The 286992-nt window shown below is 43.9% G+C and overlaps 17 protein-coding genes, 3 long non-coding RNA genes and 3 other non-coding genes across 32 annotated transcripts; 10 read left to right on the plus strand and 13 right to left on the minus strand.

The window, feature by feature from the left end:
- The first annotated feature begins 24538 nt into the window (after nt 1–24538).
- Nucleotides 24539–26894, plus strand: adrb2b (adrenoceptor beta 2, surface b). The gene is made up of 2 exons (XM_076980600.1): nt 24539–24830; nt 25054–26894. The coding sequence occupies exon 2, from the start codon at nt 25057–25059 to the stop codon at nt 26293–26295; it is 1239 nt and encodes a 412-aa protein (XP_076836715.1). The 5' UTR covers nt 24539–24830; nt 25054–25056; the 3' UTR covers nt 26296–26894.
- Nucleotides 26895–38618: 11724 nt separating this feature from the next.
- LOC143482390 (actin-binding LIM protein 3-like) lies at nt 38619–93779 on the plus strand. 5 transcript variants are annotated; one of them, XM_076980732.1, is made up of 23 exons: nt 38619–39238; nt 57088–57234; nt 72462–72645; nt 75289–75404; nt 76531–76657; nt 77077–77170; nt 79144–79231; nt 80808–80866; nt 81054–81125; nt 82493–82648; nt 83258–83287; nt 83842–83971; nt 84566–84667; nt 85615–85668; nt 87280–87390; nt 87611–87675; nt 87796–87949; nt 90335–90364; nt 90819–90877; nt 90996–91056; nt 91167–91174; nt 91309–91389; nt 92443–93779. In XM_076980732.1, the coding sequence occupies exons 1-23, from the start codon at nt 39226–39228 to the stop codon at nt 92554–92556; spliced, it is 2055 nt and encodes a 684-aa protein (XP_076836847.1). In that variant the 5' UTR covers nt 38619–39225; the 3' UTR covers nt 92557–93779. The 5 variants fall into 5 exon arrangements, 1 of the variants encoding a protein (XP_076836847.1); XR_013122205.1 differs by lacking the exon at nt 85615–85668 and having other exon boundaries at nt 87262–87390; nt 91167–91389; XR_013122207.1 differs by lacking the exon at nt 82493–82648 and having other exon boundaries at nt 91167–91389.
- On the minus strand, nt 93731–99692 carry cct6a (chaperonin containing TCP1, subunit 6A (zeta 1)). The gene is made up of 14 exons (XM_076980733.1): nt 99461–99692; nt 98693–98756; nt 98373–98507; nt 98004–98177; nt 97277–97380; nt 96966–97076; nt 96680–96839; nt 96294–96376; nt 95919–96015; nt 95668–95815; nt 95111–95244; nt 94815–94917; nt 94610–94682; nt 93731–94212 (listed from the first exon to the last, which is right to left on the minus strand). Exons 1-14 carry the CDS (start codon nt 99595–99597, stop codon nt 94140–94142), a joined length of 1596 nt encoding a protein of 531 aa, XP_076836848.1. The 5' UTR covers nt 99598–99692; the 3' UTR covers nt 93731–94139.
- On the minus strand, nt 94423–94551 carry LOC143482487 (small nucleolar RNA SNORA15). The gene has a single exon (XR_013122248.1). It is a non-coding gene; the product is annotated as a small nucleolar RNA SNORA15 (small nucleolar RNA).
- LOC143482488 (small nucleolar RNA SNORA15) lies at nt 96091–96235 on the minus strand. The gene has a single exon (XR_013122249.1). It is a non-coding gene; the product is annotated as a small nucleolar RNA SNORA15 (small nucleolar RNA).
- Nucleotides 99693–100192: 500 nt separating the features above from the next.
- Nucleotides 100193–105593, minus strand: LOC143481439 (protein NipSnap homolog 2-like). The gene is made up of 10 exons (XM_076979465.1): nt 105437–105593; nt 104597–104736; nt 104387–104432; nt 103804–103898; nt 103477–103547; nt 102709–102849; nt 102487–102518; nt 101865–101959; nt 101692–101775; nt 100193–101587 (listed from the first exon to the last, which is right to left on the minus strand). Exons 1-10 carry the CDS (start codon nt 105526–105528, stop codon nt 101523–101525), a joined length of 861 nt encoding a protein of 286 aa, XP_076835580.1. The 5' UTR covers nt 105529–105593; the 3' UTR covers nt 100193–101522.
- Nucleotides 105594–108354: 2761 nt separating this feature from the next.
- tmlhe (trimethyllysine hydroxylase, epsilon) lies at nt 108355–119026 on the minus strand. Of its 3 annotated transcripts, XM_076979464.1 has the most exons (9): nt 116117–116333; nt 115686–115773; nt 114879–115059; nt 114460–114636; nt 113226–113508; nt 112121–112240; nt 110115–110351; nt 109817–109955; nt 108355–109678 (listed from the first exon to the last, which is right to left on the minus strand). In XM_076979464.1, exons 3-9 carry the CDS (start codon nt 115054–115056, stop codon nt 109547–109549), a joined length of 1266 nt encoding a protein of 421 aa, XP_076835579.1. In that variant the 5' UTR covers nt 115057–115059; nt 115686–115773; nt 116117–116333; the 3' UTR covers nt 108355–109546. The 3 variants fall into 3 exon arrangements, with proteins under 3 accessions (XP_076835579.1, XP_076835578.1, XP_076835577.1); XM_076979463.1 differs by lacking the exons at nt 115686–115773; nt 116117–116333 and adding an exon at nt 118927–119026; XM_076979462.1 differs by lacking the exon at nt 115686–115773.
- A 12104-nt stretch (nt 119027–131130) lies between these two features.
- On the minus strand, nt 131131–136132 carry arxb (aristaless related homeobox b). Its single transcript, XM_076979693.1, has 5 exons — nt 134824–136132; nt 134087–134591; nt 133515–133560; nt 132468–132763; nt 131131–132137 (listed from the first exon to the last, which is right to left on the minus strand). The coding sequence occupies exons 1-5, from the start codon at nt 135008–135010 to the stop codon at nt 131894–131896; spliced, it is 1278 nt and encodes a 425-aa protein (XP_076835808.1). The 5' UTR covers nt 135011–136132; the 3' UTR covers nt 131131–131893.
- On the plus strand, nt 135906–138018 carry spag16 (sperm associated antigen 16). The gene has a single exon (XM_076979691.1). The coding sequence runs from the start codon at nt 136049–136051 to the stop codon at nt 137879–137881; it is 1833 nt and encodes a 610-aa protein (XP_076835806.1). The 5' UTR covers nt 135906–136048; the 3' UTR covers nt 137882–138018.
- Nucleotides 138019–138248: 230 nt separating this feature from the next.
- On the plus strand, nt 138249–143977 carry ccdc82 (coiled-coil domain containing 82). The gene is made up of 7 exons (XM_076979692.1): nt 138249–139112; nt 139193–139436; nt 139593–139685; nt 141440–141564; nt 142012–142182; nt 142514–142729; nt 143448–143977. The coding sequence occupies exons 1-7, from the start codon at nt 138570–138572 to the stop codon at nt 143511–143513; spliced, it is 1458 nt and encodes a 485-aa protein (XP_076835807.1). The 5' UTR covers nt 138249–138569; the 3' UTR covers nt 143514–143977.
- Nucleotides 143978–144165: 188 nt separating this feature from the next.
- On the minus strand, nt 144166–146105 carry pomp (proteasome maturation protein). The gene is made up of 6 exons (XM_076979694.1): nt 145968–146105; nt 145333–145433; nt 145180–145240; nt 144845–144946; nt 144558–144651; nt 144166–144328 (listed from the first exon to the last, which is right to left on the minus strand). Exons 1-6 carry the CDS (start codon nt 146019–146021, stop codon nt 144261–144263), a joined length of 480 nt encoding a protein of 159 aa, XP_076835809.1. The 5' UTR covers nt 146022–146105; the 3' UTR covers nt 144166–144260.
- A 171-nt stretch (nt 146106–146276) lies between these two features.
- trnac-gca (transfer RNA cysteine (anticodon GCA)) lies at nt 146277–146348 on the plus strand. The gene has a single exon. It is a non-coding gene; the product is annotated as a tRNA-Cys (tRNA).
- Nucleotides 146349–149701: 3353 nt separating this feature from the next.
- apbb3 (amyloid beta (A4) precursor protein-binding, family B, member 3) lies at nt 149702–176768 on the minus strand. Its single transcript, XM_076980064.1, has 12 exons — nt 175546–176768; nt 168904–169091; nt 162919–162992; nt 161150–161201; nt 160331–160477; nt 160050–160177; nt 156445–156559; nt 153923–154010; nt 152981–153064; nt 152157–152272; nt 151808–151987; nt 149702–151693 (listed from the first exon to the last, which is right to left on the minus strand). Exons 1-12 carry the CDS (start codon nt 175592–175594, stop codon nt 151469–151471), a joined length of 1446 nt encoding a protein of 481 aa, XP_076836179.1. The 5' UTR covers nt 175595–176768; the 3' UTR covers nt 149702–151468.
- Nucleotides 176769–177239: 471 nt separating this feature from the next.
- On the plus strand, nt 177240–179008 carry LOC143481889 (SLC35A4 upstream open reading frame protein). The gene is made up of 3 exons (XM_076980067.1): nt 177240–177348; nt 177908–178006; nt 178261–179008. Exons 1-3 carry the CDS (start codon nt 177334–177336, stop codon nt 178459–178461), a joined length of 315 nt encoding a protein of 104 aa, XP_076836182.1. The 5' UTR covers nt 177240–177333; the 3' UTR covers nt 178462–179008.
- A 1104-nt stretch (nt 179009–180112) lies between these two features.
- On the minus strand, nt 180113–182590 carry cd74b (CD74 molecule, major histocompatibility complex, class II invariant chain b). Its single transcript, XM_076980065.1, has 6 exons — nt 182431–182590; nt 181717–181883; nt 181262–181344; nt 181034–181061; nt 180727–180906; nt 180113–180574 (listed from the first exon to the last, which is right to left on the minus strand). Exons 1-6 carry the CDS (start codon nt 182502–182504, stop codon nt 180558–180560), a joined length of 549 nt encoding a protein of 182 aa, XP_076836180.1. The 5' UTR covers nt 182505–182590; the 3' UTR covers nt 180113–180557.
- Nucleotides 182591–183710: 1120 nt separating this feature from the next.
- Nucleotides 183711–187820, minus strand: rps14 (ribosomal protein S14). Its single transcript, XM_076980066.1, has 5 exons — nt 187752–187820; nt 186913–187063; nt 186622–186783; nt 186139–186215; nt 183711–183821 (listed from the first exon to the last, which is right to left on the minus strand). Exons 2-5 carry the CDS (start codon nt 187059–187061, stop codon nt 183754–183756), a joined length of 456 nt encoding a protein of 151 aa, XP_076836181.1. The 5' UTR covers nt 187062–187063; nt 187752–187820; the 3' UTR covers nt 183711–183753.
- A 1184-nt stretch (nt 187821–189004) lies between these two features.
- Nucleotides 189005–241886, minus strand: ndst1b (N-deacetylase/N-sulfotransferase (heparan glucosaminyl) 1b). 2 transcript variants are annotated; one of them, XM_076980063.1, is made up of 16 exons: nt 241674–241886; nt 207639–207774; nt 206789–207358; nt 204080–204559; nt 201176–201263; nt 200873–201027; nt 200042–200227; nt 198150–198278; nt 197881–198063; nt 196398–196494; nt 195067–195190; nt 194275–194449; nt 193910–194080; nt 193674–193783; nt 192952–193054; nt 189005–192152 (listed from the first exon to the last, which is right to left on the minus strand). In XM_076980063.1, exons 2-16 carry the CDS (start codon nt 207738–207740, stop codon nt 192033–192035), a joined length of 2793 nt encoding a protein of 930 aa, XP_076836178.1. In that variant the 5' UTR covers nt 207741–207774; nt 241674–241886; the 3' UTR covers nt 189005–192032. The 2 variants fall into 2 exon arrangements, with proteins under 2 accessions (XP_076836178.1, XP_076836177.1); XM_076980062.1 differs by lacking the exon at nt 241674–241886 and having other exon boundaries at nt 206789–207768.
- A 1805-nt stretch (nt 241887–243691) lies between these two features.
- Nucleotides 243692–249454, plus strand: rbm22 (RNA binding motif protein 22). The gene is made up of 11 exons (XM_076980141.1): nt 243692–243795; nt 245151–245204; nt 245358–245387; nt 245490–245622; nt 245865–245965; nt 246083–246255; nt 246461–246661; nt 246809–246973; nt 248519–248607; nt 248882–249013; nt 249098–249454. Exons 1-11 carry the CDS (start codon nt 243742–243744, stop codon nt 249268–249270), a joined length of 1305 nt encoding a protein of 434 aa, XP_076836256.1. The 5' UTR covers nt 243692–243741; the 3' UTR covers nt 249271–249454.
- LOC143481940 (myozenin-2) lies at nt 249446–253431 on the minus strand. Its single transcript, XM_076980142.1, has 6 exons — nt 253272–253431; nt 252933–253040; nt 251592–251734; nt 251109–251268; nt 250837–251011; nt 249446–250295 (listed from the first exon to the last, which is right to left on the minus strand). The coding sequence occupies exons 2-6, from the start codon at nt 253012–253014 to the stop codon at nt 250112–250114; spliced, it is 744 nt and encodes a 247-aa protein (XP_076836257.1). The 5' UTR covers nt 253015–253040; nt 253272–253431; the 3' UTR covers nt 249446–250111.
- Nucleotides 253432–254161: 730 nt separating this feature from the next.
- LOC143481711 (uncharacterized) lies at nt 254162–255893 on the minus strand. Of its 2 annotated transcripts, none has more exons than XR_013122058.1 (3): nt 255581–255893; nt 254932–255330; nt 254162–254728 (listed from the first exon to the last, which is right to left on the minus strand). It is a non-coding gene; the product is annotated as an uncharacterized LOC143481711 (long non-coding RNA). The 2 variants fall into 2 exon arrangements; XR_013122059.1 differs by lacking the exon at nt 255581–255893 and having other exon boundaries at nt 254932–255073; nt 255193–255573.
- A 3759-nt stretch (nt 255894–259652) lies between these two features.
- LOC143481712 (uncharacterized) lies at nt 259653–261159 on the plus strand. The gene is made up of 3 exons (XR_013122060.1): nt 259653–259967; nt 260355–260543; nt 261048–261159. It is a non-coding gene; the product is annotated as an uncharacterized LOC143481712 (long non-coding RNA).
- A 372-nt stretch (nt 261160–261531) lies between these two features.
- Nucleotides 261532–270483, plus strand: rgs14b (regulator of G protein signaling 14b). The gene is made up of 13 exons (XM_076979814.1): nt 261532–261650; nt 262534–262555; nt 263907–264076; nt 265678–265770; nt 265915–266058; nt 266497–266676; nt 266957–267211; nt 267314–267387; nt 267627–267753; nt 268073–268154; nt 269425–269468; nt 269736–269829; nt 269928–270483. Exons 1-13 carry the CDS (start codon nt 261606–261608, stop codon nt 270236–270238), a joined length of 1641 nt encoding a protein of 546 aa, XP_076835929.1. The 5' UTR covers nt 261532–261605; the 3' UTR covers nt 270239–270483.
- Nucleotides 270484–271451: 968 nt separating this feature from the next.
- On the plus strand, nt 271452–276245 carry LOC143481710 (uncharacterized). 2 transcript variants are annotated; one of them, XR_013122056.1, is made up of 5 exons: nt 271452–271629; nt 274107–274189; nt 274319–274399; nt 274808–274864; nt 275315–276245. It is a non-coding gene; the product is annotated as an uncharacterized LOC143481710 (long non-coding RNA). The 2 variants fall into 2 exon arrangements; XR_013122057.1 differs by having other exon boundaries at nt 271453–271629; nt 274322–274399.
- Nucleotides 276246–286992: the final 10747 nt, after the last annotated feature.

Below are 286992 nucleotides of genomic sequence, written 5' to 3' on the forward strand. Positions count from 1 at the left end.
CATTGACAATGGTTTTGGCTAGTTAAGCTCTCCTTGAGAAAAATTAAGAGGATCTCAAACCAAACAGTTATATTTAATTATAAAAACCATAACTAATATCCCACTGAAACCACTCTCAGATTTCAGTGTTACATGTACTGTAATGTTTATGTCGTGTGGAATAGACACTATAATGTTCGGTGTTGAGTTCATTACTAGGAGTCAGCACTAGGTGGTAGCACACTATTAAATGTGGGATTATGATGTGGTTTTTTCACACATGGGGAACATTTAAAGAGTAGTAAACAGCAATAGACTGTAAAGGTTATGCCCACGTGTTTTCCATCAAGCATCAACAGCATAAATAATCTGAGACAATATCAGAGATGGAGAAAGATATGTAATATGGAAACTAGATACAATACAGACCTACAAGTAAGTAAACAGCATTGACCAAATATATACAGGAATAAAGTATTTAGCATCTTTATCTAAATTAAACGATTATTATATTGTATTATATTATATTATACTGCACTTTTATTCTGGTAATATCCCATTACAAATCTCTGTGCATAGTTTGTCAATCACTAAAGTCCTCAGTCTGTTGACTGAAGAGAAAAAAGGCTAAGAATTTTGAGCTACAAAACACTGACATAACAAAAAGAAAAATCCCATGTAATGCACAATTACCTGTTTAATTAAGACAATTAATGTATCAAGGATTAGACAATGCAGAAGCACTACTTTTCATATATAATATTCTTTGCCCCTCACCTTTCAACGAGGACCATGTTTGTGTAGTGAAATAACTCTTCTAATTTAACCATCTTTAGTCAAAGCCTTTCAAAAACTGGCATTCCTAAACAAGGGGATTGTATTGGGGATTTGTCAAGCTACCTTTCTAAGACTTCCCTAAGAGTTCTTGTCATCTATTATCAACAGGGCATCCATCATGAGTCATTATCAGACCTACAGCTCTGCCTCTGACATTCTCTCCCACATTCCAACTTACCTGTTCCCTACCTAACCTACCTGCAGCTAACAAACCTGCGGCCAGTTCACTCATTCAGGCCACTGATTTGCTGCAGTTTTCTCCAAGTACTTCCACATTCATTCTTCAGTCCTTTTTTGCTTAGAACAACTCCATTGTTTTTTAACCCTGGACTGTGTACCAGTTTTTTAATTACTGCTTTTCCCTATATTGCTCTGTTTACTCACACTTTTGCCCTTTTGCTCTGTGAACTGATTCTGATTCTTGGTTTGCATTCGTTGCCCAGCTTGATGTGTGTTTTTACCTTGGACTCTTTGACATCAATCTGTGCAATAAAACCTGCTTTTGAGGTTTCAATTTGAGTTGGGACATAAGAATCACCCTACTACATGGATGCATCATAAAGTAACAAAGAGCCAAGTGTATATTATGAGTGCCATTTATGAACAGGCTGAATGTCTTGAAGATCATATCACCAGAAGCTCAAGGAATTGGGAAATTCCGTAACCGACATCTTCCAGGTCCTACATCAACTCATCACCTCCAGTCAGGTACTCCAACCACCTCCATCCAACATTTCTGCTCAAGTCATAGTAACATCACCCGTCACTCCTCCATCACCAACGTGGGCAGCTTGCTTCACCAGACAATTGTGACCCTCTAAATTCCAAGTCTTTCTCCATCAATATTCCACAGTCATGCCCCTGCTGACCGTAAGTGTGCTGGATTTGGCAACAGCTGTCTGGAAGACAGCAAGACCCAAAGAGAGGGTGCTATGGAAGCTGTGCGGAAGAGTTGAGACCCAAATCTGCAAGAACTTTATCAACACACTGAAGCCATATTTAACCATCCCACAGATGGAAAAGAGGAAAATGTAAAAATTTATATAGCTTAAACAAGACTAATGTATAGCACCAAAATATGCACTTTATTTTCACAGTGTAGTCCACATATTCCCTACACCCCCCAAACAAATCCCTCAAGGTCCATGCTGTAGACAGGCACCCCATATGCAAGGAAGAGTTCACTACCGTTATCTAACCTCAGGAACTGTTGGTGCCACTCATCATGAGCGGATATCGCTTTACCTAACCCAAACTCCAGTGCTTAAAATCATAATTAGGCTCACCTTGGTTAACAAATCATAGTCCATCCTTCTTTTCTTCCAAGAATGACCTTAGTTCCACACAAGTCATGACCTCCTCACTACTTATTTGTGTGAGTTCAGTTGTGTGAGCTTTAGATATTAGACATCCTGCTTTCTCTTGATCAAGCATTGTGTGCAACATCTAAAAACCCATGTCACACCATGGTCCTTCCCTTACACATACCTAACTGTATGACCAAATTTTCAGTAGTAGACAAATGATGTTTGCTGTCTTTTCAATACACTGGTCTGCTGACCTTATTTCAAGTAGCAGAGACCTTACTCAACCAGATGTTCCAGCATACCAGCATACCTCAGGCAGGGGTCTTCTGTTCACCTCTGGAATATAGAGAGCATTACAATGAGCCTTACTTCAGGTCACCATCCTCTAATCCAGGCCAGGTGTAATGAATTGAACCAAGAACTGGTTAGATGTCATCAATGCTTTTGTCATAAATGACATTAACACTGGAGCAAGACTTTTGGATTATGCCCAGAACAGTGTTTACCATTCTTTCACAAGACTCAACATGATCTCAATGCATTCTGAGATACAAATGTGCTATGGAGGGGTGGTTCTGTAAAACTGAAGAGGTTTGGGAACCCACAATTTGTTCATCATTCCATGTGTCTCTTTTCAGGCCAGCAGCAGAGACGGCCTCCCCAACAATCCAGCTTCTCAACTGAGGATTGAAGGTAACCCTGCTTACAAAGTCCTGATGTTACACAGAAGGCATGGGGGCCATATCCAGTCATTATCCCACCTACATACCACACCTCCAGCTAATCATCTCCAATTTAAAAGGACTGACCTATTCACTCATTCACACTAATACTTCTCTCTGTGGTTATGCCCTTGTTTTCATGATTTTGTTCCTTGAGTGCTTCAATCATCTCCTTTCTTTTGAACCCTGGACTTTATGACTGTTTTTGTGTTTTGACCTTGTGTTCTTTTAACAGTTTCTGATTTTTGGATTAGCTTTATTGCTCTGTTCAGTGTTTTTTTATTTATCGTTGTCTTGAACTGTTTGTCTTCAGTTCATGGAATAAACCGTCTCTGTTTCTGTATTCACTGTGTGACTTGACAGCCATGAACAATTTCCTCTTGGCCAGCATTTTTTGAGAAACTGTGACAACAAATAAAACTTTCTGTGAAGAGTCAAGGCCATATGTCCCACCCCTGGGTTCTGTCCAGTGTCATGTGACCAGGCAGTGATGACTGATTGGCCGAAGCCAGTGGGTCTCTGTCGCCAAACTTTTCTGTGCTCCGCCTTTTTTTTTAAGCATGCCTTGCCAGCTCATTGGTTTCCTATCAAGCCTAATGTGAACAGGTATGCTGGAGCAGATCAAACACAGAAGTGAGCAATGCAGGGAGACCTCAGGACCAAAGCAGCTTAGAAGGCAGTCACATGTCAATAATCCTGACTGATTACTTTAACTGATTGCTTTTTATAACTGATTAAATCTGATTTCAGCAATTTATGCTGCTTTTGTTTACACTTGAACTCTTCCTCCCATTCAGAACCGCAGCACTGGATTTCCGATTGACAAACTCTGGATTTTGAATAAGAGCTAAAATTGGATCCCCGGGCTCTCTCACTACCATCGCTCATTTCACTCACACCTCACAACGACTCAGCTCACGCCTGGGTGCAGATCTTCAGTTTAATCCTACACAACCTGTTGTGTGGGCAGCGCACCTGCTAGCAGACTGTGGACCGCTGACCCTCCATTATTCAGGGCCTATCTCGTGTGTTACTGAGCACGGCGTATCAGGCCCCAGGGAGGAGAGATGAGTCATATCATCTGCGTGGAGACCAGATGATGCCACCAGGTCTGTGGGCAGTAGCGTTCGCCTGTACCGTGCCCTCTCTTCAGCAACACCATGTCTTCTGAGACCTGTGGCTTTTGGCTTTACTTGGGTCTCTGTTTTCAGGGGTTTGGGGATTTGGGGATACAGATTGTACGCGTTCCCCCTCTGGCTCCCTCCTTCGCTATTACCTTGAGTGACCTTTCCCTAAAAACTACCCACTGTGCATGGAAGAGATTCTCTGGGTTGGTAATCGACCTCCATCTTCCCCCACATAGCTCACGGATATTTTCAAAGGTCTCTAAGGGGGCCAGGAAAATTTACCCAGCTTTGTGAATTTAGCAATTGCACTTTTCACAAGAACAAGAGAAAGTATCAGAGAAACACTGATTCCTCACAGTGTGTTTTCAGGAACAGTCATAATCCTATTTTTAAAATGTACGTTGTTTTGACAGACACAAAGAGAGCTGTCACAACTATTTGCAAGTGACTGCATTTGGCTTTAACTGCTTTTGCCTCTTAAAGCCACACAATCAGGGATCTGAATAATCAGGGAATTTAGCCAATACTACAATAACCTTGTTGTGGATTTTTCTCCTTGATGACTATGGTAAGTATTCAATACTGTTTTTATATACCTTTTTACTTTTATAGCATGAAGCAATTGTATATTGATTTGCTGCTTATTCAAATGATCTATGATTTATTCAAGTGATCTATTCAAATGACCTATTATCCAGAATCCCAGCAAGCACAACATTCACATGTATTTTTACTCCTGCCTTCTGATAAGCAAAATCAGCTCCATTCGAACCCGCTCGGTCTGAACGGCCTGTGCTTTTGTGCAGTCATGCATGTCCACTCTAGTGAACTTGTTTGCCAGCCCGGTGCACTGATAACAGAGAGGTGCAGGTGTCTGTAATTGGTCGACCGGCAGAGCCGCATGCTGCTTGTGTCCCTGGCTCCACAAATTCGAACCTCCACAGCAGTGTAAACATCTGATTGGGTAATTGAAAGGGCCCATTTTCTCTCTGGAGCACGCTGACTGAACATGGTGCCCAGCAGGGCGCTTCCTGCATGGCTGCTGATCTCCTGATATACAGTATCTCCATGGGAAATGCTGACCGTCCTCGAAAAACAAAAAGAGAGAAATACAGGCACCAAGCAACACCATGTTTTGAAGAGAATTAGATGGTAAAATAAGGAAAGAAAAGAGATACAAGTAAAGCAGACATTTATGCAATTTAAAGCGCCTTCTTTAGCGAACCTTTTAACATTATTTAATAAAAATGGAAATCATTTGGGTGAAATTATATGTTAAAAAACACTCTAATTTACTTATAAAGCATATTTTAATGGCCACAATTTGAAGATAATGTGGTTTTAAAATGATTTTTTTCTCTTTTGGCCAGTCCATTATTCTTCAACCAGTCTTTGAAACAATCATATGCATAATATGTAAGATCCAATTATAAGTGCCACTGTCACCCATAATCACTCCAGCTGGAAAAAGTAAATGCTGGTTTTATGCATATATTCAGCTTCAAGCAAAATGGGGGTAATACAATAAAGGCAAGTAAGACTTTTCGTTTGCTGCCTTATGCAGCTGTGGTCCTGTTTAAAAAGACGTGGTGGTCGGGTGTTGAACAACATCATATCGTAGGTGTTTTACAACTAGTGCAGTCATGCTGAAGGTGTTTCAGAGACACTGTCGTCATGCTGGGTTGCCCTGAGCATTGACTGTGTGCTTTGAACTATTCCTGGCATGGCAGAGACACATAAACATGAGACACATAAACATTTGCTCCCACCTATCAGCAGAGCAGTACTTAGAACACTGCACAGTGTTTGAGGAGGAGGAGAATGATTAACCATGCCTCACCTCTCAGCAGGCCCGCACATTTTGTGCATCACATGCCTGTGACAAAGGAAGCGTTCCTACACTAACCTATGTCACTGGTTATTAAACCCATTTATCAAACATATCACACATAACGATTCACCTTCATTTTCTAGTACAATATTTCCAGCAGCTACAAGGTCAAGCCTTGCAATGCTAACACATGGGGTGTCTTAGAAGCAAACAAAAATAATCAGACACTAACAGAACTGAATCCAGTCCAATTATCATTTGGTTATTGAAATCCAATTGGGGAAAGGGAGGATCGTGTATGCCTCTAGCTTAAGCTGATTTGGACAGTTCACAGGCAGGATACAGAGAAAAGTCAATATCTCGGGAAAGGTGCGCAGTCACCTGAGGGGCTAGTCAAATGTGTTGTTCAAGAGAAGGCTAGACTGAGCAGTTTACTTCCCTTTATGACTGTGTGCAGGCAAACTGCTGCTGATTTGCACCGATTTGTGTGTGTGTGTGTGTGTGTGTGTGTGTGTGTGTGTGTGTGTGTGTGTGTGTGTGTGTGTGTGTGTGTGTGTGTGTGTGTCATCAACTTAGCATAGCAGAATGTGATCTTTGCAGTTGTAAACCATTTTGGTGCAAGACATTGAAAAGCATGCTTTCTATGCATATGAACACTTATGTCAATTGGAGGCAAACTTTCATGGGTGAACATATACAGTAAGGCACTGGCCTTACCCTGGCACTGTTTAAACCTGAGATTGAGGCTATTTCAGGAGCTGGTGGTGCACTGACATGCCATAAAAGATTAGCCAATGTAAAGCAAGCATAGGTTTCCTGGAACAGCATGAAGGCTTCTAGTGAAACATGTCCTGCAATGGTCGAGCAAAAGTCATTTGTGCAAGTTTATGAAGCATGTCAGAGTAAGAGAACTGATCTGGGTACAGTAATCCTCTCTGCAACTGTATTTATTAAAAATCCAAAAGATCTTTGGATTGTATATGCTCTTGTATATGACCGTGGATTCAGTCTATGCACTAAAAGGTCAAGCTGCAATTTTACCCTGTACAGTTGCAATAGAAGCGTAATGAAGTCTATTTTCGTGTTGGAGCGGCGTACATTATGGTCATTAGTGGAGCTGGTGGACAGTGAATGGAGGTAGGACTGGAGTCGTGAGGCACAGGCTCATTCTGCTGTACTCACTGTGGGATAAAAAGGTAAAAAGCTTTTTCCAAAGTTCTGGATTGGAATCACACCCAATAAGCTCTTTTGATGGCTGTTTACTGTCCTCTAGCCAGTAACTGCACGTTACTCTCACCTAATGACGTTAGGTGGTCATCATCTTCTGTCGTGCTATCATGTCAACATGTGCAGGATGTCCAAGGATGCATCATTCCGGGCATCCACACTCCAGCCTGCATTCCAGCCCGGGTTCTGAAGCAATATTTGGAAAGTATTTATTCTCTATGGGACCAAATGGAACGGTACCGTTTCTGTCCAGCTGGAACAAAGGGAAAAGCACTCGTCTGACTGCACCTTGCCCCAGTGCGCATCTGTTTCTGACTGGTCATGGCCTCCGCAACAACACAAACTCGCTGGAGTGGAACAACTTCTGTTCAAAACACCCTTCTGGATTCTCTTGATGGGAGAGCCAAGCCAGACTGGCTGTGCCATCTGTCCAGCTGATACAGCTGCCCGTTTTTCAAGGTTAGGTAACATATGTAAGGAATATGTTTTCACTGAGATCATTGACCACAGCTGGCCTGTCTTCGAAGCTTCCTATTTCTTTTTACATTTTTGCACATTTTTTCTCCCCTTTCATATGCAATACAATACATTGAACGATTGTACGATTTGTTAGAACACAAGCACAACTAGCATGTCTTAAAAGCTTTTTCTAAATATCAGTCAATGTAATGTCAAATATGAGTCAATGTACAGTGTAGGTATTTGCCATAAAAGATGTACATCATACAAAAGAAAAAAATCCAGCTGCTTATTAAATTGTATTATAATCACTGTGATCATTAACAAGGAAAGTTGACATTTTTTTCCATGTCTACTGCTGGTCTCTTACAGACTCTCCTTGTATTCTTACAGTTTGCAGTTTGCAGTAGTGTTAACTTGAAAAGAAGCAACAACAGGGATGTAATAAAGGTATCATGCTACACTCAAACCAAATCTCTGGAATTCTAATGTTCATGGGTTTCCCTGTCTTGGATTTTCAACTGTTAATCCTCCTGGCGAGCAGATTTACTTTGTGTACTTAGATTTGTTAACCGTGCAAATAAATCCAGAGGAGACTATCCATGTATCACCTTGTTGCTATAAGCTTGGCTGACCCGACACCAGCTTTGCACCGGCACTTTCATTGTTCGACGTTAGGATCAATCTAAAGGCAACTGACCCAAGATAAGCCCTGTGCAGTCTGCACTATGTGAAGGAGCGGAGCTGCCCTAAAGGACACTCACAGCCCTCCCTCACTGGCTGTGGTCACTGAGGCAGCACTGGTGCCAAGGAGCGGTGCCTCTGCCAGTAGCAGCCATATGTGTTAATAGGCAAGAGCTTCTGGCAGAATAAGACTGCAAAGCTTTCTGAAAAATCTAATGATTTATCTGTTGGTTTAAAGCTTTAGGACTCTCCCTAATCATCGTGCTGGCAACTGATTATTATGATGCGATAAAACACACACTCAAAGAAAAAAAACACACACTTGGAGCACACAGTTTTAACTATTGCCATGTTTCCAGTGATTTATGCTCATCAACAAAATTCTTTATTTAAGGATTTTGTTATTGTTAAAAATGAGCGCTTGCCACAGTTAGCACTGTTGAACAAACTAGACCTTACTAACTGGAATGTCCAGCAGTCTTCATTTGTTGTTAGCCTTTTAGCATTTTTGGAAGCATTGCTTTTAATATAAAAGCACTTCTATATGTTGCCACGTCTGTGTTTTTACAGCATGGGCTGATTTGGCATGTTCTTGACTGCATGTGGGGGCTCTTTCCTAATTATATGAGTGTTCTTAAAAGGGATGTGGTATATATCTAAATGAGGCAGACGCACACAGGATGTTCTCTGCTAACACAGACATACTGTTAGCTCTTTACACAGTCGCATGCTGTTAGCTAGTCACATTGTCACATACTGCTGTTGAAAGGCTTAAGCAAGGTTACAGAATGAATGGGGGTGGGGATGAGTGTAGAGGTGGGGGGGGTTGGAGTTGCTTCATAGCCCGGACAGAGAAAGGAAATAGCTCACATGTGAAACGTTATAGAGACCAACCACACATCACTCTCATTTCTCAGTGCTTTGTGTTTGTGTGTGGGGGATGGGGTGGGTGTTGTGTGACTTATGTTGACCTTTTGAGCAAAGAAGGACTGTTGGCTCTGCTGTGTGCTGACCCGGCTGTACCGCACGACTCAGGAGGATCTAATAAGCTAAGCACATCATGTGCTTTATAATTAAAGGGGAAACATCAAGTCAGTTTGACTGGACAACACGTCTTTGAACAGAATGATTAACTATCTGTACATTGTTTCATATTTACACTGTATGCGACATGCAGTGCCACTGTGCTGGGGAGGGTGGGGGGGGGGGGGGGGGTGTTTGCAAGTGTTCAATGAGATCTCCCTATAGATTGGTCCTTAGCTATTATTTAATATATTTCAAGAAGCCTCCTTCAATGATTAATAGAGTAAGGGCAGCTTTTACAACCACCAAGTAATTCTATCTTTAGTGTCATTGACATTCTGTCCATGTCACTGATAGTTGGCGTGATGTGAAGGAACCACACAGCCCTCTGCATCTCTGTTAGTCATTTCTATGGCTGGCATGCCTATTACAACACAAACACCTTCCATTCCTAATTACTCCCCACTGCTGGCTTCAGGGTTGCAGCTGGATGGCCCAGCCATGCTGCAGTTTCCATGGAGCACAGCCACACCCTCTGTCACCCACCCCATCTTCCTGCATGGCACTTCTGTGTGACGTGCCTATGTGTCACTCCTGTGTGTGATGTGCCTATGTATCACTCTTGTGTGACATACCTATGTATCACTCCTGTGTGACGTACCTATGTGTCACTCCTGTGTGACGCACCTGTGTCACTCCTGTGTAACGTGTCTATGTATCACTCCTGTGTGACATGCCTATGTGTCACTCCAGTGTGATGTGTCTATGTATCACTCCTGTGTGACCAGCCTATGTGTCACTCCTGTGTGACGTACTTATGTGTCATTCCTGTGTGACGCACCCGTGTCACTCCTGTGTGACGTGTCTATGTATCACTCATATGTGACATACCTATGTGTCACTCCTGTGTGATGTGTCTATGTATCACTCCTGTGTGACATGCCTATGTGTCACTCCTGTGTGACATGTCTATGTATCACTCCTGTGTGACATGCCTATGTGGCACTCCAGTGTGATGTGTCTATGTATCACTCCTGTGTGACATGCCTATGTATCACTCCTGTGTGACATGCCTATGTGTCAGTCCAGTGTGATGTGCCTGCGTGACTCTCCCATGTGCCACACCTGCATGTTTCTCCCCCATGATGCTTCTTATCTGTGACACTTACATGTCACTCTTGCATGACACTCCTGCATGTAATTACAATGTGTCACTGCTGCAAGAAACCCCTACATGTGACTCCTACATATCACTCCTGCGTGTTGTTTCTGTGTGGTGTTCCTATGTGTCACTCCGGTGCGATGCATGTAACACCATATGTCTCCTGCATGACACACCAATGCATCACTCCAGTTAGTCCTGCATCATTCCTGCATCTCACTCCTGTAACATGCTCCTGCATCAAACTCCTGTGTGACACTCCTAAATGTGACTGCTACGTGTCACTCCCGTGTGACACTCCTGCAAGTTGTTCATGCACATGCATGATGATCCCACATGTCACTATTAAATCAAATCAAATCAAATCAAAGTTTATTTGTATAGCGCTTTTCACAACACATGTTGTCACAAAGCGCTTTACAGGATTTAAAAGGTTAACAATACTATGGGTCCAGAACCCTAATGAGCAAGCCAAAGGCGACAGTGGCGAGGAAAAACTCCCTATGATGGTGGGGATTAGGAAGAAACCTCGGAAGAACCAAGACTCAAAAGGGAACCCATCCTCCATTGGGCGGCCCGTTAACACACAAATTACACAAAATACAGACAAATACACAAGTCACACACAAATCACACAATCAGACTAAGTAAAGGTAAAAATGAAAGTTCTGGGTTTTGATATTGTCACTGTAAATGTCTGTTGATGAACGCCAGGCTTTCATTCCATGTCGGAGCAGCGATGCTGGTATTGTAGGCTCCGACTGCAATGTTACTCTCCAGGTGAACCTCGGAGAAAAGATACGAGATGTAGTAACTATGTAACAGATTAATCAAAGGCCAAACTAAACAGATGAGTCTTTAATCGAGTTTTAAACAATGAGACTGTGTCTGAGTCCCGAATAGAGGCAGGGAGATTATTCCACAATTGTGGAGCTTTAAAAGAAAAGGCTCTTCCACCTGCTGTGATCTTTTTGATCCTAGGAACAGTTAATAACCCTGCGTCCTGCGAGCGAAGTGAACGCGCTGGGTTATATTGTTCAATAAGTTCACTAAGATAGTCTGGAGCTAAGCCATGCAGCGTTTTATATGTTAATAAAAGTATTTTATAGTCAATACGGAATCTAATTGGCAGCCAGTGTAATGACGATAGTACAGGACTAATGTGATCAAACTTTTTAGTTTTTGTTAAAACTCGTGCTGCTGCGTTCTGAACCAGCTGGAGTTTGTTTATCGATTTACCAGAACATCCAGCTAGGAGACTGTTGCAATAATCTAAACGAGAGGATATGAATGCATGGATTAGTTTTTCTGCATCACTAATATTTAATATGTTTCTAATTTTGGCAACGTTGCGCAAGTGAAAGAACGCTACCCTAGTTATATTATTAATATGTGTATTGAACGAGAGATCTGGGTCTATTGTGATGCCCAAGTTCTTTACCTCTGCGCTGGGGGCTATAGTAAAAGAATGTAGATTCAATGCTACATTATGTATCTTGTCTCTCGCACAACTATTAAGTGTCCCTCCTGTATGTACCTGCCTCGTGTGCAGCAACCTGACAGCCTCAGCCCAGTCCAGCAGAATGAAGAGGATGAAGAGGATGTCCAGGGCCGCAGGTTCACTCCTCACACGACACCCTTACAGGAGCCACCTCCCCAGGGGGCGTTCATGGAGATCAAAGTAGAGCATCTCGATCGGTTCTCCGACGCCCCAACAGCAGGATACACAGGCAGCCACTGGGCCAGAGCACAGAGCCAAGGCCCGGATCTCTAAAAGGTCACTGGAAGCGTGCCAGGGTGCAACGCTGCAGTTATGTAATGCAAAACCGCCTTTGGATCACACAAGGAGGCTAAATGTGGATATCGAAAGGAGGACACAGACTGTGTTCCACCGCTGAGCATACTGGAGCGCGAGTGTGCGGTTTGTGTGCACGCGCACACGTGTGTGAGTGTGTGTCTGTGTGTGTCCAGGCATGGACTTGTGTGCTCCCACTGATAAGACACGCTTGCAGCAACATAACACCCACAACTGCTGTGCTAATGTTACCCCATAGGTAGCGTTTGGAATTCTGCATAGGCTGCACGCTGCTCAAATGGAGTTAGAAGCCACCCTGTCTTCTAACTACAACCTCCGTTGAGCTATGGCGTGCCATGAGAAAGCAGAGAAACTGCAGCTTCTGTTGAGAATAATACCTGAAACATCACAGTGCAGCAAAGCCACAGACACATGAGTTAATTGGAGGTCAAGCATACAGCATTGACCACTATCGCCGTAGTGGGTACCATACAAATCACAGACGTGCATTTAGAGGAATGGTTTAATAGTACCGCGATGGAGGGCTAAATCTGTATTCTTCACACAAAGCATTGCATTAATTTTCAAATTAACTGTCTTTGTCTTTGGTTGTGTGGATTGATTGAGTCTTGAATATTAATTAGAGTTAAACATAGTTGAGTGGATTTTACTGTTGGCAGAGGTGGATTCACTATAACATCAATAACCTGTCCTCAATGCCCATATATGAGTATGCATTTCTCTCTCTCTCTCTCTCTCTCTCTCTCTCTCGTACCCAAACACACATAAATTTATAACTCCAAAGTATGTAAACTGGTGATGAAAATGAACCGATAACCTGAAACATGACACACAGAATAAAGCCTGAGGTTGAAGTGTATATATCATGACTCGCGACATGTTTGTAAAAGCCTTCTTCTTCTACAACTTCTTAAGCTCAGGATAAGAGCAAATACATCACCAAATACAATACAAAAGACCTCGCTGGCTTCCTGAGTGTGATCATGCAACTACTTCATGGACAGCTTGAGGTTTTTTTAATGAGAGCATTTCAGAAGAAAACATCAAAAACTCATACACTGCACGACCATAGGCCTACTACATGTGAGAAATGTGTATCAAAAAGACACATCAGACAATCCAAACTTGGATGAAATGTACTGCCAACAGGTGTCAAGGGGTTTTGGGAGATCAATATGAGCATGTGCTTTAACTGCATACACCAGGCAATGTTCAATTTCTGGTATTTTAAACTCTTCTGGTGGAGAACTACCATGTATGCCCACACCCTCACACATATGCTCATGGCAGACATTACCAGATTCACATGGGAGAACTGTGTCAAAGCAATTCTGTTCTTTCTTAGGCTCACCGCATGCAGCTATACCAGAGCACACAGCAGTTTCAGAATGGCCCAGCGGTGTTCTCTATTTTTAACGCCTCTCTATCACTCATACACACCAGTGGATGAACATTCTAGCAAAATTCTAAATGACTTCTAATCCCGCACAAAACACCTGAATGCCTACTTTCAGCTTATCATTTTTGTACTCAGCTGCGATCTTAAATCACTCGTGAGCGCGACTCCTGACATGGCCTCCATGACATGGCTGGAATCAGTGTGCTGAACACTCATTGAAGATGAACTGTGGCTCTAGGAGTGATTGGTGCCAGTGTCCAGCCTCGGCACTGCTGCACATTTTGGTCTTCTGTTCTCTGCGTATCGACCCGGAGAAGGCCCTTACACATCCGTAACCACAGCACTTACCAAAACAGTGGATGTGAAACCATTTTTTAGCTCTGTATATACTGCGTCAGCTTTGAAGCATGGCTGTTTGGATCATGATTATTTAAAGGAATGAGAGTGAGACAAAGGGAAAGAGCCATATAGAGCACTGTTCAGTGGACACTACAGAAAAATAACATTGTGTCACTGTTGGAATGAATGAAAGAATAAAATGGGAAGCAATGGTCATAAAACAGTGTTGCGTTGTGTAAGGGAATTAATGCATGCTTGTTATTGCATGACATCAGAATTCATAATAATTTTGTGAAGGTATGCCGGTCCCAGAGCACAGGGGAGAGGCCCACTCAGACACACAGAGAGAGAGAGAGAGAGAGAGAGAGAGAGAGAGAGAGAGAGAGAGAGAGAGAGAGAGAGAGAGAGAGAGAGAGAGAGAGAGAGAGAGACACATCTGTATACTACACCACTCCCCCGTTCTCAATCAGCCACTTATTAGTAATGCCTTCTCATCAGTGTCTCATTCCATTTCTGTCAGTCACCTCTCCATTTAAGTCCTCAGGTTCCAGCCACCAGTGCTGTGCCTTGTTCCCATGCTGCTCAGACACAGTGTTGAAACCTGCTGCTACCAACCTTCTACACACCTGCTTCATATGTGACTTTCAGATTTATTATTCAGTCTGTTGTGCGCTGGGCACCTTGGACTGTATCCTGAGTTGCCAGCTCTTACCTTTGTTTACTTCTGCACTATGGGTATTAAAGATATAAAGTTATTTTAATAATATCTTAAGAATGAAATTATTATTATAAAAATGTTGTAGTACTTCATATAATCTGGATAGTGTTGATACTGTTGAAGCATATTTCATTGATCTAAAGATGTGTAGAGCATATAAAATGTTGTAAACCCTCCAAATCTGTTTACATGTACTACTTACTATACTATACTATACTATTTTCAGCAAACAAGACAAGTAGGTAAGCCTACTTTTCCTCAGTATTCTTCACTCGTGTCAACAGTACATCTGAGGCATCTCATAAAGGAGCACAGAGTTTGAGTGGAAAAGAGAGCAGGGCTCGATTTCTAGAGGCCTACTATCTTGCAAGCTAATATGCTATATATAATGCCAATATATATGCTATGTAAAAAGTATGTACTATGTATGTATATAGTATGCTATGTACAATGCCAATATATATGCCTTGCATCCTTTGTTTATGCACATTTCAGCATAAACCCCACCACAGCTGCAAATGATTGGCAGGTATATATCTCATATTACAGCTAAACATATATGATAATAATGGTGATAATAATCTGGCTAAATAATAGTGGATCATGCTTGCAGTTCCTAAGCAGCAAAATATTTTGGGGCAAAACAGAAAACATAATTAGAAAGATAATAATCAGCAATCTTCTTCATAATTAACAAAGAAAAAAAACCCAGATTACAAGCAATGAAGTTAGAATGGTAACCCAAGCCATCTCTAACAATACCTCTAGTTAATGTTAACAAAACTAATCGTTATGTGATGTAATCCTCATGTATAACTACGTACTTCATTGCATTATTAATGGAATAATTGTGATTGGTCTTCATGATCAGCAGGCTGTCATGACGGTGTCTCACCACCTCTGTCTGGTGGCGATGGTGTCCACATGGCCTTGTTAGTGCTGAAATTGTCTGACGTTTCTGTCACACACGTTGGATGCTTCGTTTTGGCGGCATGTCCCACACACATGGTTCACACTGAGTCGCAATCGCCAACTAGCGTGTCGTAATGCCGCCTCTTCGCAATTTCCTGTTAATGAAGTTATTGTCATTTTGGACAATTGGTACGATGGATTTCTGTACTTCCTGTTTGTGTTTGTGCATTCAGCCCTTCGGATGGAGACTTGCACTTGCTTATTTCCTCTGTACATGTTCATACCCCATGACATCTGTTTATTTTTATGTGCCACTAATTTAAATATGGTACATACAAAATGTGACCACCCAGTAGGTAGTGTGAAAAAATACCCACAGTGCTCTACTGCTCACAGAATCCTATTGCCGATTGTACTGAAAACAAAGTACAGTACATGTAACTGCACTATACTTTTTTGTGGTAGTTCTTACAGAAAAGACAGTTACTCTATATAGTGACTATAAAGTTATTATAATCCAATCTGTCAGCACTGCTCACAGACAAAGGGCTATCTGAATACAACAGCTTGGCTTACAGGACGTTAAGCCACAGAGGAATTTAACTGGCTTGCTCTGCTGACAGCACACATTAGTGGGTTGGTAAATGCAATCAGTCCATAATTGTATGACTAATTATGGTGGCAGTGTGTAAATACAGATGTCATAGAGGTGAATATAAGGACAACGGTTGACATTGCCAGTAGTCAAGTGTTCGATATGCATATTGCAAGTGTTTACACTGTACATTTTTTGCAGGAGTAAGGCTACATTAGATAGCATAGTAGAAACACTGGAATGAAACATGTTTCTCTTCTTTACCTTCTGAAGTGGAAGATTTTTGCAAGCTACGAGCGTGCCTCATTTCCTGAGATATCGGTAAATAAATGCAAACAATGTAAAACGGAAAAAAACATGCAGAAGCTTCTTCACTACTGAGCCATGAAAAGGCCCAAATTGATTGCATGCACCGAGAGCTTTTATCTGCACCCACATTTTGAATGAATGCAGATGAATAGGCGCAAAACATGTAAGCCTGTACACATCATAGCTTTTCAAGACCCCTCAAATTGGAAAGAAACATGGTTAGATGCAATTATTCATTTTTAAACCTTAAGAAAAGAGACAGATGTGACTGTCTGACTAAAAAAACAAAACGAACAAGCATTCCACACACACATCAGATGATGAGCTGAAAGACCAAGCCATCGTCAAAGAGATGGCCTGTTATTTGCTGACCAAAGGTTGTCTAACATAGCATATACTTTTACTCTCTAACAAATATCACGTTGTAAATCACTTTTAATCACCAGCTGGTTCTTTTGGGGGGGACGAAGAGACTTTTCTTAATCATTATACCTGGATCATCATCACAGCAGCACACCCTGCAAGATAACATTCAGAAGACCATGGGAGGTCGGTGGTTAGGAGCGGTGGTCCTTTCCCCTTCTATTGTTATTGTGCCTGTGTGGAAGGTTTGTTCACAGTGCATACTCTTTATTCATACACCAAAAGATATTAGTAGTAGTAGTTGTTGCCTGTAATTTACCTTTCACAATTTTCTAAATCAATAAAGCAGCAAAGATATGAATGGTGCATCTCTGACATAAATAAATAAATAAGCAGCAAAAATAAATGGTTCCTGGTGCCATGGTTCCCTCTGCAACCTCTCATGTGTTTCTTTGTTTTGTTTGCTCCTGGTTTAGCCCCTGGTTTTGTTTTCTTCTCCCCTTATTGCCCTTGTTGGTCTCACCTGTGTCTCATTAGCCCTCATTAGTTTGTGTTATCCCTGTCTTGTTAGTGGGCATTGTGCTATGTTTGGTGGTTCCCTGTTTGGTTTCCTGTTTCGTGACTGGTTCTTGTGTTTTAGTTTCTGTGTTCTGTTCGGTTGCTAGCTATGTATTCCAGGTTTGCTTCATGATCTAATTCCTCTGGCTTTTTGGCCCCGGCCTTTTTTTATGACAGCGATTATGGATTTGAGCTTAATAAACTACCTTTTATCGCTCAGTGTCACAAATACACAGTTTAACAGTGATAGTAATGAGAGCAGTAACAAACAGCTCTAGGTCTCATTCTTCCACCCTCTAAATACACTGCTAAGAGCTCCTGACCCGGTGATCCCACAGTTTCCCTGACATCTCTTTCTAAGATGATCTGCCAAACCTCTTGTGCAGTTAGATTGCTTTTTAAAAGCTTTTACGTCACAGCTGTGGTATTTTACTGTCCTCTCAGCCAACCTGGCCAGTTCAGAGAATTTTTCTATCCTCTGATCTGTTCTCAACCAACCTGGCTGTTGTACATTGTTTTGTGCACCCCCCTCCTTTCCCTCCAAAATGTTCATTCTGTGTTATGGTTCTGATCTAGATGATTAGCAGCTTCAACACCGCTGGTGTTTCTCTTATAGACACATCTCTAGCTTTTCTGTATATTTTAAGGATTTATTGTGTATATATTTATTATGTGTGTATTTTTTTAATGTGTGTGTCTGCCTTTCTATTCCTTTAAATAAACTGTCCAGATAATTATGCTCATCTAAAAATGGTGGACTAAGCACAAAATATATGCTGTTATTCCAAAACTATGCAACACGTTTTTGGCCAGAAATACCCATAAATATGCTACTCTGGATAGGAGCATTTGCCAAATGCTGAAATGTAAGTGCAAATAATAGATGTTTTTGCTACATAGTCACATATTTTGCATTAATTCAAGCTACTTCTATTACATAAATCTTTTAGTGGCACCACTGTAGCCTAAGGTGACCAGATGTCCTCTTTTACCCAGACATGTCCTCTTTTACCCGAACATGTCCTCTTTTACCCAGACATGTCCTCTTTTACCCAAACATGTCCTCTTTTTCCCAGAACATGTCCTCTTTTTGAGACTGCCCAGGCGGAATTTTGTTTTAATAACACTTACATATAATTTCGAGAAGCATTTCTTTCACTAACTAGTCCCATACTCCAATCAGTTCGCTTGAGTGAGAAGGGGGAGAGTGGTGAAGTAGTCTAACATCCCCCCCCCCCCCCCCCCCCCCCCACCCACCCACCCACAACATGAGCCCCCCTGCTGAGGTGTCCTCTGTTTCACCATGTCAGATCTGGTCACCCTACTGTAGCTTCCTATAGTTTCACATGAGGAATCTTGTAGTGCCCTGACCCATTGCTTCCTGTAATGGATCATAGCATATGGCAAATCTCTAGTGTCTTCGCATCACTGCAGTCCATAACAATGTGAGATGCCCCACATTGGTGAAGGTGTCAGACATAGGCAGGAACTCAGCTTTTGTTTTTTTTTGCCATAAGTGATGCATTGCCCACCAAATTGATGCTAATGGAGAGAGAATTTTTCCCACCGTTCAAAAGCACCTGATCCTCAAGCACGCCTCGAATCCATTTTCAGCTCCTGCCGGAAATGAAATACCACGATGCTTTAGCGGGTGATCGAAAATAGACACGTGTGATTGTTTGTTCCCGCGTGTGCTCCGTAAAAATGAGGTTTGGCGTGTTCACGCTTTGCTCGGGGAGAAACGGCTCTGAGTGGTTTGCTCCCTTTGATCCCCTGCTGCTGCCGTGCACTTCAGCGATGCCAGGCTTGATTATGATAAATCGTGTTTTCCTCATTGTAAGGGAAAGCTGGGATGATACCGCTTGATAATTGGGTGGGTAATATGACTGCAAGCTGTGGAGTCTGGCGTGGAGTCAATGTCCTAGGTTTGGCTCATGCATTAGGGATGAATGTTGCTGGTATGGAAAATAGTGAATAATAATGAGTCTGGACAATCAATAAGCTTAGGTAATAGCTGAGGAATTCATTAAAGCTGAAGTATGCGGCAGAAACAGGTTTGCGTGACATTCTTATAGGTGATATTGCTTCACTTTTTTCAATTAAGTTAATATTGGAAGCTTGAATGCAAGTACCATGATGCAGGAAACCCTTGTTGGATGACCTCCATGTTATGGTTACAGGAAATTCATCCACCTCTATTTTGGATGAGGATCACAGTTTTAGGCAGTGCCAGACTGTCTTTAGATGAGTGTGTCAGGGTGGGCGTGAGGAATATTCCAGACTGAGAGTAGATTTGGAACAGCAAGTGACACAGGGCGTATGTCCTGCCCTGGCCTTCCCAGTGCCGCAAGCAGCGACCGGACATTCCCATGTGGCTTCTGACCCCCCCTGGAGCGGAGGATGACGGACGCCATCAAGTTACACCCGGCTTCAGCCCTGAGCTCTGTCTCACGGAGCATCCGCTCTCAGTCCTCAGGCCTCAAACACCCGTCGCGGCCGCACGAGCTCCCTGCACTTTCTCTGCAGTCAGAGGCAGAGCTGCACAACTGGCCTTTAAATGTAAAGGAGAGATTGTAGCTGGTGGGCAGTTATGGAGCATAGTGTGTGCATCTGTAAAGAGTCGTATGATGAAGTTTATAATAAATATATTCGGCATGGGCCTTACAGAGAAATAAAAACACCTTGCCAAAAATGTGAACTTGGCTTTGCGTTATCTGGACTTCTGTCGGGAGCTAGTTACCCTAAACACACTGCTGTGTGGATAATGAGATCTGAAATTGCAGTGAGAAGTACAGCTAATTTTGTTAAAGTATTAATAATGGACACCTCTGCTGGTGACCATGTTTAGCCATTTCTATTCTCATGCTGCAAAAATTCTTAAACAAATCGACAAGATTGTAAAGCAATACAATGTGCTTAAAAGGATGGTAGACAAGCGAATGAAAAACCCATGTCATGCATGAGAGCAGAGGAACGGGTTGCTCAATACCTGGACTGAGAATAAGAAGGAGTTCATTTCTTTTCTCTTTTGTCTCCATCTAAGTCAAATTCTGCCTGTTGGCTTGAAAGTAATTTTTTAAAATTTATGCTGTTCATTTTGTCAGGAAGTCCAAAGAAACGTTACGCACGACTCCTTGCATTAATTCATAATTAGGTGGTGACAGGAGGATGTGATTGATGGTGAGGGGTTCTGTCCTCAAGGAGCTGGACTAAAAGGAAATCCCCCTGACTGGAATGGGAGTGCCTGTCCATACAATAATTATCTCACAGAAAGTTTGACCTGAGTCCTCTGGAACTTCGACTGCAACAGCAAGAATGCAAAATGGCTGAAGATGGGTTCATTAAACATACAGCTTGTTTTTATGGAATGGGCCGTCTGAAATACCAAACACAATACGGTTCACAATCTCTTAAGCTCATTTTATGTGTTTGATGTAAAATGTTAGTGAACTTACAGCCTTTGCAAGGATGCGTCAGACTACATTAAGATTCCCCTTAAACGGTCTCTTAAGCTCCCTGCACACACATTGTTAACCCTGATGAGTTATGAGTTGCTTTGTGAGATAAATCAGGAGAATTTGACCTGTTATGATTTCATTGTGAAGACAGGGTCACCAAGTGTTAGAGATGATTGGACCATCACCCAGACACAAATAGCATCGCTATGACCACTAACATAGAATCAGTCCCCTCAATTGTGAAAATAAGAGCCTGTTTGGAAATACAAAACAGCCTCTTTCTTCTGGCAAAATCCAATAACCAAAGAAACACAATGAGGCCACATTTGTGGCTCCTTTCTTTAGCACGACAAATCAGACTCCCAACATTCAATTCTACAGGGAAACTGCTGAATTCAAACACCACTGGGACACTCGTAACAGCTGCAACTTTCATGACAAGGTGTAGACAGACTGTATGCACGTTTTTCCGTTAACGCAGTGGCAAAAAGATTTGATGATTTAGACAGATTTTACTGATTTATAATAAATGTTATTTTCTTACTTGCAATGTTTGTTTGTTTTTTGCATTATGTATTACCACCTCGTAGAGAACTGTAAAATGACTGATTGCTGAGGAAAGTTAGACAACACATTTTTCATGAAAAATACTATTAGAAATGAGTACAAACCTCATCACAGACTAAACAAGAACTCTACACTCGTTCACTTTGTCATCCTTCATCTTCACATTCTCCACTCAGTTGAATTCTAATGAGGCAAACTGCCTCAGAGGTGAAGCTCCTCGTGTGGAAGTGGCACGGCTAAAAAGGAAATGGCATTTTAACCACCTTTTCCTTCCTCCCTCGTAAAGCTCTCACCCAACTGTGTCACAAACTACGCCAGTTTCATGGCTCCCTAATACACGCATCTCTTCCTTTGCGTCATGGCAAACTCGGTCTATGCATCAAAGATCAGGTGTCTATTCTGTATGCCTGGTCTTCAGAGGATAACTAATCACTTGTCTACAAAAACAAAGCTCTGCTGGAACAAACATTAGCTCAATACGGAGACATGTAGCTGTCCTTTGTGTTTCTGTTTGCAATTTGAATTGAAAGAGTCTCTGAAATATAAAACAATAAATATAGATGGCGCAATTTATTGTTCCACCTTGACTTGGAATTAGCCATTCTGTGCTAATCCATCTTAACCTTTCCAGCAATTCTCTATCACATACTGGGGAACAAACATTAAAAACTGTCAACAAGCTCCTTTGCTGTTTTCTATGAGTGTTGTTATTACTATTGTTACTACTACTACTACTACTACTACTACTATACTACTACTACTACTACTACTACTAATAATAATAATAATAATAATAAATGCAGGACTTTTATAAAATCTCACACAACCAAGATATAAGATACATTAAATATATGATTCCATATCTCGATCAAATAAGATTTTGAGTAAATTGTGAAATTATGCACAGATTAAACTTTTTCAGAGCTATCCTAATAATTTTACCCACGTCCTGTTTGCCTTTTTCAATGACATGCTGCCATCACCTTTCGTTATTACTCATTCGTTATTATCTTCTTTCATAAAGCACGAAAAAAATATATATATAATCAAAGACGAGGGAAAAAAATTTTTCTAAAACGAGTACCTAAAAGGGAACGCGTTCATCTCTGGCTCATCTGTAAGTGCTCTGGTTTATCGTCTTGATTGACTGTCGCGCTTTGAGCTTTTATCTTTAATTGACCGAAGTCCTTTTTCATTACTTCCTCGCTTGCTTTTAACCATGCGCTATCTGTCGAGCTCAAATAATAAATTAATAAAGTGGGCTGGGAACGTTACGTTCTCCATCGCCCGGGCTGCGCGAGCACCGGTATTGCGCAGCCCGGTTCCGTTCTATAGGTGTGCGGTTCGTGTTAGAGGTCGGCTTAGTTCAGCGCGCTTAAATTCTCATTGTCCCTTCACTGCTCATAAAGTGATAATAAGCTAATGTGGTCAAGCTTCCAGGGGACATTTTATAGACGAATATGATTATGGCACTTTTCATACAATGTATGGGGAAACTGATCACACACACACACACACACACACACACACACACACACACACACACACCATTTGTTTCTAGTACAGACGTCTGCCGGGTTTCACACTCATATTAAACAGCCTGAAGTAAAGGACACGCTTGCGCACTTCAGTGCTCTTAGATTTCCACAGGAAGGCGCCGGTGTGGGTGGGAGTTCACTGTCGAAGCTGTTTGTCTCCGGGCTCATTGAAAAAGAAAATGCACATATGAATAAACAAATTACACTACATTTCGGTTAATTTACATAACCGGTCATGCAGATTATAAGTACAGCCCAATTACTGACTGTCCTTCTGACAGAGTGTCTGCTGGCGTTTCTAAATAAATCATCACTGATTCAAATCGTTCATCATATTCAAATTCAGAGTGTGAGCTCTTATTCTTTTTAATACAATGTTCGCAGTAGCTGTTAACAATACGGACAGAAAGTTAAACACAAAATTAATATTAAGGGAGTGGGGGTCAAATCGTTAAAATCACCTTAAATGGTAACGCCCACAGCAGAGGTCAGACAAGGCTAATGACGGTGAAGTATTGACGCTTGGTGGGAGTGGTGAGAGAATGCGGTGAAGATGAGAGGATGATGGACAGTAGACCTGTGGGACTCCAAGGACTCACTAGATTACCTCAGGAATCATGCAGAAGATATACGGCAGCCCACTAGACAGGATGGTGTCCGAGCAGAAGACTCCAGAGGAAGACACAAGTAGAAGGACATGCAGGTGGCGAGACATTCTTGCTGTGATGGTAAAGATTATCTATGGTAAAGATTAGTTACTGTTAGTTAGTTAGCATGAGCCACATTGTGCCCTGGATATTTTAGAATTCAAATGTTAATTGCAAGGCAAAAAAATATATATTTTTATTATTAACTACTTTAGCATGTATCGTGAATTTTATAGAAGATATGCCAGGCCTAACATTGTATGGTTAAGTAATTAACAAAAAAAAAGTTGTTTTTTTTTTTATAATGGGTAGGCATTAGATATTGACAAGTATAAAAAAATGTAACAGTAATTTATCAGGTCTGTTGAATACTATAGAATCTGTTAAGCTGCATCCCAGATGTATGTTCACAGGCATTTGTTTACCCCGTTGACGGTAGTTGGTTGACAAATTGTTTAACTTATAATACTGTAAACTGTAGAAATATTAAATACATTGCAGAAGTGAAACGGTATACAGTACATTAGTGAAAGTAGACACGTTTTGAAAGGAAATACTCTGAAGACCAAGAAAAAAAAAGCCAGATAGCTTGCACACTCCATTATTTAGGCTAAGACTAAATTGACCAAATTACATGAATGTAAGATTTATGCACAATGGAATTATTATAGCATTATTACAATTTTAATTATAATGTGGTTATGGTCAGTTGTTAACTAAGTATATTTTAAAAGCTATTCCCAGCCTTTTATAGAAATAGGTATAGTATTTGTTTTTATATTAGTTAATAAAGTGTCTACCCTTGTTTTTGGCTCACAAGAAAGCAGCGCTCTACATAAATACAGTTATCTAGAGTGAAGGAGGAAATTCAGCGTCTGGTTGGCTGCCGGTGGTGTGTGATGTCAGCGGCTGCTATAAGGCTCAAGCTGATAGTCAGAGGCACATTCAGTCCTGGAGACCTCATGTGCTCGAATGCTGCATGGTCTCAGAGAGGGAAAGAGAGAGAACGAGGGAGTGAAGGAAAACTATAGAGAAACAGAAGGAAGAAGAAAGAAAAAGAAAGTCAGAAGGGGAGAAGGGACAGAGCAGGCCATTGAGCAAGGTCTTGTGAACATGACATGAGAGGAAAGAAAAGATTTACTCAAAGGAATAATTATTGTAACATCAGAAGGATTATATTTGGAGTTTCTCATGAGTTCCAGGGGGAAAAAGATTTTAACTGAAGAATTGTGAGGAAAAAAAATCTTCTTTAGGTGAATACGTTTGTTCATTTCTATATGTATGTGGTTACAAAAAAATTAACATAAGTATGTGAAAGGTTTTGTCAGAAATTTTTTGTGCTTCATTTTACTCTTGGGGAGGTGTTGTCTTGGTCTTGACTAATGACACAACATTACAAAACAAGATGCATGACATAATGACGTGTACTTTACTCCACACTGATCTTCTTTGCACTGGTTATTTTTCATGTTGCAGACGATGGAGGGAGAGAACATATCGAGTGTGAATAGTACCTCTTCACTCCCTAATGCATCCCTGGGGATTAGCGCTTCCTTTGAGGTCCCTCAGGATGGTTCAGGGTACAGTGATGCGGAGATAGTGCTCCTGGGCTTCCTTATGGGACTTCTGGTCCTGGGCATTGTCTTTGGTAATGTGCTGGTCATCACCGCCATCGCACGCTTCCAGCGCTTGCAGACTGTCACCAACTGCTTCATCGGCTCTCTGGCTTGTGCTGACCTGGTCATGGGTCTCCTTGTGGTCCCTTTTGGTGCCAGCTACATCCTGCTGAACACATGGCACTTTGGCACCTTCTTCTGCGAATTCTGGACGGCCACGGACGTGCTGTGCGTGACGGCCAGCATAGAGACGCTGTGCGTAATAGCGCTGGACCGCTACTTGGCCATCACGTGGCCTCTGCGCTACCAGTCAATGCTCACCAAGCGCAAGGCATGCTGGGTGGTGCTGGCCGTGTGGGCCGTGGCCGCCCTCATCTCCTTCCTGCCCATCCACATGGAGTGGTGGGTGTCAGACGAGCCGGAGGCACAGAGCTGCGTCGCCAACGAAAGCTGCTGTGAATTCAACACCAACGGCGCGTACGCGGTGACCTCGTCCGTCGTCTCCTTCTACATCCCCCTGGTGATAATGGTGTTCGTCTACGCCCGCGTCTTCCAGGTGGCGCGACGTCAACTGCAGAAGATCGACCGCGTGGAGGGTCGCCTGCGCACGCAGAGCTTCGGGCACCAGGACGCCAATGAGGCGAGGAACTGGAGAACGAGGTTTTGCCTGAAGGACCACAAGGCCCTGAAGACCATGGGCATCATCATGGGCACCTTCACACTCTGCTGGTTGCCCTTCTTCGTGCTCAATGTGACGGCGGCCATCTGGAAAATGGACGACATCAAGTTGCCCTTCAGGATCTTAAACTGGATTGGCTACGCCAACTCAGCCTTCAACCCTCTGATCTACTGCAGGAGTCCTGAGTTCAGGTGCGCCTTCCAAGAGATCCTGTGTCTAAGACGCTCACGGTTCACGTCTACGAGAAACAATAAGGGATATATCTATGGTGGACACACTTGGCAAGTAAACATGAGGACCGACGGACCAAGGCAGCAGTCCCTCGTTGACTGCGGAACAGTGGAACTGGGCGTCTGCTCTTTGGCCGGCGGTACCTCCAATACAAATGGGAATTGTAATAATGCTCTGACATTCATCACGTAATCATTTATGAACACCTGAATATGATTTCTTCTCATTCTTTGCTTCCATTTCACTTCCAATGCTTTAAAATGACTTCAGAATCATCTGGTAAGTGAACAATCGGCAACACTAAGTATCAACGTTTAGTCTATGAAAACCCGTGGTCAGACACTTATTGTACTTGTAAAGTATATTATAATGACACTGAAACATTGTGGTGATTAGTGAGTTACCAGCTCTTCTCAGTGAATAATTTGCCTATGTTACAATAAAGGTTCAGATACAAGGTAGAACAAAACTTGAAATTTGGAATGTGGTGGAAAAATGGAGGTGTCTGGATACCTCTGCTCCTGGCTACCTCATGACATTATGATATGTCTTCACTACTATTATTTTTTTAATTATTAATTGTATTACAATTACTAAAATGTTCTGAAACTCTGGAACCATTGTATTGTCTTTTCACAGCAAGAATGCAGATCTAGGGCCTGTTTTGGTCATTTATTTTGCAATGAACTTATTACTATGAAAGTGTATAAACTGTGTTATGTTAACTGTATGGTCTTTACATTAACAATGGAAGCTGATCTGTACTCTTACTTCAAGATGTTTGATGCAGAGGGGGCCTAGAATTTACACGGGGGGAGGGGGGGGGGGGGGGAGGGGGGGTAATGTGCAAGATGGACTTTTTACATTCCATTTCAAAGCTGAAGCTGTCTTTAAGCCAGGGACTTCTGTATCTCTGTGATCCACCCGTCTAAGGGGGAAGAAATTCAACCCTCTGACGAAAGGCAGCAGGTGTGCATTGCTGCCTGTGCTATAACCAGCCACACTCTTACGAAAAGGAAAAACGTTAAAAGCAAAAAGAGTCCAGCAGTGTTCAGACGTCCCAAGACCACATATTTCAACTTTTCTCCTATTGGTGTTGCCTCCGGTTTTACGGCTACAGTTTTGCTTTCCTCTAGCTATGAACAAGCTTATTATAGAAACGTCATCACTGTGGCAGACAGCCGCATGAACTGCATACTCTAACATGGTCTTCTACAAATAGGAAGCAGTTTAGAGACCTTTGTGGTTAGATTAGAGACTTTTGTGGTTAAAAGCACTTATTAACATAGGCGGAAGGCAAGAAGACCATTTAATGCTGTATACTGCATTTATCAGCCTGGTGGCCTTTAGTTCCTTGTCTGTCGATGACTGAACCTTCCTGGGGAGGTGTGTTTTCATACTGCTTCATGTCCAGTGTTTACAGAGATTCTTGAGTAAACTGTCCAAAAGGGCAAACGTGCAAAGCCAGAACACAAACCTCCTGGTATTGTTCCAGCGGACATTTTTGTTTGTAATAACCATAGTGTTTACAACATTACTAAAAGAACTGAATGTAACTGAGTATTGTCGGAGTATTACAGGAGAGCACATTGGTCCTTCAAATGTATTGTTATAGAATGATTCTGTGTTGATTACTTTTACTCACAGTGCACTGACTTTTCATAAGAGCAGAGGCCAGTGTTATGCTATTTAACATTACTGGAGCTCCCTTCCTCTGGGTGTGTGTACGTGCGTGTGTGTGGGCATAACGCAAATATTGCAGTGTACCAATTTGCTCATGCAGAATTTGATTGTATGTCTGTTTATAGATATTAGTATTTATAAGAATCATTTGCTGTCATGGTTAAGTTGGTAAAATAAGCCTTGAGACTGGCAGAGAAAAGTCATAGAAGCTTGACCTGTTTACACAGGGTAAAGCATATTAAAAGGTGCTTTGCTTTAGGTACTGTATTTATGAGTACATTATGTCTCCAGTGTAAGAAAACATCAGCCACTTATACAAACACTAAACGCTAGAGTATACCCTGTACATAGAGTATGAGTATAATATACAAAGCTGCCTGTGAGTGCATTTGTGCTATTGTTTAATGTTTAGACGTTACATCTCAGAAATGGTATTAACTTATTTTGTGTCATTCCACTTAAAAGCTCTAACTGCACTAAATTTACTATTAAAAATAATATTTGACAGTGCAGTACCTTGTTTATTTATTTTTATATATTGAGCCAATTGCTGAATGTACAACATAATTAAAAACTACTATTTGTAAAATTGATGCCAAAATGTGGTTATGTGTCCAGAAAGCTGTGCTCCCTCTAGTGGAGAGTCAGTTTAGTTCTGAGGTGCTGACTGACCAACCATGAGTGTGTGTTTGTTTGTTTGTTTGTCTGTGTGTCTGCCTGTCTATTGGTTCATCCATCAAGTGCAGTGTGCACCCTAATGTATTGAATCATACTCTGTTCCGTCCTGCTGTTTTCTACACCTGTTTTAGAAGTGATGCTGGTCACACTCTGTGGCAATCCCTTCAGTATAGCAGAGGCAGAATTTATCAGACATAATAAATTTAAAAGGTTTCTGACGCATCCAAGGCTTCTGAACTCCAGTGTACATATAAAAAGACATTTTGAAATGAGTAAATTTACATTATATATGCAGCATTTGGCAGACGATCTTATCCGTAGAAACTCCCATATTTTACCAACATGACAGTACGTTAATTCTTTGGAAATCAAACCCATGTTCTTAGGTGTTGTTAGCTCTGCTTTACCTGCAAACAGTAAAAGAGCATTTACAGTATGTAAAGAGAAGCTTATCGTGTTTGTCAGTGACAGCTGTTTAATGAATGATTTGCGATTAAAGCAATAAAACACCCATTAAGTCGAAGCCTGAATTTTAAATAGCCTGTGGAGAAAGTCAAATTATGGATTGAAACCAAAGGTGAACATGGTAGGTTTGGCTGTTCATAGTTGTGTTACTGAACTCTGAAGGTGTAAGTACTCTGAAGGTTTACTTTGTCTTTTGTATCATTTGGTCATTTGTGTCCTGTTGTAAATATATACCAGGTCCATTTTTTTGACAAGTAAACTATTAAGGAAGATACAACAGAATTAAGTACAAATCGATAAATACAAGCCCAAATTATAGAAAACAGTATTTATTAATTTAATTAAAATGGCATTGATTTGATCTAAATTTACCAGTGATATTTTTTCATTTAACAAGGCCCCATTATTCATTATTTCAGTGTTTTTCCAACTTGAGGTGAAAAGGAAAATGAATGATGATGGACAAGAAGAGATGTGCACTACCCAGAGTGCACCACCCAGAGTGCACTACCCAGAGTGCACCACCAAGAGTGCACCACCCAGAGTGCACCACCAAGAGTGCACCACCAAGAGTGCACTACCCAGAGTACACTACCCAGAGTGCACTACTGAAAGTGCACTTTCCAGATTGTTCACTCACAGCTGGGGATAAAGAGAGCAACTTCAGTGCCAGCAATCAAAATGAGGCAGAAATTCACACAGCATGGAGCTTCTTAGACTGGATACTAACAAGCTGTGTATGTGTGTGTGTGTGTGTGTGTGTGTGTGTGTGTGTGTGTGTGTGTGTGTGTGTGTGTGTGTGTGTGTGTGTGTGTGTGTGTGACTGTGTGATTGTGTGTGTGTGTGTGTATGTGTGTGTGTGTGTGTGTGTGTGTGTGTGTGTGTGTGTGTGTGTGTGTGTGTGTGTGTGTGTGTGTGTGTGAGACTTATGCTGTTGCTTGTCTAAAGAGAACATAAAACAGGCAACTGCTGTACTGTATTACTCATTCCAGTTGCGTCATTAGTTGATAAACAGAAAACAATTAATTTCTCAAAGAGTCAGTTATTCTTTACACTTCCCATGGGCTCTGTGAACCAGGCACAGAGGGTCAGTTAAACAACAGGTCATTATTTTATGTTTTCTTTGTTTTGTTTTCATTTTAAGGGCATCAATAATTCAGTTTCAATTCCCAAATAAGATGTATCTACCTCGTGTTATTTAACAATTATGAATGAAAATATGAGTATAGCAACATCAGTGGCAACTGGCCAACAGGAAGCTTCGGCGCTGCTCTGCCTTGTGGAAATAATTTTCATTTCTTAAATATCAGTAACAATATAATATTTGGGCAAACCAGCTGCCTGTTCATTCACTCTCACACAACATACATTCAATTCTAGCATCAGCCCAGAGTCAGTGGTGTAGTAGTGACGTTTACCTTTACTGACAATGATGATTACTCAACACATTACATTTCAGGCGGCCCAATATTCAGTCAGATCTCCTCCAAAATCCATTTGAGATAACTTTTTCTGGAGAAACTACATGTTGTTGACTAGTTAGCTAAGAGGACTGGAAAAGCTAGCTAGATAAGCTAGCGCAGCCTAGATTTGTGCTTGTGGTGGTTAACTGTTAGATAATGTTAACTTAGTTCGCAACATAGTCAACAGCTTCTTGTATATGGTTATTTAATTGTGTGCAAGTTCTGGCGAACTGGACTTAGCTAGCTGTGTGTTTTAGTTGTGGTTCTGGCGACCTGAGGTAAGATGGGCTAATTGTAATGTGTGAGTAATATCCTTCTTATACCTAATTTATAGCTAAATTATATTTACTATTTATGAAAATGTTTTACTTTAGTTAACGAAATATTCAGTTGTTTTTCCCAGTGAATCTTAATAGAAACAACATAAAATATTCAGATGATAATTACAAGCTAAAAGTCTTACCTTAAGTGGAAGCCTGTGACCCTGTGTCTCCCTCTATCAGGACCAGTGACGGTCTCTAATCAGGACTGTGATGCCCGCTGTTCGTTTACAGAGGGCCTGGCATTAGTTTTAAATGACAGTAAAATTGACCAATCATGCCTTCCCTCTTAGTGGGCGGGCTTAACTGTATGATAATTTCCGCCCGCTGTGGCGACGCTAGCTGTCATTAGCGTACCACCGCTAGCTAGTTTCAATTCATTTCTTTGATGCCCTCGTGCACGTTGTTTACATATTCCGCTTCCGAGGAACACGGAGCTGTGAACCTTATTTTGCTTGGAACCGTATTGCTTAAGAAGTTATCTAGTACAGATGCTATTGTTTATTGCGTTTCTAAAGATGTAATGTCGTCTCAATTTTTTTCTTTATTGCAGTTAATTAGGTTCACTTTGACTTTGAATAATTAGGAGAGCAATTTTTTTAATGGTTTAATGGTTTAATGGTCACGGTTCGCTACTCAGTCACTTATAGGTAAACGAATACAGTGTAATATATTCACAAATACAAATAAATGTAATCCTTATCTACTGACCCTTTAAAATGAAACAAAAGTGTGAAAGCTTTGCTGACCAGATGTCTGTTGTACCATTCTTAGACTGCATTTGAAGTCACTGGGCCCATTAATTTCCCCACACTAAAACTCACTCGTGCAGCCTGCAGGCGTCACTATGAAAGCTTGTTACCTCAGCCCTGCTGACATCTGGGGATGCTCATTACTTCACCAAACAGTGAATCTTTCACATGCAGTTTGAATTTGAAAGCCACCCTTGATAAAATACATGCCTAGAACCTGGGTTTGAATTCAGTTAACACTTCTAAAATAAATAACTGCATATTGAAAAGTATTCATACAAAAAACTGTACTGTGAGTACCAATGACCATATTTTTGTTTACTTTCTTCAACATGTGTCCCTGATTCACAGCGATTTGGCACAATTCCAAACTACGAACTACATGAGAAAATATTCTGCCTCTAAAATTGTCCACTTACAGCTGGGAGTTAGACACAACTTCCTCACATGGAAGATGTTATTACCAGGAGGCAGTTCTGTTCAGATAAGAATACAGTTTACATTATATATGTTATCAAGAATACATGACTGTGAAAATAAATAGAGTAATAAATAGTCACTGAGTGACATAAAATAAATAAAGTCACTGAGTGACACAAAATGATCTCTATTAGTGTACTGCTATCAGTGTTAAGCTTTATTCTTATCAGTGTTTTTTATCCCCCAAACGGTATCTGTGGTATCTGTGTTTTTAATTAGAATTAGGACAGAGTTTGTTTTAGTAGTCTAAGTGGTTAAATGACAATATGATAGTCAGAGTGATCACACAAGACAAGACACAAGACTTGAGGAAAATCACTTAAGAAAATTTCACCCCACAATATGGTTTAGCCTACGTCTACTCAAGACATATGTTGAAGTGGGGTAGATCTGTTTATAAATTCCCCATTTAAATCTTTAATCACCCAAGGAGTTTGTATAATCTCCATAGCTCCAAACATTCATACAGGCATATTTGCTTCATCAGTGATTCTCATCAGTTGAGAAAGGTTGGTCAGGGGACATGTGTCTCGGGTTGGGTGACACCCTGCCATCTGATTTTTTTATTTTGCACAGGTACATGAAGTGTCTGTCTGCACGTGCTTTATGATTATACTGCGAAAAGGTCATGCTCACAAAAAAAGGCTATCAGTGGCGTGACCTATCGGGCAGGTGACATCAGCATGCAGCTCCACCACCAGGAGCAAGAGCAGGAGGGGCGACCTGCCTAGTGACCATTAGCGATGGAGCCCGTGATCATTCGATGAGCATCCTCTGAATGAAAGGGCTGCACACAAGCAATCTTGCTGTAAAAAACAGCAATTATGGTCAAGAGTTCATGAAAATGAACATATCATAGGTAGTTGCAGACTAATAAGAACTGGTCCCAGTTACTGGTCCCAAGCTGGGAACATTGAGAAAAGGTCATAACAAAAACAGCCCACGACTTCTTGTCGAGTGCCATCAACGAGAGACGGGAATCTCAAATGGCTTCACTGATGCTGCAGAATGGCCCTGTTCATCCTTCCCCTCCCTCCAATCAGGGCATGTAGGAAAAAAGAGAAAAAAGTTTTGAGTGGTTGCAGCGCTGAATCAATATGACCGATGGTTGACTTAAATGATCTAACAGGCACTTCCAACACTTTAGTGATTCTCTAAAATTTCCACGTTAAAACCTCCATTTGCACTCACTGATAATGACGGTACTTTTCTTCCGCCCTCACATTGTTGCTGTCGGGACTGAAGTTTGCTATAAAATGGTTTGCATATCACTAAGCCAAGAGGCTTTAGCCTTCAGCTGGCTTTTCATTGCCTGTTTGCATGATGGTAATGGTCGGTCTTCATTTCAAGTTAGCAATGATGTATGTGTCTGTTCGACCCTGCAACGGATGTGCCTGACTCATCAAAGAGACATGTAATCCATATCTTCCACGTCTTTAGTGCCACGACACCAGGGCCTTTTCAACCCTCCCTTCCAACTATCCATCTACTCACCCATTCATCTATCCATTCATCTACTCATCCATTCATCTATCCTTCCATCCCACTCATCAATATTTTCCACTTTCCTTTTGTCCACCCCATTCATCCTGACTCATTTATCATACGTCGAGGAGTCGACTCCTTGCCATGGCGTAATGAGATTGCCGATGAATTTCTTAGGGGGTGTTTTGTCTGCTGCGGTGACATTTACTCCATATGTGTAATGATGAAATCCTACAGGTGTGTGGAAGATCATCACATTTATGTCTGCTTTATATAGACCTCAATTCATGTTGGCAGTTAAGAATAAATGTACTGTAGATTCATAATGGTATATGAGTAAACACACATGAACAAGGTTGCACTGAGAAGTTCTAGGGTGATACGAATAGCTCTATTAAAATGACTAATGGCCTATTCATATTTCAATGTCATTTTTCATCAGATCTAATAAATACATGTAATTATGCATCTGTGTGGTCTCTGTTCATTATTAACAATATAATAATAATATTCTGTTCATATGACAAATGTGTGTGTATATGTGTGTTGTCTGACCACTTCTTTGTGGTCACAATTATAGCTACCTGTCAGTTTCATCAGATAGGCTATTTGTTAATAAATTACCACTATTTAATCAGCAGGATATCTTATTAGTTACACATGATAATTTGGCTTGCATTAACATTTATATTCTACAAATCACCTGGTCAGTTGTTTAATATAGATAGTGCTTGATAATGATTTATTTTATTTATTTTATTTGTTAATGATATAATTTATACTTATATGTGTTATATATAATTCATACTCATATATATGTATACATACATATATATACAGTATACACACACACACACACACACACACACACAATATATAAGGATATTTACATTTACACTTACATTTTCATTTAGGGCATTTAACAGACACTCTTATCCAGAGCGACATACAATTGCTTTGCCATCTCTCCACAGAATGCATCCTAGATAGTAGCGTAGGTCAGAATTCAAGATACCATTGAGCCAGACTACTACTAAACTACAAGAATCAATGCCATTACCTAGTATTCCAATTAACATAGGCTCACTTAAACAGGAATTAAAACATATACCAAGAAGCGCAAATAACCATAGACAGAAAGATACAATGTAAAGAACAAGTGCAACAAGTGCTATCTGCTGAGTTAGTGCTCATTTAAGTACTCAACAAACAGGTGAGTCTTCAGTCTACGTTTGAAGATGGCGAGAGACTCTGCAGTCCGAGCAGCTAGTGGAAGATCGTTGCACCATCTCAGAGCCAGGACAGAGAATAGTCTTGAGTTTTGTCTTCCATGAGGCTTTAATCATGGTGTTTCAAGTCGAGCCGTGCTTGAGATTCATAATGCTCTGTAGGCTTTGTAGACAAGCATGAAGGTTTTACACAAGGATACACATGTATACCATGTTAACCAGACGTGATGTACACTTTTTTGGGTGGATCTAGTTTGAGGACTGAAAATTCTGCACAATGTATGTTTTTCAGGTAAGGAATTTCAGCTGTGGTAACAGATTCCAGCACTATTGGACACAGCAGTTTGATGTGTTGTCACCTCCCTCCATTGTTAAATTAGATTTGTTTGCTCATCTGTTGTCAAAATGCAAATGCAAAACGAAAATCAAAGGGTAAAGGTTAAAAAATACCAAATAAACTGGTCAAAAAGGTTAAAGATCAAAGGTGAAAAAGAATGGTGTTCTATGGGATTACAGAGTGAGAATGGTAGACTATGGGAATACAGCATGAGAATGGTGGTCTAAGGAGATACAGAGTGAGAATTGTGGTCTTTTGGACTACAGAGTGAGGACTAGCCTCTTTTCTCATGGTACACCAAGGACATCCAATGAAATGTCAAAGACAGTCTTTCACATCTGCCCTTTCACTGTATTGTCTATGCTGTAACTGCTGAATAAAGTATGTCTCTAGATAGTGCTGAGACCTGATAACCATTACAGCTCTCTGCTCAGAGGCAATGAAAAAAATCAGGGTGGTTGTATTTGAAGGTCTTTCCTGCAGCAGGAACTGTGATCTAATTTTACATTAGAATCCTAAAAAAAATTCTGGCCTGTAATGTGGCATTCTGAGCACACAGTGCTAAACTGACATCTCCACTGCAGACTCTTCAGCAACACGCAGTTCAGCAGTTATCAGAACCTACACGAACATGTCATCAGCGTGACAGCTTGGAATCAGAACCTGAATTCTCCCTTTTTATATTGTGTGGTTTCAAAGCAATTATGCATTACATTTAGACAGCCATAATTGTTAATACAGTTACAAAGGAGTTTGAAAATGCTTTTGTTTGTAATTGTATTCTCTCAAATTTATTTATAATTTTAAGAATTGAAAAATACAAAAAAAGGGTTTATTTTGTTTAGTAATATTGTACAAATTGTAAAAGATTTATTTTAGATCTGTCAAATACAATATGCAAATTGTAGAATGATTACTATGCATTTTGGACAAAAACAAAAAACGTTTGGAACAATAGTGACATCATCTGGTTATAATGTGGAGGTACTGTAATAATACACTGTAATAGTGTAATTGCATATTGTATGATACACATAAAAAGGAGAATAAATTGTCTATTTTCAAAGAACCAGGCAACAGAATAGGCAATATCACACTGATGCAAACTACAGTAAATCACACCATGTCAGTCACTTTGACCCCCCTCCGAAAACATATCTTTTTAATAATTGTATGGTCCAAGTTTTCGAATCATACATTATACTTGCTTAATGTTTTCATAAAAGATTTTCTTTTTCCATACAAGCTTACTCTTAAAACTATCTCTGATTCAATCACAAAAAATTATGCTAGTATTTTCCACTCGTATATTATGCTGTGATTTATTCCACCCAGGACAAGATCTGAGCCCCTTAGCCTTCATTAGAGCGCTCTCTATGTAACACGTGAACCACGATGAAAGATCACGTGATTGGTCACGTCATCAAGGGGTCAACGCCTTCGTGTCTTGTCCTGAGTCAAATAATTGACTACATAATGTACGAGTACTGTCCGACTATCTCCGACTATGAGCTTAGTCTATATTTCAGAACAAGAAATCAAATGCCGTATAACATTTTAATAGCCCTATCCATAACAAACGAATTGGCAAAGGGTTATAAATCAGTTTTCTGTGACATGGTCGCCGCTACCACTTTACGATATCAACTAATAAAATAGGCTAATTCAATGCGAATCACCTAAAGTGGCACCTTAGTGGCGCTAACTTTGAATGTCACGTCAGATCATGAATGTAAATGTTAAAATTACCTCAGTTAGATTTTTTTCGCATCATGATAACTGAATATGCACAAAGCTAACCCTCATTAAAGCGTTATGTAAATTTTCAATACTCGCCAAATAAATTATTTTTAGCCCTTATTCGGTAAACAGTATCAACGCAATACGTCTCAGAACCACAAGATGTCAGCAAACGGACAGGTTTGTAAATATTTAAACACATTTGCTAAAACTGAAAGTAGCTAAAAAATTAAAACGTATATGGAAGCTAATAAAACACGTGCTTATACAATTTACAATATATTGTGACAATATAAACAATGTTTTATAAACTGGTTCTCGTTGTATAATAATGATAGTATGTCACTAATTAAATTCAATTCTTTATTTACCTCAGACACAAGGTACATGGTCCATATCAAGAAAGAAAAACAAAACAAAACAAGATAAAGTAAGAAAATAAAAATAATAAACAAGACAGGTACACACCCCTCAGACATATAGACACTCTCTCCAGTGTCGCCTAAGCTTAGATGAGAACCTCACCGAACTCTTAACTGGATTAACTAAAGATTCAATTATGCTTTTTTGTGAGAAATCCAGTCTACACATGAATTTGTAGATGACATTTCTCAGGACTGCATCACATCCAGGCACATTGGAGTGTGCAAAGAGGTAACTGGCACTAAACCACCTAGGTAGCTTCATCAACAGTCTCATAGTGTCATTATATGCTACTGTCAGCTTCTGGTAGCTGCTTTTCTTATACCTACACCATAAGTGGGCAGTATACATGGGTGAACAGAAGGCTTTAAACAGAAAGCATTCTCAACTGTACTGATAAGTCATTCATGTAAACATTGAACAAAGCAGGAGATAAAAGCCCGCCTTGGCGGACACCATTAGATACATTAAATGGGGTGGATATTCTACTCCCCCATTTCACATACATCGTCTGGTGACTGTACCAATACACCAAAATCCTAATGATGACCTTTGGGACACCCCTCTGCAACAATTTCATAAATAACTTACCATGATTGATCCTGTCAAAGGCCTTAGAGGCATCAAGAAAACACATAAAAACAGTAGAGTTCTGGTTGACATAATTGGCAACCATTTATTTTAACGCAATTATACACATATCAGTGCCATGTTTCTTTTTAAATCCGAATTGATTATCTGATGTTAGTAAAAATGCATCCAGTCTTGTGAGAAGGACTCTTTCTAGAACCTTGGAGGGGACACTAGACAATGCTATTGGTCTATAGTTATCAATACTGTTCAGCTTCCCTGCTTTGTCCTTTAGGACTGGAACAAGCAATATGTCCAGAAGAGACTCAGGTAGCACCCCATGGATAAGGAACCCAGTAAAACACATTGCCAGTAGAGGACAGAGTTTCTTACTGCCATACTTAAGGTGCTCAGCACAGATTTGATCCATACCACATGCCTTATTATTTTCTAGTGCCGATATCGCCTCAAGAACTTCCTCTGATCTTATTACAAAGTTTTCAGTTGAATCTATGTTATCTACTACAGATGGGTCCTTCCTTATACAATTAAACAGCTCTTGGTAATGCTTACACCATTTCTCAACAATATTTTCAATACCAGTCACTCCTTCTATATCAGAAGGGAGAGATATTTTGCAGTTGTTCAGAGCTTTAACCTCCTTCCAAAAGACAAAATAATCATTATCCTGTAATCTACTAGCAAGTGCATCAGCTCTCATAATAAACGTTAAACGTTTCACAAAACATTTGGGCTAAGCAACGTACAGGCGTTCAACATTTGTAAAATTCATGACTACATGCTTTTATTTATTTATTTGCGGGGGGGGGGGGCGTTATAGGGTTATTTGCCAGTGATCTTGTAATACCACAAAAATCCAGAGGGTGGAAGTTGCAAGTTATTCTTCCTTGGTGTTTCCTATAATGCATCGTTTTCGCGCAATTGAAACAGAGCAGTCTTTGTCCTGTGCGCATCTACGCACCGCCGGTCCCACTGCGGCCGGCTTGGCTTTACATGACTGGAAGAAGCGCGCGAGCATGTCACATCCACTGACAGCGCGTGACAGCGGACGGCGCGAGCCACAACTACAGGACGGCGCTCCACACACCGAACGCTCTGCGGAGAGGTGCCGCGCTCCGTCTCCTGGGTTCTGACTCGGCTATGCCATACCGGTGGTACCACAAAGGCGGTCTGGGCAGTTCAGTAGCGGCAACAACAGTGTTCTGAGCGCTTTCTCCACGCAGGAAACACCCATCACCGTAATTTTCGGAGTCCCGGTCCGTTTGTCACCTTGTCAGGGGAGCTCAACTGGACCTGGTCCGGCACGTCCCCCACTTCTGCTGTAAGGGTTAGGAAATAATCGTGGTATTAACTTGTTTAGTTCTCCACAGGACCTCTCTTTTTTTAAAAAAACACACCGGTAAAACACGGACCATGGCGAACACGCCAGAACTGTAACCTGCTCGGTTATCGCTGGAGACGAAGACACTTCTCATCATGAACACGAACGGTAAGAATGCAGTGTAAATAAGACCAATTATGTGCTGTAGTCTCGACAATATTGCCTCGACAGTATTCAGCATTGCAAGCAAAACTGGTTGTTAACCACTCATGTCTCCTGTGTCATCACTGTTAAGTTATTAAACTACAAAAAAGTAAGTCTTGCTATTGCAATTATTGATAGGGGCAGCACTTCATTTGCACCGAGTCAACTGTATTTGTAAATGTCAAAAAGAAATGCATTGTTTGACAGTGAGCTTATACTGAATGAGAAATAATGAGCTTATTATATTTAACCTATTACCCAGCATTGACCTTCAAGCACACCTGAGAATAATAACCATGGAGTTAGCTATATGATGCACAGAAAGTTAAGCTCCCCCATCCCCTCACCACACACACACACACTAGAGAGCTTCCTTCTGGTTAAAACTAAGCTGGTTAAGGAGCTCGTAAAATAACCTTAAATGGTATTCAGCAGGAGTTGGCAGAAGAACCTTGAGAACTTTCTCCTGACCCTAATCCAAGATGTTTATCAGCACAGGTTAGCTCTGACATCTTACAGAGCTACTGTATTACCTCCAGTTGTGCTGTATAACCCAACTACGGGATAGTCTGCAAAGCAGCAGCCATTGAGATTGGTTTAGGAGTGAAACTGTATACTTAAATCCATTAGCTCAGTATACTTAAATCCAGGAGCTCAGTATACTTAAATCCAGGAGCTCAGTATACTTAAATCCAGGAGCTCAGTATACTTAAATCCAGGAACTCACTGAACTTTAATCCAGGGCTTCACTTTTGCTTTAGGTAGTTGTCGTCTTGGTGTTAGGTTTGTCGAATGGGCCGGATGGCCACCATTAATCACCCCATGAATCTTCACGACTTTGAAGTCAAACATATGGCCATGGGCTGGGAAGCACATAAACTTCGTCAAAGCAGATGTTCTACAGAAACACCTTCAAGGCATATATATATATATATATATATATATATATATATATATATATATATATATATATATATATATATATATATATATATATATATATATATATATATATATATATATATAGTACCCTCAGTTTCCTGTTCTTAGCTGACATGTGGTCTTCTGCTGCTCTATCCCATCCGCCTCAAGGTTCAACTTTGACCAGATGCTCTTCTGCATGCCTCGGATGTAACAACTGGTTATTTGAGTTACTGTTGCCGTTCTAGCTCGAAACAACTCGAACCAGTCTGGTCATTCTCCTCTGACCTCTGGCATCAACAAGGCATTTGCACCCTCAGACCTGCCGCTCACTGGATATTTTCTCTTTTTTGGACCATTCTCCGTAAACCCTAGAGATGGTTGTGTGTGATAATCCCAGTAGATCAGCAGTTTCTGAAATACTCACACCAGCCCGTCTGGCACAAACAATCATGCCACGGTCAAAGTCACTTAAATCACCTTTCTTCCCCATTCTGATGCTCGGTTTGAACTGCAGCAGATTGTCTTAGGCATGTCTACATGCCTAAATGCATTGAGTGGCTGCCATGTGATTGGCTGATTCGACATTTGCATTAATGAGCAGTTGGACAGGTGTACCTAATAAAGTGGCCGGTGAGTGTATATCTACATAACATCTTGTTTTAGGGTGTGTGTGTGTGTGTGTGTGTGTGTGTGTGTGTGTGTGTGTGTGTGTGTGTGTGTGTTCATGTTCATGTGAGCGAGCAGCTTCTTTTCCGGTTTTTAAACATGCAGACCACATCGGATTTGAAATGCTGTTCTACAAACTCAGGTCATTAAAGGGCCCTTTGAAGTGCAAATGCAGGCTGTAATTCACTGTAGTTAATCCTGTGTTGCCCCTCCCACGTCCACACGTAACAGTTGTGATACAGGAGCACAATGCCTAGCAGTGGGTTGCATCCTGTTTCTGGTGATTTCACAAGGAAGACTTATAACACGACTTCAATGAACTCAAATCAATTATGATCAGTTATCTCAGAAGGTTTACATGATGATACATCAAAAATATTTTCCTACGATTAAATAGCTATATTCTGTGTGTTGTGTGTTGCAATATAGTAAAGTGCGTAGGGGGACTCTTGACATGATATGATTAAAGACGGGTAGGCACCCAGGCCGGCATTACTTTGACCAAAGGTACTTATGCTTATTGGACCACGTGGATACAATGACTCATCAAAAACCGCTCATCTACAGGGTCAGAGATAAGCACAGCTCACGCTAGAAATTCCTCTGAGGTATTAGTGAGTTAATTTGTATATAGCAGCCTTAGCGTAAAGTAGGAATATCGTGCAATAATGATTAACATTAACGAATAGCATAACCGAGCACTGATGCTGCGTGCTGCATCCATTAGGACCTACAGTACAGTTGAGGGTGGCGGGGGGGATGATGGGCGGGGGGAGATCATGGAGCCTCTTGGCCGTTATGTGTCGAGGTTGCCCTGAAGCTCTGGTGCTCACGCTACAGCTCTCTTTGTTTCTGCTGAGCTATTGGGAAGCCCTGAAATACCCAGCATTCTTTTGGTAAGCCATGGAACTCAGCTGACAACAAGAACGTGACAGGTGTGTGTGTGTGTGTGTGTGTGTGTGTGTGTGTGTGTGTGTGTGTGTTGGCGTGGGGGGGCGGCGGGGGGGTACATGTGAGTGTGGCCACACCTACGTACCAGAATAAGCAATAAGCACAGCTATGAAAATGACATTATTTCAGTAACCAAATGCGATATAATACATTCAAACAGGATGATCATAGGGTGTAAAGTACTCTGTGGTGACGGGGGGTTCTGAATAGACCCAGAGTGGGGGGGGGGGTGGGGGGGTGGGAGGAGGGGGTAAAACGTGCTGAAAGAGGTACTTTTAATAGGTGCCAAGAGCACAGGTTACTACAGCCCGCAGAGCCACCCCTGCTGTGTGCGTATGGCTCTGAATTACACATATCCCAGATTGCACGCCATTACACCGGTGGGGGGTGGGGGGTGTGGCTGGGCAGGGCCCTTGTGGTATCTATGCTGTAGGCTGCAGGGTGGTCTTCATACACCCGCTCGCTTTGTGCACCATCCCATGCCTGTAAGATTAGTGATCGTTGTGTGATCACTACTATGCTAAGTCAAGGTCAGGGCAAATATGCTGTATGTATATATCAATATTGACTTGCTTTGATATATATATAATTGGTCAATTTGATGAATGCTTGTTGTAACTTGGTTAAATATTGGTCTGCGTTATTCTGACAAAAATTATTTAGACTGAATCCTGTGAAAATCATGATTCATCACAACACTCAGAATTGGTCTGAGATCTGTCAGGATGCTCACACAACACAAGAAAAAAATAGGAATTTGTCAGAGACCTCGTTTGCATATTGGCACACAATATTGCAAAGGCCAGTATTGTGATGTTTTTTTAAAAGCAATATATTGAGTAGCCCTAAAATATATGTTAATGAAAAGCCATCATAAGCAGATTGTGAGTTATTTCCACACTAGTCTTATATTATGGTTATATTCTGGGTATAGTATTAGAGTAAATGACAGTATGGAATAGTACAATTGGTGGGTGTTTATTTTATGCCAGGAATGTCAGCATTACATTTTGAGCCCTCTTACACAAACGCTTGCACAATGTCCTTATCCAAGGAGACAGAGAGAGAGAGAGAGAGTCTTTATTGCGGAGCAGAATCTGCAGTTGTCTCGCGCAGAGCAGAAGGTTGTGGCCTCTGACTCAGGAGCCATTGCAGGACTTTACTGCCAATCTTACCCTGACACCAGCTGAATTAAGTTACACACAGACACCATGACTCACACCACGTTAGAATAAAACATTACACCACATTACTTCATACCTCTAAACAGTGTATGGTCACCTCACAGTGAAAATGGTTTACATCCTGTCTTAAAAATAGAAATATTGGTGTACATCCATATAATTAACAATCTAAAACAAACCTAAACAATCTAAAACAAATAATTTGAGTACAAAAATGGCATAAGATGAGTGTGGAGTTCAGTCGGATTTCGCCAGGCCTGATTTTAAAGGGCCGTGTGAGGTGAAGAGAGCGTGGCACTTCTTTTGGCCTGTGTTGTGCTGCTGGATGTAGCAGAGGGGAAGTTCTAAAGCAGATGTGCTGCCCTGGTCACCAGCAGCACCGACAATTAAACTGCTCCTTCAACCCATGATTAAAGCAGCTCAGAAGGGGGCGGGTGCCCACGCCAGAGCCCGTACCCCTCCGCACTCCGCATGGACACGGCAGTCCAGCTCTCAAACACAATTACACATGTCTGGGAGAATCAACCGTCGTTATCCTGTTTTGTTCCCCTACTCTCTCTCTTTCTCTCTCTCTCTCTCTCTCTCTCTCTATCTCTCTCTCTATCCCTCTCTGTCCATCCAAATGAGACTGGCATGTACAGTTGTGATCAAATTTATTCAACCCCCACTGAAATAAAGTGTTTTGGCCAGTTTGACATTGATTTTGATCATTTCAGTCATCTTATTTACAATTATATCAAAGAGGCACTTATAAATTAGACAAACATAACATAATATTTATGATGGAATAACCACAAATGTCTTTACTGTGCTCACATCATTATCAGTTTTATTCAACCCCCTAGTGACATTATTTTTTAGTACTTAGTACAACATCCTTTTCCAGTTATGACAGCTTTCAAGCGTGAAGCATAGCTTGACACAAGTGTCTTGCAGCGACCTATGGGTATCTTAGCCCATTCTTCATGGGCAAAAGCCTCCAGTTCAGTCACATTCTTAGGCTTGCGCACTGCAACTGCCTTCTTTAGGTCCCACCAGAGGTTCTCAATTGGATTTAAGTCTGGTGATTGCGATGGCCACTCTAGAATGTTCCAGCCTTTCATGTTCAACCATGCTCTAGTGGACTTGGATGTGTGCTTCGGATCATTGTCCTGTTGGAAGGTCCAACGTCTCCCAAGCCGCAGGTTTGTGACTGACTCCATCACATTTTCCTCCAAGATCTCCTGGTACTGAAGGGAATTCATGGTACCCTGCACATGTTGAAGCTTTCCTGTACCATTAGAAGCAAAACAGCCCCAAAGCATAATTGACCCCCCGCCATGCTTCACAGTAGGCAAGGTGTTCTTTTGTTCATAAGCCTGGTTCTTCCTTCTCCAAACATAGCGCTGGTCCATTGTCCCAAACAGTTCTAATTTAGTTTAATCTGACCACAGTACACTGTTCCAAAACCTTTGTGGCTTGTCCCCATGACTTTTGGCATACTGCAGTCGACTTTTCTTGTTCTTTGGAGTCAGCAAGGGGGTGCGTCTGGGCGTTCTGGCATGGAGGTCTTCGTTATGCAGTGCGCGCCTTATTGTCTGAGCTGAAACTTCAGTGCCCACATCTGACAGGTCTTTTTTCAGTTCCTTAGCAGTCACGCGGGGATTTTTCTCCACATTACGCTTCAGGTAGCGCACAGCAGTCGCGGTCAGGATCTTCTTTCTGCCACGACCAGGTAACGTTTCCACTGTGCCCTTTAACTTGAACTTGCGAATGATACTTCCGATAGTGTCTCTTGGAATATTTAACAACTTCGCAATCTTTTTATATCCATTGCCATTCTTGTGAAGAGCAATAACCTCTTCTCTTGTCTTCTGGGACCATTCTCTTGCCTTCACCATGCTTGGAAACACACCAGTAGATGTCTAGAAGGAGCTGAGTATCACAGTCCTTTTAAATCTGCCTAATTGGTGCTTATCATGCTTGATTGCTGCTCGTTGACATCCACAGATGTTTTCAATACCTGATGGAAAACACTGGAATGAACCTCTGTTCTTAGGAGTGGTAGTCGTAAAGGGGTTGAATAATTGTGTCAATGAAGAAATCACAAAAAGGCCATTTAATACTTTATGACAAAAAAAATTGATGCTATCTTAGTTGCATTTAGTTCTTTAACAAGTCCTTGTAAGATTTCATTATGAACACAATTACAAATGTGCACTGAATTCCATAAAACCCTTCGCAGCATTGGGGGTTGAATAAATTTGATCACAACTGTATGCTGGCGGCCCGAGTAAGCCGCAACGACAGGGAAATCGTCACGTCTCTGGTCCGCGTTCTCGGCAGGCCTGACGGAGTGCCAGGCGTGAGTTCGCACGCAGCTGGGGAAGAGTGACACCTCCTCGAACAAGCACGGAGGCACGCTTCCCACTCAGCTCCCTCCTGATTGGCTCTCGCCACCGCTCCACATCCTTTACGAAAGCTGGCACAACCTCAGTGTGGTCTGAATTCTTTCCAGATGCAGACGCCACTGGAGGCTGGTCTCACTACCCGATAACGTGGAACTCAGCCCCTTCCTTCACTGATCTTTTTCAGTGTCCATAAGGAGCCTGTGGACGTTTTTCTTTCCCAGCTAGTGGCTCAAGTAGTTCACATCTTCTTAATAGGCTTCACACAGTACTGCAAGCACAGCACAGATCACCCGCACTCTGCCATTTCATTACAGAAAACGCTGCATCAGTGTCTCCACAGTCAGCCACCAGCACCCAGAGAGCCTCACACCTGAGCAGGCTCCGTCTCCTGGCCAGGCCCGCACGCTCTCCCATCAGCTCGGCAGCAGACGAGCTCAGACTCACAGACCTACGCCAACACACTCGCACGCCATCAACACCCACTCGTCCACCACGCTCACACACAGAGTCAGGCTCGTGGGATCTGTGTTGGACTGTCTGCTGCAGCCCAGGACAGGGAAAGGGAAGCAGTTTGAGTCAGAGAAACTTTAACAGTCACATAAACTCATATACACACACACACACACACACACACACACACACACACACACACACACACACACACACACACACACACACACACACACAGAAGACACTAGAGTGAAAGAAACTTGGAACAGTTGCTGCTTGGCATCCACATCTTGTTATAACCACTCATGTTTGTCATAACAATTACAGTCGAACTCATTCAGAAAATTAAGCAATTTAAGGCTGAGGTTTTGACTGAATCCTGGGGCTTTGAAATTTTGGTGTACTAGATTTTTGGTGTACTAGACTTAAATACTTAAATTTAAGTATGTCACTGTCAAGGCAACTAATGTCCTGTTCGACAAAGTCCTGTACCAAAAAAAAAAAAAACTGGAATGAGTGCGCTCTATTTAAACTCTTAAATACCTAAGACAGGGTTAAGCTGGATCCCTCAAAGTAAATAATAACATAGGAGGCTCATTTTCCTGGATTCTTCTGGATCTGCCATTAAGTCATCCACAGGTGTGCCACCACCTCGTCAGCTCGGCGTATTTAGCGGCCTCGTAAAACACCATCCTGCAGATCGGCTTCCCGGCGCCGTCGTTAGGCCTGCTGTCCGTGCCTCAGTAACCACAGCTGGGCACATGGATGTGCGCTATAAGGCCGGCGTGACTTCACTTCTTCTCAACAGGAGCTGCGATGCCCCGGCGGGCCGATGCCGCTCGGGCTTGCATCCTCATCCCCTTGGCGCTTCTGGAAGGTGTCCCAGTTTAGGATTGGATGGTTGGAGCTCAAATTTAGCTTCCTCATAATGGTACACAGCAGGACAGGTAGACGTAACAGAACGACTAGAACAAACTGGATCTCATGAGCCCCGTAGAGAAACGACAAGCGCTGCTGAAGTCAGAATGAGGAGTTTGGTGTTTCGGGTGGACTTTTCTAGAAGTTGGCGGGTCTAGGCAGAAATCTTTGTTATCAGGAATTTATCACTTTTCTGAGACTTTGGGAGAAATTTTGTTTGCGTGCCACTCTGCCTTTTGTCTCACAAACGGTCTCCTTTCTTTTTCAAGTATCCACAGGAGACAGACAAAAAAAGCAGTTACTTTGCAGTGTTCAGATGCAGAGTGCCATCACGCCACAGTTAAGACAAACTCCCACCGCTGTTTATGGAGAGTAGTGTATTATTCATTGCTTGTGGAGGCAAAGGAGAAGTTTTCTGGCAGAGTTTTAGGGACTTAAATCATAACTTTGGACAGCTGCTTAGCAAGCCTGTAACTTACCACATCCAAGTGCTTTCTGGAGACATTTGATTAACAGCGTGCTTTAGGAAAGAGAAAATTGTTTGGTCCTCTTGAGGCCCTGGTGCGAGGCAGTCTATCTGTGAAGAAATGAGGTGGAACAGTGTGTCGCTCACAGGAGTTCGCGAGCTGGCCAAAGTTCTGAAGTTTGCGAGGCGTCCGCCTTGCCCGCCTGTCATTGGTCGGTCCCCATGACGTTGCCATGGTATTTCGCTGGAGTTGACGACTTACCTAGCAACACCACTGCAGGCAGTAGCCAAAGTAAAGAGTGGAGCGGGTGCGGGAGGCGGGTGCCAGTTCCGGAGGGGGCATCCCGGAGCCTGGCGCCCGCTTCACACCCAGATGGCAGAAGAGTGACAAAGACAGAGGCAGCACAGCCAAGCCGGACTAGGAGCCACCTGGGAGGAGTGTGTGTGTGTGTGTGTGTGTGTGTGTGTGTGTGTGTGTGTGTGTGTGTGTGTGTGTGTGTGTGTGTGTGTGTGTGTGTGTGTGTGTGTGTGTGTGTGTGCGTGCGTGCGTGCGTGTGTGTGGAGAGGTGGAATTTGTTAGAGTGCAAGTGCGATAAAACAGATGAAGCTTGTTTCTAAAATTTAAAAAAGACACAGTGAAAGAAGGAGGTATTTTTTTCATGTGCTCCACACAAGTAATACATTCTCTTTTTGACCGACTTAAATTATTTTTAAGAGCATCTGAAGGTATCTGTTTGTAAATGAGCTGAAAGGAAGAGAGGGCTCCCAGTCTCTACATTTGAATAATTTTATCAACTTTTTTTCTCAGATATTTGTTCCAGTTTGATTCAGCCTAAAGTTTTACATGCAAAATGAGCAATTCTAAGAATGCCAAACGAGATCAGAGCACACACCCTAGCTCCCTTAAGGAGAAACCATTACAGGCCTCACTAGACTAACTACAAGCAACTGTGTGAACTGTGTGTCCAGAACCGCCTCACTTCCACACCCTCGCTGAGCCCCCCTGGGTTGACAACAATGGTCTAGGACCCATCATGAAGAGCTGGGACTCACTGGACACCAACTTCCCGGTCCGTCCAAGGAAACACCCTCCACATGTTCTTGATCTTTTTTTTTTTTTCCAGATCCAGCTGAAAGAGACCATGTTGCACTGGGCCAGGGCCCATAACCTAAAGCACCATTGAGCTACTATTAGGATTTATCAATACCTCAGCACAACTCTCACAATAACTTTGCCACATTTATTGTCAAAAGAAGCAATTACCAAAAGTATGTCTGCCTCCATCAGTTATATCCAGCCCAGCTGTGTGTGACGTACAGGGTGACATGCTCACATTCAGAAGTTTTCGATCACACGCTCAGAGATTCAACAAAGAGTAGAAATAAAGACCATAAAGCTAGACCATAAAGCTTGATGACAGCATATTGTCTGGAACTGACTCATACTGTGTATCTTCACACTTGAACTTATCTACAACGGTATGGTTACTGTTGTTGTTGCAAATGCTGAGCTAATGTACATTACATATAAACACTCGTTGCATACATGTATTTGTTTTGATTTCTGTTGCTGTCTTTTCAAACATTCAGCTTGACGGTTATGAACTTGCAATACAGCATTGATCACTGTCAGCCTTTGTTGGTTAGACATCTTAACAGGCAGTAACAGAGGCTTGTGAATGCAGAGATTAGCCTGTAGCTTGCCTCAGGGACAGGAACAAGTACAGACTAGGGTTGGTTTGGTTTATGGGATGGTTTTGGGAAGGGACACCCCTAGACTTTCACAACTTATGCTTGCTTTCTTTCTCCTTAGAGGGGTATTGCACAAAACTCTGCACTTTGGCACAATTCCTTTCCTTTACTGTTGTCTTTTTTATCTTTTCTGGTTAAACATGGGAAAAGGCACTAAGTACACATAAGGAGAGCGATTCATTAGTTGGACTAAAGGGATTGAACTACATGTAAAAGGGGGATCTTTATTCATTATTGATACAATCCTATATGCAGTAATCATAATTTCCTCCATCAAGTAATTGATGGGTTTGTACATAAATTATGTATTTGCAAGTTTTGATACCTATGACATGAATTTGGCCCCCACCTACTTTCTTCAGCATCATGATGCCAACTTTCCAAACATACCTTTGCTTTCAGTCTTAGACGACAAGCTAGAGGGTCCCCTTTAAATCAAAAGGCTAATTTTAAGCAAAACAACTGTATAGCTCCTCTTTAAAACACAACCCTTGCAAACATTCAGGGTAGAAACTCTTGTGCAAAATGAAGCATAATACAAATCAAGGTTCTATATCTAGCTCCATCTTGTAAAGGAAATCCAGCCAAAATGTGCCCTAACTCAGATGTACACTTTGATAGGTGCCGTAGTGCCCTTGACAGATTGATCCAGATGATTTGGTCGTGCAACTTACTGGTCTGCAGTCTTTAAAATCTTTACCAGATGCAGCAATTATTGATCCCCTGTGTAGTTCAGTAGCATTCATGTTTGGTGGTATTGTCAATAAAATTGTAAATGATGAAAGGATATAAAAACATTGCTTTTACAACACTGCTTGCTCAGAGAAGAACATTATTACACTGGAAATCAACAAACCCTCCCAAGACATCTGTGTGGTTGAGTGGCCTGATCCAATTTATACAGCTGAAGATAAAATACTCATTCATGGGATCTAGGGAGAAATTCCTTTCCATCTGGGAGACAGTTTTGACATATCTAGGAAAGCTTAACTTCACCTATAAGCCTCTCCTGCCCACAGTTTAGGACACACCTTGACTTCAGTGTTTCATGAAGTCCCACTGCCACAAGTGTATAAAGCCATGCAGTTTGACTTTAAACACGTTTGGGAAAGAACGGGTCTTTCTGAAGAGCTCACTGAATGTGTGCTACTGCAGTAGTATGGCACTTTTGCAAAAATACAGCTCATAAACTTTCTTCCCTACTAGATATTCCATGATCAGCCATGAGTGGCGCTATTTGGAAAGTAGAAGCATTTAGGGACCACAGCAAGTCAAAGCTAGTGTGTTGAGGCACGTAGTGTGTAGAAGTCGCCGACGCTCTGCTGACTCAGTAACTGCAGAGTTCCAATCCTCCTCTGGCATTAACATCAGCACAGACTCTCTGTGTTAGAAGCTCCATGGTGTGGGCTTCCATGAGCGAGCAGCTGCATGCTAGCCTTACAGCACCGAGCACAAAGCCAAGTGTCGGGATGGTGTGTTTTAGAGCACACGGCCACTCTGGAGCGGTGAGAACGTGTCGTGTGGATTGATGAATCACACTTCTCTACTTGGCAGTGTGAGGGATGAGTCTGGATTTGGTGAATGCATGGAGAATGTTACCTACCTGACCGCATTGTGCCAACTGTAAGGTTTAGGGGAGGAGGGACGATGTGGGGTTGTTGATCTAGACACCTTTAATCCAGCGAAGGGAAATCTTAATGTTTCAGCATACCAAGTTATTTTGGTCAACTGTGTGGGAACAGTTTGGAGAAGGTCCTTTTCTGTTCAGTCTGACTGTGCTCCACTGCACAAAGCAAAGTCCATAAAGACATGGTTGAGTGAGATTGAAAAACAGGACTGGCCCACACAGAGATGAACTAGAATGGAGAGTGCGAACCAGACCCTCTCAACCATTATCAGTGTATGATCTCACAGCTCTTCTGGGTGAATGGATAAAACTTCCCACGGACTCCAAAATTTTATATAAAGCCTTCTATATATATATGGATGCATGTAGTCTTTTCTTTCTTTTTTCTTTCTCTATCATTTTTTATTTTTCCTCCTCTGCGTCTCTAGGTCACTGTGCTCTATGTCTAAGTGTGTGGGACTGATGTGATGGGTGGGGACATAGGCAGTTTTTGTTTGTTGGGTATTACATATGTAAAATATTTGAAAAATTATAAAACTGGTTTTAAGAACACACGCTTTATATATTTGTTGTACTTCATTGTCCAAATTCATTTATATAAGAAGGAATTGAAGGTATTTAAGTGCTAACAGAAAAAGAAAAGTCCCATAAATAGTGATTTTTTTCTAGATCACGTCTGTTTTGTATTCATGTCCACTTGCCGTAGAACAAAGGATACTTAAGGCTGTTAATTAATGGCATTTTCTATAGGAATCTTAATTAACTTCACACTCTGGTAGTTTATTTATTTTTTAGAAGTGATACAAAATGATAAAAAATTTTAATCCAACAGTAAATAAATGAATAATAAATGTGACATTTCAGGTGAAAAGTCGCATCTTTCTTTCAAACTGTGCTATACCACACTTTCCTTCCTTGATTGGATTCCAGTTGACCTTGAAATTGCATGATTTATCCAATCACTGAGGTAGGAGCTTTGGATTGGCCCCATCATCTGATGCCTAACCCTGTTACTGAAGAAAGAAAATACCCATAATTCTTGGCAGGCGATGTTTGACCCACTGGAATCCCCTCCGATTAGGCCGTTGGATAGAGATGACAAGGACAACAGGATCCTGAACAGAAGGCTGTGTGTGTTTGTGTGTGTGTGTTTGTGTGTGTGTGTTTGTGTGTGTGTGTGTGTGTGTGTGTGTGTGTGTGTGTGTGTGTGTGTGTGTGTGTGTGTGTGTGTATGTGTGTGTGTGTGTGGCTGGGTGGGTGTGGGGGTGTGTGTGTGTGTGTTCTTGAACTTCTTCATGGCTGTCTTGGAATCAAATGAAATCGCTTACATAAGAAGGTTTTTAAGCTGCAATTTTACACTTAGCAGCATAGTAATGGGTTCATTTTTAGCTTAAAAGATTGTAAGTATTAAGATTTTAGGAATAAAACTTAAAAGGAGCAAAATAAAATTATTATTTCGATTAATAATATGATAGGTAAATTGGAAAATATATACATATACTCAATGGAAGTATATGTAGACAAAGTAAAACACCCCCAAAAAGGAATGGGAAGGTTCATATACTGGTCTTTAAATTTGTTCATAGAATGCAGGATGCTTGACAAGATCCTGGTCTTTATTCTTCATTTGAGTTAAACAGTGACTTTAGAGAGAAATACATCACTTAAAACCACCCCAGCCTGATGTTGTATTAATGGAAGCTGGGTTGTTTTCTCATCATGACCATAATGTTTCTGCCAGCACTGTATGATCAAGCACAGTACCACTCGTTGGGCAGTCATTTACACCTGTCATACACCCAATCAATATGTCAGGCCTAATAAATGCCTGTGCTTGTACTGAGACTTGCCCGCAAATTCGCTCGCCGCACTGCCGTATCCCATTGGAGTTTATCACGCTTCCACTGTCCTCCACAAAATGCTTTCTGTCGGCTTGTAATGGCTTCAAGGTGTTGATTAGCGATAGCGTGTACAGTGCCTCAAAAACATGCATAACAGCATCTTCTCAGATCAACGCATGCTGTCCAAAGACTTTCCTATCCCCGGTGGTCTTTTTGTTTACAGAGTCTCGAATTACTGCTGTCCTTTCACAGTCAATTTTACTGCATTAGCTGCTTAGCTAAGTTACCATAGATAATAGCAATGCATATGATGTTCGCGTCTAAACAGAAAAATTAGGTGTTGAACTATCCTCTCATCAGCTTTAAGTCCACATACTGTACACGTCGTGGTCCGGTAGTTCTGGGTTAGCTGCTAGCCATATTGAAACTCTAAAAGCCGAAAATGTGTAACATCTACATCTTCCTTTTACTTTTCTTTCTCAGATGAATGCTTGTTGCATTTTTAACGTTCATCATGTTAATGTTACTGTTTATTATATTTATCTCAGCATAGATCACTTTAGCCTAATAGCAAAGTACAGGATGTGTGTGTGTGTGTGTGTGTGTGTGTGTGTGTGTGTGTGTGTGTGTGTGTGTGTGTGTGTGTGTGTGCGAGTGCGTGTGCGTGTGTGTGTTTGTGATTGGTATCTTAGCAAATGGAAACAGGTCAGGAGTTCCACAGGTGAGGTTAGGCTAGGTCACTTACAGTCGTGTTCGCTGCTAGGGTGTCCACGTGTCCTCTTTTTTCCCACAGACATGTCCTCTTTTCCGGACTTAAAAAACATGGATTTCTGAAATGTCCAAGAGTTTGTTTTCCTTTCATGTTGACGTTGGCTTTCTATAGTCGCCATACACAGTGCAGCTGGTTTTGTATAGCTTAGCCCATTCTTTATAGGTCTTGCTTACTCACATGCCGTAGATGGTCAATTATGTACACTGACTTACATGCAACTGCTTCTTAGCGTGTGTGTGTGTGTGTGTGTGTGTGTGTGTGTGTGTGTGTGTGTGCACGTGGGTGTGTGTGTGTATAGCCATATAGTTGTAGGGTGACCAAACGTCCGTATTTCCCGGGACATGTCCGTATTTCATGCCCAGGACAGGACGTGAAATACAGACATGTCTCGGGAAATACGGACGTTTGGTCACCCTACCATATAGGATGCATTAAGTTTACCTTCTGTGTGAGCTTTTGTGTGATGACTAAACAAGGCCCAAGCACACACCTCTGTGGGGTTGGGTTTATGTTCCTGATGTGTGATTGGTCTGTGTACAGCATCTGACAAAACAATGCACCGGACATAATTATTTGACATAAATCAGTCCCCTTACACTCATACTCCACCACCTACACTTAAATTATTTAAAAATTTTAAATACCATTTCTAAGTCTAATAAAACAAATGAAAGAATTGACAGATAGATGAATTGGTTGAAATTTGATTAGACTAGATGGCCATATGTGGACTGCACATCTGCCTTGTTAAAATTGTACTTACATATATAAAATAGATAGATTTTAGAAAGTATACCTGGGTGCATCAAATCTACAGAAAAGTGCAGTGGATTGTGACCATGAAAATAAATATTTTTTTATACCTTTTACATTCTTACATGTTATTTGTAAGGAACAGCTGAATGGAGAGAAATAAGATTATCTGTTCAAATAGACAGCATGAAGGCAATTCTAGGTCCTGTAATTACTGTAAGGACCAATATGGAACCCCCTCCCCCCCTTACGTTTTATGAAAACCAAATTATGGTCCCCTTGTTAGCTGCGTGCTTAGGCAACTGCTCAGTGCAGACTCTTGACAGTGAACTACATATGTGTGTTGCTGTGTTACGCAGATACTGACATTAGATGTTGGTTGTTTTTCAGTCCACTTCTTTCAAATTTAGATCCTTATTTCAATTCAATCCTTATTTGTGTCGAGATGGTGTGATATCATTACAGCATCCATTAAGGAGTAGCTTGTTTGGTAGCTTGGTCTCAGTACAGAACCTGATATTCATAATACTCCAAATCTCATCTCCTTTTTAAACCCCTTGTTTGTTGGACATCTCTGCACTCAAACATTTTGGCATGACTACTAAATATATATCTCATGGTTTTTAAATGTTCTCAGTGTCTTCAGCAAACACAAATTCTTTTATCCCACAAATCCCATGGTCTTTAGTAATATCTTGAAATCATTTCTTTGTCCTTTATGGGGGGAGCTTTTTATGAGTGATTATGTGTCTGCTGGCCACTGGCGAATATCTCAGTGCGTGCTTGCTCTTGTGTAGAGTCTTTGAGCTTTCTGAACTGTGTCCTATTGTTGGTTGGGTTTTGGCAGGCGATGGTGAAGTCCTCCTTTGGATGCTACCCACTCTTCCTTGACCCTTACTCTCGTTCTCAAGGTTGTGGGCGTGAATGCGCTCCAGTCAGATGCTGTACGGCTCCCACTCCCGGTTCATGCTCGGCTGGGTTCACATCAGGACAGCCACTTTAAAAGCCATCTCCGTTCTGCTGAAAAGGCTGTCAGTGATAAAGCAAATGGAAATCCCACTTGATTTTCATGAAATGGGGTTCACTCAAGAACCATTCGCTACGACAGGCAGTTTGCCCCTATTATTTACAGACTTTCCAAAAATATCCCAGTCCCCGTATGTGTGTGTGCATGCATGTGCGTGTCGCTGTGTGTGTGTGTGTGTGTGTGTGTGTGTGTGTGTGTGTGTGTGTGTGTGTGTGTGTGTGTGTGTGTGTGTGTGTGTGTGTGTGTGTATTTACATGCCTTCTTCAGTAACCTGTATGCCAGGAATCTGTAAAGCGTACTATGCTGCTAAATTACATTGATGACTAGGCATCTTATGTCTTTTTTAGTACTTTCTCCTCTGTCTGAAGAGAGTGACTTGGCAAGACTGTACATACAGCATTTTGTTCACTCCATCCGTCACATCATTTTTGCTCAGCATGTGGTCTCTAGGGACTGAACTCAAAGCATTTCTACCAAGCAGTGTGGTTTCTGGGTCAGATTTACATTCTACAAGAAGTGACTGCAAATCAGCTTGAGCAGCAGGACATCTGAATCTGGATCAGTTTGAGATCTAATCTCAGATTGCCTTTGGGCTCAGGAGACTTCACTCGCTGAACATGGTCAGGTGGATTCCTACTGCTTTTCTCCTAGCAGCTATGAAGGTGCAGGTTCTTTTAAAAGAGATAGTTTGCGCGGTTGCAACCCACGCAGAGTAGGAAGTGTGAAGTGAGAGGGAAAAGGCCTGTGATCAATGAAGGGAACTGAAGGCAGGTGACCAAATATAGTTGGTTTAACATGTCCTGCTGTAGGCCCTTGTAGCTCTGGATGTTATCTTGTTTAGGCAAAAAGCATGTGGGAAAAGAGAGTTGAATCAATGCCTGCAGGGTTGAATAAACTCCCACGGTGTTCGTTTTGTTGCTGGTGCAGACACTGTAGGTGTTAGCACAACACTGTGGATCTTATCTCTTATATTTAGTGATCTGCAACTGTTTAAAGTATAATCAGATGAGATCTATTGGATAAAGTGACTGTCTTCTCATCTGTAATGTAATGTTAGTTTTAGAGGCCTGGTTAATCCTTCCACTTGCACTCTGAGTATAATCGGAGAGTATGCTGGTCTGGCAGCGTTGCTGGAGCAACAATAGAATGCCTGATACAACAATAGAACCATAGCAACAAAGAGATCCTTCTTCCTCATCCTGCCAAAGTAGATGAAGTGAAGACTGAAGATAAATCCAGAAGTGTCCATCTATAGCAAAGCATATAAATTTTTACTGATCAGCGTATTAGTACTGCATTATATTTATATTATATAAGTAAATATCAGTCACGAGTTCTGCCTTTAAAATTTTCAGCCCTTGGTGAACTAGTTTCGGTGCCTGTCTGCAAAGTGTCAAGTCTACCTAGTATTAGGTCTGCCCAGTGTCCGGTCTGCCCTGTCTCTGGTCTGCCCAGTGTCTGGTCTGTCCTGTGTCAGGTCTGCCCAGTGTCAGGTCTACTCTGTCTCAGCTCAGCCCTGTGTCAGCTGTGTGCAGCTAGTGTCTGCAGATATTGCAGGACTGCTCTTCTGGAACTCCGCTAACGCAGTAGGCATGGCTCCACCAGTGAAGAAGGCTGCCGTGGCAACCGTATCAGCATCTGCTCTCTCCTCATCTCCTTCTTCTGGAGGGCAGATTCATCCCTGCTATCTGTCAAATGTGCCGTGCATCTCCTGCGCTGTGTAAGAGTGACATCATCCTGTGAGTGTTTTGTACTGGCGGAGTGTTGGAATACATACGACCACATGGCCCATCACGTGGTGTGCACCACAATCTTGGAAATGAGGTCCTCAGAGCTCAGTAAGGCCTATCAAATATCAACGGCAAACTAATGGACTCTCCTGTATGTCAGAATCAAAATCTAATTCATGATATCGGGTGTTGAGTTACATGTCGCACTTTCCTATAAATTCCATTGGTCTTCGGCAACCTCTCATTATCTATGTATATGTCCTTATTGTTGTCTAATTGCATCAGTCTGCCTCCAGGTTTGACTGGCAGTGGTGGTAGACGGTGGGGTAGATCATCAGATCTTTGCCTCTGCTCTTCAACAGGGCCGTACCAACGCCCAGTTTGTGGGGGAGGAGGTGGCGGCCACAGCCCAGCGTCCATCTCCTGCTGTCGCTGTGGCGAGGCGTGCAAAGGGGAGGTGGTGCGCGTGCAGAACGTCCACTTCCACGTCGGCTGCTTCACCTGCCACGGTAAGGCTCCGCCCACTCTCCTCTGCAGCACCACCGCCGTGCTTGATGTTGCACAGAAGCACCGTGTGACTCGTAGAGGCCAACATGGCCGCCTGTGAAAATAAACCTAAGAGCGACTGCTTAACCTGTTCTGATTTCTTACTAGTCCCAACTTGTTCTCGGTGTAGCATTGACATTAGAACTTTTTGAGTGAAGTATCCACATGAGTTCTGCTCTGTGCATTGAGCACTGTTTTCTGCTCTGGCATGGGACTCTCTCACAGATGAGTCTGCTCTCACAGATGGGTGGTGTTGATCGGTTACAGATCTGACAAACAATGAAAACATGAGGACATTGTGATGGAGCTAGACTCAGCCCAACACCCAACAGGGGCTCTGTAAGTGCTGAGCCTGCATATGACCTGACCAGTTCATGTAGTATGTCCAGCTGAATAGGATTTGGTGATTGTTAATATTTAATGGCAGCCTCTGGGACTCAGTATTAGGCTGGATCTTGGGGGATTTGGCTGATTGGCCACTTCTTTGTCCAAACTGCCAAAGGCACACGTGATTGCTTGTGCACTGTTGCTGTGGCAACCATGTTAAGGGGCAGGTGCCATAGTGGTTACCATTACCAGCCGCCGACCAATGGGAATGTCTTTCTCAGCCTTAGGGTGCAGCGATAGGTGGACTACCCCTCTATCTTGCCATCTAATTTTCATTTGTTCGTTCGGTTTTTCTCAATCTCTCCTTTTATGTGTTTATCCCCCACTGAATCATGTTGGTGGTCTTATTAATATAATTATTTGCTACGTCCATTAGATTATACATAAGAGAAAGAGAAAGCTAGGCCTTCTATGCAATTTGATTGCTGGCCTTATGATTATGAACCAGATTCAACATTCTCCTCACACGCCCCCTCCCCCAGGTCAGTTCTAAGGGCTCTCTATAGCTTACCCTGTCTTCCACATACCTTTTTGCCCCAAATAAATTAGGTTTATTTGTCTCTGTCATCCACAGTCTATCTCCAGGAGGTGGAGGTGGAATGAATCACAAGAGTGCACGCACACACACACACACACACACACACACACATACACACACACACACACACACACACACACACACACACACACACACACACACACACACACACACGCACGCAGTGTCCCAGCCTCTGCTTAACCCCATGGTGTATGGGAGAGTTAACAGGGGGCCAGTGCAGAATACTGTGTGCCATCACACTGGCGTGCCATTCAGAACCAGGTACCCAACTTCAGCAGGTCCTGCCATGCTGCCTGCAAGGGCTCGGTGCTGCTCCAAATCAGGCATGAGATTGTTTTTTTTGTTGTCTCTAAACAAAAAGTCCCTGCCGAGTCACATGGCCCACGACCACATGTTGCTCATTAGCATTAAACACCAAAGACAAGTAAATATGCACCAAGCAGGGAGTGCCAGAGGTCTGAGTGCATGCTGAACATATTCCAATGCCGTGAAAACAGAAGGTGCCTGAAAGCTGACTCGTGCTCTGTATGCTCAAGTATGTAGACTTACATGGATAAACATGCAGTATTACTATTGCAGTATTATGCAGTATTTAAAGCAGGATTACTATTGTAAAACATTTATGGCAAAAACATGACTCTTTGTGAAGCAATTAAGCTAATGTGTTATCACAGTGCATCTCAATTTTATGAGTCTTGGTAGCACCGCACACCCTAGACAGGGCCTGTATAACAGTGCTCTATCAGCTGGACGTTTGGTGACACATGCTAAAAACGTCTGGATGTGAGGTTTAAAGAGCGCTGGATCTTCAGGAGTCACGAGTCAGCTCCTGGAGAACACGCAGTCAGCAGCCCACAGAGGTAGGGCTAGTGGCATGGGATGTCACACAGCCACACACACACACACACACACACACACACACACACACACACACACACACACACACACTCACACTCACACTCACACACACACATACACTCACACTCACACACACACACACACACACACACACACACACACACACACACACACACACTCACACACACTGCTTCTGCTCCAGAAATAAAGACCAGATGCTGGACTTAATAGCAGGGCAAGTGACTTCTCTGGCGGCATGTGTCTTAATGAAGTGTTTCGTGTGTTTGTGTGTGTGTGTGTGTGTGTGTGTGTGGAGGGGGGGGGGGTTCAAGTGAGACTTCTGAAACTCAGTACTGCAAACACCAGCCAATGACTACGTACTATGTCTCCATGTTCTTAGAACATTTTTTAACATTGCATCTTTCTAGCTGTCAGGGAGCATTTTACCATACATTTGTTGTTGTAGCCACACAGATTGCAAGTTTCAGATACACACATGGCTTACATGCTTAGCACTGCAGATTATTGTGATTTTGTTGTTTGGTGTTACACCAACTAAATAGTGATCAGAAGTCTACACCTGTGTTTGCCTCCGTATGCACTAAAAACATCACTTCCCCTACATTCCACCCCGAGTGTATCTCGTGCCTTCGGGCTGCCGGGCCGTCTGCACCTGTCTGCACCTGTCTGCACGTTTCCAGGGTTCAGCCAGCGCCGTGGGTTCTACCTGTGCCTTCCTGCTCCCGGGCTCACGCCTCCGTTCATGCAACCAATCGTTTGAGTTGAACGCCAGCATGGGAAGAAGGACCATCGTGTCACACGAGGAGCTGGATCTTTTCCGTCATTCCCGCCCTCTTCCTGAATGGGATGGCTGGCACGCTGTAATTTTTTCTGTGCCATCCAATGTCGTCGTCCCCCCCCCCCCCCCCCCCCCCCCCGATCTTCCATCATGAGTTCTGCAGGCAGGCGAGGACTACAGCTATTGACTCGGTCTGTCAGTCACCCATCTCACATGTAACAAGCATGAGCACGAGAAATGGGTCTTGTTTGCACGCGGTTCAACTGGACTGTTCCCACTTTCCTTATTAACTGGGTTAAACAGACATGAGTCTGGACCATTACGCGTGTACTGCAGTGACTGGGAAAACATACCAGGAACAATTAATTTTATATTCAATTTTACTCCCACAATAACTATAAACCAGGAAGGAAATATAAATCAGGAAGGGCTGTTTATAATGTGGTTCAGAACATAGAAATGAGAGCTTGGGCTCATGAAGATCAGAATGACTTGTCTACCGGAGGATTCCTTTAAAACAGACACAGAACGGCCAAGATAATCCAAACCCTGACACACCCTCCGCTCAAAATAAAACCCACATTTAATATTCTAGCAAAAGGCCTTCTCGTTGCCCTGTATCAATAAGGTAAGGTTTGCTCTCTCTAGCACAGAGTAATTACTTAACAATATTGATTCAGTTGGTTTAACAATCATCAGACTAACAATCTCACCTCCACAATCGACAATCCATTACCTACAATAAATTAGCCTTCTTAAAGCCAGTCTTACAGGAATGCTTCACCTATGAGAAACCTGTTAGCATGATTGCATTTGCATAATGCTGCCTATGAGCCTTGCTAGCTTGCATGTGCAAGGATTAATGCCATTACCATTTCCTAATGAAAAGCTACTTTAAATCAGTCCAGAGTTTGTCATTGAAACACTTTGTTTGGGATCTTTTAGGTTTCGGCCAAAAAACACGACTGCTGGGAAGGGCAGTAGATCACACCTATAAACTTATGGCAAATGTCTTTGGACTGCACTTTGGGGTAGATGAAGCTCAGGAAAATTACTGGGAGCTGTGGTAAAACAACGGGAGATTTGTATAAAGCAGTTTCCATCTATCAATTCACATTGGTTTCCATTACAGGGGACTATCTACCTCTCGTTCTTTCTCTCTCTCCCTTTCTCTCCATTTCTCTCTAGTGCTCTGTCTGTTTTCCTCTCTATAGAGGCTACAGGACAAAGCATTAGTGGAAGTCATCAGATCATCCAGTGAAGATGCATAATTGCAGGCTATCTGAGAGCTACAACAACAGCCTGGAGTGGCTATCAGCCCCTGATCGCAGTTCTTGCTTCACTAATTCATGTAACTAATGCATGTATAGACACAAATACATACAGTTGCAAAAAGGTTTCACTTTTCTAAATTATCTGCATGATGATTCCTGAACTATAATCAGATTTTCAAAGTTAAAGACAGACATATTTGACCCTACATAAAACATCTGACATTTAGACATTCTGATGTTTTTGACGGGGACATTCAAGCTTGCTCCTCACACAAAAACCCACTACAATTACCACTTTTGGACTGGTCACTAATTAAAACCATTGATCCATTTAATATTCACTAATTAGTTAAGATGACCTGATTTCAGATTAACTTGAGAACCACAGCATAATCTTTGCTTACCGCAGGCTAAAAGACCACCTATATGTTTCATTCTATACCGTCTCTCCCTCCCTTTCTCTCTCTCTCCCCCCCCCCCCCTCTTTATGCATTGCACTCTCCAGTCCCAGGAGAGTTTCTCTCCTGTATCGTTCAGCCATCTGAGACAGATCAATATACTAGGCTCAACTTGTCTAGACTCCGAATTGAAGTAGACAATGTTATGGACTGTTAAGAAAAAAACTTGTGCACATGCGTCACATTGTTTTTTATGAATCGGGAAATGTCTTTTGAGCGTTCACAATTTGGGGAAGTCTCTGAATCTTCATTTCTTTCAGATTCTATGCTTCATTCGCATGGGATTAATGTGTTTTCCATAATCTTGTAATGCTGAACTACTTCTTTGTGTGTGTGTGTGTGTGTGTGTGTGTGTGTGTGTGTGTGTGTGTGTGTGTGTGTGTGTGTGTGAGGTGTGTAGAGCTATAGGCAACAGTTTCTGATCTGACACTAAATTTCCTTTTGCTGGGAGTCTGTCAAGCATGGTACAATTCAATTATAACCCCTGCTGTACAGTTCAGTTCCTAGAGACCTTTGAAGCACTGGGCAGTTGGGGGAGATGTGCCAAGATATTCTCTCTCTCTCTCTCTCTCTCTCTCTCTCTCTCTCTCTCTCTCTCTCTCTCTCTCTCTCTCTCTCTCTCTCTCTCTCTCTCTCTCTCTATTTCTCTCTCTCTATTTCTCTCTCTCTATTTCTCTCTCCCTTTGTCTCTCTCTCTCTCTCTCTATTTCTCTCTCCCTTTGTCTCTCTCTCTCTCTCTCTATCTCTCTCTCTCTATTTCTCTCTCCCTTTGTCTCTCTCTCTGTCTCTCTCTATGTATCTATCTCTCTCTCCCTCTGTCTCTCTCTCTCCCTCTCCCTCTCTCTCTGTGTCTCTCTCCCCCTCTCTGGTCTGCTGTTTGTCTGTGGGATTATGGTAGGCTCAATCTGTCCCACCACATTTCCCCTTTAATAACAGCTGCAGGCCTCAGGGTAACATGTCCAGACCACTCTTTAATTGCTCTAGAGCGTCCCCCATCTCTCTCTCTCTCTCTCTCTCTCTCTCTCTCTCTCTCTCTCTCTCTCTCTCTCTCTCTCTCTCTCTCTCTCTGGTCTGAATGGAGTGGCAGTGCAAAGAGGAAGCTGAAGCTGGAAGCTGATACAAATTGTCTTGATCAGCTCTATCATGATCTGCTACATCCTGACGTCCTGCGCCTGACGAGCACACGCCAGTCCTGCGTGTGCAGAGTCTGCAGTGTAATGTACTAGATCTATATCAGCAGGGAGTACAGCAACAAATATAATTCCAGTAATGGATGTAAAGTGAGGGAGAGAGGAAGCTCTCGGCAGGACAGTTTCTCTCCAGATGAACAGAGGGTGTGTGTGTGTGTGTGTGTGTGTGTGTGTGTGTGTGTGTGACTGCTCTTATTGCTACTTGTGTTTCAGAAGAGGGAAGAGAAATGCTGGAGTTCCTTATGTCATTTCAGTGAAAAGAAAGAAATATAATCAGATAGATTCTGTTCTTCAGGATGCCGTGAGTTCTGCAAGGAGTGTGGAGTGGAGGAGATTTCACTGCGAAATTCCAGCTTGTGTTCAAACAGTCTTCCCTGCTTGTCTCTAAAGCAGATAAAATCACCATATCTTGACTGACTATGCAGTGACCTGGGAGAATAAGAACAGATGGGATGATACGTGCCATTCTTTCAGAAGAGTGGTAGCAGTCCAAAATCTCTAAGAGTAAAAAGAACTGTGGGTGAGTTATCATGAAAACATAAAATAAAACGAATGGAGAGATAAGATGGTGGTTGGCAGGGTGGAGGGTTCTGTAGTCATGAGAATGTTTTTATCAGCAGGCCAGGTTCAGACAAAATGTGTGCCGTGATAAGGTAGCAAACACCATGCACGTGTGTGTGTGTGTGTGTGTGTGTGTGTGTGTGTGTGTGTGTGTGTGTGTGTGTGTGTGTGTGTGTGTGTGTGTGTGTGTGTGTGTGTGTGTGTGTGTGATTGTGAGGATACATGGCTAGGATTATCCTTTTGCAGACTGCACTGCGGGACTTGGGCCAGAGAAGGTTACCAAACGCCACCCGCCCGCTTTCACGTTTACAATATACACACACAGCACAAATGATAATGCCCAACGCTCACATGCACTGGTTATCAAACACCCATGCAGCTGAGACACACTCACACTCTCAAATGCGCTCGGTTTCACTCTAAAACATTGTTGCGTATCTCTCTGCAGTTGGGTGCTCAGAGTGGTGTGTGTGTGTGTGTGTGTGTGTGTGTGTGTGTGTGTGTGTGTGTGTGTGTGTGTGTGTGTGTGTGTGTGTGTGTGTGTGTGTGTGTGTGTGTGTGTGTGTGTGTTACGGGACCTGCTTAAGCACGATCCACTAACACTGACAGGTAGGGCTCATTCTGGGCGGTGCTGTGCCACGCTAACATTTCAAAGGTATTTGAAGCATCTAATTCCATCAGCAGGATGTGTGTTTGCAAACAGTGCTGCATGATAGAAGTCATCTAAAGGGAACGGGCTGATGAAATGGCAAGATAAATGTCTCCGAAACTGACAACCCCTTTAATAACATGGCCTTGCAACACTAATTCTTTCATCCTGCAAGGTTTACTGGAATATCAAAATATCGTTTTAATCAAAGGCAAAAATAAGGATTGCAGTAGCCTGAACATTTATTTATAATTTTCAGTCTACTGTAACATTTATGCATTGTACTTGCTCGATAAGTCCTATAAGATTTTTTATATTCATTTGGAGCGTTTCCCTTTTGTTTAGAAAACTTTTACATCTTTCATAATCATCTGTCAGTGATGCTCAAACCCAGACCCTGGGAAGCCCCAAATGGTTCGTACATGCGCTCTGTCCCAAATCGCACCACAGTGGAACCAGCCTCCAAGTCCGGAACCTTTGCTCCGTGGTTCTGAGAACCCGAACAAAGCACAGATGAGAATCGTCTGGGCGGTCCTGAGGACAGGGTGGGCAAACAGTCCATCACCTTACAGGATCGTTACTGCATTTTCCTCTGCAAGTTTATTAAGGCGCATGGTTTCAGCTTTTTTCCGTTTTGCACAAAAAGAGATGACTTGGCCCCTCAGATAAGCTTTTAAAGTCTCCCACACCGTTAGGGATGACATTCCAGGGGTTTGATTTACTGTGAGAAAGATTTCTGCATAGATAAAATCAACGAAGGCAGCCTCTGACAAAAGCAAAGGGTTAAGCCTCCAAGGGCGGTAGTTAGATTGTTTGTTGGGGATATACATTTTCATACTTAAGGGTGCATGGTCAGAGATAACTATAGCCTCGTAATCACATTTGGTAATGTATGGTAAGAGTCCTTTATCCATGAATAAGTAATCAATGCGGGAGTAGGTGTGATGAACTGGCGAATAAAAAGAGTAACCCCGGGAGGTAGGATTCCTTACGAAACCGCCATACATCTGCAATACCATAAGATTTCAGAAAGGAGTGGATGGAGTGTGCTGATCTGGTAAGAGTCATTGGTTTAGATGAGCTGCGATCCAGTACTGGGGATAGAACACAATTCATGTCCCCCCCAAGGATGAGGTGATGGGTTGATAATCTAGGTATGCGAGTGAAAAAATCTGTAAAAAAATTAGAGTTATCCCAGTTAGGTGCGTAGATATTAGCCAGGATTACAGGCATGGTATACAGCTGCCCCACAACAATAACATATCGCCCAGATGGGTCAGACTGTACATTTGACACTGTGAATGGTATATTTTTATTAATTAGTATGGCCACTCCCCTAGATTTTGAGTTGAAATTTGAGTGGAATGTGTGCCCTATCCAGCCCCCCCATCAACCGGAAATGATCTGCTATCTTTAAGTGTGTCTCTTGTAAGAATGCTATATCTGAATTAAGCTTCTTTAGGTGCATAAGAATCTTGCCCCGCTTTACCGGGTGATTCATTGATTTGACGTTCCAATGAATGAGACTAACAGAGCATTCGTCTGTCCCTTTGGACGCGTTTTGTTTAGCCATTATTGAATGATATTTCACTTGACAACCTCCGGCATGACAACAAATAAACAGTAAAAAAGTAAAAAATAAAGAAAGAAAGTAAAACAAACCTGCTAAGTTGCAGACATTTAATCGTTACTGCATTTTGAAACAGGAAATGGATGGTGACGGCTGGAAGTGGAGCCTTAATAAGGATTCAAATGCTAATTCTAGCAAATGCTAGCATAATCCATATATATATATATATATATATATATATATATATATATATATATATATATATATATATATATATATATATATATATATATATCCATCCTCGTTTTTGTCATTTGTAGTTTTTAATTAATTGTCTTTTAAATCACTAAAATCCCTGTGATGTTCTTGAGACAGGAACCAGACTCTGGTGAATACAGTTCACCTGTTTTGCTGGAAACAGCTGGTCAAGGTCATGACCTCTGGCTGAGGGGTTAGCCACCACGCGGGATGGCAAAGCTGGGAGGAGAGCGTTCCTGCTGTTTGCTCCTTGAACCACACACAAAGGTCTTTCCCATGAGACGCTTCCTGCTCCTCCTGCAGCGTCTCTGGCTGGAGTGCACTGTACGTCAGTGGTCTCGTGGTGAGAAAGTGTTTGTGAAAATGTGCCCTGACCTTCATCAATGTAATAATAAAAAGTCCTATTATTTAATAAACATTTTACAGTGATATAGATTTCTTAAATAATCAGTTAACCCTGCAGTATTTAGTAGTTGATGGAAGATATTTTATTGGGAGTCATCTCAACCAAATTACATCCTGGGCACTTGGAAGATATTTTAGGCCCTGCCTCTGCACAAACCTGTATCAATTCATCTTTATTTATGTCTGCTGCACATTTCACCGCAGTATTTGGATTCTGGATTTCATTATTCATTATCGTGTTGCATGACTCAACCACTAAGTTTTAGATAAAAGAGATCTGATATTCTACAGCAGAATTTCCTGTTACAACTTCGAATTCATTGGCTGCTCAGTGATCACAACGAGGGCCTGACCCCAGAGAAAGAAATCAGATACAGGTGTTTAATAGATAATTATCCTATCACACTGTAATCCAGGTCCTAATCCAGTGTCAGTGGGAGCAAGCGGAGGAGCAGCGTCCCCTGAGAGGAGGTCTGGCTGCAGCAGGGATCCGTCGTGTGTGTGTGTGTGTGTGTGTGTGTGTGTGTGTGTGTGTGTGTGTGTGTGTGTGTGTGTGTGTGTTTGGGGAGAATGCTACCACTCGTTAGTGTAAAGTTATTGCTTTTGACCACTCTCTCAGAGAGCTTTCTCCTTTCCTTCTGAGGCCAGTCCTGTTCATGCGGTGGCCTGACTCAGAATCATCTCTCTCCCTCTCTCTCCTTATGTCTCACAGTGGTGCAGTGTGTTACGCATTCTGGCTGAGTGTTCTTACTCTCTAAAGATACTATATTGATTCTTTTTGGCACACACCGCCATCCAAACTGCATTGTGAAACACTGGGAGAATCCTTATGGGTGTTGAGCAAGTGCGTATACTCAATATGTATTATATGCATTCCATTAAGATTATAACTGCAGAGGCACAAATATACACCTACTGAGGGACGGACTAAAGGTATGGACCATCAGACACCCCCGAGTGAATCAGGCTTTTAGCTAACCAGCAGTAGCCGATCCAGCGGTCTTAGCCATATATTATAAGCTACCAACACATGCCACATTGGTCCCTCAGCTGTCCCCAGCAGGCTTTGAGGTGCTAAAAGAGAGTGGAATTATGGGGTTTTGTAGCCTGAGCTGTCTCTGGATAGTACATTAGTTGAACTATCTGGGAGGTGGAGGAGGGTGGGACGGGCGTGTTTAGGACACGCCCTGTTTAAGTCTCCCAGGCTGAGACGTTAGGGTTAGTTGTTTATGGTGTACGACATCTGATAGATGGGCCCGCCGGGGCAGTAATGCCCCTCACTCCCCAGTCTGGCTAGACAGTTTTTGCAGGGACTGTTTGGCGGGAGAAACAGGTTGGTATAATGATAGCCGAACTCCTACGGAAACGGGGGCTAAAAACACCTGGTGCCATATATATCCGACACCTCAAGACTGCTGAGCCCGGAGATGCTCTTATACAGTATACAGTAGAATAACAGCCTACACTGTAGAGTGTAAAAGGCAAAAAGGACATCCTGGGTCAGCTAAGAAACTTAATGAATATGAGTTTATTAGGAATGCAACTAATTGGCTAAACTTCTGACTTCTGTTTCTGCTGGGTGTAGTTTTATTCATGATAACTAGTGTTAATGTCACTGGGAATCCTTCCTCTCTGTGTCTCTTAGTTTGTCTCTGTGCATATATGCACATGTGTGTGTGTGTGTGTGTGTGTGTGTGTGTGTGAGTTCTTGTTTACAATGAAACTAGGTAGATACCATAGTACAGCCCTCAGCAGTGCTACCGAATTGCAAACAGAGGCAGAGATAAGAACAGGCTTCGCACTCATTCTTTTTTCTATCTGTCATGCTGAGGCCTCCTGTCACACAACCACCCACCCACCCACACACACACACACACACACACACACACACACACACACACACAGAAGCGATAAAAGTAATTGCACTGCATGTCATTAACAAAGAAAGGCATGGGTGGAGAGGAGGGGTGGCCAGCCCGTCCCGTGCTGAATTTTAATTGTGTCTGTTGGCGCTTGATAAATATATACTCAACTTTACTCTGTGTGTGTGTGTGTGGTGTATACTCGCACGCACCTCACACACACTGCCTCACACACACTGCACACCCCTTCCATGCACTAGTCACTCATCAGTCCAATGTAGACCACCCCGGACACACACACACGCTTTTTTTATGAAGCTGCTGAATTATGTATGGCAGAGGAAAGAGGGTAAACTGTAGCGCGTGCAGATGTGTGTGGAGGGACATGAAAGCCTCGTCTCCGTGGTGACTGGGCTATCATAGGCAACCATTTGTGTCTCTGGTTCTTCCATGACTGATACTAGGGTGAGTGTGTGTGTGTGTGTGTGTGTGTGAGAGAGAGAGAGAGAGAGTGTCTGTATGCATTTGTCTGTGTGTGTCCGATACAAATAGGGTGTTATCTGATACAAATTCTTTTAGTCAAAAATACACAGCGGTAACTCATGCTGTTCTCCATATCCCGGCAGAAAGGAGAACAGATTATGTCATCTCTTCATTTCATGTCTTTTGTTTTACGAAAATGTGTATGGCTTTAACATCGGGGGAGAGACTGAGGTTTTTGTGGAACAGACTACATGCTTTACAACACCTGATTGTCAGCCCATCTTAGCATGTTTACCATTCCATGTTATGTTTTCCAATGTGTACGAATACCACACAAATGAAACAAATAAACATAACTCCTACATAAACCTGACAACTATTAAAGCAGCTTGGTGCAGAAAGGGCATCTCCCTTTGGGACCCAGTTTCAAATCTCAGCAGTGCCACATGCCACCGGGGGGACGTGGCACCCGGCTTGGCTCTCATTGGCAGGTTGGCAGGCGAGGGCAGCAGGGTGCCTGTCCTGTCTAACCCGGAGTGACACAGCTGCCACCCACAGTCACACCCGCGATGCCTCTGAGGCTCTGATTCAAAAAGAGGCTCCGGTGAGTGTCTCCGAAGAGGACCCCGTGAGTCTCTACTCACTCTTGTGAATGTGTGGCAGGAGAGACTGTTATCATGGGAGGTGTTAAAAATACATGGCAATTATAATGTGTAGTGCATTGTGTGTTGTCTGTTTCTGATAAAAGAAGTCCCAGGATACCATTGTAATAGAAATGTGTGCATCCTGATTTATAGTAATGGTACTGTAGGATCATCATTGCAGCCTTGGGCGTGGAGTCACTCCTTGTCTGCGCTAAATGCTGTGTATCGGTTCCTCTGCGAATACAGTCTGGGCTCAATAATCCTGCAGCCACAGGGTCTGAAGATGGGGGAGCTGTTCAGTCCTTTCTGGTGACCTCCCCATTGAGACATACCCACACTCCCGCTCGCACATACAGTCACCTACACGCATGCATGCACAGGCAGGCTTGGCCTGATATAATATGTGTTTCGTGGAGGGAGTGAAGATCTGGCTTGTTGCAGAGGGCCCCTGGGAAAGTGTGCATGTAGCAGCATGCCAGTGGCAGGCCATGTAATATTGAAGGCAGCTCAGCCAATCACGCCACATCCTGGGCCAGGGGTGGGGTGGTTGGGGCCATTTCCATGGGTCAGAGCTGAGCTAACGCTCTCTAATGAGCAATACCACACTGCACTTATGGGACATGATCATAAGAAGCTATGCTTGACAAGATTTTCACAGTTAATAATTAAAGATACAATAAGTAATGATTTCCATTAAACGTTGATGAAGGATAACCCAGTGAGAGTGGTGAAGTGGACTGAGCCCCGCTTTTGGGATTTGAGGCTCTTACTGGGGCTGTCAAGAAAAGAATCTGACCATGGTCTCATTGATGACAAGGTTACGCCTCCCCCACACAGTGCAATGACAGTCAGACATTGTGAATATGCATGTAACATTTGCATATTGCTCTGAGTTTATTGAGGCACTTCACATTATCGTGTAATTTAAATAAACATGATGGAAGTGGCTTTAAGTGATTTAGAATGCATACACAATGTGGAGAGACCTATTTGGAAATTGGGACATGGCACTCCTAAAGTATGAGGAAAAAACACAAACTTGTTCTTTAAAAAAAAGAAGCTTAATTTAATCTCTTTTTTAACAAAAGGCTGTCCTAATTTAAAGCCTTGTGATAAATGTCTCATATTTGCATATTTCAGTTGTAGTTTTGGTAACTGTTTGCCGGTCACTAAAGATTCTTCTTGCAGCTTTAACGCCACTCTTAACATTATTTCCACCAGCACATTAGAACAATCAGCTTACACTTCCGCTGATTTCACTTAAAGGCTTTTAATGTACTTGTGCTGATTCGACCCTGTGTTGAAGATTTATGGCCACTGTATTCAGCCATGTGACTTGGCTCTATGCACTTTAAATTAGTGTGACTCCACAAATGGGATTACATAACACTAAGCCTACTGTTTATTTGACCAATCTTGGTCTTGACCTTAGTGCAGCCTTTGATACTTAGACTAGAGAAGTGGGTTGGTCTCTCACATAGTCCTAAAATGGTTCAGTTCTTACCTGCAAGGCAGGAATTATTTTGTTGAAATTGAAAATAAGATTTCTGTGACTTGTGGAGTTCCACAAGGTTCGACTCTTGGGCCGCTCCTATTTAATTTATACATGCTTCCACTTGGACAGATCATACTAGACTCTGAGCTGTCATACCATAGCTATGCAGATGACGCTCAGATCTACTTAGCCCTTTCGCCAGACAACTACAATCCCAGTAACTCTCACTAACTGGATGGGTCAAAACTTTCTACAGCTGAATAAAACAGATATATTATATTTATCTGTAATTTGGTAATATATTTGGTAATAGCAATGAACGGCACAGACTCACTGCCTACTTAGACTCAAATATTCTACATTCTAAAGAGCTAGCTTGTAACCTAGGCATATTAATAGATTCTGATCTCAGCCTTTTGTCATCTTAAGAATATCAATAAGATCAGAGATTTCTTGACAAAACCACATCTTGAGAAACTCATTCAAGCTTTTGTCTCTAGCAGGATTGATTACTGTAATGGCCTCCTAATAGGACTCCCAAAAAAGACAATTAAACAGCTACAGCTGATTTAAAATGCAGCTGCTAGAGTTCTCACTAGGAGCAATAGAAGTGATCATATCACCCCCATTCTTAAGTTCTTACACTGGCTACCAGTACAATACAGGATAGACTTCAAGGTGTTATTGCTGGTCTATAAATCACTTAATGGTGTAGGACCAGTGTATCTATCTGACATGCTGTAGAGCTAAGAGCCAGTCAGAAATCTAAGGTCTCTAGGAACTAATCCATTAGTCCTGCCAAAGGTAAAAACTAAGCAAGGAGAGGCAGCGTTTAGCTATTATGCTGGTTCTAAATGGAACCAGCTGTCAGAAGACATTAGAACTCCAACATTTGATGTTTTTAAATCCAAGATATAAATGTACTTATTTGGTCTGGCTTTTGGTTAGTGTAGGTACCAAAAATGTAGCCTATTTTATTTACCTGTTACTTATTTTCTTATTTTATTTTCTCTCAGTTTCTAGTTTTATTGATTTTTTAAATATCTTCATTTCTAAATTTCTTTATCCTTTAATTCTTTTATCTTTTATCTTAATATCGTAATAATTTCTATTTTATTTCAGTATTTATGTCACGATACAGCGGCCCCCTACCGGTCGCCTCCATCCACAGCGGCAGTTGTCGTTGTTGTTGTTGTGGTGTTCGTCCCTCAGGTGGGCGGAGCCCGCGATCCGTCTCACCTGAGGGTCGTTTGTTTGTCTACATATGTCTTGTCTTTGTACCAGTCGCTGGTCATTATATCCTTCATTTGGATCAAGTCACAGGTTTTTGGTTTGCGCACTTTTTCTATTAAACCATAATTTTTCCCTGAAACTTCCATTTTATTTCGCTCACCCTGCCCGTCACAATTTAATTCATTTTAATCTCTATTTAATGTATTATATTTTGTGGGCAATGACCTTCAAGATTCTTCTTTTCTTGTATGAAGCACTTTGAATTGCCGGTGTGTATGAAAGGTGCTCTGTAAATAAAGTTGCCTTGCCTTGCCAATCATACTCTTTGTTAGTGTTACGGTGTTCCATGGAAGTATGTTGAAGCTAAGATAAAGCCGAATTACATACATACAACCAGGCTTGTGTGAGCAAATCTCATCATCATCCTGATGCTGTATATACAGGTGTAACCGTGCTCTCTTGCTCGACGTCTTACGGAGCGACTCTTGTCTGGTTCTTTCGACAGTGTGTGCCTGCGACCTGTCCCGCACGGGCTTCTTCCAGAAGGGTGGCGAGTACCTCTGCACGGCCGACTACCAGCGCCTGTACGGCACCCGCTGCGACGGCTGTGGCCAGTTCATCAGCGGGGAGGTGGTGTCGGCGCTCGGCCGTGCCTACCACCCTGCATGCTTCATCTGCAGCGTGTGCAGGTAGGCAGTGGCTCTGTGGAGGGATGCGGTCCACAAAGCGTCTCGGTGCGAGTATTCTTCGTGTCCTTATCGTTGGAGGTTCGAGTGGAACAAGAGTATGGTGCCAACCGGGGTGTGATGAGTGTCATTAGAGAAGTGTGAGCTGGCCTGTTTTGGGCTGAGTAAACAAGCATCGGTGTTAAATGTCTGATTTAAGCCACTAGAATGAACCAACATAAGGAGTCCCAACAAGGGACATGGGACATGAGAGAACTTCAGGAAGTTGTGTAGACACATTCTGCACCAGTGACAGGGGTCTGGAAGACGTGCCAGGACTTAGTTTCAGTGGTCCACCCTCAAGATGAAAAGGGCTGAACAAACACTTGAGTGGTTTCCACTAAGAGACCAAGCAGGATTTTCCTGATGTTCTAGACAAGGAATCTGCATGAATCCAGCCAAGATAGCAATATGAGAAGAGAACGATACCAGCCCATCTCCTGCTGTCTGGGTTACACTTCTCATTACTGCCGTGCATCACAAGCACACGCCCAACGACCCCCCACCCCCAAACCCGCCCCACGTTCCGCTACGATACCTCTGAGGTTTGCTCGGGTGGGTCTCCTTCGATCCTTTTGCGTGAAGTCATTTCCTGTGAAAATGTTCCCGTGCGAACGAAAAGGACAAAGTGTGCCTTTGTTTATGAAATCCCACGAAAGGGGCCTGGCTCGTCTTCTGGAGCCGTTGTGCGCAGGTGGCGAAACGTGTTTCACCTTCAGAAGAGGAACGGCGCGCAGGAAACGGTGTCATGTTTTAACGTGGCATCTACACAAACTGGAGCACTGCTCAGCCTCAGGGCTGGAGCCCAGTGTCAGGAGCACTTGTTCCAGCCCTCGATTCAGTTCAGTGGCTCAGTGTGTGTGAGACAAGAATGGCTGCTTTTTTTCTCCCAGACCCTAGCACATGCACCAAACGCCTCATGTTGGAGGGGGAAGATTAGACAGGTATAACTTTTGAATGGTTTATTGACGTGCGGCGAAGTGGAACGGAAACCTCATGCTCACTCACGCACAGATGTGCACAGCTGTGAAGCGGATGGCGCCGTACGGGACTTGGGCCGATGCTATTTAAAGCACGGCGAGCCAACACTGTGAACAGAGCCTAAACAGAGTGGGTGAATACCAGGGAACTCTCATATACTCATGCATACCAAATCTACATCATCAAGCTGTTTTTACCTGGTTGTCCTTTGAAGAATCACCTGCCTTTAAGGTTTCAGAAGAACACACACACACACACACTCCTGAAGGACAGCGCAACTGCTGATTCGCGGTGTCTCGTCCATGTATTGTATATATACGATACTGTAGGAAGGGTACAGTATTTACAGTACCGTCTCTTACCAAATACACAGTCTACCATCTGTGCCGTGTGTGCACGCACATGTGTGTGAGTTCTACTTGGTGGTTCTGACACGCAGTGCTGCTCCCAGCAGGGAGCTGGCTTAAGTTCTCCTAAAGGAGGACCTAAGGGAAAGGCTTCACTGCCGTGGCCTGAATTGTTCCGTAAGAGCTCTCTCGGGGTTTTACACGTTTGCTCGCCACAGTTGATCAAAAGCTTCCTCAGGTCGATGCTCTTACCTTAAGCTGTTATTGATCAGAGATTACACTGATGAAATGTTTGGTTCTGACTCTAAAGTTGATCTAACATAGAGAGAGAGCATATGCCATTTTTCACAATGCTTTATAGAGTAGATTTAAAGGCCAGGTCAGCGAGCGTAGCATTTGGTGTGTGTGTGTGTGTGTGTGTCTATGTGTGTGTGTATGTGTGTGTGTGTGTGTGTGTGTGTGTGTGTGTGTTACCATCTTCTAGATTGACTGGTGCTCTCTTTGTGTCCTGTGAATGAAAAGGTACTCGTCTAATGTCCCGCAACCTCAACAGTTGGTTTGTTGGTCACCAGCTGCTCGGAGGTCGACCAGTCTGACCCACAAGGCTTCCAGTATAGACATGCTGCTTCTCCTCAGTTCCCAGCTCCAATAACAACGTTTGCATGTCTTGTTTTATGGTCTTTACTATAGTGTGAACAGAGGCCTAATCAGTTAAAAGGATTGTCAAGCTTTCATGGGGCTCACTCACCGTAACTTGAAGAACATGTACCATTCAGCAAGCACTTAGTATAGACCCACAAACACGTTACATTCACAGAGTAAGAGGGTGTACCACAGAATCAGGAATGTGGTTTATTATTTATTTATACTGAATTTTGAATATTTGATAAAATTCTTGATTTATAGGTATGCTCTTCTCAAAATGTTTTTACCAACCAAGTACTCTGATTGGAAAAGAGACAGTCCACGAGTGTTGATACACGATATATCATTTGGCCTTTGAAATATAAATGTATTACTTCTGTACTTCTTATGTTATTACACATTACACTGTAATTGCACATTGTTATAACAATAGTATAATTATGCTGTTATTACAATGTGTAATTACTATGTTATAGTAATGTGATTAAACATTCTACAAAATTAACGTGTGTGTGTGTGTGTGTGTGTGTGTGTGTGTGTGTGTGTGTGTGTGTGTGTGTGTGTGTGTGTGTGTGTGTGTGTGTGTGTGTGTACCCACACCTGTGGCCTGACACCCCATCTCGCTGGGTCATAGGAAGCCATTCCCAATCGGAGACAGGGTGACCTTCTGCGGGAAGAAGTGTGTGTGTCAGCACTGCTCACACGCGCTCAGCAGCAGCAGCGAGCCAATCAGAGTCCACGGGCCGAGCCGTAAGTCCCGCCTCCGCCACCCACCCTTACTCGTCTTGCTCCCTCCCTGTCTGCGTTGCGGCGACAGCCGTCTTTCGCTCCTCGTGACACGCGCCGCTTCCTCTGGGTACAGCTGCCACGTTACGTCTGTCCCTGAGTGACGGAGCAGGCAGAGATATGGCAGAGTCTGCTGTAAACATGAAGAGGAATGCACTCCTGCATGGAGGGCCCCACGTGTACTCGTGAGCACGGTGCATCTGCAGGGGCGTAAGAGAGTCATCTCGCTACCTAAATGAGAACAAAGTGGATGACCTTTACTGAGATGGAACCCACATACAACCATGTGCCATTCCCTGCCATAATTTTCTCAGCACACACACACACACACACACACACACACACACACACACACACACACACACACACACACACACACACACACACACACACACACACACACACACACACACACAGTTCTCCTCTTGTAATGCAGCCTACAAGCCATTAGTTCGTGGACTTGAAATGGCAAAAGGTAAAGAGAAACACGTCTCCTACAGAGCAACTCAGGGCATAATTTTCATTTGATTTTTATACATATAGATCAGCATACTAACAGTTATACATGCACCTGGTGTATTTGCCTTCTGTTATGGTTTTACCTCATCATTTCTGCTCTTCTCTTGTGTAACTCGTGATTCATGATGACGTCACTAAGGGGCAGGGTCTGCTGTATATAAGGTGATGGGTGCTGGATGAGCTGGAAACACGCTGACGAAGCCCTCACTGCCGCGACGTTCATGTGAAGTTCACCGAGCTGAACAGATCGTTTTGCATACATACGAGAGACGTCCGCCCGTTTCTTTGATTCATTCTTCACTCGTGGATTCGGCGCGTCAGGAGGAGTTTGTGAGGAGTGTTGCCTGTTCCATCCTTCACCATTAGTTTGTGTCCCCTGAGCACTCCCGCCGGGCTATTTCTCACTCTGCCGTTCACGCACACTCAGTGTTCACCGTAAGAATACAAGCATGCCAAGGAGTGTCCCCATATCACGCTCTGTACAGCCTGACTCTCTGCAGTGCCTTCAGAAGCGTCTGTTCCGATACTGCGTCCCCTGACTATTCCAACATGTCCTTGCTCCCTGTGGCAGACTGTGCGGGCTGTAAGGAGGAGATAACTCACGGCCAGTCCCTGCTGGCTCTGGAGAAGCAGTGGCACGTCAGCTGCTTCAAGTGCCACACCTGCGGCACAGTGCTCACGGGCGAGTACATCAGCAGGTAGGTCCCTGGCCCCGCCCACTCTCTCCTCACGGACACGCCCCTCGATTCGAGACACGGCGTTCGTGAATGCATTTGGTAAAGCGAGAGAATAGTGACCTTCATACCTGGTGTTCATAACACTTTTTTTAGGCAGCTCAGGAGACTTATAAGGCCCGGTTTTGTTTAACGGCAAAACTTTTCATGACTCCCAACACATCCATGGTTGCACCTGGATTTGTTGTGTCTGGTGTAGCTAGCCTAAATTTAACAAAGGTGATCTTTCTTTATCTGCTTTCAAACTCTTCTAATGTAGCTCAGCTTAGCTTTAGCTTTAGTCTCATGCTTGTGTCCTCGGTCATTGTATGGCCTGAATTGTCCAAAAAAACACAGACAAAATGGTAATTGTGTTCTGTCTGCTGTGTGAACTTGTTCTTCAGAGATGGGGTACCATACTGCGAGTCAGATTACCACAGCCAGTTCGGTATCAGGTGTGAGACCTGCAACAAATACATCAGTGGAAGAGTCCTGGAGGTAAGATCTTTAGATTAGTGATGCCTTTAAATTACATAATGGTCAGCATTAGCATTTATCATGTATTATTTATTTATCTTAAGAATATTTAGCAGGCTCATTATTTTCTGGCTGTATAAATTGGTGTTCTAAAAACAATTTTGGCCTACAGTGCAACAATCTCAGTGAAACCTTATTGAGCATATTCATTTAAAGAACAGGTCGTAACTTAATGTAATCTAAATTGCGAGCATGCCGAACTGGGTTCCCTCATCCTCTCATCTCTCTTCTCATCTCTCTTCTCATCTTTCTTCTCATCTCCATCTATTAGCTGCATCGTTTTGAGCTGACACGTGGGCCGCTTATGCAATCTGTATTTTTAGATGTTTAGTCGTCTTAGCCCAATCTCCCACCATTCAACTCCTGACACTTTACACAGCTAGTCTTACCTCCACCATCTTCATCTCTCTCTCTCTCTCTCCTTCTTTTGATGCTTTTGTACCATCTCTTTATCTCCTCCTCTTATAAGGGTGCTGTATTTCAGAGTGGAAAAGGAAGGCAGATAGAGGGATAAATTGCACAGAGCAAATACTGATGGATGTGAGCGGCCAGTGTTTGTCCCCTCTGTTTCTGCCCTTTATATCTTACTGAGGAAGGAGTGAAGCAAACTGAATGGCTGAACAAATAATCCATGAAGTGTATCTGTCCTCTGGGACTCTCTAAACCCTTGAAGTGACTTAAATGCAAGCTAGTCTATTCCGGACGCTAAAGACCGACTTTCAGGCTCACAGAAAGTTTTCCGTAAATCAGATTTGATCTGATCTCTGGCTTTCCCTTCTGATGATGAGAGAGCAGACAATCTCTATAAACGTTAGTATGCAAAGCCTCTTTAGTCCATTTATAAAATCAGTCCTGGTAGAACTGATAGCACAGTGTCTATCAACTGACAATTTTCACCACAATCCATTCATGCTTCTCTTATCACCACTACAATCGCGTGTTTTTGGGGGGTTTTTTTCTAAGCGGAAGCACGCAACTATGGCGGCCGTTCTCCGGTAGGTTCCCTTCCCTTACATGAATGACTGCGGTAAAACAGGATGCTGACGTCAGCACATTTCCGCCACGCAGTGCATTAGGCTGGAGTCTCTCGGGCTCAGGGCTCCGTGAGGCTGGACTGCGTATCTAATGCATCCCAAGTGCTTACAGACAGGGCTCTATAAATAGAGGGTCCCGATTAATGCAGTGTCATCATCACTTAAGATGAAGCTCTCCTGACAGCTCTGCCACCGGTGTGTGTGTGTGTGTGTGTGTGTGTGTGAGTGTGTGTGTGACAGTAAGACAGAGGGAGGTGAGTTCAAAATTATCTGAGGAGAAAGGGCAGAGAAGAGAAACTCTTGTTGATGACGTACAGCAGCAGGTCAGACCTCTGAGCAGGGTGGTGGCCTTTTTTCCTGTCATGCACATTCAGGGTCCGTAATGAACATACCAAAGGCAGCACTCCAAGTAAACGTCTTTAAATATAAACATACGAATGACTTTAAAATGTCAACTAGTCAGTCAAATTGAATTTAGCATCTTTTCAGATTTTTGTCAGAATGTTGAAATACTAGGGAGTCTCTAGTCTCCATGCCTCTCTCTCTATCTCTCTCTCTCTCTCTTTCTCTCTCAGTATCTCTTCAAAGCTGGAGGAAGACGGTTGAGAAGCCATATCATTCTGAGAGATGCAGCTGCTACATTAAACTCCTTAGAATGGCCTTTTTTTACCAGCTGACTTCCTAATTACTCTCAGAGAGCAGGACGGAGCGCAAAGCCAATTAGCGTGGCATTATTGCGTGTGATTCTGAGGCCTCCGCTCTCCTCCACTGTGACTCCTTCTCCTCTCCTAATTATTTCTGTCTCTTCTCCTCATCCACATGATCTCGACTGCCCATCTGTGTCTTTACAGCAGATTGCCCTCATCTCTCTCTCTCTCTCTCTCTCTCTCTCTCTCTCAGGCAGGTGGAAAGCACTACCACCCCACCTGTGCCCGTTGCGCACGCTGTCATACGATGTTTGCTGAGGGAGAAGAGATGTACCTGACAGGTGAGTGGTCTCTGTATCCCGAGCCATTTCCCTGGTAAGTAGATCATTTTGTCTGATCTCCCTGTCTTAAATCGGTCTGGTTTGTCCGATCTCCTCTCCTAAAAACCCTGTTTTTAGTTAGGCATTGTTTGGGTGGTTGCCCTGAAGGTAGTTCAGCACATGGGCATGTAAAACTGTGTTATCATACAAACATACAAAAATAGTTACACATATTTAAAATAAGTGTTCATAAAAAGCATTTCTTCAAAATACAGATATACATAAATAATTTTAGTACTCAAGATCCACTCTATAGTGTCATATATCTAATGCTATGTTAGTGGTTGAATATCATTACAGTAATACAAAAAAAAAATCTTCATATAATAAATTGCTCTGAAAAGTGTCCACTATTGTACAGTGACATGTAGACTGGCCTGTAGTTCATACTCTTCTTTTGATCATGTTTAGGGAGGTCACACTGGTCTCTCCGACATGTCAACAGATCACTATTGTGAAAGTGGTCATATCTGTCATTACATTTCTTTTGTTACTGTCAGATTCACAGCCTCTATACAGCCACCAAATCAATATGTCTACAGCATTAAATACATGGCCTGTATTAATCAATTAATGTATATGTAACTTGTATTTATATTTTGAGTACCGTCATTACTTACATTTCATTACAACCCTACCTTAGTTAAACTGGGAAAAAAAGTAATACATAGAAAATTATTCTTAGTGCCCCACTAAAAGTTTAATTGGCATGAGTCCCCAGAACACTTTGCATGTAACTCTGGAATATCCTCATGCCAGCAGTCTTTATGTATAAAACATTTTTGAGCTTACAGTAGCCTACTGGGCAGATGCAGTTAATTAATCGCCTAATGTAATCTCCGGATGGATTGATTATGCATTTTGTGGCGTTGAGCCTAATTTTAATACCTTGATTTGCAAAATTTGCTGAGAGGGAGAATTTTTTTATTTACGGTGACGGGGACTGACAACTCTGAGGTTAACGATGGATTACAGTCATGAAACCCAAATGGATTTGAACCAAGGCCAGGGGCCATATATCGCGGACATTCATGGACCTTGCTAGCGGAATTAGATATCAGCTTACGAGCCCTTGCGCAGTACTGGTTACCACAGGCAGCAAGAGGAATGCAGGTAAAGGAACTGTGATCATAACGCTCGGTTGTTTCTCTTATGGGTTCCAAACGACTGAAACTCCGCCCCCGTTTTCTTAAGTAGCAGCTTGTCTTCGTTCTGCGAGAGTGTGTGCATGTCTGACATTGTTCATGCACTAAGAAGGGGGGGTTAGTGGACGCCATACCTGCCCACACGCGTGTCCCCGCTAACGTACAGACTGCCACGGCCCCGCGATCGATGCGCTGGAGCTGCTCAGGAGCGATGTTGTTCTAGCTCATCGCTTTCAAACAGCGAGCGAGGTGCAGCGTCTGAGGGCTAAGGAGACGGCCCTCCTCCGGTAGAGGGGCGCGACAAAGAGTTGCGTCGCCTGTGGAGATGTAGGTAGCGACCGAGTTCTCCGTGTCAACACTCCAGCGTCTTCTTACTGTGTTCCCTCTCGTAGGCTCGGAAGTGTGGCACCCGCTGTGTAAACAAGCTGCCAAGACTGAGAGGAAACTCAGGGTGAGGCTCTGGTCATCCAGCGCACTAGCAGAACCTGTGAAGTGGTGAAGTGGTATGGTGGCATACATGCATATTGTTGAATGCATACTGTGTGTGTGTGTGTGTGTGTGTGTGTGTGTGTGTGTGTGTGTGTGTGTGTGTGTGTGTGTGTGTGTGTGTGTGTGTGTGTGTGTGTGTATTCTTACAGTTTAGACGCACATCAGAGGCCTCCATCTCTCCACCTGGATCCAGTATAGGCTCCCCAAATCGAGTAATTTGTGTAAGTAGTGCACCATTCACACACTCTCACACACACACACACAAACACACATACACACACACACACACACAAACTCAGAGAAGCTGTGTTCTGCACACCATGTTTTATAATTACCAGCCATTAATGTGAAATATATGTTTTCAGATATATGTCACGTAAAGGCCTCTAATAAGGCGTAACAATCTGAATGGGTCCAAATTAAGCTTAATCTGGCTCAGTCAGGAAGTAGGTCATCACTGACAAATGATGCTATTTCTCCAGCACCTTTTTTTGTTTATTGCACTGTTGTGCAGTTGTGTGAATTATTAAAATAGTTTTCGTTGTTTTCATATGCGGTGAAGCTGTATCAGCAGCCAGTTCCAGCACTCCACGGGCCTTGTTTACCCAGAACACCACCAAGCATTCATGATCTGTGGGAGTACGAGGGAAGGAGTAGTATTGGGGGGGGTGCTTTGTTTTTGCCCGCTGTAGCTTTTGATTACTCTGACGCCAGTTATTATTTGATCAGCCATGGTTGAGTGAGTGATTATTTGAGCTGTCATGATTAAGTGGGTAACTGTTTAAGCAGACACTTGCTGAGTAGGTAATTATTTGAGTGGCCATGGTTGAATGGGTAAATATTTGAGCAGCCATGAATGAGTGGGTGATTGACCAGCCGTGGTTGAGTGGATAATTGTTTAAGCAATCGTGGTTGAGTGGGTAACTGTTTGAGCATGGTGCTATAAAAGTGATCCACCCCTCTTATTGTGTCCCAAATGCCGTGTGTGTTCATAAGCAATTACGTTTTCCTGTACCACCCACTTTATTATAAACACCTGTGCTGCACCTAATTCTGGGTAGCTCCTACACCTGTGCTGGACTCAAACTGGCCGATTCTGCAGAATCACCAGTATTGTAGATGCACAAGTTTATTGATAGATTATTGCAGATTGTAAGCCACGTGTTGCTGTTAGCCTCTGTGTACTACATTACCCACACTGCACCGCTGATCTACAATGAATCTGCAATAGATCCATGTTTGTAATAAAGTGGGCAATGCAAACATGCACAATATATTTATGTTTATTTATTATATATACCTTAGGCAGCAGCTGTCCATGTGTGCCTTAAACACATGGGCAATGGGTGTGTGTGTGTGCATGCGTGCGTGTGTGTGTGTGTGTGTGCGTGCGTGCGTGCAGACATCTTTGGTACATGCGGTCAAAAGCCTGCTGCAATGCTAGATCCAATCTCCAACTGGATCTGAGTCTGCCTCTGCAGGCTCTCTCTCTCTCTCTCTCTCTCTCTCTCTCTCTCTCTCTCTCTCTCTGTGGAATCCTCACAATCATTTCTCTCTGTTCTGTCCCTGTTCTATGTTTGCTCCCCAGGCCAAAATGGAGAATGAGATCCTGAAATGCAGGGATCTGGCCGCGCTGCCTAAGATTAAAACACTTTATGACGCACAGCGGCCTGATCTCATTCCTTACGCCGCCTATCACAGATTCTCCTCTGATGACAGGCTAGAGCACTGCGGCTATGGGGAGGTACTCAGACACCAGTACTGACTATCGCTTGGCTCTGAACCCCCACCCACTCCACCCACCCCACCCCACCCATTCACTCAGTGTAGTGGTTTTGTGTTTCCACTGCTCGCTGCCCATGTACATCCTACTTCCACGGTTATGTTTTAATGTTCAACCGAATCCATGTTCGCTCTCTGCTTTGGTTATGCGAATGATTATTGGAGGCAATGGATGTCTTTTCGTGCGGTTCCTGCCAAGCTGATGTCCGTGTTTGGAGGATAATAAGATGATAATACACAAATGTGATAGCTTGCATGGATTCTGGCTCTTGTGTCTACATGTTACAGCCCAACGAGTGTCCGAACACTGTGATGCATGGCTGCGCATTGCAAGGGATGAAACGCTGAAGGCAGTTGTGTCGAGCGTATACAAATCTTCCTAATGGGATTCATGAAAGTCGAATGACTATATCTTTCATATCAAGTTGCTCTTTTCCATTCCCTGCTTTCTTGTGCCATCTTCTGGCATGGGCCTGGGAGGAACGGAGTAATGGAGTGTGAAATGAATTTGTGCTTGCTTGATTTCCGCTCATTTTCTTCTCCTCTCTCCTCTCCGCCTCTGTGTGCACAGTCCATGGGAACGCTCTCTCCATATTCTCAGGTAATGAAGCACTTTCAAACTGGTCAGAGTGCTTGCTTGGCAGCAGAGAGGAGATCTTGGATGTAATGCTTGTCTTCAGAGGCAGCAGGAGATATAAACACTAAAGGGGAAAAATCTGATGTGACCTGATTAAATACCTTATTTGGTATTGTATATCATTTCTTTATAGTGACCTGATTAAGTACCTTAAGTATGAGTGTTTTGATGCATTTGTATCTGTGGTGTATAAGCCATGAATTTGTTTAGTCAAGGAATCAGGTTATGATGATGCACTGTTGACATTAGCATCACTCTGAAATTTGGCCTTGTATAAATTCTTCCTTTTCACAATATTTATTAAGCACTAAGGTGACAGTGTCCTTTTGATGGTTTCAATGGATATTTGGTTGCTGATTAGCCTTGTTTAAATTCCTTCTTGCGCTGTTATTGAATGTTCTCTGAAGTAACACTGTTCTCCTGGTGACTCTGGTGCTGTTGATGCAGGTGATTGACGCTGTGTACCGGGCAGATGGTGAGCCTGCCGTCTGATTGGTTCTCTGCTCTTTCTCTACCAGGAAATATACACCAGCCTGGACCTGAGGCACCGGCGCAGTTCGAGCCCCGGCTACATCGACTCGCCGACCTACAGCCGCCAAGGCCTGTCGCCCGCCACACCTCGCTCCCCTCAGCTCTACCGTCGTTCTGGTCAGTCCTCAACTCAATTGGCCCACTGCCTAACACCAGGAGAGGTGCCACAGGGGGCAGTCCCGCAGTATTCCTGCAGTATTCCCGCAGTATTGTCCAAACCAGGCTAAAATGACTGTTCATCCATCGCTCTGTGTCTAGTGCTTCTCAGCAGAAGAGTTTCCTGCCATTCTTTCATTTAGACGCACGCCATATTGCATCATATACGTCTTTATGATTGCAGCATCTCTTTTAGATTCTGCTGTCTCATGAACATTATTTACAATTTCAAAATGCAGCATGTCTCTCTGTACAGTTGGCTTCAATGGTAGTTTACCTTGAACATTTAGTATTTGCTAATTAATAGACCTATTGCTGGTTTAGTAGCATTCACTGCATTGAGTGAAATATTCCACAACATTAATGCTAAAGCTTTTCCTTTTTTTACTCTCTTTTTTACTTTACATCTGTGGGCATGGTGTGCTTAGGTACTAAACAGATCCCTGGCTGGCCAGCATGTAGGCCAGGCTATGGTTAGTAACATGAGAATGGGGGCGGGTCAAGCCTGGGCTCATGCTCTGGTTTCTGTGGCTGTGATTGGTCTTGGGTTCGCAGCAGGCACTGAGAGTGGCAGGAGCTCTCCCTGTTACAGTCAGCTTGATGCCAGGTGCAACACACCCACCATGTACCAAGGTCCCAGGCATTTTCATGTTCCAGGTAGGCTACTGCTTTTCTCCTCGTGGGTCCAGCCCATCCGTCCCTATTCCACCAGCAGCCTCAGCAAGTTAATGATCCAGAGTCTGAAGGCCACTACCTTAGGCAGCTTTATGAATCACACCTGATAATGTTCGTCTTCTCTTATCCATCCCACATTCTCCATTGCTCACCCATGAAATAAGATGTCACCATCAACAGGTTTTCCTTCAATGAGAGGTCCCTTGATTTACTAGTGCTTTCACTTTGTATTCTTGGTCAGTTTGCCAATATGCCTCAAAGAAAATGAGCACGGTATGTGTAAAGAAAACTTTAAACTTTTTATGGAGCTGTGATAATTTAATCATATTCGTGAAAACCACACTTTACTGTTTGGGCCAAATGACTTCCATAGATAACTCTCAAGGGAACCATTAATTGGATTTAAACACTGCTGTCAATGTTTTGTGTTTAATAGTCATTATGATGGATTGACTCTTCCTGTGGTCTTCCTGTGTCTGTATTCATGGGTGTTCTGCCCCAGTGGGACAACCCCATATTCCAAAGCTTACGCTGGTGAAACTTCCTCTGCTGACACCTCAGAATGAAAGCTTATTAAAGCCCTTCATTCTCTTATTATCACCCGGCTCCATGCTCTTCCACACCCTTCTACAAAGAGGTCAGGTTGGGCACCACAAGGGAGCAAGAAGAAACACAAGGAAAAACTTCATTTCCCATGAGCCTGAGGAATATGTGGAAAACTTTTAGACTGCCTTATAAACCCTGAGATATTTCACTCCACCCAACGATCTAGAACTGCCTGTCTAACCACACTGAAGTTTGCAGGCCAAAATATAAGTAGTTTATGGGCAGTCAATGACTGACCCATTCTCCCTTTTACCTGTGGGTCAAGTTCAACCAAAACACCCTGGTTTCTTTCACCTTTTTTCACTTTCTCTTTCTGTCTTTAGCCACTGGAGAGTCTAACATCTACAGAAAGCCCCCCATCTATAAGAGACATAATGGTATTTGTGTGGAGGCTTCTCTAAGAACGAGACAAAGGCTTGCATCCTTTCTCTCATTCTGGAGATAACCAGCATAGTGTGTCCCATGAGCTTGCAGTGTGTGCTGTGTCTCCAGCACCAGATGGCCTCATCCACTAACACCAGCACTGAAAATGAAGAGCTTATTTCATTTTTTTTTATGCGTGTTCTTTTCCTGTGCGGAGGTAGCCTCATTATTTATGATTTGTGAAGTCAACTGGCACTGGAGACAGTAATGTTTTGTTTGAATGTGCAAATTAATCATTATAAAATGGTAATGGAATGTCTGAATTTAAGCTCAATGTTAAGATCTCAAGCTAGATGACCTGCAATGCGGAATGCCTGGTTGTGTGTGGGACCACTGCATGGCGCACACCTGTGTTTTTGAGTGGCTTTGCTTTAGTGTTTGTTTGTATGGGTGCTATTCATTACAACTGCGTTTCTGCTGGGATTTCAACAAATAGCTTTTCTTTTCCTCAATTAAAAAAGATGAGCAATATTAAAGAATCCCCCCCAAACCAATCCCCCTACCTCCATCACCACCACCACTCCCACCTGTCGACCAGTTCGATGGAAGCCCACTCACAGCAAGGCCACGGTAACACCTCACCGAAAGTGTGAAGTACGCTGTGTGGACGCAGGAATACTTCTAATCTTCAGACACGGGAGGCTTTGGTGCAGACACCTTGGCCTTTACCTTACAAATCACACTTAACCCCAGAGACCACCTTGTATTGTTTCATCTGGCCTAATCTCTGATCTATTGACACATTATGGCGATCGGATTAGGTCACCTTGATTGGCCTGCTTGCATGTCCTGTATGTGGTGTGCTGTGGTCAGCATGTGCTTGCCTATTCTGGCCCTCATTTCTGTGGAGCACTCTCTCTCTCTCTCTGACCTGCTTCTTCTCCTCCCTGCTCTCTCCATCCTGACGGTTCCTCCCTCGATGAACCATCCACCCTGTAAGTACCCAGCTCCCCTACCGTTGTTTTCCTGGATTCTGTTTAACTCACCACCCAGCTACCTTGCACCTATACACACTGACCACTTTATTAGGCACCTGTCCTAGGGGGCTTATTTCATGTAGCTACAACCCAGGCTGTGTCTCGGCGTATTATTCCAGTGTATGACTAAACACATCAGTCTGCAAGTAGTTTAACCATTGTAAAATACATTTTAGCGTTCTAGCAGTTTTATTGCGTCCCATGGCTACCGCTAACATTAGCACGACAGAATATTAGTGTCTGGCTGAACTGAGGACAGTGACGACTTCTGATGCTCTATACGTGTATGAGGAGCGAGCCCCTCTCTGCGTCCTGCCCCTCCCCCTCTGTGCAGCTGGGCTGGCTGCGTGTTCACCTGAGCGATGCGGTGTCACGCGCAGCTCCGCTACTGATCGCGCGTTCACGGCAGCCGTTTTCGATCTCACCACCTCCCTGTGCTCATTTACCGCTTATCGACGTTTCGCTCGCACTTCCACGCTTGAGCGTGTCCCGTGAAAGCCCCGACCGTGTCCGCGGGATTTCTCCTTGGACAGTGCGCTCCGAATATCGCAGTTTCTTTCTGCCCCGCAGACGATGACGAAAACGAAGCCCTGAAGAGTAAAACCAGTGAGGATATTCTGTCTTCGCCCTTCTCGCCGTTCTCTTCTGACCTCTCCCAGCAGTCTGACTCTGACTATTTCTACCCCGGCTCTCCTAAAGGTGAGTTGTTGTTCTTGAGGTTTTTTTTTTTTTGACTGGTCTACATGGGTCCCTCTTGACTTTGGAAATGTCTGTTTTCATAAGGTTGATGTTTTGTTTATTTTTGCACCGTGCATATGTAGTTTTTTATTCTATTTTAAATACTAGGTCTTTCACCATCTGTCTTTCACCATCTCTCTGTCTCTCTATCTGTCTCACTCTCTGTCTCTCTCTCTCTCAGTCCCCCGAGGCCGCAGATTCTCTTCGGGAGGCGAGGAGGACGGTTGGAATCAGAGCATTAACAGAGTACAGACTCCTTCCTTCTTCCTCCTGTTTTCAACCTTCCGCACTTAGACTTCCTTACCACCCGCACATGTAGCCGCACTCCAAGACCTTCACACACTCCCTCTCGTCTTTCTTCTCCAGCTCCAAGCTGGAATCGGCAGGATGATCCTGAAGGAAGAGATGAAGGCCAGGTCCGGTTCCCGTGACAGCGACCCCTGGAGCGGCGCACGGGACTCCCGCAGAGGGAGCAAAGAGGCACTTCACAATACCGGCTACAGCAACACGGTCAACGGCTGTAAGGGCCCACGCTTTCCCCGCCCCCACACACGCTTCCCCACCCCCACACACGCTCTCCCCACCCCCACACACGCTCTCCCCGCCCCCACCCACACTTTCCCCACCCCCACCCACGCTCTCCCCGCCCCCACACACGCTCTCCCCACCCTCACCCACGCTCTCCCCGCCCTCACACACGCTCACCCTGCCCTCACCCACGCTCTCCCCGCCCTCACCCACACCTTCACCCGACCCACGGATCACGGGGAGTACAGGAGTGCTGGTCCCGAAGGCAGAATGAATCTCAGAGTAAATATTTCTTTAAGGATGTCAACCTGCCTCTGCAAAGAGTCAAATCCTTATGTCATTCTTACACTGCGTGTTATCTGTTCAGTGTAATCCCTGTATCTGCTGGAGAAGGATGCTCTGTGTAAAAGCCTCATTGGAATCTATGTCTGGATTCCATAAGAGAGATGTTAAGTTTGAATAGTAGTTACTAGTACTGGAGTGAAAGAGGACCTGCTGGGTTGGAACAGGTATTCTGGAGCAATATACAGAAGTAATGAAAAGAGCCTCAGGGCTGATTGGTGTAAATATGTGTGCATGTGTGTGTGTGTGCGCGCACTTTGCAGTAAATGGATAAATGGAAATGAAATTCAAGACAGGGAAAGATCTTTGTGTTAAACTAATGTTGGAGACAGTATATTTTAAATCTAAAGTGTTTTCCATTTCACAAACTAAAGATATAAGAAGTCATGCGCTTGGTTGAGATTAGGACTAGGCCTACATTTAGTCCTGATTTATTTCAGGGTTACAGATGCTGTGAGTGTTAAGGGCATCAGGTCAGGGAGGCAGACTTACATTTTGAGTAGGCTTTAAGGATCAAACAGATTTGCTCGTGGCTGCACTACACACCGCACGGATGCGGCACAAAACATGAGCATGTGAGATGAACCCAGAGCATGTGGAGTAACCAGGCTGTCTGGAAGCTTGGTTGGTCCCCATGGCGACTGGATTAGTCAGGAAGAGGCAGTATCTCCCCTCCAGCACTCACTCAACCTCAGGACTGATGAGTCTCCCGAGGAAGGGGTGTCCCTCTCCTCATACCTCACGTCTACCAGCGAGGGGCCCCCGGCTCTGTAGAATATCACTGATGTCATCGTGCTACACAAATGATTTGCACGAGCCAAAAAAGCTTATTTGATGGCTCACACACACACACACACACACACACACATAAATATTGCCAAAAGTATTCGCTCACCTTCCTTGACTCACACAAGAGCTTAAGTGACATCCCATTCCTAATCCATAGGGTTCAATATGACGTTGGTCCACCCTTTGCAGCTAGAACAGCTTCAACTCTTCTGGGAAGGCTGTCCACAAGGTTTAGGAGTGTGTTTATGGGGATTTTTGACCATTCTTCCAGAAGCACATTTGTGAGGTCTCATACTGAGGTCAGGACTCAGGGCCAATCAAGTTCATCCACACCAGCCTCTGACATCCATGTCTTTATGGACCTTGCTTTGTGCACTGGTGCACAGTCATGTTGGAAGAGGAAGGGGCCAGCTCCAAACTGTTCCCACAAAGTTAGCATGGAATTGTCCAAAATGTCTTGGTATGCTGAAGCATTCAGAGTTCCATTCGCTGGAACTAAGGGGCCAAGCCCAGCTCCTGAAAAACAACCCCACAGCATAATGCCTCCTCCACCAAACTTTACACTTGGCACAGTGCAGTCAGACAAGTACCATTCTCCTGGCAACCACCAAACCCAGACTCGTCCAGTAGATTGCCAGATGGAGAAGCATGATTCGTCACTCCATAAGACACATTCTCTGGCTTGGATGCAGCTGCTTGACCATGGAAACCCATTCCATGAAGCTCTCTGTGTGTGTGTGTGTGTGTGTGTGTGTGTGTGTGTGTGTGTGTGTGTGTGTGTGTGTGTGTGTGTGTGTGTGTGTGTGTGTGTGTGTGTGTGTGTGTGTGTGTGTGTGTGTGTCCACCTATGTCCCTGTCCTCTGTTATTTATGAGTGGCAGCAATAAAGGCAGTCATGTTCTCACTCATCATTCTGTCTTCATGAAAGAAACATCACCATAAAAACAATGATTGGACTGACCTCTGGGTAGACTGTAATGGAAGCCATGCCCAGTGGAACAGCCTGACTAACCTTTATTCTCATGTGCCAGTTCTACAAATCTCTCTCTTCCATACACTCTGACATGTGCACACATTGACATCTATCACTTTCTTTCGATTTATCCACTAAATCAGTCTGTTTGACACCCTGTCTGGGTGAGTAATTGATTCAGTACTAAATGATTGAATTGTCTTATCGACATGGTGGTAACTCCATCTTTAAGTCTTCTCTCTATCTCTCACTCTCTCTCTTTCTGTCTCCCCAGCTCCTAGATCTCACCACAGTGCAGACAATGGTGAGTCACTGAGAGGTGATGTATGGTTGTCTTACTACCCCTCTGTACTGAGTGCTCTGTGGATCTGACTTTGTGTGTTTATGTAATCGTTCCTCATTCTTCTCTGAGAAGCTTGGCTTCAGGTCTTCAAAAAGTAGATGCTATGAAAAAAAGAGTTGACTGCAAGAAAGAGGATTTTGATAATGAATATAAATAACTCGCACTTTCTTTTTTGATGTCTTGCATCTTTCTGGCCTAGCAATTTATTAACTTGCAGGGACTGGATCTTTATAGGTGTGCAAAGGGCGCCCTCTAGTGTCTGTACACTGTTTTCGCATGCTCATTCTGGTCATGAGTATGAGCGATTTTGTGTCATCAGGTCTTCCAACTCTGCTTTAGACTGAGGTACGAAGCCGGCACTGTATAGTCCTTGAGCTGCTTTCATGCTTGTTTGTGCATGTGTGTCTTTTCACAGATTCGTTCGTCTCTAAATCAGCCTCTCTGCCAGGGTATGGCAGAAGCAACCTAAACAGGGTATGAATATTTCATACATTCTGACATTAAATCTTTTGAGTAAAACTGAGAGCTTATGAACATCCCAGTGGAGTTAGAAATAAAACATTAAAGATGGATCTGCTACCTTCCTTTCTAGCCCCACAGCGCTGACTATTTCCACTACGACAGTGCCAATGCAGTGAACTGGGGATATAGAGGTAAGCGTTTTCTCTGTGACGCCATAGTGCCAAAGCCCAACTGAGCAACAAAAGCTTCAGCCGAGCTTCAAAAGAACTGAGCCGCACACGCGTCCTCTTCTCTGTTTCAGAATACAAGGTGGGAGTCCGCGCACATGGAGGTTTCAGATGCACTGCCCTGTGGCTGAAAACCGTCTTCAGAATTTTAGTATGAATCATGGCATGATTGCTCAACCTTAGTCACGTCTGTCACAACAATCTGACCTCTTTTAGGTTTACCCATATCAGGATCTGATGGTCACTGTTCGTGGGTGCAACCAGCTTCCTCGTGATGTGGACAGGGCAAGACTGGAGGTGAGTGACAGCCAGATTCCCTATACCCTGATACCCTATACCCCATAGTTGGTGACTCACCCAGATACCTTATACCCCATAGTTGGTGACTTACCCAGATACGCTATACCCCATAGTTGGTGACTCACCCAGATACCTTATACCCCATAGTTGGTGACTTACCCAGATACGCTATACCCCATAGTTGGTGACTCACCCAGATACCTTATACCCCATAGTTGGTGACTCACCCATATACCTTATACCCCATAGTTGGTGACTGACTCAGATATCTTATAGCCCATAGTTGGTGACTCACTCAGATACCCTATACCCCATAGTTGGTGACTCACCCATATACCTTATACCCAATAGTTGGTGACTCACCCATATACCCTATACCCCATAGTTGGTCACTCACCCATATACCCTATACCCAATAGTTGGTAACTCACCCAGATACCCTATACCCAAAAACAGCTTCAGGATATACTAAACAAAAAAAGCATACATTAGACAAAACCGTTAACACACCACCAATGTAAAAGTAATAGAAATAAAAAATAAGATAAAAATTACAGCAAAAACTAATAAAACAGGTCTCATGCTGGGTTAAAAACCACAGAATTAAAATGGGTTTTAAGACGAGTTTTAAAAATGGGCATTGACAAGGCCTGTCTAATATAAATCGGGAGGTCATTCCATAATTTAGGAGCAGCAGTTGAGAAAGCTCCATCCCCTCTGCTCTTATGCTATGGGAGTTAAAAACCCAGCAGCAGGATTCTGTACTTTCTGCCCCCACAAGTCTTTGGGGTCCGGGTCCAAGTTATCCTCTAAATTCCTTGAGGAATAACATGATAGTTAAAAAAGTGTACCTTCATTAAAAATTTGATGCTACATTTGCGTCTTACCACAGAACTGACCCGACCAACTACTGAAACATCAGACGTGATGGTGTCATTGAACTTTGACCAATTTGCGCACATGTGCAAAAGCAGCAGAGCAGTAGTGCCAAGTCGTTCACATGGCTTCTCCAAGTGTTCAAAGCTTTGTGCCGTGTGCTCATTCTTCCAGAGACACCTGTCCCCTGAAGAGTTCTTCCAGGTCTTTGGGATGACCATGGCAGACTTTGACCACCTGGCACTGTGGAAACAAAACGAGCTGAAAAAACAGGCACGGCTGTTCTAGAGAGCGCATCTCCAGACGTAATCCCGGCACAGAAGAGACTGGAGCCTTCACCTGCTTCACAACGGATACTTTCACAACTTTGTTGTTCACAACTTCCTGAAGAGTTCAGTAAATACTGTATTAAGTGTCAGGCTTCTCCTTCTACCACAGCCTCCCAGACAAAATTTCAGGTTACATTAATATAAGGATGATACAACAGAACGTTGCCTTATGACGACCCGGTTAACACCAGCAGCGGTGCAGCGATGAAAGACTGAATGCAGATGATCTTCACCTGTATGTGCAGACTGCATGATTGGTTTCTGAAAAGGAGAGATTGCATTGAAGACCCACAACTATGATGAAGAATGCTGGTTGTATGCAGGTGTGCGATAGCCATTACTTCTGAAGGAGTGTATTATGTACGTCTCAAAACCAAAGTGATTTTTATTTCCAGTGAATATATCGAAGTGTGCCATAGGTGAACCATCATTTAGAGTTTTCATTTGTGGGAGTTTGGGATTTATGGATCCAAAGAATGTACATTTAGCAAAGCGTATGCAGAGATTACTACGACTGTTTGAACAATTAATAAGATATGAAATAATATTTGACAACACATCTTAAAGAGCAGTTTACAGTTTAGTCATCTTTGGATTACATTTCCTCAGTTTGGAGTAGTTTAAAACTTAGTCAAACACTGGTATTAAAGGCTTTAAGGGTTGAATTTGGAGAAATTTGGTAAGTATGAGTAGAAAGACAAGTTATATAGACCGACAAAAAACACACACACCTATCTGGCATGGTGGGTTAATGACAAGTAAAGACCTGAGTGCATGTCTAGACCTTGTGATGTTTCACATTCCACACTGTCATTTTTATAACATCTCATGACATTTATGACATCTCATTTGAGAATAGTTTTATCTACTGCTGTATCAATGCCTTTATATAGCAATATTGAAGTGGAATCACTGTTTGCATAATTACAAATACTTAATTCCATGAATTTAGTGCAGAATAATGCTACTAGTTTTTTGAACCTCAAAAGCTGACTTATCTTTTAAGTGCATCGTACACAGTGGTCAGTTTTGTTATCCAAAACAACGCACAGCAGAGCTTTTTTTTTTTTTTTTGAATAATGCATTTTATAGACTAACTTTGCTTAACAAAATTTAATGATTGAGATGACCTGTGAAGATGTACTGGGTTAGCTTTATTTAAAGTAAAACGTTTTCAAGTGAGTATAACTCCGTGTGGTTTATTTCATATCGATTAGGTGCTTCCACCAGTCGGGTCATGCAAGGTCGTTCACTCTGCATTTTCATGAACTTAAACGTTTAATGGGTACAAAGAAAAAATGTGAGGACTACAGTTCAGTGCCTTTTAACAAAACCTCATAAATAACCCAATTGACTGGAGGAAGAGTCCCAGGGGGAAATTAAAACGCTACCGGGCACAGAAAATGAGCAGACATAGAATGTTGTCGCTGTGTGAATCCAGTCAGGACGCGGTTAGCGGGACACTCATGGTGCAGCAGGGCGTCTAATCTCCAGGCCAGCTCCAGGCCTCCTTAATCCTGTGGGCCGTCGTGCGCCGTTCTTTTAGCCTTTGAGGGAAGACATTCCAGCTCGCATGATCTCATCTACCAGGAGGATGTTGCTTGCGATTACCGTGCTGAGGAAGGAGAAGGGTGGGATGGGAGGAGGGAACCATTCATTAAAATCCTGCCAATTCCACACAGTGTCTAGCTTGCTAATTTCAGACCAAATTAGGCAATCGCCACCATAAGGTCTGTCTGCTTTAAAACATTTTACGCCAGCATTTTACGACAAGCTGATCACGGATGGCATGACCCTTACACACATTAACTAGTCTACGGAAAAGCACTGTGCTGTCCCTTAAGCAGATGATGCTTTTTCCAGCATCACCTTTTAAAAACAAGGGAGAGGGATGATCTTGCATGGTGTCTGACTGCCATTACTACAGATACAGTAAAACAGAATTCAGCCATGCCGGTAGTACTCACACAACTGATCAATCAACTCACGCAACCAATTCAGGGTTTACTCACCATGAGTGAAGCAGCTGCTTTTTAACACTATAGTTATCCCAAACACCAGCGTCCCCCGCCATCATCGGCTCACCTGGGAAACGTGACCATTCAGATGGAATATCAGTATTTTGTTGATGTAAAATTATAATCACTAAATCTTTACTGGAAGAGTTTATGTTTTAACTAGATTTGAATGAAGGGGCTGGGTGTGTGAGACGTGTACCTGTGCTCAGATCTACACCAATAAGCTGCCCAGACTCTTTGAATTCAGTCTGCAGCTTCACAAGAGTCTCCTGTGGGTCATAGCCTGAATTCTGAGCCAGGACCTACAGAGGAAACACACAGACAGACACACACGTTTATACTACAATCCTGAAGTTATGCAAGTGGGGAAACAGCAGATATCTTAAGTAGGGGACGAAAGTAGTAAAAATAAATAAATAAGTTTAGAAGGAGAAGGTGACTGAAGTGAAAAAGTGACCCCCAAGGTGGAGCGAGTCCCCAACAAGGTCACGCTACCTTTGGGATGACGAGAAGAGCGTCAGCAAACGCCTGCACACCCAGCTGAGCGCGACCCTTCACCTTGGGCTTGTGTTTCACCAGCGCGTCGGCTACGGCGACCTCAAAAGCCCCCGCTCCCGCCACCACACTGCCTGCACGCACAGGAACACAATCAGGAGTGAGGAGGTTTATGAAATGTCTTTCAACAGCCATTTGTACAAGCGGCTCCATCACCAAGGCGTGAAGCTGCCTCCTTGTGGCCGATTGTAGGAAGCGCCATGCTTTTCCTGAACAGCTGCTCTACAAAAGTTGCTTGTGTACGTCAAAAGTCAGCAGTACAGGGTATCCATTTAAAACGCGTTAAAATGCTAGGTGTTAGCATAAGCATAGCTTCTGCCCCAAATTAAGAGAAAATGAACACGATGCAAGATGCTGTTGAAGCAGAACAAAACAAGCAAACGCAACTGCTCCGTTTCAGCACAAGCAGAGCATCAAGATGTCACGAACGCTGACATCTGAGCTAAAAACGTCGACTGTAGTGTGAGCCGTCTGCCGTGTCAGGGCAATGCCCGTACCGTCCTCGATGGCGTTTTTGACCGCACGTAGCCCGTCCCGCACGGCATCCTTGATCTGCGTGAGCGTGTGTTTGTTGGGGCCTTTGACCAGCAGCGTCACGGAGCGAGGGTTGCCGCACTTCTCGATGAACGTGTACTTCTCTTCTCCCTGTCGCAAAGAGCACGCCATCACTGCCCGGTCCAGACGGACGAGCACCGAAACCGAAATCTCCCCTGAGCACCAAAGGGCCCGATGGGGATCAAAAACTGACCAGTGTGTGCTCGTAGACGAGACCGGCGTGGCCCAAACACTCGGGGGTGAGGTCGTCCACGGAGTTCATGGCAATGCCGCCACAGGCCAGGGTGAGCCTGGGAAAGCAGAAGACAACGGAGATGAGAACCACAAGCTGTGGGAAGACGCGGGGCTGTGGAGCCAGCAGTACATCGTGTAGCTCCCCCTCACATTAGTACCTCACGTTACACAGAAGTACCACCATGACTGAGAATGAATGAGAGAGAGAGAGGGGTAATCTGGCATGGTGTCTGACTGCGTTTACCATGGAACAAGTAAAACAGAATTCAGCCATGCCTCAAGTGTTTCTCCCCTGAGCAACTTTCCTGCGGCTACAGTCGGACTCTACACCTACCTCTCCATGTTCCTTCTCTTGGCCCGGCGCAGGGCTACGATGCCCTCTTTAGCCAGCGCATCCAGAGAGAACGGATCTATGCCCTGCAACAAAAGAACAGTTCAGCGCCAGCTCCAACACTCAGCGCAGGTTCTGACAAGACAGTGTGCAGTGTGCTGGTCCCATGAATACATGTAGTAAGAACAGACTGTCTTCTACTGCAGAGGTAGACCACACTTCACTATAGCACAGTATATGTCCATGGAACGCTACACAAGCGAGCCGTGGGTGTTTTGTGCATGAGAGAACTGTCCGTCAACTTAAACACAAACAAGAAAATCTAGTTCTACGCAATTTTGAACCGTTACTGTTCAAAGTCTGAGCATCACTAGGAGTTTCCTGCTTACCTTCTGGTTGATGACTACAAAGCCCTTCTTGTTGTCAGCACACACTTTGTTCTTCAGCGCGATGATCTTCTGGACACGCTCCTCAATGAACTTCCTCTCAGCCTTCACCAGCTTCTCCCGCTCGTCGGCGCTCTTGTAGAAGAAGCCTGAGTTCACCTCGCTGTGTGTGTTGGGGGGTAAGAATTCAGTGCAACACAAACCAGTAAGTTTATATATTGCTGATCATTATATAGATGTATCTATTATGACCAGGATGGAAGCCTGTGGGAATGGGGAGTAAACCTACGTTTTCTCATATTCCAGAGAGACGTTGCAGGTCAGGATGTAGGCGTCCTCCACTCTCTTCTTCATGTCTGGATGTCTGGCACCGTGGTCCAACACCAAACCTCTGATCAGCCTGAACATCAAAAGGGGAAAAAAAAACACAATTACAATTTAGTGGCCTAAAAGAGCCATTAGCAGCTTCTGATTTCATAGTAAATGTGAATCGGTCTCTTTCAAAGAGATACACAAATGACGACAAAACACCTACTAATTTGAAAGGTAAAAACGCCCCCAACTGTATACAGTGAATCAGTGCATCATGTAGGTTCTTACTGTGTGTCACTGTCCGTTTTGTGTTTCATTTCCATGATCTCCACCATAAAGAGGTCAATGGGCTCATTGGGTTTCTTTATAGCCAGCACTGCATCCACCACGGCCTGCAAGGCATATAAAAACAGAGTAGAAACTCTGAGAACATTAAATCACATCAAAACACACTTAAAAGGACCAAGACTGGTCAAAATGAACTGATATTTATATACCGAACTGAGGCAGAGATATTGTGAGCAGAGTACAAAGCACCTTCTACTGCAGAGGTGCAGTCCACACGTCACTATAGCACAATTCATGTCCAAGGAAGGCTACCATGAGTGTTCAAAGGGCTCAGACATTTGAGCCCTTGAGTGTTCAAGGGCTCAAATGCCTCTCCATTTCCTGACTAGGGCAGGATGAGGCAGCAGATCTGGCAACCGGCAGAACACCATGGGCCAGTGAGCCACGCTAGCCTGCGTACATCATCCACACCTGCACACGGCACTCAACTGACAACTATGACTAAATTCTTAGGCCAAAACACATTTTTGCTATATCCAGCTGTCAGTGCATCAGAACCAATCAATCATTAACATACCTAGAACACTCCTGATAATTTAGGGCAAATTTATGAACTCTGTTAGATCCAAAAGGACTGGACTGAGCAATGTTCTGTCCATGATCAAAACCACACAGCACACTCCTCTACAGATAGCCAGTGAGAACCAGAGAGATGTGTCTCCCATACCTCCGTGAGCAGGTCGGCCAGCTCCACGTGCACCTTGGTCCGCAGTGACGTCTTGGCCACGTTGATGAGGGTCTCGCGGTCCATCTCCCTGGTGATCTTCACGTCCTCCAGCACCTGCAGGGCCTTTTCCTTCGCGGCCTCAAAGCCCTCTGCAATGATCCTGGGGTGGAGTCCCTGTTGAAATAGGCAACAAGTTTAACAGTGCAACAATTCCCCACCCCACACCCTCCCCAAGAGTCTATATTAAATCAGGCTTTTTATGATTTTTAGATTAAGCCTGCTCAAATACAATACTTCTTTGCTCATTAAATGCTTGTCAGTTTTTTTTATATTGTGTTAACAAAACCAGCACAAAACATGAATGCCAACCTCAGAAATGTAAAGGTCTGCCTGTTTCAATAGCTCCCCAATTATGAGCACATTAGATGTGGTTCCGTCCCCGGTGATGTCATCTTGGGCTGTGGCTACTTTCGCAATCAGGGATGCAGTTGGATGCTGGATTTGCTATTTAAATAGGGAGAGTGAAACGTCATCTCCAGTACGTAATTCCAATAAAAACTTTATTTTTTATGTTTGTCCTTCGGATCACAGTACTGTACACACAAAGGAGATTTATTTAAGTATTGTAAACACTGTAAATATTGAGAAATATGGAAGCTGTCTGCTTAAAACAGACCATGCCCTCTTACCATCTCGTGCAACAGAACATTGCCATCTTTAGTGAGCTTTATGTCTCCTGCACCAGAGACAAGCCTGTGGATAAAACATACGGTCATATTTTAGGGTACAAGTTATAAACTAGTGTGTGTAGGGGTGTGGAATTCTCAACATTAAAGCTTACTAGATAATCAACTAACGTAGCAAGACCCCAGGGGTTGTTTAGCAACAAGAAGCTTAGCTAGCACGTTGCTATGCTAACTAACTAACCTGCCAGTTATATGACGAAAAAGGGTGGGTCAGTGATGCCGGCAGACAAGTAATGGCTAGTTTTTTGGGGAACATTTGTAAATTTAAAGCAAGCCCCAAGAAAACGTTTAACTTATCCTTGGAGACAAACCCCATGGTATTGCAGGAAGGATGTTTTGACTTTAATTCTGTTGGACGGGCTGGTGTGTAAGGCCACCGACACCGCTAGCAGGCTCAGGCGCTAACGCTAGCTGGCTAAAACCATGTGGATCTAACACTGAACTAGCGCGTTAGCTGGGTTAGCATCATTCTAAATCTAATAATGTTAGCTAGTTTGCAAACTTATTATGTGTTAAGCTATAATCGATTAGGCTTTATTTGTAGTTGTAGCCTTAAAATGCCCAAAAATGACAGACCTCTCAAAATACTTTTATTTATCAAGTTAGTAGGATTGCTAGCTGGTTAGGCTAGACAAGCGCTCGAGCTTCACGTAGCGTAGCACGCGCGCGCTAACAAAGCGACTCATGGCCGCACGCGAAGGCAGAACTTACATTTTCATGGTGCCCTTTGGTCCTAGGTTAGACCTCAGGACATCTTGTAGTCCGCGGGCGGCACTTATGTTGACAGCCAAGGCCGCCTGAGCCCTGGCTACCTCCGCTTTCGGATTAAGTGCCTTCACAGCAGCCATTCTGGTGTGCTACAGCCTCGTCAAAGAAGACTCAGAGAGCGGCCTCACACAGCCAGGCCGGTTTCGGAGACCAACGGAAGAGGAACGTCAAGCGTAGTCGTTTCCAGAAACCTCCAGCGTGCGTCCTTTGGCACGCCCCCCGGCTCGCTCTGATAGGACAAGAGCCGTTTTGACGAGTCGCATTGAAAGAATTGATTGGCTAACTGTGGCGTCTGTCTTTTATGCAGAAATATTGCGCTTATGGTAACGAGGAATTTTCTGCGATACGTTATATACATTAACATTTTTAGGGCAAATTAACATCGCCAACATTTCTCAAACGTAATATCAGGGGGGAAATGAGGGCTTAGGCTCACAACAAATCTAAAACTTTGACATGAACAGTTCTTTCAAATGTTTCCAAATCCTTCACCGAATGCAGACATCATTTGTTCACTTCCATTTAAGTCTCACCGGGAAAAAATCATCTACACTTTTTCAATTGGTAACATCTTCATTTCTCAAAGACAGAAATGACAAGCCTCAGTCAGGAATCTGGTTTTCCCTTTCAACACCCAAGAGCAGAGTCACTCAATAACTGCATGCCTTGTGAAACTGTACTTCAATCATAAATTTAATTCAGTATGTACATCTAATCTTTTCAAAGCATTACTGTTAAATAAAACTACATTAAACATTAGGAAACTTCAAAATTAAAACATCACAGTATGGCTGTGCTGACCTACACATTGCAAGTTTTGCTTTCCAAGGTGTTTTAAGGTGAGTTTTCCAAATTTATAATGGAAATATTAATTCAAGGACACAACTGATGTATTCATGTATTCAGTTTTGAGAGGATTCATCACTGGAATCAAGGAGCACATACTACAATTCAACACATATCACAATTCATTACAGGATGGATGTAAATGAAAATCAACAAGACCAAATACCCAGTTGCAAATCAAAGGCCAGAAAGGTTAAAGGTTGAGCTTGATTTGATAAATAATTTTCCTCAACTAATCAGAAGGGAGGTCAAATGCAAATAAATTCAAATGCTTTTTCCTTCCACCCATGTTTCAAATCACCCAAATTCAAAACACCCAAAGTGTTTACCTAAAACAAGTACAGTATAAGTAAATGATGCATAATTTGTCTACTAATACTCCTAACTCATTGTTTTTGTTGGGTTTTGAATGAACATTCAATGAGACTGCAAAGCTGATGACACGTGATCATACATACAAACCAATTTCAGCTAGTTATCAGGTTTCAGTTTTAGATACAAGTCTCTTCATTACCCTCGTGAAATTGAACTACGGTAAATATTGCAGAGGACAAAAGCAGCAATAAGACAAGCCCCCTAATCAGGATGCGGAACAGCATGCAAGTTGATCAGTGCCAAATCTACATCGAGAAAACAAGAATGGCTTGTGGGTAAACAAGGACCATTCTGGAACATGTTCGAAATGCACAAATCAAAGACAGCAACTGCCATGTCTCAAGCAACTTTAACTTATACATCCTGCTTTGGGTTTTAATGAGAATATTGCAATGGGGTTTTTTAATGAAAATGTCACTGCAATGAGTGGAGAAGCTGACAAGTGTCAGTCTGAAGGTGTCAGCATGACACTGACCCAGGAGTTCTGGCACAAAACCCTTTGTTGCAGTGTTTGGGTAAACACTCTAATAGTGATTCGATGCAATATTTTTGTTGTTCTTCTTGACCTTTGACAGACTAAAGAGAGAGTCTGATCAACATGTCAACACAAATATGAGCACTTAACTTAAGGGGTGGGGGGGGGGGGGTGCTATGGTTTAAAGAGAGAAAAAAAAAGACACCTCTGTCAAAACCAAGCAGAAAACCATGGCAGTGCGTCGACATGTGGCTAGAATTTCATAAAATCAGTTCACTTTGTGGGTTTCTCTTGGGTCTTCAGCAGAAGCTACTTCAGAGGCGAAGTCTTCATCGGAATCATTACTCTTGACTCCATGTGTTGAATCAGAGGAACTGATGGCGACAGGCAAGAGCATCACACATTCACATTCCAAAACTCAAGCGTAAACGTGGGGACGAAACTCTGTGCCCTTACGCGCCGCAGCGTCCACACTCACCCGTGTAGTAGACGGCCTCGTCCCAGCCCTCATGCTGCCACGCCGCGTTCCGCGTTTCCTCTCTCGACTGCAGGTCCTTGTAAGCTGCAAGATCCCAGTGGCACAAGGTCAGGGGCCATTACGAATACGCCATTAGGTTCCTGCCACCTGGGAGACATGGTGAGTCCACTCACCCCAGAGGTGGTGGACCATGTACAAACTGCCGATCTGAGAGAAGAAACCCCCGACCGCCTCGTTGTTCTGCTGCCTCAGCTCAATGGCACGAGCCCTGTGACAATCAGACAGGATGAAGGTTAAAGGATCATAGCAGCTTCTATGTTGCTAGCATTTCACACAATGACTCCAACTCGCTTACCTTAAATGGGGTATGCCATAGCATTTCTTGTACAATCACCATATTTATGGGATGTGTATAAGGTTCCAACGTTATTTTGACTTGCAATTATTACATTTCAAATGTACATGCAGAAAATTATGATTATAAAATTTCAGTGTAAATTGAAGGAAAAAAATAATTAAATCATATTACAGCAACAACTGGTATAAAGAATTAACGCAAGCAGAAATTGGCATGTTTGTTTACATTCTCGTTTTTAAATCAATGGATAATTTACATTTGCAAGAAGTGTTACCATCCATTCTCAAAATTCAGCAACTACAATCTGTAGAGGCAATGATAAAAGCATATCATAAAACACCCCCACACACTGTATGACATTTCTTAAAACATTAATGGATTTACTGCATAAGTATACAGTAGTTCTATACATTACACTTCTGTAATTAACCTCTTACCAGTAATTCCCCCACTCAATCATGGTTCCAGGCTAGAAGAAAACAAAATATATTTTGTTAAATCCAAGTATGCTGCATTTGTATCTACAACATTTGTAACGCCATATCCCAATAAATTAAAAAAGACAAACATACATGTAAGGTGTATTAAGTATAATGAAGTATTTTATAACTTCATAAATAAAAGACAAATTGACCTGGAATCAATGTAATTTTCCATACCCTGAGTTGGTAGGATCTGAGCTCATATATGTTGGGTCCTGATCTGGGCACAGGCTCATTCCAGAAGCTGAACTCCAGAAGTAGCTGGTTTCTGCGGGACAGCAGCATCCTGCCACGCTTTTCTCTGTAATCCATAAACGTCTGGTCACACACACACACACACACACACACACACACACACACACACACACACACACACACACACACACACACACACACACACACACACACACACACACACACACACACACACACACACACACACACACGCACACACACACACACACAGACAAAATGTACCATTACTATTTATTTATTTGAAAACTTTGGACATTTTCATTACCAAAAATGGTTAATTTGGGTCTAGTGGTTCTAGAGCTTTATCAACTGTTTAAATCTGACTTCCACTGAGTCAAACATGGTGTCGACATGCTTCATTTACCCCAACCTACCCCTTTCATATTTCATTTAGAATGCCCCTTAGCAAAGCACAGAATCATGAACTCTGTAGTATGTTAACTTAAATTTAACAAATTCCTTAGATGCTGACTGACCAATCTGAATGGTCCATTCCGATGAGCATTTCTAGAATCTATTTTTCGAGGAACATATATCAGGAGTCTAAGTGCACCTCCTTGAACATCAAGCCAGATTCTAAATGTTCTTCCTTGGGGAATCCTCAAGAACAAAGATCTTTTCAGTACAGATTCAGTACGTTTTTATCCACAAAGGCCAGACCACTGGTTAGCAAGAAGTTTTTCCACTCACTGTATTCTTCCTGAGTTTGTTCATGACTTCAGTCAAGGCAGGATAACCACCTCTGTACCGCCACAGGTGCACTAACAATGAAAAATAAGCATACAGGATATGGATGATGTTATGATCAATGACTGCGCAGCCATTTTTTCTTTGTTTACTTGCACTAATATCAGTAAGCAGACACCAGTTAGGTTGACCACCTGATGTGATTCATCTTACTGAATTTGCAAAAAGACATGCAGTTAGGTGCAACATTACAGTTGGGAGATAAGACATCAGTGTAGCTGCAGGAAAGACCCTGAATGGTTTGAGCTGGTGTTTTTGACGTCTCCCCACCTGCTTGGTCCTGCTCCCCATACCACGTGTTCCACGTGCCCACCAGCTCACATGGGTAGTCAGGGTCAGCATGGATAGATGGCAAGACATCTTCACTATTTTTGCAGAAGTAATAATTAGTTTGAGAGTGCTTAATTGAAAGTGTAGTATACTGAGCATGAATTTTAGTATGTGGCCACCGTGTTCCAGAAAGGTCTAATGCAGGCACTAAGCATACCTTCCAGAACTATAACACTCTATTACAAACCCTATTTAGCAATAACATTCCAGAGATATAGGTATACAATACAGAGATATCATACTCAGACAAAAATCTCTTATAAACTTCACTTTGATGTTTTCTCTCCTTATTTTACTGAAATTGAAATTTCCTAAATATTATCCAATAGCTGGGTAATTAATATTGAGCCAGTGCTTGTTGTCAAAGTGGTTCAGATTCTCTTATACAGAAAATGTAAATAAATAAACAAATCACATTAGATTAAAAGTGCAAATGTGTTTAACACACACATATTGCAGTAGCCATATTAGTGGGGCACTCAGCACTAACTACACAGCACCATCTCAGTATGGATGTTCTTACCAAAGTTTGTTATAATCATCAAGGCACTCTGGCTTGACATTGTGAACTGTAAAAGAAAGGCATGTTATGGACTGCAACAGACTGCCCCCACTGACTATAGGAATGTGTCTCCATATGTCTTTTAACATGGCCTTCAAACTGCAATTTCAGTAGCGCATCTTGGACTTAAGACTTCTTTGGTCAGGCGTGTGTGCATATTCGAGGACATACACTGAATTTTGTAGAGGTTGTTGTCTTCTTTCTTGGCCAGGAGGTGAGAGTGAGCATCTTTTCTTGGGTCAACTTTTCGGACAAAAAGAGACTTGAACCAGCTGTCCTCCCTGTGTCTGTTTGAGGATGCACACAGACCCCTGACCAGGGAAGTGATTCATAAAAAAAAAAAAAAAAAAAACAATTAGCAAATGTTGACATTATCTGTTCATTTAACATTCAGCAGAGACTGAACATAGGAAGGCTACTTAAGAGCTACACACATGCACGTGTATACACACACACACTTCAATACATATTTTAAAGCCCTGGAAGCTGCTAGCTAGGACATTACTAGACATAGTCAGGTCATCTGAATACCCTGTACACTCGTTTGCTAATGCATTCTGAATAGACATTGGAAGGAAGTGTCTTATCGTGTTACAACACTGTTTTCAAAATGACCTTGAGCCACAACTCAATCGATATTTAGTGGCTGTGTGTTTGTGCCCTCAGATCCCGCAGCTGGCCAAACTTCCTGCAAAATAGTGGTCCCTATAAAGTTTGATGCAATGTTAAATGTTCCTCGTAAGACGTATTCCGCGTAGACGATATCAAATAACTCATTCCGTGTTATCTAAACGTCTCTGAAAAAGAAAATTTAAAGGCTAAGCTTCATTCAAACACAGCTAAAGGGCTAATATCCTAGCCTGCTAGCTTAATAAAAGGACGCGGAGTGCACGACTTGGTTTCGTGGGATTCACTGGACTGGAGCGTGAATAAAGGCTAAAGTGCGAAAGACAAATCGAGCGAAATTTTGCCATGTCCCTCAACATCTCCCAGTTTAAACAGCGGTCTAACCTGATGGTTACTGCAAACAGCTGTTTTGCCCGAACCCCGCTTTTCGCCTGGTTCAGGCCATTTCCCAGGCTCTGAAGGACTCTGGTCGCCATCTTCCCTGAATGTCAGACAGATGCAGTTCCTGCTACAACACTGACTGGACAGTAGTGCTATACCACCTTCAACCGCTAGATGGAAGTGTTGTATAGTTTACTGCTGCGCAAAACGTCCTAGTCTTAAGCTTGCCTAACATGGTTAAAATTAACCGTCAAGAGGCCTGTGATACTTGTGAAGTTAACAAATTTAATTTACAGCAAGTTGAAAATAACCATCATTATGCACAACAAATATTATCGTTACGTTTTCAACATTTTGTAGGCTGTATATGCGATACTTTTATTTAATTTAAGGTATATCCACACGCTGGCACATGGATATATATCCATATTTTGTGAATTAGAGAAACAAGTAAGATTCAACAAATACATGTCGCATGCGTTTAGTTGCCTAAACATATTCGGACATGCATAACTGATTTTGTTTATAAGCGCCGGACTTTGTTGTTTACCCACTGCAAGAGGAAACAAAACACATGTCTTCCACACGGGACAAGTGCGCAAAATAGCAAGCAACACTGGTTAATACTAAAAAAAAATAATAATAATAAACACAGAAAACGTTTCACATTATGAAGGAAACTATGCCTCGTTTAATTTAATTGTTGTTCCTGTCTGTGATGGGTAAATCACCGAAGTGACTGAGTACATCTATCAAAACATTTCCCACAATGCTTCAGTGACAAATTCTACTTTTGCGTTTGGAGAAGCTATAACATACATATACATACACATACATATCAAAATGTAAGCGCCTTTTGACATCGTTTGAATTGTAATGTCATGGGAATCCTGTGCATTCCGTGGTTTTCATTTTCTGATAGTACCAACCTATAACCAACCTGTTCATATCTCCAAATTACAACGAGAAACATTAGATTTGATCTGATTTGTATATCTAAATTTCTGTCTGTGCTGCCCTAGTATTTCTGCAATTTCCTGTAGAACAACCCTGACATGAACTTATCAGAACACTGCTCAGATAGCAAAATGACATTGGTTCAATATTCCTTTGCTATCTGGGTGTATACTTCGTACCAGACTAAATCAAAACGTTCCTGCATCTCTCTAGTAGAGAATGCCCTTCTAACATCACTTCTTCAAAAACACGTACTCCCTATCTGATGCAGTGTGTGCTTAGTAATGAATTTATTATTGAAAACAACCCAAATCCCAGAGAGCTACAAGGAACATGTTCGTTTAAATAGACTTCAGTGCAAGTGTTTATTTAAGCCGTTAATTTGCGAAGTCCTGCCGGAAACAACGATAATGCTTTAAACTCTTACTGTGGGACACAGTCAACAGCAAGACTTTTACTCTAAAAAGCCTTTACGAAAGCGAAAGATTAAGTACGAATACTTTTATTGGTATATATGATTAGATTGTGTGGGTTAGATAATTCATGAATAAATAAAAAAGGTGTAAGTTTTGACTGGATGCGGTTCATACCTTGAAATTACTGTTTTTTTTTTTTTTGTAAATGAATATTGTCTTATGTTGGGAAAATATGTTTTTCAGTTAAGAGCACTGGGGATTAAATAAAACGCGTTTTTCCCCCCAACCTGAAGCAGATGCATGTCTCACTCCCTCTGGCCACCCTGGAGAGGAAGAGTCAAATCACTCTGGTTTGTAATGGCTTGAACTATTTGAATCTACAGACGTCATAACACGTAGAGATCACATTTTTGAAACACCTTTATTTGTATGAGATAATTAAGGCACTTTGACAATACAATCATTCTTAGATCAAGCTTAAATATACACAGTGTAGCACTGCGAAAGAAAAAAAAACAACAATTACACAAGTGATCAAAGATTAAGTACCAAAACGCTGTATTTTGGGTTTTATGATGCATGCTGTGTCTACAAAACAGTGATGATCACAATAAAACACAAAAACGAAAGTCCTTTTACTGTGGAGTTAAAAGTTTCTGGTTTTTGACTATGAAACATTCTTACATTTCTGTGAACCACCATTTTGTAATTATTCAACAAGCCTCAAAGCTTTTCAGAGCTGATCTGTGGTGGCCCTGAACTCGTGCTTCATTAAGTCATGAGTGCTGGTTGTTAGCAAGCATGAGCTTATGTATTTTAATCAAAGACCTATTAGGCCTCCCCAACTAGTAAAATGCAAAACGCTGTAAGTGCTTTTCGTTCACAAGTTTTAGATGACATCTGTGCTTTAGTTAGTTAATATTTGTGTGAGCGTTGTTAGTTAAGGTTTTGACATAAGGCAGCATCACTTTAGTATTGGTAAGACAGTGCTATTGTTGTAGCTATTAAGGCCTGCCTCTTGGCCATAGAGTGCTGTGCTCTTAAGAACTGCACTGGCTTTGTGCTAAATAAACAAATACCTTCCATTTCTAAGCTGACCAAGTTCAACAAATGCATTCACATCACTTATTGTTGCCCAAAATGAGCACTTTTGAGTATTCCTATGGTATACTGTATACAACAAGAATCCATTCTGATTGTGATTACTGACATGTTCACATGGTCATGTGTTCCACGCTCTGACTTAAGCAGGTTAAGTGCAGGTTTCTGCATATTTTATCATGATGAAAAAATCATATTGTGCAGGTACAGATATAATATACTGAAAGGAACATTGTACATGCGTCATAAATATAGCGATCTACAAAGGGGTTACATTAATAATTATGTCAACACTATAACAAATGCCAACAAAGTATGAATTTCTATGGACTTGAGCCACTTTTACCTTCCGAACAAATACATTTTCTGAAGTATTGTTAAAACAGCTAAAACACCATAGACTAGACAATTCATCAAGATATCACTAGACTACTGAAAATAGGACTCTTCCCTGTGGCAATAAATAACTTGATCGTACAATTAGGACAACCTGATCGAGTTTTTTTTTTTCTTCCTTAGTACTGAACCTAATCACTTTTGACTATCTACTCATAGGTCCTGTTCCAGTAGAAGTGCATTATGCACAGTTCAAGTACATTGAAGTTAAATGTGACCGTTCCACACTGTAAGGGCTAATGCTGAATCTAACAGTCTGTGTACATTTTAAGTTCCTTGAACCTTGATAAATTCCACTGCACCAAATGTATGACCAAATTATTTTCCACAAATACACAAAGATAAGCTAGTCCAAAAACAGATTTCCTTATGTTCCATATACACCATTAGCCTTTACAGTAAATCACTGCTGTTGTGTAGCAGGCCAGAAAAAAATATTTTTTATTATTAAACAATTCTTCATCTTGTGTGAGAGAACAGAAAATATGTAGAATCTGTTCATTATGTCAGACAAAAACAAAGGACTATAGCTAGTATTCCCCTACAAGCTTAATCGCTTTCAAAGTTGCACATGGCTACGTTCCAGTACGACCGCATCTATTTAAGTCAAAACATGATTCATTTTAAAAACCGCACATACTTCCAGTTATGTCACGAGCTGAATATAGTCCAGAAAAACAAACTGAGACAAACATGCTGGCTCCGTTGTAGTGAGGTAGCAAAAATATGGGCTTAAGGGAGTCAGGTTAGAACAAGGCTACGGTGACGGCTATTGCTTAGTTTCTGGTCGATTTTCAAGCTGATCATCACAAAGGTACCGCCACTGTTTACATCCTCGTCTCCAGAGCCAGGTTAGCACCCCAAGCTCAGCTGAGCTACATTTCCTTGGAGCATGAGATGTGCAGCAGGATGGCTAGATGTTATTTATGTGGTGGGGGAGCACAGCTACCATCTTTCAACGGTTTTGTCAAGTTAACCCAACATTAATACTGACGTGAAATACATTTAATGTGTGTGATAGGCATGTGTGTGATAGGCATGTGTGTGTAGATTGTTCTGGAATTAAGGTTCATTTGCTTTTCTTTTTTCTTTTAAAAAGGTGTTTTCAGTATTTTATCTATTCCTATATTTTCTGAACCAACAAAACTTTTAAAAAGTTCTTACTCCCCTGTCTGAAAAGCGTGAGACGTCAGGCGGTGCAAGCTGGTCTTTTCGGTGTTTATCCAAACCTGGCGACTGCCGCTCAGGCCTGAAGGCCCAGCATGCGGGCGGTGTTGAGCATGTCGTCTCTGCTCAGGTAGCAGCCGCAGAGCTGCCGAAACCCCGTGAACGACTCTCTACCATGCAGCACGCGCCAGTTATCAATGAAGAGAACCTTGATGGAACACGAGAGAAGCCTTCAGCACCAGGTCATCTTAACAAGCCACAACATTACGGTTTGCATCAGGGTGTCCGTCTACTGGTAAGACGGCGTGGCTCAGGATTTCTGCGTTTAAGAGCCGCCAGCACTTACCTTGCCAGGTTTGAGTTTGACCCACAGTTCGTTCTCAGGCTTCCTCAGTTCAGCGGTGAGCAGCCTGTGGGCTCCATACCAGCGCTGCACCATGTTGTGCGGAACTCCGTTTATCACAGCACGGTCATAGTTGTTGTATCTGCGCAACACAAAAACCACAGTAAACCATTACTGTGCTTGAGCCAAAGTACAAGACAGCATTGGACTCATTATGCAAAGAAGTGCATTACAGGTTCTTGAGCAAAATGTTTTTGTTTAATATCTGAATCAATATCTGGCTAAGTTAGTTCTTTCTTACCGTATCATGTAGACCTCATTGTTCCAAGGGTAGACACTGAGCACAGGACCAGTGCCAATCATGTGATTGCGATGGACGCCGACGGTCTCCCTATACTCGTGCTTTATGGGGATACGCGTGAGAATCTCAAAGTCTTCAGGAGACTGCTGGAGCAGTTTATCAGCAGCATAGAATCCGTCCACCAACAGAGTCCTTCCCCCTGTGCCCTCATGCCTCAGGCAGTGAAACACCTGGATCCTGCCTCCCAGACAGCAGCATTGTGGGTAATGGAAAGGAAGAAAAAATAGAACAAGTTCCAATCAAGCCACATTGATAATACAACATGCAGCTCAAACTCTGCTCCGAGAGCTGTACTCCTGCAAAGTTTAAGGGTCTACTCAAACAAACCTGACCTGTCTAGTCAAGGGTCTTCACGAGCATAACCCTAACCTTTCATATTAGTTTTGAATGTGGTTACTGAGCAAATGATGTAAATAATTCAGTAACTAACAAGACTTTTAGCTAAACAATAAGCCTGCAGTTTAAGTGGTTAGATATTTCCATATTTGTCAGATTAGGATATAAACTCAAGAAGGAAATAAACTCTGTAGTAAGGTAACGGTCCAAAAACACAGTTGGGGATCCCTGGAGCTGATACAATTCTTCCACAAATGTGAAGATAATGATCTGGTGGTGTTTGGTTCTCAGCAAGGCTGCATGCTCCACAGACCTTGGTTTCAACCCAGCACCTTCGGACTGCATAAATGATCTTCAAACGAGGCAACCTGTCTAATATCAAATATTATGGCATGTGCTTTGGAAATGTGATCTAAGCAAATATGGTCCATGCTGAAGTTCAAAAGTGCTATTAAGATCAGTATTTTTTAAATTTGTAAATAACATTTGTATTCATGAATTTTTTTAGATGTACGATACAAGAAAGAAATTATTTGAATCTCAAATCTCAGCCCTATAATCAAATCTCAAATTTGATTATAGGGCTGCAGGGCTGCTAGAATTATAACAGCATTCCTGTGTACATCCGTTGGCACAGTGTAATGCTCCAACATGTGTCCAACAGCACAACTACAACAGCCCTTAGGCTGACAGGGAGGAGGAATGTCATGTCAAGTGTATTTATTTAGCACATTTTACAATGCATGTAGTCATAAAGCAGCTTTAAATATGAATCCAGGTCCCTAATGAGCAGACCAGTTGCAACAAACTCCCTAGGCAGAATTAAAGAAGAACCCTGGGGAAGATCCAAACTCAGGAGGGAACCCGTTCTCCGTGGGCGGCCCAGCGGTGGCCCAACTAAACAGTCCATGCTTTAATGCATTATTACAGTAGGTTTAGTTGAAGTAGCCACTCCAGTATACACGTGTGAGACGACGTCATATGAAGAAATGGACTAAACTACTCCATTCAGGATTGCTTTATATGACTTAGACAGCTGGCCAAAAGAACGGTCTTGAATGGAGACGTGACTGTTTCAGAGTATCACTGCCCTCAGGGCAGGAGCAGGACATACTGCTCAGATCCTAAAGAAAACAAGGTCACTGTGCGTCTGTACAGCAGAAGAGCTCAAGCACACCTGGTGTGGAATATTATTCGACGTGTTATTTTTTCTACTCCGGTGTTTTCAGTGGGTGAGGAGAGGGGGAGGGCGTGAGAACTAAACCCAACACTTTCAGCATTAACGTGAACTAAACCCAACACTTTCAGCATTAACGTGAACTAAACCCAACACTTTCAGCATTAACGTGAACTAAACCCAACACTTTCAGCATTAACGTGAACTAAACCCAACACTTTCAGCATTAACGTGAACTAAACCCAACACTTTCAGCATTAACGTGAACTAAACCCAACACTTTCAGCATTAACGTGAACTAAACCCAACACTTTCAGCATTAACGTGAACTAAACCCAAACACTTTCAGCATTAACTTGACCTGAGCATTTCGGCAAGCAAAACAGTCACTGAAGTCATATCAGGATCATATCAGGATTGTGTGGCTACGCACCCAGAAGGCTCTTGGAAGTACGAGGTGTCCGTGTGTCGGTCCAAGGCCAGCTTCGTGTAGGCCGTGTCTCCACGAGAGAAATCGGAGGTGAAATTCCACATGCGTCCATATATGGTTTCTCTAGGAACACAAAAGCACTTCATATCACAGAACCAAAACAAAAGCAAAAGCTTGAGTTTGAGTTTAGAGGTTTAGGGGACCAGCAATCAAGAAGTCACAGACAAGGTGACAGGATCAAATGTAGAAAAGAGGCAATCTTAAAAGTATGAGCCGCATAATTCTCCTCAGATACTCCATTAAAATCATTATTTTTTTCTGAATTTTCATTTATCATGTAAGTCCTATTGTCTCCTTTGTTCAATTTTTTTTTAGATCTGTAATGTTAAGTCTCCTCAAGCAGTAAAAGAAAAAAATCAAAAGAGTGTAAGGTGTTTCAAGGTTGTTAATGAGTGTTTAAGTTATATAATACACCATATTCAATCTTGGGTAAAATGTGCAGTATAAATCCATCTTCCATCGTCACATTGCCATCGCTGTAAATGATTCAGCACACGAATAATCATTAAATGCATATCAGGGTCAAAATGATACCATGTAACCCATGTCATAAACAGCAATGCATTCATATGCACCGAACCTCTCCTGCATTATGTAAGGTTCCTAGCCAAGACAGCAGTGACTCTCAAAGTCCTCCTAGTGCATCATTCTCCAATTCACCTTCATCATTCACCTTCAAGTCAATTTTTTCGGACAAACACCTCCTACAAAGTGTTTAATGAGCAAAGTAGCTAAAGTAACAAGAGTTTTGGGTGCTGGGAAAGCACTCTATGAAAGCACTGTAAACATCCTTGAACCTTGAACTGTAGAATGTCAGATGTACTACTATGGTGGAACGCTCATGGGTGTCAACTAAAGTTAGTATGTGAAATGCATGTGTTATGAAGTGTTATGCAAATACCTCATATGGATAGGTGTAAAGGAAATACCCTCATTAAATGTATAACAATAAATAAACAATAATGTTCAAAATGCAAGGTCAACTAAACCTATAAGTGTATTCTAGGGTTCTCCTTGACTGTTCTAAAAGCAGAGCAAGTGCTCTCACCTGATGAGGCTGAATCTTTGGGTCACCATCTCGGTGGCGTCCAGTGTGGCTGGCACATCCTCTACGAACGCAATGCCATACAACAAGAAGTTGCTCAGAAACGTCTTCAGTTCCTCGTCGCAGCTCATGAATTCACCCCAGCTGGCCGAAGGCACCTTGGCGGTGCTGTAGATATCGGAGTTCCACAGGACGCGCGTTTGCATCGTGGCGCTCTGTTTCTGACCCTCGTAGCTGTTCTCCACCAGCCAGGCCAAGTTGTAGCGGGTTACGTGACCATCAGGCCCTGGGAGCAGCGGAGAAGAAGACAGCGTGGTGGTTTTTGGATTCAGCCCTAGAGTACCGCTAGCCGCCATATTAGTTTCTCTGCTCTACAGGATTCGACTAATGAATAACAAGCCCTTCTTGAGTCACGCAGAGTAGAGAATGCTAAAGTGGAAAATCCAAAGATAAAGGCTGAACAACACCTGAAAACTCAACTATGGACAATCGAGTATGGTAAGTGTGCTTGTATTTGACCTCTGTTCAAGCAGATGTCTGGCCAATGGCTGCAACACAAACCAAGCCTTGGAGCTCTTACTGCACAAGAACCACAGCAAGCAACGAGATTTGGCTACTTTGCCATCTTCTGTGACCATATGGTATAAGCCAAATTGTATTAATTGATTCTTAGCATTCATGTTATCACCTTGGATGTCTAAATGCACTGACTAAGAGAGAGAAATAGTGCTACCAGCCACAATACGTATTCTCCCAACACAGCTGTGGATCAGAGTGATGGAAACCCTGCTTGGAAGACGATTAAATAAGCATGGACAGCAGTTGCTACATAATCACTCCAACTACAGCTATACTGTACTGCATTATAGGTGGGTGGTTTCACTTATATAATATAAAAGAGTCTGAATCGCTGACAGAGCAGACAAGAGTTCTGACCTTCCTATAATGCCTTATCTTTGCACAATAAAGAGGCAGCCTTTTGCTTAGGTACATAGTCAAAGTTCCCTTCTCAAGGCAGAGCCCTTGGCACATTCTACTGATCATCTTGGTGTTACATATGGACCTTATCTTTAAAAATAAAAACCACCACACTTCCCAAAGAGGCAGTATAGTCAGGCTGATTCTCCTTCAGCAGCACATAATATGCAACTAAATAACACTTACACGAGTGTGACATTTAGACTGAGCGGCAACTGAACATACTCAACAACAATCTACTGGTTACATAAGGATTTACATGTTAAGAAGAGGTTCTCCTCATCCACCCTCGTCTTCGTTGGCCGAATGTGAAGTTCAACGCTGGCGGTGTCCAGACTGCGCTGGTTCGTTTTGGAGTTGTAGCAGGAAGCAGAGCGGCAGTGGTCCCTCAGCCACACGTAGTTGAAGTTCATCACAAGTCCACCATAGCTGAGCTCTGCAGGGTGTCACAGCATTCAGAAACAATAGCGTTTTAGTCAGCTGTTCATTAGGGGGTTTCTAATGAGGACATCTTTATATGTATCCCGTTGTTCAAATGCAAAGTTGTAGTTAATGCACACTCTTCGGACACCATTCTGAAACAGCATTCAAATATATTTCTTACCCAATGGTCTGTGGAAGCTGTAATAAATCTGTAGTTTATTAATAAACCTGCGCTAGTGAAAAACTAAGACATACCAAAACAGTCTTCCAACAGTTTCCAGTTGCAAGGAGTTGCTTGCGTCTTCGTATGTTGCCATCTCTTGCCTGCTACCTGGGCTGACTGGCATCTATCTCCCAGGGGAACCAACCCCCGAGCCCAAGATGCTGAGTGCACGGTCCATCGTAGTCTGACTAGCATTCCAGTTAAGGACATGACCTGGCAAATTCAAATAGGGCAATGTGAAAGCACCTTTCACATTTAAATATTAGATGAGCACTTAAACATTTTAAGTGATTTTCTTATTGAGGCTATACTTGTTCTTGTTTAGGCTATACCAGTAGGACCTAAATGTCCACTTCTACATTGTTCAAGCCCCACAGTTGATGTTGAAGGGGTCAACATCATCTCAAGTTCAAGACCATCTCAAGTTGTCTCTTTGACTCTTCTCTCACACATATCAAACCACTAATGAGTGTTTTATCATCTGCATAACACTGCACACATTTACCCCATGATGATGCAAATGTCTTCATCCCACCCACACACAGTGATTACCGTAAACTCTCTTCTGTACAGTCTTCCTGCTAAATTGACCAATGGTCTTATCAATCCAGAACTCAGCACTTTACATCTGCTAAAATACTGCACACATCAACTCTATCCTTCAGCAGCTGTGCCAGCTCCCTGTTGAGTCTCATATCAAGTTTGAAATCATTCTTCTAATCTTCAAAGATCTTAATGAACTTGCATTCCAAGTTACATATCACTCAGAGTTCTTTCATTTATACTGTCCTGCTTGTATCCTTCGCTCCTCTGGCTCTGATCTCCTTACTGTTACACACCCACGGGTGGCAGACCCTTCAGTGTCGCTGCTCCTAAACTTTGGAACTCTCTGCCACAATCTCTTCTCAACTCTTCTTCTCTGCATTCCTTAAAAAATTCATCAGAAAACTTTATTTTTACTGCTCTATATTCTTCCTAAATTTGCCATCTTCTTCCCAATGTAAATAATCCTTGGGTTTATGAAAAGTGCTATATAACTAGAACTTAATAATAGCTAGCTGGTAGGCTACACTTTAGGATTTTAGAAAGCTAAGCGCTAGCAAGCAATTCCTGGATGGAGTGTTCTCATAAGGGGTACGTTATATACCACATCAATAACTCAAATATTCATTTAATAAAATATATATACTCAATGCATTTTGCTAGCTAGCCAGCAAGGCATTGTTACTATTTCACACATGCATGGACTGGACACGAAAACAATACTCACGTCCGAGGTTTTCTAAAGATGCGCGATTACCTTCACTAAAAAGACCTTTTATTTTAAAGGCTGCCTCTAGAAGACGCGCGTTTATAGCCAGCTACGAATATTAATTATTAAATTGTAGCTTGGCTGACATCGCTGTTCGCTGTCCACATACGCGCAGCAGACGCGCAGGCGCAGTGGCGCGAGGAAAGAGCTCGCGCTGCCCAAACGTCTGCCTCCTTCTCGAAATTGGCGTGACGTCGAGCTTTAAAGCAAAGGCGGACATCTCGGGAATATTCTATCTTCATGGTTTTATTTTCGGTGGTCTTCTTGAATACATGCGTCAGTCTTCCAAAACATGCATCTATCTTCTAAAATCTTCATCTCTTCACAATCTGTCTTAAACTCTTTACTAGAGGCCCTGTCTCTTTAAGACCACCCACAGCTAACAACGAGACACTCGTTCGTATTTACCTCGTTTACTTTAAACATCACAACTTCACAAATAATAACGCATACTTACAGGTTGTATTACTAACAATTACTAACTGAGTCACTACCAACTCTGATGTGTGAGATGGCTATAAACTGATGCTGCCTATTCTCGAATTGCTAGACTGGTAGAGTGTCGTGCATTACACGATCCGGTACCACTTCTGAAATGGCAACAATACATAATCCCATTTTGTGCTTGTTTTGAGATTTTAGTTTGGATTAATCCCACTACTAGTAATGTCTGCTGGTGACCCATGCCTGCTGTTTGTGTGAACCAAGATTATTTGAAAAAGCATCATGAAACTCAGCACATACAGTGGTCTACTATTTAACAGGCTGTTAACACTGTGTTCATTTGAGTAGTGTAAACAGACCCAGGCACCTTTCGTAGCATGTACTTAACTGAACGAGTAAATTAATTGCCTTTTTTATTTTTGTGAATTTGGTTTATTTAGCTGTTTCTCAGGTTGTATCATCTTAATATCATCTTAACATCACCTTCTCATGTGTCTGAGGTGGACAGAGATTCATGCCCAGACACTGTTTAATATTTTACCAAAATGGCTCCACAAATGTGACAGAATTGGAAGCTCAGTATGTCACGGTACGCCGGTCCCAACATAAGAGGGACACGCCCACTCCTACACACACACGCACGCGCGCGCGCGCGCACGCACACACACACACACACCCTCCTCCACCTACTCTCACTCGCAGGTCATACCTGTTCCTCTTCTCCAAGTTAACAGTTGATGTCTTTCATCTGCAGATTATTGTCTTGTCGTTTCCCAGTCACTGTTTAAACCCACAGGTTCCTATTGTGGTCGCTGAGGCGATGCCAGGCCATGAGTTGCCAAAAGTGCTTACCTGTATGTTCACTGTTCAAACACTGCCTGGAGCTCGTTACTGACAACCTTTTGCTTTTTGTGTCTAAAAATATGTAAATAGATAATAAAGACCTATGGCCAGCCAGTAGCGAGTCTAACACTGTGATTACCACATGGTGTCACATTCCTGTACATGAGGATATATTCTGAGCACACAGACCTTTTTGCACATGCATGAAATTAGTTTTGTAGAACATAAAATTATTACACGAAGTGGACTTAATTATTCACGTTGACCAATATAATGTATGTACAAAGTTGACTTGTTAGTTTGTGCATCACATATACATATATTCACAGAATTCTCACCTCTTTGAGACTGAGTCACCTATGACTGCCGAAAAAAAGTCACCATAACTTAATAGTGGTTTGTCCTTAGAAAGCAATCCTCGCGTGCACTAAGTCTGCACCGGACAGAAGTAAAGACAGTAAAATAATATGACATGGCAGCACAATAAACGGAATCATTTGCAATGGTTCTCTAAAATCATGTCATATTGCTGCACAATGGCCAGCAGGTGTCAGCAGCATATAACAGTTCTGTTAAAAAAGTCTGTCAGGGTACCACGGACTCTGATACGTAACATCTCAGCTTATACATTTTCTATATTAAATAGGATTGATTCATGTGCTAATAAGCTTTACTCGTTAATCTTTTCGTTCGTGCATCAATCTTTTAATCGATGCAATATTTGTATTTTCATGAAAAGCGCACCTATAATTGTGGCTAACTGGGACGTGAGACGTGAGTGGTCTTAACACGCTGGTGCGTTTCTAACTCTTCTGTTGAACATTTAGGTCTAATGTGATGAGAAACATACTGGCTCCAGCACTTTGATGACCCTTGAAATCTGAGGAGAAGGAGAAGGGGGGAGACCACGTGAGTTTCCCTTTCATTAGCATAGCCTGTCCTTCTCCAGCAGTATCTATTACTTCACTACCATCTTTGCTGCGTCCAGTTCTGTGCTATTGTTGCGAGGGAACGGAACAATCCGCCATGGCATGTTTGCACCTGTTTTTAACATGTCTCTCCAAACAAGGCCAGTTCCAAGTCAACCCATGAGCCTTAACGTCCAAATCTTTGAAATTACAAACAGCATAGTATACAGCAAGCAAGTGCAATCATTGTATGTTATATTTTGGCATATTATTTGTCAGTGAATCAACGCTTAACACATATTATTAGACTTTGAACATGATATAGTCATCGTTTCTATGTCCTTAGCAGGTCAGCAACAGATGAATACAGCCACAGCAATAAATGTGTTGGTTGTGGCGCTAATTAATCACTTCTGTCATCACAAAAGAAATACTCTCTGGGTCACCCATATATTTTAAAAGGGCCTTGTCAGCACCGACCACAGCATGCATGGCCTTGTGTCGTCTTCAAAAGTACAATGGCATGTCTCTGAAGCACGCAAAACATTTAGCCGAGCAGATTATCGCAATTACCTGCCAGAGTTACTCACTGGCCACATTTAGCAGCGGTGTTAGGCCAGCGTGCAGCTCGTCAATCCCACCAACTTCGGGGAAATGGGTCAAATGATCCGCCTTATAAATGAATAGTTCAGCTTTTTGGCGCGGCATCAACAGGATGACGCCCAATGAACACGAGCTCAGTTTGGACGGACCCGCGGACTGGAATTCCTTCCCAGAAAGTCCAGGGCTTCCCCGAAACCACGTCGGTCCCGTATGACATGGCCCACATCCTGACCATGACATCGAAGTTTTCAATTGGGAGTCGTGAGTGTTTCTTTTCAATAACAATGTTTTTTGTGGTCCTGCTGCTCTAATTATATTATGATCTGAATACATCATCATCGAATATAATATTGCTAAACGCCAACTCGCAATTTGGTGACACCTATAACGCAATGGAGGAATGATAACAACGTTTTCCTGAAGAGAGGGTGGGTCGGGACTGTTGTGAGACATTAGAATTTCATTGCAGGAAAGCATTCAAAAATGTCTTCTGCTAAACTTGGCAGCAGTGTTTGTCAGCCAGAAAACCCATCAATCAACACGTCAGCTTTCCAAGAACTGTATGAAGATTGGTGATTATTGGATGGTGCAAACATCAAACTGCTGTTCTTTTCTAATCCTGTTTTTCTCGCATGTAGGCTACAGTGCACAATACAACAACCCCGAAGAGTGTTTGATGCCTGTCTTTGAAAACTTCGTTTGACGATTAGCAATTAAGCGACAGTTAAGAGTGGATGGCTTCTAGCCACAGGCATGTTGGCTGTCCGCTGCGAACTTAAATTAGGCCTATTATCCTTGCAGTGGCAATGACTGGTGTCGAAATGTGGACCGGGCTGCGCTCCTAATGCAGCTGCCGCGGGTCTCAAGGAGAGACGCGTCCAACGGGGAAATGGACGGCCACACACATTCCTCAACACCTCGTGCCCAGTCGGACCGGCCGGTTACGTGGTCGTGATTTTCAGAAGCACAAATCGTACCATTTGGGTTTCCAGGAAACAAAGTCAACGGGAATGGGTGACGGACACAACTTATGTTCTACTGACACAGCAACCTTGGCCCGCTACGACCTATTCATTGTGAGGATTTTTAGAAAAGTGTGTACAAGTCGTCATCTGGGCGGACCGTGTTGGACGTGTGGTTGGAAGTAACACCGGGTAACAACCGGGTCAGACTGCCACTTGTATTAAATATCGCCTGATACATTACATTTATTTACAACTACAATAAATTCCTATTTAACGGTGGGCGCATACACGGTAGGTCATACTGGGCTGTCATTCCAGGACACTGCTGGTTATTTTGACGTGGCAGAAAATGAAAGGAGACCATACATCTCATTAATTGAATTAATATTAACTGTATGAGATCTACCACATTCACCACTATAGTAATTTAAATTGATCTTATATGCTAACATATATACAGAGGACTGTCTAATTGCAGCAATACAAAAAAAGTGAAGCTCAGAGGATTAAAGACCTAGAGTCACAGATCTAGTTATGTGTCAATTTACATTTAACAAGCTGGTCAAATATCCGATCCTGCCTTTATGTAATCCAGTGGATCACTGTGTATGAATTCTAGCTGCTGATGTTTAATAACTATAAACATTCACAGTCCTGGGAAGCATATGCTGTGTAATTACTCCTCTTCTGTTCATAATTAACTAATGAGTTGAATGAGTTGTTGTACATTAGGGGGTGGGTGGTGTGTGCTAGTGAATGTGTGTCTTAGACACAAGACAGCTATGTGCAGGGCAGAGCACAGTGTCAAAGAGCACCATAAACTACAGAACTGTCACCCAATATGTGAGGTAGTCTAATTCGTAAAGGACTCATGCTGGAGTTCCCCATGCATGGTGTGCCACGGTTTAATTAAACTGCAGATTTACCGCACCCAACGATATAGAAAATGTAACACGCAATATTGTCTTGTGCCCTGCGATGCCCGGATAGGCTCCAGATCTCTGAGTTGGATTCAATAGTTTAGAAAACGAATTAATTAATTAATTAATGAAAATAACGTGCATGAAGAAAATCATTTGCCACACTATTCAATGGGGTAATGTCTCTTTGTATTTCAACTGATTTGTAGATTACAGAATCTGGAGTTGACATGTCTGTGTCCATGTCATTGTGTGCATTATGTGTATGCATGTTCATGTGTGTGCATGTGCTTGTGCGTATGTGTGTGTGTGTGTGTGTGTCTGTGTGTGTCTGTGCATGTGTGTATGTTGGGGGGGAGGACACCCTGACATCTTGATTTATTGAGGTTGCAGTGCCCGCATGCCTGTCTCACCGCTGGAGCTGTCCTGGCGGCTGGATTGCATAGGAGGGGCTTTCTGAGGATTTGCACACACACGGTGTGTCTAGCTTCCATGAGCACATAGCCTAAGCATGCAGTCGTCCTCTACAGGGGTAATGGTCTCCCGCTGGCCAGGTAGCCCCACTGGAGCACACCATGCATTCAGACGAGAAGAATGAGAAAGAGAAGGTGTTGTAGGTAACTCTAAGAACAACAATCAATAGATTCTATTGCGTGGGGCCTTTAAAATTAAGCGAATTGTTTCGGTCTACGTGTACAGTTAGCGCGAGCGTAATTGCAGAGTAACTGCAGCAGCCTGTGTGAATACTGCCCTCTATTATATAACTGACAGGCTAACAGTCAAAGTTCACGGCTCCTTTTATGCGACGGCGCAGGGTTTAAGTATCCATGTCCTTTATGCAGATGGTCATTGCTCTCTGAGACAGTGACACATGTTGCTTGCGCTCCGCTGTGGTGCTGGCAGTGTGGGCATGTGTTCAAAGTAGCAGCTCATCACCCCCCAGGGCAGGGAGCATTCCCAGGCCACGGTCAAACTGCTTGTCTTTCAGTCCCTCTCTCTCTCTCTCTCTCTCTCTCTCTCTCTCTCTCTGTCTCTGTCCCTCTCTGTCTCTGTCTCTCCTTGTTCTCTCTCATCTCACACTGAGCCTCAGCTGCTGGAGCTGATGAAACATGCCCTCAGAGGCCGGGTGAGGGGGGCGAGAGGTTAATGAGTGTTGGGGCCAGCTCAACGCGGCACCTACAGCACTGAGGAATCTAATTAGTGAGTGTGAGTGGAGGAATACACTGACTTAGTCAACACCGACTTAGATCTCATTCATTAAGGAAGAGGATGCATGACAGCATGACATACTGTCTCTTCTACTGCCTATTCTCTTCCTTTCTCCTCCATCGTAGGGGATATTGAAAGGTGATGTGCCTCAACATCGTAGACACTAAATCATGACTTCATTAGAGATAAAAAATATTCAGACAACATGAAACAGAAATTAAGATGTATTTTCATTACCTAGCATGACATTTTTTCTGTAGTTTTCTGTGACTTCTAGTCTGAAAACTACACAATACAGGATGTAGCAGTAGTCAACGGCAACATATTGTTTAAAAAGGTTTTAATTTCAAACTGCAAATTGCAATTTTTTTTTCTTTTAGTAGAGTAGCACTCGCCCCTGCATTGTCCAGAACTATCAACTGTCTTGTCATGAAGGAGATTGGACTGCCAGAGACTTCCTGTGTGAAGGGATCTTCAAAATAGAATCACAAGATCTTTGTCCCAGGTGGTTGCTTTTGTTTCAGCCTAGGGGGTCAGGTCTATGTGTGTGTGTGTTTGTGTGTGTGTAGGGGTGTGAGCATGTATAACTTTAGGGAATGGAAGTGATTTGTTTGTGTATGGTGTGTGTATATTGGGGTGACCTCAGGAGCAGAGGGATTTGGACAGGTGGGTTATGTTGGTCAGAAATAATAGTGCTAATCTAGTGCCTGTAAACGGAGACCTGGATCTCCTGCATCCTGTCAACAGCAGTAGTATGAAGGCCCTCTAGCACCCCCACCACAAGTTACAGGAGAACTATACCATTCATTTTCAAATACGGCCCTCCAAACAAAATGTGACAGGTCAGAGAGAGGCTTAACACACCAGTTTTCACTCATATACAGTTATTAGGACATATTTGTGGCTATCAGTGTTTTCAGGGGTTATCAGTATTATTTGTTATGCCATAGGTAGTTATGATCAGATGTAATTACATAAAGACCGGTGCAACATGATTAGCAAGTGATGTGCAATCTGAACAGTGCCAAATCCAAGAGTGTAAACTGGACGTTAAACATCCGTCTCTGGTGGACAGCCAGCAACGGCTACTGTGATCACAGGCCACCTGTTAGCGCCCGTACGGAAAAGCCTGACAGTCGTGGTGTCCTCAGAAGTAGCTAAACGTGTTCGGGTTCTTTCATCCACGTCCGTTTCAGATTCAATCGCTAGTATCGGATTTCCGCAGATGGGAGGAGACTGGCGCTCTTACGAGGTTGCCAGAGGATAGTCCTAAGAACGCCCACTAATTAGCCCGAGAAAACTTGGGAATCTGAACGATAAACAGACTGTCACATTATAGGCGGTAATTACGACAGTGAACCTGATAATGTGGCACCGCTGGATCAGTCCCTCGCTTCTATAGTAATGAATGAAGACGAATTAGGCAAAGACAGCCATTTAAGTTGCGCGAGCTCTTGTTGTCGGACATCTCTCTCTCTCTCTCTCTCTCTCTCTCTCTCTCTCTCTCTCTCTCTCTCTCTCTCTCTCTCTCTCTCTCTCTCTCTCGTAGGGAAGGGAAAGGCATGTGTGACGTTTACATAGCGACAGTTAGCATATTTGGGGCTGTTTGCGTTGCTCACTGTCCAAGAGCAGTGTACTCGTTAATCAGAGAGGCGATTTAGCGGCGTTAAACACATTGCGGACCGCTATTCTAAGAGACGCGAAAGCAAATATGCATTAGCGCCCTTGCCCATCCCAGCAGAAGTAACGGGCCCGCACAAAGAGCTGTATATTTAACAGCGGTTGCCATGGCGTTTAACAAATTATGGCTATTAGGCGGATAGCGACTCTGAACGATGGGGGCGGGAGTGGGGAGGAGGGAGAGAGGACGTGATGATCGCGTTTGAGCAAAACGGCCAAACGATGAATAGACAGAGGCTGATAAAGGAGAGGTGGGAGAAGGTCTCATCTACAAGGCAACAGGGATTTCAGCTGTACTACATCAAATGGGCACTGGTGCGCACTGTTTGGCTGACATAGAAAGACAGTAGATTAGACACAGATTAATGCAAACCCAAAGGTCACTGCCAAGAAGGCTGACCTAGAGAGCGCAGAACGCTGGAAATATATATCTGATGGTCTGTTGTGTAAGACTGAAGGAGAAAAATCCACAGAATCATGCATAGTGGAGGTTCTGCAGAATATGCCCTGATCCTGACATAATAATGTGGATCAGAACCATGACATGCTGAAACCACACATGTCAAATCCAGCAAGAGTACCACAAAATACCACTGTCAGCCCGGGGAGTACACAGATTTTATTCAATTGGAGAAAGTCGGAAAATCCAAAAACATAAAATAAAAAATAGAATGCACTTCTAGTGGTTTGTCCTGAATAGAATTTCACATGAAACATGGCTCACTTGTTGGGTTAAATGGGGCGTAACACATTGTGGGTCTGTCTGTGTTCACTGCATTAGACACTGACTGGTGCAATTATGCAATTGTGGAGCTATTTTCTCCCAATGAACTGACAGGTGCTGGAATTGATTTTTTTTCCTCCTTTCTGATCTATCCTCACTCGACAGAGAAGAGTCAAACGCAATTTGTCACTATATGCCTCTTTATAAACATGAGAGAGTCAAACGTCAACTGCAGAAACATTTGTGCATAGTTTGAAAGGCATAAGCCTGTTTCAAAGTCATTTTCTACCAAGATGGTGGTTTGAACCAGGATAAACATTGTAGACCTTCATGATATTTTCATAAGTGTGCTGTTTAAATCGAAAATGCTGTACTGATGAGATTTTCAAAAGGCTATTTCCAACTGGAATAAAACGATGAATTAGTGGTTTGCTTCTCATATATCAAGATATTCACCACTCTTTCGAGTTCTGTACACGTTCCTCTGTTGCAGAATCCAGCCTTTTTCAAGCATGTGTTAAATTGGTCATCATCTGAGCTGTGGCTATTTGAAAATTCCCCCACTGACATGACCAGTTGCCATTACTGTCTCATTCTGAACTAGAAAGGAGCTGAAGAGAAGCGTGTTAACTAACCTTCCCAGGGGCGGGGAACCCTAACCCTCCTAAATTCCCCGTTGGCGTGTAATCACACCAGAGTGTGTTTGAGTGTTCGAGCTGATTGACATGCTGCTGCTGATTTTGAAAGACGGGGCAAATCGCTTTCGAAATGATTCCATCTTGACGAAATGGCGTCATTTGTTACAATGGAGACTGATTTAGAAAAGAGTGAGACTGAGGGGGAAGAAGGGAGAGAATGTGAGTCAAGGGCCCAGTTGTCCTTGGTCCCTGGAGCGCTGTGACAATGGTGATAAGGCACTGACATTTAACCTGTAGAATGGCCAATGGAAAAATAGTTGGGTGATGGAGAAAAAGCCAGACACTCGGCACTGGAGAACCTTAATAATGCTTCTGTAAAGGACAAAACGTAATGGCAAAAAAAAAAAGATTCAGGTGCACAGTGGATAATCCAAAATATGGACAATGTGTCAGTCAGGTTATGTTTCAACCACTGCTTAGAATAAAAAGGTCTAAGGATGTTTTTGCATATAACAGAGGTATTTATATGGGTATATGAAGATAACATGAAGTTTTTTATGTGATTAATATCCTATGTATAGCTATAACGTTTTAGTTTCACTTAATAATTCTCATTGGATAACCTACCCGCCCTCATATAGACAGGTTCTTAAAGTTTGTTTTCTGATTATGTTAACAGAACAAAAAATGATTATGTAGGATGCAACAACCATTCGCAACAACCATAAATGCTTCTGACAAATCATGCAAGGACAAGAAATTTAATAAAGTCAAAACATGCAAGAAAGGTTGATATAAAGTAAAAGGTTTTGATCTAGGTTTTTCCAGAACTGTGCTAAGACAACCTCACCGTAAAACTTACATCTAATACCACAAATGTTTCCTGTACATAGATATAATTATTTCCACCCAGAACATTTAGATTAAAGAGAGCATGCGTACAGCCATATGTGGATATATTTGACTCAGACCACAGAATCAGACAACCGTTTGTGAGGTCTAAGGAACCTGATCATATTCACAGTAGGCATGCGTGCAATATGACGCTCAGAACAACTTCCATCTAAGCGCATTCATGGAGTGAGATTGCGCACAAAATGCTAGCAGTCAGCTATCCCTAATTATCCTGCAACTGTTTCTCAGAGACCCTGATGTCGTTTTTTGAGGAGATATGATGGCGAATGATGGAGGCTTTTTGTTCTATCGCCATCCAGGATGACAGGATCCCAGCAGGGATCATATCAGAAATCCAATGAGTTTCCCCAAAGCAAAGCGGACCAATTGAGAGGCTGTAACAGCCTGGCGGTGAGACGAAGAACTAAACGGTAAGAAAATGGAGAAAGAGTCTGAGTCACAACCAAGAGTCAGAAAATAAATATCCAGAGGCGATTTACACTTGACTGAATCAAACATTATTCATGGGTGGTGGATTGGAACATAGAAAAAGAATAAAAAGTCAGAGAAAACAGACAGACCGAGATAGTTCCTTCGTACACAATGTTAGTTTCAGTGAAATTAGGTAGGCTATAAATACAATAACAAGGATAAAAGAATAACAAGAATAAAAATATTTTGATATGAATTCAAATACACCGTTTTGGCTGTCTAATGAATAATCTCAGTACAAGTATAAAATATTACTACACTTATTGCTCTCATGTGAAAGTATTATCATGTATATTCAAGTATAATCTGTCACGATTTGCCACTAGTGTTCGTGGTGTGTGTGTGTGTGTGTGTGTGTGTGTGTGTGTGTGTGTGTCTGTGTGTGTGTGTGTGTGTGTGTGTCTGTGTGTGAGAGAGAGAGAGAGTTCATCTGTGTTATTCATATCACCTGTTTCTTGTCTCGTTATCGTTTGTTTATCGTTTGTGTTACACTCGTGTCTTGTTTTCGTCAGTGTATTTTAAGTGTGCGTGTTATCCACGTTTTAGTCAGTGGTGGTCTGACTGCAGTCCTGTACGGCCGTCTCGTTTACCGCAAAAGTGTTGCCGCAAAAGTGACGCAATGAAAAGACACTCTCTGCTCGGCATCCTGTTTCCTTCGCAAGTATTACATAATCTTAACTCGGTAAATGAACTAAAATATTGGTGGATTATTAATCTAGAAGATTCAGAAATACCCATCATGGAAAATAAAAACTGTTCACTGTAATGTTCATGATCACAATGTAACTGGAAATGACTAGAAATAAATGGACAGCTAAGGAGAGCTGTAGATTCACCTTTCAATGGTTTTTCCTGATAAAGTCCATGACCCAGAACTCTAAGCAGACAGAAAGTACACTTTTAAATGTAGACCAGTTGTTGGTCGTGTTCTCTGAATTCTGGTGCAACGGCATTGAAATTCAAGCTCAGTCGTGATTCTTCCCACTTCTTTCCTGCTCCACACCAGCCCAAAGAATAAAGGACAAACCTTTTAAAAAAGCAGATAAAAGATACAACTTGATGATGAGGTTCGCATTGTGGTAGTGAAGCAATCTATATAGCCTATTCTCTATACAACCTTTTCTTCATTTGCTGTATGTTTATATCTAAATATACAAGATCACAGGTACACATGAGATGCAAAGTATTGTGAAGTCTATCTTTCAATTTTTTTGGCCAGTAAAAAGAAAAACAACATTAGATTATATGTTCTGGTAGCAGGTCTATCCCAACCAAGTCCATGCCGAGGAGGGGATCTTTTCTTCTCTGACCCAAGTGACACCAATCAGTACTTGTGTTCAGTCTGATGAATATATGACTCCAGTGCTCTCTTTCCAGAGCAGACCTTGATGAAAATTGTTTCTACAGTGTTCCAAGATGGCCTCAGTCTGGCCCAGGTCTGACCAGGGTCCGCAGTGTGAACCCTGCCGAATGTATCCGTATAGACTTGATTAATGAAATATTTAACTATTCATTAAATTATATTGAATTATTAAATATTTTTTTTCAAAAATGAACTTGAAATCAACAGTTTGTTTGTCTTCTTAAATAGATAAAACTCCCTAAAACTAATTTTTAATGTTTTAATACTACAAATTGTCAGTAGTCTAATGGCAAGGATGATTTAAGACAATTTGTGATTGAATGAGAACAAAAAGCTAACCTGACATCAGTCATTCTGCAGGGGGATTACAGGGGTTATGTTTAAGGGATCACACAGGAACACGGGCAACCGCTGAGTTCTCCTCATAACCTCATAAAGGTGTGTATAATTTCATGCCACCATTTCAGTGATAATTTGCTGAAATTGTGATAAATGTATTTAAATTGGGGTGGACACATCAAAGTGTCAACACTGGTAAAAAGGGGATTTGATTTCAGTTATCCTGACTCAAAGGAGCCATCATTTCCAAATACACTTAAGTCAAATTATGGGAGAAATTTGTATGATGATTATCCAGTGTTTTTAAAGGATGATTAGAGGCTGAGCGAACCTGAGCTGAATGGGCTTGAATGCTCTTAAAAGCACTCAGTCATCTGTGATTGTTCCTCTTCAGAAGGCAGCTAAATAGAGATACATACTATTGCTGTCATTTAGATTAGAATTAACATGCTGCACTTTTAACTGAGTGAATCCATAGGAACAATAATGCAAAACTAGTAAGAACATCAATAAAGTGGAAAGAGCGAGAGAAAGAGAGAGAGAGAGACGGTTCACTGGTGAACAAGTTGCGATGGGCTCATTGAAATTCAAAGAATGTGATGCACATCTGATCTACATGTAAAACTACTCAATTCAGCTCAATAACAGGCCACGGGGTATATTGGGAAAATTATTTCAAACAATGAGACGTGTAAATCTGTCCTGAGTAGTTCTTTTCCAATAATTTGAAGGAGCTGTGAGAGAGTGGTGAGACAAGTAGAGAGAAAGAAAAAGAGAAGGATAGACAGAGAAAGAGGGGGAGAGAAAGAGAGAGAGAGAGCTAGAAAGGGAAAGAGATAAAGAGGGAGAGATAGGTGCATCTATGCAACACAATTTGTGCCAGTTTGTGTTTTTTGTAGCCTGTTCTTTTTAGCCTGATGTAAAGATTGGGATCTTCTTTTCAAACGTATTGGATCTTATCTTAACAATGTCCTGTTGCATCTTTTGAGCATAAGTTTATATCTTAAAGTTGTTTATTTTGAACTCTTTCATATTCTGATTCTATAGGTATAGTGCCTTCTCATTTTCTGTAAGATTTCACTTTTTGTCACTTTTTTCTATTCATCCCAAAAGAAGAGATAATGAAGATTTATAGATGTGACATGGACTGGCATATATTTCTCTCCAAGGGAGGCAAAGCAGAACTCCTCCTTTAAATCCCATATTTCAAATAATAAATCTAGGAGATGCTTCAGGGGAAACCTACTTTCAGGATAAACGTGATATCTAATGAATTTTCCACTGTCAGATTGATCAGAGAGAAGAGAGCGCTATTAAACATAAGAGGTGATGAAGTCAGCTGAGCAGATACGAGCAGAGGTGGTGGTGTGGAGTGGCGGTGTTGTGAAGACGAAAGGGACAAAGACAAGACAATTTGTACTAAACTACATTCTGAACTGTTTAAGGGGCTTCAGTGAATCTGTACAGAGCTATTTTTACTTTTCGGTGCACATGTCTCACAGTCCAACTTTCTGTAATATCTGATGAAGAACTGAAAATGCATTGTGTAGTGTTTTTTTCTGTCCTTAGTCTTTTTTTATGTGAAAGCAAATATTTTCTTTCTATTTATCTTTGCCAAGAGCTGTCACCATTGCCTGTCTCATTGGTTTATGTCATACCCCCCTCTCTCTTTTCTCTCTCTCTCGCTATCCCTCTCCCTCTCTTCCTCTCTCTTTCTCCTTCCTGATGCTTAAAAGGTTCAAACATGGTTTAAAACATGTTAAAAGATACAAAGACCCAAATAAATCTGAAAAAGAGCCCCACTCTTTACATTAGGCCTCAAAGTCACTATAAAATAGTGGTAGAGAAAAATGCCCCCCTCCCTGTTTCACTCTCCCTCTCTTTCTCATTCTCTCTCCCTCTTTCACTCTCCCTCTCTCTCCCTCTATCATTCTCTCTCCCTCTGTCACACTCTCTCTCTTTCTCACAGCTGTACAGTGGAGAAAATAGCCAGGTTTGTCTTAAGCTGGGTGGGAAAAGTCAATATCCTTCCATGGTACTGGGTCAGTGCCATCCATCACCTCTTAACTGGGTATCAAGCTCTTTAATGTATCAGGCATTCACATTTTTATGATCTTATCTTGTTTGTCTTTTATTTTCAACAACCTGTGTGAAACAAAGAGAAAGACGTCCTATAACGCATGACTCTCAACTGCAAGATGGAATAAGGCCTTCTCCTGGGTTGCTTCGTTAAAGCTGACCTCAGTCGCAGTGACCACCCGCAGCCTCTGTCTTCCTCGGTTCATCTTAACTTTGTTAGTTCTCTTTTTCTTCAGCTGTTAAACTCTTTTGTCCTCATTGTGTTGGGAGCCTTAAACAGGAAGACACCTGCACTCTGGGGAGAAGCGGTAATGCCTTCATTCCCCACCATAAGTCATCAGCTCTGTTTGGGCCCACAATATCCTGCAGCTGAAAATGTCCATTTCCCCAGATCAGCTTTAGGTCTGAGTTGAGCACCCAAATAGATTAGTTCGATTCATTTGATTATGTTAAGCCTTGCACCTTTTCACGCATCCTGCGTTGAATAGCCTAGTGGACAAAACATCGTGTAAGACCTCTTTTGACAGGGAATTAGTATTTATCAGTTCCTGTTATTCATTGCATTGTAGACTGGCTTGGTGCAAGAGAACGTAGTTACTAATAGGACCTTGCTTGAGTGACAAAGTACTCTTGTATGTTTGAATGGAAGTCTATGAAATGACAAATCACTTGATACATCGAACTAATTGGATGATGACTTAAGTGTGGTGGAATTAAGCTGGTTGGAAGACGTCCAGGCTTACAAGCGAGGACCATTCATCCCTGTCGGCCTTGTTTGAAAGGAGCAAAGCAAAGCCAGAGATGGAGACTGAAATAAGCTCCTTAATGTGCGTGAATAGTGGCGAATCAAAATCAGGCCGCATGCATTTGAGAGGAGGTAAGCTCAAAGTTCTATTCTGTAGCCAGATAACACCATCTTCTGATCTACAGCATGCGATTCAGTACATAAGCTATTAGGGGTGGGTGAGCCCTGAACCAGTAACTGCAGACCACTGCCTTTCACAAACAATACAGGAGCATGCTTCAGCACCCTTGCCACCTTAATTATTAAAATAAATATGATGCTGTTTTGTGCTAATTTATATTTGTGTGGAAATATAACTGTTGACAGTAGAATTCTGACCAACCCCACACATTTGTTTTCACTTTGTTTCCAGACACAACAAAATCAGGTGACATAGCATTCACAATCATCCCCTCAGCCTGTTTTGAATCTTTCTTTGGACAACGGCTTCAAAGACAGCGCATCTCTTAACCTCTAGGACTTTATTTTCCTTTTTATCTATCACATCACATATTTGGCTCAGACGTTTAATAAAACACATATAAAACTTTTTTATAACACAAGAAGACCATCCATTAAAGCTTATCCTAGCTATACTGTGTCTATCAATACAATGAATGCACTCTTTGAATAGACTGTAAGATATGTGGGAGTCTGGGAGAGCATTTTCGTTTTACGCAGTGGAACCTTTGGCATTGCATCATCCGTCCATAAAAACTGTCGTGCAGCTTCAGGAGACAGCAGAGCTTGGAAGAGGGGCTCAGTCCTTCTAGAACAGGGCTCCATTCTGTAGTGCAGTTTAACTTTGGTGCCGGGGGTGGGGGGGTACGGTTGGGTTGGGGGCGTGGCCTTAGGACTTCTTCCCCACCACGTCACAAACCGGGACGTGGAGCTGTCGTATCTGAGCCGAGTGCTCCTTGGCTCGGAGTCGCAGGGCCGCAATGCTGGACGCTCGGCGATCCACGGGTGGAGAGGTAGAGGCCGGGATGGCGGAGGAGGGGGGATCGGGAGCATGGAGTGGGGGCTGTAAAGGAGCCTCTGCAGGGGGCAGTGGTAGTCTCTGCAGCACCAGGGGAGTCATGCTGGTGAAGAATCTGAGGAAGAGAACCAGTGTTGTTCGTTATACAATAATGTGAGTGTCCCTCGCAGAATGAAACATGGTCTCTTTAAGAAGGCTTACACACCTCTGCACTCCACGGACCAGTGTGTACTTTCATTCCTTACTTTGTAACTAGTTACATGCCATTTTAAATTTGTAATTACCAAATAGTTCACAATAATTACAGAGCTACGTGCCTCACTAAATATTAAGAAAGGAGTTTAAGGAGTTTTGCGTGTTTTACATTTTTTCAATTATAGTTCTAAGTGCTAAATTATCAGACAGGCTGAGAACATATAAAGCAAAACTTAGGTAAGGGTGTCACCTTCCAAACGGTGGTCCAATGAAGGCCGGGTGTCTGAACATGGCCGCCCCTAGCAGGGAGCTGATTCTGTGAGGGGCTGCAGCACTTGGGAGAGCCTGGCTGAGTCCATGGAGGGAGGCGGGCCAGCCTGACTCGAGGGCTGGGTGTGGGCTGGCAGTGAATGGACTCCCACCCAAATAATGGCACAAGGGCTGGCCTGAGGTCAGAGGTCCAGGGAAGTGTAGACCCAGAGGATGGGCCGGAATCCCAGCCTTCTCTCTCTTTCTCCATTTTGCACGTCGGTTCTGGAACCAGACCTGGGGAAGACAACACTTGTTTTGTTTTTGTTTTGTTTAGTTTTTTTTTTTGTTGTTGTGAGTATTAGTGTTTAGCAATGAATTTAGTGCAGATTCTACAAAATACCCAAGAGTAAGCACCAGGGTTTTTGTTCACATGTAAATCCTTAAACTCTTAAGTTGCAATTGTTCCAACCGATTGGGGCTGATTAGTGAATTAGGGAACAGGAATGTAACACAAGCATGTAATGACTTATGCACTTATTTAACCATTTGTGTATCGGTTGAGTCTGTTGTTAAAAAAGGGATTGTGTTTGGAAATGTGTATCTGTGTGTGTGTGAGGTGTGAAGGATGTGAGAAAACGTCTGTTCTACAGATTCTACATTGGGACTAGTGATATGCTTAAACATGGAACATATAGGACTATGTCACTTATTTTACCCAGCGGTATTGCAACTGCATGGTGCCAAGACTTAAACATTTTCTTCAGCAAACTTAACCAATAAGAGTGATTATTCTACGTTGCTGTGTTACAGATAATAATAATGATATATACCACAAAAAAGAAAGAAAGCCACGTAACATATTTTATTTGAATAAAACAGACATATCTTAAAACCCAGACTGCATGACAGCTGGAATTTCGCATGCACGTCATGTTTTCGTTTAAATTGATTTATTTAATTGCTCCTGGATATTTTGTAATATCATAATATCATAGAGAATGTAAAAATAGTCTCGTTACGAAAAAAATGATGATTAATTACTTACTTGCACACGCGCCTCTGTAAGATCTAGCCGCATTGCTAATTCCTCTCTGAAGGGAAAAGAATGCAATGTATAAACCGGTGAATCTCTTACACATGTCAACAATGAAGGATTTACAGTTATGTAAAGATTTAGGCCTACCAATAGTCGGACACATTAATTCGTCGTTTCCGTCAAATGATTAAATATTCTACTCTTCATTCAATTCTTTTATGCAGCGTGTGGGCCTCAATATTTTGTGTTTTCTTTTATTTTGTGAACATAGCGAGATATAGCACGGTCCTACCTTAGCCACATTTACAACATATTGGAGATATGATTGCACTAGGCTAAAGTAGCAGCCAAATCGTACCCTGATATCCATGGCGCCATGCAGGTTTTTTAAATATATATAACAATTATTATAGATATATTTTTTTGGTTATTAAATACTATTCTCTTGACACAGGGACAATCTCGAATTACACAAATAGCCCTGATATTTAAACTTGTTTTGTTTCCATATACTAGACAAATTGTAATGATAGGCTCCAGCATATACAAATGTTCTATGTTCTCGGCTGCTATAGGCCTACCTTGTGAATACGTCAGGATAATGTGTCTTTTGAAAAGCCCTTTCTAATTCCTCTAGTTGGTAACTTGTGAAAGTAGTCCTGTATCTCCTTTGTTTCCGTTTTAATGTCCCATCCTCGGCATCACTGCCTGCTGACAAACAAACGCTGTCCTCGCCGTCCCTTAAGTTTACATTTTCGTCTTTCAACTCCTCCTCGTGTCCCGGAGATAGACTTGTCTGTCGGCAGGTTCTGGTTTTATTTGTCTCCACCTCGTCCGGCTTGTGGTTAGGAGCGTTGTTCTTGAAGGAGCTGAGAAGCGTGTTTTCCCGGTAGGATTTGTTTCGGCTGATGCTGACCTGCGGCGCTTGTGTGATTTTTAATCTTTCGTAAGCGCTCTCCACAAGTCTCTCGCCTTCCGTTTCGTCTTCGTCTCCATGAGTATTTGTGTGTAAAGGACTGAACGGGCTGCACAGTTTTGGCTGCAGGTGCATGTCCGTTTGATGTGGCACACACATATCTGGCACAGCTGTACATAGAAACAACGGTTAGTGAGTGCTAAATAAATGTTTAACATATGTTGAGGATTACTGCGATTACAAAGTTAACTTTTTTACTGCAGATGGGGTTATAATGCGTAATATAATTAAGATGACATTAAAATTAAGATGACATTAAAATTAAGACGACATTTTCGGAATTCCACTATATAGGCCGCTCGAAAGTTTGTCAGTTTAAATACACTTCAGACAGATACGCACCTTCGCTTGAATTAACGCGCTCCTGTGTTCGAAGTGGTGCTGTCAAACTTTGCATTTCAAGAACCCTGGCTTTAAGAGGACTCCTCCTGCCCAGGATACTATCAATGCAATATGACGATAATAAAGCCGACGGTTTACACTTGCAGGCTGCCTGGTCGCCGGTATCATCTTCTGCACGAGCGCTCATGTCGCTGGGTCTCGTGGACGGCGGGATCCTGCAGCCCACGCGAGCGCGCGCTCTGTGTCAGTCTGTCATGGACTTGTTGCCTGCGCCCCAACCCCCTTACCTCGCTGACATTTGTACTGATGTTTTAGCTTCTCACACCCGACATCTGATTGGACATCCAAAGAAAGACTCGATGCCGTTAGTTCGATTTAAAGACACGCGTGGTCAACCTGACCAGTCTTCAGGCCTGCTTTTACACAGCAAAAAGGTCTACTTAATCTTAACACATGTTTAGATAATCTCAGGTTTCGTCACACGTTTGTAATTGATTTTATTTCTTAATATAAACAGGAAGGATAACGAATGTTACATCTCCTGTTAGCCTTTTTGTGTAAAACATAGCAAATGTATTTCCAATATTTGTATACACAAAAATTACACATTTTTGCACTTTCTATGTCTATTATTCATTTATTCATTCATTCATTCGTTGACTCATTCATTCGTTTAGTCAGTCCGTCAGTTTGACAGTCAGTCAGTTAACTAATTAGCTGGCGGAGCTTGATAGGTTTTGGATTTATTTGGGAAGTTCATTACGCGGTCCATTGACAAAATAAGGTGATATTAATTGGCCTACGATGTCTGTGCGCCGCCTACTGCACAGTTTGTGGTGGCGTGTTTACAACCGTAAAGTAATGAAAGAACGCAAAGCTTTTACAAAACCGATATGGTTAACAAGCTTAAAAAATTTTTTTTTTAAAGAATTAATGATTTATTGATGAAACCTAGCGTATTTCTATTAACCTATTCCTATCAACGAAGTCATTTTGTTTACGTGAACCGGATATCGTTTTTTGTTTATTTGTTTTTGTGGTTATATTTATTTATTTTAGCCATATAATTCTCTCTGGGTTTTTCCTTTCAATTTTAGGATTGGCTCATTTCTCGCTGTGTTTCCATCGGGCTAGGACAAACTCGTCATATCCAATCCCGTGACCATGGTAACAGTACACAAAGCGAAAATTAACTAGATAGACGACACGGAAGCACGATTAAAGAATGGCAACATATAAGCCAGCAGAGGAATCGGTTGATGGGCCATACTACCTAGAAAAAGTATCCATTCCAGAAGACTCTGAGGATGGCTTTGAGTATGAGGAGATTACTGTCGAAGAGGAGAGTATAAGTGAAGGGGGAAATGATTTGGAAGCAGCAGTTAAAGCTTTGCGTGATCGTATTGAAGGTTCAAACTCTGTAACACGTCAACTGTCCTCGGACAAGCAGCCAATAACCCCCATCCCAGAGGTTGTCGATGATTTTCTCCGCAACTTCCTTGTTAAAATGGGAATGCACCGGACATTGGATTGCTTCCAAACAGAATGGTACGAAATGTTACAAAAAGGGCTGCTTAAAACAGAGCAGTTTGGATTCGTACCTGACGTCTATACGCACAACCAACTCTTGGTTAACGAGCTGAAAAACATTGAAAGAGAGAGAGACAACCATAAGCAGGCTGCGGTCCAAGCCGGAGACACAATATTGAAACTTCAAAAGGAGCGCGACTTTCACCGCCTGCAGCATAAGCGCGTCATCCAAGAGAAAAACAGGCTGATCGAGGACATCAAACGACTAAAGAAACACTACGCGTCCTACGAGCCTGCTTTGAGACAGCTGAACAAGAAGTATCAGGTGGCTTTGAGGCAGAAGATGCTGATCGCTATCGAGAGGGACAGAATCTCTAATCAAGTTCACAACCTGGATAGTACACGTAAAACTCACTCTTCACCGGGTGTCCACACAGATGCTGCATCCCAGATTGGACAAGACAAGGTCCAGGATAGTTCAGGGAGAAGCACAAGTCCAGGTGAAGGGCTGGCTCTTCACGACCACGCCAAAGAACCAACCAAGAGCACAGCTAACAGACCTGCAAAAGACTCAGAGTTCCCAGCCAACACGCGAGTAACTCCGTTACTTCCCCAAATTAAAGCCCTGTGTATTCAAAGCACTAAAGTATCTGGCTTCTCCATGAAGAAGGCCCTCAAAGCCCACACCATGGCTGTCAGCTGCCTCGCTCTCCATCCCCGAAAGCTGGTCGTGGCCTCGGCCAGCGACGACCATCTCTGGAGGCTTTGGGGAATACCAGAAGGAGAAATGATAATGACAGGGGAGGGTCACACCGACTGGCTGTCCTGCTGTAGCTTCCATCCCAGCGGGGACTGCCTGGCCACCACCGGCGGGGACACCACAGTGAGGATCTGGGACTTTGCCCAAGGGCGCTGCGTGCTCACCCTGGAGGGCCATGCGCATGCCACCTGGGGCTGCTCCTTCCACTCGTGCGGTGACTTTGTGGCCTCCTGTTCCATGGACAACACGGTCAAAGTGTGGGACGTGAACAGTGAGCGCTGTCGCCACACCCTGCGTGGACACGTCGACTCGGTCAACAGCGTCACGTTCCTGCCCTTCTCCAACATCCTCCTCACCTGCTCGGCCGACAAGACCCTGTCTCTGTGGGACGCCCGCGCCGGCCTGTGTGCCCAGACCTTCTACGGGCACAAGCATTCGTGCAACAGTGCAACCTTCAACGCCCCGGGAGACACTGTTGCTTCCTGTGACTCTTACGGAGTGGTGAAGTTATGGGATGTGAGGAATGTGTCAACCATGGTGACCATGGATACTGGGCCACATCCCAGCAACCAGGTGGCCTTCAGTCCAAATGGACGACTGCTGGCTGTTGCAAGTAATGATGGCTCAGTGAAACTGGTGGAACTGGCGTCTTTGCATGTGACCAGTTTGTGTGAACATACCGATGCTGTTCAGAGTGTGATTTTTGACCATAAAGGAGAATACTTACTAACTGCAGCATCTGATGGTGAAATCTTCATCTGGTCATAATAGTTTAAATTTGTTACTAAGTTGCACTATTTATCTTGTAGGATACTTGTGATTTATTTGTCTGAGATGTGCAATTCATAAATCATTAATCTAATAGTTACATTTCTGCAAGTAATTATAAAATAAAAATGTACTTAAAAGAAGTTTGTTCTCTTGCTGCTTAAGTCTGATTATTGTCACATTTACTTATCCATTTTAAAGCTGATATTTACCTTTTTCAGTCATTTCAAAACACTGCCAACCACTCACATTCACGTAATCGCATAAGAAAACAAAAACGTGAGTCCCCCTCACCCCTAGATGGCGCTCTTCTAACGTACGAGCAGTTCCCGCAGGAAGCGCGTAGACTATAAAACCAAAACAGACACACACCCCCCCAAGAAACACGGGACATGTGGTTTTAACGGCGTAATTTAAACTTGTGTGTCGAACCTGTAAACTGTCGGCATTGTTAGACATTTTATAGTGACTATTCTCCCTTTAACGCGTGCTTTTCAGCTTGTGTTTGCGTCTGTTTGACCGCACGCCCACGAACACGCAGCTAGCTCGCGGGCTAGGTATGCGAGCGTCGCGCGACGGTGAGCTGTAATTCGCGCGTTAGCTGAACGAGCCCCAGACAGGCCTCTCTCCGGCCCCCCGACAGGCCTCTCTCCAGCGCCCCGTTCGAGCGTATCATTCCTCCGCCAAGATGATGAAAAGCGTGGGCAAGCTCTTCGGGTTACGGCGCAAATACGTGCCGCCCAAATCCCGCGTTGACAAGAAGAAGACGCGGGTGAACGTGATCGATAAACTCCTCGACGACAGCGACGAGGGCTCGTACGGCAGCACGACCAGCGTCAGCTCGGAGAGCGAGTACCAGAAGTCCGAGGACGGCTCGTACAGCTCGGACAGCTCGTACCGACCCAAACGCGAGAGCGACGGCGACGACAGCTCCGCGAGCGACGGGAAGCGCGCCGTGGCCACCAAGCAGAGGAAGAGGAAGAGTGTAAGGACCCAGGAGGAAGAGTCGAGCGGCTCCTCCGACAGCGACGTCGGGACCGAGCCCCGCAGGAAGGTTTTGCAGAGAAAACGCCTGAAGCTGCCGGACTCCGACGAGGAGGCTATGAAGGAGAGGAAGAAAGAAGCGGAGGTGAAACAAGCTGCCGCGAAGAGGAGGGAGCGGAATAAGAAGCTGATGGAGCTGTCAAAGAGGAGGAAGACGGTTCCGCCACGCCGCCGGCGCAGAACATTGGTAAGACAGCTGATATCGTGTCCTCTCTTCACACGTGTGTTTCGGAAATGTTGGAAAAGTCTTACTGTTTCCCCACTTAGGGTTCAGAAGAGGAGGAGGAGGAGGAAGGTCAGCAGGATAAAGGGAAAGAGGAGGTCAAGGCAGAGGTTTCGGAAGAGAGCTCCAGTGAAGAGGATGCCAATCCTTTGATGGACAGCAGCGAAGAAGAGAAGCTGGCAGACAGTGACAGCCTGAAGGACTTCGTCGTAGATGAAGAACAGAAAGGGGAGGAGGAAGAGGATAAAACAAAGGACCAAGACTTTCTTTCTCATCTTCCACGCCAGTGTAAGTATTGTGTTTTAGACTATAAATGCTGTAGCTGTTGACAGAGAAAATGTGCGTCCTTTTTTCTTTTGGCGACTTATTTTGTGCTCCTAATACAGTGATTTCTGGATGCGTAATACACAAGCTTAACAGCTCTTTAAACCTTCTCCTTTGTAGTCATTACTGGATCTCAGTTCACCCACTTTCAGGCGGTGATCAAAGCACTGTTGATCAACGTGCTGGACAAGTCCTTCCTCAAGTCACTTTACGGTATGACGTTCCTTTTAGGTTCTGCAAACTTCACGCAGGTGTTGACGGCCAACATCGTGCAGTATGATTGCCTTTATTTACAGTGGGTTGCAAAAGTATTCATACCCCTTGAACTTTTCCATATTTTGTCACATTACAACCACAAACAAATATATTTCACTGGAATTTAATGTGAAAGACCAACACAAAGTGGTATACAATTGTGAAGTGGAAGGAAAATTATACATGAATCAACATTTTTTTTTTTTTTTTTTACAAATGAAAAACTGAAAAGTGCGATGTGCAAAATTATTCAGTCCCCCTGAGTCAATACTTTGTGGAGCCACCTTTTGCTGCAATTACAGCTGCAAGTCTTTTAGGGTATGTCTCCACCAGCTTTGCACATCTAGTGACAAATTCTTGCCCATTCCTCCTTGCAAAACAGCTCAAGCTCAGTCAGATTGAATGGAGAGCGTTTGTGAACAGCAGTTTTGAGATCTTGCCACAAATTCTCAATTGGGTTTAGGTCTGGACTTTGACTGGGCCATTCTAACACATGAATATTCTTTTTTTAAAACCACTCCATTGTAGCTCTGGCTTTATGTTTAGGGTCGTTGTCCTGCTGGAAGGTGAACCTCCGCCCCAGTCTCAAATCTTTTGCTGACTCCAACAGGTTTTCTTCCAAGATTGTCCTGTATTTGGCTCCATCCATCTTCCCATCAACTTTGACTTCCCGGTCCCTGCTGAAGAGAAGCACCCCCAGAGCATGATGCTGCCACCACCATATTTGACAGTGGGGATGGTGTTTGCAGAGTGATGTGCAGTGTTATTTCTCCGCCACACATAGCGTTTTGCATTGTGGCCAAAAAGTTCAATTTTGGTCTCGTCTGACCAAAGCACCTTCTTCCACATGTTTGCTGTGTCCTCAACATGGCTTCTGGCAAACCGCAAACGGGACTTCTTATGGTTTTCTTTTAACAATGGCTTTCTCCTTGCCACTCTTCCATAAAGACCACATTTGTGTAGTGCACGACTAATTGTTGTCCTGTGGACAGTTTCCCCCACCTGAGCTGTGGCTCTCTGCATTTCATCCAGAGTCACCATGGGCCTCTTGGCTGCCTCTCTGATCAGTGATCTCCTTGTTTGGCCTGTAAGTTTAGGTGGACGGCCTTGTCTTGGCAGGTTTACTGTGGTGCCATACTCTTTCCATTTCCGGATGATGGATTGAACAGTGCTCCGTGAGATGTTCAAAGCTTGGGAAATCTTTTTATAACCTAAGCCTGCTTTAAACTTCACCAAAACCATATTCCTAACCTGTCTGGTGTGTTCTTTGGACTTCATGATGCTGTTTGCTCCCCAATATTCTCTTAACCAACATCTGAGGCCGTCACGGAGCAGCTGTATTTGTACTGAGATTAGATTACACACAGGTGGACCCTTTTGAGTCATTAGCAGTCATCAGGCAACTTCTGAATGCAATTGGTTGCACTCAGGGAAAATGGGGCTGAATACTTTTGCATGTCGCACTTATTAGTTTTTTATTTGTAAAAAATGTTTTGATTCATGTATAATTTTCCTTCCACTTCACAATTGTATACCACTTTGTGTTGGTCTTTCACATTAAATTCCAGTGAAATATATTTGTTTGTGGTTGTAATGTGACAAAATATGGAAAAGTTCAAGGGGTATGAATACTTTTGCAACCCACTGTATATGCAAATCATGTGGTTTGGTTGGTTAATTTGTTGATTGGCTGTCGTGCGTACGAACGACAGACGGGGAGCGAACGAAGCGCTACGCACAGGAGATGAAGCTGTCACTGCTTCACTTCGACGAGCGACTGGTGATGCCGCGCTTGGAGAACCTGAAGCAGAGGAGCCGCTGGAAGGAGCGCTACAAAGTGAGACAGAGCTGCACTGCCATGAAAATATTCCCATTACCACCACATGTCCTAACACCATCTACACCACCATCGTATAACACCACCGTATCCCTACATGGTACTACATAGTAAAATATGACTTAGCCTAGCATGTTAGTGTTATTTACCAATTTACAGCATGGACTACCAGTCCACCAGATGGTGCGGGATTGAGAACAAATGATACAAGAGGATTGGTAGGATTTATAATTCACATAAAAATGGATTTATAGGTATATAAATCTGAGGTAATTTTTTTTATCCACTCATTACCGTTACCAGGATATTGCTTTCCCGTATCCATGAACATCACAACAGAACCGCGCTGTGTTACCACGGCCCCGTCGTCACCTGCAGCTCTGCCATGTACGCTGTAGGTAATGAAGGGAGGAACATTTCTAAAGTTTCTGTGTTGCTCCCGTTTAGGAACGTGTGGAGTGCTATCCCAGAGTGCGGATTAGAGCGGTGAACGTCTTAACGAAGGGCTGCGAGGCCTGTGAGCTCCACAGGAATGGACGCTTTAGCGTGCATCTCTCTGGGCAGCTGTACCACAGTGACACCCTGCAGGAGGACCAGTTCATGCCTGACGACTCGCAGGTAACTGAATATGGCAGGACATTCCTTTCAGCGTTTGCCCTGACCTACCGTTAATTCACAAAGGTCGGGTAAAATGGTTTACAGGACGTGCCAGCTCAGTAAAGCTTGTAGCTCCAGTGCAAAACTAATAAACATGTTGGGCACCAAACATCTTGGCTCACAACCATGCTTTTAAAAATTCAGGAATGCCACATGCTTGTTCTTGAATCCTGTAATGTAGCTTCATTATGACAAAAATAACATGTTTTCACACAAGATTGTGTTACTTCGATGTGTAATGGAATGAGTGCTGTGATTCTGAACACCCTTCTGTGTCTTAATTACAAATTAGAGTTTCCTTGTGGGCTCGGTGTGTGCCAGCCGTACCGAGGTGTACCACACACTGAGGCACTTCAAATACCATCTGTTTGAGCGCTGTCGCACTGCACTGGAGGCTCAGAAAGAGAAAGGGGAAGAGGAGCGGGGTGACGGAGACGAAGATGAGCCGGTAAAGGACGTAGTTAACAAGGTGTTCAACAAACTGCAGGAGGGAGGCTGGATTACTGAGGTATGTGGAGGAGGAGTTAGTCCAACTATATATATATCAGTGGGGAACCGTCAGGGCCATCTACGCCCTCTCAGAGGGCCTAAAATATTCTTAAAACATTATATATATAATTATCCAATTTTATTTTATCTACTTACAGTTTTACAATCGACATCTAAACAATTACAAAAATATAAGCAAATAGATTATTCAACCGTGTCTATTCAATCTGTGTTGGAAGGTGAGGGGTTAAGTGGAAGCCTGTGAGCCTGTGTCTCCCCCTATCAGGACTGTGATGCCCGCTGTTCGTTTACAGAGGGCCTGGCAGTTATAATTCAGCGCAATACCAGTTTCCAATGACAGTAAAATTGACCAATCATATCCTCCCTCTTAGTGGGCGGGCTTAACTGTATGATAATTTCCGCCCGCTGTGGCGACGCTAGCTGTTGTTAGCCTACCGCCGCTAGCTAGTTTCGATTCGGCCCTTTGACGTCCTCATTTACATATTCCGCTTCCGAGAACCATGGAACCATGGAACCCAGGTTTAATGGTCACGGTTCGCTACTGAGATATATATATATATATATATATATATATATATATATATATATATATATATATATAGTGTGTATGTATATATGTATCTTTTCTTCATGTGCAGACTGTAAAAAGTGCTTTCATTATCATTTCAATAGCTGGAGCTATAATTTTTGTATTTTTTTATTTATTTATTTTATAGCAATACAACGAGTTTCAGGAGCACCTGAATGCTGCCGACTTCTTCCAGGAGGAAAAGCTTGACTGATGGAATTAACTCCTGTGTAAATACTTTTACATAATACAGTCACATGTCCTTTCAACCTTTACAGTAATTAGTGTATTTCATTGAATGGCATCCTGCTTATTAAAAGGTAATGTTCAATTTAAAATAGAATATTTCAGTTAACTAATTTTAATTTTATTGTATAAATATATACACACCAGTTTGAGAATGTATAATGATCAATCCTAAGTTTAAATCTTTAAAGGATGGTGTCTTTTAATATTTACATTTGTATGTATACTATATACACGGTATATAACCTGAGTAATTGTAAAAGTGTTTTATGACATTTGCATCTTTGTTAATTTTATGTACATACTGATTTATTGTTAAGCATGTCTGAGCTTATAAAACTTACATATCACTCATAAAAATGAATAAGATTATCAAAAACCTGTAGTTTGAAGGGGAAAAAAATACCCTTTTCAATAAAACGGAGGAGACAACATTTGTGCTGATTCTTGTCTGCACTGCCTGAACCAGTTTTGCTCTGAGCGGACACTGACATTTCGGTGTAGTAGTTTCAGTTCTGTATGGTACTGAGACACATTTCAACTTTTTTTTTTTTTTTCTTCAGGTTTCCTACAGTTGTCAAATCACTTGTAATGAGTGCAAAACAAATTCAGACATTAAACACATTTAATTTTTTATTAGAAACACATCAAGCTCAGATCAGAATCTAAAGGGAAAAGATGACAAAAAGATGTCAGTGAAACTAAACCAACAGGATCAAAGCAGACCAAGTCTGTACTCCGTCATAACGTGAGGCTCTCCCATCATCTCGCACTGGGCAGGATCTGACACAAAAAAAAAAAAACACGTTTTCAGAGGACCTTGAAATCAATGCAATAGTCGTGAGAGAGCTCGTTCTACCAGTGCATTTAAGAGTACTGTACTCCAGAACGCCACCATTTACCATATTGCTGATAGTCGCATTCTGAGATAACAGCATAATGGCATTCTTGACTGCATGACAAATAGCTGATCCTTTCTCATTTCAATTTATCTAAAGTGAAATCAACTTACCATTAAGGATGTCCTCAAAGCCAATAGACTCATCACTGCCTCGAAGTGTATCTAGGGCCAGGTTTGAACTTGGCAGAAACGGCAAGCGCTGAATCTATGGAAAACGAAAATTATGACATGCAACCCAAAAACGCTGACCATTAAACCTTTTCCACTCTATGAGATGCCTGTGGAGTCTGACATGATGCATGCTATAGTTTTAAGATCTTGTCATGCAAGCAACAAAAGACCATTTCGGATATGCTTTACACAATGACAGCAGCAAACGAAACTGAACAAGATCTCACTTGTCTGGCGGCTCTGTACTCCATTTGCAGCTTCAGTGGTGCATGGAGTCCTTGAATGTTCCTTAGTGTGGAAAAGTTCATTTTGTCCTGGTTAAGATGGAACTATGGGTAGAAACCACAAAGCAAGTGATTAGGCCTCAGACATGATAGTAAATTATATTCATAAAACCATGTTGTGATTTTGTAAAATAGACTTATGAACAGTTTACAAATAGACTTGTAAATAGAATATGAATAGGTTCATAAAGGTGTTCGCAATATTATCTCATTCCTAATCCAGAACATGTGATGACACTCTGTGTTTGTTTTTTTTCTCAAAAAGCTACGATACTAACATTTTTCTCAGAGACTTCCAACGGATGACTTGGGAGAAGCTCATTCTTGACGCTATGGAACCTGAAGTCGCAATGGTACAATGGTGAGTACAAGAAAAAGAAACATGCATATGGTATTTTTTAATAAACTAACTTGTCTAACGTAGTCCTTACCCCCTACGCAGTGAGTCTGGTACACCATAAGGTCCTGCCTGGGGGCAAAGACCTGCCACTGGGACACTGTCCTTCAGTTGTGAGCGGAGACCACGAGTATTCTGGAAAAACAAGATGCGACATCGTTTAAAAACTCCTCCGAAAACACAAAATAAACTGATAAGATAAAGCTTTTTAAAACAACCCATGTAGAGCTCTAGCTAACTACAGATTCGAGTTCTATTTGAGTGTGTTGCAAAACAGAAAGTACAGCTATAGCAAGAGAATGACGCATCACAAATCGGTCGCCAAGTTGAACACATAATTGCAGTTGAAATAACACAGTTCAAAGAGACAGACTTGCTTTTGTGAGACACTAGTTATGTACCGTGTGATGGTGTAGCTAACAAATAAAGCCCAAAACGTGAATGTTTCTCGCTAACTAGTTAGCTTACTCCTCGCTAGCTAATAGCTAAACTAGCTAACTACACAAACTAGACCAACATCATATTAGCTTTAAATCTAAACACAGCAATTAATTAAAAGGTAAAGTATATATATATATACATTATGATATGTGTTTAAGGATAAAACAGATTAAATTAAGTAAACCTAATAGATGACAAATGGGGACAATACACTCTATTATACGTTACCATTTTATAGTCTCTGTGTTTTAGCCAGCTAGCAAAGAAGCACTTCCTGTTCATCCCCGGAACCGCACGTTACTGTGTTGTTAAAAACCAACGTCATATCCGGTTAGACTACGATATTCCCAGACCTGAAGATGCAAGTCTTGCGTTATTGTTCAGCAACTTGCAAAATAAAAGCTAATTTCAGTCATAGTAAAAGCAAAAATATAGATTCATAAATATATTCAAAAATATATTTCATAAACATAAAGGAACAAGCCATAGAAACAATGAGTAATACCTAAGACTTCAAAAATCACTCTTGAAGCGTATGGGGGTATAGCTCAGTGGTAGAGCATTTGACTGCAGATCAAGAGGTCCCCGGTTCAAATCCGGGTGCCCCCTCTTTTGAATGAGTTTCCATACATTTAGAGTTTTTTGTCATGACATTTCTTCCGTCCACAAGTTTTACAGTACTCAAATCCCACTAACCGAGAGGAATACAGGGAGAACCACCAAAGTGTAGCCAAGTGTAGTTAAAAACATTCTGTTTGATGGGATATCATTATTGCCTTCAGCTGCTCATGGGGAAGTGTAATTAATACAATTCCATTTAGGTCTTCATGGCAAGTCATAATTTATGCAACAAATACCACGATTTTATTAACCAGAATCTTTTTTTATAGGATGGTGAAGGTATATTTTCTAACTTTTAGGGGAATTGGTTAGCTGTGTAAGGTAAAGTCTATATAATCTAAAAGTGCATGATCCAAAATGCATATCTTTTATGCATTGCCACAGGCAGATGAATAATAAACATCAGTTAGTCTGTGTTTTATGATAAATATTCATTGTTGTATAAAGGTGACTTTATACTCTGTTGGAGGAAATAGTTTTGAATTTAATTCTAAAATAAACATTTAAACTACCAGTGAAATATTTGCTGTTGTTCTTTAACATTTAACATGTATTTAGGTTATTAGTACCTTTAATGTGATTTAATGTGTCTTATATTGATGTTATTTCTAGTAACTACACTTTCTCACAAACATTTCTTATGTGTCTTTTCACATACTTTACATTATCCACCCAAATGAATGTTGTTGTGATATACACTTTTGTTGTGGATATCACCTTTACAAAATGAGAATATAAAAAATTATACATTGGACCAAGCACCCAAAACAAATTAGTATTACATTATGCTCCATTTCTGAATAAAAGGTTAAACTTGATACTCTTAATAAATGTTATTTTAGTTTTAATTGTGGTTACACTTTACATTTACATGAACATTTTGGGAATTTAGCAGACACTCTTATGCAGAGTGACTTAGAAAGTGCTTTGCCATCTCTCCACAGAATGCATCCTAGATAGTAGCGTAGGTAGTACTACTACTACTACTACTACTACTACTACTACTACTACTACTACTACAAGAATCAATGCTATTACCTAGTATTGCAAATAAACAAGGCTCAAACTTAAACAACAGGAATTAAAAACCTGCTATCTGTGGTTGTTCCAGCATTGTGCTTTGTCTTGAAGTTCAGTTGTACAGCAGGATGAGGTTGTTGTACCAGCTGACGATGACGGTGTTTTCCTTTTTCTTCATCCTGGAATCCACAGATGCCTCACGTCTCTTGGCAACATTTTTCTCATTTTCAAGCTGACAACTAGCCAAGTGAATTCTATGTGTTCCAGCCAAGAAGATCTGTGGCTGAACAAGCCTGAACACCAGTGGTGCTGAGGGAAGGAAAACTGTAAACACTTTGTAAAACACTTTTGACTTGATGGCAGTGATTCATACAGATTGTACTGGGTAGGATTCATTATATGAGCAGATGACAAAGCACTTTTGTAAGTCACTTTGGACAAGGGTGTAAACTGTAAGCTTGACCACAGCATCACGTCCCATGCTAAGTAAGGTTTTTCTTCATGGACCATAAAACCACAGAGGATTCCTAAAGAAGAACAGCTGACCCAACTGTTCGGTTTCCAGGGTGGGGTGGTGGAGTGTCTCTAGGTGCAGAACAACCGTGACAAAAGGTTAGCTTTGTGACATCATTCTTAAAAACATAAAATTAGTAGAATAGTTTTAGTACAGATTTGTGAATAATTGAAACCAAGTGGGAAGTTAATACTTAATTTTTTTTTTTTAATTTCTAATAACTTCGGTGTTTGCAGTGTGAAGGTGTCAGGCAGGTGATCTCTTACATACAACACAAGAATGGAAGCCCTGAGAGTGACGGTGTGTTCGAGTGGCAGGCCATTCTCAGGACGGCTGACACACCTTTTCTGTGGTAAAAGATTTACTTTAGTATCTGTATAATTTACTTAAGCCTATTTTACATAACAGACATGTCTCCAAAGCAGTGTATTATTTATCATGTGCAATACGTAATCTAATGTATGAGATCTGCACACCTCTCATTCTCTGTTAGGAAGAGAACGTAAAGAAAGACAGAAGAACATAACTAGAGTGGTTTAACTTCAATGGTCGTGGGTTCAATTCCCAGGGAGCACACTCTATATGATATTCTGATAAATACCTGTAGACTGGTTAAGATAGGTGCCTATACTGAAAAACGTAAATATAAATGACTTTATTCGAAAACATTTGTTGTATGCTAAACATAGATGTTAATTGTAATGATAAATATACATATTAAACATGCTATTCATTAATATTTAATTTCTAGATTACATGTGAAGAGGGACCTGGACTTTGGCCATGGAAAAGACAGAGAGATGAAGAGTGCGTGTTAATTTCTCCCCAAACCAGAAGCCATATGAACATCAGCTCTTTAGAGTAGAGCGCTGTTGTAATTATGTAAGTGCAAGGCTTAATTTGAGCCGGATCCTGCCGGAACAGGATCCGGGAACTCTTTCATTTTGAAGGGTGCGTTCCGGGAACTGTCTGCCTTGATCTGGTAACTTTCAAGCCTACTAATTATAAGTTATGAAGAAATCTGTCTGCGTTGAACCAATTAATTGAACAAATAATTCTATAAAATAAACTTTTTAAACACAAGATCCACATTCAGGCTTCCAAAATCACAGTAAGAGCTCTCCTTTTTAGCGATGCCTTTAGGCGTCTCCCCTATAAAGCTAGTTATACTTTTGCGAGTGACCGTAGCGCGACTCCGCACACCTTGCGCGAACCTCCGCGAACGGAGGAGGCGTTTATACTTGCCGCGTCACATTCTATGCAGTGCTCTCCGAAACGATATGTGGTAGCCTACACCTCTCAAAAACAGGGGAAGGAACATTTACCTGACAAATTTTAATGTTGCTTTGTGCTTCAGATTTGTAAATTGCTGGAATTTAGGCTAAAGTACTTGAAAATGCACTTAAAATGCACTTCTGCACTTAAAACACTTGTAAAACACACGTAAATCGTTTAAAAGTAATTTATATATACGAATTGGCTTGTTATTTTGACATTTGTGCACCTAAGCATTGTGTTTTGTGTGCAATCCGGTGACATTGTTGGCCTCAGTGACCCCTTGTCTCATGCCGCTGTTTGCGTTCCGGCATCGTTTGATTTACAAATGAAGCACTGTGTATGTGTAATTATGTACGTTTTAATGATGCAATAATATGTTTCAAACAGTTTTAAAACTGTTAAAATGCTGAGAATTCAGAGGAATAATCTGGCTGCAACTGACATTTAGTTTGTAAATGTGATTATTAAATATTAAAATGACCACACCAGAGGAAGAACAAGAGTTTCAAGCAATTTTATTCTTCCCACCCAAACCACTACAAGAGTAATCCAGATTGATACATTGGTGCGAAAAAATACTATCAACATAATATCAATAATGATTAAAAAAACACTCCATTTTACATGACATCCTATATCTGTGCTAAAGAACTGCAAATATATAAGAAGGATATATCTTTATAGAGAGTATAAAGAACAGAAATTAAACACAGGATGCTACATGTCTAGATTATGAGAGTATTTCTAAAAAAATTCTCCTGACAAGGCGCCTTCGATGAACAAATCGCTTACATCACGAAGGTGTGGTTCATTTCTTCCCATGCTTTCACTGGTGTCTTAGCAGTAAGGAGACCTGAGTTGGTTTGCCATATAACATGTCTTGAGGGGAAACAAGCAGTTGCATATATTAGTCCTATTGACACGGGGACGTTTCTGTAGTGCCATTCCAGGGGTGTATGATTGGCAAAGCAACACCTCAGGTGCATCAAGGTCAAGTGTCACCCAAAAGCCCCACTTTTTAAAACATTTGGTCAAAAGGTCAAGGTTTAAGTTGCCATAGCACAGTACTTGAATATTCTGTGTCTTAGCTTTTTTTACTTAACATGGTTCTACCATAGTTGCTGTTGTTCTAATAACGTGTTTAGCTCATGCCAGCTGTGTGGTCCTTTATTGTTAAATGTTCCAGTAATTCCTTGGCCATAACTGATAAAGCTCTCTAATTATATATTTAAGGAACCCTTTGCAAAGCCTCACATTTCCAGGAATGTTCAGAATCATGCGATTGTGCCACTAAGCTTCAGGGATCACGGGGCAAAAGCATTCTCAACAATTCATGAAGATCTTGGATCCCAATGTCCATGTGCAAATGATGAAACAGCTCACCAGAAATAGAACATATCGCTGATCTGTTGTGGAGAGATCTTCATTAGAACACAGCTAACGTGGGTGTGGGACGTTTGAGTGTTCCATGGTTGGCCTGATTTGCTATTTGAGGTGACCGTATGTCAGAACATTGGGCATCACCCTTTGTCAAAGCAGGATGATGGATAATAAGTCGACAGAAATCAAAGCTCCTCTGACTGAACACAAGAGTGACCTAAACAGAAAACCTCTAACCTCTAAACATTTATCATAGCAGAATTTGGTCATTATTCTATACACTTATACAGGTCAAGAAAAATTCACATAGTTCCATTCAGTTCTGAGCACTGAATGAACAGATTATTGCAATATCCTGCTGTCCCAGGAGGTGTTCTAGAGGAGGGGTTGACACACATTTCTACTACCGCAGCACTGATAGCGCCAGCTGCCGTCTGAACTACGCTGACCTAATGTCTTGATTTTCCTTGTAATAGTTGGGAATTAGGGCCTGCCTAGAACAAACTGGTCCAGGGTCAGTAAGAGGACGCCTCTTACTAGGACCGGTTGCTCCTCAGCGTATGAGTAGAGTGTGTAAGCACAGCACCATGGTGTTTTCGTTTTGGAGCGGTTCCGCTGCAGCCAGGTGTACAGTACAAGCCCATGCAAACATAGTGCTCGCATAATACCACTGTGCTTGGGTTTCTCGTTTTCTGTTAAAGACATACCGTGGAGAATATGCAGTGATCTCTAATGTAAAATGAAACCAGGAGCTGGTTTCGTTTAGTCGTAGGTTTTTCCTTTCATTTTGTGTCTCATTCATCTCCTCCCGTTCCAGTCCTCCTGTCTCCTTGTACCTCATGCTAATCACCCCCATCCCAAACTCGTCGAGCACCCCCTCCACCCCACCCGACCCTGAACTCGACCGATCGGGTGCTCAGGGCGCGGGTACAATGGGCGGTTTATTTCGAAACGTCTCGAAAAACGCTAGCATTCCCTTCTTTACGCTAGAGGAGGCCAGTTTGGGTGCTGCATGTCCTTGGTTACAGGAAGGGAAGGGGACACCATCCATGGAGTTGGCACGCTTGACTTTGGAGTTGGCTCGCCACATTTTCGACCTTGGCGGTGGGGTCTGTGCAACCAAGCACTTCTGGTACTGGACCTGCAGAGGGCGCCAAACAAGCAAAAGTGGATGCTATTTTGCAAAGCCTCATCTTCTAGTAGTCATGTTCAGTACTACCAAAATATTCCATGGGTAGACTTCAGTGCCCCTTACCATACAAGCAGCCTGGACTGCCTCAGATATGATTCCTGCATCAGGTTCACACCAGAAGACGTGGCACTCAAAGCGCTGGGTGCCGGCGTCCACTATCACTGCAAAGGTGTGTGAGTCTTGACCAACTCCAAGGAAGGTCAGATAGCGCACTTGGCACTCCCAGAAAGGATCCTCGCCATCCTAAAGAGGAAAACCAAACACAGTAAGGGACAAAAGAAACAGGTCTTGCATTCAAAGCTGTTTTCTGACAAATATTTCACATTGGTACTGAATGGGTTTTGCTAATTCTGCTAATGCTTTTTGGGTTCTCTCATTGTGTGTCTTATGGTGATGATCAGTCTTCCTTTACCTCTCCCCTCCAGAGGGACAGCACCTTGTCCGATATGTGGATGACGATGGGTTCCCACTCATCTCTGTCTCTGGAGTGTCGGATGCTCTCGATGGCCCTGTTTAACACCTCCATCCCTGCCAGCATGAAAAAAAACATTACCGCACATAACATTACATTACATAAACTCATCATTCAGGATGATAACGTAAACAAATGCATTCATGTTTGAGTTCTTATTGAATACTGACTCATTCAGTGTCCTCGGTGTCACTCAATTCATTGACAAAGAAACGCGACTTACTGAACCAAACACACACATAAATTTGCCAGTGAGCTATAGCTAAATCTGTTATAGGTTACTAATATTAGCCACCTACATTTATCACCACAAATCTATTCTCACGTTGTGGGAAACACTGGCAGTTGATTGGAAGGGGGGGGGGGGGCGGGCTTTAGCCACAGAGGGGGTGTGGCTTTAGCCCGGCTGTGCGGGCAGGGCCAGGAGGGCACTACGAACACGCTGACCACAGGGAGACGAGGAGCTCCTCGCCACGTGACTGTGCTTCTCCGCAAGGAGACAAAGGAGGCACCTCGCCGTCATGGTGTTCTCCACTTAAGCTGCTGAGATGCTGTTTCACCACTAGGGCGGCGATCTCAAACATGCCCATTCCTTCCCTCCCTAACACAAGCCTCTCATGGCTCTGAGCCTGCAGCGACAGATTGCAAATGGCTTTTCATGGCTCGGTCCTGACCTGATCGCATGGGGGTAAAGATGTCCGATTTAACCTGGTAGGAAGGCATGGATTCATTAGAGCTTTAGTGTGATAAAAACGTACACTCACCCATTGCTCTTGAGACAGGAAGATTACCGACGTACTCCACCTCGAATTTTTGAACCTTTTGCCTCACTGCATCCAAGAAGTTGACTTAAAAATGCACAGAAGATGGATAACTGCATGTATATGTGCACGCAAGTGAATCGTGAACATAATACGCAGAGGTGAGCATTCCAGGTTCAGAAAGTAAAAGTCCTTCCCAGGATTTTATTCAAGCTTGCTGGATTTTCTAATACCAGGTAAAATTAGTGGAATCAACACAATCCAGGAAGCCTGAGTATAATCCTGGTGAGGACTTTTACTTTCTGAACTTGGAATGCCCACCTCTGATAATACGACTCAAAACCAAAATAAATGCACGTTTAAGTGGGTCTAGAGAGACATTCCAGATATACACAACATGAAGACCAAGAGAAATTTCCAACAGGTCTCTTGAAAAACACCAGTAGTAAATGATAGCCAGGGATATAAGAAAATTTGAAAGAAAATGAAAATACTGGGTCCAATGATTAAATATGCATAAAAATAGCGAATAATTGTAAAACTGCCCACAACTGGCTGTCCTCTAAAACTGCCTGTACAAGCAAGAATAGCTACACTAGGGAGTCCGCTACCAGACCTTTTATTACACACATTTAAACATGCGCATGAGACTCTCTAGAATTTCAGAAGGCTCGATGGTCTGATAAAACTCCTTAGACCTTAACGCTAAGCACCATGTTTGGCACAAACCCAAGGCTGAAAGAGCACCAGGTGTGGTGGTGGCAGTGTGGCCCTTCTCTTCAGCTGGGACACTAAAACCCCGCTGAAGCCGGCTGAGAGACACCGCGTGTGTCAGGCATGCATCAGTAGGGCTGGAGTCTCTAACTGTACCTCTAGAAGCCACAATGAAGGTTTCTTTGTTTTTTCTAAAGTTGGTGGGGAGTGTAATCTGTGTGGGTCCTGTACCTTGGTGAGGCAGGTCCTCAGGGGAGATACTCTCCATCGTAACAGAACGTACCATAGATGGGTGCATAGCCGCCTTCTCTGCCATGATCTGAGGAGACAAATAATTAGGGGTCAATATACACCGTATGTCTGTAAGGACACAGAACTGTAGGTTCTTACTGCCTATTTTCATCACAGTGTTATAACAAAGGGCTGAAATGGGAATCTCATGGTCTCCAAAATTAAAACTACATGTTGTCAGCTGATTGACATTGTGTTGGACTTTCAGTCATTATTTTTTTATATAAGACGGGCCAATCTCATAACGCTTTCCATATCGCTCGCCTACTGGCAGGTTTGGCACACCCTCACACAATGCTTACCCAGGGCTGGAGACCAAGAAGAATTTGTTCAGTTATGTAGCCACATCAAGAAATCATGTGCGGCTCAATGGGAGATTCAGGTTCATGATTTGTAAATATGCATTAGCAACTGCTATACAAGGTAACTATTCCAAGTGATCAAGGTTGGAGTTTTTGGCTAATGTTTCTAGGCAACTTCAATCAGTTTGTAGGCAAAAATCAGCAACTTACAGTTGTGATCAAATTTATTCAACCCCCAATGCTGCGAAGGGTTTTATGGAATTCAGTGCACATTTGTAATTGTGTTCATAATGAAATCTTACAAGGACTTGTTAAAGAACTAAATGCAACTAAGATAGCATCAATTTTTTTTGTCATAAAGTATTAAATGGCCTTTTTGTGATTTCTTCATTGACACAATTATTCAACCCCTTTACGACTACCACTCCTAAGAACAGAGGTTCATTCCAGTGTTTTCCATCAGGTATTGAAAACATCTGTGGATGTCAACGAGCAGCAATCAAGCATGATAAGCACCAATTAGGCAGATTTAAAAGGACTGTGATACTCAGCTCCTTCTAGACATCTACTGGTGTGTTTCCAAGCATGGTGAAGGCAAGAGAATGGTCCCAGAAGACAAGAGAAGAGGTTATTGCTCTTCACAAGAATGGCAATGGATATAAAAAGATTGCGAAGTTGTTAAATATTCCAAGAGACACTATCGGAAGTATCATTCGCAAGTTCAAGTTAAAGGGCACAGTGGAAACGTTACCTGGTCGTGGCAGAAAGAAGATCCTGACCGCGACTGCTGTGCGCTACCTGAAGCGTAATGTGGAGAAAAATCCCCGTGTGACTGCTAAGGAACTGAAAAAAGACCTGTCAGATGTGGGCACTGAAGTTTCAGCTCAGACAATAAGGCGCGCACTGCATAACGAAGACCTCCATGCCAGAACGCCCAGACGCACCCCCTTGCTGACTCCAAAGAACAAGAAAAGTCGACTGCAGTATGCCAAAAGTCATGGGGACAAGCCACAAAGGTTTTGGAACAGTGTACTGTGGTCAGATTAAACTAAATTAGAACTGTTTGGGACAATGGACCAGCGCTATGTTTGGAGAAGGAAGAACCAGGCTTATGAACAAAAGAACACCTTGCCTACTGTGAAGCATGGCGGGGGGTCAATTATGCTTTGGGGCTGTTTTGCTTCTAATGGTACAGGAAAGCTTCAACATGTGCAGGGTACCATGAATTCCCTTCAGTACCAGGAGATCTTGGAGGAAAATGTGATGGAGTCAGTCACAAACCTGCGGCTTGGGAGACGTTGGACCTTCCAACAGGACAATGATCCGAAGCACACATCCAAGTCCACTAGAGCATGGTTGAACATGAAAGGCTGGAACATTCTAGAGTGGCCATCGCAATCACCAGACTTAAATCCAATTGAGAACCTCTGGTGGGACCTAAAGAAGGCAGTTGCAGTGCGCAAGCCTAAGAATGTGACTGAACTGGAGGCTTTTGCCCATGAAGAATGGGCTAAGATACCCATAGGTCGCTGCAAGACACTTGTGTCAAGCTATGCTTCACGCTTGAAAGCTGTCATAACTGGAAAAGGATGTTGTACTAAGTACTAAAAAATAATGTCACTAGGGGGTTGAATAAAACTGATAATGATGTGAGCACAGTAAAGACATTTGTGGTTATTCCATCATAAATATTATGTTATGTTTGTCTAATTTATAAGTGCCTCTTTGATATAATTGTAAATAAGATGACTGAAATGATCAAAATCAATGTCAAACTGGCCAAAACACTTTATTTCAGTGGGGGTTGAATAAATTTGATCACAACTGTACATCACCGTGATAGCGCTAATGGTTTTGTTAATCAGCTACAGGCTCACTGTTACCCAAAACTGACCTCTGGCTGCCATCCCAGCTGACTGAAGCCAATACGCTCGGATGTTTCTGAGCTCTAAAAATAAAATGGGTCCATGCAGATGCACACAATGCTCTGCGTTTCTGAGAGAAATACGAGGACCCGTTGCCCTCTTTCAGCTACTACAGTGAACAGACACATGTTTTCCCCTCAGTGCAGCGGTTTGATTGGGTACTGTTGGAATATGGTGATCCACCTCCTGTTTTGAGCCCGAACACCGGCACCGCCCCGCTGGCGCGAGCCCTCACCTTGGAGCACATCTCGTGCAGGGCTGTAGCGATGGTCTTGGCAGGCGCGCTGCACCGGAACACATGGCATTTCAACAGGCAGGTGTCCTTATCGCTGGCCACGAAGGCAAAGTCCCTGCGGTGGAACAGCAGACCACAGCACAAGCTCACACACTCAGAGATCCGCAGGCCAGACGAGAGGTGTCTCCACTCCCGGAGATCTACCGGCCCGCACACACCGGCGCAGAGGAGCATGGCTGAGCGGAGATCTTCAGAACGAGGGTTTACGCACCCCTCGTCTGAACTGGCGCCGGACAACATTCACAGACTGACGAGGAGATGTTAAAGACAGGGGAGTCATAATTGGTAATTTCTAATTAAAAGAAATGAATGCCAGTTAGACTTGGTGCAACAGACCATTTGAACTTGCTAAAACTGGACAATGTAAATGGACTAGATTATACAGGTTCTTGTTTAATACAGAAAGTGGTGCTTATTTAAATTTCATTTATTTGCAGAATCCAAATTGTAGAATCCAAAAGAAGAATACAAAAGAAGTGAGACAAACACATGTATGTACGTGTTTGCGAGACAAACACATACATCTATTAGTTATTAAATATAACTATTATTACATTTATCATTTAACTTTTATTAAGCTATGCTTTTTCACCAAGTCTACCGTGACACCATTACAGTGAAATTACACAATTAAACAATCAGCATACCAAGAAACCCCCTTTCCAAAATATCTTTAGGGCGAAGTAGAAACAGAGCAGACCCGAAAGGGCAGTTGTACAGACCAAGCTGTACAGCAATCTCTGACACACTCCAGGTCACCGTACCTGGAGGCATCTGCTATTCACTGTAGGTGTTTACATTGACCTCTGGCTGCCACTCTCAGCTGATCCAAGCCAATACGCTCGGATGTTTCTGAGCTCTAAAAATAAAGCGGGTCCATGCAGACAGACACGATGCTCAGCTTTTCTGAGAGAAAAGATAAACACGATGACCCGTTCCCCCTCTCTGAGCCAGCACAACAGACAGACCCGCGCACAGAGGCCATGTTGGCGGGGTTCTCGCCAGCCCACTGCAGCTCGCACAGGTCCGGCAAGCTGTTTAATGATTAAGGAATGGGGTCAAAAAGAATAGCATATGAGCTGAGAGAGAGAGAGAGAGAGAGAGAGAGAGAGAGTCCATCCTCCAGAAGACCAGGCAGTGAAGCACCACACAGGTCCTCTCCAAGCCTCTGTCTGAATGAACTCAGAGATCTACAAATATGCAATTCCCAGTTCTCAACAGATGGAGATATGAATTGCCATCACTTTGAAGATCTACTGTAGAATTAGATACAATATGCACCACACATTGTAAGCACTCTGACAATTCAGGCTGTTTTCCTCAACTTTATATTACTGTCAGATTTAACAACAAACAATATATCAGTAAATCCTCTTAGCTCAAATTTCCGATGTGTACACTAAAGGCAATTGCCTCTCATAACAGGCATATGACAAGCTGTATTTTGATTTATATCAAGTCTTTCCATCACTCATCATATAGCAATAGATTCATTCCCATAGCTAAGGGCAAAAAGAATAAAATGGCTGAAAACTCGTGATGGCCGCAGGACTACGCTGGATGCTCGTTGCCAACACTGCATTCACATTATTAAGTCTGACATGGCGTCTAGCCTAATAGCTACTCTGATCCCTTTATATTGTTGCACCAGAACATTAAGGCTAAATAAATGGGCCAGTTGTTATTTTGAGGCATATGTTGCGACAGTACAGCTGCTGTTTGGTGTGTGTGTGTGTGTGTGTGTGTGTGTGTGTGTGTGTGTAGAATTGTACAGATACTAAAGTGCTGGTGCTGCCTTAACAGAGAAACCCACACTGCTGCTAGAACTTAGTTCAAGAGCATTGGTGTGACTGGGTTTGTAAACGTGACTCATCTTCTTCTGCTGCATGCAGTGCATCTCTGGACTCCTGGTGCACGTTCCTGCTCGTCCTACATACTGCGACTTGGAAGTTCAGGGACGCTTTGTCCTGCTGAGACGTTTTGTCAAAGTTTGCGATCTCGAAGAAGGTGTAGGTCAAAGAGTTCAGTTGCGCAGTGGCGATTACGTTTCCGGCTGTGGGTGAGGTGTTCCTTTACTCTCTGACAGCTAATCTGTGCCTTTGTTGTGGGGGAAGTCAAATTATATAAGTTGTAAGAATATATAGTTTCATGGAACTAGAGCTGGCCTTCATGTTTCCAGTCCTGGTGATGCCACAAGGACTCAAAAGCCCTAATGCTCCAGTCTTCTCAAACCAACATCTCCGTCCCTCTCTGCTGTATTAAAACTTAGCCAATTCATTTACATATCAGTGTGTCCTCTATGTGTCTCTGTAGGGATTTAATCAGTGTGGCTTGTAATTAAATCTGCATGGATTTGCCAGGAATCACGTCGGCAATGGCCCGATGGGACCTGGTCTATAATGAATTATATCCACAAAACATCAGTCACTACTGCTGGATCTCTGATTGGTCTGTCATGCTAAAGTCATTTGCATTCGGGGGAGGAGGGGGTGGAGGGGGTGGAAAGCACCAATCATATCGCGCATATACTGGTAGACAGGAGCATAGAGGATTGGGATGTTGAGAAATTCAGAAAGGGAAAAGGTTCTGAGGACATGCACAGGAAAGAGATCAAGAGCAGAACCAGCACCACCATTCCCTAATCTCTACTTGACCTTGAACAAGCAAAGATACATGAGGGAAAGCATGACGGTAGGTAATGAGAGAACTCCATGAGACCATGAGAGACGACATAACTACTCAGGAGCTAGACGTTAGGCTACATGATATGCAAGCCGGCAACGTCACAAATGACATGTTCGATTGATCTGGTTAAGAAAGTAAAGGGTGCGGTAATTACCTGTCTCTGTATTCACGAGTGGCGGTTTAAAAAAAGAAAGAAAGTTCATTGTTAAGTGTGTATTTTTTAAATAGTGAGGAAAAAAGCATAAATTGTTTTATCTGTGCAACTTCTTCGCCTTAAGATGACCTGTTCCTATGGAAAATTCAGATAATCCTAAAGTATATCTGAATATGAAGGCAACACATTTTCCCAGACTCATAAGTGAAAGCAAATAGCATCATCTAAGCAGGTCACGTGACTCTGGCTGGTAAATATCAACGGGGAAACATGGAGCAGGTTTTTCCCAGAAGCGCTGTCGACCAGCACCAGAAATAGCAGCGCTCTGTTTCAACCCGTGCGATCACCTCCCGCAACAGCCCGACCAATGGCATGGAGCAGGCAGTAGAAGCCACGCCTCCAGCCTCCAGACCCGCTCTGCTCCCAGAACAAATGGCCCTTGACTCGGCTGCCGTGGAAAGAGGAACTGCAGCAGTCCAACACGGGCCACGCGGGCCAGCCGACTCCGTCCTCTTCTGTTTCTCGGTTTCGAACGCACAAGGACGTTTGATCGTTTTAAAAATCTATACCGGTTTGACAGTATCAGCTGAAGGCATGGTGGGAATAAAACAATGTCAAAAATGATGATAATAATAGTGAATAGTAAGTGTTAGTAGTGAAGAGGGAAGCGGAGGGCGTGGAAGAGAGAGGGAGGTGCAGTGCTGACCTGCCATTGTTGCAGCCCACCCCCCACACACGGATGTTTGCGATGGGCTGGCAGTGGATAAGACTACGGTCAGCGGGGTCCAGAAGGCTGAGTGTGTCTTTCTTTAGCACCATCATCATGTCCTGACCCTTAGTAGGCACACACACACACACACACATATATATACACACACAGAATTTGCCACAAGGTTGAATACTACACCATGAACCGTAATGAAGGAGTAGATTATGAGTATATTAAGGGAATGCAGATGAAGGGTGGAGCAGGGTGGAGGTGCCCACCTCCCCCCAGGCCCCCACTGCGTCGCGGCCCTCCGCCTTGCTGTGGGAGAGCTGCTGGATGCAGTTATTGACCGCCAGGCTGCTCCTTCCTGGCGCTAGCTCCTCCTCAGGGATCTCCACCCAGCCCAGTGAACGCACGGCGAAACACTGACACACACACACACACACACACACACACACACACACACACACACACACACACACACACACACACACACAGGACATGACGGAATTCTGTTCTCATTTGTATCCAGTAAATCTTATTTTGAAACTTTTTTGTACTGTATTGTCACTGGGACACAGGTTACACAAAAAGAAACGCAGCAGCTAATATACTGGTAATACTTGGCATCTCTGAACAGTTTGTCCCAGCAACGTCCCATATAAGAGCATTTCGTTGGGGCCATTTGTGCTTGTCGTCATAGTGACCTGTATCCTCTTACGCCTGCTTAATGGAGCCTTGACCTTATTATTGCCTCTTTCATACTTTAGAGGTCATCCATACATACAAATCCATGCATACTGGTGTACACACACACACAAACACACGCTCGAGCACAGGCACCCACACACACTTGAGCACAAACATATGCTTCAATGACATCTCCACTAAGTCAACCCTGGCTTGGCTGGGCACGGTTTTATATCACCTTCTCATGTACTCTGCCCTCTGTAGTCTGTACTGGAGAAGCGTTTGTATTTTTACCCTCTGCCTCTGGATACATGTGATATTCATCTCATACGCGGCAGGGCGGCTAACGGCACAGGCCCTAGAGGGCCGTACATACGGAGAGAGGGAGGCTCGGCCCTGAAGGGTACCTTGGAGTCAGGGTCCATGAAGGTGCAGAAGTAGTCTTCTTGCCAGGACACTCTGAGAGAGGGAGAGAACACACAAGCACGGGCCTGAGGATCAGCACACATGTTCTTCTGTGCTGCAAAAGGAAGTCAGGGTAATTGCACTGTGTTAACCATCCATCCATCCATCCATCCATCCGTGTGTGTTGTTTTTATGTGAGCATGTGTGTGTGTGTGTGTGTGTGTGTGTGTGTGTGTGTGTGTGTGTCTGTCTGTCTTCCACACAGGAAGCACCCTGATTCTGAAAATTGGAGAGACCTCACACACACACACACACACACACACACACACGGAGGTGCCTGAATGACAGTAGGGCTCGTGTGCTGCCGTGAGCCTGCGTTTAATGAGCGAGTGCCAGGTGCTTCTCGCCCTCAGGTGAGCGAGTGGCTCATGAAGCAAGGAGGTGACGTCACTACATCAGTTAACACCACGGACTTTTAATGAAGGACCACACGAAAGAGAGACGTTCAGAGATCAGGGAAAGTTCATCTCGCAGTCTCACTCACGGATGACTCATCTTCTGCTCCCATGCTACAGTAGCTATACACACACACACACACACACACACACACACACACACATGCATGCACACACAACACACATGGATGGATTCACAAAAGCAATGCTAAACATATACTGTATATACTACATGCTTATGCATCTGTATGCTAAGGACAAGCCCATGGGTGATATTCAGTAAACATATGCAATAAACCAGGCGTACTCAACTAAATTTGTCCGCGGTCCAATTTTGGCAGATACCTTTGACCTGAGGTCCGGGGGGGGGGGGGGGGTTTGTGGTGTTTTGTCCGAAACGATATGTGGTAGAAACACCCCTCAAAACAGTGGAATGGACATTTACCTGACCAATTTTAATGTTGCTATGTGTTTCAGGTTTGAAAAGTGCTGGAATTTAGGTTAAAGTACTTTATAATGCTTGAAATTGTAACTACTTGGTTTCACAACAAATATGTCTGACTGAATAGTTCTCTTGTATTAAGTTAACAAATACGAGCCTCTTGTAATTCCAGGACGAAACATGAGAACGTGAAGACGTGAAGATTGGGCGTTTTTTAAAATAAACAACCATTAAATAATGTGATAAAAAGCGAATTATTTCGAGTATATGTATAAATATTTAACTTAATTATGTTTAACATGCTGGGAAATATTGAAATGGACCTTGAAAGTGACGTACAAGTGCTTGAACTCCACCTTATAAAGGTGTATGAACCCTGAAAACGTGACTTTGTTCATTGCGCTGAAGCGCGGCGCGAAGTTACAAAATTCGAGAGGTGCACGACCTCGCGAACCGACAGCGCGCGAGGCACTCGCGCACACGCGGAGCCTCAGCGATTACGTTATTTTCGCCGCGCTGACCCTCGTACACTCGTGACGGGGGGCGCGAACGTAAGTTGTTGAGCGGGGTGGCAAATGTACACTCGTGACGGAGTGTTTTTTCAATAGCCCTGAAATAAATGTTACGGTTTTGTTTTGGTCCGTATCCAGTTAATCAGGAATGAGATTGGGTCCGGACAGGACTGCGTTCGGGTCCGGATCCGGACCGCGGTCCGCCAGTTGAGTACCCCTGCAATAAACAGTGCTGAGAGAGAGAGAGAGAGAGAGAGGGAGAGAGAGAGGAAGAGAGAGAGAGAGAGAGAGGGAGAGAGAGAGATAGAGAGAGAGAGCGAGAGAGAGAGAGAGAGAGAGAGAGAGAGGGAGAGAGCCTTTACCTGTCACTGAGGGAGGCCATGGGGCTTCCTGTTAGTCTACCTCTGGACTCACACCTCCCTTCTGCTCCAGTACTCTGAGAGAGGAGAGGGGTTTTACCGCAAATGCACACACACACACACACACACACACACACACACACACACACACACACACACACACACACACACACACACACACACACACACACACACATCAGAGATTCACACCACTACATAGACTCACACACGCACACACCCTCATAGCATGGATTCTCACAATCACACAGTCATGCTTGTGCTTGCTCCATCACACTCACACACTCACGTCTTCACAACCAACTCTTACTCACACATGTACAAAACAGGTGTATCAGTAAGTCACACCGAGAATTCCCAATGTGGGTGTATTTTGGTGTTGATGTATTTTCTGCAAAAATGTCCTGAATTTGTAATGTTTTTGAGTTTTTTTTTTCTTTTTCTTTTTTTTTTAGATATCTTACGAGATATCTTTTTTACTTTTAGATATCTCTGCTAGCCCACCACTCTAGGCCTTAGACAGTCTCCTAAAATCCTTATCCCATTGTAATGAAAAGTTATTCAGATTTTATTATTACTGAAAGAAACACGTGTTTAGTACTACACCTGAAACTCCATGTTCCAGCACTTCTATACCATTTCCATACCATTCCCACATCATTCCAATTCCCATCAGATAGCTGAATATTTCCTCCACTTTTCTCATTAATATCAATTCTGTCCCATCCTTCCACCCTAAGAGTCTATTAAGCTGCAATAATCTTCCTCACAGAACTCAGCACCAGGTCCCTATGGTCATCCACTCTCCACCTGTTATTACTGAACTCCTTAAAGGACCTCTGTGAAATAGCCACATCTCCTAACTCACATCTCCTAACTCACATCTCCTAACTCACATCTCCTAACTCACATCTCCTTACTCACATCTCCTAACTCACATCTCCTAACTCACATCTCCTAACCCACATCTCCTAACCCACATCTCCTTACTCACATCTCCTTACTCACATCTCCTAACTCACATCTCCTTACTCACATCTCCTAACTCACATCTCCTAACTCACATCTCCTAACTTATATCTCCTAACTCACATCTTCTAACTCATATCTCCTAACTCACAGACTCCATAATGACAGACAGTTTGCTCCCACACCACTGCACTTTCCATCCAGGACACTTTCCATCTACGATCAGAAACCATCACCCTGGAAACAATCTTCCTGCTTGCCTTTGTCTTCAGATATGTCCAACCCTGCCTGCCACCCAGGTCTCAGTGACATCAGACTGACATCAGACTGACATCGTCCGACAAATACAGCAAATCTGATCAACTAGGCCAAAGAACTTTAGTCTAGATGTTCTTCTCAACTTCCATCTCAGTCTACATGAGATGCTGGAACGCTTTGATTCAACCTGCAGCCCCTGTGTGCCATCTGATCCCAAGATGTTTCCACTGATGTAGAGGCAAAGACTTGTGAATCAATGACACAAATCCCCAGTTTGTCCGTATGAACATGTCACAGAGCTGTGCAGAGTGTTCTACACACAACACTGATTTAAGTCCAGACATACCTTGCTATTGACCCAGAATTTACAGTTTTTCTCGATTGTTAACACACTAATACTGGTAATTGGGACACAATGACCACAACATGTAACTATTGCACCAACCCCCTGAACCAATTCTACTAAACTACAAGCACAATTCCTGCTTTACACTCAAATTGCAGTTCTAAAACACACTTTTTTCAAAACACTACACACAATTTTCTGCATTTGGCATAATTTTCATGAAGTAAATCTCTTGTTTTCACAAGGAACACACTGTTATTCAAAATTCTAAAGTTAATTGTCCTACTATGCACACTGACTCATCATATCGGCAAACACCTGTCACACATGTGTACAACCAGCAATCAGAGCTTTAGCATAAAATGGCAAAAGCTCTTCTGTTGGTGGTGAGCTCTTCTGTTTTGGAGCAATGGATGCCAACAGTGAAAACAGAGGGAGAGCCAGAGGAGTGAGAGCAAGAGGAGGAGGACGAGGATGAGGAAGGCCAAGGACCGTAATCTCTGATGAGATCCCAGCCACTTTGGTTGACCATGTGGTCTATGGTCTAACAATGAGGGAGGCTGGGCAAAGAGTACAGCCAAATGTGAGTAGGTACACTGTAGCATCCATCATCCGGACTTTCCGTAATGAGAACAGGTAAGAAATCAACTCTCAGTAGGAAACTGCAGTACTGCATATCAATACAGTACTCAATGAGTACAGTATTGCCTGTGGACTGTTCTGTAGGACTGTAAATATAAAGTATGTTTCAAGTATTTGGGAAATGTATTCCTACTTTGTATTCCTACACAGTATTTACAGTATTTTACTATTTGTATTGCAGAACTGAAAGGTTACCAACACGAGGTGGATGGAAACGTCTTTTGTCTCCTGAACAGGAAACTGAAATCCTGAACATGGTCCTAGAAAATAATGCCATAACATTATGGAAAATACAAAGAAAAATAATAGAAAACAACGAGATATTTCAAAATATTGATAGGGTGAGATTATCAACGCTGGACCGTGTCTTGCGCAGAAATAATCTGAGGATGAAGCAGGTCTACAGGGTGCCTTTTGAACGCAATTCAGAAAGAGTGAAAGAACTGAGATATAACTATGTGCAAGTAAGCCCTATACAATCTCACAACTGATGTATCCCCTCAACACTGTATAAATTATACATATTTCAGTATTGTAATCATAATGATTGTGCTTCACAATAGTGACTCCTCCATGTCTATTTCTGATACTGTCATGTGTGTTTCAGAGAATCTTTGAGCTAGAGGTAGATGCAGTGGAGCACCAATTCATCTTCACTGATGAGGTTGGATTCAACCTCACAAAAAGACGGACGAAGGAGGGGAAGGAATATCATTGGCCAGCGTGCCATTGTATGCAACATAGTTTTTTTTTACTGTAATTGTAACTGTATATAGTAAACTCTTCTGTTGTTGTGTATGTAGACCACTGTATGTGCAACTTTGTGTTGGGTGGGATGTACACTGTGTACATTGCTTTTGTGGGAAAAAATAAAATATATTTGTTACTGTATATGTGTGTTCTGAGTATAAAAACACTATTCTAAAATATTTTACAATGCACTTATGTATTTCCTGTCTGTAGTAAGTGTAACACTGCACAAAAAAGGCCTAAGTCATTATGATGAATGGAGAAGAAGTGTTTTCCATTCATCATAGTGTTTTACATTGAGCACATCAGTGTTCAACCAGTTGTTATAAATGTCTATTCATATGATGGTTTGTGTGTGTCATCTGAGAACAAAATACCATTTTGAGAAGATATAATATTGTTCTGACTGTAAAGTTTCATTTTGAAAGAGAACTGAGGGGTTTTGCCCATTGTGTGTGTGTTTTTCTCAGTGGTGGACGAAGTACACCAATTATGTACTTGAGTAAAAGTACAGTTACCTTGCATTGAATATTACTCAAGTAAAAGTAAAAGTATTCACCTCAATTTTTTACTTGAGTAGAAGTACAAAAGTATCTGCCTTCAAAAATACTTAAGTATTAAAAGTAAAAGTAAAAACCTTTTTTTTCTTAGCGTCACATCAAAACCCCTAGGCCTACTCGATCAAAAGGTGAACAGGAAACAGTGCCTTACATTTGCCTAGCAAACACAAAATACACAAAACTAGCCTATATTATCCTCACAACATTCATCTCCAAACTTTATCCATATTAATAATTCACACTAGAAAGGTAGACAAGTGGACAAACAGTTTTATATAAAAACATAATTCACCACCAACAGAACAATAATTTCGAACTGGCCACTTCAGTCCAGCTTGGGGGACTTTTTCTGAGGTTCTACGTTGTCCACCACATGGCGGGACAGGGAAGCTAGAAGCTCTAGCACCTAGAACTAGAACTGTGTGCAGCCCTACCAACTGAACTCATAATATTAAACTTGGCCAAATAATTAATAATTATTAATATAATAATAATCACCTAGAACTAGAACTGTGTGCAGCCCTACCAACTGAACTCATAATATTAAACTTGGCCGAATAATTAATATAATAATAATCAGTTGCCAACTCTCACGCAATGAGCGTGAGACACACGCATTGACTGTCTTTACCAGAGACCGTTTTCACTCGCACTACACTTCACATACATCCGATTTCTCACACTGAAAAAAAATCTAGTTTATTTACCTCTGATCTACATCTATGATTCAATGAGTTACTAGTTCGCTGTGGCGCCAACCACTGGCGATCGATCGCGATATAACGCTTAATTTGTGTCCAACAATTTACACTCGCCGCCACCCCCGCCAACATTTTACACACAGGCCGCCGCCCCGCCCCCCAACCCTGATAATAATAATTTTAATAATAATTTTAATAATTTTGCTTCGCTCATATTTACTTGCCTTCGCCTCCCTCATATGAATAAATTGTGAAGTTCGCTTCGCTTGGCCAAATTCGCGTGTATGTGTCCCCGGCTTTAACGTTTGATGTGGGAGTCTCCTGTGTTAAACTGGCGCTTAGCATCTCCACAGATTGCAATTCGGGTACTAGCACATTGCTTTGGATAAAAGCATCTGTTAAATGTAGTGTACTTCAATGTGATATAATTAACCGGGGTATATAAACCTACTAATCTAATGGTGAACTTACTTCGATGTGTTTTTTCAAGTTTGACAGCGAGTTCATAAATGATGACAGCGATGTGTTCTTCGGAATGCAGAGGAGGAATACAAATAATTCTTCTTTTCGAGGAATACAAACACTTCGGCTAAATAAGGCCGGGGTGTTGGGGGAAGACATCTGTTGCAGCCATGTCAGATCCTCAGCCATTTAGCGTACAAATCTTAATCTCTTACTGAGCGCTGATTGGTTATAGTCTGTGACATGGTACACTTTTACCTTTCGGTATTTTATTAAACGTTGATTTAAAAATGAAAAAGGAACGAGATGTTTCTGTAAATGTAACGAAGTGAAAAGTACAAATTTTCGCTTTGAAATGTAGTTAAGTAAAAGTATAAAGTCTTACCAAATAAAAGTACTTGAGTAAAGTACAGATACATGGAAATGTTACTTAAGTACAGTAACGAATTACATTTACTTAGTTACTGTCCACCACTGGTTTTTCTGATTTGTGTGTAGAGTTTTGAGAGTATGAGGCATGCTGTCAGACAATGTGTGTAAACAATCGAGAAAAACTGTAATTTCTCCTCCACATATTTGGGAACTATGACTCAGCAATTAGATCACCAATATCCCAACCTGACTGTTGGCCACCAGTTTCACCAACTTAACGGCTTTTCTGATATGACTTACAGATGCACACTTTCTAGTCTGCTAGTAAAATCCTAGTCCACCTTCTGGCTCCCTCTGGATAAAGAATGCCCTTTTCTTCATGAAGTTAAAAAAGATCCGGTATTTCCTGTGTGACTCTGTCAGGAAATTCACCAAACTACGGCATAATACTTGAGTCACCTGCCACTGCCTGACTGCTGTCTGCTTTCCTCCGCTGCCCCAAAGCCTGAAGTACTTCACTATTTATTTATTTATTTCATTTTTACACAAGAACGAGTAGTGTAGTGTAGTGTAGTGTAGTGTAGAGTAGTGTAGTGTAGTGTAGAGTAGTGTAGTGTAGTGTAGAGTAGTATAGTGTAGTGTAGTGTAGTGTAGTGTAGTGTAGTGTAGTGTTTTCACCTTTTCTCTCCTCTTTATGTGACATGTCTTACCTGCCCTTCAGACGCTGCATTATTTTACTGCATGCCATGACATTTATACATTTGATTCATTATATATAATATTTGATATAAACAAATGACAAAAACATGACACCCTGAATAAAGACCCTGAAGCGAGGGGGGGGGGGGGGGGGGTTGTGGGTGAGGCGCGGGGGCAGGCGGGGGCAGGCGGGGGCAGGCGGGGCACTCACGCTGGGCTGGTGTGTGGTGAGGGCGGCGCTGACACTCTGCCCGTCCTCTTCACCGCAGGAGGGGTGCTGCCACTGCGTGGTGCCCGAGGCCACGTGCCAGTAGTAGGTGCCAGCGCTGTCCCGTATGGTGCGCCATCCTGGAGGCAGATCTGAGTCTGGGGCCAAGCTCTGATCGTTCCAGATATCATCTTCAAGAGAGCAGACGTTTAAGGCGGCTTTATGCCATGCTACTGTACTACTATAGTTCTTTATAGTTCTACATTTTGCTAGTTCCACATACACACCCTGACCTGTGTGGGGCAGTATTTCATATCTAGTTTGAGCCTTTCAGTCTAAACATGAACAGGAAGTCAGGAAGAGAACTGCAGAAAGATTATGCACTTCCTCCATGTTCAGGTCGAAGTGTCATGTTCAGATTATAATCGTATTATTATATTGAAGCCACAAGCGCACTTTGTGCCCTTCATTTCCGTGGAGACAGATGTGAAAATATGAAGACATTGAGCACAGAAAAGGGAAGAGATACTGAATATGAATAGACTTCAAACATGTCACAGAGCGAGTCCACCCACAGGTGCCCACACATACGCAGAGAGAGAGAGACAGAGAGAGAGAGAGAGAGAGAGAGAGAGAGAGAGAGAGAGAGAGAGAGAGAGAGAGAGAGAGAGAGAGAGAGAGAGAGAGAGAGAGATCATTGTGACAATTTTGGTCACTGCCACTACCAGAAGACCAAATAAGATCACCATCCGGTCAGTGAAACAAAGCCAGAACAATCTATCCCTTATCCAGAACTATCTACCCCCTATCCAGAACTATCCCCTATCAAGAACTATCTATCCCTTATCCAGAACTATCTATCCCCTATCCACAGCTATCTATCCTCTTCATTTCCCACTCATTCGCAGTTCCTTTCTCGATTACACACTCAAACACACACACACACACGCACGCACACACACACACACACACACACACACACACACACACACACACACACACACACACACACACACACACACACACACACACACACACACACACATCATTGACTCAGTCAGGGACACATCTGGGACAGAGCCACTGCAGACGGGAGTGTTGTAATATGCCTGAGCCTTTACCCTGAATCAGTGATTAAGCATGATGCTAGACCATTCCAGCCACGTTCCAGAGATAATGCAGTAGGTACAGTTGACAGCACAGTAGTGTGTGTGTGTGTGTGTGTGTGTGTGTGTGTGTGTGTGTGTGTGTGTGTGTGTGTGTGTGTGTGTGTATACATACAAGCAAGTAAGCAATAATGAGAGCAATAATGAGAAATAGGTCAGTCTTAGTATGTTTCCTTGGTGCACAGTGACGATATCTCAACACCATAATGCGTCCCCCAGTCTAAAGGCATGAGAGAGAACCCATCCTCCTGAAGACCAGGCTGTGAGCCACCAATGTTACTACACTGATAACTCACAAACATCTGCAATTTCCAGTTCTCAGCAGATGCAGTTATGAATTGCCTCCATTTTGGAATTATACCGTATAATTAAATATAATACATACCATGCATTGTAAGCTCTCTATTCATTCACAGAGCAATTATACTACTGTTACATTTAATAACAAATAATATTCCAATAAATCCCGCTGTGGTAAACTCATGATGTGAGCACTGAAGGACATAAACAGAATTACGCAATATCTGATAGAATATATACACACGGTTGGAGAGTTCAAGACTCCCACTACCTGTATATACAGTAGCACATACAGTAGCTACACACACACATACACACACACACACGCGCGCGTTTAAATAGAAGTTAACATGGTTCCACTGATCACACAGAAGGCCTTTGTTCCTCATAAGGCTAAATGCCGCAGCAGGTAAGACAGCTGGACAAGGTAAACAAGGTGGAGGAGCTTCGTTTCTGTGGAGAATGGAGAGTTCTGGCACAGTGTTGTCTAGCAATTAGGTCATCCTGAACCGTGGAGAGCAAGATCTTCACCCCCAACGTTAGCACCTCCAAACCACCTCCGTTCAGTTACTGCTAATTCCCTTCTCACAGACAAGAGGGAACGGGGATAGCAAATGTGCTTACCCATCTACCCACACACACTCACACACACAAATGCAAAGCTCTATTACATAATCCCTATACCTCGATAATAATCCCTGAATTACACGGTGAACACAGAGTCCAGCTACTTTTAATGATGAATCTCCTGTTCATTGTATCACCTCATCCCATCACTCTTATACTGGGATGTATAAGTGTGTGTGTGTGTGAGAGAGAGAGAGAGAGAGAGAGAGAGAGAGAGAGAGAGAGAGAGAGAGATTGTGTGTGTGTGTGTGTGTGTGTGTGTGTGTGTGTGTGTGTGTGTGTGTGTGTGTGTGTGTGTGTGTGTGTGTGTGTGTGTGTGTGTGTGACCGTGTGTGACAGCAGGAATCCATCAAAGCCCTGATCAATCTCCTCTGTTTTTCCATGTACTCACACAGACTCTCTTCCCCCAACAGCCCATAATAACTGTTCTGTGTTGCCATGACGTTTTGAGTATTTCAGGCCAGCGCGTCGTTTGTGGCGTCAGCAGGCAGTGACAAAGCACAGTGTGAGAGAGCCAGTGGTAATGGCACACTCCACACTCCACACTCCACACTGCACACTGCACACTCCACACTCCACCACACTCTCCCCATTCCAGCCCAGCACAAACAAACGTGACATTTATACAATAACAATGTATAAATATTAAAACATCTCATCACTGTCCCCGATCTGACCCTGCAGTACCTTCATCTGCTCAAATGTTATTTATTTATTTGTTTATTGCAGAAATTATGCAATAAAAGATTTCCACTTTCAAAGTCGTGTACAGATTCATTTCCATGTCTCCATGTCTTATTAACGACAATCGTGACACAGAACAAATCCGAATGCGCCCTTTGTGAAGACCTTTTGAAGTGTGCGGTCACCTCCAGCGATGCGTGTACCTAACGTACTGAAACACGACAGTGCCCAAGCACACAGCATCGGTGTTCTGAGGACTGGCAAAAGCCGAGGAACGCGTACGTATGGCCTGAAGCTGCAGTCTTCAGCTCTGCAGAACATCCCAACATCCCAGTGACACAGGAGCCCGTGTCCCAGGGATGTGAAGAGGAGTGGCCAATGTCTTTATGACAACACGCTTCTCACTCATCACTTCCTGTTTAGACACTGCACTGGCTGTTACATCCCTAATTCACACAATGCCTTGCTGCTTTTCACACAAAACAGTAATTTGACAGTTCATCTTTGAGGTGGTTATGATATGAACACCAGCATGAACTTGTACAACCTTTGCTGCATCAATTACACACGCATACACATGTTCAAAACACACACTGGAATATCTAAATGCAAAGCGCTGTGTATTTTAGATCTGTGTATCTCTAATAATAGGCTGTATTAATCACCAGAGAAAGGGAGAAAGAGAGAGACCGGAAAGGAAATCTTTGTCATTTATTGATGATTTGCAGCAGGAACCAGCATTGCATTACGGTCATGCTAGTGGTAAAAACCGACCACACAAAGTACTCTAAGATAACGGACACAGTGAGCGAAGGAATGAGAGAGCGGTGGAGCACCAGCGTGATGGGCTGTGGTGGTGTCCAACTCCTCTTTATCCTCCCACCTCACTTTTGAGAACGTGCGGCTATCTTGGATCGCTTTGCCAAACTAGCTGATGCTCAAGAGCTCCCAAGTGGCCAATCAGGACTCACTGCCCGAGTTCCTAGGAGCCCACAAAGACAGCTGTACCTGAGACAGCGCGATCACGCTGATTGCAGTAAGGGACATCCTATAACACCCCCACCCCCCACCCCACCCTTTTGCAGCCACTGAATCGCCCCAGGCTTGGTAGTAGTGGCGCCGGGTATCAGCAGAACAGGACCGTCTTGCACCATTAAGGCCGGGTAGCCATTATGGATAGAGAGGTTTAACCTCTTCAACTCCTGATTTATTATTTACATATTAGGTTTCAGGACTGCTATGTAGCAATTACTGTTCATTAACTGCTGAATACTGAATGTAGTATGAACAGTAGCTGCAGGAGTGAGTATGGGGAGGGTGGCGGTGCAAGAGCCTAAAGAGACTGACCTACATGTAAGTGATAGTAGGACTTCTAAGTAAAGACCATTAGGACAATAAAGAGAAGCCTAAAGGTCCATTAAAAGCACCATTTACCCACCCTGATGAGGACGCCTGTATCTGGAGGAGCGTAATCTGTGTAGTGGTGTGTGGTAGAGGTCAGATTGAAGGGATTAAGGGGCGGGATGAAAACACCAATCTGCCTTCATCCAAAGGAGAGAGGAGAGGCAGATGGTTCTGCACCTCCTGGCTCACATCCACTCTGGACTGGTATCTAGCACGAGGGCTAAACTCCACCAGGTTACCAGGACAACACACCACCAGGTCACCAGGACAAAACACCACCAGGTCACCAGGACAAGACACTACAAGGTCACCAGGACAACACACCACCAGGTCTCCAGGACAACACACCACCAGGTCTCCAGGACAAGACACTACAAGGTCACCAGGACAACACACCACCATGTCTCCAGGACAACACATCACCAGGTCACCAGGACAACACACCACCAGGTCACCAGGGCAAGAGACTACAACGTCACCAGGACAAGACACTACAAGGTCACCAGGACAACACACCACCATGTCTCCAGGACAACACATCACCAGGTCACCAGGACATGACACAACCAGGTCTCCAGGACAACACACCACCAGGTCTCCAGGACAACACACCACCATGTCTCCAGGACAACACATCACCAGGTCTCCAGGACAAGACACTACAAGGTCACCAGGACAACACACCACCATGTCTCCAGGACAACACATCACCAGGTCACCAGGACAACACATCACCATGTCTCCAGGACAACACATCACCAGGTCACCAGGACAAGACACCACCAGGTCTCCAGGACAACACACCACCAGGTCTCCAGGACAAGACACCACCAGGTCTCCAGGACAACACACCACCAGGTCTTCAGGACAACACACCACCAGGTCTTCAGGACAACACACCACCAGGTCTTCAGGACAACACATCACCAGGTCTCCAGGACAACACATCACCAGGTCACCAGGACAACACATCACCAGGTCTTCAGAACAACACACCACCAGGTCTTCAGGACAACACATCACCAGGTCACCAGGACAACACACCACCAGGTCTTCAGGACAACACATCACCAGGTCTCCAGGACAACACATCACCAGGTCTCCAGGACAACACACCACCAGGTCTTCAGGACAAGTCTCTGTAGGGAGGGAAAGCAGCGTCTGGGTTTAACTTCAGCAGTGCTCTTCCGAAAAACACCTGCAACACCTTAAGTGATGTAATTAATTTGGAAATACTATCCTCTTCCCTCTCTCTCTCTCTCTCTCTCTGTCCTAGCTATTCAAACTATCTTATCGGTAACAGTTACCTCTCTCTCTGTTTCTCTCGGTCTCTCCTAGCTGTGCAAGCCATCTTAAGGGCAACAGTTACCTAGACAACCACCTATGATTTGACAACTACATGCCCCTACATCTTAAAGCACACTCTGTCGAATCACATAACATTTAGCATTGACTCATGTATCTGTGTGTTTGTGTGCAGGCATACATGGTCTTCAGGCCACAAACACTGAAACACTGAGATGTGAACACATCTCTTAAGTTCCGGTCCAGCAGTTACATGAACCTGACAACAGTCTCTCTGTCAAGCACAGGCATCTATACTCACAGCACATAGCAGAGATGTCTGCTGTCTCCAGCCACTGCTGCCCAGCTGACAGGGAACACAAACCACGCCAAACATGGAAAGTTCTAAACATTATGTAAATGGGATGTCCTTATAACATTATATGTCTGTGGTTAACGTGTGGTTTGCAATTTTAGAGGACTGTATTCTGTCAATTTTAGACATCATTTAAAAAAATAAAACTGGTCACTAATTAGCATTCCCAGAACATTCAAACTGCAATGTTCTGAATACATTTTGGAACATTTCCATAACCAAAAAAAATGTTCCATGAGTGTAACATCTGTATTAATGTAATATTCCTATAAGGGAACAATCTTGGAGCATATAGTTGTTTACTGGGTTTATGTCCCCAAAGTGCATTACAAAAACACATTTCATTGGTCTTTTTTGGAGCCAGCATGATCATTCTGAAGACTGGGAGTGCACAGGTGGCCTACAGTGATGCGTAATTCACACACACTTGCTGAGTTACGACATGACATCAGCCAAACCGCCGAAGCGTGGGGCAGGAGCCATGGCCAAATGCAGTCACCGGCACCGGCACCAGAACCCATCTCATCTCTGAAAACTTGTCTCGCCCAAGTCTCTGCATGCGAGGTGGACGACTCAAGTGCTGGAATGACACAGCACCCGTGTCACTTACTGGGTGGACAGGAGTGAGACAACAGCAGTCAAACTCAAACCAGAACAAGGACTCAGCCTTGTCGCACCTTCCGTCCTCCTACTCGGAGACAAGCCAACGGTGAGACAAAGTGAGACAGAGAGGGAGGGAGAGGGGAAGAGAGAGAAATCAAGGAGAGAGAGAGAGAGAGAGAGAGAGAGGAGCAGTGTACTCACCATCATAATTGACTATGATGATGGCAAGCATATAGTCCTTCCCCAGCATTTTCCCGGAAGTCCTGCGAGCTCAGTCGAGACACATTCCAGTCTAAAATGTCCCGCCACCACCGACAAGACCGCTCGCCCACACACGCTCACACACACACATACACACACTCACTCCGGCCACTGCCCACAATGCCAAGCAGCTGGGGATACACTCGCATGTCAAGCTTATCACAGGGTCTCCGATCCTCTTGTCCTCTCTCTCTTGTTCTTTTCTTCTTTTTCCTCACTCGCTCTCTTTCTGCCTTTCTCTACCTCTTCTCTTCTCTCTCTCTCGCTTTCCCAGTCCCCTTCCTTTTTACGAAGCGTGTCCCCAGCTCCTCCACGGTCTGGGCTCTCAGAACAGCACCATCTCGTCGCCGTGCCGCTCGGCCTCTCCGGCTGCAGTCAGAGTGATGTTTATGCTCCCCCTCCTCTCACGCTCTCCGGATGGTGCTCAGTAATGCCTGCAGCTAGCCTGCCCCTCCCTCTCCCTCTCTCCTCCTCTCTCCTCCTCTCTCTCTTCCCTGATGCTGTTTGTTATGCCTTAAGGATGGCTCGGCATTCGTTGGTAAAGGAGAGCTCAGCAGAAAGGCTCCTTACAACCACACAATTCACAGTCCACCCTGAATTGGCATGTGGAAGGTAATCAATACACTGTTAAAAAATTAATGTTCATGTACTTTGTGTTTTATGTATGTAGGTAATATGATTGCATTCAATTTCAATTGTGATATTTTCATGACAAGTGGAGATTAGTGACAGCAATCTGGCCCACAACGAGAGAGAGAGAGAGAGAGAGAAAGAGAGAGAGAGAGAGAGAGAGAGAGAGAGAGAGAGAGAGAGAGAGAGAGAGGGGAACTTCAATCTGTGAAACCATAAAAAATGAAAATCCTCCTTTTCCCCAGATTTAAAATTGTAATGTAATTTTGAAAAGAGGTTGTTGTTTAAAGCCCAATCAAAAACAAAATGCTATGCAACAGGAAACATCTTTAAAGGTTGCTGCATAAAATATATGATCTACTTGACTCTTACGTTGAATAAGTATTTATGCAAATGGTTTTTTCTGTGTCTGCCTAATCTCTCAGACCCACAGAAGAAACGGGAACGCAGACAAGGAAGTGAAAGCGAGCTCCAGTTCTTGTTCTCAAACTAGAAGTGAAGATGCTGATGTCTGGGGGGGAGGGGAGAGAAACTAGTCCACCTTAACACCTCGTCCAGAGTCCGTCATGGACCAGTCTCCGTTCTGTTGCTGTAGCAACCAAGGTTCCACCGCGAGCGTCTGTTCTCTGTAAGGTATATAAGAGGAGCGTGATGCATATTGTCCGTTGTATGCAATAATAAAATACATTTTATAACGACTGGACGTGGCTGTGTTTTTTACGGAAGTACTCATGAGTCACCAACAACCCCCCGTTTATTGATCTTCATTTCGAAAAACGCGTAGGCAATTGTGAACAAAATAAACCATGCAAATGCGGAAATGTTTCCCAGTTACACTGTCGAGAGCCAGTGATTTTTTGCCATTCAATAAAAGTATTGCAGAAAAAAAACAGACAATGCCGTCAGTAATTCACCATATGTAATCTGTAAGAATTCAGCTTTTGCGCAAAATTCAATGAAATTACTGTTCTAAATTTACACACACCAGACCATATGAATCAAACTCAGAATAGGCTAAGCAATGCCTATAGTCGCAGGACGAGTAATCGAACACCGTAGGTCCTCTCGCATTGATGGAAGGAACCTGTACACGCGAACATGGCGGACGATAAGGTCTGTACTCGTGTAATATACTAAATAGATATCTTTACATAATCATTTATGTAGCGGCGGTGATATGAGGTGTTTTTTCTTGGCTGCTTTTGTGATGGGAAAACTGCTTTAGCAATTTTCTATGGAGGCTACTTTTTACATTTGCTTACCTCTCGAGTGGTTACATTGCAGCAAGTTTTCTGTCAGCACCAACTTTCTGTTCAGATCCTCAGTCTTCTTTCCCACATATCGCCTTATATCGATTATGATCCATCTAGTTATTCTTCTATCGCTTTACACCTGTAAAGCATTTTAAACACTACACCGGGAATCTTACAAAGAACGTTTTGGCACACCCTGTATTGCATCATTGCAAACAGCATGTTTTTTCCATCATGGATATCCTGAATTATTCCACTGCAGCGCTGCACTCTATAGTGGCTGGTATTGCAACACATTACTGCTTCAGCAGTCTGTCTCTGTTGCACATTAACCACGATGGACGTCATTCTGTAGCAGCTTATGCAGTTATTGGGAATCTTATTTCACTGTATATGGTGTGTGTGTGTGTGTGTGTTAGGACCCATTCAGGCAGCTGAAGAGTCTGGCGCTGCTAAAAGGCCAGCTGGAAGATATCCGAAAGCAAGTGGAGAATGAGGTGCAGGTTGGAGCCCCACAGGTAAAGCCTCTGAACTGCAGCTGCATTTATTTCCCCTCGATATCTCAATATGCTTTCTGCTTTACGCTTGTAGACAAAGGCCTGCAACTGTCATGCTTTACAGAGGAGAGATATTAACCTTGGATCATTTTTTAGCACTTTCCATCCAGTTTGCAGGGATGGGTGCGGGCTGATCCAAGATCAGTGCTAGATCACAAATGCTTGATTGTGGCACGAGCCTGAGGAACCTGAGCTTTGTAAAACTTGCTTTTCAGATGCAAGGCGGGAATGTGCTGGGCTCTCCCTTCCTCAAGGGTCTCCTGGCAGGATACGTCATAGCAAAGCTGCGGTCGTCGGCCATCGTGGGCGTGCTCGTGGGAACGTGCACAGGCATCTGTGCTGTGCAGATGTACCAAGTGCCCAACATCGAGCAGACTATTAAGGGTTTTGTTGGCTCCTTCAGGAAGGGCAAATAGAATAGTGGACACCGGGTGTGAAGGGTGAGACTAAAGAGGGAGCCTGAAACACTTTATCTTCTCAGAGCTTCACAGGAGCAGTGTGCAAAAGCCTGGTTCCTTTACTGGTTTTCTAGTATTTAACAGACGCTTTTGGGAAACTGACCTTCTGTCTGGGTGTTTCAAAGTCGGATCTGTCCATCTTTCCCTCCTTCAATGTCCAAGGTTACAGTCTACAGAATTTTGCACTATAGGCTGACTGAATTATGCACAATAGCCATTAAACCACCAGTGTCTAATAGCAGTAGAGTCAGCTTTGATCTGCACCTCCTCCCCTGTCAGGAGAGGTGATAGTGATGACCAGGCATGGGAGTGCTGTGCACGACCAGTATCACCTTCCCAGTAGCTCATGGGTGGAGAAATTAAGCACATTTGCCTGTTAGCCTTACTGGAATTGTTAATATGCTGTAATAAATGGGAACCAATAAACTTCCAAAGTTTTGTATATCAAGTGTTATCAGGGATGACTGTTAGGCAGTTTAATAAAAATTGCTGACAGACTTTATGCCAGACAGTGTCAAGTACCCCTGTTGTCTTTATGATGTGTAGATGTGAAGTGACTTTCATTTTGCATTTATTTTTGTCCAATTGTGAGTGGTCTTTTAAATGTCACTGCCCTGCCTTTTACTAGGTCATTTTATGATGTCTTCTGTTCATATGTGGTTATTATGGCACTGTTCATATGTAAGTACTTTTCCATCATGGTGCATCATGACGTTTTTTGTAATAAGATTTTTTTAGATTTTGTTTTTTTTACTTCAACATTGTTCATGTTTCATATACATTAATTTTCCCATAGTAAACATATTATTGGACTTAACCAAGCTGATTTTCTAAAGGGAATACCCATGTTTAAATGTCAATACCTCCAAACAAGCAGGCATGGTGAGAGCCGAGTGATACAAGCAACAGAAACTTACAGTGGAAGTTCACAGATATTGAGCTACCATTTTCCCCGTCTTGCTTTTGGTGACCAGCTCCAATGTTGATGATGAGTGCACTGGTCCATTCTGTTTACACAACCAATTGTGCACCAGGCTTCTGTGCTATAAACAGTCTATGCGTATGGGGCCCTGAATGTCCAGGATGCTTCTCAGCAGTCCTGCTGACCTCCTGGGAGTTACCTGTGGAACCTTCTAAAGACCGGGCCTTCGAGAGTCCGACAACGCGGTGGGTCCATGTCGCGGGTGAGCTGTAACATGTAATGAAAGACGGAAGCGTGGGTGTATCAGCAGGGTGACTGTGGGGCACAGCTGCACTGTAGCGTCTGCCCACCGCACTTCCAACAGACATGCTGAGAGGAAGCTTGTGCTGACCCATAGGCTCCAGTAGCAGACAGGTCAGCTCTTCCACTAGAGCCTTCAGCCCAGCCATAAGAACATGGCCTTGTTTAGACGGTGCTGTACAACACGACTATCACACGGTTATTGTTAGTAAATAATTTATTTCCACCAATTTTATTCCAAATTTAAAATTCGTCTTCATGCCTTTCACACGATGATTATCTATGATGATGATGATGATGATACTACTTAAAAGGTTAGTAAATATAGTCTTATAAGCTTTCTAATATTTAACATCAAGCTGAAAAATTTATCATTAGACATCCAAATTGCAATTAGGCAGAACATGATTGTATTCAAAGAGCTGCAGCGTTAATCACAAATCTATAACAATATAATTGCTGATTACCTGCTAATTTAACAATACTTAGAATTTCTGTAATTGTTACACTATGATAACAGCTACATCAGTTTTGTTACAGTTTCATCTGATTCTTTTCATGTCATAACAAGGCCTGTTTGACATCTGAGAGAGAAATGACAATTCAGTATTCCCCCAAACCATTTGGCCCTAAATGAGAGAGAGAGGTTTCCTAACAGTCCCAAACGAACTAAAGCAGAGTGGTACGCTTTATAATATAGCATGCATAGCTTATAAGGGTCTCCATTTGTTATCAAGTTTCCAAATAAACTCTATGCCTTACACTAGAGGCGTTGCTTATAGCAAGAAAAGAAACCAGGAAGCAGTCTTCTTCACGAAGCCTCATGTTCCCACTACTCCTGCGCTGGACCTGAAAAATAACACGGGTGGATAATCTCAGAACAGCTCTATTCTTATTTAATAAACTGCCTTCATCTAATGAAACATCGTTTATAATTATGTAAGATGTGAAGTCGGTTAAGTGATAATGGCATCACCTTGTGTGCAGGGATCACGTCTTACCTGCGTTGCACTGAGCAGGACCTTGGACTACAGAGTCGGGGAGCATGTCTCCCTTCTCGTCCACGCACCAACACAGCTGGGGTTTCTCCATACACTGCTGAGGAAGGTAGTCGCCCTGCTCGTCACACTGGGGCTTGAAGGAGCCCACGCTGGCCTCCTCCTGACACTTGGTCATGGTGTCTGGGGCAAAAGTGTTGGATTTTAGACGCGCAACAGCGCAGCATTGCTGCGAGCACTTGACTCGCGTGTATGTGTAGGATGTGAGTTGAATGTGTTGGAAGGATGAGGATGAGGAAGAGCAGGTTACCTTTCTTAGGAGCAGGACTGGCTGGAGCCTAAAAAACAAGTAACCAAAAAGTCAGAAGCTGCACTTTAAAAGAATAGATTTTTTTCTCCTCCTCGCCCTCCTCGCCTTACGCACCTTACTCAACACTGCCACCAAGTGGCCAAGTACTCTTGTTGCAAAACACATCAAGGCTGTGGCATATATCCAAATACTTCAAATTTGAAAAACTTTTTTTTTAATGTTTCTTACTTTCTTGTCAGTAGTATCTAGCTCATCAAGCACCATAGGGAGGGATTTCATGGGCACTGCCATCTTCACAGGGGCACGCATGACTGCGCAAGAGGAAGCAAAAGGCAAGTATTTTAAAAATCATTACAATGAGGTTAATCACTTTAACAATTCAGACGTGCTTGGCAACTGTTACATCTGTCCATATTACTCTTTTTACATTATACAACATTTTATACATAAATCTGATGCAATCAGTAGGCCAGGTACAACCACGAACAAGTCACATTTAACTGAATTGCACGTCAAAGTTAATTCCTGCTTGCCACTGTTGTTAAAACCACAGACATTACACCCTTCCTATTTCGTGGCTGGCAGACATGCAGAGTAAAGGGTTTGCGGGTGGGAGGTCACTTGTTTCTGCTTTAACGTTAGTTGCCCGCAGTGAACGGTGCAGGAGCTCCTCTGAGACTTACCAGAGGCCTTGCGACTGAGCTCCTCCAGGCGGTCGGAGCGCCTCTCCAGGGTGGAGAGCTTCTCCTTGTGGCTGTACACCATGTAGGCAGTGAACGCCTGGCCGGCGATGAGCACGGTGGCCAGAAGGGTCAGCCCAGCGACCTTAAACGCCTTCCTGTTGGAAGACCTGCGAGGCAACGAAAGACCTGAGACGGAAGATCTCAGCGCAGTACTGCCTTGAACGGCCATAGAGCAGCACAATATGATAAAATTCTAACTTTAAAATGACTATAAGCTTGCACAGGGCTTACTCTGGCCATATTAATGGAGTTTAAATACGATCCTTACATTTGGGTGTTTATTAAATAATTATTTTTATTTTAATTTTAAAATGGTTTTTCCCGTTCTGACTTTACATCTTTAAAGTTAAAGAACATTAAAGTTTAGTTCAAATAATTATATGTTCCTGAAATTAGCTGAATTATGTTTTAGGTGTAGGCCTATAAGGCCTAATCTAAAGACTGGTTGTTTATTAATATTGCTGGTTGTATTTGGACCTTCAAATAAAAAAATATCTAAAATTGTCGAATAAGAATATATTAACAATATTTTTACTATTTTAAAATCAACAATTCTTCTTTTCCGTGATGAATAATTTTACACCTTAAGACGTATGATGGCTTGAATGTATCGGCTCAAACAATAAAGAGAAATGAGTGAGTAGTCTCCTTTACCCCCTGCGAGCTCCAGCTGAGTCGGTGCTCTCCTCACTGCGGCTGCGGAGCAGCGGTCCCTGCGGCACATCCATTTGGGCACTAACTGGCAAAAATCGATGTGGAAACAGGCGCAACAAAACTTCTCTGGCCGAAAAATATTCAGAACTGAGCCACAGACAGCAACAGTGAAAGAGGAAAATCCCCTCCAGATACTCACGGTTACACTTTGCTTTCCTCTGATTGGCTGTGCCTGATGCATCATCAGTTGAGAGCAGAAATCTGGATTTTATTGCACTGAGCCCTTTTTATGAAAGTTAGCAGCCTCATAAACACGGTTCTGACCGCTTCACTGTTTAGGTCGCTATTGACAAAACAATATAGAAAATAAATGCACAGCCAAAATATTATTGACTGTTTATGATCTTTGAAAATGTGAAAGTGAAATTAACCAATGGCTTGGGTAGGCTATTCTGTTGCCAAGCTATTTCTTCAGCTGTTTTATACCTCAAACCGTTGCAGCTGACACAGGTGAATGCTAATGTAGGTATAAAAGGGTTTAAACAGAGGAATAGCTTGGCTTTTATTTGGCACCAGTAACAAATGTAATTCCAAGAACTTCGTAATGATTGGTGCCAGAAACATGTGCGCCATGTTCAGGACTGGTTTCCTCGGCCAGGTTCAGCAGTTCATTTTTGAACAGCATTTCAGTAATTACCATTAACATCAACAGGAATTCCACCTCTGATCCCTCGGTCAGTCAGTTTGGATATAGCTTACATGTCCTTCAAACTAGCACACTAGTCATTATGGCATATACGTTTAACAAAGCTTTAGACTAATCTATACCCAAAATCTGAAACAGAAGCAAAACACTTTGCCAAGAGATCCAAAGCAGATAATGCCAATGCCCAACATATAAATATTTCATCTACAGCAGTCCCTTCATGTTGTATTTCTATTTCCTCTTACAACCAGGATGCAACTTTGAGAAAATGAAAAGATGTTTTGGTATTCTAATACAAGAGAATGTGAGCCACGCTTCTCCAACGCATCAAACCAGTTTGACAAACAATTTAATTCAACCTGTGATAGTAGTTTGTTCTTCCTCATTACTGTCTGACCTTAAGCCACACTGATAACATCGTAAAGCACCAATATATATATTTATCCCCCCCCCCATTAATGATGTAGCAGTAATGCTGGAAAGGGATGTCGTGTGTTTACATAAGGAGAAGCCGTTCCACAGTGTCTCTGCAGACCAACACAGAGACGGAAGAACACAAAGACACAACTCAAAATGGCTATCCGAATTTTTATTTGGAAAAAAAAACCCATAACAGTTTACAGACGACGCCCACGACGACCTCCCTTTCTGCGGGTGCTGTCTGATGGGATAGGGGTGACATCCTCTGTAACAGAGAGAGAAGAACCAATAATCAATATTTAGTCCTGGATCAATATATATTGTCCACTGCTGAGACAAGACGTGGCCCACATCTAAAACACACGCAACTGCTTTGGAAAAGAGAATGAGAGTCATGCTTCTCCAACGCGTGGGTGCTGGGGGTTACATGACAGCTTCATACTGGAATGTTAACAGTTTCCAATATCCCTTGCAACTGATTATGACCACAGGTAAACCCTTAATGTAACGGACAAAGGACGGCCTACATCATTTTATCTGCAAGTGTTTGCTGATCAGAATGAGGTCGTTTCATTAAAAGACTAGCTGGTGAGGTGTCTAACAAAGTGAAAGCACTGTTGTAAAGACCAATACTTCAGTACTTCATAATCTAGCACCAATGAACATACTTGAATTTAAAGTCGTTTGTAAATGTAGAAGTCGTCTGATCCCATTCATAACTCCCTAAGCACCACCTAACTCACGTGCAGTTCTGCCTCTGAAGGATAGAGGTCGCCAAACTTCATTGATGTACTGCACTGACTCAGGAAACTTTGTGCTTATGTATACTCTTGATATGTGAGGGATACAAACTGCAAATGTATTTCATAAAAAAAAAATTCAATAAACTACATATAATTTTTTAAAATCATTCTGTTGATACTTTTGTGACATAATGAGGAAATATCTAAATCAGCAGTTCAATTCGTCGACTGCCAGTGCAGGTGCAGATACAATAATGAACAACCTATCTACAGTTTAGGAGATTGTAGTTTTAAGAAGTTTTTGGGGGACACACATCAGGGTATCTGCACATTTTTAAATCTCAAATTCAACACAGGAAAAAATAATACTATTACTGGGGATGCAGGTGTGTTCCACATCGTTGACGGGGGGGGGGGGGGGGGGGGGGGGGGGTGGGGGTGGGGTTGGGGGGATGCGGTTGGCGAACGAAAATTGATGATGTTGAGGCCGTATACTTCAGCACTAGGAATCTAGCACTAGGACCCTGGAGCAGTTATTTTCTGCATGGTCCTAGCGCTAGATTCGGCAAAGTTCACATCGCGCCAGAACAACTGAACAACACACACTTAATTTAATGCCTCCCCTCATAAAATTCCAGACATTTTAAGACATTTTTAGGCCTTGAATATGGAAAACTAAATTTAAGACATTTTAAGGACCCGCGGGTACCCTGCACATGCACAGTGGTGTTTATAAAAGTCTTTCATAAACGGCTGAGATTAATCATTAGGCCTGCAAAATTCTCACATGGTACAGCTGTATCCAAAACTGGACACATTACAACCAGTTACAGTGAACAGTTATAGATTTCACACCGTTGGCACATCATCTCTACAGTGGCTCGGCATTGGATGCAAAGGGAAAGCACCCCATCTAGCTGTGGTACCCTGAATTACAGGCACACCATCATGAACCGACAGACAACAAACGCTGCAATAGACTTTGGGTAAGGGAAATCATCTTTCCACTCTTTTCCCATTAGAAATGTAAATAATCAAATATGAGGAGATTTACTGTTCTCTTGATGTTCTTGTATACACAACGATTCGTGTAAGACTACAAGGCTAGCTGTATAACCAAACTAATCATGTGTAACGCTAGATCCTCCCCAGCTTTACTGTTAGCTTAAAAGCCACAGTGAGTTGCTAGTAACTACTTTAAACTGACAAGTAAAGTAAATATTTCATATTAATTTACATACAGTACAAATATAAAAACATGGATGTGGATATTAAAATGTAATAAGCAGATATCCAAATGGGTTGCCCATGCAGATTTTTAAAATTCTGACTGGAAATGTATATAATGTGTTTAGGTAATGTAGCCTACAACACAGGAGACGAGTATGTTCATGTAGCTCTTGGCTATCAATCACTCCAAATTTCTCTCCAACCAAACTGCCATTTAAAAGAAATGAATAAAAATCAGTGGACTAACTGGATCACCCACCCTGCTCACAGACCCACACGTTCAGTCACTCCACAGCCAGCCAAACACAGCTGGTTGAAACGCAACCACAGCAAAACCCACACTGGTGATACCCGATGTGGACGAATGGTTGCTGTTATATTAAAATCTGAGCACAGAGAATATTCTATGACAAATGTTCATATGCTGAAAATCCAGCACAATAACCGAAATCGCCAAGCACCGAAACCCATTTTAAACCAACAGGTTAGGAAATTAGACACGTCCAGTGCAGTGTTTGCAGCAAACAGCAAAACATGCAGTGCAGATGGACCCATAGGATGTTTGGGTGGTGTTATTTCTCCTTGAGGACCATGTAGGTATGGACTCACCAATGCGGCCGATCTTCATGCCGGAACGAGCCAGAGCCCTAAGGGCAGACTGTGCTCCTGGTCCTGGAGTCTTGGTCCTGAAAAAAAGATGGTTTGAAAATTCAGTAAACCAAAGGAGTAAACCAGAAATAGTAGTAAACCTTCTGCTAAAAAACCATCAACCAGATGCTCAGAGCATTAGACAACAAGACAAGACAGACAGTAATTTGTTGCTTGTGCTGAACGTGGCAATATTTATCAACACGCCTGGAAAAATTAACTACACACCTACATCCAATTAAGTGTCAAGGTAACTGAATGGCTATTGTACCTATGGTCACAAACTGCCCACAGAACATTCAAAGTGAACACGAGGTGGTTCTCAACATTCACTGCATACCCACTCATTTGTGAAAATCAGCATATTAGTCTTCTGCAGTATCTCCCAAAAAAAGACTCATTATGGCAACACGAGTGCCGCGTGAGCCGCAGTGAAGTCCTGACCTGTTCCCGCCGGTGGCCCTCAGTTTGATGTGCAGGGCGGTGATGCCCAACTCCTTGCACCTCTGAGCAACATCCTGGGCAGCCAACATGGCAGCGTAGGGGGAGGACTCATCTCTGTCGGCCTTCACCTTCATCCCACCAGTCACACGGCAGATCGTTTCTCTGCAGGACACACCTTTCAGGTCAGCCAAATCTTACCATGAAAGCTGGAATATTTACTTACAGACTGCATATTGGTACCAAAATGATAACATGCAGTTGAACAGTATTGAGGGCCCCCTAGTGACTTACTTGCCAGAGAGGTCAGTGACATGCACAAAGGTATCGTTGAAGGATGCGAAGATGTGGCAAACTCCGAAGACATTCTCGCCTTCAGCCACCTGGGGACCCAGGCTGATCACCTGTTCCTCCTTCTTTTCCTTACCCTTGCGAGGTGCCATTGCTAAGAAAAACACACACATTTATCCTTTAACACCAATTCAAACGTATTCACCCTAGATATAAAATCAGCTGCCCAATAAACACGTTTATGTAGCCAGCAGCATTCTTGCAACTATAACCTAAGCTGCAATAGCAGCATTGTAAATTAACTAGTTAGCAAGCTAGTTACTTTTTGGACACAATTAACGTTAGTAGACCGACACAGTCACGTCACGCAGGTCTCGTGCGTCTCTTAGCAACCGTTGCCGGAACGTCCAACTACGAAACGCCGCTCGCGAGCTAACGTACGAATACGAAAACGTTCGCTAGCTAGCATAGCTAACCTAGTTAGCACTCTGCAATTACAACACAAAACTGCAAAATGCTACCTAACAAAGCTAATATTTGACGAAACCGCTAATAAAAAAAGACTCGCCACGTATTCCCGGCCAAGCGTAGCGTTTCCATTTTAAATATAAAAACCATCAAGCACCATTACAGAATCCACACTGTCCGTACTAGTATGGAGGAATACCCCGCTGGTCCCACACCAGTTATCAATCTAAATAACACGGGAACAACCATTTGTTTTGGTAATAAGGTAAAACACGGCCCTGTTTCTGAGCAAATAATAATGTCGTAATGAAAATTGAGACTTATATTATAAAATAACAAAGGATTACAGTAGATTTTAATTCAGGATTCATTACCTATGTATGTCTCCAATCGAGGCAGAAACAGGAAAGGAAGGAAAGTGGTACCGGGTTGAAAGTTCAACTCTGAAACACGGAAGTGAATCGTACAACATTTTATAGAATAAGGATCTCGCTGACCACAAAAATGTTCATACATCCGAATAAAAATACGTATATTAAAAATAGTTACGCACACAATTCTTCCTTAATCAATATATTCTATAAGGAATAGGTAATTATTTAATCTTGTAGCTACGTGTATTGCTTTGATATTTGGATTCTTTTTTAAATTTTGCCTTGGCTAGTTTAAGGATAGTGGACAAATTCTATAGAATACTCACCAATCTTGTATTTAAAATCCCTTCTTACTGTTACTCAATGTATTTATTAACAACTACAGCATTAATGTAGGGCTTTTACATGAGGGGTATGTGAACTGTGAAACCCTTTGCCCGTGTAGGTAGCTGGGGTCTAATCTATATTATACAGCACTCGATCATTATTTGAACTATGCACAAGGCTGCTCACCTTATATCCTACATAAATAATCTAAACCACACCAAATGGATGGATTTTAGCTTTCCTAAGGTAAATGAGCAGACTGCAGTTAATACTGCGGCTCATTGGCCATGTCAGGATGATTTAGCGTGGCCATCGCCACCATGCACTTGGAGGGGTGATGAATAGCACCAGTCACACCCCCCCAATCAGATTGAGATGTAGCATCTGTTCCAGAAAAAGCAACCCACTACTGTAGTGAGTCCAAAGAAAAAAAATTGTCAAGTTTGACCTGATGAATGGGAGGCCTCATGGTTTATACCTTTTCTACATCATACTTTCATAAATTACATGATTTGCCAATTCCATTCAACCATAGTTACATGGTGGGTCTACTTTTTCCCCCTCCCCAAACAGCTCCCCAAGATACTGTGGGTAGTTTTCACTTACTCTTTTCAGAAGTTTGGATCACAATGCAAAGCCTTTAGTGTTGTTAGTATGAGTGTAACTGCTCAATTGTACAAAATTCAAGATTTTTGCTCACAAATTAAACTGCATACAAACTGAGCTCCATGCATAGGGCATATTTCAAAGGTAATGGAAGCAAACTGATCCGTAATCATTTAATTACCTATTCTGCCCTCCATGAAGTTCTAAGTAGCTGTATCTTGTAGACAAGGGAGGTATATTCACTTTAAAACATGTTTTCAAAAGAAAGTAACCCCAACCCCACACTACAGGTGTAAGCAAGTGTGATCAAATCAAAGAAGTAAAAAGACAGTGGTTTCTTTATTTGCAAATTAATCACAAAAATATTGGCTACCAACAATAAAAAATATTAACAACGATAGGTTTGATTGTACACTCCAGATTATTGTTTCCTTACAGTTTTCATTTAAATCACTATCTACTGATACCCTACATTATGATACAGAAAGCACAATATTGGCAGTGTGGGTTTCATATGGACAGCGGTGTACGTGTGTTTGATCAGAATTATGGAAACCAAAGCATTCAATCTGTTCATGGTCTCACACAATGTCAGTTCTTCTGGCTCACGACAACTTCTGCAAAAAGAAAACTTAAATAAACATCATTTGTGCTTGGTGCAAAACCTCCCACTTCCACCTGGATTATATTGCATGTTATTACAGTTGTCATTAAGGGTGCCATTTGAAACAATACTAAATCAGGACACAAATCGAAGGGTTATTATTTATATAATGACTGATCTGGGAGCAGCATGAAGGCGTGATGTCTTTAATTTGTTTTTCCTAAACTGAAAACCAGACAGTGCATATAAGGTGCAGGGTTCAGTACTGCAAACAGTAAACACTTCAGTACGGTCCTACTGGACCACCACTAAAGACTGCTGCAAATACAAAATCTTCTGTAGATCTTAAACGTGTGGACAATGCATAAACCTGCTTGATGCAGGATACGTTTAACAGGAGGTATGCATCAGTCCCCTAGAGTCCTTGGTCAAAGAACATAAGAAAATCCATTGTGCTTTTCAAGCATCATACTCTGAGACCATAAGAGCGAGTTCATACAGACATGGTTTATAATACGGAAGAAATAAAAATTCAAGATACTGTCATTTCTAAATTTTTACTTGTGAGGAGTCAAAGTGGAAAATGATTTCCATGCTATGAAATCAGCATGTTATTCTCTTCCAAAATGTACTTCAGCCCAGAAATATTACTCGCTCAAACAGCTGGAAACATAACCAGCTCCCCCTTTATCTAAATGACTCCATTCAAATGAATAGTTAAAACCATGATCGATGCGCTTCTTTAAGATGGATAATCTCCTGATCCTCAATTCATTAAAACACAGAACTGCTGAAGAATACCGTTGCAGCCTACCTGTTTGGAACCTACCAGGAGGCCATCGTAAACTACAAACGGCACTGACTGATCAACGTCACAGACACAGAGCCGAAGAGAAGACGACAGTCTGCACTGCTTCAAAGGGCCTTCGTATGTCCCGGTGACACATGAGGCCGTCCCACACGCGGCCCGTTATCTGGACCAATAGGCGTACGGGAGACACGCACGTGGCATGTGGCTGCTCCAGTCTGACAGTATAATGAGAATGCGCTGCAGTACAGAGGACTGCTGGGACACGGGCTGCCTGGTAACCAGGACACTGGCACCAGCAGCCCTACAGCACAGTGGAAGGTGAGGCTGCATGAAATGTTCTTTAGTTTACCTCACAAAACGTTGGGATAATGGAAAAAGACAAAAAGTAAACATACGTTATACAAAAAAAAAAGAAAAAAAAAGAGGGGGGTGGGGGTGGGGGAGGAGTTTCTTTCAAACTGGAATTACAGCAGTAAACATGGCCACCCAAATTCAGTCTGAGGAACAGGAGCTTTGACAACCATTAGGCATTTACATCCGTGATCAAATATTCCCATTTACATTCATGGGTGTGATTTACATGTATTGGTAGTCCATGATTACTACTAGTTTCACTGAGGTGGTTCTCACATATCGGCGTCTCTCCCCAAGGGAGGAATACATTCGTTGACGCATCTCAGCGACCAACCCAAGCCTCTCGCAGAAATACGAAATCATTTGTGACATAAAAAATGGGTCAAAAATATATAAACATTCCTAAAAAGATGAAAAAATACCACCTTATTTTGAACCTTATTCTGAAAAGAGATGTTATATAATAAACGTTTCCATAATACTCTTTACTGTAAAAACACTGGCTAATTTAACTGATCATGAAATGCTTTGATCCAGTTGGTGATCATCTTCAGACTTTTGAAGTGATCACACCCCCAAGGCTGATTATTTCTGGTCCTGTACATCCTTGTCAGATTAATAGTATTAGGTTTATTACAGCTGAATTAAGGCAATTACTGCACATAATCTAGAGCGTCAGGATACTCAGATAACTCCACATGTCCATATTTACACTCACATTTATTCTGGATGTAGCTTATTTGCTTTTGTTGTTAGTTTTTGTTTGTTTGTTTGTTTTTTTAAGTACCATGATTTCTTAAACAGTCTTGTGTGGTTTGCAAATACAATATAAATAAGGTTTAAAATTGAAACGAAAGGTCACATTTTAACCTAGTGGGTAGGGGTGAGAATTGGGCTCAACCTCGAGAAATGCAAGGAAACAAAAACAAGCAGACTCCAGAGACCAGTGCCAGAGTCAGTCCCTGCAGGTCTGAAACACAATAGGACATGTTTGAAAGAAAAGTGAAAAATAACAAAAACAAAAGCCCGTTCTGCTGAAGGTCCCACCCTGGCACTTATTTATCCATTATTGGCCTCTGTGCTGTCCAGAGTGGCACAATGTTACTTCTAGAAAAGCTCTCGCTCTCTTGTTAACTTGCAAATCTGTTTGAAGGTGTCCACACACACACACACACACATACACACACACACACACACACACACACACACACACACACACACACACACACACACACACACACACACACGTATGCATGCACACAAAGCCAGGAAAAGTCTCTACAGGCTCCCACTGTGTGCGCGTACTGATGACCATTCCTCGTTTTCTCCGAAAGGCTGAAATGTCCAGGTGCCTCGGTGTGTCGCGTCTGGCACCCGGCTCTCTCCTCTCCGCTCTTCCTCCTCCTCTTCCTCCTCCTGGAGCCCATACCCCCCCGCTCGAAGGGCGCGGTAGGTTTGCTGTGGCTTGCCCAGGAGTGGGGACTGATTCTCGGGGGGAGGTGGAGAGGGCGAGCCTCCTCTGGAGCCCAGGGAGGAGTTGGGTGTCTGTCCCGTGTTTCGCCCTGGCCCTCGTCTCAGGCTACCTGCTATGAAGGAGCTCCTCACGCAGCCAGCTGGGTAGTGGCTGGCCCATCTTATAGAGCAGCTTGGACAGCTCTATGTTGTGCTCGCGGTAGTACTCTCGCAGGAAGCTGCGCGACTGTAGGGGAAGAGAACGTCGATTAGGCTGTGGACCCAGACCAACACAGAGACTTGCAATAACACTAACGGCGCTTCAGTCTGAGATCTGAAAGAAAATAAAAATGTGTAATCTTTAAATGTCACCGATGGTGCAAATACAATAACTGCCTTGAAGGCCACTTCAGACATTCACATTTGATGCCATCGCCCATTAGAAATGATCAAAGGACTATCATTTTTCATATGATCACTGCATATGTCCTTGATGGCTTAATTTCAAAAGGAGCGGTTATGGCAATGCCAGGTGAAACCATCTGCTGGTAGCCAGTGGTTGGTGTGTGTGTGTGTGTGTGTGTCTGGGAGAAGCCACGTTGGCTGCATCTCTGGCTAGCAGGAGTGCTGCTGCTCGCAGCGCAACCGGACAGCCAGGACACATCAGCCTGTCCTTCCACCCCTCATTAACTTTGAGGCGTCTGCCAAGAAGCCTGGAGGTAACACCAAGGACCTCCTCGGCGCAGTAAAGTGTTGCCGTGTCACACTCTGCACAGAGCACCAAGGACAGCAGTCTCACCGCCGCCGCGCTCTTGCGACGCCCTCGTCCTGAGCCGGCAGCAATCGAAAAAGAAACGATCTGACTCAACACCTCCACAAGCGAATACACAGAGTCCTTAGGTCACCCCTGATGAACCGGCCTCTAAAACACAGGTAGACCCGGATTCTAAAAGACGCGCGAGCACCGTGTATTCGCAAAAGGCGGGATTGGCGGCTCAGGTCGTGCCGAGCGCTACGGTGATGCGGGTGAGGGGCTCCACGCTTACGTCGGCGTCCATGTCGGGATACCTCCTCCCTTTGCTCTTCCCCAGGCATTTAGTCTTCCCTCCGTCCAGCAGCTGGCACCAGAACCCCTTCTTAGGATCGAACCTGGAGCACAGGAGGAGAGAGAGACGAAATGGAGGCGGGTGAGCAGAAACCCGACGAAGAGCCCTCCACGTCGGCTAATGAAAGCGGGGCACGGCAGACAGATGGTGAGCAGCTAGGTCTGTTTGGAGAAGCGGGCGCGGGACAAACCGAGTCCATTGTCCACCGGGGATGTGGCTAACAGATGTTACTGCTTATGAGCTGTGATTATGTGGTCAGGCATGAAAGAGAGAGAGAGAGAGAGGGAGGTGGAATGGTGAAGGGGAGAGAGAGATGGGGGAGGGAGAAGACAGCAAAAGCAGAAGAGGAGGAAAAATGAAAGAGAGAAAGAATCAAGGAAAGAAAATGGAGGTGTTATAAAAAGAAGCTAAGAATTATCATCAAGTACTCTCGTGAACCTGCCAAAATGGGGAAAGGGAATATGACTAGACTACATCAAAACACATCAAAGCTGTTTAAAACCCCAAACACAAAACACCCCAGGTGCTCAATAATAAATTACCCAGTAATTGCTGCCCTAAAGCCAGTTTTAATTGTGTATCATCAAAGAGAAATGTAGAAAATGAAGGAAACTTGATCAGCATATTTAGGGAGAGCTTGTCAGACAAGCCCAGAGACTCACGCAAGGATCTTGTGGTAGTTGAGAACATTTGTGAGGCCCAGAAACTTCTGGATCTTATCCATTATGGAAGCAGGCTCTGTCCTCAGCATCTGACCATCCAGGACCAGGATCTGAACACAGAGGCAAACCTTATCCACAAGGCCCCGCCCACACAGACAGCAGCCACACACACACACACACACACACACACACACACACACACACACACACACACACACACACACACACACGCCTACCTGGCTAGGATGGTAGTGGTTGAGCCAGCGCTGCAGGTGCGTGGCGTACAGGCCAGGCACCAGACAGCGACTCTGGAGCACCTTCAGCTTGGTTGGGGTGTCACGACCAGCAGTGATGACATCGTGGAAGGTGTACTTCTGGGCCACGGGGTCATCGTGAGCTCTCTGGTGCTGGAGTGCAGCAGACACAACAGGACATTCAGGTACCGAGCTGTGCTGACGATGCCACACAGTTTCAAAATAGAAATGTCGCAAAATGTGACAATAATATCATTAAAGGTCTTTCAGCGCAGCAGCAAATCACTGTTGATCACACACACACACACACACACACACACACACACATTCTCACGTTCATCACTGACCTGGTACCAGGAGTAGGCCCTGTCGGCCGGGCTTATGAGGATGGTGATGATCTTGGCTTTAGGAAGAAGGGCGGCAGCCCGTCGGGCCGCGACCTCAGAGTCAAAGTAATTCGCACTCTTCTCGAAGTAAAAATCAGAACTAGTGTTGGAGGGCAGGGGGAAGTACTCCATGTACCTGACAAGGGCACAAAAAAACCCCAATTACAAACACATTACAGTAACATAGGTCATCAGTCAGCGCTACCGTGCCCACCACCACACCTCGTACAGAGGAGGCTTCAGCACTCCGTAGCCTCTAATGTGTCCCCCCCCCCCCCAAGCAGAAGGAGAGAAGAAGACAGGGGCAGTTTGGCTGTGATGGTGGACACCTGTTTTAGCTCCACTCTCCTCTGACGGACAGGGAGACGCTGTGAGGACGCAGCGCGTTTCAAACGGACACGTAATTGCGTCTTTTCAGGGGACATTAGCTTTCATTGTGCTTAATGTTCCAGACTGGAAAAGCATGCCAGAGTTTCACCATCTATGTAATTTGTAGTGGTTTACAGGAGCTATTGAACTTAACTGAGGCACGCCGGCTCGAGGTGCATGGACAACAATACTGCAAATGAGGGGGAGGGGAGACATTCTGTAGTAATGGGGGGGACTGAGTGTGTGTGGGGGTGGGAGGTAGAGAAGGAGAGAGAGAGAGAGAGAGAGAGAGAGAGAGAGAGAGAGAGAGAGAGAGAGAGAGAGAGAGAGAGAGTGAGTGTGAGTAAGTGAGTGAGTGAGTGAGTGAGGATGCTAGACACACACCAGTCAATGCCCTTGTAGTAATTGCGACCATTGAAGAACTGGATCTCCTCAAAGGTCTCCTTGCTGGGATAATTACTGGTCAGGTCAGGATGCATCCCCAGGAATAGATAGAGTGCTGTTGTTCCTGGAATCACATCAAATAAAGATAAGAAAGGGGGGATGGGAGTTAATCATGTTTAGTACTGTGCAATTGTCATCAAGTCATCCAAGAAAATTTAATAATATAGCTAGCTATTTATCAGAATAGTAAGTATCTATGTGATTCAAAAAGAAAAAAAAAAAGTATTTTCCATCAATCAGTCAGGAGTCATTAGAACACTGGTGAGAAGACCAAACCAAAGATATCAACTTTTGAAAAAACAAGTTACATTTTATATTTTTGTGCATTTCTGTTTTATAGAATTAGTATTCAATTATGTGTTCTATATAAATGTTACATGAAAACGAACAGAGCAGAGATAAACCGCGTGTAATCGCTTTGGTGGCCTAAAACACATGAACAGAACCGCGTGTGGGGCACTTGTGCAGGGTCAGCTCCCATGAGAGAGATGTGTCATGTTCAACTACAGCACATAGTGCTTCTGCCGCATGAGGGAACTCCAAGCCTGATGTGAATCTTTTTGTCCTCGCGCCAGCAAAAGCCCAGACCCTCAGGAGGAAGACGGGCCGAGCGGAGAGAGGGACGGTTACGAGCCCGATCGCTAATGGCCTGGTCTAAGAGCTGAGGTAATTACAGAGTGTGAAGAAAGACCGGGGGGGGGGAAAAAAAAGAAAAGAAAACAAAATCTCTCCGCTGATTTCCAAGTCCATCCCCTCCCCCAGCTTTTATTGAGAAGATTAACATAGCCATTTTACTACCCACTCTGAGTATGGCCTACTGCTCCCTTAAGACATCTTTTAGAAGTTTAATTAGCCCACCTAGTAAACCTGGAACTCCCATTTACCGAGGAGCAGTGAAAGTTGCAGTAAAAACGGCCGAGAGACCGGCTGCGTTCCTGCTCCTGCTCCGTTCCAATAAGTAACGTAAAACTGCTGGGCGACATGTTGTAAATGATGTCAGCTGCTACATGTGCAGCCCTCCAATCACAGAGCAGGGTGGAAGGTCTCCCAGCTGCTCTGGACGAATCAGAGCAGGATTTATTTGCTCATTTGCAGGTGCAGCACTGTGGTGGAATCTGTTGGAATGCAGCGTTAGTCTCGCCATGAGGACTTTAAACAGTCGGAGCATTGTTTCCGTGGTCTGGATGAGAATCGTGATGGTCGGCGACAGCTAGAGGGCGCTAGTGCATGCCTGCTGGAAGTGCATGGTGAACTCATTCAGGGCCACTCACCGGTCTTCTGTGGGCCGATGATGAGCAGCTTAGGGAAGCGGTCGCATGTTTTCTCTTTGGACCAAATGTCTTTGTGTCTTTTGTCCTCGCAGGGGTCCTGTTGGAGAGAGACATGCAGCTTTCTAAAAGCAGCACTGGATGTCCTACATGACGACTACTAGATCTCACAAAGCATCACTACACCGAGGTACAAGCCAGCATGGAGCATTACTCGGGCACAAACGGGCACATTTTCGCAAAACGCTACCATTTAAATCTTTCCAAAGTGCATATCTGGCAACCGAGAGCCTAGCATTAAACTTCAATAAACCACAGAGCTGGCCCGTGGAGTTATTGCTGTTAACCAGACCATCTTATTATATCTGCCTGAATAAAACCAACCCCAAGGGCGGGGGTAGCTGGGGTGGGCTATTCTGTGAAATCAAAATAAAGCGAGCATCTTACGCCTTCAGACACGTTCACCATCATCTAACCAGGCCATTCTATTTAAACACAAGATTGGGCTTAACATGCTTTCACATTCCACTGAACACAGCATTATGGGATTAATAATCAGGAAAAAAAACAAGAGGAGGAGGAGGAGAAGAATCCAGTCGGGCACGGCAGGATGACGCAGCTTCTGAGTCTGCAGTAGCCATTTCAGGGATCTCGTCCGGACCGGCCAGCGTTGTGTAACGAACTACAGAGCTCTCCGCCGCTCAAGCGGACACATCTGGACAGAGGCGTGCGAGATAAAATGCCACACTCGCAGGTCGCAGGTCAAGCTGCCTCGGTACACGCCGCCGCCTCAGACCGCCGCCCCTTCGAACCGTGCGTGGCCCGACGCGTCTGGCACAGGGCTATTAGCGTTTTTTTTTTTTTTTTACACTAAAATGAAAGAAAAGCACGTAGAAGTCGCGCGGGAACGCCGGCGCAGAGCGACAGCCGCTATTGCGAGTCTGCGAGATCTCAGCAGCACCGGAGCGCTGACTGAGAAGATGGGACCTCAGCCTTGACAGGAAACAAGAGGGATTAAAGGGAGATTTAAGGGCTCCGAGTCACCGTCTCTGCCTTTTTGTCAGGGTGAAAGGAAACAAGAGGAGTTGGACCGAGGGAACGGAGGAGAAAGAGTGGGAGAGGCGTGAGGAGGAGTGAGAGCTCGTGTGCAAGCGAGGGAGAAAGACAGAAAGAGATATGACTGGGGTTGTAATAATTCTGTTGGCAGTGTGAGTCAGCGCGGAAGATACAATTTCAGAAATAGCATTCTCAGGTTCGCTGGCAAGAGACATGGAAAGCCATTTTCGCTCGGCGCTCATCAGGGTAAATGTTCGTGTCACAGAGTCTGTCATCAGCAAAGCTCCAGTGAGCAGTGCTACACGGTGACCCCTCCCCTGCTGGGGTCGAGGCCTTTGAAAAGCATTTCTGAACTTGTATCTCCACTGGTCTCTTACTGCCTCCTTCTGTCAGAGCTCCTGCCCCTGCAGAGAGCTGCAAGTGCCCCTACCTGCCAGATGGGGTCCCTCTCCTCAGGGAAGATCTGAAAGTACTTCTGGGCAAGCTGGACAGGGGGCAATGTCTGCAGCTTCAGGTTGGTCCACGTCTGCATGAACTTCACCAGGTTCTTGAACGTGTACAGGCCCAGGCGGTCGTTGCCGTAGTTGGACAGGTGGGTCATGAAGATGCTGATCTGAGGACAGAGGTCAGAGGTCAGAGGCAGAGTCAAACACCAATCCCGAGAGCAAAAGGTGTTGCGGCGGTGGGTCCATGGCGTACGGGGTTGAGGAGCACGGTCAGGAACAGCTCTCCTCCGCTGATGAGCTTGTCCAGCTCCTTGGGGCTCCCAGGGTACTCGTTATAGAAGATGGTGTGTGTGAAGAGGCCACAGGTCTGTCTGGGCAGCACCTGAGGAGAAGACACGCTTACACTATAACTCACATCTCCACCAGGGTGGGAAAAGCACACAAAACACAGACGTCTCAGAAACGTGGACCGACTCATTCCACTTCAAGGGCCCGGGGCAGTAGAAAAGAATCCGAGCGGAGCGCAGCCGTAACCCGAGACCAGAAGAAGCTCGTTTACTTCTGTGCCCTAAATTCACCATGACAAATTAAGAGTGGAAAAACTTATTTGGTCAGCCACAATATGCAATAGCGTTTAAGCACCGCTCTGGCCTGGACTGGAAAAAGAGAGGAAACCGAGTGAGCTCAGCCCAGAGAAATGTTGCTCAAGCACAGTATAGGAAACTGAAAGCGCTCCGTCAGAGATAACCTATAGAGACTGGAGTCAGACGGCTGGACAGAGTGCAGGGAGACCAATTATACCTCCTACTCACTTGTGCAAATAGGGTTTGTTTAACAATTAGTCAGGGCTTTTCCGAGGACTGAGATGGCTAACTACACAGCTCTTTTTCAGCTGTTTTCTTGCTTCCTGCCTCCTCGTGGACACAATACTGAGAAACCCAGTTGGGGACAAACGAATGCTGATCATCCTACAGAGACCAGCTCTCTGCCTTCACTACGGTACGACAAAAACAGCAGAGAGACCTCAGGGGGAAGATCAAACGTTTGCACCCAAGACAAGGCAGCCCAGTTCCCTGTGAATATTTCACACCGGCCCGCTGAGGTCCGAATTAACATCGCAGTGCCGGCGGTCCATATAAAAAGCAAGAGGAAGGGGGTGGGGTGGGGTTAAATAACAGAACTTCCATATAGCATTAGCCGTTAGCCGCAACGTGGCAGCATCAGCACTTTTCAAGCCACTGTCTGGAACGACATGAAGACCTCAGAATTATTTCTGACTGCATAACAGAATAACAGAGAATAAGAGAGACGATTCAAGCTCTGATGGAACAACACAGATGCCAAGTCGAGGCCACTGTGCTAATTGTCCAGTGTTACAGCAGACCGCTAGCTGCGTGGCATTTGAATTGCAGATTGGTTAGGATAACCTTTAGGAAAATGTTCTAGGGAGAAACTTCACTTTGCTTGCTAAAGGTTCAAGTCAGTGTTCTAACTCTCCGTCTGTCTCTCTTTTTTGCTTTAATCCCTGGATGCCATTTAACTGCTGCTGCCTGCCAGCGAGTAAACACGCACACACAAAAGTGACACACACACACACACACTGCTTCGTCATGACTCTTGGCTCCTGTTATAGTCTGCATCTTGCCCCTGGAGCAAAGCAAAAATGGTAAAACAAACCAAAAATGAAAACTTTGCGCCTTTATAAACGCTTTGCCCATAACCTCCTCGTGGGCTTCCAACATCAAACAGTGAAAGCAATAGCCACGGGTTTGTATCTAGAATTGCCGGAGCCAGATAAAAAGAGTTCAATGCGGAGGCTCGTTTAAAAAAACCAAAAAAACCAAAGTGTAGTACATCCATCAGCCCGACCTAGAGAGACCATGGCTTTGAGAACATGGCTAGATCCACATGATTACAGAAGCCTTCGATGGGGCTAATGTGGTGTTCATGGCTCCCTTCTGTATACAGGAACAACGGAGTCATTAAACCAGATGACATCATGTCACCTGCTGATACTTTGTGGCATGCAACGACTGTATTTATACGTTGGCTGTAGTATAACTAAGTGCGTGCGCATATTTACACATTCTAACACACACACACACACACACACACACACTCACACACTCACACACGCGTTCTTACACTGATGCCGCTGTGGACGAAGCCCCGGCGGAAGCGTGCGGGTTTGAGGTGCGGGTACTCTTCCGTGCTGGTCACCCTGATGCCCCACACCTTCTTCCAGGCCTCGTAGAGCTGCATGTGGATGGGGTAGACGCCGGAGTGATGGGGCGCCACAGCGTAACCCATGTTGGTGGGGATACCGTGCTCCTGAGGGCAAAGGTCGTGCCAGGGGTTAAAAGGTTAGACTCACACACGGTCGGTGACATCACTGGCTGGAATGGGGGAGGTGAAGTTGGCCTGACAGTGATATACTTAATAGTTCCATACCTAAAATCCCTGGACCCAAAACCCCTCCAGAAAACCCAACCCACTACAGACATGAACCACAGGCCCAACACCAGGCCTTTCAGCCCTTCATTTGAATCCCTGTACATTTCAGCCTATTTGAAATTAGTCACTGGCGAGCACTAAAATGTCAAAAAAGTTTGAATTTCCATTTATAAACAACTGGAATTTTACTGCAGTTGGCTTTACATTTGTTACAAGAGAAGTTGCTGTTTTCAGTTACCAATCTAACATCTAACAACAGGGTTACGATACTCATTTGTACACATCTGTAAAACGGGGCTACGATAAAGCCCACCGAACATGAAAATCCTTTCTGGAACGAACAGTAGGCGTTCATTTGATCTGAGAGCATCAAAGAGGGCGTGGAACACGCGGCGTGCGAAATAAAGTGGTTGTGGCAGCTGGACGAGGCGGTGAAGAGCGTGGCGAGCGTGGCGAGCGTGGCGAGCGTGGAGAGCGTGGAGAGCGTGGCGAGCGTGGCGAGCGTGGCGGTGGCGTCCTCACCTCGGCGAACCTGCGGTTGAGCAGCATCTGCTCAGCCAGCACAGACTGGTTGTGGAAGAGGTGGGGCTGCATGTGACTCCACATGTGGGGGAACCACCAGAACTCTTTACTGTAAGACAGGAGCAGGTCGTCCCCCAGATCCTCCTCATCAGTGCCTGAGGACACACACACACACACACACACACACACACACACACACACACACACACACACACACACACACACAATGTTTCATTGTTATCGGATAAACAGTATTCACTCCATCATGTATGGTTACAACACTAGACAACACGTGTTTCTCACCAGCATGGAAGAACTTTCCGGAGAAGCCCAGGTTGAAGGTGAAGTTAGGGACATGAGCACGGAGCTCGTTCTGCGTCTCCAGCAGGGCCTTAACAATGGACAAGACAGACCTTACAAACTAGCATACGCAGGCCCTGAAGACAACAGCATGCTAGCAAAACCACACATATGACTAACGTGTAGCTGGAGGCTAGCCTCCCGAGGGGGGAGGGTTAGTGGGGGAGGGGGGCGGTGTGAGACATCGCTTCACATATGCCTCCCATCTGATTTGTTTACTGGGCTTGTTTCTTTGACTGCCTCCCCCTCTGGAGTGACTCAATCAAAAAGCCAGATTCATATTTAACACAGAGGAGGCCGGCAGACAGACAGGAAGGCTTTGATTACGGCGGCTCCCTTTTTCCCCCTCTCTCCCTCTCTCTCTCTCTCTCCCTCTCTCTCTCCCCCTCTCTCTCCCCCCTCTCTCTCTCTCTCTCCCTCTCTCTCTCTCTCCCTCTCCCTCTCCCTCTCCCCAAACGGCTGCAGCAGACCGCTCGGAGGCAGAGAGCGGGAACCGGCGGGGACGTGGGTGGGGGGGAGCCAACAACACAAAAGCTGTGAACGTTTGAAATATTCATGCATGCAGCTACTTTTCTGGATGCCCTTTGAGTCCTGAAAAGAGGGGAGAGAGGAGAGAGGAGAGAGGAGAGAGGAGAGAGGGAGAGAGGGAGAGAGGAGAGAGGAGAGAGGGAGAGAGGGAGAGAGGAGAGAGGAGAGGGGAGAGAGGAGAGAGGGCACAATGGAGAAGGGAGTGGAGATGATGTCGGAAGAGCAGAGGTCTGAGCAGTAGTGACAAAGAGCCGTCACCGAGGTCAGGGCAGGACCGGAACGCCCCGATCAGGCCGCCGGGCCGCCGCACGGCCGTCTCGGCCTTTTCGCGTGGCGTGCATATTTCTTTCTGTACATTTTTATCTCCCCCCGTGTATCTCTATTTCAGTATGCACGGCGATCAGAGCCGGAGGACTAGCGGAGGAGGCGAGAGAAAGAAAGAGAGACGGAGAGAGAGATAGCGAGAAGGAGCGAGAACAAAAGGTGGAGAGGGAGCGCACGAGTGTGAGGGTGAGGGAGAAAGAATGGAGAGCGCACAAAAGAGAGGAGAGAGAAAGAAAACGAGGTGCTCACGCATCGACATACCCAGACACACACAGACTCGCGCACACACACACACACACACACACACACACACACACACACACACACACATACATACGGAAAGTGACATGCAGGCAAAGCTGTCAAGGACATCTTCGTTTCTTAGGGGTACGGCTCCATGATGTCATATGGTTTTCACACTAGTGTGGTGAGATGCTGGCAGGGCGATGGCGGTCTCTCCCCGTCCTCACGCCGCCTGTCCGGCTGGCTGAAGCCGCACGTGGACCAGCCCGGCCACACCAACCCACTTCTGGGCTCCGCCCACTGGTCCCACCCACGCAACCATTTTGGCAAACACCTCCCTAACAAATAACTTCCTCTTGCAGAATTTTTATTTCATTTTAAAAATACAATATTATTGAGCTTTTCCTCCCAGCTTATAAAAGCAGTTTGCTATAGCTTCTGTCAAGCAGACACCAAAATCTATGAAGTATTGATTAGTCTGTTAGAGGGGTGATTCTTCAGGCTCCCTGTGCTTTAACTCTATTCCAATTCAGGGTGCAATGATGCAAATACAAAATCTGGTGTTTCTGTTGTCCCAAGTACTGAACCGTTATCATGTGTTCTATTTATCCCTTATGTCCAAAGTACTGAACCGTTATCATGTGTTCTATTTATCCCTAAGATCTAAAGTACTGAAGCATTATCATGCGTTCTATTTATCTCTTGCATCCAAAGTACTGAATCATTATCATGCGTTCTATTTATCCCTCAAGTTCAAAGTACTGAACCATTATCATGGGTTCTATTTATCTCTTTACATCCAAAGTACCAAACCATTATCATGTGTTCTATTAATCTCTTACATCCAAAGTACTGAACCATTATCATGTGTTCTATTAATCTCTTACATCCAAAGTACTGAACCATTATCATGTGTTCTATTAATCTCTAACATCCAAAGTACCGAACCATTATCATGTGTTCTATTAATCTCTAACATCCAAAGTACTGAACCATTATCATGTGTTCTATTAATCTCTTACATCCAAAGTACTGAACCATTATCATGAGTTCTATTTATCTCCTACTTCACAATGTCCTGTTTTTGTCCTTTTATCTGAAATGTTTTGTGCTGTGCATATTTTCAGTAAGAGGGACCCAGGAGGTCACAGATGCAGAACCGGCTGTGTTGGCCTTCCTAAGACGCTAGAAGGTCCGGGCTGGCCGTGTGGAAACAGCAGCTGAAGAGTGAGAGTGAGTGAAGAGTGGAAAAAATGTTTTGCCAATTTCCCAGCCAAGGAGAATTCTGATGTTCAGTATAAATAAATAAATAAATTTGCATAAAGGGGGGGGGTGTTAAAAAAAGGTTATTAGCCAGTTTTGGAATCACAACCCATGCACATAAGCTAAGCTGAAGGCAGGTTCAAGAAGTGCTTGGTGCTTAAAAAGATTTATTTATAAATTCGTTTAAAAGTCGGAGATGGGGCTTTTATTATAGTAGTATTTTTATTCAACTCTAAAGACTAGTAAAAAGAAATAAATTATACAGCGTACGGTTCTAACAGCCAGAAAAGACCAGGTCAGTCTCGTAACTTACAGCAACATTTGCTGCATCACCTACTTCAGATGACAGACGTACCATGGCCAAACTATTGTGCCTACTTAAGCCACATGTCCACACCCTTGACCTCAGCTCCACGGACATACAGGAGTCGAATATGTGGGTGTGTTGGGAGCGTGAGGGGCAGGTGAACCACGGCAGCTCATCCATACCTTCACATCGGACACTTTCATCCTTGTGCCCTCCTTGCCCACGAAGATGTCGTCGATGTCCACCAGGACGTAGCGATCCAGCGCCAGTGCCAGCCGCTTGCCCGTCAGGAAGCTCACGGCGTCCACCAGAACCAACTTGTGCAGCCAAAAATTGAGATTGTTCCCAAAGAGTACCCTCTGGATGCCATCGTGGAGGCCCAGGTCCTGGACCACAGCGGCGTGCAAGGGCCCCGGGGACGTCGCGGCCCCCGGCTCAGACGTCCGGCCCCGGGCCAGGAGCACGGGCTCGTAAGTGGAGTGGTTGGACTGGAAGACGGTCCAGTCGTCCCCGGGCAGGGGCCCACGCTCCACCTCGCGAGCCTTGGTGATGAGCAGCAGCGGTGACTTGGGGTTGACGCTGCAGTCTCTTAGGCCCACGTTGGAGTGCAGGAAGAGCGGGAAGCCCTTCAGCTGGGCGCTCTGCAGACTGTTCTCATTGGCCTTGGTGAGAGATGGAGAAGAGAGGGCGAGAGTCAGCTGTGGTTTACCGAATGCGAGAAGTCCTTCTCCAAGATGAAATTCATTGGAATATCTACAGCTGAAAGGGTTTGGACCCTTGTGCCATGAACTTCTGTTCCGTTTCTAGATGGCAGACCATGTGAGCTGGGATCAGACTGTGATGAACTGCACTCTGGGTAGAATACACAAAATAAGCCACGGCTTGCATGGAGCACTTTCTAGATCCTACTAAAACTGCCATAACCATTATTGCATTGTCAGTAGAGCTAAAACAGATGGATTACTCACCCCTTTTCTCACCTCCCTCTTGCCAGTGTGTGGCAATGAGGGACTCGAAACTGGAATTACATTCAGTGACTTCCAGGTCCGATATGTGAACCCGTGGAACCATGTTCCCTTGTTAAAACATCTCGAGAGTTGTGACAAAAACAACAGAATTTGAAACACTAGCCACTTGGAATAAAAACCTGATGAGATCATCTTCTGAACTCTAGTTTCTGAATTCTCTCCAGCCAAACATCTGGTGAGCAGTCTTATAGGCCGCAGTAACAAGTCCCTGTAAAGGCTCGCCTTAAATTTCAAAAATGAGGAAGAGCAGAAGAATGTGCCTCATCATTACTAATTTCCTCAGCTTGTTCTAAGAATCGTAATGCAATCGAATTGAATCAAAGCAGCATACTCCCATCTGCATCACTGCATGGCAAATCAAGCGATGAAGGATTTTCAATGTTAATGCGACCCAGTTTCTGTGGTGGACAGGGCGGGGACCATTATTAGATTTAAAGCAATGTTTCAGGTTTTCACAGACCTTTCAGTACTATGAGAATCTTAAACTACTATCCCTCAAAAGAACCCAAACAGCTACTTTGCACATACTTGGGCTGTGCTTGGAAATGATCTAATTTCACAATTCTGAGAACGCTGACTGAAAAGAACAAGGGTGTAGGGGAGCTACACATTCCGCGCTGCTTAATCAACAGCCTTGGCCTCCCTCGGCCCTCCACCGCGAGCCGCCCAGCCCCGACGCCGCATCCGTTGGGCCGCCCCAGATCTCCTGCACCGTTCGGCCTTGCATGTCACGGAGCAATCCATGCAAAAACGTCCGATAATTGGCCCGAAGGCCACAAAAGAGTGAGCAAATAGAGGAGGACGGCGGGAAGGCTGGGCTTAATGCAGCCTCGGGGGGATTACGCCGACCCGAGCGTTGGCTAAGAGTGGAGGGGCTGCTTCACGTTAGGAACAGATACGGGATTACGAGGGAGGCCTAATGGGATGGCGGAGAGGGGCTTAAATGAGTTGATACAGACGCGTTGTAATTACGAGCAGGACGGCTTGCGTCCTCCGCAACAACACGTGGTCGCGTTCAGAGCGCTACGCTCCAGGGGCTGGGGGTGTCTGAGCCGCAGCGCTGACAGGTGCAAGTCCGGGCTTGGCGAGGAAAACATTTTGGTTCTACATTACTGGAGTGAGAGACTGAGACCCGAAGCCGCCGTCTCTCTTGCGGAAACCTGGCTCGCTATTCTGAGCCGCGCACCTCCGGGCTGTAGGAATCAAGACGCGCTCGGAGCTCTCGCTGTTTGCGTTTGGCCTAGAAGAGTGTAAGAGCCAACATCCACAGCGGGGAAAAGAGCGTGACAGCCAATCGCACATCCAGCGAGGAGATGACTGGAAACAGTTCCTTAGCTATGAGCTATATTAAGCTTCAAAAAGGCACATGAATAAAACGGAGAGACCGCATTCTTTGAGGCTTCATTTGGATGCCTTTACATTCTCTCCCTTCTGCTCTGTGCGAAGGAGGCCTTCAGAGAGCCGGTCTCAGGATTAACCTTAGTGATTAGCATGTGCCACCACTCCATATAATGGAGTGCTGATAAGCAGGCCGGAGCTCTCGCACAGTCAGACAGCAGCAGTAGGGCACAGCGAGACCAGCGGATGTCACCGCTAATATCTGGAGGCAGAGACACTTGCACGAAACATCCTCGCACGAAACATCCTCACACTGACAGGCTGTAAAATGTGGAATGAGTGGGCCAAAACAAAACAAAGTACATATCCGTCACATCACTGCTGCAGTTTGGATTAACGCATAATTGCGAGCTTCATTTCAGACCCGTGAGTTAGATGTCAGTTTCGGAACGATTTCCTGATTTTTCTGAAACACTTTTGGAAAATCGTGGTATTTGTAAATCGCATGCAAGTTGAGGGTCTCACCTTGAAAAAGCCGATGATTCCCACTCCGTACTCCACACAGTACTTGTCGAGCAGTTCCCTGTTCCAGGCGTCTAGGTTGACATACTTGAGAATGTTCTCGTAGATGACCAGAGTGAAGCGACCCCGGTTCTTGTCCGTGAGCGTGGGCATGTCGCCCTTGCCTGGAGCGATCTCCGTCTGGTAGCGGAAGCGCCCCGATTCCAGGATGGCCACGATATCCTGGCCCAGCTGAGAGTACAGGCTCTCCACAAACACCAGCACCACGGGGTCCGTGCGAGACGTGTCCGCCGGCCGGGCCGTCCGTGCTGGGAGCACCCTGGCTGAGGGCGGGGAAGGCGTGGCCTGCGGGTCTTCCCATTCAGAGGTGCCCATCTCTTCCGCGCCCTCCGACCCTACGACCGCCGCCGGCTCCAGTTCCCGCTTGACGCCGTACAGAAAGTAGGCGGAGACGAGCACGCTGACCATGCAGAAGAGGAAAAGCAAGAGCAGGCTGGTCTGCAGCGTGAGCTGCCGGTAGAGCCGCCTCACGCGCCCGCACGCCAGCATCGTCGCCCTGCGCCCGCCGCTCACGTGAGCCCACGCAGGCGTCCTCTGCTCACTGGCAACTCGCAAAGTCCACCGCAAGGTTCAGACGACGCGACGGGGAAAGCTCGTGGGTGACGTCCTCCGTAGCACGCGCCGTTATGTCACCATGGCAGAGGGCGGTTGGACCGGCGTGGGCAGGGGACGGCATGGGCGAGGGTGGGCTCCCGCTCACCTTCAGACACGTGCGCCGCCCGCCCCGGTGGACCAGCGGCCCCCTGCCCCACCCCACTGCACCCCTCCCACTCGGCCCTCTCTAAGTCCTTATCTCTGGGGCCAGCCTGAAAAAGATGATGGCCTGGGGGCTGGGCACGGCAGACTTGTGAAGGGCAAACAGCTCGTGCGGGGACAAACTCTCCAGACAGGTCATGCCCAGAGTGATTCAGCCAAAGTTGTCTTGTGCTCTAGGGAAGAAACAAACGACAGAGCAAACTGTTAAAAGCAGACACAGAGCGGTGGTCGATTTAATTATTCGCATATTGTACGAATTTGCATATGCATCTGCATATTTTTTACATTTGCATTTAAGTGTGATGTTCATCTTCACTGCGAGGACACCCTCTACACTGCTATGCAGTGAACTCGGGGATATTTTTTTAGACAGCTACTGAAGACCAAACCCGCGGCACCACTGGAGTGATGATGCCGTGAGAATGCTGTAGACTAAATGCCTGTAGGATCTAGGGAAGAATTTACAAAGGCGATGCGTGGATTAGAGGATAATGGCAGAGGCTTGCATTGATTAGCTGGAGCTTTAAACGTGATCCCCGTTCTCCTCCGTGCACTTCAAAGTGCCACAGTCGTGCCATCTTTTCATCTCAAATGGAGCGTTCGGTACAAAGTGTGGCTCAGGTGGGTGACTCGAGGATTTTGACCAGCGCTGACCAAAGGAATGAACTTGGCAGAACCGAGAGGTCTCTGTAAGGTCACGGACCGCGTCTCGGCGTGAGAGGGGAGACACTTGGGACCGCTCAGAGTGTGAAAGGGGCCATGAGAAGGGCGGCGCAGAAAGGGGATTTGTCGTTATCTTGTGCCGGACCCCTGGAAACGCTTTCTTCTCACCAGAGACATGGCTTCACTGATGGCTACTCGACGGGAAACCTGCCGTTTTTCAGGTCCAAACGCAAAGCCATGAGCAAACACACATTCTGCGCACCTACACCATCTCGAAATCCCTTGATGTCTACAGTCATTTGAACGTTTTGTCTGACTTAATAAAAGGTCTTTCAGGCATGCGCTCGCAGGACTTCAGCGCGGGGCCGCGGGGCGTTTGAGTACGGGGAGGGGTCGGCAATGGCACGGAGGCCCACCAAGGCTAAGACTGAAGCGACAAGACACGGCGTGTCCGAGATGGAACACGGGTCCCTTTTCAAAAGGCATCAGAGATCCACATAATGTGTGTGGGTTATTTGAAAAGCGAGAGTGCAGCAAAGGAAACAAAGCATTTCAGGTACAGAGAGAAAAGGCGCATGAATACCAGGAGCAAAAGCAACAACACAAAAAGCCCCCTCCCACCCCCCATGAAAAAAAAGATGACGAAGCTAAGAGTATTAGAGAAAGGCGTTTCAGCACTTCAAAAGGAAGCTGAGACTATAGCCAACCCCCCCCGCCCCCACCCAAACTTACAACCCTGAGACGCAGCTGTTGGTGTTGTCAGCCTGCCTGATCCAATACCCCCATCAGGAATGTAAGAGGCAGACACCGGCCAGAGCGCCGCGGGAGGGGGGGGGGGGGGGGGGGGGGCTGCTCGGGATTTCCAACGTAAAACAAAAGTGGGGCTGAATTCCACGAGGGCTAGTGCAGATGACACCCGCCACTCCAGGACGTGGATATCCCCCCCCCCCCCCCCCCTCCACCCCGCCCCAGGACTTAAGCTCCAACCACAATACCTGTCACCGGAGCCTCATTGTGCCATTGTGCCAGAGGAGCGGGAACGGCAGCCCTGGTGTGGTCTGAGGTCGGATTACGGCTCCGGAGCCCCCCACCATTCACAGCCCGGGCCTCTGATACGCGCCGCTCGGCCCAGGGCGTCGCTGCGGAGACGCCCCGTTGTGTGGAGTGCTCTCATAACAGTACGATTCGGATGACATGAGGCATTCATCACGCGCAACAGAAGGGACGGGCTAAACCCAATAAAAACGTGAGGACATGAAACACGCCGCATGGTTCCACTTAAAGAGGGATCTGCTGGGGTTTCCAACCGGCGGGATGCGCAAGGATTTACACGCAGCATTTCGCCGAGGAATACATTTGTTTTCAGGGTCGGGAGCAGGGATGAACCAAATACGGAGCTGAAATTATTCAAGGCTCCAGAACCGCCCGCGCTCCAGAACCGCCCGCGCGCTCAACACGGAACGCAAGAGCAGCACGTTTGTTCAGATCAGAGTTGCACATAAATAAAGCAATTTCAACCATTTGAGGAAATAACAAGGGATTACTTAGGAATTCAGCTTTCTGTTTGTCAAGAGTACTGCTGGGCAAAAAAGTAAGCAATGAAAAGTAAATAAATAGCAGAATGCTACTTTGTACAAATAAGAATAGAAAAATGTTGAGACAGTGTTGAGACGAGGAAAAACAGAGACCTTGACATTTACAGCACTGTCCCCCATCTCCCACGCCAGCAGGTTCTTACTGTCCTACATCTTTATCCCCCATTTTTCCCCACAGTAGCACTCTCAAAGACACACACACGGTGCCTAAGAAATACAAAGCCAATTTCCTGATGCCAGAATAGCTTTAATGCACCACATCTCAAGGGCGCAGCATACTACAGCACACCTTCATTTTCCACCCCTAAAACTGTATGGTGCACTATGTTTCAAATCCAATAGGGTGTAATCTTAAATCACAGGCCGTCGTAAAGGCAGAATATACTGTTCCTTCATACACTGCGATATTTGCAGCATTCAGAACTGACTTAATTGCTAAAGTTTTGAATGTTCAGTTGCGCAATCTGAACCATGTTAAATGTGCATCTGCTTAAAACAATTTCAATTTTTATTTTTTTTGAGCCACTATTTCGTAATTCTACATATGGCTCCATAAAGCTGAATGCTAATTTAGCCGTTATGCACACTGGTAATCAACAGGCCATCGCAGAAAATGACCAGATTCAAATGGAGCACATCAAATATCCTGCTGCCCTTTAATATCTTGATGCCCTTTTGACACGGGAATGAGTTATCTCAGACAAAATGGCTACAGGGCAGACTATGAACCCTTATCAGAAACTGCAGAAAACGGTTACTATCCATAACTATCTATAACACTGCAAATTGTGCATCTGTCTTTCTTGTTCTAGTTCACATTGGGTATTGTGAAATTCCCCTCCCAAATTCCACCAAGTGGAGTTTTTTCCACCAAAAAAAGGATCAAACTACAACACATACTACCAAAATACCAAAATACTATCAAAAGCAACCTGACTGGACATAACAAAGCTCCAACACAGTGGATTTCCCAGTAAGACCAAACATCGTCAGCGGTCTGGGGTAGAGGAGAAGAGGCCGTGGCTGGGCACGCTGAATGACTTGAGCGGTTCAAGCAGGCGGGGGAGGGGCTGGGTCCACATGTAAAGGTTCAGACTCTTCAAAGCGTTCCTCCCTCTCCCTTCATGTCCGCTCAATCCCTTCCTTTCTTGGTTGTTTTCAAAGCGGAGGGCTGCTGCAGACCGGCCGTCGGGATGAAGAGCCCGCGAACGAGAGCAGTATCACGCCTGAGTGATTGGGTACACCGCCTTGGCGTTACGGGTGGGGGTGGGGGGGGCTGTGTGCCTACGTACATGCGTAACGGGGGGGTTGGGGGGGGGGGGATTGCTCTGCCACGCAAGACGAATTTCTCGTGCCCGTGGTCACAGCGCGGGGCCACGTTTGCGATCACGACGCACGGCTGGGGAGAGACGGCAGCCCAGCCCAGAGTCTGCGGGTGGATGCTGACACAGTTCCTCATGGTGACGACTACAGCCCAATTCAAACGTGATCCAGGAACAAACAAACCTGATCAGTGCTGCTTATGTCTGCTCCGCTTGGCTTGAGAGTGGGGTCAATGTAATTAGGGCACAGTTTATCATGATCGGGGTCAGAGAGACACCAGGTGTGGATTACACACAGGTTTGGACTGGACTTGATTTGAGCAGGTGTTTCAGGTGAGCCTAGAAACATCCTGTTTTGTGCACGCACAGCTTTGCACCTTCAACCAGTGACTAATGTCGGTTCCTTGGGAAGAACATTTTTGAATTTTGAGTTCATTTTTGTTCCCAGGTATTTATCAAAAAAGTGAATATAGATGTAGAATACTACCAATAAATTAGCATAATCAAGCTTTGTAATTGATTAATATTTAAATAATTTCTAATATGCTTACACCGAAGCAAAGAGCTTCAGTACATTTTAAATTCACTCAATAAGCTAACCTAGAGAAAGGTTATTTTAATATGTGGGCAAAAGCTAACCCTTTCAAATGCCAAACTTCAGAGCTCTTCATCGTTAAAAATTGAAAAACCATTATATATGAATGTTAATCATACATGTTAAATATGTATAATGTGTAATAACGTGTAAAGGCTTTAAATATACTATGCTATAAACACTGTTAAATTCCCATACCGGTGAGATAAAGCTATCCCTATTTGTGTAAGGATACTTCAAAGGATTGAAGTATCACAGGAACCTCTTATGATTTTTCTTTGTTAGATGGCTGTTGACCAAAGTATTCAGATTTTGACATTTTCTCACTAATAGGCATGTTTACTCATTTCACATCTAAAAATAGTATTAATAGGTTGGATAATGCATTAGTTACGGTGGTTTCATTTTCATTCCCTAGACGCCCTCATATGCCCACTTAATGTTTTCTCCTATTAGAAGTTCATGAAACTTCACAGTGCAGATTGCATTTGGAGTGTATTTTTGTCTGCTCTTTAAGGTCAATCTAAATAGGTCTGTGGTGGACCTTAAATTCCCTTATGGTGAAGTGCCCTTCTCTTAGACAATATGGTTGCAAACATGTAAAATAAGAGACATGACATTCACAGATGAAAGAAGAATAATAAGGAAAAAAACCCAGCTCAGCGGAGATAAATATTTCCTTGTAGAGATCAGGAAATGGATGAACATGGATTCTTCATAAACTCATCAAGGAATTACGAAAAAGTACTCTAATAAACTTATTCTCAGATTCAAAGACAGACTAAAAGACAATGAAAGAGGGTAATAAATGATCCTACCAAATATAGTCCATTCAGGAGATTGTTTATCCATTCAATCAGCCATTTGTGATATCAGGAAGGCTTCAGATGCTGAACAAGCAGAAAATATTAGAACACCGAAGGGTCTAGACACTGGATAATCTGGAGAAGGCCAGCAAAGCATAATCCCTAATGCCTAATCTCTAATACTGTTTATCTAGGTTGGACAAAAGATGCAAATGAATAGTGGATGTATGCATAAATCAGTATGCTGAGTGACCAGAGACTGTGAATGGCAGGAGAGATGCTGACCCAGGGTTTCAGAGTATTGAACAAAAATGGACATCTTAACTGTCAGATTTCCATGCAGATGTCCTGATAATGGCATGGCAAGATGTGAACTTGTGACATACTGCTCGATAAACCCTAAACTTTTCTGGGACTGGACACTGAAGAACGAACAAGTTCAGACATCGGCTGTGGATCATTCAAACCCACACCCGAAAAAACAAGATCAGAAGTTCCTGCCATGCCATGAGTTATGAAGCGGGCCTTGGGAGATGGAGGAGGACATCAATCTCCTCTGGCAGGCCTGAAGGCTCTCCAGCGTCTGGCTGTGCGAGGCTCTGCCTCTCGCCTGCCCGGATGCGTCCTGGCTTCGGTCCTGGTGCTCGTCTTTGCCATCGCTGGCCATCGCTTTCCCGCTGGACGAGTGGCACCGGTAAACAGTTGAGCCGGGTCTATGCGTTGACGCCGCGTCGCCTGTGCCAAACTCTGGGACGGGCGTGCTTGGCATGAAGCTGCCGACGCCCCCCCCCCCCACGCACAACGGCGCTCAGGCCAAGGCGCGTTCCCGGCCGTACCACTTATCTAACGTCCGCTCCCAACGGGGGGTATAATCTCTCGCTTCAGTGGGACTGTGCTGAACCCGCCCCCACAATCTCTCCAGTTCCAGGCACTGCGGATTATAAAGGGTGGCGGTGGGGGCTTGTGGTGCTTCTTGTCTCCTGAAAATTTGACAGAGGGGAGATGGAGCATCTAACCGTTGCTTAGTACATGATCGTTGTGTGGCTTTTTTTTTTTTTGGGCTTCAGTCAGTATCAAAGAGCATGGCCAGACCAACACCAGCCAGGAAGAAGCTGGGAATAAATAATTTGGCAGGTGTCGCCCAAATGTGTGTGTAATAACCCTACATTACTCCTATAACTGCACACAGCCTGGGTAAACACACCGAAGTGAGGAGAATCACAAAAGGCGTGTGCTATACGATGGGGATGCTGCGAAGCCAGTCAGGATCACGCAGGCCCCATGAATAAAAAAAGCTTTTGTGGTAGTCGTCCCTGCAAAACGCCTGCCATCGTCGGCCACTGGTGCGCATGGAAACATGGGGCCTCGGGCCAAAGCCAATGGGACGCTCCTACGCACCAAAGTCTCCCTGCATTGGGCCCAGAGGTCTACGGCATGAGCGCTGTTCAAACGTCCGCCTAACAGAGGCTCTCAGACAGGGGAACAAACATGAATCGATGAGCTGTAAATTGAAGTCTCCTTTTGCCGTGGCCCAGTTCTGCTTCAAGAGAGAGGCGCGGGGCGAGCTCGACCCAGATGCTTATGAAGGCACGCAGGCTTCGATTTCATTTCATGTTACGATCTATAAAACATTAACAACTCAATAAGGAGAAATAGTAGTATTTAACTAGCCCACAGTGTTTATCGGGATAGTGGTGCACGCTCGGCGTGCAGCAGGGGAAAGCTCTGCTAGCACTGCGGCTCTGTATTTCCAGGGTGCGTTTCGACCTGTTCCTCCAAAGTTAAGCATCGTCTGGTCTCCTTCTGTTAACGAGCTCCATACATGTCAATTCCCAGAATGAAACGATTCAGCTTATTCAAGGAAGCAATCTGTAGGAAAAGAAAAGTGCTTATGCAAGTCCTCTTGTGACGAGAAAGAGTACCAAGATGGGAACGGGGAAGGAAAAAATAAATTGCGACCATCACCGCCACCACCACCAGTACTCTACCTCCAATCCATTGGAGATCATCCTTGGTGGTAAACTACAGAAGATAATTGGCAACCACATGCATCTACCGGTAAATGGGAACAAGGGCTGCTATTACACGCCAGGCCCAGATGCTTGGGTGCACCTACGTCCCTTTCCTCTTAATTAGGCTGCACGACACGGCGAGGGCTGGGGCTATTTTTAGCAGCTTAAACAACCCACCCAAAGAGCCTGAGAGGGTTGGGGGGAGGGAGGGGGATGTCACCTTTCTTTTAGAGGACGCTGGCACTCTGTTTGCGCCAACCGCGAGCGTCTGAACACGTGGGATGTGCTACGGCCAGAACACGTCCTGCACGTTTCTGCTGGCCGTTCCGTCGGCAAAAAAAAACGCTCTAAAATCGGAAACCGCCAGCTGAACGGTTCGAGAACAAATTAATCTCTGAAAAGCCAGGGCCGATTTTACAGAAGAGGTATGATAAGCGATCAAATTTAAAAAAAGTTCACAGTCTAGCCTGCTGAATCCAAATGCCCCATTTTACATGCATTTTATGCCCCCGCCGTAGTCCAGGGGTTATCGGCAAGGCCCGTGGCGTATTAGCCCGCGTCCTTGATGTGCTCCTCCCCTTCTCCTCGGCCCAGCCGGCTGCGTCTTCAAGGACGGGGCCGGCGCCGCTGAACCGAGACCAGAGCTGCGCAGGCGCCACCAGCAAACTGCCACGTCGTAGCAAAGGCGGATGGAGCAGATTGTGTAATCCCCACCCACCCCCACACCATCCCCACCCCCACCCCAACACCCGCACTCTCCCTCTAGCTCGAGCTGTATTGATCCGGGGAAAGCTGCACAAACAGTTTACGCCTCTCTCTTACCTTTGGTTAAAAACGGAGATGTGGCGAAACGATGGGGTTTCATTAGCCGTGATCAGATTAGGCGTAATATGATTGAGGCTAACAGGATCGCTGAGAACGCAAGACATGGGCTGCTGTACAGGTTCTGGATCCTAACAGGACGGGCGCATTAAGATTTAGGGATTAAGAGACAAACGACACCTGCTTACTCCTGCGTGCTTGTTCAGCACTCAACTGATACTTTATTGCTACTTTTATAATAAGTCAGAGCCATTCCTGGGAGACTGGACCATGGGGTCTGCTATGGCCCGCGACACAGCCCAACTTCCCCCTACAGGTCATGAAATAGCCTTGTTGTGCACTGTTGGTTTCAGCTTTTTCCATCACGGGTGCACAAGCAGGCAGGCAGATGACACGCCGTTTATTACGAGCATTGGCGGACCACTCAGATTAGAAGTACAAGATTCCAGAGCATCCGTATTAGTGTACCACAGGAAAACAGTTAGTAAAACTTTCCACTGATACAAAGAAAGCTTGAAAGGCATCCAGCCTGACTGCAACTTAATCCCGGTCTACCACAGCAGCAGTGAACCAATACCACAGCCAAAAATAAACAAATGAATTAATCTGACTCATCTCTAAGTGCTTATGGTGAGACAGGAAAGAAAGTTGTTTGAAATACACTTAAGGGAACCTTCAAATAAATGCATGTTCAAAAACAAATGAATGGGCAAATTTGGTAGAACCTGCATGATTTCTTGTTTCAGGGATGGAACCCCTTTTCCTGGTTGGGTTAGCCAGCATAGCTAGAACATTTACTGTTTTGCTATGACGTTGAAAAGTGTGTGAAACTTCGTGGTGTTAGTTATGAAGATTTTCAAAAGATTGTCAAAGATTCTCACAGTAGCACCAACATCTAATGTTTAAGTACATTTTGATAAAGGTTATATACTCTCAATTTAGTCTCATGATACAGACTTGTCTTCATTTGTGCTAGTGTGTTTCAAAGACACCAAAAATGATTCTGACATTTTGGTGTGTACCAATACTGGGAAATATTAGCTGTAAATAACAAACCTCCAAGTAAATGGTCTCTTTGGGTATTAAAGGTCTAAAAGGTTTCTTTGTTTCATTTAACAGCCACACTCAAATTGTAACAGTGAATCCAGCTTATGTAAATTATTGAGAGTTAATTAAACTGGACTGGAACCCTCAGCACTCCGATTTCAAAACACATCTGTCAGGTGACCAGGCAAGCAGAGGAGCCATGTCGAAAGGTTCTGCTCCTGGTAGATCAGGCTATACTGCATGAGTCCTGCCTCGGTGGGAAGCTCTCGTCCGCCAACAGCAGAGTGCCGAGTGACAACCACTGCAGGTGGATTATCATGCGCCACTAAATGCGCGTTCGTGTCTTTACCCGGTGAGGCATGGTGATGGAGCTGTGGAAAAGCTCACCTCTGTACGCAAGAGGAAGAGGAAAGAAGATGAAGAGGAAGCATTCGGTTCTTACGAACAGCACTAGCAACGTTGATGCTGAGCCCTCGTATACCGACACAAATTTAATGAGTAATGCCGTCTGTGACTAAAAAGCCTGTCTGTGTAAGAAAGGTCACGTGTGTGTGACTTACCAAGGTGGGCAAACCACAAACATCAAATAACCTACGGTAAACTGTGCAGCCCCAGTATCGCCTCACCATTAATCATTGAGAGCTGTAACCATCCACTATAATTTCCTCAGACGCTGTCCTTGATTTGACAAGTTGGGCAGGAGCTCTTAGCTCCAGTTAAAATCATCTAAATGTCCACTCCGCTTTAATTTGAGATGACACACATTAAAAGAGGAATGTGGAGCGCACTGCTCACGTGACTGGAGTCTTGGCCTGAGCAACCGGTCCGGGGTGAGATGATGAAAATGCGGCCAGGTTTCACTGAATGGAGCCTGAGGAGAGGGTGGGGGGGTGGAGGGGTGAGGGGGGTGGGGGTCTGGGATCTGAATCTTTCTGGCATATTCTGTGCCCCATGGCTTTTGGAACATGAGAAGCGGGGGATGGGAGAGGAAAGAAAAAACAGGTTGAATGAGAAAAGAAAGAAAGGAGAGGAGGGGCGAGAAAAGTGAAAGAAAAGCCAGGCACAATGCATCACGCTGACATGAGTGGTGGGGTGGGGGAAGAGTGAATATACTCTATTGGATTTCAGTGGAAACAAATAGGATTGGCCATCTCTGAGATTTATCATGATGACTACCAATTAGGTGGGGAGAGTGGTCCAAGTCATCGATCTCTAAAAGGGTCAAACCTTGTGGTACACCTTAATTGACACACGCACGGTTGCAATATACTGCAACTGGAAAATAAACAAAGTAGAAGTGTATTGGGGCACAGCTGAGATTAGCTGGTGAGGAGAGCGGATGGGTAATTTTGTGTGCGCGCCCATGTGGTGGGGGGCCTATTTCATCTTTCAGCACTCCATAATTGCTATGGCCTTATTGCACTTTCCTGGAAACACTTTGTTTGCATGTCTGGGCTACAAAAGGACAAAGCTTAATAATCGGCAGATCCCAGGAGGTGCTTGAGAAAGTGAATCCAGACCACCGTTTTTAGCAACCTCTAATTAATTTTTCCTTATTTGTTCCCAGATTTGTTCCCGGATTCTGTCTTCCGTCACCCAGACCCTCCAACAGTTCCACCGCTGCACCAAGCTAGGACATGCGTCTCGTTAAGGGGCCGTAAAACAAGACTCGCCCCACTGGGACTCGCATTTCAGATACGGCATGTACCTTTGCATTACAACACCAAACTGGACACACCCTGGGAATATTAATCACGTTTAACTTTGATATATAATTGGGCGGGTGTAAATGACAGGAAATGTCACATTTACTCAGATGTACGCAGAAGGTTTTCCTGTTAGGCAGCTGCAAGGACTGTAGTTTCGATGTGTTCACGGGGCCCTCCGAATAATCAGCGCTACAGCAGATGACGGAGCGAACATTAGCATGTCAACCAGAGTTCTTCCGCTAATCCGTTTTCAAGAGGAAGCGTTCTGCATCACTTTGAGGGCGAATCTCACCCAGCCTGCAGCAGACCACTGCACCAGAAGGCTTCGATTAGCTTCCCCTTTAGCTGAAATGCAGACGGTGTGAAAGGAAGACTTGGAACCGGTACACTCGAGTCCCTCATCTCAATCTTGCCTCGGAAAGATAAGACACCTCCTCTAAAAGCACATTTAGGGCAGGTAGGGTTAGATTACGACACACAAGAGTAAGTGCCTAACTAGTTCGGAGGTCATTTGCACGTGGCATCCGAACTCGCTCGAGGTGAGACTCCACGCCCAGACGGCCCGGTCGCCCGTGGCCCGGCCTGTCACTCTGCTGAGCGCCATCCCGCCCGGCTCTGCGGGCGCTGGCCAAGGGCTGGGCGTTTGACGCCAAGTCCTGCCAGCTATGCCAGGTGGTCAAAGTCATGCATGTATGCTGGACCACAAGGGAAGTGCACTCGCTCTCCTTCTCCCTTTCTGTGGGTGTGTGCGTGCGAGCGCACGCGCTGGTGCAAAATAATGAGTGCTAATGAATGTGCGAGTGCTTCACTGCAATGAGCTGCACAGCTTGACAATTACAGTAACATCAAAGGTATAGCACAGCTATTCCACCACGGTGCACCAGAAACTGTTGCCTGTCTGAGAGGCGGGAGCATGTTAGCAGACAGCAAACACCTTTACTTAAAGGGCTGTGTCATATTAGCTCCTCCCCCTTGACCAAAATGAAAAATGGTTATAATGCTACTGGAGTGCACCTGTAGCCTCACTCCAGTTTGTTTCGAAGAGTCGTGACTATGAAGTCAAGAAGCAAAAAGGCCAGGATCAGAAGAAGCACAGTGTTATTGTGACCATGGCACAACACACTTTCATTAATCTGGCATTTCCTTTTACTCTTTGATTGAGAGGAGTGATATTTTTTGATGGACAGTGTTCAAAGGCCTAAGGCCTGGGGGCTGGTGCAAGGGGGAGTCTGAGGCTTTTGTCTGATCCGAAGCTAGCTTGCCAGGCGTTGTGTGTGTGTGTGTTCTAGCGCCGAGCGCCTTCACACATCCCCAGGATGCGGTGTCTGACTTGCAGCTTCGTCTGCTCCCACCAAAGCCTCCCGTTCGGCGTGCCCAGGGCAGACGGCTGCTTGATACAAGAGGCCGCGGGGCTCGAAATCAGAACCGAGAACCCCACCCCCATCCAAAATACCGTTTATCATCATGTCATGATCAGCTAAATTGGTTGTAATAAGCTCAACAGATCTAGCTGTCAGATCTTTAGCTCAAAACAGCCAACGTTCTAGCTTTTTACAAACATGCTGATGTGCCAGGATTTTAGTTAGATTTAACTAAAGGTTAGCAGGAGGAACGTTCAGAAGAAAAAAAAAAACCTCTCCCGGATGACAGTAATCAATTGGAGAAGCACAGCCTAACATTTGTCAGACAGGAAAGAAAGGCTGTCTTAGAGCCGGCTTGCCATTTCAAAAATGGCCTCATTAGAGATTATTCTGTGAAGATGTACCTTTACACCCCCCCCCCCTCCTAACGCCTAGTCCAGCTTGCTTTCCTAGAATAACTCCCTCCTGAGAGAGGAAGACTGGAACCATATTCACAATATCCCGTCACTGCAGCACCTTAGGAGTCCGGGGCTGACATTTGAGAAACTGAAATGGTGCCATCAGCAGAACATGGCGATGCCCAGCGCAGCTTCCCGGCTACTGTGAGGCCCCCTCCCAGGACCCCTCCCAGGCCCCCACACAGGCCTCTGCCCAAAGCATGGACTTTTATAGGTTGGGGTAAAAGAGTTGGAGAACCCAACAACCTACAAACGCTTACGGAAGAATCAAGCCAGGTGACCGAAACTAGGACAAAAGTTTCAAATCCAGGTGTGACGTAAATATCAGTGTAAATGTGAATGAAAATTTAAATCGATCTGTCCTTGAGCTACACGATTCACCGTGTGTTTATATTCCACAGCCATAAGGACAACAATAACATCATGTGTCCCTTGTGCCATAACGGCATCCTTTGTGCCGTAATGTATGGGCCGAGAGAAAGAACGATGGATGCCCCGTTAAATTGCTGGTCTGTCAATCTATGTAAATTCCTACATGAACAAATATTCACAGAGGCAGAGCTTAAGTTTACAGAAGTCCCGATGTATGGAAAGACTGAGTGAGAAACAACACAGCTCAACAGTACCACTGCATGATACCAGACTAGAGCGTGTCCTCTGGCGACGGCTCAGAGCTCGGCCAGGTGAGGGACGGCGCTCGGCGCCCAGGTGGGTGGGCCTCGTTCCGGCACGCAATACCAGGAATTCCTGGCGCAACAGCCCTGATGTGAGGGCAGAACAGGCTACTCGGCGAATCCGATAATCGAGTCGACTGCAGCAGCTGGAGAACCAGCAAGCAAACAGCAGGCAGAGAGAGCCAGCCAGCCAACCACCACTAAACAGCGCAGGAGAGGGAGCAGGAGGGAAGACTCCCCCTCTCTGCTTGGGGAGAGAAGTGGAGTCCCGCGTGCGTCCGTGCGGCCCGCGGCGTGGAGAGCAGACTGCTGGAGGGGAGGAGAATCTTGGACCATAAGCACTTTTAGCCGTGGACGACTTGTGCGGACATCAAGTCTTCGGCTCCTGGCCCTGCCGTGCCGTCCGACGCTGAATGCTGGGAGGTCTCCCCATCACGCAGTCATGGTTAAGATTCGGCACTCCATTAATTAATCCAGGGACCATGTTTGAATGCTGCAAGTTATTTATCGGTGACGTAAAACATTACCAAGATCAGCACAGATCTATGTGAAATCGGCTCTAACACAACCAGACTCTCTTCACCGACTCTCGCTTCTAGCATCCGTCATTTCTTGTGCTGTCTGAGGGAGATCTGACTTGCACGACAGCCAGACGTTAAGCTGGACAGATCACCTTACCGTATTACAAAACGGATGAAACAACTCAACCAGAACTACACGGAGGTGCACAAACGGGGCTGTCGCCGATATGTCACTGTATCAAGCAGACCAGACGTTTCCCTTCACTGAACGGGCGACAAGACGTGAATCCTGCCGAACTGTTATTCACGCCACCGCGGTTGGTTACAAAACGTCCCTTGCCGTCCCCTCCTGGGCGTGTGAGCACATGGGCAGTGGAAAACGGGGCAGGTCCGTGAAGACCCGCTGATCAATACCAGGTGCTTGTTCCACTTAAGGAGCCAAAAATGGACATAAAGCAAAAGTTAAAACGCTTCTCTGCTCTGTAAAGTGGGTCAGAGTCCCACTGCTCCCCGGTGCTCAGCCAATCGGGGAAGCGGGACGGGGGACGGGATACCTGCTGCACTCTCCCGAGCGGTCCGGCCGAGATGGCTACCATCGGTCAGGTTGAGCGGCAGCAGGGGCGTGAGGAGGGGGTGGCGAGTGTGGGTGGGGGGTTAGCAGTGGGTTCCTCCTGGCACGGTGCCCCTCTTCACATAAACACACGCCATCTGCCAGGCTGCCATCAGCCAGGGCAGGGCAGGGCAGGGCAGTCAGGCAGAATGAAGATGCCCAGAGCGTGGCAACTTAAGCGCAGGTATCCCCACCCCGTACCTCTGTCCCTTTACAAAATCCTCAACGAGTGCCGCTTTGAGTCAGAAGCACGGTGGGTTTCGCTCCGACGATCCGTCTTTCACGCGGTGATTTACGCAATGGCACCGGGGCGACCCGAGATGCGTCTTCACTACTACGATCGCTCTCTCTTTCCCATTAGCCTCAGTCTTCATTCCTGTAAGCCGCTAACCGCTAACAGGGCTCCTTCACTTAGCCTGAGGGACAGCAGAAAAGGTCGCGGCTCGGCTGCCGAGCTGACGAGGCAGTCGATGACTTAATCGCCGCGCTGACAACCTGAAGGTGGAAGTATATTTCACATCGTCAAACTGAACTTACTAAAAACTACACCTGTCAAAATTAACATCTCGACGTATGCAATTAACTCAACAAGTAGAACTATGGCATTAATGCATGAAATGAAGATGGAAAGAATACGCTTAACACATTATTTCCATCTCTACGCTCATCTCACCGGTCTTGCTTTTAGGGATTTAATGGCAAGCGTATAGATCACAGAGACATATGGGCTCGGGGGTGTTCCTGTCCAGCACTTCTACACCAGTTCTGTCTTACTACCGCCGGAAAAGACCCAACAGGAAGTAGGACCTTACATATTGGAGTCGCTCAGAAACTTAGGCTACCATTAGTGCTCTAGTTAGTGTTAAGTGCACTACAGAAATGTAACTGTCCGCTGGAAACAATGTACTATGTTGGGCCACGGGTTTCATTTCAAGCTGATGGAATTTTCCTAATGCAGTTTTGTTGTGAAAATTGTCGTGCGATTATGAGGTTATTTCATCTGGTGATTAAATGTGTCATTAATCACAATTAGTTAAAGAAACATTGGACTTTATTATACACACACACACACCTCAGACATTAATGAATTATTAACAAAACCACTTTGCTACCCTATAGTAAATAAACTTTAGGTTTATTTGAGGCCTACATCCACTCTTCACTATTACATAACTCTTTAATTTACTTCCAACAGCTAACATAGTAGCATATGCATCATACACGCGGAGTTGTAATTATGTCATCAGGGTCAAGGTATAATACCCCTGTGAGAACATAAAACCACAATGAGTATGAAGTTTACCATAATAAAAAAGCTAATCATTAACAGAATATACAAACTGGGTGTACCAGGGGTGTTTTAATGATGAGGTGTTTAGACAGAGGGGAATGGGTCGGTGATCTTGGAGGAAGCTTGTCTGGTGTGTGTGTGTGTGTGTGTGTGTGTGTGTGTGTGTGTGTGCACAGGAGGTTGTGTGCATGTACACAATCGTTGTATCGCACGGCTGCCTCCACCACAGTCAGGATCCCATGCTGACGGTAATATGACATTGGAGATTGGGCCGTCAGCACCGGGCACCGCACTCGGCATCGCGGCCGACGCCTGGGTCAGCGTGTCCAGGGTGCGTGGGCTGAGCAACACCAGGCGTAGCTGTCCGAGGAGCCGGAGCACACGCGGGGGAGGGCGAGCGGGCGAGCGGGCCGTTACCTTGGCGTCAAAAGCACAGCAGGGGAGAGGACGCGGAAGGACGGAGCGGCAGAGGACGAGCGGGGCGTTAAAACCACGGGCGCCGCGGGGAGGGAGGGGCAGGGCCGCGGGGGCGGCGCCATGGATTTGTCAGGCCCGGCCGACTCATTAGCATTCGACGCCACGCTCCGGCCCCCTTTTCTGGAGCACCGGCGAGTCTGCGTCACGCGGCAGACAAAAACAAGACCAAAAAAAACAGCAACGGGAGGACAACAAGGCTCGGTCATCCTGCATCATCCTCCCCGTACCTTGGGGGAGGAGTTCATCCGCCTTCTCATGCCCATAGCATCAGAGCAAAATCATTAAAGGATGACCACGCTGCGATGACCCACAGAAGCACACCGCCCCAAAGAGGAGGAGACTCCTATTGGGGTCACCTACACGCGTGCATTATTTATTGGGCATTTGATACCCGCACTTGTTTACACGGTCAGTACGTTTCCAATTTAACAAGACGGGACCACGAGACCATGCGTCTCCCAACATTTGAATCTGCACGCTGCCTTGTGCGGAACATTCTGTGTAGTCTCCTGTGGAAGTTCCCAAGTCGTGCATCCAAAGTTATTCTGAAGTGGATGAGTAAATAAGTGTGCGCTTTTGATGATGCAACCCACAGCACGACAACAGAGCCATTCAGCGCCGCTCTGCATTTTGACTCCAGCGCTGCAACAATAGCGCTTCTCTGCACACAAGCAAGCAGATCTGGATGTTCACACCCCCCCCCCCCCCCCCCAAAAAAAAAGTCGTTTAATAATCTGATTTGAGCCAGCAGGGTGAGACGTAAATCACACACTCCTTTAAGACGCGTTGGTGTGAAGAACTGCCTCGCACGCCTATTAATAATTCAATTGCACCGATTGCTTTCAATTATTTATAAAAGTTTATAATTCATCTTCCACCTCAATTTCCCTCCATGCAGTGGAAAGACAAAGAGAAATTGGTGAAGGGAGCAACAGTGCCCAGGAGCTACAGGCGATCTTCAAGCCTCCGTTACACAATTAGGACCCCTGCTCGTAGCACCGAGTACCCATTCGCCTTGGTGCGAGTGGATTATTTAAAAGCCAATATGCTCACACGTCCCCGGGCCACCTTACTTATGAAAATATGCTCCTTGGAAAAACAACACACACTGAGCAAGACCAAAAGCGAGGTCACCAAGAAGTTCGATTCCAAGTACCAGCGTCCGTAATCTAAGCACAATTTTCAGATTCGGTCCTTCGGCGCTTTAAAGGTCATCTTACATCAGGCAGATCCATCAGGATAAATGGAGCAGTGCACTGCCCACACGCCGGGCCTCCCCTACCTGACCGGCTCCGCTCACGCAGCAGGAGCACATCTCGCTCCCTCCGCTAATGGGAAGGCAGGAACCCAGGTGTGTCGGTGCAGCCCGTACCCGTCCGGACTCACGGAGCGCGAGGAACTATATCACACCTGCTCCTTTACATCTCACCACCTCAGAGTTCCATCAGGATGAGCAGCGACACTTAAAAATGAAGAAGAAAAAGTCCCAGACATACCAAAGTGACAATCCAGAGCTCTAGGCAGCCTCTTCTGTGGGCAGCATACCTTACAGATACGTTCATACCAATGCGAGCCCTGGTATGGGCTTTGAAGGCCAGGCGGGCAATTTTTCAAATAGCTGATGTTAGCCAGAACACATTAGCGGACTGGATTATGTTGCCGGCACTTTATCAACGTATAATGAGCTGCCGAATTAGCATGTGAGATCTTAAGAGGAGCGTTTGCATTAAAAGACCCAATCAAGCATTCCTACAACAGCCACGCCACCGCTGGGTCTGCAGGACAGTGGCGAGCTCGCCAGGACTGAAGCCATTACGGGCCACGCTGGCTCCTGCTGCGGGATTCGCTTTCTTGTTAACGGGGTTTTCACATGAGGTAAGAGGAATTCACATTATGCTACTTAAGGGATTCAGTGGGCTGGAAAAACACCCCCCCTTTCCCCCCTGGGCTGAGCTAGTCATGCGGGAGACGTCCTGTCCCCACGTGGCTGTACGCGGTGGGGGGTTTTTTGCGGCGGTGGGCCGCCAGTGCCGCGGTAATCCCTCAGACACGCGGAGTGTGTGTGTGTGTGTGGGATGATGGACCGCTCACGTCTGGCAGCGCCCGTGTGTCTACCTTTCGGCTGCCAGCGTGTGCCGGGGCTCCTTGGTCTTCGGTTCCATCAAAAGCAGATGTGCCCACCCACTAGGAGCTGAGGGTCCATGTCAGAGGCGGACGGGCACGTTCCTGCACAACAACAACAAAAAAATCGCGGGGGGCGTCGGCTGAGCGCACGATGACACGCCTGCCAGGTGGGCTTCCCAACAACTACTGCACACGTTCACAGCTGGAATATTACCTTCCTCGTTCAAGGGAGTTTAAATTTAAAGTTTATTAGTCAATTTCTCTCTAATGATGCAGCTGTTGCTCATCATACAGTGCCACTCTTCAGGTAAAATAAATTTTTTTAAATGTTCAGGATCTCCAGAATCAACGATGCACATTTAAACCTAAAAACCCCGAGCAGGGACGTAGACGTGTTAGGATGGGAGGCATATGGACGCTCATGGCTCATTTTATCCTGCCGCTGCCCCAGCGTTGACAATGCGGGCGTGACCCCCCCGGCACGAGAAAGGCGAGGACGTAAAGGGAAGAGGTGTGGGTTTTCTTTTCCGGATACACGCCAGTGCGGCGTTAATGCATGTGAGAGGAGAAGAGAAGCGTCAGATGGGAGGCCTGCTGGACGGCGGCCCGCGGCCGGACCCGGAGAGGCGGAGCGGCGATGGCGACTGTGGAGCTCGGCCAAGCCTGCTCTCCTCTCACATTCTGTCTCTCTGGCAGGCAAAAGCATCACAGAGGGTGGGCGATATTGGACCAATATATCACGATACTTTAAGACATTTCAACAGTACACAATATGTACGATTTAAACGTCTTTATTTTTTTGTGCGACATGCAGTTGGTTTTTACTCTAAAAGCAGTGCTCATGGTACCTGTGAAAATATAACAATTTTCCCCCATCATCATCATCATAATCATCATCATCATATAGCCCAGCCCTCTTCTACCCACACACTTCTTCCATTACTTGCTGGGCTGGTGTGGGTGGAGAGCATTAACATGGCAGCACTCGACTGCCCGACCCGTCAGTCTGTAAGACACGAGCCCCACAAAACGGCACAGTGCCAGGAGCAGAGGCCGCCCGTCCTCTCTTTAATGGCCGCCGCCTAAATCACAAACAGTTTGAGTGCGTCTGAGTGACGGATTACAATCAAGGAAGCATGAAAATCATGGGGCGCGTGAAGGGGAGAGGAGAGGGCAGGCGGGCTCGGCCCACGGTTATTGCAGCTGTCCAGGGGCGCAGAGCCGTATTTCTCCGGCTGGCGTGTGTCACTTTAAAACAGTTTCAGAAAACAGGGAAGGTGAGCAAGGATGACAGGCAGCAATAACAGAGTCACACTTCACTGGCGCCTGTCTGAACAGCTGAGGCCATCCTTCACACACACACACACACACACACACACACACACATACACACACACACACACACACACACACACACAGCCGTGTGGCAGGATGAGGACCAAATGCACACGTCTGGCTCATACTGCTTTTATACATTTTTATATATATACACACACACTATTGTATATAGTATGTATATAGTATGTATTTATGTATGTATGTATATACGTGTGTGTGTGTGTTTACTTAAAACAATGGACTTCTGTTCTTATAAAATACTACAGCTATTCTCTTGAGGGAATTAGTATTCACTAAGGTGCACTGCACTGTACGCTTGACATAGTTTCATGCCAGAAGGAATGAAACTGCATTAATCATAATAGCCCAAGTGTGCAAATTAATGTATACAGCACAAAATCACACACAACACCAATCAAGAAATGTAAATAATAAAACACAAACAGGCAAATCAAAGAATAAAGTTCATTTAAAGAGGTCATTTTGGACCTCAACTGCTACATGGAGACCACACAAAGCCTTTCAACTAATCCGGCGGGGATTACTTAAACTCAGAGTAGCCTAAACTTCATGTCATTGCAAACATACTCTTCATATTAGATTTTTTATTTGCGGTAGGAGGTCCATCTTGAGGCTGACAGCATGCCAAATCCGAAAGGCTTCAGCAAAAACACTGTAGGTATGCCGGACATTTCCTCCCCAGACACAGATGTGAAAACTCCGTCCCCTCCTTGTGTAGTGGAGGAGATATGGAGAACGAATCAGAAATAGCAGTGCACTAGTCATCCATCTCCCAAATCACCGCTCCTAGAAGCTCTGCTCGGGAGACAGCGCACAGATATTATGACCACGATAAGAGGACAACAGAAAACACTCCATCCTTTTTTCCCCCCAATCGTGGATAAGAATTTAAAGGATGTTGAACGGACTGCATGTAAATACAAAGCCATTTTTGCTGATCATTTCAGTGGAGGTAGACAAGCACACAGCTATTACTCATTCATGACTCTGCACAGGGTGGTTTCCACTGTTCAGCCCGACAGCCAAGGTTCGAGGGAGTTCAAGGCAGTCCGTCTCAGGGACACCAGAAGGGTGTGTTGCTCAAAACCACAGCTGTGTTTGTGAGGTAAACAACGAGGCCTACGACCATTTCTTTACAATGGCACCTAGGCAAAGTTCCTGCATTTCGGTGCACTGTAAAACCATTTTAACTGGCAAAATATCCTGAATGGTAACCTCGGGCCACAATTTTAAATTCCATCAACACTGTTTTTCATTACCTATTGTATGACCAGAGGACAATTCGACAAAACACACACTAGTGGGAGTAGGGCAGTGAGCTCTGAAATTTTTTAATTTACGTTCTTTTCATTTCGCCTTCGTGCAGTGGTTTGGCCGCGCTGAAGATAACCCACGAGGGAGCACGCCGGAACATTCAGATACCAAAGCCATATAGTAACATCAATATAGGTTTTGTCAAGCTAGCTAAATCATTCCGGGTGCAAATACCCATCTCGGATAGCTGCGGAGGAGTATGCCTAATGGTTTTGCCCCCCTCCCATGGCCAGTGTGGAATGTGTCTCCCAGTTGTCTGGCCGGATGAGCAGCTGGAGGGGTAGACGGACCTGCGAGAAACAGCACGCCGCTCCGCTCGGAGCCCGACTGTGGTGGATCGGCTTACGGGATCGGGGCGAGGTGGAGACCGCCTTCCAGCGCCCTTCCCGGAGGTGCTGGCTCAACTCCAGCTTCTCGCCTTCACCCAGGTGCTAACGGTCTGCTGGGACATGAGCGCATGAAGCCCCAGTGTATGGAGCTATACTACGGGGGGAGGGTACCTTCATACAGCGAAGCTTCAACAGCCCATATTCAGATCCTATTCCAGAGGAGATGGAAGTGGAGTGGACTAGAAGAACACTGGGGTACGGGGAACATCTCCTACTGCATGATCTGCTACGCACTACTGACACTACTGATGCACAGAACCTCACTAGTGGATTTTTATTTGGAAAAAAAATATATATATATATCTATATATATCTCTATATCTATCCATCTATCCATCTATCTATCCATCTATCCATCTATCCATCTATCTATATATATACATATATATATATATATATATATATATATATATATATATATATATATATATATATATATATATATATATATAAAATCAGCATTTAATGTTTTAATAACATGAACCAGAACTTTAATCAATTTAATTTGCCAGAAAATTAAGTTCCCCGTACTACTAAAAAAGATGGCCAGCGAGACGCTTCAGGCTCTACTGTAGTGGACACCTCACAAGATGAGAAATAAGGGGGGGGCCATTTTCATGACTGTTGGCAGAAGCACTAATTCCAGTCCAGAGTGGCACCATTATAATAAATAAATAAATAAACTTGTGTTAGACCAAGTAAATGATCAATGGATGCGTGTCACATAATTCAGTAAGTTGAACCCATGTGGTTCCTGTCAACAGCTGAGAGTGAGCCTGCAACACAGAGCAATGACATCTTCATCACGTCAGCACCAACGAAAATCATTCAAACAACAGACATACCTGTCAGGGAAGTCAGGGTTACGACAGCAGAACACATGGCACTCGATGATGATACATACATCATTACCATCATTATTCATGATGTTGTTCATTGTGATGAGACTAAAATTAATCTACCTAATTGTGACATGACTATATGTTATAATAATTTAATACGTATGCATTCACACAACTGTCTGGTCACGTTTGGGTCTGCACTCACAATAGAACAGCAAGGAGTTAAATCAGTTGTTTTTACTAACTGGGAGATCCGTTTTTAGTGTGGTGGTGTTTGTGGTCCAAGTTCCACTGTGATAAATTCTACATGTTTCTATGTTCCTTACTGAAGTGAGCAAAATCCTGAGTGGCACCTGCACTTAGAGAGCAGGTCTGAGGGGGCGGGGCTACTACGACAATAGCGCTACACTGATGGACTTTAAATGTCACATCCACTGCTGCACAACTCCGCCCACCTCATCACGGGGCCATTTATTTCTGTCCATCTAATTAACAAATGACAATAATTCACATGCTCCTGACAAAATGTGTAAAAATGTGGCATTGGGTTTCCAACACCTGAGCCTAGACTCAAAATCAGACTTTTATATTCAGGATGTACGTTTGCATTTCAAGGCCAACCATCCTCAGCAGACAGTAACACACACAACAACCACCCCCACCAGAACACTTCCAGTCCATTTGCAGAGAAAAGCTGCATCTTTGGAGGGCCACAGGACTCAAGTGTTCTTCCCACCACACTGCACAACAGCAAAAACTCGTCTCCCTTTCAGTGTAACTCGAAAGAACTCAAAATGTGATTTACTGCACTAACGGAGCTGAAGTTACTTCTGACAACGAAGACGGAGTCCATGCGTTTGCTGGCGATAAAGATTCCTCGGCCGCGGAGAGGAAACCATACGCAGATGTCCAAACAGATTAGACCAGGATGAGTGAGCTCTCATATTGCAGCGTCTTCATCTATGAGGCACTGTTCCAGTGAATTAGTCGTCCCCCCAAGCAAAGCGGTGATGGGGGGGGATCCGGCAAAGGGGTTCAGACACAGACATGCAAGCATGAGATTGATGACTTGCCAGGATGCATATTCATTTAAATGTACTTTTTTTGTAGTATAGAACTTGGAAGCGCAGTGCATCGCCTACACACGCCGCCCCGGCAGAACAGGCTTTCTATTGAATCAGAGCACAGTGGTCTGATTAAGAATGCAGTGCTGCAGGACACACTGAAGAAGGCACACCGAGCTCGTCCACCTCTTCTCTATTAGCCAACACTAATGACTCATGGACAACCTGCAGATATTGTCCCCAAAAGCATCTGTACACTTCAAGCCGGCAAATGAGTTTTGGACCTTTTCTCCATACAAACTCCCCGCGCCCCACGGCTTTCACGGCTTCACAGCCACAGGATATGCATCAAAATATATAAATAAAATATAAAAAGCAATTTGAGAACATTTACACAACCTCACACCATGTAGCAGACAGTATTTCTTGAGAGTCTCTTTGGGATTAAGCTTGAGAGAAGAGGAATACATGTGAAATGTATTTTCCACCTCGATTGGCTTTAACGGCTGTAAATAAGTGAGAAGAGCTAGATCTCACATTTAGAGGTTTATACCACACCTTGCCAACGAACCAATTCAGATAAGGTTTTTTCCCTTTCTGCAGACCTACACTTTCCCTAACAAATACCGATGGCATTGGCAAGGAGAAATTACCTGCCCCACGCTTATGCCATTTCATATCAGTCATACCCATGGGTGCAGGGCAGGAGAAACTAGGAAAACAAAAGGCACTTAAAAATTCAGATTGGGGGGGGGGGGATACAGTGCACACGTCAGCGCTTCCAAGGCACAGCGTGTGGACGCTGGGACAACAGCAGTGGTTAGAGAGCCGCTCAACAGCCCAGGCTTATTTCAATTTAAACAACACGGAGGGAGCCTCAGCGCTGCTTTGGACTCCAGCAAACGTGTGTGTTTGGGTCCAATCCACCGAGGGAATCGTGTTAATTTACCACAGCGGGGGTGGTTCTCCAGAGATGGCGGTGGAGATGGAATTAATGAGATGATCACTGAGAAATGAAAACGACGAGCCTTGCAAGACCCGGCCGATCTGAGCACGGCGAGGGTGTCCTCCTCGTTGCAACAGCTCAGGAGCTACGGAGGACCGAATGTTCTGCTAATAGCCATCATGGCCGCCCCTCTGTGTCAAGAGCGCTCTGTATCCCCGCAGCCATTTCCCTTCTCCGTGACGCTCTGAATCGGCCTCTTTTCCTCTGGCTGTGCTGCAAATCTCATAAGCCCCCGTGACGTTTTGCAGTGCAACATCGAGGGAGGTGAGGCGGACTATAAAGTAAAAGGTTACAGGTTGCGGGAAAAGCATGAAAGCTCGGGAGACGCGGCCACAAAAAGCCCTGGCGCTGAGGCCCGCGGACTTGAACCGCTTCCGTCACCTCACCCACGTCTCGCCGCCGCCTGCCACGACTACTCGCCCATTTGTCAGTCAAACGGGAACAAAACGGGCGACGAGGCGAGGGAACAAGTCGCTTATTTCACTAGCGCTCTCGACATCTGAACTCGGTCCTTCTCCTTGCCAGAGTAATCAAACCTGCCTCTGTGCCAGAGGGACATGAAGGCCTTGCCACTGAGGCTGTTGACAAGCAAGTAAAGTTGGGAGGGGGGAGAAAAGCTGGGGGGGGCTCTTTCCACTGGCTCAGAAAGCTTATTCTCCAGACTGGGGCATCGATGATGCACATCGTTCATTTCTGAGTCACAAAGTACGTTAGCAAGGGGAACAAGGTGTGGCGTCGGCCCCGGTGCTTCAGCCGTTCGGTTCGGTTCTTAAACGTCCGCCTCTCTCCAAGATAAGCAAGTCTGCCGACCTTTTCTGGACCGGCTCACGGTGCGTGAGCCACCGGGTTAAGTACACAAGCTGCAAAGTCGCGGATCGGGGGCAGCATCTGACGAGAAAAAAACGGGACTCGGAATTGTTTCCCTGGATACGTCAGAGCCCGGCCTAATCTGGACGTGACGCGTGACAAATGGTTCGATTGTTCTTTAATTGAAAGCCCACCGCACTGACTCCAGCCGAGACGAGAGTGGCGGCAGATGTTATGGGCTGTTAATACCCATGCACTCGTGGACACTTCAGTCGCTTGTCATTAGAGATGTAAACACGCTTGTCCTGCCAGAACCACGCTGCCTCGGTGCAAAAAGCCTCCTCGTCGCACACGCTTTAGAACTGACAATTTCCATCTCGATGAACGCTCCCAGCTTACCAGAAAGGGCAGCGCTGAATACCAATGCCCTCTGTAACACCAGAGCCCCCCCCCCCTCCCCAAAAGCAAGAAGAAGTCTACATCGAATTTTACATCAGCGCTGCACATGCTGAAAACTCCACAGAGGATCAAAGCCAGGCGACAGCTTTGGGGACAATGGAGAACACTGCAGCACTGTCAATAAACAGCCTAATGATATTTCATCAATCTGTTATTTACGAAGGGGGACTCACTCGACACCCAATACCCCAGCACAATGCACAACACGCTCAAACAAGCCTCTGAATAAAAACACTGGCGTCTCGACGGAGAGGCTGGGAACCCAAGCCAGGGAACGGGGATGTGGAAACACTGCGCAGCTATTGTACTCCTGTCAGTTAAGATGAGAAGATCTCGTATGCCAGTGTGAAACAGGGGAGAGTCACGCAATGAAAGGATATGCACATCTGTCTGATTTAGCGGAATGTAGGGCGAATCCCGTCCCTTGACGTACCGCTGCTCCCGCGGTGCTTTGTAAAACGTGGGCATCAATGAAGTAGGACGGATCAAAAAAACCACCTCTGATAAGTCGTACAAATTAAAACATTAATTACAATCATAATAATAATCACCAACAGATTTTCATTTGATCAAGATGCCCTGCATCCACTGAAATGGTTTTGTAGGTTAGCATCCCTTACTAAAGCACTTTCAACAGAGCACCATTTCCACAGGAGAAAGACTTGTTTTTTGTTTGTGAATGCTACCCAGAACAACACGGTTGCTACATTCAATGTCATTCAAGTACAAGAAAAAAAGGAGAGTTATGTGATCTGCTCCCAAATGACCGTCAAGCTGATCTCTCAGTGCTGTAGAGTCTCTGTCCAGCACCAAACGCTCATGAAGCCCTGGTCTCTACAACCCATAGAGAAAATGACATCTTCAAAACAGGAGCATGAAAGCACTGGTTAGTGTCTGTAGTGGCATTCTCTCTCTGACTGCATGGCATTTGCATGGGTCATGTGTGACAGTTTGAAAGCATTACACAATAACGATGATAACGGCTCTCCCCTCGTAGACGATGTCTCTTGTTCGGGCTAAACCCTGTCGCCTGCGCTAACCTTCACACACACACACACACACACACACACACACACACACACACACACACACACACACACACACACACACACACACACACACACACACACACACCACACACACACACACACACACACACACACACACACACGGCTAGCTGCCGCACTTCCAACCCTCGCCACTGTCTCCCCATCAGCAGGGTGGCCGTTGCCTTTCACCGGGCCCACAGAAGGTTTCGGGTCACCCGGTGCGAGCACGTCTGCCCGGGGGCGAGGAAGAGGAGCGGCGGCGTCCTGCGGAGGAAGGTCCAGACGGGGCGAGGCGGAAGAGGCGCACTCAGTCTGGGCGGGGCGCTCACTCAGGAACGTGAACCTCGCCGAGGCCCGCGAGTTAACTCCATCGTTCTCCAGAAACACAACGTCCACCCCAAAGTGAAGATGAAGCCACTAGGATCTGCCTCTGTGGGGTAACAGAACTAGACCCGAGGGTTTGTAAACCTCTCACTGCAATGTCAACACCCACAGGCATCTTGACATGCCCCAGAATATAAACAACCCACTTTATAATGGAGCTGGAGCAGTTGTTTGTCATAGAAAACGCTGCCCATCTGTCAGGAAATGTGAAGGCATTCCTAAGATAAATTTAACCCAGGACAGCCTTACTGGTGAGAATCCTGTCTGAGCTCTCCTAATGAAATCAATCTGTGCTTGGGAAGAGTCAGTCTGGAGAAAGGGGGGAAAAACCCCGATGACCAGATGTCATAAATTAGAAAAATTAAGGCCTGAAACCATTCTGTTGCATAATTTTGGGCAAAAGAATCAGAATATGGCTATGATTAAAAATGGCTGTTAACAACAAAGAACTAAAAAGTAATAAATTTTCAAAATGCAACTTTGTATGCTTTTGATTGTTGCGATTATTAAGCCAAGGATCAAACGGGGTCATGTAAATCGCATAAATATAACCTGCAAAGCTCTGAAGCCGGAGCTCAACGGTTAATCGATTCTGTATCATCACAAAGAATGCAATAATCGCACTGCAAGGGCTGAGGTTTTAATTACACACTTGCATCACCCAAATTAAGATGAAAGATCTTTTGCTTTTTATAATTTTTGTTCCATCGTATTAACGCGATATTTCTGTTTAAATTAACAGTAGAAGCAATTAAATAATCTCTTCTGGTTCTTTTCACGAAGGAACAAGATAAATTTGTAATTATGTTTGTCAGATGTTTGATACTATGTGGACCATGAATGCACACCTGGAGCTTAATGTTCTTAATCACAATGGAAATTGGAAAAAATAATAATAAAGAAATAGATCACAAGATTGTTTGGCCCCATTTTTAAAAAGGGCTTCTGTATGACTGTTATTTAATACATAGGCCTACATACAGATAGAGTTAGTACACACAGTAGCCTAAATTTAATATAATGAACAGGAAAAAATATGAAAATAAAGATGTTTTCCCCTCTGCCTCCAACCCAGGGGGGGGGGGGGCGAATATCCAAAGACAACATCACAGTACCTCTGTTGGAACAGATAAGTGTGCCGCAATTCAAGTTTGCCCATATTCTCCTCAAAGTGCTGATGGCTGTGTTTGAATTTGACCTCAGCGCTCGCATGTACCCGTGCGAGCAGCTTATTACCGAGCATCTCACGCGTACGAGGAGATAAGCGCCCAGCTGCTGGTGTACTCTTGCTTGACTGATGGGGAGTTGATACTCGGGCGAGTCGAACACAAACACGGCCGTGTGGTCGGAGAGGCAAAGCGACAGCTTGCTCAGTGTTCGTTCCAGCAGGGGTGTGTGTGTGTGTGTGTGTGTGTGTAGGGCTGGGGTGGGGTGGGCGGGGTGTTGAGGATTTGGCAGAGTCCCTGCAAAGAAGACAAATTGTTATGCAGTCCCCTGATTTGGCACGCCCCTCGTGGAGATTAATTACTCTTTCCTGCGTGTCTAACTGAGTGAGCGCTGGAAGGAAGAGGCTGGCGGAGAGGCCACGAGCCTTAGCCCTCCACTCCCACAGCCGGGCACCCAGGGACCAGGAACCCGAGCAAGGGCCCCAAAAGGTCAAACTTTGCAGGGCAGGAAGACATGAGCGACTGGGGGCAGGAGAGCGGTTCACCCCAGTGAGGACGCAGGTGAGCGGTAGAAGAGCAGAAGCAGCCTCGTTTGGGACTGCGGGGGGTGCGGAAATAAAAGCACCTGGAAATGCACGCTGAGATTAGGCCATAACACACCCGAGTGCTCGTCCCAGTGCCTCTGCTGCTACTCTGGCCTGATCGAGGGGTTTGAAACGTTGTTTCAGCACAGCAGTCGTCCTGGTGCAATTTAGCTGAAGTAATGCGGAGAAAGAGAACATTTTGCCCTAATGCAGGACTGGTGATGGATTTTAAAATGGTGAAATGCTTTAAAGTGATAACTGGTCATAACAGAACTTTTACATAGGGAGCAGACAGTTCCAGACTTGCTATGAGAAATGGATGGTAATTTTTTTTTATTCAATGTAGGCCACATATGGATTGATGTAGGTCTGTGAATAACCAGTGCATTTTCAAGAGACCATCTTGAGGATGATGCAGGGGTATCCAAACCATCCCGTCATGTCAAATCCAAGCAACATTAAAAGATTATCAAGCGCAAAAAAAAAAAAAAAAAACAGATGGTCACGATTCTGTCCATTACGTAGGCCTGATAATACCACACCATAAGACAGCAATAGTGTTAATTGCTTTCATTACTCGTAGTTAAGCAAGTAGTATCAAATGAAAAGCGATTCCCTTCTGTTTCACGCCCGCACAAGTGAATGCACACAATCCCCTCCAAAGAGCTTCTTAGCTGTAAAACTAGGCAACGTACAGTATCCCATCGCTGTCCGTGTCTGTTTTACACTAGGCATTCTTTCTCCCCCCAGAGGGGATCTATAATGCAGTGGTGTTCTGTAGCAAAACAGCATTATGTAGAAGGCTCCCACAGTGCGACAGGGAGCGGAGGGATGGCACCAGCTCAAAGGAATCCCTTTATGACTTTGAAAATATGTCTACAGGAAGACGCCCATTTCCACACTCTTAAACTCTCTCGCTCTTCAAAAAGCTAATTCTGCATTCTCAGATTTCTCCGTTCTGCCGTCTCGGACTGTGTCTCGCTGTAGCGTGTCCGTGGAGCTTTTCGAGACAAAGGGCAGGGACAGGAAGCCTCCAGGATGTAAAATGCGTTACCACACCCACAAATGGCGAAGACGTGATAGGTACAAGTGATTTGAGTGGCAGGAAATACAGAAATAATAAATCTGTGGGCTACTGTACAGGATAACCAGGATCGTCTTTGAACGAAGCCCCAATGCATAAAAGAAAAGAATAGAATTGAAAGAGAGTCAGTCAATGAAAACTATTTTGTCTCTGAGGCTTTGATGTAAAATTCATTGTCCTTCACATGCCCACAGTACACACAAGTCTGCAGCAGCATTAGCTTATGAGCTCAGCCAGCTACAACTTGGCTGTAAGTCCCAAGTCCCTTAATTACTGATGAGCAATTATCTCATGTCAGCATTTCACGCTAACTAATCAAAATGCTTGTAAAAAGCTAACAGTAATCAAGTAGGAAAAAGCTTCACTTCATCATGCAACAGCCAACATTTTTTTTTTCCGTTTTTTATAACTCCAGCTGTATGGATACGGCATAGCAAAACCTGAATATACAAAATAAGCTTCATTCCAAAAGACTCGATCACCACAAGACAAAGTCCAAGACCCACAGCTCTTGGTACCACAACCCTGTTGATCAAAGAGGTGACTAGAACAATTTGACACGAGGACCTAAATGCATCTATGTGCCCCTGGCTGTGGACAGCAGTACCAAGGAGGTACAGCACCCAGCATTCAGCTGCAGGGTTAGATCCCATACGCACTGACAAATTTCTCACTGAGGGGAGGTTAACCACCCACTCCCAGGTTTCCAAACCAAAAATGATGTTATGTTAATTATGTTAATCAATCTGGACAGTTGGCCTTGCCAAGGGGCCCAAAAGTGCATGAACTGACAACCTTACTAGTAGAGTATCTTACTTACCCGTCAAGTTTAGAACGGAATTTAAATGCACCGATTTATTTATTTATTTATTTGTAGTTGTAGAAAGTTCCAGAAACAATGCATTACAGTAAACCAAGTGGTAGGGCTATATTCCTTAAATAATAAATGCAGTTTGAGTAGTATCATTAATATGTGGTTCAAATTCAAAATCTCAGTTTAATCAGACTTTCTCGTGTAATATCCAAGTTTTGGTGAAATGCAGGAAAATTGGGGGCGGGGTTATCATCAGACACTGAACAGCACTGTTAAATAGCTCTTTGGTTGTTTCCCTGTTGCTATGGAGACAGGCCAAATTAAAACACTGAGCAGGGGATTTCCTAAATGTAACACACTCGATCTGTTTAGCTACATGAGATAACAAACACTGACAGTGCAGGTTTACACAAAAGTGTTTCACTGGACTTACAAACATCGCTGTTCACTCTGGAAGTTGCTTGATGATCCAGAGTCTGGCTAACAAATGTTAGCTGGACCATCAACAAATTCTAGGCCACAGAAAACGTAGTCAAACGTGTTCTCATCTCAGTGGCAGAGAATGAATCCTAACATGGTGCGGACCACTTTTTGGCTATTAATGTAGGTCATTATCTTAGCATGGCAGGCTAGCTCCACTGTGCTATTTAACAAATGCTGTGAACTGTAGCTTGAACTTCTCTTCTAAAAGCCATGAAATCCTGAATTTTTGCGAATCTGGCATTGATCGGACCAGTGAGTGGACAGTTAACTTTTCCTGCAAACTTTTATATTGGCCCCAGGCTGTTGCTCAAGTCTGTCCATGATAAAACTCCTGAATACATTTGGTGAACTTTCTTACATACATGTAGCAGGTCACCAAAAGCTCCTGTTCCTAGAACTAAACTAACACGAAGGGGAGGGGGGCTGTGCTTTGCTGTTTGTGCCATCTTAATGGTTCTACACCCTCTTCTACAAGGTTTTGTAAACCCACCAACTTGTATTCCTAAGATTTTACAAGTTGGGGCCATGAGTAATTTGCAAGCATGCGTGTTTGTGGTGATTTTATGCTTTTTTCTGTTATCACTTCCATCGTTTTAATATTTTAAATTAATTTTCCTGTGAAACCACTTGCCCACTGAGAAAAGTGCTTTATTAATAAAAAACTGAATCCATGTAATGGCATTTTACAAATTAATTACAATCATTAGCCTAAACCGATCAAGATGGGGAGGGAAGAAAGTTTAATTCTCTGTGCAGTGCAGAACAAGTGAACAGAGCTATAAGAGGAGCTGCAGGAGTCTTAGGCGAACAGTGCAATAAGTGCATTCAGATTCCCTCTGCCGTGTTCAATTTGCCTGATTGCTTGTGGAAGACCCCCCCTCCCCCAACACACACACACACACACACACACACACACACACACACACACACACACACACACACACACACACACACACACACACACACAACCAACCACCCCCTGGCTCAGTCTTGTCATGAGAGCTGAACCCCATGGTGCCGCACAGCAAGTGATGAAGAGTATTAGCGCGACTACAGATTGGAGGGCTAACTGAGGTTGGCTGGCTCCAATCCACTACCAAAAGGGGGCGGGGTTAACCGTTAGGGAAGTGGAGTCAGGATATACCCGGCTGTATAGAACAGCACTGGGCCTGCACAGTGTGAGAAGCCAGGTTTCAAAGGAGTTAAAAACATGTCAAGCAGAATAAAACACCAAAAAACACACTGAATGCTAGACCACACAACAGACCATTTTCTTATACAGAATATTTCAGGTCTTGTATGGCAATTTGCTACAATGCTAAATTGCTTCTAAAGGAAGCACAATGAGGGGGAAAAAAGCTCTGCATTTTTACGGCTGGAACACAGCCATAATGCTAAAAAGCCACACATTTCACAGGCTCAAAGTTCACCTCTCAGGCGGCAAAGCTACTAACCTCGGGCAGTCTGGAATCTTTCATTACTGACTTGAGGTTTTGCACAGGTCACTTTCAGCACTGTTGACAAGGTCTTCACTTATTTATTGAAAGTGTCCATTAGATCTTGCTGGTTGTAGGGCTGAACCATTCGTTTCCGTGTTCTCTTCCGCTCCTTGGCTCTCACATTCAGACTGAGGAGATGTATGGCAGTTCAAACCAGGCAGGGCTGTTTATGACTCTGTCCATTCAACCACGCTACTCAAAGAGCTCATCTTTTCTCAATGTAGAGTTTGCTAACCTTTTCACCCCAACACAGCTTCCCATTTGAAGAAAAATGAGCCCCATCCTAACCCCTGAAACAAGCCAGCGTGGAGGTCCCCTGCAGTCCAAACATGCTTTTCAGCACTTGAAGATATACTGGATGAACACAGCACTGCTGTATCAAAAGAGAAGTAAAGTGCGATGAAGTGCCTCAAGCCTATATTATTCTGAAAAATGACATGCCATTTGGAAGTTATGAGGTTTACAATTTCTTGCCATTTATTGGGTAGAAAGAAGCAAAAACATTGTTAAAACACTTGATGTTAAAAGAATGATGTTCAAACTAGAACTGGTGGAAATATAAAATTAAAAATCACAGGTACGAGTCCTGTGTTTATTCGAGCAGGTCTCCCACACATCTCCTATAGCTGGACACCTTCAAAAGGATGTTAGTCTATATAATAATCTTCTTAAGAAGCAAGATGTCTCTCAAACCTCCTTCAGCACCTCGTGGTTTGGCTGACCGTGCAGCACAAGCTTAACCCTGCTGGTGTAGCCTACTCCACCCTCTTAAGAACAGACTATTTGATACATCATGCCCCCCTTTGGACACCAGATTGCACAATTGATACTCTGGCTAAAAGCTGGTGTGTCTCAGGTTTAAAGCACCATATTGCTACCACTGGGTAAATTCACTTCTGCTGTTTGTTGAAGAGATGGCAGTATGTACCCTACACAGTGCCATCTGATGACTTTGTTCAATGCACCCTCACAGAACAGCTTATCCACACTTATGTTTCAAGGACTGCTGATAGCTGGGTATAAAGGTTGCAAGACTCACTCCCATTGTTCAGAAGTTGTAGTGTTTCAGCACTGCACAGATAACCTGCCCAGCTACTACGGCTTTTTGAATAAAGGTAAAATAAATACAGAACCACTGAAAAGGGGATTTACATCCACCAACTCACAGAGATCTATAAATAATCAAAAGTGCTTTAGGACGCTGGTGCGTCTCTAATGGGAAGAGCAGAGGACCCACTGCTAGTTAGTTAGTTAGTTAACTAGGTGTTTGTCAGCTACTAACACACGAGTGTATGAAGTTATACAGGACGGTGGTTCTTTAAAGCTACAGCTGGATATCTGCTCAACTCTGAGGTAACGTTAGCTAGCTAGCTATGCTAGGTGGCTGGTCCTGAGCAGACTGGCGAGCTAACCGTAGCTAACAGTTACTACACCTCCACACTGTTTAGGTCTGGCTCGCCAAAACACACTCTACTGAGACTACAGCTCGTCTGCTACACGGAGCTGGTGTCCGTGACTCCAGCAGAACTGACATTAAATTAAAGCAGCCAGCTGTGGTACGAGCGGCACTACAGGCTGCTAACCTCCCCCCCTGTTGTTGTTCGTACGCCTGCTAGCAAAGCAGCTAGCTAGCAACACAGCTATCCATTCAAAATATAAAGAAAATGCACCGATATGCTCACCAGTTCAACGTCTCTGTCAGAAGAGGCGGAGTGCGTTATATCTTGATTCCGGGCAGGCTTGTGAGGTTAATGGTTTTCACGCCGCATCGTACGCTTGGCTCCGACTACAGCGAAAGTGGAGCGTCCCGGTTTAAATGTGCGGCTTTCCCACTGGCGAGCCCACAGACAACTCGCCTCTCTCCTCTCGCGGTTCTCCGCTAACTGTACGAGCGGGCGGACGCTGCACTGCGCTGGCCAGTCGCTAGAGGGCGCACCGTGCACGGTGTTTTAATCATATATCGCCATCAACTGCTACGTTAATAACTAATAGATTCAGCTACACTACTTCAAGATAGAAAGTGCAGTATTGATTCCCTGAGGGGAAAATATTTGTCAGAGCAGCACAAGAGGCAAGTAATAAAAACATTCATCCTAAAAAAGCACAACGTTGTGATATAATAATTCCACACTCCACATATTAGTTATTATCTTATTATTATGTAGTATATATAATATGGTAAACTGTAGAATGTATATTGCAAAAATGTCAAGCGATTATATTACAGTCCTGACACACCTTATATCACAGTGTTGACAAGTGACAATCAGAAATAAGGTCCTGTTCAACAACAGTAATACGGTTAAATAATGCATTGAATTCAATAAATTGAAATAAATTGGATTAAAAAATTATGTAAAAATATAAGTTATGGTAATGTGGTTATTATCGTTAGAACTATATCTGGCATAAAGGTAGATAGGTTAAAGAGTTTGATAGCAGTGAGTATAGATCATATATTGTCTTGGTCCCTCCTGCAACATGGCTGGATCAGTCATGAATGGAAGGTGGTTGATTAGGTGATCAATAAGGGGATTAGAGGAACTCTCCAATTTTCACAGTTTTGCCTCTATTCTCTCCTGAATTACAATCTCCAAGCAGTCCAGGTTGGTCCCAATGACCTTTCCTGATTTGTTTGTTTAATTTTTCTCCTGCTTTAATGCCACTACCCTAGAACAGTGCTGCAAGCTTCTATAGCATCTGACTACGTAGATCAAAGGACCTGTAGACTGCCTCCGACACGTCCAGTGAGATATGTGGTCCACTTGCTCCTTTGGGTTACTTCAGGTCTGCACCATCACACTTCCTTTCCCAGAACAACAAAAAACAATGAGGAATTGGCCACATCTTTTCCCTCTTGTCAACAATGAGCTGCAGGTTATTCCACACACACCACTCAATAAAATTGTTGATGACAGCCCTATACTTTGATTCCTGACAATTGTTGATAGATCTAACAACACCAGAGCAATAAAAACTAGAACAGGCAGTTATATTTGAAAGAGAAAAGGCAATAGAACCACAGCACATGAAGCTCCTCCACCTGGACATACAATATAGTATACAGTGTAGTTTCCCAGATGTTCAAACTTATACTGGTAGTCAGTAATCCAGGTGATAATGGTGATATCCACCTCCTGCATCTTAGCATCTCACTAATCAGCATGGGCTATTTAACGTTAAGTGTTGGAGAGATCAAGTAACATGAACCTCTTTGAGTTTGCAACACATATATATTTGGTGTTGATAAATAAACTGCAGAAGGTCTGATGAATCAACCTTGGGTTTCAGGTGGGCTGTAAACAGCCTCTTCAGGGCTAATAATACTTTCACTACATTTGATGTACATTTTGCATTGTTTGTTTATTGTAATTGGAACTACTCCCAACTTCCACATGGACACAATACATTTAATTATTCAGTTTTAATTGCTAGTGCAGCAATATCTTTTACATGAACTAAAAAACGAATGGCATGCTTACAGGTGTTTCAAACTGCAGGATGAGCTTCACTTCACTTAATTGTATAATATTATTTTTAAAGAAACAACATTAGAACATTGTGAGGAATAAAAAAGTAATTAAAATGGATCCATCAGTATGTTTGATAACTGGTAATATTTCTCCCCGTCGTCTCACTCCGTAACAGTAGGGGGCAAAGGTCCGTTTGACAAACGTCTTCCAGCGACCACAGAGACGCGTGAACAAAAAGAACCGGAAGCGCGGAGGTCTTCACACGCTTTAATGGAAAATGGCGACGTCCTTAGGCTCCAACACTTACAACAGACAGAATTGGGAGGACTCTGTGAGTAAAATACTATACATGTCTACACACCTTTACTCTTAATAGAACAGATTTTAGGAATACAAAAGGTTGGAAGCGCAAGTTCTTCACAAACCCGTCTAAAAAACTTCAGTTTATCGACTACGATAGCCAGCCGTACCGCTAGCTAGCCGACTATGATAAGTAGCTAATGTAGTGCTAATGTAAGCGGTATTAATTCACACAGCGTTAGCAGTTTAGCATCCAACCAGCTTCTTCTGAGGAATAACTTAATAGCAAGTAAAGAAACCACAGAAGTATTTAGAACCGATACTTTGTATATTGGTGAAGTTTAGTATTTTATAAATGTATAGCTGTTTTTACGCGGTCTGCCCGAGATAGCTAACGTTAGCCTTGTTTGCACTAAATATAGAGTAGAGCGGCTAGCGTGGAGAAGTGTGGCCACAATGTAAGGTGTGTGTGTGTGTGTGTGTGTGTGTGTTAGTGAGCTAGTGTCCTTCCTGTGTACATTAAATATAGAAATATATTTCTTGCCAGCCTAGCTGTTATCCTACCATTGATGTTTTTAATTCTCCGCGACCAGATATAGAAATAAATGATATAGAGATCACTATTAATTCCAGAGGGAAACTGGCATTATTGCAGTGGCTCGAGGTACAGAAAGACCACATTGTGCAACACCGGAGAATAAACACACAACATATATAAAATGGGTAAAAAAAACCAATTAAACAAATTATAACTGGTAAGTGTCAGTGAGACGTAAACAGTCACTGAGCAATGAATGCAGGCATTATCTGTGTAAGTGGTGAGTGCCGTAAACAATGGTAGTGATATTATTTATTATAGTGTACATTAGTAGGACTAGACAGTAATGTCAGTTATGACAATTGAATAGAACTATCTAAAAAAAAATACTAACATAGGCTATACTCACCACCTAAATGTTATATTATCTCGGTAATGGGAGTTTTATAGTTAGTGCACAAGCCACTAGTTATTATACTAGTAAGTATAATATCAACACACATCAGTAATGTTTAGTAGGCCAACGTCACCCGGAAGCCTCATTTCATCATCATTATGATATAGTGTACTGTACTGTCATTATTTATTATAATTTAGGCATCTTTCTTTCCATGTATTACTATTCTTGTTTTAATGACCATTATCTATAAAGTGATGGCCAGAGGAAACCGTGTCCTGTCACCTCTGAGTTGCTCATTAGAGGTCTAGACATGGTTCCTGCAAAACTGCTTTAGACAATGTTGAAAGTGCAATATAAAACCACTGCCCTGAATTTAATTGGGTAGAAATGTCATGACTAGATTGTTCATATTAGATATGGCATTTATAAATTGTTTTTGTTTAAACAGGACTTCCCTATTCTCTGTCAAACATGCCTGGGTGAGAATCCTTACATTCGAATGGTAAGTATAGATTTTTTTCATGTAATTTTCAGTGTGATATCATATAGCTGCTAAACTCTTAAGAGGCCTTAGAAAATGTTATGAGCATATAGAGTCAGAAACACTGAAACTGCTTCCTTATTCTGACCACCTGGGAATGTTTGTTTTTGATAGACCAAAGAGAAGTATGGCAAAGAGTGCAAGGTAAGGCTGCAGAATTACAAGTTAATAATTATTAATAGTAAATTCTCATTTTAAAGCACACACAGTTTATCATAATGTCCATGTTCTTGTGCTCTGTCTCAGATATGTGCGCGTCCTTTCACTGTGTTCCGCTGGTGTCCTGGAGTCAGAATGCGCTTCAAGAAGACCGAGGTGTGTCAGACCTGCAGTAAGATGAAGAACGTGTGTCAGACCTGCCTGCTGGATCTGGAGTATGGTAATTGCCCCTTGTTTATCTGCTGCACGCAAGATGGCTGCTCTTGGCTCTTCGCTGTTTCCCTTCAACACTGACCTTTAACGTTACGGGGGTGTGCATGCTGTAACATTCCTGGGGCATGATACATGTTTAATAAAGATCACACTTATGGGCTGAAATGTGACATGATTATTGTAATTGGATATGTTCATTTTTACTGTACAATCTGTTAAGTTTTCTCTCTTTTTTTTTACTCAATACAGGTTTACCCATTCAGGTCAGAGACACAGGGCTATCGGTTAAGGATGAGGTGCCAAAATCGGACGTGAACAAGGAGTACTACACCCAGAACATGGAGAGAGAGGTGATCACTCTGATCGAAACTCGTGTTTGTAGTCAGTGGAAAACATTTGCCGAGCTCACTCAGTGCCCTCCCACCAACGACGAGACAAAGCTCGGTAACGTTAATGCTTAATTGCAGATCAGCAACTCGGACGGCACGCGGCCGGTCGGGGCTCTGGGGAAGGCCCCCGGGTCAAGTGACATGCTGCTGAAGCTGGCGCGCACCACGCCCTATTACAAGAGAAACAGGCCACACATCTGCTCCTTCTGGGTCAAAGGGGAGTGCCGGAGAGGAGAGGAGTGCCCCTACAGGTGAGCTGTGGCCACAGGCCAGCGGCTCTTGATACACTAGTGCCTGTGACTCTAGGGAATTACTATGTGGGAACTTGGAGATTCTTAAATAGAAGCGTCACTCACAAGTAGTCTGTAACTTTCATTTGGAGAGTTTTGAAGAAAAACGTTTGTGTTCCGCTGTGCAAAAGAAACAGTGTTGACGTTTGTTGCCGTACTGCCCTAGGCACGAGAAGCCCACAGATCCAGATGACCCGCTGGCTGACCAGAACATTAAGGACCGATACTATGGAATTAACGACCCAGTAGCTGACAAGCTCCTGAAACGGGCTTCAGCCATGCCGAGACTTGATCCGCCTGAGGACAAGTCCATCACCACGCTCTACGTGGGGGGACTGGGAGAGTCCATTACAGATTCAGAGATCAGGTGCGTACACTTCAGCCAAGAGAGATCTAAGGAATTTCACCACACACTATCGTCCTACGTAGTCACACAGAATCACAATATTCTTGAATTACTGGGGGAAAAGCCTTATATCCTTAACCCTTACGGTTGTGGCCGGCCTTTTCTCAGGAACCATTTCTACCAGTTTGGGGAGATCCGCACCATCACCATAGTGCAGAGGCAGCAGTGTGCCTTCATCCAGTTCGCCACGCGGCAGTCTGCCGAGATGGCGGCGGAGAAGTCCTTCAACAAACTCATCGTCAACGGGCGACGCCTCAACGTCAAGTGGGGCAGGTGAGTCCAGTCTAGTCATCTCACTAGGGTTATACTCTTCAACACGAGATCGATGTCATTCCTGGAATCTGGTGGAGCTACTCGTCCGGTTCAGGGCCCAAAGCCCCAGGTGCCTCTTTATCACCCGGGAAACTTTTGTGTTAAACATTTACATTCTCCCTCTTTCTTCTTTCAGTCCCTGACATTTTTCCAGCTTCTCATATCCCTTCCTTTGAAATGTTACATTACATGGGACCGCCACACGTATTCTCACTGCTGTTATCTGCTTCATATCTACTATCGTCATGTCTGGTTGGTTTGCCATTACTTGCTTATCTGTCTGGATCTCAAGATCCCACAGGATCATAGACACGTTGTTCAGCTCCCCTCTCGGCCGTCTCCATTGACCTTATGCTTGTTGTTTAGTGCTGGCGTGGTTATTGCTTGTGTGCCGTCCTCTTTTCCAGCTGTCGGTAGGGTTGTCCTCCGGCAGTCACCCCTGCTGTTTGTCAGTGGAGCATTTTGGAGACAGACTGGCGAGCAGTCTTTGGTTGTCAGGTCTTGGGTGGAGTTCCCCGTGCGTTGGGAGGAGTTTTTTCTGGTCTTGGCATCGACAACTACCAGCTCCTGTCTGGGCTTAGTGTGCCGGTATCTGGTGACTGGCAGGGCATACGTGTTCATTGCTTTGATCTTATTTTTCCCATTCATCTAAGTCTTAAACACCTGCCTTACCCTGTGGAGGCACACGGATGTTCCTTCCTTCCTCTTCCTGCCACACGCTTCCCATGTGAATCTCCAGATTTTTGTAGCTGGTTGTTATATGGCCTTATGGTAGTGAAGTTTCCTCTCTCAGTCGGACACAATCCTCTTGACTGAATGGCATCCAGACCCCTGCCTCCCCTGACCTTAAATTATTGTTTGAACAACCTTAAACCATCTAGCTATAGCCTCTGTAGTGAAATTCATATTCACTACACTTCATGTTTTACTGGTTAGATTTTCTGTCATATTTGTTAACAGATCTGCATTGCAGATGTCTTCAAAATGTCGGCGGGAGGTTGGCGTGGACGCATGCACAGTGGCACGTCCCTGCAGCCACCAGCCGTCTTCATTAGTCTCACGCGCCAATAGAAATGCGTCCCGGTGTGACCGAGAATACGTGAATTAGCCTATATGAATAGGCTGGTGTTTCTTTCACTTTATTTATGAAGTACGTTGTGACGCAAACGTGAACTGACCCTATTTCTCAAGAGTGAGATAAATGGCCACAGAAGAATAAATGTGGTACTGGTGTCTTCACCTGGTCTAGATGTGCTACATGTAAATGTATTAACATGTATCCCTTCTCATGTATTAATGCAGGAGTGTGTTGGATTTCTTGCCAGTTTTTAATTGTATTTCTATGCACTTTGCTTGTATAGCTGATGGACCTCTGTCTGAAATGTGCTGTTTCTCTGGACGTTGTGTACTTTTGAACATTTCTACATGTCCTACTCCAGTACACTGCAGTTACTCAGCCTGTAAAGTGTATTTTTAAACCGCGCCCATTGCTGTCATGTGCACCAGGTCCCAGGCAGCACGGGGGAAGGACCGAGACAAGGACGGCGTGACTGAGAGTGGAATAAGACTGGAGCCCGTGCCTGGTCTCCCCGGAGGTAGGAACTGGGAGCTGTGTCCAGGGCCCCCACTGAAATACACACGTGTTCGCTCACTGTACAGCATCTCTCTCTCTCTATTTATATACATATATAAAATGCGTGTGAGTGTGTGTTAAATGGGATGTCAGTCAACATATATTTCAGTGATGGGACAGGATTTTGTACTTTTCTATATTAGTCTGTCTCCCCAGTAAGCTAATGCTGTGAGTGTGTGTGTGTATGCGGTGCTGTGTTCTTTAGGTTGCATGTAACACAGCCTTCTTTTCCACAGCCCTGCCTCCACCCCCCATGTCCGATGATGACACCTCAGCCAACTATTTCAACCTGGCTCCTACCAGCGCTCCTGCAGTCATGAACTTGGGTCTGCCCCCTCCCCCGGGAGTGGCCATGCCCCCACCTCCAGGTATGCTTCCTTCCATCTTCAGAGTTTTGCCCCATTGCTAAATGCTGGGTCCTTGCGTTTACGGTGCGTGTTCCCATTGTGCAGGTTTCGGTCCCCCTATGTACAACTCCATGGATCCCATGGCTCCTCCCATGGCCCCGCCCATGGCTCCTCCCATGGCCCCTCCTATGGTCATGAGACCTCCAGGTCAGGTGCACTACCCTTCCCAAGATCCTCATCGCATGGGCGCCCATGCCAGTCGCCTGGGAGGCCCCTAGATCCGGAAGAGAAAGCTACCTCACGATGTAGTGGGAGTGTTGTAAGCTTGACCTTTGTGTCGCGGCCCTCAGTTTTGGAATCGTTTTATATTTGTAACCTTTTATGGACTTGTTGACACAGTGACATTTGACCTTATGCAAATATGTAATAGACATACAAACATTAAAACCAGTGTAAAATGGATATGGTCTTTTTTTATTGATTTTATTGGACTTTATTTGGACTTTTAAACTTTTTTTAAACAATTTTGACCATTGCATTTTTACTCTTGGATCAGGTAGATATGTATGTAGAGACGGGTAGTTCAGAAAGTGTGTAGAAACTGTGTCTTTTATTTAATGAAATATTTGTATCGCGCGTTTTACTCAGTTTGAAAAACTTATAATTGGTTGCAGTGACCAATGATCATCACACGGGGGCGATATTGACCACGCTTGAAGGCTGTAAGCCACAGTTTTCAGTTCAGACAGTAATGATGGCTATCAGTTATTAACACCATTCCATTATGTCTTGAAATGGACAGCACAAGACCATTAAATACAAAGCATTGTTTATAAATTTACTTTGTTTTGTCCTTTATTCTACTAAACTATATCCAGGATTCTAAACCCCACAATCCTATAATTGTTGAGTAGACTAGAACAAGCATATAAACTTTGCACTTGGTGCCTATAGGCTCAGCTTGCAATTGATGCGATGCCATTCCAACCATACTGATGAAGCCTGCAGAATCTCGGCCCACACGGTGACGCTCTCCAGTGACGCTTCACTGATTATCAGCCCCTGGGAGGTCCGAGGACCCTTCGGTGGTCTGAAATGCATCTGTCTGCCATCCCGGACTCACAGGTCCACTGACTGGGCCTGGTGCCCAGCACTCCAGCCTCTGGGCTTGCGGTTGAAGTTGGGTCTGTTGCACATTCTCTCCCAGGTGAGGTGGGGCTCGGTGAATGCCTGCATGAGCTCGAAGCCAGGCAGAGGCAGAGTCCTGACGCTGCCCGCAGTGCCTCCGAATGGCACGGGAGCCCTGTCAGACCAGTTAGCATCACTTAGTTACTTTAAATCGTCTTCCCTTTTATGCTAGACGTTTTAATTTCAAGTGGCACGTTTAAAAAAAAATAATTAATCGTGTTTAGACTCATACAGGTTAGCAATTTGTCTCCTTCGTCTTATCAAGAGAGTGGTAGGGTTTTTTTTATGATTTTTGATTCTAATTCTGATCTAGAATTTTCTTCCAGACCATGTGGCAGATTCATCATGTGATATGTGCTGTTGGAAGTGTATTTTCTTTCTTGTCGAGTGTTTAAATAGAACCGTGTACTCTCTGGCTGTGGGGCCAAGAATGGAGTCTTGACCCTTGACCCTTGCTCCCTGTCCTCATGCTATGAGGGCAAGCAGTAATTCAATACACTTTTTCTGCTAATCATTAGCAGCACATTTACAGCATTTGCCCAGAATGAATGACCTCTGTAGAAGTGTGACTGTAACTAGCACCTGCTCTACAGGTGAGCAGTAGTAGTGATGCTCCACAGAAAGGATCAAAAAGAACATGGGTTCTCAGGCGCTACCTGTTGAAGCATCTGTAGCTGGTAGGTTTGTGTGGTGCCGCTGGCAGGCGGGCACTAAGGGTAGCCAGCACGGTCTCGCGGCCAATCGGATCTTCCCAGGGTGAGCAGTAGGACTTGGGGATGACTGTGATGTTGAACTTCTCCGGAGGAACCTCCTTCAGCGGTCCCGAGTAACCTGAGTAGGTGAGTTTGAAGGGAGCGTGCAAGTGTTTGTGTGTTTTGTTTTGTGAAATTAAGAGCACATGGATGTTCGGCGTGCACAGCGCGCTCACCCGGTGCTAGGACACTTGGGTTTCCTTTGCTGGCCACGCTGTGTTGGAGCGTCGTCACCAGGCTGGACCTGCAGGCCCTGCCGCTACAACCCGCTGCGCTGTCTTCAGCGTTCCCTGCCTGTCCATCACTGGTCTGCTGTATCTCATTCAGCTGAAGATGCTGCAGAGAGGTAATATATATAATGGACACTGGCACATTATTATTCAGACATCGTAGCCTTTAATTCATGATCTCTGCAGCTCCAGTGATTGGGATCATGGATTAGAAGAATTCAGCCAGTCTGTCACCTATGGCCTGAGTAAACATTTCGAGTTATATAATTTTGAGTCCTATAATTCTCAGCCTCGGTATTGCAATAAAGGCAGTGAGAAAGCGTGTAATTAAACTAAATCCAAAAGCTGTCTTTAGTGCTAGCTTCTCTCCTCCCATGTGTGAAATAATGATACGGTGCACCCATAGTCAGTGCTGTGACGTTGGCGTACATTGCCGACACCCTCCAGCGTGAACCTCTGCACCCTCCTCTGTCTCTCCTGGAACATTCTGGAACCCCTGTTTGACAGCAGGTTCAGTTCCTCCATCATAACGTCCTGTGGAACGCTGATCTTCTTTCCCAGGTCAAGACACTCTGACGCACACACACACACGGAACACATGAATTTTAGGCTGGTACATTGTGATTCTCTTCTTATTTTGTAGACTAGCTGACAAGAAAAGTAATTTATTTCTCCGCATTTTGTACACTGTCTCGTAGTGTAGGGTATATGTGGGAATACACATACAGGGGACTGACCAGAAATATATTTTAGTGAACGTGACGAAATGAGGACAGAGGTTACCTTTAGTCTTCAGAGCATCTTCAGCCCCTTGTCAATTTTTATATACACGTTTTCAACATCATGGAGTGGAAAATGACCATTAATAAAGACAAACATTGCACGGCTGTGTTGAGCGTGAGCAGGATATTCATGTCAAAGGGAAATTCATCCATATAATGAATAAAACGCAGTAACAAATCAGGATGGCACTTCTCAAAAGCATGCTTGTGTTAAGATCATCTTAAATGACAGGGAGAGTGTGTTTAATGTAAAACACGCACTGTCACAGTCTTTTGTTATAAAGCTTTTGGAAAATCCAGCCCAAGCTATTTGTTACTGCCATTGGCTATTCTAGTGTGATAGTGGTCTGAAATGATAAAATTTTTATGTCATTATTAAATACCTTTGTTAACAGAACCATAACATTAAAATTTAAATGTAACAGTAGCTATAGGTTAATGGTTATATAGGTCAACACCAACCGGCAGGGCTCACACAAACGTCTCCATTTTGTACTCTCACTTCCTTCATCAATGAGCATTAAGTCCATGCCTGAAACTGCAACCTCAGACTTCACTGTTTGTGTTTGTGCACTGCATGTTCAATTGTGCAATTGAATCATCACGTTTGACACTGGTGTCCAGACGGGTCTGCTGTCCTGCTGATCCTGCAGTCAGCTCACGTTTGAGGGGCTTCCAGCTCCTGGCCAATCAGCATGCGTGAGTCATCCCACTAGACTGAGGCTATTAGACCCATGCTGGGATATTGCATTACCGACCTACAGACAGCTCCGCTCGCAGCTCCAGACTCAGTCTGAGAGGCACAACAGTAGCGTCTCGAAACCTTGTGTTTTTTTTATGTCATTTTAATTGACGGCAAACTGTGTTTATTCCTTTTGATTTTTTTTTCTGGTTTTTTTTTTTGGTTTGTTTTGTTCAGGGTAATCAAAAAACTATTTGAAGATGAAGGGACGGTTGCTAGTGCCGTGGAGGCGTTTGGGGGACTTACCTCCCTGTGCTTCTAAGCACATCCCTACAGCCAGACGCTGTTTCTCTCTGGACGCTTCACTGGAAGGAACAGGCACGACCATCTCTGTAGTCCTCAGTGGCGAAACAGCTTGAGACACAGACCAGTGCTTATTTTGACATTACATTACACTCAGAACAGTCACCAAGTCAGCGCTGCCATTTGGTTTAGTGTCCTACTCCTGATTTTTGCCACGCACAAGCATTTCAAGAACCCAGAGCAAGGTTTTCTCTTATGGGGGAGCAATATTTCCTTCCTATTGTATAATTATTCTCTCAGTAAACCTTTTCTTTATTGATAAGTCTTGACAGCCACACTTACCAGTTGATGAACAAAGCCTCTCTTCTCCGATATTGACGACAGATGAAACTGATGCGATCTGTCTTGAAGCACAAACTCTACTATTTGGCCAGGACAGAGATGGACCATCAGGCTTGTCCTGATTAGATCATAGGCTTATTATAGAGGAGCATCCAGCAGAGCTAATGAGCTAGGATTAGCACAACAGCTCTTCTGGATCCTGTCTAATAAAAACATGAGCCACGACTCAGTCACAGAGGGTCGGCTGAACCTGAGAGGAAGCCTTGAGCTCTGAGTCATGCCTAAGTCATCCTCGGACTTCATATTCGTTCCTGAGGAGTCTGTGGGAAATCCCGATGGAAATAAGGTGCTACATATTCTAGCCCAACAGCTTAAACCTGTCTTCCCTGCTCTTTGTGACATATTTAGATGACTGTTATATATATGCTTTATAATTTATATAAGGGGATATGACAGGAAGACGACGGCCCTTTATGTCTCAAAACCAAAATAGCAGTTGTTGCATACCGTGTGAGACACCGTGAACAGTCTAAAATGCAGTTTAAAGCCTATTAAATCACTTCATGTAGAACATCATTTATATTAATAAAGTCCTATATAAAGAACTAGAGAATTTTTTGTAATGAGCCCATTTCATGTAATGAGACAAATAATGAACACATAAATCGGTCATAACCATTACAGGAGCCGACAGACTACTGTCTAACTACTGATCAGACTATAACATGAACCTCAGACAGCAGAAGGCGCCTCTGTGCCATTATTTACACTGTTGTGTAACTCATAAAAGCATATAAAAAACATGTGGTACATGAAGCTCGTCTCTGACATGATTCAGTGAGACTATATTTATTCTCAAAAATGGGAGAAAGCTCTTTCTGGTACAAAATAACAGTTGTTTATATGCAGGGTTGTTTCTTCTTATTTACAATGTTATTGCGGATCCAGTTCATTCTGTCCAGAGAGAAACCAGAACTGACAGGAACTGAGTGGTTGGCATCATTTCCAGCACCCGGCCTCATCATGGCAACAGACATAATCCAGAAACATGGTACACAAACTCATAAAACTTTGCTTCTGTTTATGGGTAGAACATGAAATCAGTGAATCTTGCGCTGGGTATTGTGGTGGAACAAATGTCCAGTTTCTCCATTTTGCTTCTTAAATAAATGTTTAACTGGCTAATAATGAATGAAATTTGAGCTTGTGATGGTTCTGCTGTCTCCATCTGTGTGAGTCTTTATCTTGTGTTGATCATCATGGGTTCACCTGTACTCCATCTCCAGACATGGCCGAGCAGGCCTGGATCTGCCGCGCTCTCTGTCCCAATGTACATGCAGATTGAGGCCATCCACGATCTCATTGGCTGGGATTGGGGTGGCCAGGTCTTTCTTATTAGCATAGATAAGCATCACCACTCCCTTCGGATTCTTCTCGTTAATCAACTCTCAGTGCTCCTATGGCAACGGGAGAGAAGTGGTTTGGGTTAAAAGCCTTCACATCTGAGCGTGTGCTTGGTAAAAGGCTGAGTCACACACTTTGCACTAACTTAAAGTAGACAGGTTGCAGCATTAATTTAGTAGTGAATGAGAGTCAAAGGTTTACTATGTATAATCAGTAAACAGTTACACTATAGTAACAATACAGTATAGTAACTTACTGGAATTTTCTTCAGATGAAACTGTCATGGTTTCATCTCGCTCATTCTCATCAATACTGTTTCTTCAAGTCTGAGTGTCCTCTTGTCTGCGCTATCGATTATGAATTTTTTAAAGTGAAGACCCCCATCCTCTCTGAATGATCTGTAATCAATTCTGTAATCAATTCTGGACTGGTGGCGCTAGCTTGACAACTAGGTGCAGACTCCATAGCCAACTGTAATTTTGGAATCAAAGAATATTGTAGTGTCTGTTGTTCATACCCAAACAGTTTGAAAAGCATGACGTGAATAAAACAGGCCTGTATGTTTTAGCGTGGTTCTCCTTAGCTTCCTCTGTCCCCCGATGTTCCACACAATCAGTTTCACATTGTGGCAGGTCACACTTTTAACGTTGAAGCCCTTAGATGAGTCACCCGACAGAAAAAGAAAAGAAGAGGAGACGACTCAGTTCTTATGATGATTTGTTCTTAATCATGATAAGTGACTCCCTCAATGTTTGGACATGGACAGACGGAGAGACAGAGAGTAAGAGTGTGAGAGAGAGAGAGAGAGAGAGAGAGAGAGAGAGAGAGACTCTGGTTATCAGCAGCTTCCCCATTCCCTGAGTTTATGGTTAAGCTCCCTTCGCCCGTTAGGATTAAACACACACCCAGCTCTCTGTTTTTGGAGTGGATCCACTCTCTTCACAAGCTTGTCGTCAGTAAAGTTCTGTTCCAAAGCTAGCAAGCACGCTGCTAACACAAGCCAATAAACAATTGACTCTTGCTAATGAACTCCCCTAAGGTTTAGAGCAGTCCGTTGAAAGATTCATCTGCTTTCATAATACATTTCCACACACAGGCGCACATCAAATAACAGGATACTGTTTCATAGAGTGAGAAGAGCTAGCATGGATGGCTCTTAAATGTTTTTAAGGCTTATATTTCACTTCTAAGGTCAGCTAAATATGGGTCTTTGCTGACTTTGCTTTACACTAGAATGAATCCAAAATAGGTCTTACAAACAGCCAAAGGCAGTCAGGACCCCAGTAGATAAACTATTACTTATCCAGTAGACCACATCTAACTGGAGTTTGTTTAATGCAGATATTTATAGGCAGGATAATAATTCTTTCTTCGTGATTTTCTCACTGCCAACATAATGACATTGTTTTTGTCAAGAATTTGTTGGTCTTATCTTCTGTCTAGGTGTCAATTCGCTTCTCGTGTTTAGAAGATTTCCTTATTCTGCTGTTTAACTGTATAATTCAGCACAGGAACACAATGTTATTAGTCTTGTTTCTCCCCACCCAGGGGGACTTTCGGCTATGTCTTTTCAGAGTGTCTTTTGATTTAAACTAGAACTGACTTGCCACCTTGCCCTTATTATCAGAGTAAACCAACCTTGTAGCAAGCATTCCTGCTGTACATCTTAATAAATGTCACTGTGACCTACACAATAGCTTCAGTCTAAAACTTTGCATTATGCCTTATTGGTGTTATTTAAGACCCAAACTTAGAATGCACTAACTATGCAATTTAAACAAACATATGAAAAGTCCTAAGCTCATGTATTTTGCCTCCCACCCATAATAGTACTTAATGTAACAATTTTCAGTGCTTCGCATTCAAAAAATGCATCATTTGGTGACCAGCAGCACAGTAATTTAACGACATAACGGCATTCATGAAATCTGTGAATGCACCCACACCTTCACCTACACAACGAACTCCTGACCTCCCTCTGCTCCTCCGCATGAGTAATAAGGCACTTTTTACATAAAACGTTGCATCTGTAAGGCATCTTTTACTATAATATTGTCATTTCACTGAGAATTAGATGGACACAGAGCACAGCACAAAAATGATGGAAGCAGCCCACTGCTCTCACAAATGAACCTCTCTTGATTAGAAATGCAATGGCTCTTACATGCTTGTATCATCTTGGATCATCTTGCTTAGATGAAAATGCAAGTTTTTTTTTTTTTTTACCTTACTGTTGTTTTTGTTTTTGTTTTACCTGTGTTGGAGCGATGGTGTTGACATCTTCCGAGTTGAGTTGTTTTAGTAAAGTTGTCTTTGTTGCGATCCAGACCAAGGAGAACAATCCGAAGCTGCTCTTCCATTGTGCCCTATAAAGTTTTGTGTCTTTATGACAGAAAACAAACCCTGGGACAGAGCCAGAAAAACACATTGGAATGATACCTAAGAAAGAAAGAGATTTGGATAGTTGTAAATAGACTTAAAGCAGGAACTAAAATATACATTACATTCTTATTTCTTTTCACAAAAGGCTGACTAGTACCTAGACCCTTAAGACAGGAGAGGTTGGAACAGGCCAGAACAACAAAACAACCAAACAAACATTTTATTTATATAGTGCCTTTCCAGAGCTCAATGTCACTGAGCAGAGCATCAAACAATGAATGCACATTTAAGTGCAAAGGGACATAAACAAAGCAAAGGTGTAAAACTACAAGGTAAACCCAGATGAATAATGCAGGATGAAGAGGTATGTTTTGAGTCCAGGTGTAAATGAAGAATAATGGCTAAGCAGTCACAGGAGTATTTATATATGGAATGGCACATTTTAAAGGCAGAGCACTGAAAGACCTGTCTGTCCTGGGAAGAACGTCTCATGTGAGGTTGTAAGGCTAACTAGAATGTCCATGAATGAACTTTATGTTGGCTTGACAAAGCATCTAAAAGTTTAGCTGTTTGAACATTGAGAACCTGATAAAGGCTGTTTAGCTGTGGGGCTAGTTGTGGTTGAGGAGTTATTTAGCTCTTGGAGAAGTTGGTAACAGCAGTTTGGCTGATGGGGTAGTTGTTGAGGCACATGTGGCTGATGGGGTAGTTGTTGAGGGGCATTTTGCTGTGGGTTTAATTTGTGTCAAAGAGCAATTGGTTGTGGGGTGCTTAAGGCTGAGGGGTTATTTAGCTGTGGGGATTGTTGTTGATGGCAATTTGGCTGACGAGGTAGGGACAGTGGGGGTAACATGGATTGAGGGGTAATTGGCTGTGAGCAGTTATGTAGCATTTAACATCATTTAATGTTATTATTGGTTAATCACTGCTTTAAAAATCCAAACATCCTATTATTCAGTTTTGCCTGCATCGTCAAGCCAACATAAAGCTAAATAACCCCTCAACCACCTCTATCCCAACACCTAAATAACCCCTCAACCACCCCTATCCCAATAAGGTTAGGTGGAGAGCGTCACCTTTTTCAAGCTGTTCTTTCTTTCTTTTTTCCTTCTTGTTTTCTGTTTCTTTGCCTGGTGTTCATTGTTTGTGACAGGAACAGTAGGAGGGTTAAGGGTTAAGGGTTAAGGGTTAAGACTGCTGGATTAGCAGTCCACAATTAGCAATCACCACCTCGTTTCCTCTCATCTCCCCTCTCAGGCATTAAAGACATACCTACATTATCCCTCTCCAACATCCTTGCAGTCTTTCTCTCTCTCCTCTCCTCTCACTCCTTCTCTCTCTCATCAGCGGGAAATCTTGCTCTCTCCTGCAAACTTCCTCTTGTCTTTATCACTCTACTAACTCTTTATTAATTATTCTAAATTACTCTCAGTACATTAGAATTGCTACCGGCAGCAAGCTAAATCCTACATGTGTTACTTTCTTTCTTCTCAACCATCACACAACCTCTAGCCAGAGATGAGGTGGTCAACCGTCTGTTTTTAGCTGTGTCCCATGCAGTGCAGATCATGTGCAGCAGAGGGAGAGATAGGATCCAGTCTGAAGCCATTTCCATTCTCAGATGAATTATGGCAAATCGTGTGTTTAATCTCACAAAGAATTCATTCAGATAGAAGCCTGAGAGTCACATTATTATTTTGTCAATTATTGACAAATACCTGTAATAAATTCATAGGCAGTTTAGAGTTATACGTTTGTCTTCAGTTTACATTACCATAAAATATATAGTGATCAAAGGAGTTCAATCTGTCAGGCATAAACTAAAATGTGAATCAAAATACATAACGGTTCTGTCCTAGTAATGGTTGCATGTGAAAGTGATTGCCTACAATGCACTGGATCTAAAGAATTTTGTCTGTACTGATTGACCTCACCAGTATTTTTACAAATTAATAGGGGATTTTGGACTGAGTCAGGATTTACCCAGACAGATATCCATAGAAACACACCAGTATCACGACTTCAGTCTTTTACAGTCCAAGTCTCTGGGGATTAAAGACTTTACTAAGGCACAGTGGAGTTCTCTTTCCAGATTTAATAAGTGACAATAGAGGTCATCTTCATTCCTGGCCCTTTCAAACACAGCCACACCATAGCTCTGTTGTCTGCACTTTTTTTTCAGTTCCAGATTGGCCAAGTAATTGAAAGACCAGCTTGGTCCCTAATGGAATCTTTTTACTTGGTGCAAGCATGGATGAAGCTGTATCAGCATGCTAGCCTGAGTGGTAACACACCCTTGCAGATTAGTACCACCAGTGTTTATGCATGGGAAACGCTTCTGAGTCTGGGAACAGGCAGGCATTTTACACAAGGCACGGTGGGTAGAGTTATGTTGACGGCTGTCTTTTCGAATGTTCTCATTCCCTACGTTCTCATTCTCTCTGCAGAATTCTTGCCGTCATTATCAGATCATCTTGTAGTGTCTCCGTCCAACTGCTGTGAGATTTACGAGCGCTCGCGTACTATCTGGAAGGACACGCAATCTCCGCATTTCCCCTTTGTTTGGCTGGAGTCCCAGAAACAGTGCCAGCTCCATCGATTACCTCGTTAGCTCGACCCAAATGCGCAGCAAGGCAAATGCTTGGGTCGCCAGCCACTCTCAGTGCACTAACTGAAAGAGAGAGAATGGCACTGCAAGCCGGCTTACGCTTCACGCATGAACCACTGCACATGCAATCAGGGGGGAACAGGTGTCTGGCTCGGCACACAGGAACTGAGGCGAGGAGAATCCAGCTGCCTCTGGTCTACTGACTGGCCTTAGCCTGCCGAGGCTGGTTCTGCTCAGCGGCAGGCCGACACCAATGCATTCGTCTGTTATAATTGTGCTCTGGATCCATTTACTCCTTTCAGGTCTGTGAAAATTACACGAGACATTTAACACTTGTTTAATCCTTCAGGGGGCGTCAGTGTTTTAATTGCCATCTGCAAGATCATTACTATACTATATACTATCTTATATGAGATAATATAAGGATTGTGCATATAATGTCTCAGCTATGACGTCCAGAGTTTTGGTTAAATAGGCTAAAAACGTAAGGCATTTTCAATGTATAAATACAATTATATTAAGAACTAGAGGAGTCCAAATTATTCCCAATTAATTGTATCCACTGGCTAGCTTTGGAAGGATGGATAGTTTTGGAAGAACAATTACCGTTCACTTTGCAGGCAGGTTTCTCAGGTCACCGGTTGCACGATCAGTATGTTTTCCCACTGAATGACTTTTATACCCCACAGGGCAGCATTTTATAGTGGAGATGATGTTTACACAGTGATAGGTGGCTCATGTGAGTTGAGAAACATACCATACCCCTCCGACTAGCTGCTCTCCTGGTCTCCAACACAACATCAACCTGCTCCAGCAACATGAACACTTTTGCTTCTTTCCATCATCAGCATAATGTTGCTCTGCTTTCTAAGGAAAAGGTATGTGGTTTCTCTTTATGTAAGACGGTGCATGAATTCAAAAATGCATATTAATGCTGTGAACACTGATGTGCAGTGAAATACGGAAGTCTCAGTTTGTTCTCACAATATCACATTGCAAAGATCTGGTTAACAAGTTATGGTCTAGTGACGTCTGTAAAAATTCAGCCATTCATAACTTTTAGGAAACCAGTTTCATTTATTTGAGTGTACTTTATATGAACCTAGTATTTAGAGAGGATGTCAATAACGTATCAACTACAGATGTCAAGGGGAATCACCGACATGCTGTATGTCAGTTACATGATAAAGCAACAATTTCATTACTTTAGAAGGAACACAGTGAAAAGAAATGTAAAAAATAAAGATGGAATCAAATTATGCAGTTAATTGGTTCGGGTAGAAGATAAAGAACATCTGTTGAACTTGCCTTGCTTTTGCGATTCTCATACACTTCAGTGCCAGAAAATGCAAATTGTTTACATACTGAAATTATTCACACAGAAAGCAGTGCGTTTCCACGAGATCACCAGAAGTTTCCCTGATTTTGGCCTGCGTGCTTCCCTACGAAGACATATGGAGAGACACACTGCTCAATCAGACAGACGGCCTCTCGCCCTTACTAAGGTAAAGGTGACAAGGCTGCAGGATGCTTCTGACTCTCTTGTACATAAAATGAACCTTAGTAATTCTCCAGGCTAAATAACAATGTTGGAACTAAACATGATTTATAGACTACATGAAAATAAGTTACTTAGGATCAGATGTTGTCTGAAGCATTACAAAAACTTTTACGTAACTGCTGGAATTTGACCATCTCCTTGAAATATCTAGCTTTTTGGCTTGTTATTTTAAAACTAAAGATGACAGGCTGAGGTACACTCTATCAGCAGTTTTTTCTCATGAAGAGTGCCCATACTTCCTCTTGTGGCGAGTTGCTATGGCAAGACTTCCTGGTCTAGCAGGAAGTTACTTTTTGGTCATAGAAGTCAGGGCTCAAATATATTTCAGAGACAACTCATGTTCTTGTCAAAGACCTAAAGTTCATTTAGCGCTGAGGCTATGTCTCTAAAAGTGAATCCTGTTGGTGTCACTGGTGGAATTAAGGTATGATTGAAAGGATCTCCTTCATTTGTGTGTGTTTATGTGTAAATGCAGGTACCTTCTATACGAAAATATATAAGAATATATGTGTGCAGGCAAGTCATTGTTACAAAATATCCATAAACTTCAAGGAGCACAGTGGTTAGAATGTCACTATATTCTCAATAGAAAGAGTACTTAAATAGTAATTATTGATGCAATTAAGAATGTCGGTTAAAAGTGTGATTGGGACAGGTCTTCATTACAAGTCTATATATACATTGCCATATGGAATAACGGAATGACAACAGTTCTTTGGTGTGCTCCATAACCAATATGCCAGTGTAAACTATGTGTTTGTCAGTTCATTACATTATTATATGTTATATTTAATGTGCTGAAATTTTTTGCCTTATGCTGGATTGTTTAGTGTGTGTAATTTTGTATTTCTGTTTCCAACAGTTCGTTTACTGTTTTATCTATTATCAGTTCCCTGTGAGATATCGATAGCATATAAGATTTAACACAGCTGGGCATCTCAGTCTATGAGCCACACTTTGGTGTTTGTGTGAAGCCCCTGGAAGATATCGATTGATTGCCATTTATTCCCATCCATATCAATATCTCTGCCATCTGTCTGTCTGTCTCTCTCTTTTTCTCGTGCTCTCTCCTCCCTCTCATATACAGTCTGGGTGATATATTCGTGTTTTTGCTTTTTAATTCAAAGCTTTTCTTTATTTCTGTAGAAGGGTGTGCTTACATGAAGTGGGTGCCTCACAGTGAAGAAGAATGCATTGTAGCGCTTGCATATGGTTAATGATGGCTAATGATGGCTAATGATAGGTAATACTCTGATGTACAGCTATGACTCAGTCTCATCCAGTGTCATTTCTTTCCCTGCCTACAGACACTGGCTGTCTCAGATGGAGGTAAGTTGTGAATTATTAATGTACTGGCAGACAGAGCAAGCAATATTTCTTCAATCTACAGTTAAACCACCAGTGCTGTGATAACAGTATTTATTTAAGTCTTAACTTAGCATGAGGGAACTCTAACTGAAATGAACAGTTAATTCGGTGTTAATGCAAGATCAGTCGTCTTTATTCTGCCAGTGAACCGCAGATACTGGATGTACTCTGAGCAAGCCTCCACTAAGAGTTAGCAGTAGGCTTTTCTTAGTGGGGCGTGTCAATATGCGCCTTTGTAACTGTGTAGAAAACACGTGCTGTTTTCTTGTTTCACATGTGACTTTCACTCCTCCATTGACATGTTTACATCCTGTTTGGAGTGCAGGTGTTACCACAATGACTTCCTCCTTCAGTTCATTCTCAATGTGGGCAGACAAACACTCAGATAGACGCTCACAGAGCAAGAGAAAAGCATGTGACTATCCAGAAGTGAATTCATAATTCTTTACATTTCAGAGTTGCCTTAGGGGTGTTACAGCATTACAGTACCACAGCATTTCCGTGTCTATTTCAATTCCAGTCATCTATGAAAGTCATCTATGACTAATAACATTAAACAGTGTCAGGAAACATGACCTGCTGGTGGAAGAGGTTATTCTGTTTTACACTAAGCACCCAGGTCCAAACAGATAAAGCGTATAATGTCAGGGTTTAAAAATAAACTCATCTGGATGTAGGCTAATTAGTTCCATGTAATGCCATAAAATTTGACTGCCTTTTACCTTTCTTGCCGATTAGACTTTCGCTAATAAAATTATAACTTACCATAATCAGTATAGGCCTACTCAGTATACCCAGATCGAAATCTCAAATTGACATAAAAGGGCAATTTCCACCATCGGAAATGTTAACTAGAGCGAGTGAGCGAAATCATATCTAAGTTATTGAGTCATAGTGATTATGCAGGCATGTCTGACAACATCTAGAGAGAAAGACATCTGATTATTATAATGTAAGTCAAACAAAACACTAACACGTATGATTAGAATAGTGACTCAGTACAAACGTTGCGTTTAAACATGCATATGACCATATGGGAAAGGATGTTCCTGTGGAATCTGCCATAACTGAGATGAGAACCACTGCCTACATATCTACAGTTGCTACCTTTATAACCTATGCTTCAGTTCTCAGTTCAGGCAGTGAACTGGAATTCATAATTGATTTTTATTTCAATTTTTTAAAGTCTCCTGGTTCAGTTTAATGAAGCTAAAATAAGATTTATTTAAAAACCACACTGACCGACCAAGTCAGAGTTCAACCAAGCAGAGCCCCATCCTAACAGCTTGTCTTGCTGTTGTGTTCGTGTCAGAGCTGAACGCGCTGGAGCCGGAGAAGCGTGCGGGCGCACAGTGTTCCAGCAGTAACTCCAGCCTCCCGTGTGAGGTCAAGGCCGTGGCCAGTGGCGTGGGGCAGGTGGCCAGCTGGGCGGTCAGCTTCGAGAGGCTCCTAGAAGACCCGCTGGGAATACACTACTTCACCGTGAGTCCGTGCCCCACAACGAGCTTTAGCTAACCATGGTCACAGGCGCTACCCTGGAGATGATGGCTGCCTCGTGTTGGGTTAATAAGACCCAATGCGTGTGTGGGGGAACATTTGTGGTACAGTTTGGGCACTAGAATGTTAGGAATGAGTCATCAGTCATGAGAAAATAGTTCTTGCAGAAGATTATCTAAAAGTCAGTCATGAGAAGTCGTGTCAAATCATTTCATCACAGTTTGGTGACAGGGATCAGAGGTCATGTCATATCATTTTATCACTGTTTGGTGACAGGGATCAGAGATCGTGTCATCATTTCATCACAGTTTGGTGAGAGGTCTTCAAATGCTACAGACAGGCTCCAGAGCATATTTAAAAATATTTATTTGGTGTAGCATTTATATCTTGAATGTTTGAACAGTTGCACATTGTGGTTACAGATGTAAGTTTGCATACCCGACCGCCACAATTGATTTTGAATGGTATTTACATTGTAACAATCCATTAAAATACAGTGACGCTAAACAGCTCCAAACTTTTTTGATACTTGAATGAAAAATTAATTTGAAACGTAGAGTCCAGAATCCTATCATATCACCAGCAGTCGTTTTTTAAAGAGTCTAAGTGACATTTAAGCAGAAGTCCTCAGTCCTATCAAGATCTGAAGTGAAGAAAGCATTATAAACTGAGGCTGAGTGTGTTTGAATGTACTAGAAGTTGAATCATCAGGGACTGATTGAGAATGAAGGAGTCGGAGTCACTTTACTCTGACATACTGTATCCTTTAAGCTCAACAATGGCTCTTTGAGTACTACATGGAAATGCATCTGACATACACTACTTTAATCTGGAACAATTTTATGACTGTTTAAAACCAGTTACCAGGAGAGAGTGGAGATCAATCACATTAATTTGTGTCTAAATGACCACATTACAGAACACGCCAAGCAAGCTTCCTCTTCAAAGTATGTGAGTGTGCGCCTCGTTTCTGAAGAATGCGCCGTGCAGCTCCGCGTTGGGTTATTTCTGGACCGTGATTTTAAGAGTGGCCCGTTCCCCTGCTGCGTCAATCGACTCACATCAGCAGTGCTTTCAGAGGCCAGATTAATTCTCGGCAGGCGGTCCTCACAACACATGCTCCTGGAGACTCACTGGGAAACGTGTTGCAGTTAGGGAGAGCAGAGGAATCGCCCACATAATGAGTCATGGTAATTGTCGAGGAGCATGGAGGTGTGAATGTTGCTGAGGAGGGCCTAGGGTGTTGGTTTGTGGGAGGTGGGGCGGAGACAGAGGTAGAGGCTGTGGGGATGGGGGTGGTGGATGTAGGGGAGGTGGTGGTGGTGGTGGAGGTGGGGGGTGGAGCTTGCAGATTTTGGTGTTGTGACTTGGGGGCTCTGAGGCATCGTGAACATTTTGCAGCCAAGAAAGATGCAGCACCATCTGAGGTGAAATTCTGTTCAGCGCTAATTACATGCCGGCGAAGGCTCGACTTGTTAAATGACTACGAATTTAGAGGATTGTGGGATATGGGGGAATAATTACTGTGTTAATGTGTTGCATATGAGGGATTATCTGTGATGTGAATATGGTTTGTAATCTCACAGGCATTTCTGAAATCAGAGGTCAGCGTGGAGAACATCCTATTCTGGCTGGATTGTGAGAGTTTCCGCAAAATACCTGCCAGTCAGAGAGAACAGGTGCCTTACAGACATTGAGTTTTGTGTGTTATTGTACTCCATATTATCACATAAAATGTTTCATTTTAAGCCTGAAAGATTATAACCAAATATTACAAAATACATTCTAATCAAAAGTTGTATTTGTGTTTTGTTTCGTTTTAGCTGAGCAAGAAGGCTCTGTCAATCTACAACAGTTACATATCCAGCACCGCAATCACTCCAGTTAATATTGATGACAAAGTTCGCGTGGAGGAAAAGGACATATACAGGCCCCATCCTGGTCTGTTTGAGAAGGCGCAACAACAGGTACTGCACCTGTATGTCATTTATGCCATGCTTAAGGGTAGGAGGAATTATCCAAATATTGCTAAATGCTAAATAAGTCAAATAATGCTAAGGCTAAAATGTATGATGATGGCATAAATTTCTAATTTCTAGGGTCTACATTGAAAGACCACCAAGATATTGCCTAACAACATAATAGTAATAACATGCTGGAACTTATAAACAATACAGAAAGCTTCTCATAGTATATAGTAATGAAATGATAACTGTGTCATTTGTCATTTTGTTCAATTAAAATCTGTTTTTGGAAAGTATTCTGAGGTGAGACTACAGTACATTGGTGGATGTTTGTTTTGTTAATTGTTTGTAATTCTCTCTCTCTCTTTGAACTCTCTCTCTCTCTCTCTCTCTCTCTCTCTCTCTCTCTCTCTCTTTCTCTTTCTCTTCAATTCCCTCCAGATTTTTAAGCTAATGAAGTTTGACAGCTACACTCGTTTCGTGCGCTCCCGGCTCTATCAGAGCTGCATGCTAGCTGATGTTGAGGGCGGGCCCCTGCCTGAGCTGGCCCCTCGGCCCAGGCTCTCTCCCAGCGGCTCCTCCGGCAGGGAGCGGCCCAGACCTGAGCAGAGGCCTAAAGAGGTGGGCGGAGCATCGGCGTCCAGCCAATCACAGCTCAGAGTCAGGAGGATAAGACTTAGGCTCACACATTGGCTTTTGTAGTGAAAGGGCCTCTTGGTTTAATACCCAATGGAACAAAAACAACAAAAAAACCCTGACAGAAAATGTAGAAAATAAACTTTTGTAATATTGTACATCGTCTGCACCAGCTACCTTGACCCTAAATTATTATACTCCCTGTTTGGTATATTCTTGTATTTGGTATTCTTGTATTTACAAGTGACGACGGCTGTTTTCGTAGAGGTCGAAGGTCAAACCAGGCAAGCTCACAGCAGCAGAGGTGCAGGGGGAGCTCTTAGTGGCTCGCTCCGCCGACCCGGGCCCTGTGGCGAAGGGCAAAGCCGACAGGTACTGCTGCGTGCAAGTGCCCGACGGCACGGCCTCGCTCATCCCTGTGCGCTCGGGACTCAGCATCCGCGAAATGCTTGAGGGGTTGTGTATTAAAAGGGGCCTCCCCCTCTCCGACATCGACGTCTACCTGCAGGGCAAGGGTAAGGTGAGTCACCCTCGCTTCCTCTCCACCAGCCGCCCGCAGGCCATTGTCATTCTGTGCCTCCTGTCTCACCGCCTTGACGCTTTGGTTTCGGCACCCCCCCAGCTGCTGTCTCTGGAGCAAGACAGCTCTGTGCTGAAGGACCAGCAGGTGCTCGTGGAACTGCGGGTGACATTTGCGTGAGTCTTTACACCCTTCTACCTTCAATTACAGTCATCTGCCCATTTCTCCAGCAGGCAAAGCTGCAGCTAGCCAACGCGGGCAACTGCGTTTGCACCACAGAGTCAAGCGGACGTTTTTAGAACGTTTCAGAGCATTTCAGAATGCGAGACACTGTTAAATACATTCAGGTTAGGTGTTAACTGTCTGTTGTCATGGTTTTCAAGTGTTAATGTTGGCTACTGTGTGTGTCATGCAGCGTGGAGATAGCTTTCACAGGTAAAACTAAAGCCATCGTGGCGAAATCCAATAAGACCCTGCAGGACGCACTGGCCTTGGTGTTCCAGAAGTACCACCTCCGGCCACAGGATGCTGTGGTTACCATGGTGAGCGCTGCTTTCGAATGACAGGAGCGTTCTTTGTTAAGCAAAAGCAGTTTGACCTTTTCTTCTGAAAAACAAAGCTTTCGTACAGGGAGATTATTTATCTTTGTGCATTTTTTCTGCTTATTGGAGTTTTGGCTGTTGAAAATAGCACAGCACAAGGAATAAAAAAAAAGTAATTTATCTTAAAATGTGTCCTGAAGAGAAAGAAAAGGTGGACTATTACATACTTAAAATGTTGATTTATTAAGTGATGCATACTGCATACTAAGAGATAAGGAACATGTGATTTCATCCCATCCACTCTCCTCTGCCATCTCAGAAAGGAAACAAAGAGCGGCTGAGCATGGACACCATCATCATGAACGTGGCCAACAAGACACTAACTCTGGACAAAGTGAAAGGTGCCTGTGTCAGCCCAGAATTCCCAGAATGCACCTAATACCTGACTTGATTTAACTGGAGAAGAAGTTGGAGCACTGACAGTAGCCTCACCACATAGCCTCGGGGTGTCGAAGTAGACTTTGACAAATTGGTCTCCATTGTGAAAACGCATTTGCAAATCGCAAATGGATTGCAGTGTCCGTATCGGTTATGGGTGATGTCTTACTTCAGCAGAAGTAGCGAGGTAGAGAATGCTGTACTGTACCTCAGCTTCAGAAGGGTTCTGTGGAGGAAAAACGTCTCCACACATTCGTGTTATCTGAGGCTCTTCCATTGACTCCACTAGCACTGAACTAACGCCATGGAATACATGTGCAGTTTAGGCTCCCTCACCGCCACCAAATATTACAAGTGTCTATTTACTCTAAACATATTGTAGATGGTGTATAGCCAACCCTTTGCCACACAAAGTTGTGATATCTGTCCTCTAATTCTTCATTTGGTAGTCACTTTCTGAATACAAGACACCTGTTGAATGGATATTTTTGGGTGGAAACCAGTTTCAATCCAGCTGTGACAATGTAAGGTTAAAATCCTTGAAACGCTTTTGTCCTCTATACAATGGTACAAGCATACCGCCAAACATGCCGCTCTAATGTCAGTGTTAGTGGATGAGTGAAATTTGCCACCTCAATAATAGGCAGCCAGTGCAGTGGTCCTATTGTCAGGAGACTAAACAGTGATAAATAGGTAGAGGGTGAATAAGGAATTGGACAGAGGGTGACTGATGATTGGATACAGGGTGAATAATGAATAGGTAGATGGTGAGTGATGATTGGATAGAGGGTGACTGATGATTGGATACAGGATGAGTACTGAATAGGTAGATGGCAAGTGATGATTGGACAGAGGGTGAGTGATGATTGGATAGAGGGTGAGTGATAAGTAGGTAGGTGGTGAGTGATGATTGGATAACGGGTGAGAAATGAATAGGTAGATAGTGAGTGATGATTGGATAGTGGGTGAGTGACGAATAAAAAGAGGGTGTGTGAAGAATTGAGGGAGTCTTTAATTGTACACTCACAAAATGTACTTGAAAGCTACATTTTTTAACAAAATGGGCAATGAGTGCACATATAAGTTATCTGGTTGTTGAACTGTGAACTGTATACCTGAAGAAATTCAGAGACATATAGTTTCAGTCCATAAAGAAAACAATAAATTTTATAGCTCATATTTGTTTTTTTGTACAGTGGAAAGTGCATTTTACTAAATTAGTGAATCTTTCAGATCTTCCTCAAGGACCAAAGGCAGCCGTCACACCTGCTCTCCAGGTAAAACTGTTCTTCAAAGTCAGAAAATTCGAGTCCATGTTGTCCTAAGATGTAAAAAGATTGAGTGCTTGTTCCCCATTTTTTAGATTTACCAGTCCTGTCACTAACCATCACAGAGAACACAGAGTTGTGCTTTTAGCAGTTACATTACTGAACAAAAGTTTTCTTTTCTAAAAACCTCGGTGGCAAACATCTCGAGAAAGCACTGAAAGGGAACCGGCCAAAAAAAATCGGACTTGTAGTTGACTTGCTTTGATTTATCGCCAGGCACGACGAGGTGCTGTGGAACTTGATGTGGGCTTTTGCAGACCAAACCCTCGGCAGAAGAACCTCTCTCTGCGGCGGACGTACGACATGGAAGGTAAAGACTGCGCTGCAGATATCCCTGACCTGCTCTCTGCTGCATTGTTGGTGTAGAAACAGCCGTGGGGATCTCTCACATGGGTTCCATTGACGCAGGTCTAGTGGACCTGCTGAACCGAGCCCAGTGCTGCAGTGCCGATGACCAGCGAGGCCTCCTGAGTAAGGAACATCTGATGCTTCCGTCGTTCCTCAAGCTGAACATGAAGGAGGGTGAGGAAGAGGAGCTGGAGGCGGAGCCAGCGGAGGGACAGCGAAGCATGCTTACGTCTCCAGAGAAATCAGAAGAACGCAGATCTAACATGCCTTCCCCATGTTCTCCAATGTCTTCACTCTGCTCGTCAGACCCAGCAGATGGGAATCAGTCTGTGAACCTGTGTTCTAGCCCCACCCGGGAAACTGTGATATGAAGTAGAGCCCTCACCGAGCCAAAATGGATATCTTTCTGTTTTTAGACTGCTTGGATTGAAAATGGAGATTGCTTTAGTAATATGACTCTATAGAGATGGAGAACATTTGGTTTAAAGACTGTTTTGGTCTTGGAGGACACTATAAGTTATTTATAGTTGATGTGTATACTGTTAATATTCGGGATAATGTTAATGTTCAGTTGATTGTATTTATTTGATGAACATAAATATATTATTTGTTTTAATGAAGACAATGACTTTATTTCATTTACATCAGGAAATGAAGTGACTCATTTTGAAGTTTTTCACATCTAACTTGAGGGTGTACAGTACCTTTCAGGCACTTTGGATGTGGACGCCTTTGTGTGTGTGTGATTCATTGTTAATCTTTTGCCCTATATCTATGACTGGGTGTCTCTGGTGGACCTGTTTGGAGGACCTGTATATTAGGGGTATATTTGTGCAGAACCATATAATGCAGCCTGATCTTTTCGTCCTGTGTCCTGCTGGGAAAATTTAGGCACAGAGGACAGAGAATGGCAATGGGACAAGGAGAAGGAGATGGAGACATATTGGATAGTGCCTGATCTGGTTTTCAGCCGGATGCTGATAACTGCCTTTTGTGTTTTCCTCTCTAATAATGCACACACACACACACACTCACACATTTGTCAATGTGAGAACAACCTTCTCACTCTTTCTCTTCATTTGATTTGGCAGAAGCGGATTTTAATGTCTGTAGCATAACCGGGAGAGCTCAGCTCCATATTTCTCCATACTATTCCCCCTAAACAGACAGTGAAGAGGAGGGAGGGTTTAATCAAATTCAGAGTAAGAATCAACCATCGGAGCCGGAGACACGCACACAAGCTGAGGAAGGGAGGGAGTGTGAGAGGAAGGCGGGGGCAGGAAGAGAGAAAAAGAGAGAGAGAGAGAGAGAGAGAGAGAGAGAGAGGAGGAATAGGAAACCAGGATAACAGGAGAGAGTTCGAGACAGCAAAGGGGACCTGTAAGGTGAGGCTCCTTTTTTCCTCATTATTCTTGTCAATTGTTGGGGAGATAAAACTTACAGCACACTTGTAAACGATGCTATAAAGCTGTCTCTGTACTCTGTACCTGGGGTGTTTCTGTGACTGTGCTGTTCCTGTCTCTTCCCGTCACCAGCAGCAGAGCAGACTGCTACCGCCAGCATCTCACCAAGGTAAGGGTCCGTCTGGAAGCTCATTTGTGTTGTGGTGGTACTATTTGGCATTATTGCTCCCCCTGTGAGAAACAAATAAGGCTTTGATTGTTTGTCATCTACTCTGTTCGCTTGGCCGCTCGGGATAATCCACCACCGCGCCCTCGCCGCTCTGAACGGGGCCGTGGCGCCTGTCATGTCTCATGGGCGGGTGAGTCTATCTCCGCACCACCGCCCACCGTTATTGGCCACTTCTGCTTTTTGAAGTTTGACAAGCGGTCCTCTTGCACTCTAACACCACTAACACGGCCCTTTCTGGGGCTCTGCTGGGTGACACGTTAAGACAGACATTTTACATCTGCTCTTCTCATCTGTCTTTTTAAAATCTTTTGTTTGTACAGTGTGTGTGCTTTAAAATAGAAAATTAATTAAGTTTTCCATAATATAGTGCCTTTAACTTCTTTTGAAATACAAGATCATGTATTTTGAGGATAGTGTTTACCTCTTCATTAAAAAAAAACAGAAAATTTTAAAGATGTTCAGGTATTCGTGGGAATCATGTCTGTTAGTATTAACACAAATTGCGCAAGCATCTTTCATTTGTTTTTGAATGGTTATCACTCCACTTAGAGCAAAAAATTCTTGATGGAATTGGGAATCTTCCTTCTGGACGGCACTGACTCCAGAACTGAAGCTCTGCTTGCAGTGTCTCCCATGCATGAGTCACTTCAGACACTTAAAGCATGTCAGGCGAGTAGTTTCAAAGTGAAAGTACGTCAGCAGTGCAGTTGTAGAAGGACTGATTTCTCCTGCGTCCAGGACTGGCACTGCAAGAGAAGTCGCTGTGGGTTGAGTGTGTTGAGCGCATCATGTGATCTGACCCCATGAGCGCGTATCTGCTCAAAGGGCCTGGATGTCTCTTCTCACCGCTACGAATCCGTGTAATAGTGCAATTTAATTGCAGCGTGATTGGCTCTGCTCATCATTGTCAGCATTATATTCCAGGGTTTCCCCTGCTTGTGTGGTCTGAAGTGAGAGAGAGATTAAAGGGGACTGACCACCACTTTTCTCCTCAGAGCACACGCTTGTCCATAAGCCTGGCTAGACACCAGACATAGCAGGAGAAGACACCACACCAGTCCCAGTCTGAAGACAGATGCTGTAGATCCTGGAACCTGCCTTTAGTTTCTTCAGTTTCGTCTCGCACCATATCACAATCACGCCGCCAGTTCTACAGAAGCCAGTACACTGCCTGAGTAGTCTGTTCAAAATCCTAAATGTACTCGAAGAGAATAAACACCCCCCTACTGCTCGGTGCTCTTTAACATGCCCTGTGTGGGGTTTGGAGTCAGGGTCAGTGTCTCCTTTGCGCCTCCCTGGGGAGACAGTGCCACATTCCTTCATCTGTAAGCTTCCCGGTATCTGCTTGTTGCCATGGTGATACCACCCGGCGACGCAGTCCGTGTGGAGGGCGTCCTAGCCGTTGCAGGCCCCCTCCCTGGGAGGGAGTGTCAGTCGGACGGCTGCTCTGCGTGTTTGTGATCGGGAGCACCTCCGAATGGCGCCGCGCCCGTGTAGATAACGAACGCTGGTTGGCGTGGAGTGTCTTCGACATCTTGCGCTGTCCAGACACAGTGGTGTTAGCCAGCCAATCAGCAGTGCCGGACACCCAGCTACTGCATATACAGATTCATTAACTTCCTTCTGTGTACAGAAGTGTACAGCTCAGCTTGATATGGCGCCAAGTTTTTTTTTTTTTTGTTTTTTTTTTTTTAACAGTAACACGAAAGAGGAACCTGGTGGGCTGTGAACAATTGGCACATTAAAACGGCCAGAGGGCGAGTTACACCTCTATTCTCCAGACATATTACTTCTTGCATACTTCCGGTGCCATTTGAACGAGTTCCTCCACAACCTCCGCTAGCATGCCGAGCTCTTGAACTCAAGTCGGCTTTTAAACACTTAAGCACGCAGCTGCTGCCAAGATGTCCCGTAAAGCCCCTTAGGAGTAGCGCTCGCGGCACGTATCTGTGAAAGGCTGAACTACAAGAGCTACGCACGGAAACACCTCATGCCAAAACTGTGGTGTTCGTGGTAGCTGCTGCCAAAGGCTGATGATTTGATCACGGTGCCCCATGGGTGGCAGATCACCCCACGTCACATAAAAGAGACACAGACAATGTATCGGTTCCAAAGGAAGGTGCGCTCCATTGCACACCTAAAAGGTGCCTGCTCCGATAATATTATGTTCTGGTTATTAGACTTAGAAATGATGTCACCCAGCTCTTAGTGGCTGATTGGTGGGATGTTTGTGGGCTCTCGTTCACTTGTGCCTTTGCCGTGCTGCAGCGTTGAACCTTTAACTCTTGTGCATGATCTGGGGCACCCAGATGTTTGGCAGCGTTGGCCATATTCTGGCTGTGTGATACGGGGACACGCTTTTAAAGACCAACTACCTCTTTCTCTGCCACACCTACTTCATACTGGGTCTGCGAGGCTGCACACGGTGTGGTGAGGGTTTGTGTTATGGCGGTAAATGTGCACCACACAAGACCAGACGAGCACTGCTTAAGACCAAGGCTGAACTCCATGGCAGGAACCTCCAAAGGCCGGTGGCGAATCCCACTGTGTTTGAACTTGTTAGAACCCTGAGCACTGTTGGTTCTTCTTCTGTTCTTTTCTTCACAGAAAAGTGTCCCAGTTCGTAACTCCGACCCCGTCTGAAACTCCGCCCGGGAGAAGACACGGCCATGGAAAACGCAGGGAGTAAAGTGAGTAGAATGCTGGCTGGTAGCTCCAGGCAGGAGCTGCAGCAGACCATGTCCTTCAGCTGAACCTGAGCATCATAACGTTCAGGACATTGCTCCTAATCTGAGGTGTGGGGTGTTGTTTTGTTGCAGCAGGTGTCGAGCACTTCACCACAAAAGCAGACGGTCAAAAACAGGTCCAGGTCCACAGATGAGGTGCAGCAAGCCAAAAAGGTAATGGAGACCACATTTGAGTTCACCGTGCTGGATCGACATTAATTAAAGGGCATAATTCAGAATAGCCTGTTCAGCCTGTTTCACTTGTCATTTGCCTGTGGTAGGTGTAGGAGATGTGTATCTGGCCTGTGTATTTGAGGAGATTATTAGATCTCAAGATCTCCTCTCTTTGACCAGTGTGTTCCAGTGGGTGTCACTCTTTCTGCAATAATAATTTCTGTGGCTGTCCAGCACCACCTAGTGACATTATGTCAAAAATCTGTTACAGTATACGTGTGTGTGTGTGCACGCGTGTGCATGCGCATGCGTGCATCCACGAACGTGTATGTGTGTATATAAAAGTTGCAGAGAATCCATGTCATATTTTCATGTTTACTCTAATAAATCATTTACATCTTGCCTTAGGCCTTTCACACACCACAGAAGTCTCTCCCAGCAAAACCTGAAACGGAGAAGCTGGAGGTAAAGTCGTCCTTCCTCATGCTTCAGCCTCTGGTGTACCTCCACCTCACTGAAGAACCACACAGCCACTCGGCCGCACGCTAGCACTCCCTTTACCCCGGCCTGTCTGCTACCTCTTACCCCTTCTCAGCCTCATGTCCGTCGTGTCTTTCCTGTATTAGTCTCTCTCTCTCTCTCTCTCTCTCTCTCTCTCTCTCTCCCTCCCTTTACCCCGGCCTGTCTGCTACCTCTTACCCCTTCTCAGCCTCATGTCCGTCGTGTCTTTCCTGTATTAGTCTCTCTCTCTCTCTCTCTCTCTCTCTCTCTCTCCCTCCCTTTACCCTGGCCTGTCTGCTACCTCTTGCCCCTTCTCAGCCTCATGTCCGTCGTGTCTTTCCTGTATTAGTCTCTCTCTCTCTCTCTCTCTCTCTCTCTCTCTGGGTAGTAGCTAATGATGTCTCTGTCTTGCAGGAGGCAGCGGAGCTCAGCGGTTCATCAGAAGAGCTGAAATGATGGCTATATTCACACCAGGGTTATGGGGTTAGAGATAGATATTGAAGCGTAGTCTTGTTTATACCATTGTAATGAACACTAGTGGCATCATGATGTATTGTTCATTAGCGTTCAGTGTAAATAAAAACACGGTTGTTTTCAGTTGTACAACATTCAATTAAGGCTTTAATGGCATGGTTTCATCTCTAAGACTAGGCTCGGTCTGTGTGTGGAAAACAAAAGAATGAGTCCAAAGAATGTCTACATAATACATTTATCTTACATTGACATACGTAAATGGTTACTTTATTCATTCAAGAATTTAATTTTTATTATAATTTTTTTTTTAATCATGAGAGTTTATATCCATATTCAGTCTTTGACATGACAACTTTATTCAGGAAAAAGTACAGAATAGGCGATATATAGGTTTATATTGTTTGTACTGTATGTTTAAATCAAATGTCACTATTCCCTAATTTCAGTTGATAATAATATAGCATATGAGGACGTTTACTTGTATTTTTGTAAGATGATATGAATGTATTATGCAGACTCCCTTTATGTACGTAAGCCCTATTGTGAAACTCTTTCAGGTTGATGTCTTCCCCATTTTCATTTTATGTAAGGAATGGACCAACATAAGGAGGTTCTGGTGGATGCTTCTCTCAAGTATACATCTGTAACGCAAATGAAAAACCATATCTGTGTTTGTAATGAACCGGAAAAAAATATTTAACAAAAAAAGTGTTTTTGTTCTCCTCTCTCTCACACTTTTGGTCGAACACACATGTACACACCTATCTGAGTTTGAAATTGGTCTCATATTGGCTTTCTAGTCAAACAGATGTTACGCTGAACAAGAAATACAAAACTGTTATTAAATATGTGCTGTGACAAAGGTAAGAGTTCTTTTATAGCACTAGAACCGGTTTGTTGACTTTTGAAGTTGTTGTACATTATATACTGTATAACTATATATAATATTATTAGTGCTGTCAATTCCAGGTGCCGCGATTAAAAGTCCTCACCAGGATTTTGCTCAAGCTTGCTAGATTTCCTAATTAGCAATCCAGGTAAAATTAGTGGAATCAACACAATCCAGGAAGCCTGAGCAAAATCCTGGTGAGGACTTTTAATCGCGGCACCTGGAATTGACAGCACTAAATATTATATAAACTATTTATAAAACCACAAGCAACACAGATGAAACAGCAGCAATATTGGATGGCAACAAACATTACAGTCATATCATATCTACTGTAAATTAAACTCTGATTTATTTATAATGTATGTGCATTAAAGAGCATCAATGCTATATACTTTATATACTGCTGTAAAGGGCACCTGCATTTTATATACAGTTTATTTTCAGTATGGTATACACACCTATATAGCACACGTATATGCTGTATGTACAATAGTACTGTGGTTAGGCCACATTATATGTACTGTATCTACATGTAAAGAGGACTATAGGTGTACTTTAAATAATGCATATACAGCAAAGACCACCACGTTCCTCTCCCACAGACCAGACCCATACACTGCTGATCATCTCTCAGCAGGGCACTCCTGCCTTCCTCCAACACCAAAGGTAATGTACGCTAACACTCAGAGCCACACACACACACACACACACACACACACACACACCCTCATACACAGGGTCCTAGAGTTCTCCCAGTAGTTTTGGGCCTAATTTAACATTCAGAGCCATTAGAGCCAAACCACACCAGTCATCAATCTGTGTGTTTGCTGGGGTCGTGGTGGCCTTGCGGGCCCCACTCCTCATGATTCTGGCCCAGGACCAGGGGTCCAGGTGGGGGAGCTTACTGCTCCAGACACCTTCTGGTCCACCTCCTAATGGCTGATTATGCAGCAACATTGTTTTGAGACCCTGAATCATCCAGGCACACTTTGAAGAGGAAAAACTATTTGACGACCCCACAGGAGGTGAGTGAGGCTTTGAAGCCTGATGAAATCTGTTTCATACACACGCACACACACACACACACACACACACACACACACACACACACACACATACACACACACACACTCTCCCTGTATGTAGGCTCCTGTCTCTGGAAGGTGAAGAATATGATGCACAGGTAGTATGTTAGGACCTTGAGGGTATCTCAGTAACTTAACATTTTGCAATTAATACACAAGGTAGAAAAGTCTGACAATATGGTATACTTGGGAATACCTGAATATCAGCAGTGAGACCAACACAGCAACAGCACTGCAGTGAGGCCAACACATCAACAACACTGCAGTGGGACCAACTCAGAAACAACACTGCAGTGAGAGCAGTGAGAGCAACACAGCAACAACACTGCAGTGGGACCAACACAGTAACAGCACTGCAGTGAATGCAACACATCAACAACACTGCAGTGAGAGCAGTGAAACCATTGTTGCTCTCATTGTCAAGCAAGTAAAAATGCATGGATGCTTTTTTGTGATCTTTTCTTTTATTATTAATATATTCTACATTGCTATCCACTACCTCCACTACTCCACCACTACTCCATCACTACTCCTCTACTGGATCACCACTACTCCACTACTCCATCACTATTCCACTACTCCATCACTATTCCACTACTCCACCACTACTCCATCACTATTCCTCTACTGGATCACCACTACTCCACTACTCCATCACTACTCCTCTACTGGATCACCACTACTCCACTACTCCATCACTATTCCACTACTCCACCACTACTTCATCACTACTCCTCTACTGGATCACCACTTCTCCACTACTCCATCACTACTCCACTACTCCACCACTACCCCTCTACTGGATCACCACTACTCCACCACAACTCCACTACTCTTTTACTGGATCACTACTACTCCACTACTCAACCACTACTCCATTACTCCATCACTACTCCTCTACTGGATCACCACTACTCAACTACTACTCCACTACTCCATCACTAGTTTCGCCCTGGTCCAAGGTGTGAATTAAGGGGTGGATATAACACTAACTAAAACAGATAAATTAGGACAACTCCCAAGCATGCAGTAACTTCTGACCTCAGTCAGTGATTCTACTCACCTTGCTTTATCTACTTTCTTCCAGACACTGAATCTCTAAACCAGCTAAGTGTCAACTTATTCTGCCATTATCCTTCCCTACTAGTATCCATAAAGCTTGTTCTATTACATAATGTGTCTGGCAATTCCTGTGTATATATCCCACAGAGCACATAGATACCGTCATAGTCATCGCAACACCAAGAACCTAATTTACCTAAAATGTTCACCACAAAATCCTATCACAGTGACTGGAGGACTCTGGAATCACCAATCTGCTGTCCTCATGTCCTCATTAACCTGTTGATTTCATCTCAGCTCTTGCATCCCTCCACTTCTTGGCTCTGACCGAAACCTGGATCACTCCAGAGAACTCTGCAACTCCGGCTGCTCTGTCCTCTGCCTTCTCATTCACTCATTCCCCACGACGCATTGGAAAGGGAGGTGGCACAGGTCTACTTTGATCTCCAGAGTGGTGTTTCACCCAACTCTCCTTTTCAGCTCTTTCAATTTCTTCCTTTGAGTTCCATGTTATCACTGTATCCTACCCCACTATTCTTCACATCATTGTGATTTATCGCCCTCCACATTCCCTGAGAACTTCATTGACGAACTTGATACCCTCCTTAGTCAATTCACCATTGAAGCAAACCCGCTCATTCACCTTGGAGACTTCAACTTTCCATCCAACAAACTTCATTCATCTTACATCCTTCCATTCATTTGACCTAGCCATCAACCCATCTACTGCGACTCATAGAGCAGGCAACATTCTGGACCTGGGGTGAGTTTCCCGAAACGTTCTTGGCGCTAAGTACTTCTTAACCTCGTACGTTTCATACAAGGTTACGAAGTACTTAGCGCTAAGAACGTTTCGGGAAACCCACCCCTGGTCTTTACATGAGCCACCGGATCATCGGACATCACAGTCACCCCAATCCACCTGTCAGACCATCACGTTCTATCCTTTTCTTTCCCCCTCCCTGCCATTTCCACTCACACTTCCCTGTACATTCTTCTTACTTTCACCCAAATTTGCGCTCCATCAGTCCCTCAACTCTTGCTGCCACTATTTTGTCCTCCCTTCCTCATCAGAATTGTCTGTCTTCTCTCTCACTAGGCACAGTTACTGATACTTTCCTCTCTACGCTCTCTTCATCCATCAATCTTCTGTGTCCTCCCTCCCCAGGCTTAGGAGATCTGTTCCATCCACCCCCTGGCTAACTGAAGTGCTTCGCAGCCACAGGAGAGATCTAAGAACTGCAGAGAGGAGGTGGAAGAGAAGTCGCCTAGATTCAGACCTCCACTCATATCAATCTCTCCTTTCACAGTTCTCACTGGAAGTCACATCAGCAAAGTCAGCCTACTACAGAAAGAAATTTGAATCATCTGCATCCAACCCACGCAACCTATTCAGTATTTTTTATTCTCTCCTTAACCCTCCCTCACTCCCTCCTCCATCCTCTCTCACTCTTGAGGATTTTGTCATCTTCTTTGAAGTGAAGATTGCAGCAGTCCATCAGTCCTCCTCCCCAGCTCCCAACCTTCCTACTAGTATCTCTAACCCAACACTCAACTCCTTGGCTTTTTTCTCCCCTCTCTCCTCAGACAAGATACATCAACTTCTGACTTCTAGCAATCCTACTACATGCCCACTGGATCCAAATCCTTCCACTCTTTTCCAGAATATGTCAAGAGAATTCCTTCCATTCATCTCAGCAATCATCAACAACTCCTTAGTTTCGGGTCATGTACCTACCGTGTTCAAGATGGCAAGGGTGGTACCAATCCTGAAAAAGCAACACTTGACACCTCTGACATGAACAACTACAGACCGGTATCACTTCTTTCTTTTCTTTTCTTGGTCTACAACCAATTATCTCTCTTCCTCACCCAGAACCAACTCCATGATCCTAATCAGTCTGGCTTCAAACGGGCACACTCAACAGAAACTGCCCTCAAACTCCATGCTGCCAAGGCTAACAAGCTATCATCAGTTTTAATTCTTCTAGATCTTTCTGCAGTCTTTGACACGGTCAACCACAACATCCTCCTCTCTGTTCTTTCTAGCCTCGGTGTGAATGACTCTGCTTGGAAATGGTTCCAGTCATATCTTGAAGACCGTTCCTATCAGGTAACATGGAGAGGATCTACATCCAATCCATGTAAACTTTCCACTGGAGTCTCCCAAGGCTCAGTCCTAGGCCCTCTTCTCTTCTCTTTATATACTCGTTCCCTTGGTGACATTATTTTGTCTCATGGTTTCTCTTATCATTGCTATGCTGATGACACCCAGCTAATTCTTTCCTTCCCTCATTCTGACACCCAGGTTTCTAGGCGTATCTCGGCATGCTTGGCAGAGATTGCTTCATGGATGACTGCTCACCACTTGAAGCTCAACCCTAGCAAAACTGAGCTTCTGTACATTTCAGGATCCCCAAACCCACACAACAACCTCAGTTTCCTTTGAGAACACCTTGTTAACACCATCAGAAACTGCACGAAGCCTGGGTGTAACGTTGGACAACGAGTTGTCCTTCTCAACACATGTTCCAAAACTGACCAGATCCTGCAGATTTCTCCTCTGCAACATACGGAGAATATGACCCTTCCTTTCACAGGAAGCTACTCAAGTGCTTGTGCAGTCTCTAGTAATCTCTAAGCTGGACTACTGCAATTCCCTACTTGCAGGTCTTGCAGGATGACTCCTCTATGGGTCATCAGACCAGTACAACTAATTCAGAATGCTGCAGCACGACTGGTCTTCAATCTCCCCAAGTTGTCACGTGACTTCTCTGCTATGCTCTCTTCACTGGCTTCCAGTAGCGGCACACATCAGATATAAAACCTTGATGCTTGCTTACAAAGCCAAAAATGGACTGGCCCCTCCCTACATAATGTACATGGTCAAAAGCGAATCCGTACAGTGAACACTCAGAACCTCAAGCTTGGCTCGACTCAAAATTCCATGCTTAAAGTCTCATGGAAGACAAAGCTCCAGACCACTCTCCGTCCTGGCTCCAAGATGGTGGAACGATCTTCCATTAGCTGCTAGGACTGCAAAGTCTATTGCTATCTTCAAGCGTAGACTGAAGACCCACCTGTTTGTTGAGTTCTTACCAGAGCACTAACTCGGCTGATACCACTTGCCGTTGTTCTTAAATTGTATGTCTGTCTATGGTTAATTGTGCTTCTTAGCAAACGTCCAACTTGCAAAACACTAGGTAATGAAATTGACTCCTGTAGTTTAATAGTAGTCTGACTCAATGGTATCTTGAATTCTGGCCTATCCGTACTATTACCTAGGATGAATTCTGTGATGCAAAGCACTTTGTAAGTCGCTCTGGATAAGAGCGTTTGCTAAATGCCGTAAATGTAAATGTAAATCACTACTCCTCTACTGGATCATCACTACTCCACTACTACTCCATCACTACTCCTCTACTGGATCACCACTACTCCATCACTACTCCATCACTACTCTATTACTCCATCACTACTACTCCATCACTACTCCACTACTCCAACACTTCTCCTCCTCTATTCCATCACCACTACTCCATGATTACTCGTCTATTCCATCACTACTACGTCACTACTCCATCATTACTCCACTACTTTTCCTCTTCTCTATCACCCCTCCACTGCAATGCTTGAAATGCAACCTTCTGTTCCCCTCCCTCCAAGCTTTCTTGGCATATCTTGTTTCCACCTGCAAGGGGATGCAAACAAATGTAGTGATGTACTGCAATGATCTGTGAATGTGTTCATAGCCCTTGGTGTTTGTGTAGAACCAGTTAAGGCACTCAATCTGAGATAATAATCCCTGTGCTTCACGCTTCTCTTGGGTGGTTGTTCATTTTGGCTCTGTCTTTGAGTGCTTTATGCTTATGCTTGGATGTTCCTTTCCTTCTGTTTCTTTATGTTGTCTGTTTTTTTTATCTTGTTTGTCTGCTACCGTGAGGTCTTCAGTAGGAGAGAGGACATTGAAAAATAAAAACACCCAATTGAACAATTATACATAACATATTAAGTAATCTATAGATGATACTATTTACAATATCATTATTTGGTGTGTGTATGTGTTTGTGTTTGTGTGTGTGTGTGTGTGTGTGTGTGTGTGTGTGTGTGTGTGTGTGTGTGTGTGCGCGTGCGCGCAGGAGTCAGGATGGCAGGATCCATTGTACTTGTACTTTTGACATTAGTACATCTTCAGGTGAGGTAGCCTTTACACAATAGTACATCTTCAGGTGAGATAGCCCTTTACACATTAGTACATCTTCAGGTGAGGTAGCCCTTTACACAACAGTACATGTTCAGGTGAGGTAGCCCTTTACACATTAGTACATCTTCAGGTTAGGTAGCCCTTTACACAATAGTACATCTTCAGGTGAGATAGCCCTTTACACATTAGTACATCTTCAGGTGAGGTAGCCCTTTACACAATAGTACATCTTCAGGTGAGGTAGCTCTTTACACATTAGTACATCTTCAGGTTAAGTAGCCCTTTACACAATAGTACATCTTCAGGTGAGGTAGCCCTTTACACATTAGTACATCTTCAGGTTAGGTAGCCCTTTACACAATAGTACATCTTCAGGTGAGGTAGCCCTTTACACATTAGTACATCTTCAGGTGAGGTAGCCCTTTACACATTAGTACATCTTCAGGTTAGGTAGCCCTTTACACAATAGTACATCTTCAGGTGAGGTAGCCCTTTACACATTAGTGCATCTTCATGTGAGGTAGCCCTTTACACAATAGTACATCTTCAGGTGAGGTAGCTCTTTACACATTAGTACATCTTCAAGTGAGGTAGCCCTTTACACATTAGTACATCTTGAGCTTTTCCACTCTAGAGTAAAGCTGAAGTAAGTCCCCTCATCACCACAGATCTAACTCTGATTGGCTGAGCCTCTGCTATAGTCTGTTTGGTTGAGCCTCTGCCATAGTATGATGAGTTTTTGCCCTTTGTTCTTTCAACAGCCACATAATGTCAAAATGTTTCTTGATCTTTAAAAAAATAACTAGTTGCCTTAAAAATGCAAATTAATTTGACCTCATGTTATAAATCAACACAGGACAGATGATCAATTTATCTATTATCAATATAATATATTGCCTATTTTCGATATAACAAAGGTTAGATGGCCAAATAAAAGCACCCTTGATAAACAATGTAATAAAATGTTTAACAGTTTAGCAGGACAGCCAACCACACAATGTATGAATGGTAGATTGTGTTGGCAATTTATTTTAATGGCATGTCAACCGAAGCGTGTGGAGTGTATTGTTGGGAGATCTAAAAAAAATAAAAATAAAAATCAAAGAAAACCAATAAAAGAGTGTTGCATCAACAAAGTACACTTACCCACCAGAGAAAATATTAACAGAAGCTCAAAAGCCACTTGTGTTTTGCATGTTTTAATGAAGGTCATAGGCATTTGTTTTGTTATAGCTAAATTGCCTGCTTGTTTGTTTGTGCATGTCTGTGTAAGTAGACATTTGTATACATGTATGTGCATGCCTTGTGTGCATTAAATTGAGTGCATCTGGGTTTATTGAGTTCATAGGTCATATATTGAGTGCATTGGTCAACTGACTGGAATGGTGGCTTCAGCCTGATAGCTGTTCGCATGATGTCACCTCAGTGGCATGAGCAGCTTCCTCCACAGAGTTCAGCCCGAACCCTGAATCCTCTCTGTGCATTTGCCAGATGAGATCAGGGGAATTGCAGTGCAGAACTATTGCTATCAGGTTGAGGCAAACATGTCATATCAGCAGTATTATCCATTATGCCCTGCAGAAACTCATTAATTAGAAATTTACTAGGTGAAATTGGAATTAGGATGTTTCCTGATAAAACATCAGCATTTCTCTACAGATTGCAATAGTTTAATCCCCAGTGTTTGAGAAGTCATTATTATTACTTGCAAACTGTCAGGAAAACAAACTGTCTGTTGCAGCAAATTTAAAAAAATAAAAAATGAAAATGTCACCACTTGGTGTCACACTTTCCATTTTGTCAGAGAAATATTGACACCAATGGCAGTTCAAGACAAGCGCGAAGGTTTCCAAAGCTAGTGCATCATGAGGGATCAAATGAGTCCTTAAATAAGCAATATATGCTCCTTCACATTGCTGCTGTTACAGTTTAGCTGCACCATGCATAATTGGCAACGCCTGATCCTGAGGTCATGTGGAGTGCTGTGCGGTGTGGTACGGTGGAACAGGCCCTCTCTCCTCAGCCCTGACCACCACCCCCCTGATCCTCAACCAGTCACCTCGTCCCTACCCACCAGACCAACACGTTCTTCACACTATGAGACTGCACGAGGGTGTGACGAGTCTAGTTTCTCTCTTTTACATATCAATTAGCATTTGCAACGTAACTCGTCCGCTCCCGTGGCCGCCATGGAGATCGTCATGGAGATTGCATGCTCACGAGGGAGATATTCAGATAGCACTCCGAGAAAAAACCTACCCCCCCCCCCCCAAAAAAAAACCCTTATGCATCAAGAACAAAATGAGTTTGAAAATAAGCAATATTTGCTTCATCACATTCTTGCAGTTGCAATTTAACTGCGCCATGTATAATAGATGAGGTCTGCAGTGGGCCGTGGCAGCTATGGCATCCAGCTCCACGCCACCCTAATTCCACTGGGCAGAAGCCTCTTAGGTCTCCAGAGGCTCAGGACTTCCTGGATGCTTTTGTAATCCCCCCTAGAATGTAATGACTACACATGACCCATTAATTCATGCAGGTACTCCGTCATTCAAGAAAAAGAGTGACTATCACTTGATTTGCATAATCACTGGTGCTGTTGTCCTACTCAAAATTACAGACAGCGGCCCTGATGCCTTAACAATTCATTAGCCCACTTACTTATGCTGTCATTGTAATGAATGGGAACAAAAGCCCTCATATTGTGACTCTTAATATACCAAGAAAGCTGTTTGGGGTTCTTAGGGCATTTTAAATGGAAAAAAATATATAGAATCCATTTGTTGTGGCATGGTGGTTGCCCTAATTGTTCTGTCTGAAGGAACATATTACTGCAAGGATGAAATCACATTTTATGATTTCTAGGAGATGTATGGACTGCATCCCTGATGAAATGTCAATGTGAAATGCCCCACATCTATAACCATTATCAAATGTATTTGTATTCCTTTATGGTGCGCCAACAAAATAAGATAAGTAGAGGGCTCTCATTCTAATGCTCTCTGCGCTCCATCACACCCCACAGTTATGGAAGGACAGTGCAAGAACACAGGAATCTAGACACATACAGCCCTTACAGATCTGCAGTGACGGGTGTGCAGTGAAGGGACTCCACAATATTTCCAACCGCAGCAGGGCATTGAGAGCCTTACTAACGCTACACATACGCAAACACACACTCACACACATACGCAAACACTCACTCACTCACTCACTCACTCACTCACTCACTCACTCACTCACTCACTCACTCACACACAGGAAGCATGCACTCATTACAGGAATATAATTCAGTGTGTGTAACTATTTCCTCTGTTTAAATATTCAGAATGAACGTAATGTGTTATAACATACAGTCATCTTCATGATTTAGCTGTGCCCTGCAGAAATATGGCTTATGCTGAGATAACTTTACTCCACGAGAACTTCTAAATTAGCATAATAATGGCCTTAAATTGTAAACACTCCCCCCCCCCCCCAAACAAACCCCATTAAATCCTTTGTCAAATGGAGATAGGACTTTATCCCCATTCAGCTGAAGACAAATGATAGTTTCCAATTCTGTTACTTTAATGTAAACCTTTGCTAAAATATAAAATCTAACTTTCATTTTGTTTTCAAGCTCTATGCAGTAGAGAGTCATGAGCTCTGACAACAGCTGACGCAACATTGTAAAACTCTATGGCTCGTTTCAGTCACATGACACAATTCCCAGAAGGCTGTGTGCCCCTGCAGTGAGAGGAGGAACGCTACCAGGAGTCTCACCATAGCTCTGTTCCCTTCATTTAGATGCTATTTTTTCAGTCTAATGGGGCCCATGGCAACCCTCCCAGTCAGGTTAAATCATGTAGTTGGTAGTAGGGTGGCCATATGGGAGCTGAAAGTCCCCCCCAGGGCAAAGAGCTGTAACCCTGAACAGAAAGATGTGAGAATGCACCGCAGAAGCATAGCGAGAGGGCACGGGTGTCACCCGCTTGGAAATTGTCATGTTAATCGCATAGGTTGCTGCATGGAACCAATTTAGAGAAGACTACCTGTTGTATAAGACTGAGTCATCCAGTTTGTTTACTGCTTTGGTTAGCGCTTTTCTGAAGATCTCCCAGCTTTAATCAGGGGCTGTTTGCCGTTTTTACAGCTCCGCCCCCCGCCAGCAGCTTTCTGGGAGGCAGGACACACGTGTGCTGCTTTTCTTATCCAAACATGAAACTGAACCACTTCATGGCGTTGAACTTGTGGACATGCATCACTGAGAAGAGGCTCAACATGGCAAGTTATCATAGTGCTTAACGGCTGGAGGGGCAGATGGGGTTACAAGTCCTCCTCTGGCGGTGAGAGTGTGGCCACTTGTGTTCTCGGGGGCCGTAGGAAATGCCCA

This window comes from Brachyhypopomus gauderio, chromosome 18 (genome assembly GCF_052324685.1).
Source record: "Brachyhypopomus gauderio isolate BG-103 chromosome 18, BGAUD_0.2, whole genome shotgun sequence".
Taxonomy (NCBI): domain Eukaryota; kingdom Metazoa; phylum Chordata; class Actinopteri; order Gymnotiformes; family Hypopomidae; genus Brachyhypopomus; species Brachyhypopomus gauderio.

Bases quoted from the DNA above. Each gene is read 5' to 3' on its own strand.
- LOC143481889 (XM_076980067.1), top strand. The intron at 178,007-178,260 runs GTAAAGCCTCTG...CTTGCTTTTCAG, and splicing joins TGCAGGTTGGAGCCCCACAG to ATGCAAGGCGGGAATGTGCT.
- cct6a (XM_076980733.1), bottom strand. From the start codon at position 99,597: ATGGCTGCTGTGAAGGCACTTAATCCGAAAGCGGAGGTAGCCAGGGCT. The intron at 95,245-95,667 runs GTACGGGCATTG...CTGTGCGTGCAG, and splicing joins CAAAAACGCCATCGAGGACG to GCAGTGTGGTGGCGGGAGCG. The intron at 94,918-95,110 runs GTAGCGTGACCT...TTTCCTCTGTAG, and splicing joins CTCTTCTCGTCATCCCAAAG to GTCCTGGCTCAGAATTCAGG.
- ndst1b (XM_076980063.1), bottom strand. From the start codon at position 207,740: ATGACCTGTCTGGAGAGTTTGTCCCCGCACGAGCTGTTTGCCCTTCAC. The intron at 195,191-196,397 runs GTGAGTGGCCCT...ATGTGATTCCAG, and splicing joins CATCGGCCCACAGAAGACCG to GAACAACAGCACTCTATCTA. The intron at 193,784-193,909 runs GTAGGCGTGTGT...CTCTGTGTTCAG, and splicing joins ACCACTACCATCCTAGCCAG to ATCCTGGTCCTGGATGGTCA.
- pomp (XM_076979694.1), bottom strand. From the start codon at position 146,021: ATGAACAGGAAGTGCTTCTTTGCTAGCTGGCTAAAACACAGAGACTAT. The intron at 145,434-145,967 runs GTAACGTATAAT...TTGTTTTTCCAG, and splicing joins AACACAGAGACTATAAAATG to AATACTCGTGGTCTCCGCTC. The intron at 144,652-144,844 runs GTGAGATCTTGT...CGTTTTCCATAG, and splicing joins AGTACAGAGCCGCCAGACAA to ATTCAGCGCTTGCCGTTTCT.
- tmlhe (XM_076979463.1), bottom strand. From the start codon at position 115,056: ATGTCCTTAACTGGAATGCTAGTCAGACTACGATGGACCGTGCACTCA. The intron at 114,637-114,878 runs GTATGTCTTAGT...GACACCCTGCAG, and splicing joins ACTGTTGGAAGACTGTTTTG to AGCTCAGCTATGGTGGACTT. The intron at 109,956-110,114 runs GTAAGAAAGAAC...TGTGTTGCGCAG, and splicing joins AATGAGGTCTACATGATACG to ATACAACAACTATGACCGTG.
- rps14 (XM_076980066.1), bottom strand. From the start codon at position 187,061: ATGGCACCTCGCAAGGGTAAGGAAAAGAAGGAGGAACAGGTGATCAGC. The intron at 186,784-186,912 runs GTAAGTCACTAG...TGTGTCCTGCAG, and splicing joins GTCACTGACCTCTCTGGCAA to AGAAACGATCTGCCGTGTGA. The intron at 183,822-186,138 runs GTGAGTCCATAC...TCTCTGTTACAG, and splicing joins CATGAAGATCGGCCGCATTG to AGGATGTCACCCCTATCCCA.
- cd74b (XM_076980065.1), bottom strand. From the start codon at position 182,504: ATGGATGTGCCGCAGGGACCGCTGCTCCGCAGCCGCAGTGAGGAGAGC. The intron at 181,062-181,261 runs GTAAGAAACATT...CTTGTTTTTTAG, and splicing joins TAGATACTACTGACAAGAAA to GCTCCAGCCAGTCCTGCTCC. The intron at 180,907-181,033 runs GTAACCTGCTCT...CTTTTGCCCCAG, and splicing joins CAGTCCTGCTCCTAAGAAAG to ACACCATGACCAAGTGTCAG.
- LOC143482390 (XM_076980732.1), top strand. The intron at 57,235-72,461 runs GTAAGGCTCCGC...TTCTTTCGACAG, and splicing joins CGGCTGCTTCACCTGCCACG to TGTGTGCCTGCGACCTGTCC. The intron at 81,126-82,492 runs GTAAGTAGTGCA...TTTGCTCCCCAG, and splicing joins CCCCAAATCGAGTAATTTGT to GCCAAAATGGAGAATGAGAT.
- rgs14b (XM_076979814.1), top strand. From the start codon at position 261,606: ATGTCTCTAAAAGTGAATCCTGTTGGTGTCACTGGTGGAATTAAG. The intron at 261,651-262,533 runs GTATGATTGAAA...CCCTGCCTACAG, and splicing joins GTGTCACTGGTGGAATTAAG to ACACTGGCTGTCTCAGATGG. The intron at 267,754-268,072 runs GTGAGCGCTGCT...CTGCCATCTCAG, and splicing joins AGGATGCTGTGGTTACCATG to AAAGGAAACAAAGAGCGGCT.
- spag16 (XM_076979691.1), top strand. From the start codon at position 136,049: ATGGCAACATATAAGCCAGCAGAGGAATCGGTTGATGGGCCATACTAC.
- ccdc82 (XM_076979692.1), top strand. From the start codon at position 138,570: ATGATGAAAAGCGTGGGCAAGCTCTTCGGGTTACGGCGCAAATACGTG. The intron at 141,565-142,011 runs GTGAGACAGAGC...GCTCCCGTTTAG, and splicing joins GCTGGAAGGAGCGCTACAAA to GAACGTGTGGAGTGCTATCC. The intron at 142,183-142,513 runs GTAACTGAATAT...ATTACAAATTAG, and splicing joins TCATGCCTGACGACTCGCAG to AGTTTCCTTGTGGGCTCGGT.
- apbb3 (XM_076980064.1), bottom strand. From the start codon at position 175,594: ATGCTGGGGAAGGACTATATGCTTGCCATCATCATAGTCAATTATGAT. The intron at 169,092-175,545 runs GTGAGTACACTG...GCTCTCTTGAAG, and splicing joins CATCATAGTCAATTATGATG to ATGATATCTGGAACGATCAG. The intron at 151,694-151,807 runs GTAAGGGGCACT...CGCCCTCTGCAG, and splicing joins CAGTCCAGGCTGCTTGTATG to GTCCAGTACCAGAAGTGCTT.
- LOC143481940 (XM_076980142.1), bottom strand. From the start codon at position 253,014: ATGGTCGTGCCTGTTCCTTCCAGTGAAGCGTCCAGAGAGAAACAGCGT. The intron at 251,269-251,591 runs GTACGCCAACGT...ACCTCTCTGCAG, and splicing joins CGCTGGAGGGTGTCGGCAAT to CATCTTCAGCTGAATGAGAT. The intron at 250,296-250,836 runs GTAGCGCCTGAG...CTGGTCTGACAG, and splicing joins AGCTACAGATGCTTCAACAG to GGCTCCCGTGCCATTCGGAG.
- rbm22 (XM_076980141.1), top strand. From the start codon at position 243,742: ATGGCGACGTCCTTAGGCTCCAACACTTACAACAGACAGAATTGGGAG. The intron at 243,796-245,150 runs GTGAGTAAAATA...TTGTTTAAACAG, and splicing joins GACAGAATTGGGAGGACTCT to GACTTCCCTATTCTCTGTCA. The intron at 245,205-245,357 runs GTAAGTATAGAT...TGTTTTTGATAG, and splicing joins AGAATCCTTACATTCGAATG to ACCAAAGAGAAGTATGGCAA.
- adrb2b (XM_076980600.1), top strand. From the start codon at position 25,057: ATGGAGGGAGAGAACATATCGAGTGTGAATAGTACCTCTTCACTCCCT.
- arxb (XM_076979693.1), bottom strand. From the start codon at position 135,010: ATGAGCGCTCGTGCAGAAGATGATACCGGCGACCAGGCAGCCTGCAAG. The intron at 133,561-134,086 runs GTAGGCCTATAG...TTTTCCCTTCAG, and splicing joins TATCCTGACGTATTCACAAG to AGAGGAATTAGCAATGCGGC. The intron at 132,764-133,514 runs GTAAGTAATTAA...TGTCTTCCCCAG, and splicing joins TTACAGAGGCGCGTGTGCAA to GTCTGGTTCCAGAACCGACG.
- LOC143481439 (XM_076979465.1), bottom strand. From the start codon at position 105,528: ATGGCGACCAGAGTCCTTCAGAGCCTGGGAAATGGCCTGAACCAGGCG. The intron at 103,899-104,386 runs GTAAGAACATCC...CTGCAAAAATAG, and splicing joins GATGATTATAACAAACTTTG to TGAAGATGTCTTGCCATCTA. The intron at 101,960-102,486 runs GTAAGAGGTTAA...TGATTGTCACAG, and splicing joins ATTGAGTGGGGGAATTACTG to GGCTCGTGCCATTGAGCTGA.